The 243,793-nt window shown below is 41.8% G+C and overlaps 2 protein-coding genes across 5 annotated transcripts; one reads left to right on the top strand and one right to left on the bottom strand.

Moving 5' to 3' along the window:
• Nucleotides 1–76,408: 76,408 nt before the first annotated feature.
• DLL1 (delta like canonical Notch ligand 1) lies at nt 76,409–85,967 on the bottom strand. Its single transcript, XM_030556823.1, has 11 exons — nt 85,124–85,967; nt 84,465–84,779; nt 83,630–83,690; nt 83,078–83,335; nt 80,529–80,589; nt 79,926–80,056; nt 79,617–79,786; nt 79,289–79,505; nt 77,682–78,474; nt 77,450–77,567; nt 76,409–77,024 (listed from the first exon to the last, which is right to left on the bottom strand). Exons 1-11 carry the CDS (start codon nt 85,181–85,183, stop codon nt 77,019–77,021), a joined length of 2,190 nt encoding a protein of 729 aa, XP_030412683.1. The 5' UTR covers nt 85,184–85,967; the 3' UTR covers nt 76,409–77,018.
• A 9,511-nt stretch (nt 85,968–95,478) lies between these two features.
• Nucleotides 95,479–221,404, top strand: FAM120B (family with sequence similarity 120B). Of its 4 annotated transcripts, none has more exons than XM_030556826.1 (11): nt 95,479–95,560; nt 98,608–99,655; nt 102,924–103,104; nt 111,550–111,651; nt 119,399–119,571; nt 127,223–127,315; nt 161,061–161,267; nt 164,530–164,638; nt 166,012–166,152; nt 174,374–174,437; nt 221,361–221,404. In XM_030556826.1, the coding sequence occupies exons 2-11, from the start codon at nt 98,642–98,644 to the stop codon at nt 221,368–221,370; spliced, it is 2,094 nt and encodes a 697-aa protein (XP_030412686.1). In that variant the 5' UTR covers nt 95,479–95,560; nt 98,608–98,641; the 3' UTR covers nt 221,371–221,404. The 4 variants fall into 4 exon arrangements, with proteins under 4 accessions (XP_030412686.1, XP_030412684.1, XP_030412685.1 ...); XM_030556824.1 differs by lacking the exon at nt 221,361–221,404 and adding an exon at nt 182,503–183,626; XM_030556825.1 differs by lacking the exon at nt 221,361–221,404 and adding an exon at nt 182,519–183,626.
• The last annotated feature ends 22,389 nt before the right edge of the window (nt 221,405–243,793 follow it).

Here is a 243,793-nt window from a genome sequence, read left to right on the forward strand (position 1 = left end):
CTTGGGTGCTGGCTGGTGAGTCTTGCCCACATGCTCAGGGTTTGGCTGATTGCCATATTTGGGATCGGGAAGGAATTTTCCTCCAGGGCGGATTGGCAGGGGCCCTGGAGGTTTTTCGCCTTCCCCTGCAGCGTGGGGCACGGGTCGCTTGCTGGTGGATTCTCTGCAGCTTGAGGTCTTCAAACCAATTTTGAGGATTTCAATAACTCGATCCTGGGTTAGGGGTTGTTATAAAATTGGATGGGTGGGGTTCTGTGGCCTGCCTTGTGCAGGAGGTCAGACTAAATGATCATATTGGTCCCTTCTGACCTATGAGTCTATGAGTCTAACACAAAGAGATTTCCCCCTCCCTTCGTTTCTTAGCCTTAACCAGTGAAAAACACTCAAACAGGTCTTAAAAAGAAAACTTTATATAAAAAGAAAGAAAAAGGACATAAAATGGTCTCTGTATCAAGGTGACAATATACAGGGTCAATTGCTTAAAGGAAAAAATGAATAAACAGCCTTATCCAAAAAAAAAAATACAATTTAACACATTCCAGCAACTACACACATGTAAATACAAAAAAATAATATAAACCTATTGTCTTACTATCCTTGTACTTACAACTTGGAAACAGAAGATTAGAAAGCCTGGAGATAGAAAGATCACTCTCAGAGCTGAGAGGGTCACCGAACCAAGCAAAGAACAAAGAACTCACACCCAAAACTTCCCACCCCCCAGATTTGAAAAAGTCTTGTTTCCTGATTGGTCCTCTGGTCAGGTGTTTGGTTCCCTGTGTTAACCCTTTACAGGTAAAAGAACATTAACCCTTAGCTATCGGTTTATGACAGCCCCACACATCATGGCAGTGACTTTCTGGAAATCAGGGATAGTCATATCAACAAGAAGGTTAAAAAAATTAAAAAGTATCATCCTGCCCAGAGGGATTTTACAGGAAATGTGCATTATGGAAGCAGGAATGAGTGAACCTCCTTCACTGGAGTGGAGGGTGCTCATGATCTCTGAAAATCAAGCCACTTACTTAGTGGCTCGAATGTGGATTTAGGGATGGAATTTTCAAAGATTCCTAAGGGAATTAGGAGCAAACAGCCACTTAACTTTCAGCTTTCTTGCCACCCTAGAAGCCCAACTTTAGGTGTCCCCTTTTCTGTCTGTGCCTCAATTTCCTTGTCCAAAGAGGAATGACAATACTTCCATGCCTCACCAGAGTTGATGGGAGGGTAGCTTCAAGTTCATAAAGCAATCTGAGACCCTCAGATGGAAGGTGATATAGAAGCACAAAGCATTATTATTATTGCAAGATACTGTTTCCTGTGGTGAGGGTATTGTCCATCACATGAATAAAACTCTGCACTTTTCAGGTGTCGCTTCTTAAAAATATTGTGATACAGCATGGCCAGAGGGCAGCAGGAGAGTGTTAGCAGGGAGCCTTATTCCCTGCAAGGGGAGGAAGGTTTGCTATAGATTAACTAGAGCACCTGAAGCCAATTAGAGCACCAGCAGTCAGTCATGTGATAAACTCTGCTTCAGTCAGACAGTGTGGGAGTTGGAGTAGGAAGGTTTGGTTGGAGAAGAGAACAGTTTTTGAAGAGAGACAAAAGGAAAGTTTGGAGGAGTGCTGTGGTGGGCTGAGAAATCCAAAAGAAACCCTAGGTAAGGGTGTCATAAACAGATAGCTAAGGGTTAATGTCTCTTTCACCTGAAGCACCTGACCAGAGGACCAATCAGGAAACCGGATTTTTTCAACTTTGGGTGGAGGGAAGTTTGTGTCTGAGTCTTTGTTTTGCTGTCTGCCTGCTTTCTCTGAGCTTTGGAGAAGTAGTTCTGTTTTCTAATCTTCTGTTTCTAAGTGTAAGGACAAAGAGATCAGATAGTAAGTTATATGGTTTCTTTTCTTTGGTATTTGCATGAATATAAGTGCTGGAGTGCTTTGATTTGTATTCTTTTTGAATAAGGCTGTTTATTCAATATTCTTTTAAGCAATTAACCCTGTATTGTGTCACCTTAATACAGAGAGACCATTTGTATGTATTTTTCTTTCTTTTTATATAAAGCTTTCTTTTAAGACCTTGTGAAATTTTCTTTACTGGGAAATTTCAGGAAAATTGAGTCTGTACTCACCAGGGAATTGGTGGGAGGAAGAAATCAGGGGGGAGATCTGTGTGTGTGTTGAATTTGCTAGCCTGATTTTGCATTCCCTCTGGGGGAATAGGAAAGTCCTTTTTTGTTTCCAGGACTGGGAACAGAGAGGGGGAGTCACTCTGTTTGGATTCACAGAGCTTGCGTCTGTGTATCTCTCCAGGAGCACCTGGAGGGGGGAAGGGAAAAAGGATTATTTCCCTTTGTTGTGAGACTCAAGGGATTTGGGTCTTGGGGTCCCCAGGGAAGGTTTTTCAGGGGGACCAGAGTGCCCCAAAATACTCTAATTGTTTGGGTGGTGGCAGCAAGTACCAGGTCCAAGCTGGTAACTAAGCTTGGAGGTTTTCATGCTAACCCCCATATTTTGGACGCTAAGGTCCAAATCTGGGACTAAGGTTATGACATGGTGTAGCAGCGGTTGGGAGACAGACAGAATCCAGAAGCCAGTAGGAATATTATATTTTTCTTTTCTCTGCTAAGGGCTTTTTAGCACAGAGAAACAGTTTGATTTTAAAAGGGAACCAGAGAGAATTTTTTTTTCTGCTCTCTCTGGCAGTTTGTGGCTTGCATGTTAAGCAAGAAGCCATTAAGGTGCTATTACGAGTCTTTTGTCACACAATAGCACTCCCATTGAGAGTCATTACCAGCACTATATAAATGCAAATAAAGTGGTTTTTCAGGTTTACTTAACATTGAAGATTAGCTAAAGGCACTGTTGCTAGGCAGACTTCAGGAGGCAACAGAGAACCTGCAGTTCAGAAGATAAACACCGGAGGGCACCCCAACACAAGAAAACAGGAACCATGTCTACCAAGACAAAAATGGAGGCTGAAGAACAAATCAGAGAAGCTGAACCCAGGCGACAGCTGGAAATAAAACAAAGAGATGGAGATGAAAGAAAGAGAAGAACAGATCAGACTAACTAGAGCACCTGAAGCCAATTAGAGCACCAGCAGTCAGTCATGTGATAAACTCTGCTTCAGTCAGACAGTGTGGGAGTTGGAGTAGGAAGGTTTGGTTGGAGAAGAGAACAGTTTTGAAGAGAGACAAAAGGAAAGTTTGGAGGAGTGCTGTGGTGGGCTGAGAAATCCAAAAGAAACCCTAGGTAAGGGGCACCTGGCTTGTGTAGAAGGAGGGCAAGAAGCCCCTTCACAAGCTGAAGGGCAGGAGAGGGAAGTAGCCCAGGGGGAAGAACCGCTAGTTCAAGTGGTTCACCACAAACCTCAGGGCCCCTGGGTTGGGACCTGGAGAAGAGGGTGGGCCCAGGTCCCTCCCTCTCCACTCCCCTCTTCAAGGACACTAGTGGGGTAATTAAAATACTGGTTCAGAGGCAAGCAATGGTGCCCTGAACCTTCCCCAAAGAAGAGAAAGCACGAGACCCAGCATAACACTACCGGCAATTTGCCACAATATGCAATTTGAGATTGTCAGTTCTTTCAGATTTAAATTAAGGTATTATTGATGAGGTTTTCAAAGGCATTATCATAATGGAAGAGTTACATACAACACATACACACATTAACAGAAGCTGTGATTGCATATAATGCCCTGCACACCAGGAAGAAAATCTACCTTATTATGTCATCACCTTAGATGTGAAATTAAAGTAGTTTGGTGTTCAAACATGTGAAATTAAAGTAGTTTGGTGTTCAAACATGGAAGCAATGGATTTCTTTCTCCCCATTAGAGTTCCACACACTCCAGTGACAGGGAAGGTATATGATGTGCAAAATGTCATAACTGGGCCTTCATTAGCTTCATTTTGCTGACAGCACTTCCTGGGCTTTCATGTTCAATGCAGTTTGGAAGTTGCTGTTGCTAACATAACAAAGTGGTATAAGCATATAAACAAAATATATGCACAAATTAAATGTGTACAGAAACAGTGGGGAATATGTACATATAAAGAGAGGACATTGAATGATTCAGACACTAGGGCATTCAAGATAGCGAAATGTAGTGTGTTGGGTGGAGGACACTGCTGGGAATGTCGTTACACAAAAATTTCATGTATAGTTATATACCCTTTCAGTACCTTTAAACTTTATGATGTTATTCATAGGTGATCTAGCAAAGTTCTTGGTTCCTAGTCCCTGGGTGCCTGAAAACATACTGGGGTGCAGTATTGCTAACAGTAACAGATATTGCTATCTGCATAAAGTGTTGGTGTCTTGGCATTTAGCCACCAATGCTATGAGGTGGTGTGCCTCAGTTTCCCCTTCCACACAGCAGTGTAGGCCTGTTATGCTTTTGCTGCTGTGCCAAGCTCTAAGCCTGTTTACAGATATTAGCTGAGAAGCACCAGGTTTGTGGTACTGTCTTGTTACCACTCCTAGCATGTACAGAAGTTTTTTCCACAAATCAGAATGTGTCACATCTCCAAAGGGTTTGTTATTAACATCAATTCCTTTGTCTTGACCCATAAATGAAGTAGCAAAAGACACAAGATTAACAGCCAATTTAACAGACTTTGTTCACACAGCCTGGCTTGCCCACTGTCCACAGCATTTCCCAATCCCTTTGTGTACCACGGTAGGTGCTCAGTTACAGATTCTTCTGCCTTTTTGGAGAAGGCTCTCAGTTCAGGCATGTGTTTAAGGATTTGGCAAGGAAAGGGTGCACTACAACTATGCCTGCTCTTGTCCCCTCCCTCTGGAATATCTTTGTGTTGGGTCCCACCCACTTGTGAAGCTTCCCAAATAGGAAGTTTTTCTTCCTCCTGCCATGAAGAGACAGTTTTATCTCTTACAAGCATAGCAGGAACAACATATTTTAATGGAGTGCTTTGGATTGGTAAGATTCCCCTTGTTCACCCTACTCTCTGTTTCCAAAAGGTCAGCTGGGTGGACTCTTCCCTCCAGGAGAGCTGATCCCCAGTCTTTCCTTAAAACCTGATCCACCAGTGAGCAGTCTGGCATTTCAGATGCAGATCCTTCACCCTTCTCATGGGGAAAAGCCTTCCTACAAAGGTGGGCAGACACTCCTGTCCCCCCTCACCTTCTGTCTGGATTTCCCTCTCTGGGCTTCCCTCTGAGGAAGACACTCCTGTGTCCCTCAAAAGGGAATGTGACCCTGACCTAGTTGTGGGCTCACAGCTACCAGCTATGACAGACCCTTCACTGGCCAAAACAATCCCCCTGCGTTCACTCAGGTTGGGCTTGCTTTGAGCTACAGAGTCCTTGGGGTCTGTTCCCATAGCAACATTACCAGGACCCCAACTTCCACCTTCAAGATACATGTCTCTGTGCACCTTTTCCACTCTTTTACAGCCAGTTCATGCTTTTGGGTCTCAGTCTGTGTTTGTCCCTGGGCCTCAATTTCTTTGTCTTTTAAGTCCAGGGTTTGCTGGTGGGCAGCCTTTTTTTTTTTTTTTTTTTCCAGGGCAGTTTTTTGTGCTTGAATTTGAGCCTGTTTCTGGGCCTCAAGTTCTTTTTTTTTTTTTTTTTTTTTTCAGTGCAGGGCTTGCTGGCTCCCTCTTTCCTTCTTAGTAATTTGCAGCCTGTGCAGTTCCATCTTCTTCTGAGCTTCACTCTCACCTATTTTGCTCATTTTGCCTCTATTTCCCTTACCCAAAATAAGCAAACAGAAAATAACAAACCAGTAACCACTTTGTCTGTTCTCCAGCCTCCACACTCAAAACTCACTTAAAATCACTATTGGTATTTCAAAGCAATCAGCTGTGCACAGATCCTGCTGACTATGCCACTGTGATGGATTTGGTCACAGATACCCCCTTGGGACTGCCACCTGATGTGTTGGAATTACCTCTGAGCCTGTTTTCCCTGCCAGCTTGGGACTCCAGAACCCTGCCTTGTTGAGACAGACATGCTAGCCTGCTGCAACACAGACCCAGGTCTGGTCCACGCCCCCAAAGCTGAAAACTTTAACCAAAAACTGCTCAGCAAGTTACTTATTTCCAGCACCCAGACACCCAGCTCCCAGTGGGATCCAAACTCCAAATAAATCCGCTTTACTCTTTATAAAGCTTATACAGGGTAAACTCATCAATTGTCCACCCTGTATAACACTGATAGAGAGATTATGCACAGCTGTTTGCTCCCCAGGTGTTAATCACTTACTCTGGGTTTGTTAATAAACAAAAGTGATTTTATTAAGTATAAAAAGTAGGATTTAAGTGGTTTCAAGTGATAACAGACTGAACAAAATAAGTTATCAAGCAAAACAAAACAATTAAGTGTAAGCCTAATACATTTAAGAAACTGAATAAAGGTAAATCTCACCCTCAGATGTTCCAATAAGCTTCTTTCACAGACTAGACTACTTCTTTGTCTGGGCCCAATCCTTTCCTCTGGTACAGTCCTTGTTAGTTCCGGCTCAGGTGGTAGCTAGGGGATTTCTTATGACTGGCAGCCCCCTTTGTTCTGTTCCACCCTCTTTTATATCTTTGGCACAAGGCAGGAATCCTTTGTCTCTCTCTGGGTTCCCACTCTTCCTTCTACATGGAAAAGAGACCAGGTTTAAGATGGATTCCAGTATCATATGACACATTCACATGTCCTGTGAGATTTTATTACTCATTAGCTGGCACCCACGTATACAGGAAGGCTTACAATTAAACAGAACCATTTACAACTAATTGTCCTAGTTAATGGGAGCAATCAAGAATCCAAGCTACCATTAATGGCCTACACTTTGCGTAGTTACAATAAGACTTCAGAGTAATACTTCATATTTCTAGCTTCAGATACAATAATGATACATTCATACAAATAGCATGAACACACTCAGTAGATTACAAGCTTTGTAATGATACCTTACAAGAGACCTTTTGCATAAAGCATATTCCAGTTACATTATATTTACACTCAAGCATATTTCCATAAACATATGGAGTGCAACATCACAACAGTATTGTTGTATTAAAGCAATTTCCATTAAAGAAAAATCTGGCTCAAAGACTTTAGTGGCAATGAGAACTACCTTAATTCCTAGAGTAGGGCTTGGGAAAATTGGCACCAGGTATCTTGGCCAGATCCTCAGCTGCTGGAAATCAGTGTCACTCTCTGGGAGTCAGCTGATTTACACCAGACAAGGATGTCACCAGGATTTCAAACCATCCTCCTCACTTCAACCACAAAGGGTCAGAACTGGCAGGACCACAGAGATCCTCTCTCCAGCCCCCATGCTTTCCTTGATGATAAAGTCATCCTTTTTTTAATGTATTTCAGGATCACAATTAAGTAATTATAGACACGCTCTGATGTTAAACTAAACAAATGGCCATTAACTGCCTTTCTGAATACCAAGAAAAATAAGAGTTGGGGAACAATTGACGGAAGTGCACCAAACAGAAACTCTTGCATTAATTATCATCATTCATTCTGGGGTAGATGGCGAGAGGCGGCACAACCTACGCTTTAAAAATGGATCCTCCCCTTCCCCCCCCCCACACACACTTTAAGGTCTTATCCTACTGCCATTGTTCTCATTGGGAGCTTTGCCATTGACTTCAGTTGGAGCAGGATTGGGCCTTTAATTCCTATTTCCCCTTGGCCGAATGAACTGCAGCGTATGCCAATGACAGCTAAATGAAGGACTCCTGTTTCCAGAGCACTAGCAGCAGCTCTTAACTCATAAACTCAAGGTAATTGACATTACAAACAGGTATTGCCCATGGGGACCCTGAAGTGGTCAATGATTGTGCTTTATGTTAGGGGGCTTATTCCTTCACCCTCTCACTTCCCTGGTCCTTCTCGCATGAACAGAGAGCAACAATACTCGAAGTCCAAAGGCCCAAACAATTTGATGTCTATTGGGGTGAACTTCCAGCAAGCATGATTCCAGTTTCTTTCCTTAGTGTCTCCCTTCCCAGCTCTGACAACACAGAGCCTTGCCTGTGTCCCTGTTCCTGTTCCCATCCCCTGTTCCCATTTCCCCCTTTAGCAAAACATGATCCCAATTCCTCCATTCCCAGTCCCAGTTCCCATTCCCCACCCCTTACTTCCTGATTGACTGCAGACTATATAATATAACCTGAGTTTTGCTTAGCTATTCCTTAACCAATTATTTTACTGAAATTTAACTAACCAATCCTAACATATTGTAACATGGTTATTTAACCAATTATACCCCACCACCTTCATTGGTTTACACCCAACAAAATTAATTATACAGCAGACAGAAACAATCACAGAGCCAGACAGAGACCATGCAAATAAACATACAAAACAATACAGAAGTAAGGATTTCACAACTACATCTATACAGACATAAGGGTTTTCCAGCTGTATCTATTGATAAGTGAGTTCTTGCCAGACAGGATGTGATCAAACTAAGTTTCCTTTTACATCTTCTAGGCTCTTCCCTTTCTTTGGAGGTGATAGGAATATCAGGACAGGATTATATTCCTAATAGCCCAATAGCACCTTATTTCAATGTGACTAGTTTGGAATGTGAGGATGTGACCATATACTTCCCAGTTTATGGCTGCCTAACTGCATCTTAGCTGAAGGCCTTAGCCTGTCACAGTAAGAGAAGGCCATTACATAGATAGTGATTTTGATTCTTTCTTTTATACCTCTATAACTAGCTAAGTGATAAGAATACACTTAAATTCTTAAAGGATAGACCTTTGCAGACAGGCCTGAATATCTATATCCTAACACTTTAATAGGTAGGAAGAGAGAAAAAATCCTTCAAAACTGTTGTAGAACAGTCTAAGAAAAGCTCTTTCCCTTTTCCAGGCAGGCAGTGATTAAAGTCTATGCACGAAAAACAGCAAGGAAGGATGTCTTGCTGAAAATGCTTTTCTTCCTGACTTTGCAGTGAAAAAGATAAGCAGAAAGAAAAACAAAAATGGTCATTGACACCTGCTAAGGATGGCACCAGCCTAATTACCGATTTTCCCAATAAAAAGGGAAGCCACTCTTCGATGAAATAAGTTAAGATTCCATATTTGTTAAGTGTCTATGTGCACAACGAACACATATATAGCCAAATGGGGACCGGAGGTCTAGCATTTAATGCAATCAATTGGCAGGGACTGCAGTAAATATTCTATCACTAATGTTATATAAGGGAAGATTGATGAGGTAGGGGGTTCATTTGACATATAGTCGCACCCCCCCACTCCTCCTCCCAGCATACATGAGAGAAGAAATGCAGATTTCCAAAGGGATTCTGATTGAGCAGGTCCTTCTTTTGAAAACTAAATAGAGGGTTACAGACCCTGAAATCAGTTGGATTTGTGCACTTGGATGGGGAAATGAGGCTCTTAGCCATATATTGCAAGGGGAATAGAACCATTTAAAAATAAGCTTGTGTTCATTTTTATAAAGAGCTACTTTATTTATTTATGTATTTGTATTGCTGTAGCCTGGAAGCTCCAGGCTTGGACCAGGAACCCATTGTGCAAGGTGCTGTACAAGCACAATAAAAAGACAGTCTCTGTCCCAAAGAGTTTACATTATGAGACAGGAGACAACGGATGGCTACAGACAGTCAGTACGTATTGGTCAAACTGATAAGCTGTGGTCTCAGCACACCTGAAATCTAACCGTTATCAAGTTTGTCTATTTAGATCATACACTCGTTGGTTGGAGACTGTCTTGGTATGTGTTGGTACAGCACCTAACACAATGGGGCCCTGATCTTGTCTGAAACATATGGGTGCTATAATAATAATAAATAATACCACCAAAGAATCATATGACAGAAGGAGATGATGAATGGGAGCCTGGAATAAAGCTAGAAAAGGAATGTGTGTGAGTGTGTGTGTGAGTGAGTGAAAGAGAGAGAAGCAGTACAATGAATCTCATGTCATAGTTGTAAAGTGCAACACTGCAATGGTATGGTATAATGCTACATAGCTATTCATAGCCATTTTTATCTTGAATAATCCCTGCCATGTCTCAGTGCATCTCATTCATGGTGAAGGCGACATTGGCTGGGAGAAACACACTTGTATGTGCCTCTGGTGCTCTCATAACTGATGCCTGTCTAATGGTGGCTCCTGATCAATAGCATGCAGAAAGTCAGTGAGGCCAGGATTACATCTAATCTAGCTTTCCTATCTGGTAGGGTTTAACAGTTCTCATCACTGAGGGCAAGCCCCGTGGCCAAATCAGGCCAGAGCCAGAAGTCACATCATCAATTTACATCTCTAATACTACATAACCTGGCCACACTGGGGGCATGAGAACATTAAAGCATTGTGTCCTAGTGTTCCAAGGTACTGCACAAACTGCGCTGGGATTCACACTGTATGCTGTTCATGGTAAAACAGTGAAAAACATTTAAGCACATGGGGCCCTATCCTGCACTCATTCAAATTAATAGCAAAATTCACATTGACTTCAATAGGAAGAGAATCAGCCCCATCTTTTTAGGGTAGTTATTGCGCTTGTGAAGTATAGCTATTCTGCAGCACTGGAAACAGAAGGCCTCTATTGTACACACAAGATAGTCACTGAGTGTAGTCAGTCATAGTTCCAACTCTAGACTTCATGGCAGAACTGCCCTGTTCATTTGAAGTAACAGAGATCAATTTAACATCATATCCTTGGTAGCATTGTTCAGATTCAGATGCTGGCGTCAGAGTTGCGCTAGTGATCAAGACACAGTCAGAGTTAGAAGCCACACCAAAAGCTAAACCAAGTCAGAACCAGAAGCCCCGCCAGAGTCAGAGTTATGCCAAAGGTAAAACTAGAGTCAATAACTGGAGTTAGGGTATGGGAGCAGGAACAAGGTATCATAGCAGGAACGAGGAGCAGGCACCTGCTGAGGAGGCAGGAGCTTGGTCTCAAAGGTTTGGCCGGCAACAGGTCTAGTAACTAGTTACTCAAACAGGGAGTGTGGCAAGAACCGAAAGTTTTGTGCTAAAAGGCATCCAATCAACAGTCTGCTGCTAGTCAGCTGATGCTGCTGAGTCAGTGGGTGTAGCCTTTGTTTTAGGGATCTCCATAGGTGCAGTTTCCTTGCCTGATCTTGCAGCTTGACAACACAGATGGCAACTCTGTGGGCCTGAGTTTGGGAGCAGTGGCCTCTGAGGGGTCACACAGTTCTTTCTCTGGGGATTTGTGCATTACCAAAAGGTTACATCAGCAAATTTGTAATAATGAAATGAGCCACCCAGTGAGAAGGAAGGAGGCCACCAGCAGTAGATAGAAAGGCACAGAACGGTCCTGGGAAAGTTGTAAATACCTAGCTAGATAACATGTTTGAAAGAGACTAGTTCAGATCGCGGAGAATACTATAGTGCTGTTGTGTTTGCATATAATAAATTAGTTTTATATTTATATAGTGCCATTCATCCCAGAGTGCTTGAAAGTTATACACAGTACATCTGGAAATGCAGCTGCTCCCTGCCTCCACACACACACACCACACAAGGTGGAGAGCTCAGCCAAATTGTGCACACCACACCACACACAAGGTAAGAGAAAGGGAAAGGGAAATCTGACCAGGAACAAACATCTATTTTTATAAGAAGTGCCATGGGATTTTTGACATCCATGCACTGAAGATAGCATCTGTAGGGTCTCTTCTGAAAAACCTGCAACACCCTCAGAATAATAAATGGAAGAGTAAACTTTGCCAGGGTTTGAACCTGTAGCACCACAATACACCAGTCTTCCCACTAGAGCCTAAGGCCAAGTCTGAGCCCTAAGCAAGCCCCATTTTTAACCATTAAGCACAAATGCTTATAGGAAGACTGAGTGCACTAACTGAAAGGATAGAAAAGTAATCTTTTAGAGACCGTTAAAAAGCAAAACCATTAAGTGGTTAGTGTCATTACTCTAATATTTATAGGTTATGTGAAAATGTAAAGGTCACAAATCTAGGCTAGAATTTCTAAACATGGGAAGCTAAAGTTAGGCACCAAAAGCCATATTTAGTCACCTAAAGAATAGTTTGATTTTTCAGAGCTACTGCGTGACCTCAGCCCCAGCTGAAATCAATGGGAGATGTATAGGCTCAAGACCTCTGAAAATCAGGCCATTTATTTAGTATGGTTTTAGGTGCCTAGCTTTTGACATCCAAGTTTGGAAATGCTAGTTTTCCCCTGGTATTCAGAGAACTAAATGGAGGGGCAAATAAAAAGTAAGAGGGAGTTTGAGTGGTTTGGCCCTTAGTGTCTGGCCTGGAGATGGTTTATCAGTAATACAGAATGTAAAAAATTGGTACAGACATTAGAGAAAAAGAGCAGTTTAGACAAAGCACCTTTTGCTCAATTAGCCAAGCCAATGTGACCACATTATCCAGCCGTTACATTAGCCAGGACATGCATGTGCTGCCTGCTAAAATAACTACTGTTCTGACAGATGAAATGAATAATTCCTTTGTTCATAACAAAAGGCCAAGTGTCCTTTTTTTTTTTTCTTTTTTTTTTTCTTTTTTTTACACAAAGTGATCTGTTGAGAGTTTAGGATTCACCTCTGAATGCTCCGGTGGGAAGGGACTTGGACTTAACCAAACCAGCTACAGAATAGAATTATACCCCCCCAAAAGGGTTTAGGCTTGTTTTGTCAAACACAGTGGTTTGAATGATCTTTCTTCTTGGCATAAGGACATATTGGCAGCTTGGAGAGCGCTGGCATAACCCATGTACCTCCTGGGTGTGTGGTGCCCTGTCCCCTCTAATAGCACTGAGACCACTTTCAGATTAATAAATCTGCTACTGCCTTAACTAAGAAGCATGAGCTAAAAACCACATGAAGTAGAGGATCCTGCACTTAGCTCCAGAGCTCCTAGGTTCAATCCTGCCTGCCCCCAACCAGGGTCTGTTGGCATTACACTGGTGCTAAAAAAACAGTATAACACCAGCTTTTCATTGGTACCACACAAAGTAAACAATACAAATTGTGTTTAAGGAATTTGACAGTATCAAGTAGCTATTTTACACTGGGATCAAACTTTGGTTAGTTAATTAATTACTCATATTAATTTGTAATGTCCAAGGTGGTGCAGGAGACAGACAGACATGTACAAGCAATCCTATATCTGACAGCATTGTTCACTATCTAATTTTCACTCTGTGCCTCGCTAAACACAATCTGTATGAAACATGCTATACAAAAAAAGGGGCCCAATCTTGCAGCTCTTACACATGGGAGCAGATTATGTGGAATAGTTAGGCTACAGGAACTATATATTTATATCTAAGGATTCTTTATTAGTTTGTTGTTATCTACTTGTATTATGGTTGCACCTAGATCGGGGTGGGTAAACTTTTTGGCCGGAGGGCCACACTGAGGTTGCAAAATTGTATGGGGGGTAGGGAAGGCTGTGTCTCCCCAAACAGCCTGGCCCCCGTCCCCATCTGACCCCTCTCCCTTCCCAACCCCTTAGAACCCTACACTCATCCAACCCCCCTGTTTCTTGTCCCCTAATTGCCCCCTCCCAGGACCCCCCACTCCTAACCAGCCCCAGGACCCCACCCCTGACTGCTCTGACCCCTATCCACACCTCCAACCCCTGACAGGCCCCCCTGGGACTCCCATGTTTATTCAACCCCCCTATCCCCTGACCACTCCCCAGAACCTCCCCGCCATCCAACCACTCCCTGGCCCTGGACCCCCTTACCATGCCACTCAGAGCAGCATGTCTGGCAGCCACGCTGTCCAGCCGGAGCCAAACACACAGTCGTGCTGCTCACCAAGAGCGTGCAAACCTGCCGTCCAAAGCACTGCTTGCACAGCAGCCTGACTACAGAAGAGGGAGACAGCAAAGAAGGGGCCAGGGCAGGCCTCCCCGGCCGGGAGCTCAAGGGCCAGGCAGAACAGTCCCGTGGGCTGGATGTGGCCTGCAGGCCATAGTTTGCCCACCTCTGACCTAGAGACTTCAAGCAAGTTCAAAGTCCCATTGTGCTAGAAAGTGTACAAACGTAGTAAGAGACCATCCTAACCCCAGAGCATAAGCTAAGCAGATGAAGGAAGCGTTATTATCCTTTTACAGATAGAGACCTGATGCCCAGGGCTAGCATGTGACTTACCCAAAGTTGCATAAGATGTCTGTGGCAGAGCCAAGAAGTGATCCAGGATCTCTTGACTCCTAGTCCAGTGCCTTAATTACAAGACCATCCTTCCTTTTATGAGGACTCTTTTAAAGCTGCCCAAATAATATTATGCTGAGTGCCTTCCACTCGTGTGACTTCTGTGGGAGTTGGTGGGTGCTCAGAACCCCACAGGATTGGGCCCCTAGATTTAATCCTCCTCTTCCTCCACCCAGGGCAAACATGCACATTTCTGTCTGAAGGCATTCAAGCCAGAAAGCTTTGGAGTGTTCTCTTTTGATCCGTTTCATTTTTAATTCTGCTCTAAGACAGCACAAGCAGAATCTTTCCCAGTAACTGTCAGTGGGAGAGGCAGGATTGATGCGGTGTGACACTGAACACTTCTGGTAGCAGCATACCTTCATCTTGTATCAGAAAGAAGTAATCCTTCACACACTGACAAGCCATTAAGATTTCTTTTACTTTCAGCTGTTTTTCTTACTCCAAAATATTAGAGTGATAAAAGGAGCCTTGTAATTAATTGTTCTACATGTTACTATGGTCTGAAATTTTCAAAAGAGCCTAAGGGAGTTAGATACCTAAATACCTTTGAAATTAAAGGGAAAGTAGGAACCTATCTCCCTTTGGAGCCTTTGTGAATCCCAGCCATAGGGCTTGTGATGTAAAAAGCTGAATGCAAATGTGGGTACATCAATCACCTTACTGATTTCTACACTCAGTAAAGCTAGAGCAGACACAAGGGATTTGCTTTTAAGTGTTTGGACATTTGTTTGGTAGGATTTAGGGAAGATTTCTAGGGTCCATGGATATTAGATTTCCCTAGATTTTCCCAAATACTTTTACAGCATAAATCCCATGCCCTCAGCTGTAGCTGTGGCCAAGGGGCAGACTGCCATGCTGCCTTTGGTGTTCCTCTCCTGTCACTGGGAAAGTTACAGTTGTTGCACTATTTAGGAGGCTGTCCTTGGATTGGGGTCACAGCAGTTCTGAGGGGAGAATGGTGACCAGTTCTGGAGGAGGTTTCTACCAGCATGACCAGTGCTGAGCCAGTCTTCCTACTGCGGATGCCGGGCTGTTATCTTTACTAGTGGTTCTTCTTGTCTGAAGCCCTGGCTGCCATTTAGCAGAGGCTTGTTGTCATGGCCTCAGGAACTGTTGTTCAGAATTAGACTGGTGCTGATACTTTAATTTGTGACATTCTGTCTGTGTAGGAGTTTGTTTCTCCCCCAAATTCCCTACTGGGACACCGCTCTTCAGAGGTGTTCCCATGTTTTCCCGAGGTAGGGAATTGGTCTCAGGGAAATGGGGAAGAAATTATTTCTAACTCATAGCACTTGTTTCTGCCTTGACCATCCAACTCTGAGTGGATGTAGAGGAGCAGAGCCCAGTAGCACAAATCATCCCACACAGTATATATCTGTGACACTGGAGAAGATGGAACTGGGAACCACTTCAGTGACCAAAGTTTTCAAAGTAAAATGATTTTCTTTTCCCCTGATTCTCATGTTTTGCAGTGAACATCAAGAGGTATTCACCTTAAAGCATAGGTACTGGTCGTTCACAGAGAGCGGATACCAGAGTTACCAGATTACATGGACTAATTGTCTCAGGCAGCATGGCAAATGCTGTCTTCCCCCATGACGGTAACAAAAGCTAAGTCTGGGTGGTTGTTCTAAGATCAGGGAAAGGTCACACATGGTCTGACCCTGCCAGGTGCCGAGCATCCTCCACTCCCATTGAAGTTCAGTACTTTGCCTGGTGAAAAGTGGTGCTGGCTCAGTGTGGGCTGAAGTGGCAAAGTGAAACTTTTCTAAAATGAAATGTTTCAGAGTATCTTCTCAAATATAATATTGCACCTTATGGTTCCCACAGTGCTTCACCTGCTTCTTATTTACATGATTTAATCTTTTAAAAATTTCTGATTCACTATGATCAAATGATGTTCAATTCACAATTTGTTGCTTCATCATGCCTTTCTTTTTGTGTTTTCTCATGCCTTTGCCCTTGCAGCCCTTCTCGGGTGGAATGGTGCCTTTCCAGATGGATATTCACGTGGCCAGCTCTGTGCATGTTGTTTTAAATTCAAACTGAAGACCTAGCCCTTTGATCGTTAAATTTGTTTTGCCTTTGTTACCCTACCACCTGATTTTAGACTCAGCTCTCCTTGCACAGTGCTGGGCTAAGTAAGGAATCGAGCTCTGTACATGACTACATTAAAAATGAGAATCGTGCATGTCATTTAAAGTTTTGAAACAGAGATAATTCAGAGCAATAAATAATTAGAAGAGAAAAAAATCAATCCAGACGGAATGCCAAAGGGAAAAGACACAAAAATAATTGTCCTTCGAGCTGAGCTGGCATTTGGCAAACGTCATCATTCAAGCCGGCTGCGCTTTGTCTTCTCTTAAGATCTCCGTTAAGGTCTGATTGTCAACTTCCTAATTCCCTTGTTATTTCTCATAATTTATTATGACAAGCTAGGGGGAGTTAAACTGGACATCAAGCTATGATGAATTAAGTTTGCATCTTTCAAGCCTTAGTGGAAGAAAATGGTGACTAATTGGTACTCCTTTGCAATATACTCTGTAGCTCCCAGCAGTCTAAGTATGTTATAACACACTAACCCACCCCCCGCAATGCATGTCTGTGCAATATCAATACTATAACATATTTGGTTTTAACAGCTGTTTGGCTATGCTGAACAACAGCACTCCAAAGATTATACTGTGTATGGTAACATCAGACTCTCAAAAATTAAAGTAGAAACTATTCATAGCAGAAGTCGTTTTTTCATTGAGTTCCAAAATATTGTCTGTTGTAGTTTGCCCTCTTAAATGGTTGGAATGGCAAAGGAAAAGCAAGTATCATGACTGTTTGGTGCAGTAGTTTAATGATTGTGCCCAAGCTGGTCAGATTTTCAAAAGTGTTCAGTACTCATCAGCTCCTACTGAGAACAATGGGAACTGGTGGGTGCTAAGCACTTTTTGAAAATCCTATTATATTTATACAGAACTAATCACTGTAGTATCTAGGCACTGAGATATGTACTACTTTCTTAGCTATAAGGCTTCTTAACTCTCAAGGCAGGTACTTGAAACTCCTCTACAAAATATCCACGCAAAGGGTTGGCTTAATTGATTGGGAACTCTGTTTCCTCTTTGTAGAAAATACAGGTGTGTCTATGCAGTAGAATGGTGAGTAGGACCATTCAAGGATTCCACTGTCAGTTTGAGTCAGTAGGGAGTTATTTTAAATACTAATTAAATGAAATATTTATTTTGGTGGAAAGAATGTAAAGAAAAGAAAAGAGGCTTTCTATTACACCACATGGCATGTGTACCAACTGCACCAATCTCTGGATGGCTGATCATCATTCAGAGATAAAAAGTTTTACAAACTAATTTCCTCCAGTGAGAAACCAGCTAGTTATCAAAATATGATATGGGCTAAATTATATGGTGCACTCAATCTGATCCCCACTGAAGCCAATGGCAAAATTCTGTTCACTTAGGGGTAGATTTTTAAAGGTATTCGGGCACCTAAAAACCCAGATACATTCCTAATGGGATTTTCAAAAGCACTGACATGCTTAATTCCTATTGAAACCAATGGGAATTATGTACTTAGGTGCCTAGTGGGATTTTCAAAAGCCTCTATCTGCATCTTCAGGTGCCTAAATACCTTTAAAAATCTGGTCCCTAGGGGCTGATGTAAAGCCCAAGGAAGTCAGTGGAAAGAACTCCCACTGACTTCCATGTGCTTTGGATCAGGACCTTAATGAAAGCACTACTGATCCCGGTTAAGAATAACTATAGATCAAAATACACCCTTCGTTACGCTTGTGCACCCCTTTGAAGTCAGTGTGATTGCAAGACTGTAGCTGAGCACCAGGCCTGCCAATGGGGGGAGGGAAGAAGGAGGCAATTGCCAGGGACCCAGGCAATTTAAAAGGGCCCAGGGACCCCCAACTACTGCTGCTGTTGCGGTAGTGGTGGCAGCAGCCGGGAGCCCCAGGACCTTTTAAATCGCCCAGGTGGGCCTGGGCCCTGCGGGCTGGTGTGATTGGCCAGCATGGTAGGTCAAGTGACAGCATCCCGGATGTGACAATTAGTCATTTCCACCCTGATGGATGGCCCCGGCTATGATCCTGGGGCCCAGAATTGCTGTTGGTGAGCCGGCTGAAGACAGAATGTGCCCATTTACAAGTACATACACTAGACCTTGATTAGATGAAGTACATCACAAATCTATCTTCTAAATGAGTCAAAATACAGCCAGTCAATAATGATGGGAAATCCAGTTTTCAGATTTGGATAACTAGAGTGTCCTCAAACGAACTCTTAAATTACTAAAATGCATATTTAGTTACTGAATTGCCTGAGTGTCCAAATATAGTATCTGGGCATCTGACACAGTACCTGCATTTGAAAATTTGGCCCACACTGAGCAACTGTGATTCTCTTCAACCAGAATCCCTCAGTTTTCTTTGCACCTATTATAGTCTATTATAAGTACTTTAAAATCCACTATAATCTTCCACAAAGTGATGCGACAGAACTTTGCCACAGGGTTAATGTCTTGTGCAGCAAAAAATACACAAGACCTCTCTAATTGAAAAGCCAGTCCCAAACTGCAGGTTTTCAGCAGAATTTATGGACATATACTGATTGGCTAGAAGATTTTTCTAGTAAAGAGAACTCATGTCTCTTTATGTGTTGAATAATTCCCATGTCCAGTAGCTGAATGATGCTGTGGCAGGGTGCACCAGCATTAGTTGGTCCCCAGTACACAAGGAATTAACATCTTAATTCTATCTTCATGTACAACTACACTTCCGCAGGTCCTCAGGAGAAATATTATATGAGGGGCTGCTGGACAGACATATGGAGGTGAGGGCAATACCTATGGGAAGGCAGGGCTTAGCACTCAAGTGCTCAGGGCAGAGTGAATATATTTTTATATCAGTTTTCCTTATAGTCACTTGTTTTAATTTATGCTGTTTAGGACTTGCGCTTGCGGATTGCTTTTCTGTTATCTCGGATGAGTTACCCCAGCATCTTACAGACTTGCCCTCATTCTACAAAAGTTTATATTGTTTATTTATTTAGGTCCATAAACAACAGAAAACAGAAGCTCAGACCCCAAGCTCTGAGTGTCCTTTTTAAAAACTGAAATTCACAAAAATCACATTAACTTGCTTGGATCCCCTGCCCAGACAATCATCCTCAGATCTGGCCCCAAAGTTATATTATACCATGCCAATAAATAACTACAGCCAAGCCTCATCTCAATCCTCTCCCAAAGGCCTGAGAAAATGGATGAGATTTTCAGCAGGTGTACAGAAGGTTAACAAATCTAGGATCTGTAGGTATATCTACATAGCAAAAAGAACCCCATGGCTGCAAATCTCAGAGCCTGGGTCAACTGACTCAGGCTTGCAGGGTACAAGCTGCAGGGCTGAAAATAGCAGTGCAAATGCTCAGGCTGGAGCCCAGACTCTGAAACATAGGAAGGTCTTAGAGCCTGGAGTCCAGCCCTGGCCTAAATATCTACACTGATATTTTTAGCCCTGCAGCTCAAGCCGTGCAAGCCCAAGTCAGTTGACCAGGGCTCTGAGACTTGCTGTCATAGGGTTTTGGTTTTTGGTTTTTTTTGCTGTGTAGACATATCCTGGCTGACCAAGGTGAGAAAAGTAAATTTCAGAGTCAAGGGACCTTCATGGGAAACACTCTGAACTAGGTTAGGCTTCTGAATGGTCTCAAAGCATATTGCCAAGTTAGACCATTGCAGGGATTTACCCTAGGGATGACAGAGACATGAATAAACTAAGCAAAGGCCACATCTGACCCAAAAGGGCACAGTCTCCTAACTGAGCACAAATGGCAAATAGTGCTCTTCAACATAGTTGCTCCCTGGGAATTCAATAGTGCCCTGGTGTCTAATAAGACCTTTCAAACATCATTCACAAACAATGGCTGCACACCCCCCATCACTGGTGGAAGTGATATAATTCTATCCTATTCCTCTGATTGTGACCTGAAACTTATTGTCATCATCTCTGTTTTGTCTGGAGTGAGCCCCAGACAGACAGCCTTTATCCAAGCCCAAGTCTCCTGAAGACATTAGGTCATCTATTCTACTGCACTAGTGGTCAAGGAATGGGTTGTAGCTTCTTGACTCTCAGGATCTATTCCATTCTAAGCCCCATCACTGGTTACAGTAGCCTGGGAAGTTCTCTAAGTTACAACAGCAAACTATGGTACCTAAAGAGCCATACACCAGCTGAGCACAGCATGCTTCACCCATGCCCCTTCCTACCCTGATATGCCCCATAAACCAGGGCCTAGTGGGAGTGGCATAGAGCCCAGCTATGCCTGAGGAATTCTCATCTGATCAGATCAGGATGTTTTCCAGATCGCCATGTAAATTTCTAATGAATACTGGAAAACAGAAATGAATAAATACCCCTTAACTGGTCACAAAGAAAGGCAGCTAAATGGGGAGTTTTGAAGCTGAATAAATGTTAACACTGAGGGTAATTAACCAGTGCAACAACTACCAAGGGTTGTGGTAGAGTTGCCATCACTGGCAACTTTTAAATCAAGATGTGATGTTTTTCTAAAAGATCTGCTCTAGCTCAATACAGGAATTATTCTGGGGATGTTCTCTGGCCTGTGTAATACAGAAGGTCAGACTAGATCAGAGGTGGGCAAATGATGGCCCTCAGGCCACATTCCCCTAGCATCCGCTGTCCCTCTTCCCCCACAGCCTCAGCTCGCTGTGCTGCCAGCACTCTGGCCCACCGCTCCTGCCGGGCAGTGCGGCGGCATGGCTGGCTCTGGCCAGATGGTGGGGCTGCGAGCTCCTGCTGCTCTGAACAGCATAGTAAGGGGGCGGGGAGTGGGGTGGGAGGGTTGGATAAGCGGAAAAGGGTCCCAGGGGGCAGCCAGAAGACAGGGAGCAGGAAGCAGAGGGTAAGTGGATGGGGCAGAGGTTCTGGGGGTGCGAGCGGTCAGGGGATGGGGCCCGGGGGGGTTGGATAGGCGTGGGAGTCCCAGAGGACCTGTCAGCAGGCAGGTGTGTGGATAGGAGTTGGGGCAGCCAGGGGACAGAGAAGGGGGGGGTTGGATAGGGGATAGTGTCACAGGGGGCGGTTAGCGGTGAGTATCCTCGGAGGGGGAGGTCAGCGGACAAGGAGCAGGGGGCGTTGGATGGGTCAGGGTTTCTGAGAGGGGCAGTCAGGGGGCAGGAAGTGGGAGGGGTCAGATGGGGGCAGGAGCCAGGCTGTTTGGGGAGGCACAGCCTTCCCTACCTGGCCCTCCCCACAGTTTCTCAACCCCAATGTGGCCCTCGGGCCAAAAAGTTTGGGTCCTTTCTGGCCTTAAACTCAATGAATCAATGAGCTGTATAGAACATGTAATGATTAGTCTTCAATGTTTTTTAACCTTATGCCTCCATATATAAAATGTTATTGCCCACCTATTTCATTTTCCTTTTTTCTTTTATTTATTTATTTGTTTATTTAATTTTTGCTATTACATTCGCTTCTCCCTTAAAAAAAACCTCTGGAACCTGACCAAACTCCTTCAAAGTATTTGTAGCAATAGAAACCAGGAGGCCAAGTTCAATTTCAGAATTCATGTGCTCAAAGCAGGTTGTGTGTGTGTGTGTGTGTGTGTGTGTGTGTGTGTGTGTGTGTGTGTGTGTGTGAGAGAGAGAGAGAGAGAGAGAGCGGGAATGTGTGTGTCCTTAGTTTAATTAGAAAATTTAATTGGATGGAGGTTGGGTCATTTTCTTCCCCTTTAGAGCTTGCTGCAATAAACAGACTTTTCTCTTTCCCTTTCATCCTTCACTGGTTTGTAGTTCTGCATCTGCTCTGCTGGCATTGTCTCCACTAACGGCCATACTGATCAGAAAGCCAGAGCCAGGAGGCAAATGAAGGGACTGCATTGATACCACTGATCACTCAGCCCCGCATAACTGGCAACTGTTTCTTTCTTTTACCTCTGGAGATGAGTTGAACAGATTGTGTAAAATTTGGTTGCTTCCAATAAACAAGGATACTGTACCATTGTGAGCCTCTCGCCGCTACCTGGTACCAATGGGGTAGATTAGGGTTGCATATTTACAACATCAAACAAAGGCAAAATTTCCATGGAAGCCAACAAATGCATTTATTTCAAGGAACATTTGTGTGAGAGATCTAGAGATTAAATACACAATTCCCTTCTCTTTTTCTCTCCCTCTCTCTCTCTCTCTCTGAGGGTGGGGATAGCAGGTGTACGTACCATTACTGTACATCTCCCAACCTATTGTTCAGTGTTACAGGTGGCAAGAGAGTGGCCAAGTCTATGTAAATTGCATCATTCCCCTAGGAAAATCCTTACATTGGAAGCTCCTCAGCACAGTGTTTGTAAAGTGGGCAGTACTGTTTAATAATAAGAAGTCAGACATTCCAAAGACTGGGAGATGGGATGCTTCTCCTGTGCATGTTGCCCCAAGCCCAGTGCTGTGTCTCAGATGCTCCCAGCACACAAGTCAGTGTTATGAAGAAGACATGGACACCCGCATCCAGGAAGAGTGGCCGGGAGAAATTGACATCAATTGGGTACTCCCCTCCAAACAGCATGAGTGCTGAGTGAGCATAAGTTAAAGCATCTTCCAGCAGTTTTAACTTAAAGTGCACAACAGTGCACTGTGACCAGACCCCTTATCAAGGATGTGGTACATTCCGCGGGGGGGATGGTGCCTGTGGGTATGTGAGCTTGCACATACATGTGTGTGTATCTATGTGCATGCACTTGCAGAGGATGGATGTAGGGGAGAGTATCTGCAGAATACCTCTGCACATCATTCCACCTTGCTGATAATTTGTTATTCTCCTGAGACAGGGGTTGGCAACCTTTCAGCAGTGGTGTGCTGAGTCTTCATTTATTCACTCTAATTTAAGGTTTTGTGCGCCAGTAATACATTTTAACGTTCTTAGAAAGTCTCTTTCTATAAGTCTATATTATATAACTAAACTGTTGTATGTAAAGTAAATAAGGTTTTTAAAATGTTTAAGAAGCTTCATTTAAAATTAAATTAAAATACTGAGCCCCCCAGACCGGTGGCCAGGACCCAGGCAGTGTGAGTGTCACTGAAAATCAGCTCGCGTGCCGCCTTTGGCACACTTGCCATAGGTTGCCTACCCCTGTCCTGAGATGTGCCAGTCACCTACTGGTGACATTTGTGTATCCACAATACACAGTTATACATCTTTTCCTTTCTGAATTAGCACAGGGTGCTGTGGTGCCTTCCTCAACAGGTATTGTTATTGAGTTCTGTACTATTTCCTCCTGTAACCACTGAGTCTGCCATGTTTGCATAGCCTTTTAGAATATTTCTGATATCATCCATACACTCCTACATAGGTGAGCTACACACTGGGGATGCTGAAAAAGTGAACGCTACATCCCTGCAAATTCTGATATAAATGATTTCCCTATGTGGATTTTGAAGGTGAAGGGGACAACTTGGCCCCCAACATATAATTTTTCTTGCACCCCAGACGGATCAGATACAGGCACAAGCATTTCATGCTCAGCATATCCTTCAATCTCTCTCTCTCTCTCTCTCTCTTACAAAGTTACAGAATCAGCATGAGATCAAGTTCAGTTAACTTGAATGTATATCATTTCCAAGTTGAAGTCTAATCCGCAGCCTTGTCCCCAGTGAGATGCTCAGTTTACCAAACCTGTAACTAAAGCTCATTGTTATGGCCATAATAATCAAATGTATCATTTTTCTAACAGACACTTTTGGTCAACATTTCCTGTTTTTTTAAAAGCTCTTCCTAAACCAGGGCTTAAATGCAGCTGGAGCTGCCTGGAGCAGAGCTCCAGTTAATATTTTCAAACCCACAGGACAGAATGCCTGAGCTCCAGTGCCACCCTTGGGGCCAAAGCCCCAAGCCCTGGCATCACCTGGCAGGCTGAAGCCCTGAGCGTTGATGCCTCCTGCAGCCCCAGGACTCTGCAAAATACTCTGTGAGAATTTAAGCCCTGCCTTAAACCATCTGTTAGGTTACAATCAGGCTTCCTATGCCATTCAGCCTTTTTTAGTGCTTTTTGGGTTCTATACAAATGTGGGGGCAATTAAATTATATTTTGCCTGGCAAGATTCAAAACTTGTGCATGTCTATGAAAGAGTAATATCCTGAATGGTGGACTAAAGATCAATGTTATCCAGATGAGCACTTACATGGAAAATGCTTCACAGGAAAAATCTACTGTCCTTTCTTCAGATAGTTAGTTATACAGGTAAATATACACATGGGATATAAACCTTCATGCTTCAGGCATAAGACAGCTACTGACTAACATGATTTAAAAAGCTTTCCCTATGGTTAGTTATTCCATAATTGTCCATTATGAGGTTTCTAACACCTTTCTGTGAAGCATCGGATACTGGTTTAGATGCACCACAAGTCTGAGCCAGTCTGGCAACTTCTATGTTCTTTTAGTAACAGTTTTAACCTAATTGTTTAGTAGTAATAAAAGGAATACTGTCCCATACCATCCTGTGTCCTCATCATTCTCATCATTTCCTTAGTTTTAGCCCTGACTGAAATGTTGGGTCTGATCCTCCATTGCCCTGGGCCTCTTGGAGTCAGTTACACCAGTGCAAAGTGAGTACAAAACACTACCATTCTGATCCAGTAGCATTTCACACTCAATAGGTGCTCACATTGCAGTGATGTAAAATGATTCCACAAGGTTCAGGGCAATGGAGAGAATCAGGCCCACTGTTTCTGTCTCTTCAGCCACATTTATTTAATTGGCATTATAGAGATTTTTCTGTAATGGGACACATACAGTCTTCAAAGCCACGGCAGACTCAGCTCCCATTAACGTCAATAATAATACTTTCCCACTTGCCTTATGTACCTGCATAGGGAAGCAAGCTTCTGGGGATACTGAACACAGTTGTAATTCCTGTGCCAGCCCCATCAATCTTTCCAGAAATGGACCAAATGGAAAGATAATTTGTCACCCAACCTCCCCTCCTGGCACCTGGAGGGCCTGTCCTCCATTTAGTTTATGAAATTCCACCAGAATTTTCCGCATAGTGAAAGAAGATCTAAGTCACTGTACATGGACTCAGGAGACATATGGTTTAATACCTGGCTAAGCCACCGGCTGCTAAGTGACTTTGACTGAATCATTTAATCTCTCTGTGCCTCAGCTTCCAATTCTGTAAAATGGGAACAACAACATTTCTGTCCATGTCACCCATCATTATAGCATCTGAGCACTTCACAGTCTTTAAGGGATTTACTTTCACAACACCCAGGAGAGGTAAGGATGTGCTATTATCTCCATTGTATAGGTAGGGAAATTGAGCCTGATCCCTTGAGGCCCAGGCTAGTGCCCAAACTACTGCATGGTGCTTCCAGGCTTCCCAAGCTTACAGGCATGTAGTGAGACTGAATTCATAAATGTGCATCTGGTGCTAAAATACTGTGGTTCTGGGTGCCACAGAAGCAGGGGCTTCATTTGCTATGGGGCAAGGTGGGCAGTCGACCCCCGCCCCACCCTTGGTTCCCTTCACCAGCCTTCTTATAGGTCTATATGCTCCACTTCTAGCCCACACTAGACTTTGTGGAATATAACATGATCACGTATAATGTTCTATATGCTGACACAACTTGCCCTCCCCCTCCCCCAGAATTTTTCTGAAATAATGCCCCTGCATAGATGTATGCAGCATTTGTATCACTGTCAGATTTTGCACATGAGGATGTTCCTCACAAGACCATTTATTTAATAGCCAGTGTGGCATCATCACTGCATGTGTGCTCATTAAATTTTCAAAAAGGATACTATGTTACTTGCAGGTCATCGGCATAATTGCAGTAAAAGCTTTCCCTTGGACTCTGCTCACAAATAGTTCTGCTTCATTTGTCACTGCTCCATAGACAGAATGAGCCCTCTGTTTCAACCTACAGGACGATAAGCAGCTGTATCCGTGTATTACAGTTGGAGGATTCTCTCCTTCCCGCCTCAAAGGGCCTACATGGTAACTTTCACTCCAGTTAGCAGGAGTGGCTGTGGGTGCCTCTCCTGTTCCTTCAGTCAGCCAAAATAATGACAATGCATAACTGTTCTAGGGTCTGAGGCTGCACTACCGATTTGGATCAAGCCCTTAAAAGATTTGGTATATAGATCTCAAAGCACTTTACAAATAATGTATGTTTTACAGAGGGAGAAAAGATCACACAGCAACACAGTAGCAGAACACTGGTCTCCTGATTCTCTGTCCACTACTTCATTCACTGCACCATATTTCCTGCTTCCAATTATGGTTACAGTAGTAAGACAATGTGGTAGCAAATCCATCTGAGTTCTGTCTACACTACTGCTTCTCAGTTGCTACCACAGGTGGGAGGGGCCCTCAATAGGTGCTACCACAGATGGTAAATTGCAGGTTTTCATTTTGCACCTGAAAAGGCAGGTATGTAGTGCTCTCCAAGATCCCAAAACAAGACAGGAGTTCAGGTGCAATGCCTGAGAGCTGAAGCTTTTGGGGGGTTGATCCAAAGCCTGTTGAAGTCAATGGGAATCTTTCCATTGACTTCAATGGGCTTTGGATTGGGTCCTTGGAAGATAAATAGGGAACTTCTATCTCTGAAGCTGTCAATCCAACACCTTTCATAGGCACTAAATTAATTTAAACCTAATTTAATAAGGAAACATTGATCTAATCTTGTACAGATTATACAATGTTGTGTAAACTAAATATATGGTGTCATGTTAGTTAGCATTTACAGGCACTCTATATAGGTGCTAAAATGAACATGGTGATTGTTACACACATAACAGGTCACACTTTATATAAAGGTTCGCATTTATAAATACACCTCTACCTCAATATAACGAGGCATGATATAACACAAATTTGGATTAACTCGGTAAAGCAGTGTTCCGGGGGGCAGAGCTGCGCACTCCTGTGGATCAAAGCAAGTTCGATATAACACTGTTTCACCTATAATGCGATAAGATTTTTTGGCTCCCGAGGACAGCATTATATTGAGGTAGAGGTGTAGTTAATAAATAACTAGAAGATATACTGATAAATGGTTAATCAATTGTTATAGATTAGCATACAGTCCCATGATTCAACAAGTTGCTTATAACCATAGGTTATAAACATCAATTACACCTCTGCTGATGTGCTTATAACTCCTACTATTCATGTGTGGCACATACACATAACATTTCTTAACTATTAATAAAGCTTTCATAAATGGAACCTTAATATACATAGTGTAACTCCTTAAAATCCATATCTGCTTTCCTCTTTCATTTAATCTAGTCTAGGCAGTCTTGATTCTGTCACTGTACCCATGATTTTGATGGGGTTTTTTATAGCTATTAAAATGCCATCTAGAATTTGGAGCCATTAATTGATTTAGCTCTGCAACCTGAGGCTCCTATTGGTCCATGCTTTTTCTTTTTTAAACTGTTGTTTGGATGCAAGATTTGTTAACATCACACACTGCCAAAAGAGTGGAGTCACATGGCTGATTGATTTATTTTCCTAGACTTCTTGAGCTGGTCTTTAATAGCTACTCATGATTCAGAATGCAGTTAGCAGAGGACTTGCTTTCTGCAGATGTTTCCAAAGTCAGTCAAAATGGCAACACAGGGCCTGATCTTAGGTAGCTGAAGTCAGTGTGGGTCTTTTCTTTCATGTCAACAGGCTTTGGATCAAGTCCACGGTTGCCTAACTCCACTGGTTGGGGAGCTCACTACCAATTGCAATGAAGAATAGTCCAGTATTTGAACCTCTATAATGCAGAATTAAAAGTTGTTTATTCTGTTAAGCAATTTTTAAATTTCATTTAGAAACTTGCTAGTTTTGATTTGTAACAATGGTAAAACAGTCTGGGCTGCTTGCAAGAAGAGTGCTATAGAAAACAAAGATTATATTGCATTGCTTCTACGACATATTTACCCTCATTGCAAGTGTGAAATGCTCATTATCACAATTATTTTAGGTTTGAATGAAAGATGTGCCAAAATGCTTGGCAGACAGTAGGCTAAAGTGTATATGAGCATAGGCCACCTGTTAAGTCAAAGGGGAGCAGATATTTGGAACCTGAATGTTAATTAAGTGCAACATTTCAGGTACTTAACCTTCAAGTTTTTGTGAGCCAGTCAGTTTCCTCAATATCTTTTGTTTTTTAAGGAAAGTAGGGCAACTTTGCCACGTTGTGTTGCAGGCCTGAGTTTAAAAAGGATCTCTCAGAAACTCCTGCTCCCTAAGACAAAGACCAAAGGAAAGATGTGGAAATGAAAATGCAGCAAAGAGTCCAGTGGCACCTTATAGACTAACAGACATATTGGAGCGTGAGCTTTCATGGGTGGATACCCACTTTGTCAGATGCTCTGACGAAGAGGGTATCCATCCACGAAAGCTCATGCTCCAATATGTCTGTTAGTCTATAAGGTGCCACAGGACTCTTTGCTGCTTTTACAGATCCAGACTAACACAGCTACCCCTCTAATATGGGAAATGAAAATGTTAGTCTCCAGAAAGGAGAATGCCAGCATGCCAGTATATTAGGAAGGGCCCAGAGAAATAAGAGAAATCTTGTAAGATACAGCATATGTTGCTGCTAACAATGGGGCATGAGGTGATGGGTGAAGATAAGGGCTGAAGATGGAGAAATGGTGATAAACTGTTGGTGGGTAATGCATCCCAGTCTTCAGGGCAAATTAATCATTAAACACACCTGCTTTTAAACCATGTACAATATTTACAAAGGTACACCAGAAGTCCCTTCTCTGCCTTCTAGGTCCAGGAGCCCGCCTTCAGACCTAGAAGAAAGAAAGGACTTATGAAAGTTTTTTAGATATGCATCAGACATTTTGCAAATGGACAGGTATCGGCATTATAGATTGGACACCAAAACTATCTTATTACCTAGAAACATAAATGAACAGAAGATATTAAAACTCAGAAAACCATAAACAGAAATGGATAAAACTTGAGGTTATATTTCTCTCTAAAGCTTAGGAAAAAATTGAGCAGCTCAATAGTATTCTATTTAAATTATTCAAATTATTGAAATTTTCTCTCATGTTTTTTATTATATTATCATTATTATTATTTATTTAAAGGCTTGGAAGAAAACTGAGATCCAATTAACTGAGGAATATTTATCAGAACTATTTTATTAATGTTTCTGACCAGATTACTTGGCCACTATACCTATGTTTCAGTTAATATTGATTGATGTTTAAGTGAATTTATCTTCAGTACTTTGCATTAAAAGTAAGTGTGACACCAGAATTTAATGTAATTTCCATTTTCAATGCAGACCTTAACCTTTTTGGATCCATTGAGTCCTTTAATCTTTGTAGTCTCAAAAATAATTACTATCTATTCTATCAAACTAGAGTCCTTGCTATTGTTTACCTAAAGCAAAGGGACATTTTATATGTAAGAGTATGAAATCTTTCCCCATCGCACACACAATTTTAAATACTCAAATAAGGAAATTAAATCTTGAGTGGTATAGAATAGATTTAACCTTATTAATCTAACAGCAAATGAAACTTCCCCTGAGGCCCTGGATTAATGACAAGTTAGGTGAAGCTGGTGACATAAAGCACAGCCAAGTGCCATTAACCCCAGCCAGTCATTATTTAATCCCGTAGGAAATGCTCTGTGCAAAATTCATTACTGCTTTTACAAAATGAAAAGAAATAACAGACATAAGGAGTTGGTGCATGGATGACACCATGTCAGCTGGTACGTGCAGGACATTTTTAAAGAATTAATGCCCTGCATATTAGCCAATCAGATAGCCTACATCACCTCACAACATTCCACTCATCTTACAACCTCTCCTACAATCGAAGCTGACCGGTGGACACATAATTAAAATGAATTAATGATCTGAAGCAGAAACTGTGTTTAATGAAGCCCCTCTCAGGCTTCTGAGCTGATGCCAAGGCTGTTTGCCTACAAATATTTACCAACCCTTTGTGCATAAAGGGCTTGGCCACCTGTTCTGTCCTCTCTTTAATTTCCCCTTCGCCCCCCACCCCAAGCCTGAAGGTGGCAATATCAGGTTAGACCTGCAGTTTCTGAACTGCTCAGACTTCTCAGAAGGGTTGCATAGTTCTAACAGAGATTAGGCCTATCTGCCAGTTAGTACTTGTTTCAACCTCTCTCTTTTTTAACTTCAGCAATTTTCACTTCCTAGATGTAAACTCATAACTAAACCCTGCTGAACTTTTTATCATGAGAAGTAATTTCCCATTTAAAGTTTCCCGCCAAAACCCTTTCCATTTGTTCAGTCAAAAACTGTAGATCCTGTAAGCCACCTATATTGCTTTCAGCTACAAAGAGATGCTCAAAAAAAACCCAGGAATAATAATAATAATATAATAATAATAAATAAAGTAAGGGATTTCTTGTTCTCTCATTGACGTCAGTGGGAGTTTTTTTATTTACTTCAGTGGAGGCAGGGTAAGACCTTAAAAGGACAAGGCTTAGCATAAAAAAAGAGAGAAAATAAAGGAAAATAGGGAAAGATTGCAAAGCTATAATGGAAATCAACAGGCAGAGGTTAAAAAGCAAACAAACACATGCACACACAAATATAGCACCAGTTAGTGGAACCCTTACTCATACTGGTAGTTCCAATGCATCTACTCCTATGAGTAAGTGCTCACCAATGTGAGTAAGGGCTCCACAGTCTGGCTCTTTGGAAAGAATGAATAAAATGACTCACATTTCATCTCTCTCCACTTCTTTGTTTATACTTTATCTAATACTGAGCCTAGTCCCATGAGGTGCTAAACATCCCATGCTAGGTTCCTCTCCCTTCCCAGCCCTACATGTCCATTCCCCAGGAATGAATCTTGGACCCTCTGGGATTCTGGGAAGAAAAGGGTGGTGCTATGTAGGTGAGTGACTCCTCCCCTTCTCCACAAAGGCCGATGCAGCTATGCATGGAGGGCCCCTCAGTGGGCAAATTTGGGAGAACTACTGTGGCTTTAACATGTGATATTCTAATTTGTAGTAGGTGGAGTTTAAGTTAATGGAATATATAGTTGTAACATTTGATATGCCATGAAAGTTCCTATATAAGGACCCAGTTCCGCAATCCGTGCGATATATTTGCACTACAGAGACTATACTGGCATAGGTACATTGCCATATCTATGCCAGCATAACCCCATAGCAAAGACATAGCCTATACTCACAGAAAGGATTTTTCCATCACTGTAGGAATGCCACCTCCCCAAGCAATGGTTGCTATGTCAACAGAAGCATTCTTCCATTGACTCAGCTGCATCAACATGAGGGGTTAGGATGGGATAGCTACATCTGTCAAGGGTGAGGGTTTTTCACTTTTCACTGTCAACTTAACTTTTAAGCATAGACCAGGCCTTACACTGAGTAGCACTTGGTACTTGATATGCAAGGAAGGACTGCTGGAGCAGGTCCTGTAACTGAGAGACATGAATTCTGCATTGCTGGTGATGGAGAAGGGTCTAAAACAGGCCCAATTGCTCTTTTCTATCTCTGCCTTCTATGATTCTACAGTCAGCTGTAAAGCATTTAGTCGTACTTTTCTGGGAATGGCACAACACAAAGCAAAACCGCGTGGTATTACAAGGTCAAACATGCCCATCTAACCATACCCAAACATTCACAACTGATTGTTCTTTTGTAGATAGACAGCTTCTTCTAACTCTCACATGTACAATGTTTTTTGGCCTCCCACCCCATGAAGCACAGGGTGAAAGGATGTACATCTGAAAGCTAGAATACATTTGAAAACTTCAGTCACAGGCTGTAAGGTAGCTGAACTGAATATCAACAACATGTACAGGAAAGAAGGTACAACTGAACTAAGGGAAAGGTGGGTGGGTAACAAACATTCATGTGTGAACATATTAGATGACTCTTATTTCACAGTGACTTGAATGCAAAGTATTTATACGGTCATTTTCATTTATTTTCCCAAGAGGGTGCTGGGACTGGCATGGTTGTCAGAGGAGTGTGAGAAGATGCCAGCACAGGCAAACAGTTTCCACGGCAGAACTGCAGCAATGCTTGATATTGTATTAATGGGAATGCTGGCCATCTGGCCATTAGGGACAAGCTGCTACCAGGGTGTCTCTCTTTTTCCATTTCATTTCAGGAGCTCTGGAGCCTAGGACAGAGACCCCCAGGGAGATTCTGGCTAAAGATCATTCCAGCATCCACTCAGATGTTTTAGAGAAAAGGACACAGAACTGATAAGGAAGGAGAATGTGCTCACACCCACACAGAGAAAAACAACAGAGAGCATAACACTCAAACGGGGGGTTAGAGACAGAAAGAAAATGAGAGCAGCTGAACAAGGAAATGGTTTAAATAAATAAGGGGGAGGAAATGGGCAAAGAAAAAAAACAAGAGACACAGCACATGATTCAAAGAAATAAAGAGGCTGAATTGAGAAGGAACAGAGAAAAAAAGGAGAGACAATAAAGGCTTCAGTGGGAATAAACTATAAAAATTAAGGATGAGAGTCAAAGACAAGAGGCTGAATTCGTTAATAGAGGATTCTGGTAGACTGTGAACCTATTACTCACGTTGAATAGTACCTTACACCATGAGTCCATTGAAATCAATAGGTTTACATATGGAGTCAGGTACTACTCAATGTGAGTAAGGGTGCCACACTCCGACCCTTGCTAAATAAATGCCCTTCCTTTTTCATTATTTATAAAGAATGTTTAGCATAATCCCTGAGATTTTTTTTTTAAATCTATAGAAAATTCTTAGAAGGGACAAAAATAGAATCACAATTTTGTGTAGTTATGAGCTTTCCAGAAATACTATCAAATGTAAAAGTTCACTGCTTTATCTGAAAATTGGAAAGAAGACAGAGGGTTCTCAATTTTTCTGTAAAAGAAATAAAAACTATCTACCTATTATCCTGTTCCTAAATCTAGTCTAATGAGGAAGGAAATCTCATAGGAGAGAGAGAGCTTTAACAAAATTGCAGCTCTTGTGATCTCATTCCCTGTGTAAACTGCTCAAGAACTGGCACAACTTAATACACTGCAAAAACATAATTCTTTTCCCATATTCTGACTACAATGCTTCCCTGCACAGCCCAGCTTCCCGCTGGTGCAAATTATTTCAACCGCCTCAGGATGCCAACATGCCTTGAGGCATGGCCTTGCCGTAGGCTTAGGAAAAATCAGAATCAGGTCAGAAAACAGACTCAACGGCAGAGTGAGTATGTTGGTGGTTTGGTGTACATCTATGTACATTGGGCATCCAGAATTTGGAGCATTATCTAAATTTTGACTGGTGATAGGTGAACCTCAAAAGGTTAAGAGTCTCATTTCAGTTTAGATAAAGTTCCAATACTTACATATAGCTTATCTGGACTTGGATGAACCTTTTTTGATCTGCAAACTGATCTGGAAGTCTAATGAGAATAGACTTTCTCTGTATATTTCTCAGACTTCCTGGTTTTAATGATTATAGTTGAGTATTGTTTTAGAAAGAGATGGTTCTGAAACAAAACACTAGACGTTAACCTCAAACTTAACAGCTCAGACCCATCTCTGTACCAGGCCAAACTGGAAGTCCAAGCCTGAATACCAGTGAAATTTGGGGAATTTCAGATTTGGATAGCGAATCTTGTCTGAACTCCATAAGTTGCACACATCTCTATCTTCAAACCATGTGGATTCCAAAACTCTTTCCATAAACTGATCTGTGCAGTCACATATTTTATAATACCAAATGACTAATGGGAAATTTCAGCATCCATCTTTATACAATGATACTTACTAAAACAGGCAATACGTGTACAGAAAGCCAAATGACCAGAATATATGGAGGAACCTTTAAGGAATAGTGCAAGAGAAACCAATTATTCTAAGCTTTATCAAGGGGTAGAGGTGAGGAGAATTCTGTTTATACCCCAAGTACCCAATTAAATTTAGGACAGCAGAAATGTCTAATGTCCATAATTAATTACATCCAACTGCTAATTAAGAAATGTCATAGACTTACTCTGGATATACTCCATTGTAACCAAGATCAGAAGCTAGGGTTGCATCCTGCATTTGTCACACAAGTAGACCTTATTCACTCTAGCAGTCTCATTGAAGTCAATGGGGTTGCTTGCACAAATAAGAGCAACTTCTGTGGGCAAGGGTCTGTAGGATAGTGTCCCTAATGATGTTATTAGTGGTTTTCTAGAAACGATTTTAGCTATTCCTAGAAAAGTGGCAGTCATAGCTTTCCGTAACAGTGATGTTGTCTTCATATAGCACCTACTATATTATGCAAAAGAATGCTCATAGACTCATATGACTCATAGACTCTAGGACTGGAAGGGACCTCGAGAGGTCATCGAGTCCAGTCCCCTGCCCTCATGGCAGGACCAAATACTGTCTAGACCATCCCTAATAGACATTTATCTAACCTACTCTTAAATATCTCCAGAGATGGTATCATAACCTAGTCCCAGATTTGGACCTTAGCGTCCAAAATATGGGGGTTAGCATGAAAAACTCCAAGCTTAGTTACCAGCTTGGACCTGGTAAAGCTGCCACCACCCAAAAAATTAGAGTGTTTTGGGGCACTCTGGTCCCCCCAAACCTTCCCTGGGGACCCCAAGACCCAAATCCCTTGAGTCTCACAACAAAGGGAAATAAACCTTTTCCCTTCCCCCCCTCCAGGTGTTCCTGGAGAGACACACAGAAGCAAGCTCCGTGAATCTAAACAGAGGGATTCCACCCTCCCCGTTCCCAGCCTTGGAAAACAGAAGTACCGAGAGCTAATCTCTCTTCCCCCCTCACCCAGAGGGAATGCAAAGTCAGGCTAGTAAATCTAACACACACAGATTTCCCCCTGACTTCTTCCTCCCACCAATTCCCTGGTGAGCACACACTCAATTCCCTGGAGTTCCCCACTAAAGAAAAACTCCAACAGGTCTTAAAAAGAAAGCTTTATATAAAAAGAAAGAAAAATACATAAAAATGGTCTCTCTGTATCAAGGTGACAAATACAGGGTCAATTGCTTAAAGAAATATGAATAAACAGCCTTATTTAAAAAGAATACAATTCAAAGCACTCCAGCAACTACACACAGGTAAAATACAAAAAAACATATAAATCAGTATCTGATCTTTCGTACTTACAACTGGGAAACAGAAGATTAGAAAGCAGGAAATAGAGAAATCCTTCCCATAGCCGAGAGGGAGATAGGCACAAGACAAAGAACTCAGACACAAACTTCCCTCCACCCAGACCTGAAAAAGTCTGGTTTCCTGACTGGTCCTCTGGTCAGGTGTTTCAGATTACTTCTTTCCAGGTGAAAGAGACGTTAACCCTTAGCTATCTGTTTATGACAGATGGAGATTCCACAACTTCCCTAGGCAATTTATTCCAGTGTTTAATTACCCTGACAGTTAGGAACTTTTTCCTAATGTCCAACCTAAATCTCCCTTGCTGCAGTTTAAGCCCATTGCTTCTTGTTCTATCATTGGAGGCTAAGGTGAACAAGTTTTCTCCCTCCTCCTGATGACACCCTTTTAGATACCTGAAAACTGCTATCATGTCCCCTCTCAGTCTTCTCTTTTCCAAACTAAACAAACCCAATTCCTTCAGCCTTCCTTCATGGTCATGTTCTCAAGACCTTTAATCATTCTTGTTGCTCTCCTCTGGACCCTCTCCAATTTCTCCAATTTCTCTGCTGTCCTAAATTTAATTGGGTACTTGGGGTATAAACATATAAAAATGGGTACTTGGGGTATAAACGTATAAAAATGCTGAAGCATTACAAAGGCTGAGGCAGGCAGCAGGATGGATCATCTCTCAGAGATATTCAAGAGTTACTGAACCTAGGGAGATAGTATTGCAAGAAAGTCTGACAAATCCCAAACTATGTGGGGGAGGAGAGCTGTGATGGTGAGTAACCCGCTGGTGTACATGAAGTGCAGACATGTGCTTTATCACACTTTTTTTTTCCTTGCATTTAAATGAGATTGTGTTACACTTTGCTTCCAAGAATCAGTGTGCACATTCTTTTAAAATGCCCAGTCAAGTAGTAAAACTGAGGTTTCACTGAGAAAAAAATATCAAAACATTACAATACCTATATTAATATGGTTATGATCTTATTAATTTCAGTGGAAAGAGGTTTATTTGTATTTAAACAGCCCCCTTGCTGTGCTGGGAACCACAGCACAATAACATTGTGCTGGTGCTTGAGAACACAAGAGTGAAACACTCATAGGCATTCAGATATTACAGAGATGAGTGTGCAATGAAATCATAGACCGATAAGAGAACGCGAGAAACTGACATAGGCAAAATTAATCAGTCTGGTTTCACTGTGCTGGAATAACAATTTTTTTAATGATGAAAAGGAAATTAGAAATTTTCAAGCTTTAATAATCTAAAGTTGGATTGGTAACATTGGTAAAGATTTGTATTAAATCTATATGATTTCTGTTATGAAAGAGTTTCTGTAAGACTAGCTAGGCAAAGCAAGTGAGAAAATACTGTAGGAAGGGGAACAAGCCTACAATCTCTCCTCAGGGAAAAACAAGATTACCTAAAATGTATTTTCAATTTCCAATTTCTAAGATTCATCCTCTCTTTCTTTCAAGCAGAGCTGGCCCCAAAATTGAATAGAAATGTGTATTGATTTTTTTTTTTAAATAATTGTAGAAAGCTTGTGTTTACCAAAAAAAATTGTTTTAAGTAATAAACATAGGTTTTGGTAAACAAGAAAAATTCAAAAACAATTTGGGTAAAAATATTAGAGAACATTTGGCAAAATAATAGAAAATTTGAATAGTAATAATTTTTTGAAAAAAAATGTTCCCTCATGGTGCCTCCATGTGTGCTAGTTCTTCAAAAAAGGGATGGAGCAGGCAGAGTCATGACCCTATCCCTCCACCTCCATATTGCACCCCAGAGTTGGCCAGGCCTGGAGCAGAGAGCACACTGCACTGTACCCTCTCCTTGAGTTGCAGACTACTTAGGGTAGCCAGATGTTCCAATTTTATAGGGACAGTCCCGATTTTGGGGTCTTTTTCTTGTATAGGCTCCTATCATCCTCCATCCCTGTCCCCATTTTTCACATTTGCTGTTTGGTTCCCCTAAGACTGCTGCTCTGGGGTGCACACTCCAGGAGGAATTCTCATTACCCGGTCAGAATTCTTCCCGAGGACTCCAGCCACAATACAGTCCCCACTGCATTTTCTCCAGTGCGTCTGAGGGCACCACGGATAGAAGGTGGCTCATGAAATGTAAGAACTCAATGACACAGCTGTCTCTAGCATATAGTTACCTTCTTCACACAGCAGCCTGTGTTCTCTTAGATTAGATGGGTAGATACATCTCCTACAATACTGGAAGTTTAGCATAAAGAAAAAAGGCATTGAGGTGGGAGCACAAGAAGTAGAACAGAGAGGAGGAAGCAGGGGGGTTAAATAAGGACATGAGCCTGCTTCTGTAGAAATGGGAGGTTTGCGACTGACTTCTGTGTAGGTTTCTTGACACAGAAGTTAAAACAAAAGAACTTCCTATTGGGTGGAAAGATTGATCCCAGGCCTAGCAGGAAAACAAATATAAGGGATTCAAAAGTCACCTTCTCCAGCTGGAAGTTACTGGCCTTCCCTGAAGACATTACTCAGGAGGACAGTGAAGTCAATAGGACTTTTCCGTGAATAAGCACTGTAGCATTTGGCCCCAAATAGAAACTATGGGTCCAGTCCTGCTCCCAGTGAAATCAGTGGCAAAGCTCCCTTTGATTTCAGTGATGACAGGTCAAGCCCACAACTTCTAGGACAATTCTGGGTAATTTTTGCAGTAAACTTTTACATTGCAATCCATACCAAGAGGAGAGATGGACAATAGAGGAAGACACATCATTTTGTGCCCTCTTGTTAAGGAGGAAAGGTATTGTTGTTGGATTTAGTGTCCATAATATGTTTTGTAGCAAAAAATAAATCAATCCAAGATTTAACATAAGACCTTATATGTAAAATGCACTTTGACAGTGGGGGCCCAATTTTATCATGTGATGAGTGTTTCTTGAGAGTCTGAGTTCAATGGGAGCTGAAGGTTCTTGCTAGATCAGCCTGTAGCCTAGGGTTTTTGCTAAAAGTTACTATGGAGCTTTCTCCTCTTTTAGGTTTGTTTTTGTTTTTTAACGGAGTGCCAATTAGATGGGTTTTAAGTGAGGCTGGAGTACTTTTTGTTCAAATGAGAAATTTTTAGTCCCTTGAAGTGTAATGGATTTTAAACAGAAATTCTCTCCTGCTGTGCATTGATCAGCTATTGATTAGTGAGGGTTTGAACTGAATTATCGCTGCCAAATAAAAGGCCTTCAGGATGAAGGAACTGAGCTGAGCGCAGTGTTATATGAAAAGTAAGCCAACCTTTTGTAGTGGAATCGAAAGGCCCAGGTCACTCTTGAGGGGAAAAAATGTTAATTGAAAAATTCCTTAAATAGGTAACAGCTCTGGAAGTCTGCTTTACATAAAAGGTATGAAATCCCAATCAGCCGATAGGAGAGAAAAGGAACCTGCAGTTCAAGTGGGAGTTTTCTCTCTCTAATGGTGCTGATTAATTTCCCATTCATGGATGACATAGAGTGATGGAAACGAGTCCTTTCAGAAGAAAGGACTAATGACAACTGGACCTGTGTAACCTGAGGGAAGTTTGAATTAATTGGCTCCTTGACACAGAAAGTTAAAACAAAAGAACTTCCTATTGGGTGGAAAGATTTATCCCAGATCTAGCAGGAAAACAAATATATTGGCTTGATTCAGCTTCAAAAGCCTGGCTCATTTCTTATTTTACACTTTCAGATCACTGCTCCAAAACTTTACAAAATGGGCAGTGCAAGATAACTGAAATATGTTGACCACATTCCAAAAGCTATTAATAAAAATATAACTGTTCTGAAACAATTCTTTTTCTTTCCAACCTGGAAATGAAAACTATGGTTGATGTTTTATTTTGAGAGGAGTGCGTAATACAGGTGCCCCAATCCATATTTAAGAATTTAAAGCAATGGCCTGATTTGTGGAGGTGCTGAGCACCTGCAGGTACCATTGACTTCAATGTGAGTTGCAGTTGCTTAGGACCTCTGAAAATCAGGCCAGAGCTTTTAGGTGCCTAACTTTAGACAACCACATTTGAAAAGTTTGGCCTATGTCTAATACAAATAGTGATTACATGCCCAGGAAATAAACTTGAAAATGAGATGATTTAAGTGTATAAGTACTTTCATGGGGAGAAAATCCTGGGTACTAAAGGACTCTTTAATCTAGCATAAAAAGGCCTAGTAAGAATCAATGGCTGGAAGTTACAGACAGACAAATTCAAATTCGAAATAAGGCACACATTTTTATCAGTGAGGGTTACTGGAACAAATTACTAAGGGAAGTGCTGAATTATCCATCTCTTGATGTCTTCAGATCAAGGTTGGATGCCTTTCTGGAAGACATGCTGTAGTCAAACACAAATTATTGAGCTCAACACGGGATAACTGGGTGCAATTTAATGGCCTGTATTATAGAGGAGATTAGATTAGATTAGATGATTGAATGGTCCCTTCTGGCCTTAAATGCTAAGACTCTATGTTGTTTAAAGAAGCATGTCCTTTCATTTATTTTAGGCTTTTTGCCTTTTAATTTAGAGTATCCCTCCTTTAATGTATTATGAACAGGGTAAATCTTTAGGAGCATTAAACTGGTGTATTCTGCTTTTGAAGCACATGCATTATCCCTATTTCTGTTAGATAATTACATACAAGAATAAACTGGAGAAGAGCAGCCCAATCTTGCTCCCACTGAAGTCAACAGGAATCAGTCAGGTTGTATCAGGCCCTGGACTCTGAAAACTATGACTTTGCAGTGAAGAAGATAACAATCTGGAAAAAAGAAAAACACACTCAAAAAAGGTCTGACAATACTTTTCACCCACTTCCAAAATATCTGCTTCATTTCTGCCTATCGAGGTTTATTTCTCCAACAAGCAGATTAACAAATTAACTACTGTATTTCTAATCTCTAGTTTACCCTTGGGGTACGATAAACCCCAAATCTTTAGTCAGTGATGACAAGGACCAATTTTAGAATAAGAATCAAAAGAAAAAGCTCCTAAAGTTAGTTTAAAACTCTATCAGCCACACAGCAAATGCCCTAGAGTCAAGAAACTACTATCTGAGATCATGTCTACTGCTGTGATTAAAGAACCTGGTTTTAAAGGTAAAAATTAGACTAGCGGGTGGGATTTCCTGCCAGCTCTCTAGCCATCCAGGGTTTTGTGGGGGCAGAGAAGTCTACTTCTCCTCTGTGCCCATCCCCTAACCAGTCAGGACTCTGGGGCAGTGCTGGCCTTCACATCACTGCTGATGACATGAGGAATGGGGCTCCATACAAGTCTAAGAGCAGAGTCTGAAGAAAGACTAAGTACAAAGTAGAGGGGCTGGTGTGAGACCATGACTAGAGAGCGAGAAGCAGGAGATGCTGTCCGTAGAGGGCTGTCTTCTGGGTAGCGGATGAGCAACAATCGCATCTTCTGCAAAGAGGTGCAAACAACCTCACAAACTTTTCCTCAGGATCTTCCGCAGGACATAAAATAAGAAGTTGCATTATAAATAATGTTGTGTGTTAGCTAATGATAACTTAGGTACCAAGCCACTCTTACATCATTTATGAGGACATATAAGAAGTGCCTATAGGGGCATGAGTTGCTCAGGAGAGCAGACACCAAACAATTGATTTATGAGAAGAAGAAGAAGGCATGCAAGAAGTTGCCCCATGCAAAGGCATATGTTTAATACGGATATGGCCAGCTCTACTTAGTTATTTTAAATGGCCCCCAAGACACTTGTACAGAATACTTTTTCCTCTTGAGGAGAGGGGAAGTCCTCTGTTTCCTTTTCAGAGCCCTGATGGTCCCTACATCTTATATATCAAAGCCTATATCATGACCAAATCCCTTCAAACTTTGGAGCCTGTCAACTTCACTCCTCACTGCGCAATTAGTGGACAGATTCAAAGCACTTTCCAAACAAGCAGAGCACAATTTCACCCTGGCTGTTTATGCTTCACAACACCCATGTGAGGTAGGTGTGGTAACAATATTTCTTTTTTACAGATGGGGAACCTAAGGCACAGAGAGGGTAAATAACCTTCCCAAGGCCAGCAAGTCAGTGTCAGACCCAAGACTAGAAGCCAGGCCCCCAATTCCAACTCCACTGTCCTACTCACCAGACAATGCTGCCTCTCTAGGATCAGTATTATTGCACTTTGATGATGAGCCCTTCTATCAAATATGCTGGCATTTTAGAAATGACAATGAGAACGTCTTTTTCATTTTTGAAAAATGAGTGCGAGAATATTGAAGTGTCCTCCCACAAAAGGATCTTTGTCTAACTGGAGCCAAAGATTTGGACCCACTCAAGACAAAATGAAGGACTCAAACACACACAAAACACATGTCTGAAAAGGAATCGTCTATGTCACTATTTAAAATGTATTGTTCATTTACATTCCTTAATGGTTTTATTGAATTAGACCAAATTCACTGTGTAATGTACATAAGAGAGCTCATTCCAGCTTTTTTTTTTTTTTTAAATTCTGGGTAGCTATATTATTCACATCAGTATTTCCTTCTGGGCCCTTAAGATGGCATAAAGATGAGAACTATAAGATAAATGTCCTAAGCCATAGATGGAAGATGAAAGGTGACAAAATATATTCAAGCCAATAATAAACAGAGAGCATTTGTCTAGTAAGTGAAAACAACCGACTGACCACAATTGTGTGAAAGAGTCTGCAATCATTTTCAACTGAGACTTTAAATTTTCTGTTCAGAACTGGCTGGCTTATTAATTATTTAAACATAAATTGAATTAACAAAATATTCAACATATGTCCTTTTAAAGTCTCTTAAATCTGACAGCATCACACGGGAGATCTGTGCAGCCATGTTCTTTGAAGTGGGAAGGGGAGGGGAGGTATTGGGGATGACTGGGTAAGTAAAACATAACCTGAAGGTGGTCGATTTAAAGCTGTGATAGCGGCCTGAACTTTCAAGTCCCAAAGGGAAAGGATGATTAATGCCACTACCAAATGTATACCCATACCTGACCTTGATCTCATCAAATCCTTCTGCCACCATCTGCTGTTTTTAATTCCTCTGCAATATTTGTATTTGCTACCTCCCTCCTACAAAGAAAGGGAGAAAAATGTCCCCTTCTTATGAATGGTGTGATCTGGTTGTACTGGCTGAACGCGGGCCAGGAGGCATCTGTTGCTTATAGTCCTGACAGCATCTGCTACTATTTCTCACTTTTCCCAGCATGCTGTGAGATATGGTTTCTCCCAAAGGTGGCCTTTGTATGCACCATTGTCAATTCCATCATTGTCTGCCACAGCCTGTTCCCACGATGCAGTGGTAGTTATTACCACACTGCAAAACCTTTTTTGCTGGCTATCTGTAATCTAAGATATTGTGTGATTGAGTTATGCAATTAACCCTTTGCCTATGCATCAAGCCACTAAAATAAAAAAGAAAAGGGATAGACCATTTTGGAAAGAAAATTTTGGGGGCTGACAATTGATAGAAACCTGAAACAGATTTTTTTAAAATAATGATGGTTTGACCATGTTTTTAAATAAATAAATAAATAAAGCAAAAATGTTCTAACTAGCCATTTTAATTCATTAAAAAAAATCCTATAAAGGATGCATTGTTTTTTTACTGTTTCCTAATACGGCTATTAAGCATTGTAACAAAATGTGTGTGGATGCTATTATTTATGTGTCTGATCTTTAAATACCCTCTGCTAGTGTGATACAGACTGAGGCTTCTGATGGACATAGGCGTCCCAAGCTGTCATCTTGCCTTGTCCTTCTGTCAAACAGTTAGTGTGTCAAGCGCTTCTCCTGGGAACTTTTAGACTAAGAGACTGTAAGTGCAGAAAGGCCCAGTCTCCAGACAGCTACTTTTAACTCATGACAATATCCTTGGTGTCAGCTCAGAATAGCCCACTATGGGGCAGGAAGAAAGAAGGCACAACAGATGTTACTAGTAAAACCACATTCACAATTCTGTAAAGTTATTGCCGCTATGCACCTACTGACCAAAAAGCTACTGAAAAGATGACCAGATTCCTAGAACTTCAATTTTAGTCAATTTTGTTCACATAAATCTCATTACATAGAATCAGTACAATTAAAATTGACATCACATCTTTCACATGGGTATGCCCCTCCCACTCCTTCTGGTTCAGTTGTTATAGTTTGTCCTTTGAAGAGATATATCGTTCCCTTTAAAAATATTTATTCCTAAAATAGGAAGTGAGATTTGAGCTCCCCAAACTCTATCTTATGCCCTCTCTCCTTTTTTAAAAAATTAATTACACAGGACTCATACCTTCCTTCACCAATACTCCCAGAGATTTCAGTTAAAACTACATGTGCAATAAAAAAATTACTTAGAGTGAGCAAGGGGTTGATGCTATGGTGCATAATAATTATTGGGTGACTTTCTCCACTCTATAAAATCCTTAAACAGAAAATATCATGGGGCATGTCTAAAATGCTGCAGAACCAACAAAAAGAAATACAAGAGATGTGCAGAATGTTACAAAATTAACTCCTCCATGATTTTGCACTGGGACCCAGTTCATCCCTTCTCGTGCTTGATTTCTGATTGTCACACTGAGGAGCATCAAAAGGTTCAAGCAGGGCACACTCTGAAAGGGGAAAATTCACCACAGGATTCAAAATACCTCATCTTGGTACAATATACGTAGCACAGGACCATGGGTATTTCCACTGCTGGTCTCATCTGAGGTATATGTTTTTGGTTCCCTGGGAAAGGACCTGAGGTTTTTGGTCGCAACTTGCTTCATGTCTTATGATTCCTGTTTTAAGCAGGAACCTGTATTTTTTTTACTATGTTTTCATCCCCAGATGACAACAGCAGTGCAACCACTCTGCACAGCTGATGAGGAGCAGGGGCGAGAATGCATGAGACCTGCAGCCAAACTGAGGGTGACATAAACAGGATAGGAAAGAGTTGGGTGTGGGAGTAGGTTTCCCTCACTCTCATAATGGCTGCACTGATGTCACAATAAAATGTGTATGTGTGGGCAAATATTATAAAGGAGAGTTACTGTACAGACACACTATACTCTTTGGTTCTGATTCTTCATTACCTCACATCTTGGACAGTCATTTAAACCTGTACAAAGCGAGTGTAAAACATTACCACCAATGTAAGCGAATGGGGAATTCTGATCTGATACCATTTTACACTCAAGCTGCACAGCTGTGAGGTTGTGGAGAACAGGCCCTTCATAGACTGAATTGAATATGCAGAGACAAGCCCTTTTCATGATGTTAAATAAAAATTCTTCTACTGAGCTGCTATTGGGTCAGGCCAGTAATGCTAAATTGTTAAATCTCAGTGTGGGTTCCCTCTCTGTTCTCCGAAACCCTGCCTGAGGTGTTTCCAGAGACTGGAGCTCATAGGAGGGAAACCCATAGTAGTATGGCTCAGTTGAAGCCAAGCTACCATGGAGGAATGGGAAAATTAGGATGCAGCACAGAGTCCAAGGAATCAATCCTCTGTACATGAGACCCTCAGCCTCTTGTAGATACCTAAGATCCATGTAGAGATCTAGTAGGATCCACAAATTCCAAGAAACTGAACACCTTGGCAAGGGTGTAAACAGACAGTGTTTCTAGTGCCTTGGGTAGAATTGTAGAAACATGATAACGTAACCCACTTTTGTAAAACACCTAAAGATCCATCGGTGAAAAGTGGATCCACAGACAAAAAGGTGCTGGGTACTAAGATTAACCCACCCAGGGGTCAAACTGACCCTTGACGAATCTCTTGAGATGGGTGAGGCTGTCCAAATGACCCAAACTGTTGGGCTGAAGCTGAAGATTTCTCTGGAGTTTGGTGCGCAGATCCAATTGCTAACAACCTGTCTGCTTTTTCTGAGATGACTGCTCATTGATGCAACGCGGAGTGCACTGAATCAATTTCCACTGTAGTGTGGGATAGTATTCCTGGGCTTTTATACTGACAGTTTTTCTTCATAGATGATACTCAGCTTTTTCTATCCATTTTGTATGCTGCAAGGCAAAGGCCATATACATGAATGCTACTGTGAAAGGGTTTGTTCAGTTATTGAACTCTCATTGAAGATACAATTGATGGGCCAAATTCAGACCTGGAGTAAGGAGGCACAACTGCACTGACTTCAATAGAGAGATGTATGCTCACCCCACGTCTGAATTTTTCCCTTTGAGTGATGACAGCCTCTACCAAACAGTTTTTCCTTAGTCTATCTCAGACTAATATTCTAAGCTTTATGGGCCAGATTCTGCTACCCTTCTTCACTTAGAATAGCACTAATTTCCACATGTAGTCCTACTGAAATCAATGGAACAGCTCGCAGAGTACCTAGGAGGTAGGATTTGGCCCTATGATGATAACAGGCCCAATCCACAAAAGCATTTAAGTACATACCGTAATTCACTTTCAGCATATGAGTAGTCTCACTGAAATCAATGGAACTTTTCATATGCTCAGTGTTAAGCACATGTACAAATGCTTTGCTAGATCAGGGCCTATAAGAGTATATTTCGCAGCAAGCAGCAATATAATCCTTTTATGTTTTGTTTGGCAGTAGAAACATATATAGACAAGATACCGTTGACACAGGTTACACCTTTGTTTCAGTGCCATTTGGACTGAGGTCTGCTGTGTCTTCCTCTCACTCTGACATTTTTTTCAGCAGCTCCATGCTCTAGCCAGACAAAAATCCTACAAACGTGCATGTAGCGTTCAGTTACAAATGTGACAGGGGGCTGTTTTAGATCAAGCATTGCACTGAAAAGAAAAGGATGTACAAGGAGCTTTTCGCAAAATTGCTAAGGCTCCCATTGTACAAAAGTGAAATTACCATAAAACTACATTGAGGTGTAGGTGGCATTTATTTCCATCGGAAAGCTAGTTCAGCCACACACACAAGAGAAGGCTGACCATGATGGCTAAAGGCAAAGTGTTACGTTTTACCCAGGGTCAGGCCAGAGGAGAGAGTCTGTATGAAGGACAGTGAAACGTCACCATACTAATTCAACAGCATTATCTTCTTTTTTTGCTGCAGAAGTCGACCATTGCTAAATACGCTCTCTCTCTCTCTCTCTCGTTAACAAGAGACTTTAACCTCATCGTGTGCCATGACGGCTTTCCCCCAACTCGGGAATTTTCACAAGACAATGCTGGGTGTCAGGCATTGTTAGCAAGCCAAGCACTGTTTGCGGAACAAAAACAGACTCTTTGGGGTTTAGTGAAGTTTTGTCCTTTGGCAGTTTTCTTTACCCTCTTAGAACTTTTTATTATTATTATTCTGTTTCCTGCTAAGGATGCAGCATGTGGTCTTCATCAGACCTGGCCCCAGGTCCTTAGCACTGCAGTGACCCTCCTTTGTCATTCCTTTGCATTTTTAATTGTGCTGATTTTCTCTCCCTCCTCACATACACTTCCCTCACGATCCCCTTTCAGGGGTGGAGGTGCTGGGGGAGGGTGGGGGAGAGAGAGAGTTTTGCTAGGTTGTTGTTTTTCCCAGGGCTTCCCCGGCAACAACTCTAACATGGTCTCAGCCAATCAGAAAGGTTTTCAAAGGTCAGGTTAAATCAGGAAAGGAGGGGGTGGGGCTCATGTATTGTGCTCTATGGCAGGTGACCACTATGTGAGAACAAAGAGTGGGTCAGGGCTGGAGCCAGATCCCTTTTCTCAGGCCCATGTTCTCCACTCCTCACAATCTGTCCAAATTTAACTTGCCATTGAGGGCCTCGGCTGCAGAAAACAGCTTTATGTCGACTAATCCAGGCAGAAGTAAGAGTAGACACAGAGACAGGTTTGAAGGCGGGGAAACTGCTATTCTGCTCCTTTTTTTTTTTCTTCCCCTCTGCCTCCAATGAAAAGTTTTCTGAACAAAAAAAAATTGGTGACAAGATTAATCAGCCCGTGGAGCTGAAACACATGCTTGACTTAAACAACCTCTTTGCTGTTATTAACAACTGTTCTAGCATTTCTCTTGTTATGCTAATGTTACAGATTAGAGTAAAATCTATTCCTTCTTTGCTGAACAGGCCAATTGATAGAGGCTGATCTATTTTTTTCTCCCCTTTTAATTCTTTTTTTTATCTCCAGGCGCAAGTGTTTTCGGCAGCAAGAACAACAGAACGTGTAAAAATAAAACTGCACACAAAAGTGACTAGCCCTCACGTACGCTAAAATCATTAATACATACAAATATATATCAGGCTCAGCTATCACCTTGAAATAATGTTCTGGATGTTGTAACACAGACTGACAACAAAAGACAGGAAATTCAGAGTAGCAGCCAATGTCCTACTCATTTATTTAACCTGCAGACACACAACAGTAAATGGATTAAAGGAAGCCTGCCATGATTCGCTTTAATAACTCAGCAGAATGAAAATGTGTTGAAGAACTCAGCATTGTTTTAGGGCTCTATCTAGTGCAATGGACCAATATATGTTTCCAGGCTCTTAAGAGTTAGGGATGAAGGAGCTGATCTGGCTCCCAATTAAGTCAATAGGACTTTCTGCTCACTGGGAGCAGGATTGGTCCCAAAGTGCCAGCCAGGGCTTTGAATTTTGTCTTTTGTTAGTTTCTGTCACAACCCTAATGTTATTTAAATGTTTCTTTTTTATTTAGTTTCTTCTGTCTTTTTCGTCAACCAACAAGAAAAGGAAAGAGAGAAATCTTTTATGGATAGCTATGAAACTTGGATTTTTTTTTAACCTAAGAGACCATAACATTGAGTAGTATTTTGTAGGGTTGCCAACCCTCCAGGATTGGCCTGGTGTCTCCAGGAATTAAAGATTAATCTTTAATTAAAGATTATGTCATGTGATGAAATCTCCAGAATACATCCAACCAAAATTGGCAACCCTCGTATTTTGGCTTTTTCAAAACCATGATGTGTGTGACACATTTATTAATTTACATGTACAGCATGAACACATTTGCACTATCACATACCCTCCACACCAGAATTGCTCTGACAGAAAAAGTGGAAACATAAAGGGCCCAATCCAACAAACCCTTCCTTACATACGTAGCCCATAATCAAACACATTCTCAGCCTGCTCCTATTGACATCTAAGTGAAGAGCTGGAGCAGGTCCAATAAAATAATCTCAATGACATCAGTGGGACTGAGTAAGAATACTACTCATAAAAGGGTTGCACTTATCTAGCCCTGTATTACAAAGCATACCATACCATAAAAAATCCTATAATGTACTGCAAGTCTAATCGGTTATATTATACATATTATATTATTCAGCTATGTGACTGTCAATATAACATTGATTGATTGATGCCAATGGACTTTAAGCACATATTTCAATTTAACCATATGTGCGCGCCCACATACACACACATGAACTTTGAGAGTAAGGAAGGTCATGATCAGGTTGCACAAATAGTCTTAATCCTGAGCCTATGATAATGCCCACTGATATACCTATAATTCCTTTCCATCCAATTACTGTATCGTCAAACTACTTTTCCTCACCCATCATCCAGATGAGGCTAAGAACCTCAGCTACCAAACTCAACATAAAGAATCATAGCTGTTGGGATTACCTCTATGTCACAGGTACATTGTTTTGGCTTTCAATGATCCTGAAAATACAATTAAACTACCATATGCAACTCTATAAATCTCATGTCCATCACATATGGGCCACGAATCCCAGCACAGAGTCTCCTGTTGATTGCAAAAATAAATCAACAGTTAGTCTTATGACCCTGCACGCACCGACTGAAATAGACCTATAGCAAGTTAAGCATCTCAACATGGCACTCCTTAAAGGAAAATTGCATTTTTTAGTTAAAATATCTTAGTTGGCTAAATAAATAGTTATCAGATAGCATAGCTCTCAACATCCTAAACAGCCACGATGTGACACAATGCAGAAAAAACGTCTAAAATACACATTTTGTGTATAAAATGAAGCCTTATTTGTCAATCAAACTATCTGGGTTCTTATAACTGTTGTAGCAGAGTGCCTACCAAAATGATTAACTTCCCATGTCTCCTGGTTTTTCTTCTGTATTTTCCCTCCTCTTTTTCCTTGTATATTTGTATATAGGAACATAGGATTTGCCAGACTGGATCAAACCCAAGATCCATCCAGCCCAAAAACCTGTTTCTGATATTGGCTTCCACCATATGTTTCAGAGGATGGTGCACAAGACCCTGAATTAGGCAGTCATGATACAATTTGCCCTGCAAGACATCTCCTAACCCCCAATAAATGGAAATTAGTTTAAGACATGACACATGATGGTTTATATCCCTCCCAAAGTTTTATTTTACTATTATACCTATTGGGTATCCATGTTATCCATATAACAGACTAGCATCTGTCAGGGATGGTCTAGATATACTTAATCCTGCTTTAGTGTGGAGCGATGGATCATTAGACAATCTTGTGAGGTCCCTTCCGGACCTACATTTCTATGTTTATATTGTTTTGAGCTGGGTGAAACCTTGATATAGGTTGAGTTAAAAACCTCATTCAAACTGAGATGTGAATGTGCCTTTCATTCAAGATAGTTGTCAGAGACAGCTAAGGGGTCACATGTAAAACAAAGCCTAATAGTCTGCCTAGATATTAACTCCATATGAGTATTGTGACCAGGTGGGCGGGTGGGTGAGAGAACACATCAAAACTGAGAACAGACAAGACCAGAGAGAGAGAGACAGAGGCAAAAAGGAAGAAAGGCAAGCAATTGTTTGCAAAAAACAAGAGGGAGAGCTTTGGTGTTGTCTAAAGCAGTGGTTCTCAAAGCCAGGAAGGGCGGCCAGCACATCCTTTGGCCCGCGTCACTTCCCGCAGCCCCCATTAGCATGCAGCAGCAAATCGTGACCAGTAGGAGCTGCGATCGGCCAAACCTGCAGATGCAGCAGGTAAACAAACCGTCCCAGCCCACCAGGGGATTTCTCTGAACAAGCGGCAGACTGGCTTTGAGAACCACGGGTCTAAAGAGACTGGGAGTTGTAAGCAAAGAAGCTCTTCTTCCTCCTACATTTGGAGAAGCAGGACTTTGTACATTCCTTGTAAATAAACAAGTCTGCATCAAAGAAAATACCAGACTCTATCCATTTCTACTTCCAACTGGAATATACTTACAGGGTGACCAGATGTCCAGATTTTATAGGGACAGTCCTGATTTTTGGGTCTTTTTCTTATATAAGCTCCTATTATCCCCCACCCCATCCCAATTTTTCACACTTGCTGTCTGGTCACCCTACATACTTAGCAGGGCCACCCAGAGGATTCAGGGGGCCTAGGGCAAAGCAATTTTGGAGGCCCCTTCCATAACAAAAAGTTGCAACACTATAGAATGATATATTCTCTTGGGGGCCCCTGCGTGGCCTGGGGCCTGGGCAAATTGCCTCACTTGCCCCGCCCCCCAAGCCACCCTGATATTTAGGACCCTGAATTTTATCTCAGGTCAAAAAGGGCAACAGTATGAGTCTATAAATTTCCAAATCCTCTTTGAATCTGGCAAAGTTCTTGGCCTCAATTATACCATGTGGCTGTCAGTTTCACAAACTAATTATGTGATGTGTGAAAAAATATTTCCTTTTACCAGTTTCTGCTCAGCTTTCTTCACTCTCCTACCCCTGGGTTTTATTCTTCCTTCTTTTTATTTCAGCATTTTCATTTTATTTCTTTATTTGCTACTGTTTCTTTTGCCTTATGCCTCTTTGCTCCCCTCTGCTAAACCTCTTCTTGCAAGCAAGTGCTTTCTTTAGTCACAACAACAAAAAAGTTCAGAGAAAATGCTGCAGATGGACCTATGCTTAAAACTGGATTCAGTTTCAAATTTAAAGGCTTATTGTTACTTTAATTACTATTTATTATTTGCATTTTCCTGTTATCAAGAAGCTCTGGTCAACATTGTGCTAGGTGTTGTACAAACAGCTATCAAAAAGACGGTTCCTGCCCCAAAGATCTTGTGATCTATGTATAAGGCTATAAATGACAGGTGGATACACCAGACAGATGAGGAGCGCAAGGTTACCCAGGAGTCAATCCATACATGGTTATGGTTGTGGATGGTGCACGGACTGGGCAAAAACATTCCAACTCCAATGTATAAAGATGTCCATGTGCCTCTCTGAGCCAGATCTCCTATGCTTCGCTGACCTGGATTTTAAAAGGGGGAATTCGACTACATTTTCTCCCAAGTGAAAATATTCATGCCCTGAGCTCTGTAGTTAGGTCAATTTAACCCCTGGTGTAGATGTGGCTAGGTCAATGAAGAATTCTTCCCTCAACCTAACTACCACCTCTTGGACAGATGGATTAACTACAACCTTGGAAAAACCCCTTCTGTCAATGCAGGAGGCATCTACACTACAGGTTCTACAAATAAATTGGTTGCTCAAAAAAGATTGGGAGCCAGTCTTCCACAACACCTATCTGACTTCATTAATGAGCAGTGAGAGTGCTGTCACATTGTAGACTGATCAGTTGTTCAGATGCCACTCCCATGCATAGACACAAGAGTACTTCAAACATCAATGGACTCCGTCAGATGTCATCAGCATAGGCCTCTTTCATGTAAGATGGCATTACTTCTTGCTCCAGTTTAGCCACGGGGATGGAGGATGTTGGAAGATGTTGCCAAATCTCTTAGTCTAAACTCTGTGAGAACAGTGCCCCAAGATCAGGATTAGGTGTTGCAGGAACAAATATTGGTAAAGCCCTACAGAGACTTGGTGCCAGAAGATTTAGTGAAAATACTGCCCAAACAGATGAACCAGTGAGTTTTTAAAGAGAGCCGCCACATTATCTGATAATCACTAATGTTGACAATTAATCCAATAACTATAATACCTAAAGGAGTGTGGTACAAAGGGCAGAAGCCAGCTATTCTCATAAGCCAAGGACGATAGAACAAAACATGGGTTTACAATGCATCAGAGAACATCAAAGACTATTTAGACAAAATATTAAGAAAATCTTTATGGACCTGACCTACTGCAATTAACTGGTGTGTTACTCCAGTGTTATGTGGTGTAACTCTACTGAACTGAATGATATTACATCATTATACAACTGGAACAGTGCAGTGGTGAATCAGGGCCATTCGGCATCAGAACATTTAAGCAACAGAACAGATTATTAAAGGAGATAATGAAATCATTTAATTAGTGATATACAAGCTGGCTGAATGAGACTCTGTTGTTTCAGTTCCCAAGCATTAAGAAGATTTGCGGGGGGTTCATATAATGTTTTGGCATCATGTAGTGACTTTGTTTTGTGTAGGTATAGCCTTAGTCAGCAGTTATACCTAGGAAATGACTCAAAGAGACTTAATGCAACCATAAACCGATTTTGCTGATGATATAAGCAGTTTCTGAGAAGAATTGCACCACATCTAACAATAAGCCTTTCTCCAAGATTTAACTAGCAACACACTGGCCTTACTGTCATGCTGTGACTCTGCTGTCACCCCTCTACTAAGTGTTAGTAGATTTTGGGGCATTCCAAGTCAATTTCCTATTGGAGAAGAAATCAATGACACGGAGTCTGGATATATTTGTAGTGTAGTTTGTTTCATTTACACTACATATACCAGTCCTTAAACAGAGGTGGTCAAGCAGCATGGAGGCAAACCCCCTTTCAGGAGTCTCAGCAAAAATACCACTGCCCAGTTCCCAGGAAGTAATTCTATCTCAAGTGTTGACTCTAGTTAGGCAGACTAAAGCAGAGAACAAATTCCCTTGATGCTCGCAGTAGCTCTCTCCAGTAAGATATACATCACAAAAATAACACTGCAGTATTTCTTCAAAGACTAAATAGTGCTCACATACTAAGAAAAAGAACTTGTAATACTATGTCTAAGATAGGGTGACCAGACAGGAAATGTGAAAAATCAGGACAGGGGGGGTGGGGAGTAATAGGAGCCTATATAAGAAAAATACCCAAAAATCGGGAGTGTCCCTATAAAATCAGGACATCTGGTCACCCTAGTCTAAGAACACCTCCTGGAAACCCTGACCATAACCATATTAAAGAATCTAAGCTATGAGAGAAAACGGTATGAGCTAGCAGTCCCAGAACAGAGTGGGAGTCAGGAACTCCTAATTTCTGATACCAGTTGTAACAAGGACTTCCTTCATGGTATCAGGCATCCATACCCAACTAATTTCCCTTCTCTCACAGCACTGTTGTAGTGGTTGTTTAGATAGGGCTAGATCATGACTGGTTCTGCCCCAAAGCACAAGGAGGTGGGCAACCGCAACACCGAAGCAGACCTGTGAAATATTGTTTGCCAGAAAGACAAATTATTGTGCACCACCTTTGTGCACAGGGCCTGCCTAAGGATCTGGGGAAACATTAGCGAGACGATTTTATGGGATACACCCCAAGCTTAATTGACTTATTCTACATAAAGGGTGTGGAAGCAGAGTTCAGTCACTTGTCCCTTTCAACCCTAATGTATGCTGATTTGGGTTATTGAGGATATCCACATAAGGAAAAGAGCTAAAAGCCTATTTCCTCTTAAAATGAAAGCTGAGCTTCTCCCTCATAGGGCCCAAAGATTGGCTCTGATAGTAATGGGCCCGCACTAGCCTGTTCCAGCTCTTCTGTGGTAAGAGCTGTAGGATCAGGCCTTGTATCTGCAGTCTTTGAAGGGTTAAATGAAAGAATTATATTGTTACGATGCACTGTATATAGATCAGCTTGCAGATTTGGTTCTTCCCGCTGGCTGCTTCTGATTTTCCACTGTAGCCCATGTATTGACAGTGCAACTCTGGCTGACATTACAAAGAAGCAATTATCTCAAAGAAATTACTTATTACCAGCAATTCATATGGTAATGATAGTGGTGAGGATGATGATGATACCCAAGTGTATTACCGTTCTAACTGTAGTAATAATGATACTAATCTATGTTTCAGGGGAGGGATCACAGGATTAATCATAATGAATTGTTTATCACAGATAATGGATTTCCAAAATTGTGTCTGAAGGAGAATGCAGTCTTTTGGAAAACGCATTATTCTGAATGCTGGACAATTGCATTGATATAAGTGTCTGAGCACCATATTTGCACTATTCATCTAGGAGCAGGGGGAACTGTACCACTTTTATGTAGATATTCTTTAATACCTTTAAAAAAATTGAGGAGGATTTAGCAGTCCTGAAAGTGAGAGACATCACAGAGTCCTCAATAGTTATTAACCTGTGAAAGGACATAAAAGGTTACTCCTGGGTTTAATTAGTTTAATTTTAGTTTTGTTGGTGAGAGAGAAAGGGAAAATGTCCTGTTACTAAAGAGGAGCTAATGGAATTAAAGTCATCTTAGCAAACTGATTCAGGATAGCACTTAAACACATACTTAACTTTAACCTTATGTTTAAGTCCCATTGACTTCCATTGGACTTAACCACAAATGTAAATGATGTGCGGAATAGAGGGGCTTCAATGAATAAAAGCCCAAATGAAGATGACCTGGTACAGTATGTTATCACTAAAACGTTCATGAAACGGTACATTTTTCTAAGCAAGAGTTAAAGGTTTAATTTAATTCTCATAGAGACAGGCTGGAAAAAAAGAGAATGGATATGATGGGGGAGAGGAAATAGAAGAGCTGCCCACATGGGCATAGAAATGTAATATTTCAAAGTCTGAAGAATATAGCATCCCCAAAAGAGGAAATAGATAAGTGCTACAAATATCTCTCTGCTACTATGCTTAAAACTTTTTCTTCTGTTCATTGAGTGTTTAAATCCCAGTGAGACATTCCTGGTCTTGTCGATGGTCATATGCTTTTGGGATTGATTTAAAAGCAGATTCTGCTTTGCTTCACGAAGTCCCCTCCAAAATCTATCAGGCTGCAGAAAGGCTGATGTCAATACATGCCCTTGAAAGATAAATCTTTTGTAATACAAAGGAGAGAGTGACTAATAGATTACTGGGGCCATAACAAAAACTCAACTGATCCCCATATGGTGCATTGCAATTAAAAGAGCAGGGGATGGATGATAATTTTTTTGGGAGGGAGGTGAAAGAACAAGAGCTTTAGACAAGGAAACGAGGAAAGTGGAGACAGAAGTGATGTGTGACCATACACAAAATAGGACCCATTCCCTCTGAGCTATTCATCTCTGGATCACTATTTCCAGTAATCCAGGTAAACTGTGAACAAAGATCATTTTCACCTGATAGCTGTTTGCTGGCCTATGTGAAATGAGCTGGTCATATTAGTCCACTTCCCAGTTAACAACTGTTTCCATCATCCAAACCATCACTACAAGTGGCAATTACCAAACTACTCTCTCATCCTCTTGAACTGATACCTCTAGTTATGTGTTGAGGGACCAATGTAAGGACACTATGGGGAATCTTGCACTGTCATTGCCCATGCTATATCTGCTCTGTGGACAAGTAGAGAACTTCAGAGGACCAAAGGAGACAGTCCAGCACCTCTCATGAGCAAAATGCTGGCAAATGGCTTGCGGAAAAAATAAAACCTAAGACCTCAATCCTGCCATTGGCATGTTGAGCGTGGACTCTTATGTCTGTTTGTACCCCCATTGGTCAGTGTGGCTCTATGTAAGCACAGAAGTCTGTCCATATAAAGTAACTTGTGGGATCAGGGCCTACCATTATAATTCTGCCTATAAAAGATGAGCAAAGAGGACCAAATTCAACTTCTATTAGAGCCAATGGAATAACTCCCATCCAAGCTCAAAAAAAAAAGAAACATTTAATAAAATTTTCAGCCAGTTTCATTTTCAATGAAACAGGCTCATGGGGGAGAGGAGGAGGCCACAAGAAACCAAGTGGAGTCCTGGACGTTCATATAATAGAGGAAGAAATAAAAGATGCGTTTGGAGAGGTTAATAAAGGCTGATGCCCTGGAGAGCACAGCTTTAATTATGAATTTTATCAAAGTTTCCAGAAGCAGCTGATACCTTCCCTATTAGAGACTCTCCATTATTTGTTAAGAGTCAGGCACCCTGCCCCCATCAACAGACGGACACATAGAAGTGTAGATATTGCCATGCCGGATCAAGCCAAAGGTTCATCTAGCCTAGTATCCTGTCTTTGATAGTAGTCTGTACCAGATGCCTCAGCCAAAGGTGCAAGAACCTATGCTCAGTCTTAACCCTATAGCTGAAAACAACAAGGAAAAAGCCACTGTTGGGTGAAAGCTATAGGATCCAGATGGGTAAGTGTGGAGTGGCATCTCACAAGCTGGGAAATATCAGCCGTTCTGGGATGCACCTGGAAATGCAACTGAGTCACATCCTACCAAGGAGTCACAAAACTGAGAAAGCTATGCAGCAAGTGAATCTCCTGACACTGGGTGGGTGCAGATAGCTCCAGCACTTACGTGAAAAAGCCTCTTTCCAGAGCCCAACCCAAGTAAACCTAATGTTTGGGAGATGGGGTGTTATGGGCTACAGCTTGAGCGCCTCCCTTCTAATTGGGGCTGAGAGGCAGAGGCAAGGAAAAGACAAGAGGTTCTGTGAAACGGCAGATCCTTTGGCCCTACCCACAGTGCTTAAGTTGACCTGAGAAAAGGTGGAGTGGAGGAGACTACAGTAATCTGGGAACAGATGCTTTGGTAAGACAGTGCTTAAAGTGCACCCCTCAATGACCCAGCTCAGTTTTGGGGGGCCAGGTCTGCAACCCCCCCAAAAACCACTACTACCACTACCACCACCACCACACTTTAAGCACTGCCCACCCATTCCTTTCATTATTATTATTATTAGTCTTATGATAACACCTAGCGGCCCTAGCTGATCTCAGGGGCCCTGTGTGCTAGGCACCATACAAAGGCACAGTAAAAGGCAGTCACAGCCCCAAATTGCTTACAACCTAAATAGACAAGACAGACTAATAGTAAGAGGGGAAACAGAAGCACAGAGAGGGGAAATGAGTTAACAAGGTCACACAACAGGTCAAGAACCAAGGACAGAACCCTAATTACCTTAGTCCCAGCTCGGTGCCTAGCTATTGGACCATAGACCCTCTCTCTTGGTCCGTTTCTCTAGGCTACTAAATTTAGGGGGAAATCTGATATTTCTATATAGAAGAAACATTGTTTAGATTTCCTTTGACAAGGGTGATCACCCAGCTCATTGTAAGGGGAAGGATTTGTGTATCTACCTGGAAACCTTGAGCAGCTTTTATACAGACCTTAACTAGTACCAGGTGTTAAATACGTGTTTGTGGAGACAAGATTACACTTTAGTCCAGTATCTGAAGGGACAATAAATATTCAGAATATATTCAAATCTCTAAATCTGGAGGGGAGTCGCCATGTTCCCACTGGCTAAAAAGGCCAGTAGACAGATACAAAGATATATACTCCTGCAAGTAAGGTTCCAGCCTAGACCTCAGTTTAAATATTCAGAACTGTACAGAAGAGCAGTTTGAAAACTGCTAGTGAGAAACTTTATGACCAATAGACTGGTTAGGCTTTTGTTTGTCTTTCTTACTCTTCAAAGTCTTCCTTCTATATTTAATCAGAGGGAAGTATTTTTAGAGAGCTCCAGATGGGTACTTGCTTGCAATTCTTCAGTACACAACACTCCTAGGGAAGTGAATGTAAAATGCATGTCCTCTCCCTCCATTTATGTGTGGCTCTTTCAAAAGTTCCAAACAAAGCTATCTGACCCAGTATTTAGGGCTAACTAATATTTATGTTCCTCTGTAGGTGACTGTGCTGCTTACTGTGATTCCTTCTTGGTCAGAAAGATACCTTATTCAGTATCATATCTAACACCAATATGAAACACAGGCCAGTTAATGATCAATAGACAGAAAGTCACAATCAGGAAAACCCACTGAAATTAAAATGCCACAAATTTAAAAGTGATAAAAATAAAAGCTTTTTATACCAATATGAAATTGATCTGTGAAACTCACTGCCACAAGATGTTATGGAACAAAAATCTTAGGAGTCAGGAAAGGATTAGAAATTCTATTAATAATAGGAATAGCATTCATGTGAATAATAAGAACTAAGATACAGATTTATAAGATATATCAACCTTCATCTTTTAGGATACAAGTCAAAAACTGATTGCCCAAATCAGGCAGAAACTTTCACCAGAAGAGGATAAATGTCCATTATTACAGTATTATTATCATTGCTGTTGTAGTATTGCCTAGGAGCCCTAGTCAAGGACCAAGACCATATTGTGCTGGGAGCTATACAAACACAGAACAAAAAGACAGTCCCTGCCCCAAAATGCAAGCATTTTGGAGATTTTACACCGTCTTCTGAAGCATTGGTATTGACCCCTGTCAGTGATGCGATACTGTATTAGATGGACCACAGGCAGAAGTGCCCAGTCTCAGTTAGAAACAGAAGAATTTCCATACTTGATCAGACTGATGGTCCATCTAATTCAGTATCTCATCTCCAATAGGGGTCACTACCAGATGATTTAGAGGAAGGAGTGAAGCCCTCATAAAGGATAATTATGCAATAACATGTCTAGAGAGGACTTTTTTCCCACATCCACTGGTAATCACTGTGACACTTTGAACTGTAAAGAATTTGAGTGAGGCACAATAAATTTTTGTGACTTTTAAGTTACAGCTTTTTTCTAATTAGGATTTACATGAGACCACCTAGTTCATTAAAACAAAATGAAACCCAGATTCAAACCCAGGCCTTCAGAGGTAAACAATGCATGAATTCACTGCCCCTATACTTAAAGTCTTCAAAGACTTCTACTTAAAATCCTTTTCCGCTCTGGAGCTCAGCATGAGTCTGGCTGCAGGGAGGTTTTGTGTGGTGGCCTGTCAGCTTACATCTCAAACAGTGAAATTCAACTAATTGTAAGTGTGCATTGCTCCAGCTGTATGCTATGCCGTGCTACTCAGGCAATGCACATTTCACACTGGCTGCATGATTCCACCCACCTATTACAAAATACAATATCTATTTTTGGTTACTTGCAATTTTTGAAAAATGACAGACCAGGACAAGGAGGCTTAGCTCTATTCTTGATGCATCTAGGAGGACTTTGGTACAAAAAGTTTTAGTTCACCCTCACCTACTGCATATGTGCCAGAAATAGCAGAAATCATTTGACTGTACCTTCTTTAATAAAGAGAACTAGTCTAAGAGAGCAGTACGAGGACTATATTTGCCTTCTGACTTTGATTTTATCAGCTGTAGATAACTATACCATCAAGTCATATTATGTGCATCTGAATATCAGAATCAGCTAGAAAAAAAGGAATAGGAACAAAAAAGAGGAATAACTCATATTCAAAGGCCCTATCTGACCCAAAATAGCCTCTGTTAGTGCTAATCCTCAGAAGCTTGTTGGGCTTTGAAAGGTCAATAGCCAGGGAAGCTTAATTTATTCATTATGCAAAACTATTTTACTTACATTTTTCATCATCATATTTGAGCTACAGATTGTTGTTCATAGCAAATATTCAGCTGATTATTCAGATTCACAAGCTGAGCTTTATGACTATTCAACATCACATGATTTGCCTTCTGTTCCCTGATTGGATGAGCCAAACCTCATCAATTACTTCTGTTTCTACCCAAAATGAATTTTGTTTTGTCAATACATTGAATTACCGTATATAGTATCAGGAAGTAGCCATGTTAGTCTGTATCCACAAAAACAATAAGAAGCCTGGTGGCACCGTAAAGACTACTGAAGAAGTGAGGTTTTCTACCCATGAAAGCTTATGCCCAAATAAATCTGTTAGTCTTTAAGGTGCCACCGGACTCCTTGTTGTTTTTACTATATATACTCGATCATAAGCTGGTTCATTTATAAGCTGACACCCCAAGATGGATAAGTAAAAATGGAAAATTTTTTATGACCCATTCATAAGCCGACACTATAATTCAGGGGTCAGCAAACTTTGGCTCCAAGGGCATCAGGATAAGCCGCTGGTGGGCTGAGATGGTTTGTTTACCTCGAGTGTCCGCAGGCACAGAGGTAACCTAAGTAAACGAAGTGTCCTGGCGTGCCAGCTGCTTACCCTGATGGGCAGAGACAGCAACTGGTGGGGAAATGTTTTGGGTGGGGGAAATCTGGAGGTCAGGGAGTAACCCTTGTGACCACTCTCCACATGACCTCACTCCTAGCCCGGGACCCCCACACTCTCCCCATCCCATCCCTTCTCACCTTATCTGGGGAGGGCCAGGGGGGGATGTCTCTGGCCTGGCTGGAGCTGCTCCCCCAGGCTGGGCATCACAGCTGCAGCTTTCTCCGGCAGACCAGACCTGGCGGTGCGGCCGCAGCATGTTCCAGTGGGCTGGGCCTGGTGGCACAGTCACAGCATGCTCCAGTAGGCCAGGCAGCATGGCCACAGCCTGCTCTGGGGTGCGGGCCCAAGTGGCACGGCCGCAGCCTGCCAGTGCCAGAGCTGCAGCTGTTTCGGAGGCTGGGGGGAGAGCAGTGTGGCCAGAATCAAAGAGACTCTGGCCCCAGCTCTTCCATTCTGGCCCTTCTGGCTGTGCTGCCTCTCCTTGCTCCCTCTGTTGGGGGAAGGGACTGTGTCCCACCTCTCCCTTTCTATACCTGTTCATAAGCCAACCCCCTTCTCTGGTGCTTCCTTTTTTACTAAAAAAATTTGGCTTATGAACAAGTATATACGGTAGTTTCTTTGTTAAACTAACATTGATTAAGCTCAATTGTCTGTCCATGCAAACATTTTTATGAACAAAATATTGGTTGCATGAATGTTTGCAAGCATGCTGAATCAAAAACCATATTCTAATTCAGTAAACTGTTCTTGAACATGCTTTTCAAATAGCATTAATGCAAAGCACTGCAGCTCTAGAGTTGCAGTACAAATGCACCACAGGTTGTAATGCTTGAAATCATTGCCACCTGAAAGCGGTTTGGTGGCCTATGTGACAAGGGACCATAACCCAATCAATCTTCAAAAACAGCATCTCTATTTAAACAGAGAGACTAACGATTTGCTGAACTGCCCTCTTTTGAAGGTAATCCCTCCAGTACAGGGTTAGCCTCTACGTAGATCAACAACAAGGATTCAAATTGTGAAGGTAGTAAGGGAGAAGACTTCAGTCTTCAGGGCTGTGATTCTGTCATGCTTAAAAATTCAGAGAAAAAAAACACCAGAATTTATCAGTTCATGATTTTGTATTGATCCCTTTGAACTTCAAATCCCTCCTTAAGACTCACCTCTACCATAATACCTACAAAACAATTACATCAGAAAATGTCTAGGCAGGTGGTGATCTGAAACATCTATTATAATTCAGAAAAAACATGCTCATTCTATCATCTACCCACACTCACCCCCCAGCATTTGTCATTCACCTGTTGTGTCTTGTCACAATTGTAGATTGAAAGCTCTTCGCAGCAGAGACTAACTCACCACTGCTTGCAGTCTGGGGTTTTCTCTCTCCTTTCAGGACTCACAATAAGGCCAGCCTCACAAAGTCAAAATCATGAGTCAGACCTCAAAAAATCATGAAACTGGCTTAAAAATCACAAGATTTTTTTAAAATAAAAAAACTTCTCTTTTTATTTGTCTTCTGACTTCTGAACCTTTAGGATTTATGTTTTCAACTTTTATCTGTAACCATGAGGGCTAGAAATTAATTCTTTTTTTTAATAGAAGCTGAGATTCTCACGTAATCACATGACTCCAAGAACTGGAACTTTGTAAAAACCATCAAATATTACAATAAAATTATAACACTTGGCCACACTAGATTTTCCCACTGTTGTGTGACCAGAAACTCAACATACTCCATTTGCTTAAGCAGAGAACTGAACTAGAGACTGACCTCCTACCTAGAAGTCACTCACTGTTACTCCTATAACATGTCCTGATCCACTCTGGGAACTGGCTGACCAAGAACACTATTTAACTTGTCTCCCAAGAGACTGTGTTTTTACTGTGTATTTGTACAGTGCTTTGCACAATGTGGCCCTGATCCTTGATGGGGGGTTGTAGGTGCTATTGTTATATAAATAATATCAATGAAAATAATAATTGGTAAATCACTAGCACATCTGTCAGACTGGTATTCGCCTACAGAGTCTGCACTCTGCAGCTTACTAGATGGATATTGAATAACCTTCTAGTGGCAACCAACTTGTTTTTAAGAACTCCTGTGCAGGCAGAAATGTTTCTGTTCCTTCAGATCCACTACTGGCCCTCCTCTCAGATTCAGCCAATATCACCCAGTATATCAACAGTGCTTCAATAAGGTGGACATAATATTGGAAGAGAACAACAATTTAAATAAACAGTTCTGCCTGCTCACAAAGAATTCATTGTCCAAAGGCTTTTAAGCTCCCTGAAAACCCTGCAACTTACTCTGCCCTGATCATGCAATATTTTTTTTCAAAGCCACTTCATTTGAAGTTGCTGATCATGCTGTATGTTGTAGATTGTGTGATCCTTTAAGTGGTGTGAGTAATATATATTAAGTTTCCACTCTCAAGAGCTCAGTGTAATCGTGATCCTGCTACTATAACCATATACCAGGTTTTAGAGGCAGTGGTGTTTGGGATTCAAAAGCAGAAAGAGTTCCAGGAATAAATGTGGTCCTCATTCTTGGGCCTCATTCTGACCCCCATCTGAAGTCCACTGAAGTCAATAGAAAGACTCACCTGATACCAATGGACTTTGGATCAAGTCTTCTCTGTGGGAGGAAAGTGTTACCTGAACCTTCACTCCTTAATTCTGCCTTGCCAATCAATGGTGATAGTATCCAAACTATACTTGCAGGAGAATTTGATGGAAGGAGGCCCAGTTGCCCCTGTTAAATTAAAAACTTATATTGAAAAAGCACAGAATGGAAGTATTGTTAAGAATACTTTGCACTTACATGGTACCTTTCATCAAAGGATCTGAAAGCAATATACACATATTGATTAATTAAGCATCACAACGGCCCACGAGGTAAGAAAGAGTTATTATACCTATTTTACAGATGGGGAAACTGCAGTTAAGTAAGATACCCAAAATCTCATAGTCATCCATTGATAGGGTGACCAGATGTCCCAATTTTATAGGGACAGTCCCGATTTTGGGGGCTTTTTCTTATTAGGCACCTATTACCCCCCATCCCCATCCTGATTTTTTACACTTGCTGTCTGGTCACCCTGTCCATTGTCAATACTGGGAATGGAATTCAGGAGTCTCAGCTCCCAGTAGGGTGACCAGACAGCAACTGTGAAAAATCGGGACCGGGTGGAGGGTAATAGGAACCTATATAAGAAAAAGACCCCAAAATCAGGACAATCCCTATAAAATCAGGACATCTGGTCACCCTAGCTCCCAGTCCCTTATCCTAACTACTAGACCACATTTTCCTGTTGGTAAATGTTTACAGTTTGCACCCAGGCTAGACTTTTACTGTAGCTATTTTAGGTATTGATATGATACAAGTAACAGTAGTCCTCACAACCATCTATAGAAATAATCATAGAATAGAAATTCTATTTCACTGAATGAAACAGTATCATCCATCTTCAGCCTAGTTGATTAAGGAGGGAAGGGACAGAAAGATGCTATATCCTCTGTCCTTTCATAGTAGCCATGTAACAGTCTCATGAGTTTTGCTGCTATATTAAATTACATACTTTATTGTATGGTGTTTTTATAAATTAAAGGATTGATCCAAAGCCCATTGAAGACAAGGAGATCATGGGTAGAGCCTTTTGATGTTGTTTCAAAGTGTATTGAACTTTTCTAATCAGGTGAATATTACCTTTGTGCAGAGGGCCAGCACAATCTCAATGCACCACTTCAGTGACAATGAAGTCCTGTTTTGAGGGCTCAAATGATACATAGGCCTTGTGCTGGTCTTCCGAAAGGGGTGAATACCCTAGTTTACAAAGTAATATGCTATCTGTAAACATTTACCAGATCATTAATGAATATGTTGAACAGCACTGGTGCCAGTACAGATCCTTACCTTTACACCAATATATGTCGTGTATAGCTTCACTGTACCAAAAATTATCCCATGAACTTCCATCTACCTTTGTATATTTGATGAAAATACAAATAATAATTACTAAAATTTTAATTCCATTTTGTATTTGTAAAGCATTCTTCCTCACCCACCCTCGTCTCCCTCACTGCAGTGCTTCAGGCACTGCACAAGCACATTAAAACACAGTACAGTTAAAAACAACAGCGATTAATAAAGCAATGCAGTATTATTAGCAAATGCACAAAAGGTACAATAAAGATGGGAAAAGCTGAAAATATAAAATAGGGGGATAAAACAGAGATGTGTAAGTCAAAAAAAAGAAAAAAATGGCAAAAGGGCTTAGGTAGGCATCACACATTTTAGCAATTTAACAGCCTCAAGGTCAGCAATGTGGAGCCTGGAAAGTCCTCCTGACTGATGATCACAAGATGAGCAGGCATTTCAGCAAGTGTGCAGCATCCTCATCCACATTGCAGCTACACAGAGGCTTCAGGAGCTATTAGTCTGAGGTGCAGCTCAAGGTCATTAAACCTCAGCCCCTCCTTAATCTCCAGGAAATGCCCTCGCTGAAGTCATTATTGCTATTAGGGTGGAAAGTGTTGTATAAAAGTTAAGTATTATTATGAGAAGAGAACTAAAAGGGGGAAAGTGTGAAGATTTTTTGGTTGTAAATAGGTGACTCTGTTTGATCTGTTTCTTAAAGATGCCACATTCCGGGTGAATGAACATTGAGTTGTTTTAAACCACTTCTTCCCCCGCTACAATCAGAACTCACTGATTTTGCAACTTGATTTGCACAGAGATTTTTTTTGTCTGAATACTGTTTATTTAAGTAATTGTTGGTTCTTTTCCTGTCCTTTTTTGACCCCAGGAAACAACTTTTTTTATATATATGTTTCCATTCTGGGACTTCTATTATCTACTGAATAGAGCTGCATGTACTTCCGTGGAAAGACCCAGAAAAGGGAGTTGAACTTACTCTTGAACTAAAGTCAATTATCTTCCATTATAAACCCCAAAAAGTCAGCTCTTAAAGCAACGCATTTAAAAGACTGTTAAAAAAACTTCCCTTAAACCATCAGAATAAAACCAGAATGGAACTAATTAAATTAAAGGAAGGGATTTTACAGTTTGGAGGAAAGAATTCAGGCCATTATTTTGTGACATTTACTCAACATGATTTACCCAAAAAAGGAAAGAAGGGAAAAGGAGGAGAGGAGGGAAAACCAGAGCAGAAGGGAAAAAATCTTTAGGGGTAGTAAAACACTGCTGCGCAGGATAAAGGAACAAAAGGAGGGCTTTATGCCTGTCTTTTGATATTTTCCAACTCAGCAAAAAAATCCATTGTGGCATGAAAGAAAATAAGTTAGAGGCTTAGTGTGTGAAAGCAACTGCTTATCCATTGTTTAATAGGGGCTAATGTAATGTCACCATTTCCCTATTATGTAAGTTGTAATTTTTATACAGTTGCCTTGGTCAAAGTTCTCACTTTCACTTTTCAAAAGAGGGGAATACTTGTAGATGGTGTTTCTTGTTACCCCCACAGTCTACCCATACCAAAACAAATACTTCTGTTAGGAAATATCAGTGCCGACCAGATGTCACTGACTTTTTTTTTTCTGCATGTGTCCCTTAACAGCTGGCAGAAATATCAGCTCAAATTATTCACCACAAGCACAGTCTTTCTGTTTGTCTCCAGATAAAGGGATTTGAAATCCTCCTTGTCAGAAAGGGATGCTGAAAACTGTGGAATGGATTTCCGCTGACAGAAGAAATACTTCTTTAATATAATTAACAAATCTGCAATAATTGCCACAGTGATCAAAAGTAATTAATGGCAAAAACAGCCAGGGGATCGGTTTGACATCTAATGTCCCAAGGAAATTTCTTAGTCAAGAATATTCTCTTAGAGCCACTGTTGAGTGGCTCACTAATAGAGCTAACAAATCCTCGATCGTACAAATACTTCTGATTTTGGTCATGTCACCTGGAAAGAAAAATCTTGGATGCACTTAAAGATAAGGGATGTTGTGGAAGGGGTGGTGAGGATAGAATGCATTGGCATGAAACATGCTCTTCAGTTGCTATGTTGCTTACCCATATGTTTATACCCCCTTGTGCTGTAATCTCTTTAGATCTCACAGGGGAAGCAAGGTCAGGCCTACTCTATATTTGAATAGAAGTCCGCCAAAGAAAGCCCAGGTGTTACTGGCTGCATGAAGTGACACAGGTGATTGAATATGTGGCGCTGTTCGCACTGAGTCAATGTTGGAACTGAGCTGCTGGAGATACCACTTTATGCATTATGCATGTTAGAATCCCTGGCTGCTTGTGGTTATTAAACATCTTATAGTACTTGTCACAAATTTCAGCTTGAGTCATTAAAATCTGCCTACCTATATTCCCAATCTATTTACAATTATATATGTTGTTCTCCACTTCCTCTCCTCAGATCTGTTGTGTAATACTAGTGGTGCAGAATGACAGCTGTGTTCTTCCCCAGAGATAGCTGCATTTCAATGATGGGTACATTGTCCTTCTACAGACAAAGAGTTTTGGGATATCTCTTTGGTTGTTACTACTATATTATCATATTAATGAAAAATTAAGATTCAGTTAGAGATTCAGTTTGGATCTGAAAACTCCCAGTCTTTGGGGAAGTCACTCTGAAGTCTTCTGTTCAGTCCTATTTAGGAGTGGGATCAGATCAGTGGTTCATCTAGTACAATATCCTGTCTTTGACAATGGTCAGTATCAGATGCTTCAGAGGAAGGTGCAAGGAACTCCATTATGAATTATTATATAATAACCTATCCATGGTATATAACTTAACACATATAACATGCTCCATGTAGTCAGTGGTTGCTTTATGCCCTGACATAGGAAGGTTTATATTCCTTTATATTTTTTTTTATTCTCGCTAATGTAACTGTAGCCATCCTCATTATCAGTATAAACATCTAATCCTTGTATAAATCCTGCTAAGGTCTGGGAATTATATCTGTGATATTATGAGGCAATAAATTGCCCAGGTTAATAACGCACTGTATAAAGAACTATTTCCATTTTAAAAGTATTGCCTTTCAATTTTATTTAATGTCCCCTTATTTTTGTGTTATGAGATAGTAACTAGGAGCACCCTATTCTCTGTACCATTCACTGTTTAATATACCATTACCATGTTCTCTCTTATTTGTGACTTCTCAGTACCAAACAGCCCCAGGCTTTTCAATTTCATACAGAAGTATTTCCATACCTGTGTTCATTTCCATTGCCCACCTTTCTTCAGCTATATATTTTTTAACTGCAGAGAGCAGAACTGACAATGGTATGCCACCAATTTAGAGAGGTAGAACCAGGTAGTGGATAAGGCTGGACTAAAAGCAGGGAGACCTCAGCTCTGTGTGACTTTGAGCAAATTACTTAATCTCTCTGGGTATGACTAGATTACAGTCAGAAGTATGATTTGCAGCTTGGCTAGGCATACCAGTGCTAGCTTTAATTCAGCTAGCATGGCTAAAAAAATTCAGTGAAGACAGTGGTGCAAGTTAGCAATATGAATACCTATCCAGGGTAGGTTGGTGCAGCCCATGCTAAAGCTTGTACCACTGCAGCTTCACTGCTATTTTTAGCCATGTTACCTAAACCAAAGCTTGATCATACTTTCAATTGCAGTGTAGACATGCCCTCTGGATGAATTCCTGGCCCCAGTGATGTCAATCAGATTTTTGCTATGCACTTCAGTGGGGCTAGGATTTCACCCTCAGCATCTCAATTTCCCCACTGGTAAAAAATGGGGGTGGTGATACTTGCCCTCTTTTGTAAAGTAGTTTGAGCTTTATATATAGATGAAAAATGCTATATAAAAACTAATTTGAATTATTATCCTATTTTCTGTATTATTTTCTATTCCATTCTTTATACACACACCATTTTGTTTTCTTCTTTGCCATCTTCTGGACACTAAGTAGATATTTTCACTGAGCTGTCCTCGATGACTTAAAACTTAATAAATCATTGAAAAACGGCACTGCTTCACTGCATTGCCAGCTGTTTACTGTGATATTTAATCTTGTATTTTTTGCACCTACATCTGCATGTTGGGTTACTAGTTGTATCACAACCAATATATCATAATAGAACCTGCAAAGGAGGTGAAATAGAATAATTTTTCTTTAAAATCCAAAGAAACATGGACATGTGCATGAGATCTGAGTTCAGAACATTGGGATTTTCCTAAAGTTTTGCTGCCCTGAACCCCAAATGTTAATTCGGTGTGGCTATTTTGACTTAGAAATAATAACTGATTTCTTCATTAAAAAACTAGTAAAACACGTTCCCTGAATATCTGACAATGGAACACTACTGAAAACTTTTGATTCCCCCAACAGAAAACCTATTTAAAAGAAGAAGAGTCATGAATCAGCAACAGCTGCTCCCAGCACCTGTTATTTATTCCCGTCCCTAACATTTCCTATAACATTTCTGAATGAAATGGGTATCTTTCTCATATGAATGCGCCAAGTTCTTTGATACATCAATGGCATTTGGTGGTTAAATTTGATTTACAAGGTGCATTTACAGACTGACACTTGATGGAATTTTGCAGTTATCTTGCAAATAAGATTCTTTCCCTCTCATCCCTGGTTTATTTTTCTCTTAATCTAAAGACACCTTTGAAACAAATAGACACCATACCTCTTGTTAAATACACCTCTACCTCGATATAATGCTGTCCTCAGGAGCCAAAAAATCTTACTGCGTTATAGGTGAAACCACGTTATATTGAACTTGCTTTGATCCACCGGGGTGTGCAACCCTGCCCCCTTGGAGCACTGCTTTACTGCGTTATATCCGAATTCATATTCTATCGAGTCTCATTATATCGAGGTAGAGGTGTATGTATACTGTACTATTTCTGAATGTGTACTTGCAGCTAAGTCTCAAAGACATACACACTAATTGTATATAGAAAATACATAACAGTATCAAAATTCTTGCAATTTGTCAGATTAAGAGAAGAAGGGTGGATCAGTGGTTAGAGAACTATGCTGGGACATGGAAGACCCACATATAATTACTGGCTCTGCCACAGACCCTGTGTGGGGCCATAAGTAATTAATTTACGGCCAGATTTTGTAATCTATTTATTTATTTAGGAAGTGTTAGCAGATCATTACAACAGGGAGCTTTTGTTTAGGGAAACATTCTACATTAATATATCCTCAGATCTGGCTATTTAACAGAGTGTCACCATATTGCAGAGGGAGCCTCTTTACACTACCCAGGATATGTTGAAAGGTTTTTAGGCACCTCACCTCCATGAGGTAGCAAAGTGTTATTATCTCCATTGTACAGATAGGAATTTGAGGCACAGAGAGACTAAGGGACAGATTTTTAAAGGAATATGAGGCACAGAGACTCGAGTGTGTCTTCACTACCCGCCGATCGATTTATCGGGGATCGATTTATCACATCTAGTCTAGAAGAGATAAATCAACCCCCAAGCACACTCCCTTCAACTCCTGTACTCCAGTGCCGCGAGAGGCAAAGCAGTGTTGACGGGGGAGCAGCAGCAGTCGACTCACCGCTGTGAAAACACCACAGTAAGTCAATCTAAGTACATCGACTTCAGCTACATTATTCACGTACCTGAAGTTGCGTAACTTAGATCGATTCCTCCTCTCTGCCCCCAGCGTAGACCAGGGCTAAAGGATGCAGAGAGTTGCCTAGTGGGATTTTCAAAAGTTCCTAGCATCTAAGATTCTTCTGGAAATCTCACTAGGCACCTCTCTGTGCCTTTAGACACAAAGGACCTTTAAAAATCTGGCCCTTAGTCTCACTAAGCCTCAATTCCCGAACTGTAAAATGAACATAATAGCACTTTGCTACCTCATAGAGGATTTGTGAGGATAAATACAGTAAAGATATTGAGGTGCTCAGATACTATAGTGATAGTGGCCATAAAATTACCTTAGATATATAGATATCAGATGCTGATAAGCATGCGGATATGGTTATGTCCATGTGATAAATTGCAGGACAATCAGCTAAATGTATAATGTGTCATTGATTGCCTCAGCAACACTAATTCATCACTCCCCACCCTGCTCCTCCTGAGAAATATTCGAATTTTCCAAATCTATTAGCAGCTTCTGATAGCCACCAGCTTTTATATTCAGCCTGTCACAAAAATGTTTCATTCTTTTGTCCCAATGAGGAATTCCACCCCCTCCAAAATAATTATTATTATGCTGGTCAGAGGCATAGGGAAATAACATTCAGTCCTGGACCAGCGCCAGGTCTGATAGCTTATCACCAGGATGGGTCAGAAATGGAAGCTTTATACCCTTAAGAAAGAGAGACTCAAGGCAGTCAATGGTGCACAAAGTATTTTCTTCTGGCCCCAGAAGGTCATGAGAAATAAGACTTAAAAGCTGTGATATAAAATCATAGAACTCGAAGGAACCTCAAGAGGTCATATAGTCCAGTCCCCTGCACTCATGGCAGGACCAAGTATTATCTAGACCATTCCTGACAGGTGTTTGTCTAACCTGCTCTTAATGCTCATGTCTAGAAAAGCTGTAGGTCATTTCTAAAGGTGTTTTTAATGTTCTTGTTATTTTGCCTTCACTCTGACCCCTGTACTGTTCAGTTCCTGCTAACTACCTATACAACTCAAGGTTAAACAAAGAAATCTGGAAACCTTGAGAATACTTTAAAGTGATTGCCTATTGGAGATGGTCCTTGTTCAAGTTTCACTGTATATATATCATTTTTATATGTAAGCCTACATTTCAGAAACACATGAATCTGCTCAACTCTTAACAATCTTGTGCCTGTCATTTGGTTTAATTCTCATTTGATTAAGGGGATGCTGTCAATTTAAAAATTGTATGTCGCAAACAAATATCTTTACATATGTTACTAATGAAATGCTAGATTATTAAAAGTGAGGGAATTTTAAACAATCAGTATGCTTGTCATTATTTATGCTCTTCATTTACTTTTTCTATTTCTCTGAGCTTGGATAACAAGAAAGGATGAAGTCTGTGTTTATAGTCAGTTTCACTTCCAGATCTGCAAGGTAATGTTTGCTTATTTTAAAAATACTGTTTTCATTTATGTTTTTTAAGCTTAAGGAAACATTTCCACTGGTCTTAGGTTTTATAAAACTTGTTTTTATGAAATATTTATGTCAGGCCAAATTTAAGAGGAGGTTGTGCCTATAATATAGACAGTTAAAGAATGGTATGTAGTACATTTATCAAAAGAAAATGTCAGCAAAACTTGATAGTCTGGTAATTAGATAACCCAGATAAATCTGCCCAGTTCTTTATGCTCGCAACTGCTAGCCTAGATAACACTTCCTGAAGAGAATTAGAAGGACCCTACACATCATGATACATTTGATATAATTCAAGTTCCATTGATTTTGCTTTCCTTCGACTTGCAGAGGGAAGGGAAACTAAGATCCAGCCTAGCACAAGCCTTCTGTGAAGTGTTTCTCCATTGCTTGCTGCTCTGAGCAGAGCAGCTAATTTTCACTGACAACATCAGCTATCAGCTTTTCTCAAAGAAGCTCAGAATCAGATCAGCAGCTGTGCCAAATTGTCACAATTACTGGACAATGAAGAATTCCACAATCACTTTGATTTAAAATAAATTAAGGTAAAAGTAGTCTGTAACAAAAAGTCTGAAGGGATAACATCTGTCAGTTAGTTGACCTTTGTAAACAGATGTATTGTATATAGGAACCGTCTCTTAGAGGAGTCTTGAAAAGGAAAACATCGAAGTGAGAGCCAGGTTATATTGTGATAAATACCTTTAAGGCCTGATTCTCAGTTGGACTAAAGCTCCTCTACACAATTCAGGCAAGAGGCTTAGCGTAAATGAGTATCAGACCCTTTGACTTTCATGGTTGCTGAAGAAGACCTGACGGGATTATTAATAATAAACATGGGCCTGGTTCAAGGAGTCTGATTCTCTATGGCCTTGGTAATCATTTATATCAGTGCAAAGTGGATATAAAACATTATCAGTCAGTTGCACCCATTTTGCACAAGTATAAATAGAACTGGTCATAACAAGGAACACATTTTTCATGAAATTTGTGTGAAAAAATATGTCCTTTTTTTCAATCAAAAAAATTTTAAATGGAAATGTTTTGACCAATTTTAGGTGTAAATGATTGCACAAGGTGCAAGGTAGGGGAGAATCAGAACCAAAGACAACTCTGCTACTAGGGAAGAATAAAGAACATGGCATTATTGGCCACACTGTTTTGCTCAAATGGCAGCCTATGCTAGAGGGTGGCCCATGCCACTTGGGTTTAAGGAAAAATTGGCTAGAAAGTTCATATTATGGGTGCTCACTAAGCATGACCTATGGATAAAGCGGAGACAATTCAGTATTGCCAGCTTTTGTGATTGTATCATGAGTCTCACAAGATTGGTGAGAGTCAGGGAAGGTTAATTTTTCATGATGACCTCCCTATTCCTGGCTTCAAAACTCATGAAATTTATCTTATTCAAAATGGCTACCATCTCTCATTACTTTCAATATGTCTGAAACCAACCTGCCCTCAGCCAATATGATCACCATTCCCTACAAGTTTTGCATGTAGATCTGAGACTGCCCCTAGCAAAGAGGGTGCAAGTGGCTAGAAGATGATAAAGGAAGTCACCTTCGAAGCAGCTAATGAGGATGCCCTCATTTTTGCAGGTGCATTTCAGGTTGAACTTGGAACCTGAAATGTTCACACACAATGAAAGTAGGCAGCTTCCCCTAAAGGCTCAAAAACAAAAGGCAATTTATTAGATAGATAGATAGATCAGTACAAGTTGTACCAATATAACTGCCTCCACAGTTATACCAGCATAACTATGTGAGTAAAAACTCATACCTCTAACCAACACTTATGCTGGTACAAAAACTGTATAAATCACACCTTCATGTAGACAATAATGTGTTTTGCATAGCTCTTCCCAGCTGGCACTATGATAAATATTATATGCCTTGCCTACACTAGGTTGTGTCTAAACTGTGCTACTTATGGCATTGTGACAATACAAGATTTGCTAATGCAGACAAACAATCAATGGGATTGCCAGTGTCTTTCAGTCTAGAATTCATTTGTGTACTTTCTGAATCTTTTACTTTTTCTTTCACTTTTTGTCCCATACCAAGCTCAGTCTGTATCTCTGTCTGCAGGATGCATTCTAAATAGAACAACAGTATTCTTGGAGTGGAGTCTGCTATAATCACATTATCTGTGCACTTATTTGACCGTATATTGTATATATAGCCTCTGCAGAATGAAGTATGCTTCCATTTTGTTATGGAATGTTATTCCATCCAAGAACCATAAAGTGATTTTCAAAGTCAGGTTGTCATCTTACAGATGGGCAAATTGAAATACAGGGCTTTTTTTATGTTCCCCCACACCATAGCATCAGAGCACCTCCCAAACATTCCTACAACTAACCTCATAACACTACTATGAAGTAGGGAAGTATTATTATCCCCCATTTTACTGAGGCAGAGCAAGATTAATTGACACAGGTCCAAGGTCCCTCAGGAAGTCTGAGGGGAGAGCTGGAAATAGAATGCAGTTCTTCTGAATCCCACAGCAGTGCCTTAACCACATGACCATCCTTCCCCTCCCAAGGTTACACATGAAGTCTGTGGAAGATCCAGGAATAGAACCCCAATTTCCTGACACCCAGACCATCCTCCCTCCCTGTGTGCAAAGTAAATACAATATCTCTTTAAAACAACTCTTTTAAAACTATTTTTTGTGATTAAAACTAGGATACACCCTCCATGCCCAAAACTAAATATATTTTCTATTGCTGTTGATGCTCACTGTTTACAAAATCCCTTAAACTAACAAGGTGGCGCATACTCCTCTGCTAATTATTTCATATTGTGTCACTGCCCTTCCCTTTTGAACGGTACTTATTAGAACTAACCCTGTCAAACATGTAGGCGGGTGAGGCCCCTGAATATCACCATGTCTCATAAATAAATTGCATCTAGAGTCATCCAAGCTGGTACATAAAGTAAAATATACCTCCTGAACTAACTAATCCCCCAGGGGAGATTAACTCTGAGAGAGGGCAGTTAACCTTGCTTCCATTGATCTCTCCCTTAGGCTTTGTCACCTGATGGGAGCAGCTTTATGTTGTTGTGGTCCATAGGCACCATGCAGATGGAGGCAGATCAGCTGATTAAGGAGGGTCCTGATTCAATGCCATATTAAAATCAATTTCTATCAATTTCAATGGGCATTGGATCAGGCCCTGAATTCCCAGCTGTTCTAGCTACATAGAACCCTTGAGCCTATGCCTCTCACCTTGTAGGCAGAAATGGGCCCTTTGAATCCCTAGTGAAGAGGAGGTTTCTCCCACTTTCTGGAAAACTTTCTGTTTTATCAATAGGGCACATAAAGATACATTAAAATAAAATTCTCATCAGCCTCCCGTTATCTTTAAAGACATATGGTTCATCACTCCACCAGCAATGATGGTAAAAAATGATGACACTGCTTTTTGTGAGCATTCATTCGTTATTACTATTGGTATTAAGGCAGCACCTTGAGGACCCCCACAGTTTGGAGCCCCTGCCCTCAGTGTGTTCGGTGCTGTACAAACCCACAGTGAGAGACAATTGCCATCCCAAAGATCTTAGGGTGGGAAGGGAAACAGAGGCGCAGAGGGGTGAAGTGACTGGCCCAAGGTCTTACAGCAGGACAGATGTGACTACAGCCCAGGTTTGCTAATTGCCAGTTCAGTGTCTGAGCAAGGAGACTACACTGCCTCGAGCCAGCTTCTCTCCATACAGTCAGTCAATAGTGGGTCAAATTAATAACAGACTCATTTTGTCATTAGCAGAATTCCATGTATGTTATTGCTTATGTAGAAGCCATGTTCCTCACACTGACATTTGAAAACTGCTTTTCCATTGTGGTATATTACTCATCTCAGGAAAATCTCCAATTAAAGGGATTATGTGTGGGAATCCATCCACTTAAAGTTAAATCAAAGTATCTCATTTAATGATAGGTTTGGGGAGGAGGCTTCATAATTTAGTGTTACAGATCATCACTTGCAATGATACTTTGACTATTTGTGTTCCGGACATGTTCTTCTTTGCTAATAGGGCCTGATCCGATCCCATTGAAGTGAATGGGAGTATCTCCATTGTCTTCAGTGGACTTTGAATCAGGCCAGTAATGATCAGCCACAGTCTGTTATAAAAGATCAGAATGGAAATGATTTCTTAAAGTTTTCAAAAGCGCATTGCAGCTTGCAGGCATTCCAGTTAGTACAAACTGTAACTCAGTTAAGCTGCCTTGGCATTAAAGGCCAAATTCACCACTGACACAATGGGGGGTTGACTCCATTGTGCTCAGATATCATGGTGATAAGTATAGTGCAAGTATTTTGAAACAATAATAGATTTGATAGATAGACATACATTAAAGTCATTGGAGCTGCAATCACTTATACCATCAATCAATTTAGTTTCATATGCCTAATAGAACTTCCTCTTCTTCTAAGATGGAAGTTTTACTTTTATTCGGTTTAATTTGTGAAGCTCACTTTTTATGGCTGCATATGAAGGATTTGGCCACAGATGCCAATTCTGGTATGCCTGGTGCACTCAAAATTCCTACTTACTCCAACGAGAATTTCAGGATGTAAGAAATAACAGCCTGAGTCCTTAAAGGTTCCATGAATCAAACAGGAGGATGCTTGAATTGATCCTTCTAAGAGAATTATATGGTATTTGTTTATATACACGACAAAATGACTGTACAGATATTACTCAGACTTTCCATAGAAGTTCACTTTTGAGGTAAGATGCATATGTTGTGTCAATCTCAAAGGTCAATCATTCAGAAAGGTAAGAGGGAATGAAAAGTGTAAGGAGGGATTTACATCAGAGAAATTATTTTCCATCCTTTCTTGCAACTTTGAGTCCTATCCCTGGTCCCCTTAATCACCTACAGAAGTATGTCAGCTATTTGATTGGCCATTGATGGCAGAATTGGATCATATTATTTTGGAAAGTAAAGATATCTTTTTCATTATCATTAATAATATTTATTTTGGAAAAATATTTTAAAAATGAATTTCTTCATTAACAAAACAGTAAAAAAACCTCAAATAACATTTGCACAATATTCCATAAATACATTTATATACAAAAAAATATAGTCACATAGACCCGAAGTGCCTTTGTACATATTTACCAAAAAAATTAAATTATAAAAAAATGAACATCACAAAATACTCAAGCTTTACAATTATCATGAAAATATTTTTACAGATTCAAAAAAATAACACACTTTTTTTCACCTAGTAAAAACACATTTTAGTATCAAAAAAGACATTAAAGGCAGTGTTTGTGTCTCTAATTCAAGAAAAAACTGGCTTGTAAGAATCCAAAATATACACTTCAAGCAGTGCATGCTTCTTATGTAGTAATTAAGTCCCTTCATTTAAATATATATAGAAAAGCAACTGACCATAGTGCAATGATAAAATTCATTAAAGGCAGTGCAACAGTTATTCTTGAACACAGATCCTTGCCTAGTGTCCATCTTGTTTTTTTGCAGTCACTTTGCTAACTTCAGTAGAGAACCAGCTCAGCCTGAATTTAGTTTCTCAGCAGCAGTCAGTGAAGGAATCTATCTCCCTTTCCTCTTTCAGCAGCATTCATTGGGGCATATCTCCTTTGAAATTGTTTTGAACAACAACTTTGCCATATCACTTCCGTTTTACACCTGTAGAGAGTTGAGAGAAGCCAAGAACAGAGAGAAGCAGAGTTTAGTAAAACATATAGAGGATCTCAGTGATTAAGAGGTAGACAAAGATCAAGGAGTCCATCAGTGTGCTAGGGCAGAAGAGACTCCACAAATAAGGGATAACTCATAAATTAAAATGATACTACAGCTGTGTCCCAATCCTGCAAGCTCTCTATGTGTGGAACTCCGACTGAAGCAAATCATTTGCAGGATTGGGCTTTATCTTAAAAAAAGTTATCAGTTTTATAACCTCCACACAAAAATAAACCCACAGGGCCAGATCTCACCGAGTGTAAATTGGTATAGCTCCATTAAAGGCAACGGAGCTGTGCTGATCTACACTAGCTCAAGATCTGGCTCAACTATTTTTATTTTCCTTTACAACCATTAGGAACTGTACTAACCTCAGTTGCTATGATGCATTCATCTTTCTCTTCTGATATGACATACACCGACTGGTACTTTGTGTCCTTTGAAGTGGAATATACTGATTCTGGTCGTTTTCTTTCAGAAGTATCACCACTGAAGATAAAACCAACAACAACAAAAATCAGATGGCTGCTACTAGTACCAACTAGGAAACACATACACCTTTTACAGTAAACTGTTCCCCCAGAGCTATTATCTGAACTGTACCTCTTTAGTGGTACTGCACTTTTCTCCTCTGCCTCTGAATCGTATGTTTCACACCTGGCTTCACATTTGCTGTGTTCCTCTTTAACAGAATCCTCATTCTTAAGTTCATGCACCAAATTGTAATCCACTGACGGGTATCTAACTTTGTAGCCATTTTTATCAGAGTTATCACTGTGAAAGTCTACTTTCTTATTTGTGTTTTTAATCTGAGTGGCACCAATGACACTTATTGAAATGTCCTTTTCGCGTTGGCAGTTGGCCAAGTTGTTCATGGTCTCTGTTTCACTCCTGCATGCATCAGGCTGATGGTGCCTCTTTTGCATTTTGAGTCTGACACAGACAACAATAGCAGCGCACCCCAGCAATAGCATCAGGACCAGAATAATCCCAGCACATACTGCAATCCAAGGAAACTGTGCATTCTGACCTTCAGTGTACTTCTCAGTGAAGTCAACAATTACAGGTCCCTGAGGCTGTTCAGGGAGCAAAAACTGGCAGTTGAGTCCACCATATCCCCGAGCACACTCACACACATAACGGTTGTTTCTTTCATGGCAAGTAGCCCCATTGTGACAAGGGTTGTGTTCACATTTGCTGACTGGAGTACTACAGTTCTTTCCATTGTATCCTGGGGGGCAGGTGCAAGAATAGTCATTAATTCCATCTTGGCAGGTTCCACCATTCAAACAAGGAAAGGAGGCACAGTCATCCATATTATCATCACAGTGTCTTCCAGTAAAACCAGCCTGGCATTGGCATATGTAGGAATTTCCAAGATCAACACACTGGGCTCCTGCAATATTAAATATGACAAATAATAAGTAAGTGTTTTTATAATATCAAGTAACAATTCTTCAGCTTCACAGTGTACTTAAAATGATGAAAATCAAGGCCAAGACTTTAAAAAAATGGACTCCTAGAGACAAATATGGAATTAGGACCCCATTTCTGAACATCCTAGCTCACTATTACAGTTTTTACCTCTTATTACCAGTGGCAAAACTTTTATTAATTTTCTAAACCTTATTTACTTTTCTCACCACTTATTCTGTTTACTTTTTTGTGTTTTACTCAGCTTCATCGGTGAAACTAGACTGAATCAATTTCACACCTTGGTTTTCATGAATTGGTACAATGTTGCAGAGTTTGGATTGCAACCAATGTGGAGGAATATTTTTTAAAAAACGCTTTTTAAAAAATGAAAACAGCTTTACTACTGCTAAATAATAAAAATATTTAGCATTTTGATGGCACATTTCATCCATAGAGCTCAAAGCAATTATACAAAAGCATTTTTAAAGTATTGCTATCCTCATTTTACAAATGTGGAACTTGAGGCACAGGGAGGCCACATGCCAGACCCAAGGTCATAATGAAAGACAATACTATTTATACTCTGGAGCCATATCATGCCATCAACTTTTAAGCAGAACTCCTCAGTTTAGTCAATGGGGAAGTTCTAGATAAAAACTAATGGCACAACTTGGCAGGGAGTTCTGATTAAAAACAATGGATTGACACCTATGATTTGTAATTTTATTTTTATACAATCCCTCAACTATATGACAGTGTTCCTTTAAGAGACAACGGTATATAGTTTGCCTTACCATTAGCACAAGGACTGGAGCTGCAATAATCAATTTTCTTTTCACAGTTAAACCCTGAGTAACCCAATGGGCAGCGACAGCTGTATCCACCATCAGGGTTGTCCGTGCATCGCCCTCCATTGAAGCATGGGCCATCAGCACAGGTCATAGCACTCAGCTCACAGTTTTTACCATAGAAGCCAGGTGGACAGGTACAGGAATAGCTGTTTTCAAGATCCTGTCGAAAAGAAAAGATTTATTCAATTTAAATGATGTAAAAATCAAAATGACTGTAAAACTGTCTTTAGTTGATCAGATGTTTAAAATATCATTAACTCCTTTAACTTACGGTGCAGCTTCCACCATTCTTGCAGGGGTTGGCATCACATTCATTGATTTCAATCTCACAGTTGGAACCAGTGTACCCAGGACGGCAAGAACAAGTGTAGCTTCCTTGGCCAGTATTAGTACAAGTGGCACCATTCTTGCAAGGCTTATGATGGGTACAGTAATTAAGATCTGAAAAAGATTTAAAAGGAGAGACAGATCCATAAAGATATGTGCTAATTTGCAATTGTTGCATGGCTTGAATGAGAGGTACTCTAGAAAATACTGTTATCTTCTAAAAGACAATCGTAAGCAATGATCAAGAACTTACCTTGGTTACAGAAAAGGCCACCCCAGCCTTCCTGACAGTTGCATTGCCACGGTTGTTGGCAGGTACCATGAAGGCAGCCTGGGTATCGGATGCACTCATCACAATAACGCCCTTGCCATCCAACCCTACATCTGAAAAACAAACAAAGGATTGTCAGATTTGTACTTCCAACAGTTAGAAATCCTATCTCAAACTCTGCAAACACACTGAAGCAAAAACCAGGAATCAAGTTTCCTAAAAAGCCTTCCATGATCCTTCATGTGGGAAAGCCACTGAGTCTAACTGTAGCATCAGTTTTCATCAGTTCCAGCTACTTTTTTCATTACCTTAAACAGAGCTATTGTTCTAGGTACTTATTTTGTTTACTATCACAGATAACCTTATATATACTACTGTAAATTCATTAAGTTAATATTAATGATACTGATGTCTGACTTCTAGATTAATACTTTGATCTGGTATTATCTGGATTTCTCAGGTTACCATCTCCTGTGAAGAAAAACACTTAAACTAATCCTCAAATGACAAATGTCTTATCTAAGTCTAGAGCATCAATTTGACATTACAGACCAAAAAAAAAAGGAAAAACCTCTGAAAACTTACTTGCATTCTCCAGGTTTGTCACAAAACCCATGTTGTTCATCACATCCAGGCAAGCAAATTGCTGCAGACAAATAAAATATATAGATATATAAGCTCCAGGGTCAAATACATCCCTTCTGAAAATACAGTTTTGAAGCATCTTCTGGGTTGGGACAAACCCTCTTTCACTAGTTCAGTCAGTTAATAGCAGCTGAGTTAATCTCTGAAGGCTGGTGGAGTATTGATCTTGCTTAGTAACTGGGTACTTTACTTATCACTAGGGATGAGCATTCTTCTTAATACAGTTGCACACAGACAAAAGAGGACTCACAATTGCTCTGTTCCCTACAGCCCCTCACCCCCCTTTCCTTCCCAGTGAGGGTCAGAAGTCCTTTTTTCCAATTCTATGCACACAGCTCCACCTCTTAATATCCCCAGAAAGTGTGTGTAGATAAGAGTGGACAGCTGGTGTGCAGGGTGCCAGTGCAGGACAGCTGCTCTATTGTCTATTCTCTCCCAGCAGCTGCCCCACTGCAACAATACCCCCAACCCCTTGCAGCCAATCGGGGCTAAGACATGCTTCCCCAGCAGCCTATCCCTGCCCAGATCTAATCTATGGCACGCGCGTGATTTCTCTGCAAAAACTTTTTTTTCTTATTCAAATAAATAAGTCTAAAGTTCTTCCTCCCCCCTGCAAAAAAGGGGGCGGGTGGGCACAAACATAGTAAAGAGGTAAGCAGGCCAGAAGGAGGGAGGGTGGGGGAAAAAAGAGACTTCTGCTCATTATTTCGCCTGGTTATGGAACTCATTAAGCAGGCACTGCAAAGTTTTAATTCAACAAAGCTAACAGGAGACAATGACATGCGAAAGAAAGAAAGAAAGAAAGAAAGAAAGAAAGAAAGAAAGAAAGAAAGAAAGAAAGCTGATAATCAGATTGTCTCAAAACTGGAATGAAAGATGAAAAAGGGTATAAGGGAAGCAATTTGGAGTCTGGAAACCTCACTTGCTAACCAGAAAACATTCTTTTTGCACAAGCACACACACTCTACTGCCTAATAAATATGTTATTTCATATATTTTAGCTGATTTTTCATAAGACACAGAGTAGACTGTACTGCATGCACACACAATGATTCAAAAAAGAGGGGAAATATTCTGCTTGGTTACTGAAGAAGCAGCAATATACAAATATCAAAAGGTGCTGACATCCCTAAACAGTTCATCAAAGAAATGTTTCCTCTCCCTCTACCCCCTAACACTTCTGCAATAGAAACCTTTAATCCAGGGGCACTACAATCATTTAAAGCCTAACCAGGGGAAATTCAAGCCCCCAGTTTACTATGCAAAATTGTGCCACATAGGGCTGTAATCACCTTACTAGTCCCTAACAATAAGAATAAACTGAGGCTGTTTAATATCAGTTCATCTGAATTCACAATTTAGCTCATTTTTTTTAACAAGGCAAACAGATAGGCTGTCTTGCACACTACAACATCCAAATTGTTTTCTTCCTGTTACTCATCCTGATTTGTGAGGTTTGGAGAGGGGGATTCAGATAGTGAGTTATCTGCCAATATATTATTATAGACACACACACAAATTAGAATATTAGTATATACTAGAGTGTAGTAGAGTGGGGATGTGCACTAAATTTATCTTCAGTTTATCTAACTTCTTTGACCACCTCAGCTGCAATCTGCTCCATCTCTGCCAGGGCTACTTCTAACATTCCAAACCTGCCAGCAGGGTCAAGCTTAGCCCTCATTTAAAGCTTACAGCCCTTCATGTAACACAAAACAAAAACACAACCTGCCTCCATGATGTTTCCCATAAATGTGTTTTCTCTCCTCCCAAATTACATTGATCTGGGGTACAAGGAGGGCAATGTTCAGCCCTCAACCAGCCCTCAGGTTTATGATCCAATATATCATGATCTGACAGGATTAGAAATATGTTCTTTATATCACTAGAGAGTATCTTGGACTCCTCCTTTCCGGTGAGTGACAGCACTTGTTTTGAGTCCTGTTAGGTTACAAGGTTGCAAGATATCAAACCATACAGTCTTGACTTTATGATTGATGGAAAGCTACTTCAGCATTGTAGAAGTTCTATTAGTTATAATTCCTCTTTCTAAGGCCTGTACCTCTTGACTCATGGCTTGAAGATACCCTGGCTTCCTGGTAGAAGGATACCATAAATAGCCCACATATGTTTTCTTTTAAACTTCCTAAAACACTTCTAGAATATTTTTTCTATACAATTTTTGGTATAAACCAAATGTGTGATAGTGTCATATGCCATCAAGATGTCATTGGTGTAAGATTGGATCATTTCAGATAACTCACTTATGGTTTTGGTACTTCTGAGTAATGAGCTCATGCCAATAAAACCTTTACACAGCAGCACCATACCATCATATATTCCTTCTACCTTGGTTTTTATTCTCATCTGGGACCTGAACCAATGCACAGTGAAATCAATGGAATGTCTTCCATTGACTTCAGTGGGCATCATAATGCATGTGACTGTAGCCAGGAGAGATTCAATAGTCTTTCTTTGTGGACACTCACGTTCAGTGCAGTACTGGCCCTTCCAGCCTGGGTTGCAGACCTTCTCTCCACGCTCTCCGCAAGTGAAGTGGCCAAAGGCATCATCCCTGGGCCGGCAGAAGACAGAGCAGCCTTCTCCATAGTAGTGTTCATCACACACAAAGCGGTAGGAGTACTTGAGGTCAGTGCGGCCACTGCTGTGCAGGTCCTGGGACCACTCCTCCCCCACTGTCAAATGCCTCTGTGTGGCCAGCCGACTGATAAGGCGCTCTGGGTTCTCTGCAAGGAAAGGGAAGGAAGAAATACAATTAACTAACTGTGAGTCATGAGGGTGCAATGGGAATAACTGCAATAGATTACCTAGAGGAGTTCACAGGAGGGGAGAATTGTAAGTGCAGAAGTGTTAAAGCCATGTGCTGACAGGGCTCTCTTTCTTATAACATTCTTATGAAGAACAGTAAGAGTGAGAAAGGGCAGGGAGTGGCTAGTTAATTGAGAAAGTAAGGAAAGTGAGCCTGAGAAGTAGCAGGTTTGGATTTAATCCTGGAAAAGGATTTGCACCAGGGTATTTACCTGTGTTGAGGTCATCAGGAGAATCTGTATGAAGAGCTTCAATGATGAGAGAGAAAGTGCCCTGGAAAATTCAAATTAAAAAAAGGCGCACAAAATAAGAATCAAAATCTAAAGTCAGCAAAAAAAATGTGATCACAGGCAGCAGCAGCAGAAATATATATGCCCAGTCAGTGCAACCCTCTGATCCCTCACTCTAGCCTGTTTTCAATTTTCTCAGGGGATTGGAAGAGCTTCTGAAGAGTTGTTTCCTGGCCTGTTTTTTCAGCCTGTTAGTACAGGATATGGTGTAAAAAAGGGGGGAGGGGGAAAGGGAGGCAGTGGGTAGGATGTGAGGGCAGTTGCCATTAATCTTAACACTTAGTTTCCCCAGTTTCACACATTGGGAGGATGATTGGAAGGTCCTTTGGGAATTTCAGGTAGGGCTGACAATTTCTGCAGCCTGCTGCGGGCACAGAAGTGGGCAAAGGGGGCGAATCAGGACTTCCCCACACTGGTGGGACTATACTTGTGTTGGCCAGAGACCGGAGCTGGGGAACGGCACACAATCAAACACACCCCACAGCTCCCATCGCCGTCCATTCATCGGAGCGGCTCGCCGGTTCCAGAGCGAGACATAAGCTAGCGCAGCATGTCCCTCTGCGATCGGGCGTCCGGAGGCGCTCAGTACATCCTGCCCCCCCGCCCCCCAGCCCGCCCCTGAGCGCCCCCCGTGCTGCTGTGACGCACCCAGCCCAGCCCGTCCTTTGGCCACAGACCCTTAGCCTCCCCCCACCCCCCACTGGCGCTGCTCCGCGCTCCCCTGGTCCGTGGCGGGGCCGCCCGGGGTGGAACTTACGGGCCAGGTGAAGCCGAAGGGGAAGCGGATGGGGTTGCTGAAGCCAGGCTCGGCGCCGCCGGCGCTGTCGGGCACACTGAAGGAGTTGGCTCCCAGCACCGGGGTGATGGCGCTGCCGTAGGTGCAGGGCGGCTCGGGGGATACGCTGGCCTGATAGTGCTTGAGGCACACGCGAAAGAAGGTCTTGCAGTCGCACTGCTGCAGCCCGGCGCCGGGGCCGCCGCTCCCCGCGCCGCAGCAGTTGCGGTTCCCCAGCAGCCCCTTCTTATTGACAAACTCCTGCAGCTTCAGCTCAAACACCCCGGAGCAGCGCACCTGCGGGGGATAAGGGGAGCCATTCAAAAGGCGCCCGCCAACCGGGGTGGAGGGGGCAGCAAAGCAGGGGCAGCAGCTGCCCTGCTGGGGTAAACCCGCAGACCCCACACGCTCCGGCTCCGCTCCCTTGGGAGCCACGCGCCCCGAGCGAGGGCCAGCTCCCCCTGTGCTGGGAGACAAGCCTCCGTCAGAGAGGAGGCTCAACAGTTTCCCAGTCTTTGCAGCGTCCCTCCCAGCGTTTCCCTTTGCAACAGAGGGGCTCCCACCGCCCCTGGTTAGCGTGGCAGTTGTAACTAGCAGTTGCGCTGAACAGCGCCTGGAATACAGACCCATGATCCACTTACCTGGCAATGGCAAAGCAGCACAGAGAGGATGGCAAGAGTCAGCATGGACTGACCTCCCATTTTGGAGAGTCGGGTTTTACTTCCTTCTTCTTTTCTTCCTTTCTTTCTTTCACGGGCAAAAAAAAGTGTCTCTCAAGAAGCCTGGGCAGGAGAAGCCTGTTGTCCCAGTGGAGTTAGTGTTAAAGTTTACCTCTTTCAAGAGTCTCTCTCTCTCTCTCTCTCTCTCTTTTCTGGTGATGCTTTTAGGGACGCCCTTCGGGGGACTGACAGCTCTTCTGGGTGGCAAAAAAGGGGACAGACTGTTTTTAAGACTGATATTCTAAACAGCTTTTTCCTCTCTTTCTCTGCCAATCCACGATTTTTCTCCTTTCGCCAAAAGCTTCTTCTCCCACCAACCAAAACGGAAAAGGAAAAAAAAAGCCACTTAATTCCCAAAGGAGGCAGAGAAAAGGCTTCCCGTGGAAGATTAAAAATCAGCGATCTGGAAATCCCTGTAGACTAGGAGGAGGGACCGATAATTCCCGTTGCCTTCAAATGAGCAGAGCGAGAGAGGGGGGTTGTGTTATCTGCGTGTGTATCGAGCTGGCCCCTCGCAAATCAGGGGCTGGGAAGTGTCAAACAGCAGCAGCAATTTGCAGATCACATTGGATTCTTATCCCCTTTTCGCAAGATGCAAAGATCAGTCTCGTTATTTCTTGTGGTCTTTTTTTAAGGGATCCAAGCCAAAAATAACAATAATAATAATAATCAGATAATGTCTTAATGGAAGCGAACTGAGAGCGCCCGTGTGTGCTCCTGGGTCTCTCCTTGCGTGTGTGTGATCTTTGCTGTGCCTCTCTCCGAATGTAAAGCACTATGCATCTGCCTCTCATGAGGCGCCTGCCTCCCTTATATCCCGCCGGCCGCCTGCATGGCTAATGAGATGCAAATGAGCAGCCCCCCAATCTGGCTAGAGCTGTCACAAAGGAGCCACTTTTCCAAACCCTCCTCTCAATGGATCGCCAAATGGTCAGTGAGCTGTAAAATGTGCAATCCTCCTCCTCTTCCTTTACCCCTTTCCCCTCCTGCTCTCACCAAACGCGCTCATTTACATTCCTGCAAATTTGGTAACCGCAAGAATCCCCCTTCTGCTCTGGGGAGATGGTAACACCCTCTCGCAACATGCACAGAAAGAGAGAGAGCAACACACCCCTGCCAGAAAACGAGCTCCAAGCACTGAGATCTATAATTACCTCTTGAAATGTGTAAAGCACCACTGTGCCCCCAAAAAGTAAGTTGTTGGTGATAATGTACATTTCCAGAGATATCCTTTTGCTTAAAGAGGGAGGGCGGGGGTCAGTTTGACACACAGGAGAAATCTGATCCCTTTAAATTCACACCATCTTCCCCATGGTATTATCTGGATCTTTAAAAAAAAAATCAACAATATATTTGTGGAACCAGAGAAGGGCTTTGGTGTTCTCCTTCGGATTCTTAAAATCAGGCTACATTCGGGGAGTATGCTAAAGGTGCTAAAATAATCCTACCGGTGCAGGGGGAGAGAATCTGATGTTTCAAAGTTTGCAAGCTGGAAAGGGGCAGGATGCTTACGGACTGATCATTATTCTGGATACACTACAGATATTTTCGTAGCGAAGAAAAACTGGGAAGAGCCATGTGTTAAGTTTCAGGGGGTGGGCAAACATTTGGGCTTTTAAATATATAATATAAATATATAAATATATCCTCGCTGAGAATGGTTTGCGAAGGGCTGAAGGAAGCAGATAGCAAAGCCCATTTGAGTCCTATATCCCTATATTATTATTATCAGACTCCTCATCAACCTCTCTCCCTTTTTCCCCTCCTTCAGCTTAGTAAAAAGTGAGTTTGGTGTGTGTCGTTCGCGTGGCTGTCATTAAGGCAGTTTGTTATTGTGTGAGGGCTGAATCAGTTGGCTCTTTGTGCTCTCAGCTGTATGGTAATGTAGACAGCACCTGCTCCCTGCACAATGCAAGGGAGAGAAAGAGCTCCCCTCGGCGCACGCTACTGCCTCTACAACAAAGTCCGCACATTTTTTTTTAAAGAAATCCCGTCCAGCACACCCCCTATTAAAAAAAAAACAACAACAACTTTACACCAATAGCCAACTTCTTACTTTTTTACACGTCCATCGGACACTAGAACTTTTATTTCGATTTTAAAAACAAGGCCAGGAGTTTACTGGTGGGGGAGGGCCTCTGCGAAATTTCTTAATTATGGCTGAAAGTGTAAGATAAAAAGTTTGCAGGTGACTTTGGGATATAACTTGGAGATGGGTTTTCACTTTGTTTTGAGCCCTTTTCAAGCACCTGGATAGACGCAGGCGGATTCATTAGGATGCAAGGTGTAACTGTCTGTGTAAATGTCATTTTAATTGTAACACAGCATTTCAGCATAGATTAAGCTTGTGTGCGAAGGAGAGGATTTGGCTACAATAACATCACTGTAGGTATGCCGTGCTAAAAGCCTTATTATGGCTACTTTATTGGGTTGAAACGTGCATTTGCATGGCAAAATGTGACTTTCATTGAAGCAGATGTCTTGATCACAAATTATCTTACAATGCCCTGGAAAAAATTCTCAAACACTTCTTAAAGTAAAATCACTGGTTAATACCAATTAAAAAAAAATCACCAATGAATGCATTCAGCCTAGCACATCCTGGCTATTATACGACTGTAACTGTATACTTCCCAGTGCAGCGTAGCCTTTTTTCCCTCTGCTGGCACCAAAACTTTCCAAGTATCTATGTCTTTTAAACAAGTACCAAAATATTCGCAACTTTTCACCTTTTAAATCTCCTTTGCATCAGACGAAGTGAGTATTCACCCAGGAAAGCTCATGCTCCAAAACGTCTATAAGGTGCCACTGCATTCTTTGCTGCTTTTACAGATCCAGACTAACACGGCTACCCCTCTGATACTTGACACTGTTTTTAAATATAACTTTGGTCAAAAGTATAATTTATACCCAAATTCCCTCCCCCCCCCGTAAAATTTTATGTGCACAGGAATGTTTGCTTTTAAACTACAGGTACTTCTGGGATAACCAGTTTTAAAGGTAGGATCTCATCCTGCAGTCTCCTATTAACACCAGTGGGAATTTTGCCTGAGTAAAGACAGACGGATCGGAGCCATTAAGCATGTTCGTGCCTGAAAAGCAAAAATCCACCTACACTTTCACCTCCTTTAAGTAAGGAACATGTTAACAGAAGACATCGAAGAGCAGCGCTACATTTAACTTGTAAATTACTCTTGCCACCTAGCGTCAACATTTTTTTTAATGGCTTGCCACTGCTTCTGAAACTTTGCTGCAGCCTCTTTTCCCTAGGAAAGCAAATCCGGTTCATATAGGTTTTCTGGGCACGTGGGAGAAGAAAATACGTTTAAAGTTGAGGTCGTCTGTAGACTGAGGTTAGAAGTGATATATCACGACAAATCTTTTAATCTGGGAGAGATAGAAAGTTCTTTCATTTGCATCGCTGTTTAAAAAACTGTAAATAAAAAGTTACACGCGCAAGGGCTTAAACCTACAAAAAAAAACTTGCCCCAAATCTTTAACATCACCCTTCAGTATCAAGTATTTGTTAAATTGACGTGGCACAGATTTCTCGATTACTGCTGCAAAGCGTAACTGAAAGGCGTCGTAAAATCTATCAGAATCCTGCCCAATGCACTTATTCTTTTCCAACTTAATTTATGCCACGCGATTCTGTGTTAGGGAAATCAAGCAGAAAGCTCCTTTTTTGCTTTTTTTCCCCCTCTCCCTCTCTCTTTCAGATGCTGGGCTAACGGGGAGACTGTTTAACTTAAGTGTTTCTATAGGAGGCTGTTGTAGTTTAACTCCTGCCCACCAGTAGCTGGGACGAACAAAGGAGGGACTCGAGGTCTAACTATTCATCCTTTCTCTGCACTTTAATTTTCATTGATTTTAAAGACAAGGGGAGCCCTTAGGGATTCGAGCTGAAGGGGGATGACACGCCTTTAGACGCGATCAACCCCCTAGCCAGCCATCTGCTCCTAACCAAATGGCGTTTTTTCACTCCCAACTGCATGTCTCTATACTCTCACACTTACATACCCAAACCAGAGCCCCCCCAATGCAGAGGCAGCTTACGTTTAAGTATGTTAAACAGACTATCGGTGGCATGGCCACAGTAGCCAAAGTCCTGAGGCTGGAGGGAGGTAATAAATCCTCACCTTCCTCGTTAAGAAAATGCTGAAACCCACTTTTAAATACTTTTTGATAACTCAGCAAATATACAGTACAAAGTCGGGCTCATTAAGGAGCGGAAGACATCCCAGGCAATGGGGGATGGAAGGGAAAATTTCACTGCGAATGGGATTTTGGTAGTTCATGAGAATCTCCTGTAGGCATCTTGCTTTTTCGAATGACGTATTAGAAAACGAGTTCAATAAGGTAGAGAACGGAATACTTTTACGCGGTTTAAACATGTAGGACTGAAAGGTTGAGCCTTATTGTTAAACAATTCTCTAGAGCTGAAATCTTGCATTGTCTCAGGCGGACTAAATACTGTATATTTTAATTTATAGCATCCTGTAATGACAGGCTCCTTCTTCCCTTGAAAGAATTACAGCCCAGCTACAGAACAACAAAGCTGGAAACTTCCAATCAGTCAAATAATCTTTTATTTATAACCATGCCAGATTACAGATATAGTCATTGCATGGTGTCTATTAATTAGGTTTAGTAGCAGGCATCAGTTTCTACAGGATACTGCTTATTCACCCGTTATTGGCTTGTATTTTTCTAGAAATGTATAACACATAGCCATATGGTGCATGTCGACATATGCATGCATACGTGTATGTGTGCAGTTATGTGAAGCTGGTTGAGTATAATATTTTAATTGGGTATATATTATTTGCCTAAGTGTGTCTAGATAATATGTATACTACATGTCAGCTGGCATGCTAATACACAGAAATATTTAATATCCAAGTAGATTTATAATGCATCTGAAGGTCCAGAATGGTTAGATGAGGTGAAGCAGATGCAATAGAACATAAGATAGTCTTCATACTTTATGGCAACGGAGATACGGGTAAGTGGATGTGATTGAAAATAGTCCCACGTAAACCACTGGCCTCAACGCGGTTCGATGGTGCCTTTTCTGATATGGTAATCAGGACGTATGTGTATTATATCTATCCTTCTACACTTTTCTGAGGAAAACTGAAACTCAGCCGCCTCCACACAAGCGCTGGTGTGGGAAAAGATTGTTTTCCCCCTGAGTGTTACGCAATGTAAGCTTTTCCTGTAACCCAATCCTGTGTAAAAAAATGGGGGAGGGGAGAGGAGGAGAAGAAGAAGGGAATGTATTACAATAAAACAATTATGGGGGTAATATGATTGCTCTGTATTTTCTGTTGGATATTCGCATGTTTTTATGTGTGAGGGGGATTAAGAAGTTTAGCATGAAGATTTGTAGAAAGTTGCAAAGGCATGTGCAGATTAGAATAAGAAAGGGCAGTCGCGTGGCTCAGCTGGCACACAGAGAGGCCAGATGATAGATAAGCAGCTCGGTGGCTTCTCCCCCTCCTCCCCCATTCCCCCTTTTCAAATCGCAAATCATCTGCTCTAGCCCTATCCTAGCCCCTCATTTTCATAACAAAGGTTGTGTGTTTACCTGTGATCCTAGAACCGACGGGGCATTCCTTTGTCTCCTGATCAGATTACTGCAACCAGCTGCTCTCCAACCCTTTCCTGTGAAAATCCGAAAGTGGCCCCTATATATGTTTCACTGACAGAATATGGGGGGAAACCTTTTTCCTTGGCTCTGTTTGGTTGTTGGCTTGTGTCCGACTCTATTTTGGTTGTGGGAAACTGTGATGAGGAAAGTTGGTGACTATTCTTTGTGCGTGTGTATGTGTGCGTGCTGTTGCTGTTATTTCAAAATGGCAAGGATTATTGGTTGAATATTCTTGCAAGGGTTGAGGTCAGTCGCGTGCCGATGTCTGCCAGGGGAACATCTGCCGGTTCCTTAGGGCAAATTTAGCAAATGTGGTGTGCTCAGGATTACACATACCTCCGGGCCATAGAAGGAACAAAACCAAGCATACACAAAAAGGCACGACAATAGACTGGCCCATCTCCCCCACCAACAGATTGCCATCGATCCCCCAAAAAGAGGAGCCAGTGTGACCAGCTCCGAACATCTCTCTCTCTCTCTCACGCTCTCTCTCTCACAGAGAGTGAGAGAGAGCGCATAGCTGCACATTCAATATCTTCTAAGGCTAAACTCCAGAATCTCATAATTGTTCTTGGATGTCAGATTGCCTTTCTAAATTAAAAATAAAATATAAAATGTACCCAAAGGCGTCTGTGTATGTTATATTTGCATCCCAACGTAATTATATAAAACACACATGATCTTATAGAATACATCTCTTACATTTTCCTTTGAGTCCATGTATTTTATGCAATTTTAGTAACGATTTTAGTTGTTAAGGATAACTCAATATAGATGAGAGAGACTTTTGCTGGGAAGGACAAATATGGACACAGGCTCTTTCTGGAAATTCGATTAGCTTTTTGTTTTTGCTTAGTGCCTTTTCTTTTGATTTCTCTTTTAAACGACTAGGTCAATGGTTAGACATTATGCAAAAGGATTCTACAAACAAGTTTGATAACTTCCGTCATTATATGTGACCTATAATACTTATCAATAATGGCCCAAGTTTTACAGTCCTTACTCGGGAAATCATAGGGAGTTTTGGCGAAGTAAAAGACTCTAAAATAGTTCTCCACTTCTTCTTTCTTGAGAATACAAGAAAGAGGAAAGGGTTAAACGTTTCTTCTCCCCCTCCCTACATCTTTTTCATTTACTCTAAAAACCTCATCTATTTTACTCTCTAAAGTTTACTTTAAATTAAAAAAATATGAAAGTGGTTTCATCTTGTTGGAAGAACTGCGGATAGGCTCATTTTATTCTGTTTATACCAATGGCGGGCTGTATGCACCAAAATCTCCAGCTATAGATCAAGTAGCGTACAAGAAACACTTGGTAATTACAAATGTCATGTCTTTAGCGCTATTTTTGGGTGGACTCGAACCATTAAAATAATTGAATTTATATTTTTCCTTTCCATTTTAGTTCCGCATTTGACTTCATGAGCATGATCATTACTTAACAAATTCTGATAGAAATAGCCTCTGTGCTGGAACAAATCTTGCTCTCCTTACTCATGCAACACTCCCATTCACTTGAAAGGGAGTTCTGCGTAAATAAAAGGAGCAAAGTTAGGATTCCTATCAATAACTTATTTGCCATAGATTTCAGTGTGAAGTCACGGAATGTTTTAAATCCTAAAGTGGTAATGATTATGGACTAGATACTGAATGTCCAGTGGCATCGACTTCAGTAGGTACATGAATGTGGTTCTAGACATTTTAGTTAAATAAGACCATTCTCTTTTTCTATCACAGTGGCTGGACCCATGGAGGAGGAGTCAGGAAAACCTTCTGTTCTTGTTTGTTTGTTTTTTGCTTGAGAAAAGAGTACAAAATCCAGCCCATACTTACTTCAATCTAATCTGCCTACTTGACACATGAAGAAATCCAGACATTGTGGTTCCTGGTTAGTTTCAATATGTGCTAGAAAAATATAATTTATTCACTGTTATGAATTTTCAGAGAGTGGATCTAAATATTCCCGTCACTGTAGCCCAAATTTTAGTACCAATGTCATCTGTGTTCACTCACTACTGTAGAGAAAGTGACCTCTTCCATGTTCCAAGTTTAATTATTCACCGTCATAAACCCTAACATTTTAAACTCCAAATATTAGCTTCATACATTATTTATTTACTATACTATACTATACTATACTATACTATACTATACTATACTATACTATACTATACTATACTATACTATACTGAGGTTGAGAATAGTCTTTTCCTGTTATACGTATGGCCTAGTAATACAGCAAGGTTTACGCTGCAGTTTCAAATCATGGAAGTAATCATGCTTTGGGATTGTTAATGCTTTGGGGTTTTTTTGGTTGGTTTGTTTTCTTTGCACTTGGCCTTTCAAAACGTCCTCCAGTTTCCATAAGGTTATTTTTATTTTCTTTGTGGATCTCTCTACCTGTCTGTCTGTCTCTCTCTCCGTCTCTCACACGCACACACACACAGCAACTACTTTGCAGAAGGTGATTGTGAAAAGAGGATGGGTTTGGACGGGGCGGATCGGAGCTTTTGGAAATGCTCTCCCCTTTTCTGTGAGCATCTGCCTGGAGAAGAACAGATGTGGGCACCTGCGGTGACAGGCTGCATATGTTCCATCCTATTCACAGGCATTCAGACGTGGCCACAATGGTAAGCCTTTGTGTATGCAGAGTCACTAAATATATTAATCTGTACTCCCTCGAGCACTGCTTTGTTTAATTTTCACTGGCAATAACATCTGATCTAATCCTGAAATCGGTTCCTCAAAGTCCCTTCTCCCCTGAAAATATGTGAAGTTATTTAAGCTTCCACCTGTTGCCTATGGTTGGAGTAGGTTATATAAGCATCTTGTGGATTGAGAAAGGAGATGCACACACAAAGAGGGCCCCGGCATTTTTATAACGATGATATTATGTGTGGTCCACTGCTAGGAGAATAACCCGATAGAAACAAATGATATATGGAATGTATATGTAAAATGTATGCAAGCACAAAACAATAATTATTAAATAAAACAACCAACACCTCCACTATTTCTACTCAGTGCCTTTAAAAATGGCACATAAAGTTCCCATGTATCGCTTTGTTTATTAAACTCTAGTGGTTATTATAAACATCGGTCAATAGGCCACGCAGCCAAAAGGTAACATAAATCTCAGATGTAAGACTTAGATTTTTTGAACAATTTTGTTGCATGACTCTTTTATCTTATCATCTCTTATTCTATTTTGATTTGTTTTCGTCCACAATGAGTCCTTTAGTCCCATTGTAGCCAGCACAATACGCATGGCTATCAGGCTGTGAATGAAGACAGAAGCAGTTTAAACAAACCAGGCTCTTTCTTTGCTCTCTGCCCATTGTAATATGAATGGACCTTCTGCATTCTGCTGCTAGGAAACGCTTTTTTTAAAGTCCAAGTCCAATAAATGGACATAGAGAAAGAGACCCCGATAAAAAACCTAAAGTATTAGAAAGGGGTGAAGGCATATTTAAACAAGTCCTTTTCACATCAGCAAATTCTGAAATCCTAAAATGTCCAAGAAAACAAATACATCTTTTATAACATTACCCCTTTCCTCTGCCCCACACGTGTGAGAGGTAGAGCAAGCAAACAGGATCACTAGTAAGAACTGTTTTGAAACACAGTGCTGCCTTTCAAAAGAAAGAGAGGCGTGCACAATGGGGTTTTATAATTTGGGGATAACAGTAAGACATATTTAGGGGATACAATTGGGGATAACAGGGGGACAACAGACAAATAATAAAATACATCTTTATGCTAGGATTACTACGAGAAGGTACCAATCTGGGGTAATAGACCTACTGTAGGCAGTGGAATGCAGTATATATACCACTGGGGAGGATATAGCGAGATGTAATAGATTAGAGCTAATAGGTATACTGTATTGGAGTACCATGTGTGTATGAAATAACACAGACACCGCGATGTACCGTAAGAGCCCCAGGGCAGTGTGCTCTGAAATGTCTGAACAGCACCAGGTGCTATGATGCTATATAGGCATAAATAGTAGTGTCACATGACAGCAATAGTTGCGATTTACACTGGGGGAGGAGGTGCCTTGTGTCTGGGTGTTTCTCCGCATGCGTGTGGGAGCCCCCGCCCGCGCCGCGTCCGCCGTGCTCGGCTATCTGCAGCTCTGGGAGGCGGGGGCCGAGCGTCCGACTGGTGGGAGAGTCACGTGCTCCTCCGCGGCACTTTCCTCTGTCAATCAGCGGCAAGGCACCTGCAAGCTGCGCGGCGGGGAGTGCGCGTGCGCAATCCCGCCTTTTGGAAGGAAGCGGAAGCGCGGGTGGTGGGGTCGCTGGTGTGTTGCTAGGGAGGGCTTTGGGCGCAGGTGTCCCTTCTCCTCCCGCCTTCCAACCCGCCCTGTCCCAGCGGGCCTCTCCACAGCCGGCGGAAGAGTCCGTTCTGCAGCCATAGGGGCAGGGGCCCACCCCCAGAGCGGGCAGAGCCGTCCCTGACGGGGCCTCCCACCGCCCCCGGGGCCAGCCAGAGACAGGACACCACCACCCCCCTCACACACACACGGCCTGTGCCCTCGCCGCGGGGAGGGCAGACAGCGCTTCCACGTCGCCCCCGGCTGCCCGCAGCGCTCCCCGCCCGCAGGGAGCAGCGCACGCCACCTGGTGTGTGTTTCCTGGCCGTTGTGACCCGGGACCAGCCCCAGGAACAGGCCTGTACCGGGCCGTGCGGGCTTGGCGACAGGTGTGTTTAGATACAGTGGTGCGGGTCCGTGTGTGGATACTCTCATTTCAGGGGTTCGTTGTGGTTTGGCTTCAGTTGGAACAAGACTGTCTAGGTGCAGACTCACGCCTTAGTGAAACCAGTGCCAGTGTAAGCACTGCTGATACCACAGAGTTCAGGGAACAGCAAGAAACAGTTCGACCCCGAGTCTCTGTTTTGCTGCACCTGACTCTTCATTAACTAAGTGCAGACTGAGGGCTTGTCTACATCAGAAAGTTGCAGCGCTGGTGAGGGAGTTACAGCGCTGCAACTTTGAAGGTGTACACATCTGCAGGGCACCACCAGCGCTGCAACTCCCTGTTTGCAGCGCTGGCCGTACTCCCGTTTTGTCTCGGGTGTAGAGGATCCAGCGCTGGTGATCCAGCGCTGGTAATGCAATGTAGACACTCACCAGCGCTTTTCTTGACCTCCGTGGAAGGAGGAAGCCTCTGGTAATCAAGCTGGTTTCCTTTCCCGGTTTGCTCTCTCGGTCCCGGAGCCAGCCAGCAAACCGCAGGGAAGGAGACCTGCTTGCTCGGGGTTCCGGGACCGAGAGAGCAAACCGGGAAAGGACACCAGCTTCGCCGCGGTTTGCTCTCGCGTTCCCGGAGCCACCCAGCAAACCGCAGGGAAGGAGACCTGCTTGCTCGGGGTTCCGGGACCGAGAGAGCAAACCGGGAACGTTTGCTCTCTCGGTCCCGGAACCCCGAGCAAGCAGGTCTCCTTCCCTGCGGTTTGCTGGGTGGCTCCGGGACCGAGAGAGCAAACCGCGGCGTTCCCGGTTTGCTCTCTCGGTCCCGGAACCCCGAGCAAGCAGGTCTCCTTCCCTGCGGTTTGCTGGCTGGCTCCGGGACCGAGAGAGCAAACCGCGGCGTTCCCGGTTTGCTCTCTCGGTCCCGGAACCCCGAGCAAGCAGGTCTCCTTCCCTGCGGTTTGCTGGCTGGCTCCGGGACCGAGAGAGCAAACCGCGGGGAAGCTGGTTTCCTTTCCCGGTTTGCTCTCTCGTCCCGGAACCCCCCTTGAAGCCGCCCAACAGCGCTGCAGTGTGGCCACATCTAACACCACTTGCAGCGCTGGTTGCTGTAAGTGTGGCCACTCTGCAGCGCTGGCCCTATACAGCTGTACTAATACAGCTGTAACAACCAGCGCTGCAAAATTTTAGATGTAGACATGGCCTGAGTGTAAGTGATAAGTGATTACCGTTCTGCTGTGGTCGTGGTTTACACCTAGTTTTTGCTAATGTAAATGACCACACAATATGTAGGACAGTGTGGACTGGCTGCCTATTCCCTCAGGCCTGATCTGCACATAAAATGTAGATGACAAAAGTGTGTCATTCCAAGGTTTGAAGGACACCCACATGGCCCTAGAAATAGTCCTTGGGAAAGCAACACTATACTTTATATACCTGTGCAGTTGTGATGGGTATAAATATTTCTATTTTTCAAAAGGTAGTATCCACAGTGTAGTTCTAGATTGCTTTAAACATTTAATCTCCCTTCACACTGAAGAAGGTGTTTGAAAACTGCATGTGAAGGGTGTTACAACTCTGAGGAGGAAGAAAGGCTCATAGGCACCTTTCAGAGTTGTAAATTCATGATGCTTTTCGTATTCAATTTCTTTTTTTAAAACACTCCTGAGGTAGTTTGTAAGTCAAAATGTGAGAAATGAGCAGTGTGAAAGACAGGAATACTTGTACTTGCTTAATTAAAACCTGCAGTGAATTTCCTCACTGTTTGTGTGAGAAAGGAGGGGGCAATTTTGAATAAAGTCAAAGTAAAAAGAAAAACGAGCTTGTCTTGCTGCATAAAAAATTCAGTATTGTCACCAGCAGGTTTCCGTAGAAAATCCTTTGAAATAAAAAACCTTTGTATTAGTAGCAAAAGACAGCTCTCATTAAAGCTATATAAATCATTTACTATGAGCAGGGGTTTCTATAAACAAAAATGGAGGTGGTTGTAGGTTTTAATTTTAACCCTTCTCCCATACTTATTTTCACAATATATAACTTAGGTTCCTTTGCATGTTTTTAAACACAGAAAATGATGGGGGAATCCATATTTCTATTATTGTTTGGTAGTTTTTAATACAGAAAAATCTGATTTCATCCCTTTCTTGTTTTAAGATTGTATCAGTATGTATATTTTTTTCTATTTAGATTAATTGATTCAAAATGAACACGCATTATAGTGACCACTTTAAAGTGTTAATCCTTTTAACAGTCAAATTATCATAAACTTACTACATATAAATAGGGACATAATTATTTAAATGTGTTCTGAAATTTAGCTTTTAAGTCTTGAAAATACATGATCGTAAAATGCATAAGATTTTAAAATCAAAATACAACTGAAGCAACTAAAACAGCATGCAGAAATATGGGTCTCAGTCTTGCAGTTGGATTCATGAGGATGAACCATTGACTATACTGAAGCTTCAAGTAGGCATGGAGGTTTGCCTATGTGGATCCAATTGCTAGATCAAGGCTGTGGGCTGCTTTTCATAGTTGTTGAGCCCCCGTTTCCATTGACGTCAGTTAGAGCTGTGGGTGCTGAGGGCCTCTGAAAGTCAAGCTACTAATCCCTATGTTGTAAACCCCCTTGGCAAAGGAAAAGTTACACACTTTTTACCCTCAATATCTGTTTGAGTCCCTGTAAACAAACACACTGAATTTTTAAAGTAGACCTTGTGTTTTTGTATTAAAAATAAATCTCTTTATTTGAGCTTTGATCATCTTGATTTTTCAAAGTAATACTTTTAGCATAGTTGTTATGTTTTGTGCTGATCTAGTGAGAACTAAAGATGGAAGACAAAGTGCATCACAAAGATGGATAGATTTTATCCCCCAGTTTAGAGATGGAAAAACAAGTTTAGAGAGTTAAGGCCCAAGATAACACAAGGAATCATTAGCAAAACTAGAAGCAGAACCCCATTCGTTGAACTCCTAGTTCTCTTGTCTAACCATTGAATGTTGCTTCTCTCTTAATATTGTGGTTTAGAACATTTTTGTTTTTTGTTTCCTTTTTCAGATTGCTCAGAGAATTCGTCTTAAAAAGAGCAACTATGGGCATTAAAGGTTTGCAGTGGTTTGTGGCAAACGCTTGCCCTGATGCATGTACAATGGTAAATCTGAAGGAAATGGCAGAAAAACATCACATCAGTCATCCTGACTCCTCTCCTGTAATTGTGGTAGATGCCATGGGTTGTATTCGACACTGGTACACACCAGAATCCTGGGTCTGTGGTGGCCAGTGGCAAGAGTACCTTGCTAATTTGCAGGATTTTATTAAAGCTTTTATGGCAGTTGGTATCAAGCTGGTGTTCTGCTTTGATGGTGTGGTAGAGCAGAAAAAGAGAGACGAATGGGTCAAACGAAGATTGAAGAACAACAAAGAAATAGCCAGAATCTTTCAGTTCCTCAAATCCTATAGACAACAACCAGGGAGAGGGATGTTCTTTATTCCTTCAGGGTTGGCAACTTTTACACGCTTTGCCTTAAAGTCTCTTGATCAAGAAACAATATGTTCATTGCAAGAGGCAGACTATGAGGTGGCCACTTATGGGCTGCAAAATAATTGCATGGGAATTCTTGGACAAGATACCGACTATCTCATCTATAACACCTCTCCCTATTTTTCTATTAATAAGCTCTGCTTGGACAGGATGGTCACTGTTATGTACTCTAGAGAAAACCTCTGTCATGCACTGGGCCTCAACATAACAGACCTCCCTATTTTTGCTTGCCTGCTTGGGAATGATATAGTTCCAGAAGACATTTTGGAGGGTTTCTGGCAGAAATGTGTAGCTTCATGTCCTCCAAAGAGCCAGAGCTATGACAAAAGGGCTAACATAATTCGAGCTGTAGCAAGCTACATATCAAGAATTCCATGTTCATATGGTAGCCTGAAAGACTTGGAAGAAATGCTACCTTTGGCATCAGACAAGAAATTACTTTACAGGGGAGTGGAGTCCTATCTCTTGCCTGGCCAACAGTCTCCATGGCTTCCCCCCAGTGTATCAAATTCTCAAATTCTCAAGCAAGAAACAGCCATATGTCTAGATCAGGAGATCTTTCAGGTATCTCATCTCTTAAAGCTTTGCCATCACCCTTTTGCTGTAAATGTTTACTGACGTGATAATGAGTGAACTCAAATATATCTTTTTTCCGAGCAAAATATTCTTTTCCTTACTGAATGCTAAGGCTGATCCTGAAATGGTCGGGAGTTTTACAGGCAATGGTACTTCAAAATCAAGCTAGGAATAGTCGTTTTCCTTGAATATACAGTGTCTTTTTTTTGGTAACCAAAACCAGAGATTTGTTAATTCTCTAATATATTTTGTGGGACTTTTTGTTTACATGACAGTGTTAAATCTGTGAAAATTTATTAAGAGAAAACTTTGAGACTTTAGAAAAATGCCCTTTTAGAAATTGTTTGTAGGATATAATTTAAGAGCCAAATTTTGTTAGGTGCACATAGGCTTTGAACATAGGATCTCTCTGTCTACTTCTCTTGGTTATCTTAAAAAAAAATCTCTGAGTATAATTTGAAAGTATATTTTATATTTATATTATGATTTCCATCCCAAAAGATTCCAAAGCACTTAACAAACTGAAATAAAAACTACACAGTATTCACTTAGTCCACTTTTAAAATGCAGCCATCACTCAGATAAAATATAGCAACTGTTTAAAGATACACATCCAGATATAATTGATTGTAATGACTCCTGTTAGAGTGTTAAGGCCAAAATGAAGAATATTGTTTCTGATTGAAAGTGCAAAGGAAGTTTAGGTAGTTAAACTGTAATTATCTAGAGCGATGTCTACATTACAGCCTATGTCAACAACGCGTATATTGCTCAGGGATATGAATATTCCACCCCTCTGAGCGACATAAGTTACACCGACATAAGCATTCATGTGCACAGCGCCATGTTGGTGGGAAAAGCTCTCCCCCCGCTTGCTGAGGTGATTTTTTTTATGCCAGTGAGAGAGCTCTCTCCAGTCAGCATAGAGCATCTTCACCAGATGCGCTGCAACGGTGGAGCTGCATCGGTACAGCTGTGCTGCTGTAGTGCTGTACATATAGACATACCCGAAGTTGGAATATGGCCAGAACACCAGAGTTTAACATCCCTTTTCTTACGGAACATATAATGAATCGTAGAAGTGTAGGGCTGGAAGGGGCCTTGAGATGTAATCATGGTCATTACCTCAGTTTGATCTTTAATCTGAAAGGATGCAGTTTCCTAAGATGATGAGGTAGTGTAATAAAATCAGTTAATAAATGATAACATCTGGCCGCTCCACTCAGGAGCGGCACCAATGCATCAAGCGCATGCCGGGGGCGGCAAGGTGCAAGGGGGAGTGGCTTGCCGGTCGCTGTGAGGGCAGCAGTCAGGTGGCTTTCGGTAGCATGCCTGCAGGAAGTCCACCGGTCCCACGGCTTCGGTGGCAATTTGACGGTGGGCACGCTGAAGGCACGGGACCGGCGGACTTCCCGCAGGTGTGCCGCCGAATCCGCGTTACCAGCGGACCTCCTGCAGGTAAGCTGCCGAAGGTTGCCTGACTGCCATGATTGGGGCAACAAAATACATAGAGCCACTCCTGGCTCCACTTAAGATTGTGGCTCTGTTGTACTTGTTTCTTTATAAACCCTAAGTAAAGAAGTCCCTGCCCCAAAGAACTTAGTCTAATTTGTAGATAAATGGTTTGTTTTTCCATGCTTAAACACTGACAAAGCAAATACAAGTGTTCACATTTTGGAAGGAACACAACTCTGCTATCTTAAATGCAAACAAGTCCACATGTGTAGCTCAATTCCAGCCTTGTGTACATTGACTCTCAATGCTGCTTGTCTTGAAAAGTTTGCACCTCTTGTGTCTGCTTATTTATATACAGTAGAAACATTTTTCAAGATGCAGTGTCAATTACATTTGTATCCATGGTTAGTATGGAGCCCAGCTTGTATTTTTACTTTTCACTGTATTGTAAATCATGGATTTCTGGTACATTGTGGCAACCAAACTTGCAATTCACAAAATTTGTGAACTCACGTCTATGCAAGCTGTATGCCTAAAATAAAATGAAATGAAGTGTACTAGTGTGTCAGATTTTGTATCAAGTCCTAATCCAACTTTGTAGCATCTAATATGTGCTACTGGAATAAAATTTATTACTTCATTGAGATATAAATTGGTAAAATAGCTATAAACACCTCTTCTGGAGTAGCCAACTTCACTATGCTAATAGGTGCTGCAGATAACTGCTGGAGCAGTGAGTGCTATAAAAAACCTGATGCACGTCCTTCATTTATTGACTTTTATAGAGTTGATTTAGTAAACTGAGACCCTGTTTACTTTGTTTGGACAGTAAAGATTTTGATGTCTTTTATGCTTATGAAAAAATTTTCCTCCCCCGCTCCCTGCTGTTTTGCGGTGTGCTGTGCACTGATTGATTACCAGTGTGTTCCTTTTAGATAGCTGCATCTCAGTGGTGGTATGTGGATCCTTTGGGATGAGAGATGCTATATAAATGTGAAATATTGCTATTGATAGGTTTCACTGTGCCTTTTATGGCCTTGTAATTTACATAGCTATTTTCTGAATGTACAAATCAGGGGAAAATCATGAAAGCCTGAAATGATTTTTGTAAAACAAGCTATGCTGGTTCCCTAGTCTAGCATCAGCAAAGCTTGCTTCCAAATGTGGGCCCCTGAGCTCCTAGGTAGAGACTGGAAGTGTTGCAGAAATAATGAGCTTGTCCTCTTGTTGTCCGTTGCTTTCCAGTGACAGTCTTTAGGCCTTGGCTTCTCTGCTAAAAAAGGTGAAGTCAGTACTGTATCCGTGTCTGGAGTTGACCTCACCCAGTTTACTCCACAGTAAAACTAAAGTACTTTGCTTCTCGCTGTGTTTTCACCGTGGGTATAGCTCACACGTTAATTATCCCAAATTTAAAAATACACCTTTTTTAGCAGTGAAGACAAGGCCTCAGATTGAAAGAGTAGCACTGACTTTCTCTGATGAGAATTACTGGTAGCAAAGACATTGCCACTAATTGCCATTGAGAATGGAGAGTAGGGGAATAATAGGAAGAGAATGACGAGAATCCTGGGAACTCCTCCTCTTCACAAAAAAAATTACACACCAATGAGATTATATTATTTCCCTTGTCCTTAAGGCAAAATGTAGGACTCTGATATTTTGAAATACAATTGTTTTCTTCCTGGGCATAATTTCACCAAGATCAGAAGAAATGTTTATTTTAAAAATAAGTTAATTTTGCCATTATTTGTTTTCTTAATTTTAAAGTAGAAAATAAATGACTTCTTCACCTTTTGAACAGCTAGCTAAAGAGCAACACGTCAGAGCTGAAAATTATATGGTGTACAATGTCCTCAGTAAAGGAGAGGTTGAATGCAGCAATACATTGGAAGATGAACTTGATACAGAACTTCCTGGACAGGCACTTATCTACCGTCCAGTTCGACAACATATTTATTCTGTTCTGCTGCAGTCCGGAAAAGGTAAGGGTTATCCCTGTATTCACTGTGCGGTGTCAGAGACACGTAGTCCTAGGGAATCCAGATTGGACCACATACTTTAATTACTTAAGAGACATGGTGAGTGAGTTAATATCTTTATTAGATCAACTTCCTTTGGGTAGAGGGACAAGCTTTCGGCACAGAGAGCTCTTCTTCAGGTCTGGGAAAGGTGCTCCCAGCCTCACAGCAAAATGCAAGGCGGAACAGAATGTTTAGAATAAGTAGTTAGCATATATTGTAAGGGACTATTCAAGGTAGAGTGGCCTGTTAACACCTCTGCAGTCATAGGACAAAAAGAGTGGTTTAGTGGGTTACAGATTGTTATAATACACTATAAATCTAGTGTCACTGTTCAGTCCATGCTTTTTAGTGTATAGCAGAGTGATGAATTTAAGCTTCCAAGCAGGTCTTTTGAAAATATTGTGCAGGTTTCCTTTGAGGATAGGTCAGATACAGCATGATTGCTTTGTGAGAAGTGTTTACCCACAGATGATAGGGTGTTTCTGTCTTTTATAATTTTCCTTTGTATGTTCATTTGAGAGCATAGTGATAATTGTTATTGGGGCATTTAGTGCTCTGGATGATGTCTACCACATGTTGTGATAGGCATATGTAGGATCCGTGGATCTTGGAAGGTGGGTGTTGATCATTGTAGCAGTGGAGATATGTCTGAAAGTTTTGCATCTTTGTTCTGGCAGGGTCTGGTGTTACTTTGATGTGTCCTGGTCTGTGGGGAGCTTGCTTCTGATGACAATCTTGGAGAGGTTGGGGGGTTGTCTAAAGGCCAAAAGTGTGGGGTTCAAGAAAGATTTCTTTCTGGATGGGGATCCCATCAAGTGTGGGTTGTAGTTGTTTGATGATACCCTATACGGGTTCCAATGTCAGGTGGTATGTGACAATTAGGGCTTGTGGTCAGAGGGGGGTTCATTTTTGTATTGAAGGAGGTTCTCTTGGGGTATTTGGTTGGCCCATTCCATGATGTTATCTACTTCTCTAGTGAAGTGTCCTTGTTTGGTGAAGGCAGTTTTGAGTGTGTTAAGGTGTGTATCCTGGACTTTCATCTTGGAGCATGTTCTTTGGTGTGTGAGTGCCTGGCTGTAGATAACAGATTTCTGGATGTGTTTGGGGAGATTACTGGATCTATGAAGGTAGGTGTGGTGATCTGTGGGTTTCTTTTGTATGGTTGCTTGTAGGGTTCCATTGTTGAAGCTAATTGTGGTGTCTAGGAAGATGATGTGAGTGTGGGAGTGTTCCAGAGACAGTTTAATGGGCAGGTGGTAGTTGTTGAAGTTGTGGTAGAAATTTATGAGGAACGTTAAGCCATCTGTCCGGAGAACGAAAATATCATCCATGTACCTTGGGTTTTGTGATGCTTAGTCCAGCAGTTCTTCTTCAGGATGGCCCATGAAGAGGTTTGTATTGGGGAGCCAATTGATTAATGAAATTAAACTAACAAGCAGCAGGTTTAAAGCAAAAAATGTGCTTCTTCACATAATGTACAGTCAACCTGTGGAACCTGTTGCCGGGGATGTCGTGAAGGCCAAAGCAATAATGGGTTTCAAAAAGAATAGATAAGTTCATGGGGGATAGGTCCACCAATTACTTTTAATCAGGATGAACTGTGATGCAACCTCATTCTCTGAGTGTCCCTAAACTCAGATTGCCAGAAGCTGGGGTGGGTGACGAGAATCACTCAATGATTGCCTGCTCTGTTCATTCCTTCTGAAGTACCTGCCATAGGCTACTGTCGGAAGACAGGATACAGGGCTAGATGGACCACTGGTCTGACCTAGTATGGTCGTTCTTATATTCTTATGTTCTTATGAAAGCTTTCCCACACCTGAAGAAGACCTCTGTGTGGCTTGAATGCTTGTCTCTCCCGCCAATAGAAGTTGGTCCAATAAAAGATGTTACCTCACTACTTGGTCTTTCTAATGTCCTGGGACTATCACTGCTACAACTATACTTTGATGACATTTTAAACTATATTTTTGAAATCTAAATTATTTAATTCCAAATTTCAGTGGCTCACATCTGCATCACATTTAGGATAAATGCTGTGGGCAATGCACATGTAATTAGTAAGGAATCAATCAGAAATCATGAAAATTAGAATGTTGTAATGTTTCTACATACTGTTGAATTTTATTACCTTTTAAGTTTTTTAAGTTAAAAAATAACTCCAAGTTTTTTCTTTATTGTTAAAAGAATATATGTGAAAGTTATTAATGATCAGAAGACTGAGCAAAACCATTTAAGTTTAGAATGTTCTAATAGGTTAAGAAATATGGGAACATTCTTTTGCTTCCACGATCATCCTAAGTCTTAATACAAGGCTTCTTCAGAGGTTAAAGTAACTATCATTTACATACTTTTAAAAAAATAGTTATAAAATTTAATAATTTTACTCTAATACTTTGTTTGCAAATAAAAGGAGCTTTTAGGCAATTCTTGTTATTGAGCGAGCTATAAATAAAAATAAATGGAACCACTTTTGAGAATTGTATTTCTTTTATCCAGTTGTGAGTGAGAAAATGTTATTTCGTTCCCTGCTGATTTAGACCCAGTTCTGTAACTGGATCTGCCTATGTAGAATCCCATTGAACTCAGTGAGACTCTGCATGAGTGCAAGAGTCTACTTGTACAGACCCGAGTGGAAAATTCATGATCTTAAGTTTTCTGTTTCATAACTGTTCTATTTTTACGTGTCTTTTGCCTCAAGCTTCCAAAGGTTATTAGACAATGGATTGAAAATGAAAATACTGTTGTTGCACTTTTATTGTGTTTTGTAATATGTTTTCTCATACTATTTACTTTGTATGGTTAGCCATGAAAGTTCGACATCAGTTAAACTAATGTTTTTATTACAGACTGAGAAATCACATAATTGGGCACCTGACTTCCTTTGTCTACTGAAGATTGAAGTCTTACAGTAAAAGGAAAAAAAATAGGAAAAAGTGACTCAGAGTTTAAAAGGCACATGGAGAGAACAACAATAGGTTTCAGCAGAAATAATGCACAACAGCCATTTTTCATTTTTCAGCCCATCATGTCTCAGTTTTTGAGGACAATTACAGCCTGGTTGGCTTTTGTTTACTCCTCTGAGCAGCAGGACTTCAGTGATGTCTGCAGGAACACACACAACTAAGGGCCTGTCTACACTGGCACTTTACAGTGCTGCAGCTTTCTCGCTCAGGGGTGTGAAATAACACCCCCCCCCCCGAGTGCTGCAAGTTTCAGCGCTGTAAAGTGCCAGTGTAGACAGTGCACCAGTGCTAGGAGCCGCGCCGCTCATGGAGGTGGGTTTTTAGAGCGCTGGGAGAGAACTGTACTGTGACTACACAAGCCACGTTAAAGCGCTGCTGTGGCAGCGCTTTAACTTTGCCAGTGTAGACAAGCCCTAAGACTAGTGTCTTTAGTTAACAGTTGCAGCTGCAGAATGGCAGACTGTTATCATACAGATTTTTGTGTGTCAAACCAAGACAAATTTGGGGCTAGTCTACACTAGAAGCACTACACTAGCACAGCTGCCCTGTGCTGCCACAGTGTGTCTGGTGAAGACTGTCTATGCTGATGGGAGAGAGTTCTCCTACCTGTGTAATAAATCCATCTCCCACCGACATACCACTGTCCACACCAGTGCTAAGGTTGCTGATGTAACTTACGTTGCTTAGGGAGTGGCTTATTCACACCCTTTATTGACATAAGTTTTGCCGATATAAGTTGTAGTGTGTACAACAATGTTTCTCCAGTTGGGGTCGCCACTTGTATAGAGAGAGCCCCTGGTGGGCTGGGCCAGTTTGTTTACCTGCCCTGTCCGCAGATCTGGCCAATCACAGCTCCCACTGGCCTCGGTTCGCTGTTCCAGGCCAATGGGAGCTGCTGGAAGCGGCGCGGGTTGAGGGATTTACTGACCGCCGCTTTCAGCTGCCCCCATTGGCCTGCAGCGGTGAACCGCAGCCACTGGGAGCCGCGATAGGCTGGACCTGCAGATGGGGCAGGTAAACAAATCGGCCCGGCCCACCAGGGGCTTTCCCTACACAAGCAGCACCCCAGTTTCAGAAACACTGGTGTACAAGCTGTTGGTGTGGCAATTCATAATTAAAATAAGAACATTAGATCAGCCAATACTGGGTCAGACCAAAGATCCATCTCGCCCAGTATCCTGTCTTCCAACAATGGCCAATGCCAGGTGCCCCAGAGGGAATGAACAGAACAAGTAATCACCAAGTGATCCATCCCGTCACCCATTTCCAGCTTCTGGCAAACAGAGGCTAGGGACACCATCCCTGTCAATCCAGGCTAATAGGTTCGTCAATGGCTATCTTCCATGAATGTATCTAGTCCTTTTTTGAACCCTATTATATACAATATGACATTGTTTTTCCAGAAATTATTTTAGAGCTTTAAGGAAAGATTGTTGGTGTTCATCACTTACCAATTTCTCCCTCAAACAATGCTATCAGATGGCCTGTTCTGTTCTGTAAATGTGATTTTTCTTAAAATCTCTCAGTTTAAAAAGAGAAATGTGAAGGGAGCAAATGAAATCATTTAGCTAGTATTATATTGTTTTATTAAATATTGTACTTAATTTTTTTGAATCCTTAAAATCCATCAGGTTGACATTCCTGTCATAGAAATTGGCCTTTTTTTTTGCAGTCATCTGACATACATTGGTTTCTTTTAGTTGCTAGATATTTTTGAAAAAGAGCTCAGAATAGATGAAAATGTCACACAAACTGCTGCCTCAGGGCTCCTTTCCCTCCCCTCCCCCTGAAGCTCCTCAGAATTGAGAATCTGTGTTTTTCAAAGGTGCCTAAGGGAACTGAGAGTTCAGTAGGAGTTGGGAGCTAGCTACCTTGATCCTTTAATCCCCACCTTAATAAACATGACGTTTTCCCCTCAGGCTCTGATCTTGCAAACACTTAAGCCCGTGCGCACCTTTACTAATGTGGCTGCTCATGAGTAAAGTCAGTCACACCTATCCTGACCCGTTTGCAAGATAGAGGCCATATTTTGAGACTCATTAAAAAGTACAAGCTTGATTGTGGTCTTGCCCATGACAGCAGGTATTGGCTAAAGTTTTAAAAGAAAAGTATTTCATTTGGCTACATTAGTTCCTTAAATATAATTTAGCAGACATACTACCTATACAGCATTGCGCTTTTATCATCTTTCTTTTAATACCTTAATAATACTACTGAAAAAAGTATTTTAGACAGAGAAAAAGTTAATAGTGGATAATGCTTCTGTTAACCCCATCTCGATAACCTAAATTGATTGTTTTTTTTAATAATTCTGAACAAAGCTGGCAATTATGTTTTAGAATTCGCTCATTACATGGAAACGTCTGCACCTGTATTGCTATTGCTAATTTTAAAAGTATATAATGTATCATAAATACTTGGCTGACTCTTAGAGATCATGGAATTACTCCCAGTTCTAAGCTTAGCCTGCCAAACTGACCCTTGCTTTGACACTGCCAAAAGACATCTGTGTGGAGGATTCTGTGCTCATTGTCACCAATATGCACTCAGTAGGGCTGAAGTGTTCACAGATGTGAAGGAGTATATATAACGTAACATAATTTATAGAAGTCTAAAGTTATGCATGTTGCACACGGGTCCTATCCAGTTTGGAATTTTGTTTATACTAATAGACAACAGTAATTCACAGATCATTCACAAAAATGTTTATTTTTTTTAAATAGCTGCCCTTTTCCACTCCAGATGTGTCTGGATTTCAGTGGTGGTTTCTGTATATGTCGTGCAGAAGTACTTTGAAAATGTAGTCTGGGATTATCAAAAGTTTCTAAGGGAGTTGGGAATTTAATGGGATCCCTCAGGATCGAAGGAGCAATCATTTTAGATTATGGTATAAGATTAGAGGTGAATATGAGGTCACCCAATATTCACATTGAGTTCTTCCATGAAAATCTCTCTTTATTAATTCTTAACTTGGTGTATTTTGGAATCATACCCAAAAGAGAAGCACTAATGCACAATTTCAGTGGACGTTTTACTTGATCAAAGAGAAATCAGCAGGGTATTTTTTTCTTCAAATGTCACTCAGGTGTTACATTTTGATCTTTGAATGGTAAAGAATTTAAAATATATTCCTTTGAATGGCTCACTTCCTGGCACGCTGAGAACCATGCTGCTTAAAAAGATTTGTCATCAGTGTTTTGCCAGGGTATGTAGTAGATGTGAACAAAGGTAATATGAATGTCTTGTTGGCAAGCAGAGGCTTTCTGTCTTGTGGCATTTAAGGAGTTTGTCTAATTAGTGCAGCAGGTTTTATTGTGCCACCTGAGCTGTGGCCAGGATAGACCCTTGTTTCCAGTATTGAGGAGAGACTGAATTCGACATTCACAGCCCTGTCCTGTTCTTGTTGCATTTCTAGGTCAGTTGTATAGAGTCATGCTTTTAACAGTCATTGTTTGTTTAACTACCTCTCTTGAATAATCGTGTATTTATATAATTGATGCATTGTCATCACCAAGATGTTGTGATGTTTTGTAAATATATATATATACACATGTATATACAGATACAAACTTATACATAAATATAATAATAATAAAGGTTTACTATGACTACTCTCTCCTTTTTGGCATGTTGATACCTGAACAGCGCAAGTACCAGAAAAATGTTCAGAATAAAAATAGTTTTTCACCCAAATTTAGAACCGAATGACACTATATAATATCAATTATAACACTTTTGTAACCCAGCATCTCAGTTTTTATTAAAGAATCCTGACTTTAAAAAAAAAAAGACAAATACAAATTTCAGAACTCCTTTTAAAAAAGTGACACTAGAATACTAAGTTGACATTCCGGTTAATGAAAGATTATCACTCCAAAACATTATTATTCCAAAACAAGATGTTAGACTGTTCAGCAATTCAGTTGCTATACAATTTCAGGGTATCTTTCATGTAGGATTTTTTTATCCTCTAACATCTGCCTGGAGATTGACAAATTTGTCATCTTCATATTGGAACACAGAAGTGAAAATTCAGAGCATGCTCCACAGAGCTGTATGAGGTGGTTGTGATGCAAGCAAATTCTGGACCAAAAGGGAGAGCACCATGTACAGGGAGAATAATACTAATTTTAGTATTTGTTCACAATGATGGGAAGTGATCCGGAAAAGTTTCTATAAATCAAATTAAAATATGAAGATGATAAAATTAGGATACTTTTCAAAATAATTATTGTATTGTTTTTAAAATAAGCTTCAAGTAGTTAGAGCATGAAAATAGCAAATGTAACATTTAAATGCTTTTAGGGAAAAAATGGTTATAACTATTTCTATATCAGAAAAAAAGGGCAAGCCTGCCAGGTAATAACTAACAAATCTAGTAAAATATGTAGGAATGTGTGCTGGGCAAAAGAGGCTTCTGGGACCTCCAGCAACATCAGGAAAGCATGGACATGCCCAATACTACTAAGGTAAAAAATAAGCAAGAAAAAAACCTTTATTTTATTTTGGAGGGACCAAGAGACTTTTCAGACCTTCTTTATACAACATAATTCAAAAAGGACAATGGCCATTTCCACTCTCCTCACAAATGATTTGCCTTTAAACTGGGATTTTCAAAGGATCCTGAGAGAGTTAGGCACCCAGCTCCCATCAGATTTCAATGGTAGATGGGCATTAAAGTCAATGGGAAATGGGGGTCCTAATTCCCTTAGGCCCTTTTTGAAAATCTCAGCCTCAGTTGCTAGCTACCTCAATCATAACCTCAAGCATTTTTGAAAAATATACTTTGGGATGAGATCCTCAACCCCCATTCTGGTCCCTTTACAGCAGGTGAGAGGACTGGAGTGGTATAAAGGGGCCCTAAAAGCTGTGGTTCTAGCCATAGGAGGATTCCCCTGGTGCAGATAACTGTATAGGCTGCCCTGTAATGACCCCTTGCAAAACCTGACATATCATGTGCCAGAGGCAGGTCTGGGAGCAGGCAGGGAATGTTAGGGGCAGGACTGGAGCATGCAGCACAGTGGAGAGTCTGGTCTGCATAGTGGTCTACCAGGCAGTATCGGGAGGCTGACATAACATAGGCTTCCAAGACTGGCTAAGTTACGCTGAAGGGCAGCTCAGGATGAGAAGGGCACGAAAAGCTAACTTAGCCCCTCTTCCTCATTTTCACATGCACAGCTCCAAATTTTGCCTTGAGTTTTCAGCTGTGGTTCCAATGCTGAACTCTTGCCATAATGTATAACTAAACCTGTAGCCATTTGTTCTGATCACTTGTGAAAAGATGCTCTAAACTATTTCTTGTATTGTTAAAGTATATGAGCAACCAGCTGTAATGTAGTACTTACTAATGCTTTGCAATCCCCTCCCACCACTCTTCTCAACCCTTATGTGAACATCAGTACTCGTACTTAATTTATTGATCAAATTGTCTATTCTTTAGACACCTGTGGAACCTATCCTATAGTAAAGGAGTGGTTTGTGTACTTTGGGAATCCAATGGAGCAACCAGACCTCATACAACCTATACAGCTTGACATCCCAGGTAAAAAAAAAATCTCATCTTTATATTTAACTCTGAACTGATTAATGATATTATTTGAATATTTGGTTACAAATCTATTTAGAAAATCTTTCTTCAGATATTTGGTTGTGCAGTCAAAGAGGACTATGTGTGAAAGACCAGTTGTTAAAATGTTAGTGCTGTATCTCCATAACTGCTTGGAATTGCACTGTATTTAACAGTTTTAATCTCAGAATTTCATATTATACTGTATTAAATTAAAATGTTACACAGTACTTGAAAAATTGACATTTGAAACAGATGTGAACAATTATTTAAAGAGTTTCAAAGGTATATTGCATTTGAGGACAAGGAAGCGAAAAGAGGCTGTTACACCAAACCATATGTAAATCTAAAAATTGTCCCATTTTCAAAAAAGTGTAATTGGACCTCCTATGTGGTGCCTGTGAGTTTTTTTTCTACTATTTGTGGCCCATACACTGTCTGCTTTCAATGTTTGCACTGCTTTGTTTCTTCTTTGTCTTTATTTTACTTTAAGAAAAGGGACACTTGCACTACCAGCATTTCAGCTATTTCATTGTGATTGTAATATTAAGAGGACCATTTTACATTTATAAAACATTTTTCATCCAAATGTTTTACACTTGATTGGTAACTACATGATTTAATATATACTAATTCATATACTATTGTATATAAATTGCCTTTCCACCACCGCAGTGCAGTCACACCTGGGATTGAATGTGACATCTTTTTAATAGCACACAGCTGCACTGTAATAGTTAGGATAGGAAGGGAACAATACTATATCCAGTTGCACTCTCAGAGGGAATTCAGATTGGCCAAAAGCAGTTACCTAGCTGATATTTATCCAAAATAGTTTTAATGTAACACCTTTACCCTTATAACAAGTGTGTCAGGAGCTCAGGTTTATCTCTCTCAAAATGTGGCATCCCCTAATAAAATACCAAACTTTGGTCCCAACCCCCAATCCTTTGGCAGTGAGCTATGTACAAAGGGACCCCTGCAGAGCTTATTACATGACTGGGGCCTATGTTGTAACAATAAAGCTGTGACAAAAATGACCAAATGCTAGTAAGTTGGCCCTTTGGTCCAGTTTCAGACCTGAAATGAGCAGGTGCAATTCCCATTGACTTTAATGGGAGTTGTCTGTTTACCTCATGGATAATTTGGTCCTTAATTCTTAGTTCACATAATGGAGGGGAAAAATGCACAGCCATCATGAGTGAAGGAGGGGATTATGAATCATTGACTAATGTGCCATTTTTTTCTATTTGTGTCATTATTTTAAAACACAGAATATTTATAATAGCTATCCTGCCTTGCCTCTTTCTGGAATTAAAAAGTGCTCCCATGAGCTGTTTGGTACCACAAACTGCTGATACTTTTCTGGTTGCATGTGTGTAATTGGTTGTGTTTTATTTTTTCTATTTTGGTTCTTTTTAAAATAAATAGTATATAGGAATGTGCCTCTGAGCTAGCTTGACTATCACGCAATCCAGTAAAGGAAATAACTGGTAAGATCTACCTTTTCCCTTGATCCCTCAAGTCCTTTTAAGATGATATGAGAAGATGCCTATTAAATCTGGTGACCTTTCTATTTGTTCCAGCACCTCTAAACCCAAATTCACATTTTCTCTGCTGCCACTGCACTCCTAAACATGCAGAATTTTAAAAGCATGTGCTACTTATATGCCCTTCTTCACAGTATCTGGGCACCTCAAAATCATGAATGTATTTTATTCTTACAACACAGCTGTGAGGTAGCAAAGTATCCCTATTTTACAGTTGGGTAACTAAGGCAAAGGGTATTAAATTACTTGCCCAAGGTCACAAAGGAAGGTTGTAGCTGAGCTATCAACTGAACCCAGGTTTCCTGAGTCCAAATCCCGTATTCTGTCCCGGAAACTGTCCTTCCTACTCTAGGAGTGATGTAATGATTGCATATTCAAATACAGATGATGGGGAATTCAGGAGAAGGGCAGCTGGCTGGGGTATGAGATGGATCCGGAGATGCCTAGGATAATATGAAGCCATGGTATAAAAAATCAGTTGGTCTGTCTTATACAGTTTTCACTTTATTTGCTTTGAGTTTGCATTTACAGAGCACCACATCTTCACGTGTTGGTTTTAAAAAATTGTTTTTAAAATACAGGGGGGGGAGTAAAATCTTGGACCCAAATCTGTCCTGAACACTCAATCTGAGTACTATGGTTAAATCTTCCCTTCCAGGTGGTAGAGTGAGGGAAGAACTTACATAAAATGGCAGGTGCTCTGGCTACACCCTTCACCTTTGTGTTGAGAATAAGCATAAATAATTTAATTCCAAAATATAGTTTAAAAAGTATGTGCAACCTAAAAGTAGAAGTTTATTCATCACTAATAACTACTAACTTACAGAGCAGACTATTACAGAAAGAGAGGATGACTTCTGGTGTTTATTTTTAGTGCTGTGTTTTCATTCCTTCAGAGAACAAATATTTTTCTAAATTTTTTGCAGTCCATATTTGTGTGACTTAAATTCTCTCATGCAGTTTTTATTTTCCACTGCATGACTGATTCACCAAATAAGGATGTCAGCAGCACATCACAGTTTTCAAATGGGAATCTTATTTGGAGATAAATGTAAAGATGTTGTTATTGGAAGTTAGAATTCAAATCTGAAAATCAAAGTCAGACCAACAAAAAAGAAGATCTTGATAGAAGCTATTATTTGAACCACAGGCATTTGTAATATGTGTGATGGGTTTTGGTTTTTTGTTTATTTGGTTTTGGTTTTCTTCTGCAGATTCTGATAAAAATATGTATCTTTCTGGAAAATTTTATATTATGTAAACATTTCATCACTTTCTCTAAAAGAAGAGAAGTGCTATACTGGCACTAGAAAAGGTTCAGAGAAGGGCAACTAAAATGATTAGGGGGTTAGGGGCACCAAATCCCTTGCTGTTAACCCAAAGCACCCTCCTACACCCCAAACCCCTCATCCCCAGCTCTCCCCAGAGTCTGCACCCCCAGACAAAGCAGTCATCCCCCCCCATAACCCTGCCCCAGCCCAGAGCCCCCTTCTGCACTCCGAACTCCTCAGCCCGAGCCTGGAGACCCCTCCTGCAGCGCAAACCCCTCATCCCTGGCCCCATCCCAGAGCCCGCACACTCATCTGGAGCCCTCACCCCCTCTCACATCCCAACCCACTGTCTCAGCCTGGAGCCCATTCCCACACTCTGAACTCCTCATTTCTGCCCACTTCCCCCACCACACCCCGGAGCCCACACTCTCAGCTGGAGCCATCACTCCCTCCTGCACCTCAGCCCCCTGAGCCAGCCTGCTGAAAATGAGTGAGTGAGGGTGGGGAGAGTGAGTGACGGGTGGGGGATGCGGTGAACAGGGGACGGGTCCCCAGATCAGGGGTGGGGCAAGTGTGTTCGGTTTTGTATGACTAGAAAGTTGGCAACCCTAGGATATACAAATCCATTTAAGGAAAATGCAGGTATATTTAATGTATATGTTCTGGCTTCCAGAAGTAATCTAACAAACAAGATGCTGATAAAACGTTTCTAATGGAGATTAGATTTGATAACAGAGAAGTGAAGTGTATTAGGAATGTACCATTTAATGAGTTTGAAAATATCCTCATCTCCTGAAGATGGGTGATCCATTTGATGTATTCAGGATCTGTAATTTACTGTCACAAACATATTCTGATGCTGCTTTTCATTTTGTTGCCAAAAATATCTGAAATACTGCAGGTGAATTTAAATATAAGTCACTTCATATTGGAGGAGCCTGGATGTACTTTCATTGTTCCAATCATTGGTTACTACAGGAATATGTAATGGATATACTTGGTTTCAGAAGAGGGTAATTCAAAGATTTATTTTAAAGAGTCAGATTTAACAAGTATTCTGGCTTGCAGTAGTAAACTTTTAAAAGTGGCAAAGATGACTGACAGGTTAATGTTAAGCATTCCTGATAAGCAGTCTTCTAAATCCCTTCTTATAATTGTTTCTTCATATAAATGTAAAATAGCTAAAATGTTTGTTTTATTATATTTTTTAATTATATTTATATCATTCTTTACTATAAAGCCACATCTCAACTCACATTATTTATTTATTCAGGTTGAGAAGCTGCATTTTTTAATTTTAAACTGTGCAGCTCGTATATTACACATGCAGTGCTTGTACCATGTGGTGACGTGACTTAGGTTGGTGTAAATTTATACATCAGCTTCATGTAAACCTAGAGTTTAATGACACTGAGGTGTTAATGCATTCCACCAGTTTGTGTGTGAATGCATTACTTGCTTATTATAAATCAATTATTGAAGCTCAGCCAATCAAAGTAACCTCATATGCGTAGTAAGTCTTTTTCTTGTTTTTTATTCATACATGATCAAATTTAAATACAACATTTATTCTAGCACATGAATAAAAAGGGAAAATTAATTTGATCAATGATCTTTTTACATGCTGACTAAAAAGTATCTTTCTGGTTAGAAAAGTATCAATTCATAATTCTGTGGTGACCAGGCCACTCATCTTGGTGATATTCTCACTCTAGGAATGCACAAGGGGTATAAGCATGAGTACTCCTAAATTTAGTTATTCACACAATTTTATTGCATAATAAAGGAAGACTGAAAATGACAAAAATCTTGTAGACTTATAGGGCATCTTTCTTTGAGGTACATAAACTTGTAATTGTTAAATCTCAGGTAGGACAGTTATTTTTTCCTTGAAGAATCCAGCTAGTAGCAACTGCCTGAGCAGCAATTCTGATTTTTTTTCCATTTTGTTTCTTAAATAATTTTTCCAAAAGTGAATCAAAGGATTTGTCTACATGGCACCACAGTCCGAATTACAGGAGCGTGAATTGTAGAGCTCCCTAATATGTTGAATTCTAACTGTCCAATCTGGATTTCGCTGGCACAAACTAAAAGGTACCTAGTTTGTGTTGCTGTAGTCCCATTTCTAACGTGTTGTGCTAAGTTCCCCATGTAGATCCTGCTGGGACAGACTAAAAGGTACCTTGTGCACATTAATGTCTTCCTTTTTCAAATGGGACTATGTCAACACAAACTAGGTATCTTTTAGTTCACACTAACAGAGTATACATGGGGCAGTTAGAGCGTGGTACGTTCAAGTGCACTACAATTCACACTCTTGTAATTCAGATTGTGGCGCTCTGTAGATAAGCCCTTAATAAGAATATCCAGAAGTATTAGAAGAAAAAATACATTTTTCCAAGTAAACCTCTCTCTTTCCTTAGGAATGTATTATAGTTATTGTTAAATCTAGCAGAGAGGCAGCATAGTCTAGTGGTTAGAACAAAGAACTGGAAATCAGGATTTCGATGTACTAAACTTGGCTTTGCCATAAACTGTTGGTGAGATCTTAGGCAAGTCACTACACTTCGCTGCGTTTCAATTTACTTGTCTGTCAAATGAGGATTATATAATAGCTAACTCCTAAGAGCATCGTGAGTTTAATTACGTGTAAAATGCTTGAAGATCCTTGGATGGAAGTATTATTATAGGGTGGTAGGTTCAATTAGAAGCTAGAATTCTGTTTCCTTTACAGGTACAAATAACTTATAATTCACAAGTCCCTCTTCTTCCCACTGCACATGTGGATTTTAAATTAATGATGGAATCAGCAATCTTTTACAGAGGAGATATATTGATTTTTCTGCTGAGATTTTTTCAGCATACCTACATGCATGTACATTGTACTTGTTCAAGGGGTGTATTGTGGAGGAGCCAGTCCTTGGATCTTCATTTCTGTCTCATATAACATTATTTGCATTATCACTGCAGTTGTTAAGCAGTATTGTTTTGAAAATAGTAAAATTATTATCTACTCTCTTGAAATAAAATTCACTTATAAAATCTTAGAAATTAGAGATGAAAGAGATGACTTGCTGATGACTTGCTATTAACTGACTCCTGGAGTATGTCTGCCTGTCCAGAGGGCAGTTGCATAACTATTTCATCTTTATTTCCCCCTCCCCCGCCAAGTTACTCTCTCCGGTTGCTCTTCTGAATTCTCTCTGGTTTGTCGACTTTTTTTCTAATACAGCGATTCCCAGAATTGGACTCAATATTCTAGGTCTCATCAATACTGTATAAAGTGATATTATCACTTCTGTTGTCTGTGGTGGTATTAGTCTGTATTTTTAGCACAAATTATTATTCTTTTTGCTAATTAATGTCAAACTATTAATGTTTTCCTGAAGAGTATACATATTTTTCCTACAAAGTGATTGAAGACTGAAAAATCATCATTTATTTGGCACAGTAAAAGCAAAGAACTTTGTCAAGGTTGCATGAACAGTTCTTTTTCCTGTGATTGACATCTGTTGATGGGAACCATAATCTTGAGACTATTAGAGTAAACATTCTGGAAGTTGAGGGAGGAAAACATATAAGGATTTGCTTTTTAACTTCTATTTCTCTAGGCACTGTACCATTTGGTTAATGGCTTTCTTTGCTAAATAAACACGTCAGCCATCTAGATCTCAGCACCTTGACACTTTAATCACTTGTTGCCAAGTGGCCCTAATTGTAGAATGCAGCTGCTGCTCATTGAAAAGGAAGATGTGTTACCAAATGTAGCTTTGTCTGTCCAGTCTTAAAACTAGCACCTCTCTGTTTATTCAACAACAAAAGCAACATTGCTTTACAGTAGGTGTGTATCATTAATTGGGATTTTTCGGTGCAGCTGTCTAGATATCCACCTGGCATTTCACCCACAATATTATTTATTTTGACAGTGGATTAAATGAAATGTAAGTGGAGAGCTCCAAAGTTCCATTGAAAATAATTGGAGTTAGGAGCCTTTGTGGATCTCCCTAGTTACCATACTGAGGAGTCCACTAAAAATGCCTAGATCGATATAACATGATACATAATTAGTCTCATAATGCATGTGTGTTTATTAGTAGTGATATTATCATATGGTACTCTGGGGAAATAAATAAGCCCTGGTGGGTTTGATTTAGCTCTAGACTATGCCACTGGACCTAATGCAGGGGGCTGACAGTAATAGAGTGCTCAAGAGGAGTTACTGTGGCAGAAGTTACCTACAACCACTACTCTGCCAGGGGAATACCAGTGTCATTCCTAAAAGTAGGTGCTGGCCCAGAGAGGGCCATGACCATGGTTCCTAAGGACGCACTGATTTACCACCTGGGGGACTTGCTGATTTCTATCAAACCTCTGTTTCAGGTTAATACTGACCTCTCCTTGCACACTGGAGCTCTTACGGGAAGGGCAGTAGTACAGACAAAGCCTGCTGTCCCAAGGGATAAATCCCCTTTGGCTCAGAGTTGCCTACACTACCCGGGTATAAAAGTGTAACTCTCTTCGATGAAACTTGTTTAGATTGCAGCCCCCTCCTTTTTTTTCCAAAACCAAACTTTGTTACAAGTGTAAATTCAGTTAATTTTCACATTTTGTTCCTTGCAAACTTAAAGAGAAGAACAAGTGTTTCCTCTTAATGTTTAATTCAGTGGTTCTCAGCCCATGAGTCACTTGTAGCACAATCAGCACACAGCTGAGTCCCATATGACATTGTCAGGTTTCATACGGTTAGTATTTATATTGTGTGGATGTGGCCCACGTAACACACAGAGAGCGGCATGTGTGTCCCACAGTGATAAATAAATTGAGAACCACTGGTTTAATTTAATAGGCAAAGCTTGTCTTGTTTTCCTATTGAAAAGATAAAATAATGGATTTCTTTTGTAGGTGGAACACCTAGTTTGAGAACATTGTGGCTCACTAAAGGACCAGAGGTGCAAACACTACGGTATAGCGTGTTTCTGGCATGCTTTCACCTTCAGGACATGGTGGAGGAGTTCCAGTTGCTGGACGCACCTGTTGCGGCTGTCTGCTGTCTGCTGATTTACCTTACCCTGCAGGTAAAATGAATGGTTACTGTGTAACCAGCACTTGCTGTTCACACTTGTGTCAATTTCTCTCTCCATCTTTAGCTCAAGCATCATTGGTTACATTAATAGTACTAAATTACAGTGGTTTTGTTACTTCAATTAACTTGTGTCATCCTGTCTGAGAAAATACTTTGTTTCCTAAATTATACATCTTAAATTTTGAATGCCTCTGGCAAAAGACCTTTGTGCACCCTCACGAAAAATAGCTAACTAAAAATGTAATCTTAGGATTTTCCCCCCTATAACTGGCTCTGTTTGTAAATTTTGGCTGTTCTTTTTGTGTTTTTCATGTCATGATATTTTTAAAAAGGAAAAGGAAAAAAAAACTTTAACAGCAAGTGTCTGTTCCTATGGCTACTCTAGGCCTTCTCATCAGCTCCCATGACTTCTTCACACCACCCCTTGTCAGCTCCCCCAGTTGAAAGCCAGGATGAGTGGCCATAGCAATTCTCACGTGCAAATACAAATTCTTATCTGACTGTAATAAGAAGTCAGGTACGTATTTCTGCTCTTACTCTAAAATATCTGCTGCTTCTGTACCTAAAACAATGAAAACCAAAAGAAATATAGAACTGGATATATTAATTCATTGTTTCCATTTCTAAGAGATTTTTAACACATTCTTCACAATTTTAGTCACCTTTTAAAATAGTGAACTCACAAATATATCTTGTTTTATTAGTGCAACAAGAAAATATTGGCTTCATCTAATTTGATTAGATTTTCTGTTATTGTGAACTCTTTTGATTTAAAATATAATTTGTTTTCTCTGACTTCCGTTTTCTCAGCAGTGGGCTTTTATTTGTATGTGAAAATATGGTCTTCCTAATTTTCTCGTACTCTCCTCAGCCACATGAATTAACCCAAACTAAAATTTCTTCATTTGGAAAGAACATGTGGGAATTGTACAATTGTGTGCCATAACCACTTTTCCCCTCGCTTTAACTAGTTGCATTTACAGCACAGATTCTTAATGAGAAAGTACAAAGGCACATGCTTAAGTGCTTTGCTGAATTGGGGCTGACATGATTTTGACTGTGTTAACTATGTATCACTCTTTCCTGGATACCCTTCATACATTGCTTACTAATATCTGTATTTTTTTGGGTAGGACTAAGGGACAGGATAGCAAAATAATCTCTGAAGAAACTTGGGCTCCCCTTCCTCTTGATCAGGAAACACAATTTAAAAAAAAAATCCAGTGTCACAGTTTTAGTGTTAACTGCATCTTTGACCCACCACCTCCGGGTCTTCTTTGAGGGCAGCCTCTTTAGGTTTCCAGGTTCCAGCTGTTCCCCTTTTTTGGGCAGAGACCTGTGTATCCTTCCCTCAGACTGAAGGTTTAGGCTTATAGTCCCTCTGTACTTCACTGTAGTTTCCCCACCAGGTCTAACTGAGGCCTGGCACCTCTGGTTAACCTCTCTCTAGGGGCTATAACAGTATATACAGTTTATCAAAAAACCTTAATTAAGCAAGCACATTTATTCTTAAAATAAAAGTATTACAAAGAAAACATATTTAAAAAATGTTCCCATGCACATGCTAAAAGCTTATCAGAGGTCATCCATCATTTATGGGGCCCTACTAGACCAAAGTCTTTCCAACCCTTCTCTAAGAGTTGGGGCCCTTGGTTAGGAGGTCCTGTCTGTTTGTTGGATCAGAAAGAAGCCCTGAGTCAGTGTGTCAAGGTTCCTTCCCCACTCTGAACTTTAGGGTACAAATGTGGGGACCTGCATGGACACTTCTAAGCTTAATTACTAGCTTAGATCTGGTAACTCTGCCACCATCCAGAAATTTCAGTGTCTGGATCACTTCTTGTCTCCCCCCCCGCCCCCCAAACCTTCTCCTCCCTGGGCAGCCTTGAGAGGCTTCACCAGTTCCCTGGTGAACACAGATCCAAACCCCTTGGATCTTAAAACAAGGAGAAATTAACCATCCCCCTTCCTTTCCCCCCACCAATCCCTGGTGAGTCCAGATCCAATCCCCTTAGATCTTAAAACAAGGAAAAATCAATCAGATTCTTAAAAAGAAAGCTTTTAACTAAATAAAGAAAAGTAAGAAAAATCATCTCTGTAAAATCAGGATGGAAAATACTTTACAGGGTAATCAGATTCATATAGCCCAGAGGAACCCCCTCTAGCCTTAGGTTCAAAGTTACAGCAAACAGAGGTAAAATCCTCTCAGCAAAAAAGGAACATTTACAAGTTGAGAAAACAAAAATAAAACTAATCCACCTTGCCTGGCTGTTACTCACAATTTTGAAACATGAGAGACTGATTCAAAAAGATTTGGAGAGCCTGGACTGACGTCTGGTCCTTCTTAGTCCCAAGAGCGAACAACACCCAAAACAAAGAGCACAAACAAAGACTTCCCTCCACCAAGATTTGAAAGTATCTTGTCCCCTTATTGGTCCTCTGGTCAGGTGTCAGCCAGGTTTACTGAGCTTCTTAACCCTTTACAGGTAGAAGAGGCATTAACCCTTAACTATCTGTTTATGACACTGTGTTAACCCAGCTTTTTATCCAAAAGTCTTTTCTTTGTCTGATGATCTCTAGGCAGTTCAGTTTGAACCAGTATATGTGAACCTCCCCAGGTGGTGGTATCTCTCTGGAGGTGTTACAATCTGAATGATTTGTTTTAATCACATTCCGGTGTTTTTGGTTTCTGGAGAAGTTGTAACCTTCTCCTCATAATTGCCTACACATACAATCCCTAACTCACAGTGATACATAAACTTAATATAATATTGTGTCTCCCTGGGTTTGCAATATCTGTCACATCTCCCTTATAAAGAGGTTTGTGTAACAGGGCTGCTTGACCAGCATCCTAGGGAGACACATGGACTTATTCCTTGGATGGCGTTTCTGCCATTACCTTGCCTAATTTCATTTTTCAACTGTTTATATAATAAACATTCTGCTAACAAGCCAGTATACATCAGTCATAAATCTGTACGGTCTTTTCAATCCATACCATATATTTTCTTTCTTTGGAAACTATGGGGCAGTACTATAGGTGGAACTCTCTCACACACCTTTTTACCTCTGTCACCCCAAAACCTGGTCCTCCCACTCCTGCCTCCTATCTGGTTTCTAGGGAATGCATGTCATGTCCTTTTGTCCCTCAAGGGTGGGACAAAGATGAGTGACCTGGTGGCGAGTGGACCTTCACCACCCCCCTTTGGAATATTCCAGGAAACAGCTCTTTGGCCAGAAGGGAGAAATAAAGCAGGGCTGGCTCCCTGTGAAGCAGCTCTCAACTATGCATTGTTTTTAACGGCTGAGAAGTCAGGCAAGGGAGATTTTTCACAGCTCCCCTGTTCCCTGCCCCACCTCCTTGGAGGTCAGGACCTGGGGATCCCTTTGGCCTGACTTCAACTTCTATGAGGAGAGGGGAAAGAGTATTGATGCTCCACTCAGCTGCGTTGGCCTTTTGATCCCTACACACTGAGTCAACGTGAACAGCATTTCTTCTCCCCTCGACTTCCGTATCCCCCAACCAGGCTCAGTGTCATTTACATTTTCACAAACCATCAGGCAGTCATAGATTGGAGAGGGAGGGGAGAGTTTCCCCCTTTTCCCGGTTGCAGTTACTTCCATCATCCCCCACATACCTTTCACTTGGGCATTTCCCACCTCTGGATGGGTGTCATAGATTAGCCAGTGTATTGTGGCTGGCTCAGCGGTCTCACTTTTGGCTGGAGACCCTGCGCATGCTGTGTACTGCCTCTGGTTCACTGATAAGGGTGGGCAGAGAGTGTATTTCCCTGTCCTGGGCATCAGGACTCAGTTTTCCTTCAGGTCAGTAGGACTCCTTGCTCCCCTGGAGCAAGAGGTTGTCTCAATTCTCCCCCCCACCCTTCTTTCAGTCCCAGGTATTTGAGTTGCATATGCAGGGGAGGTATCTTGATCTTCACAATGTTTCCTCTCCGATACTGGCAGGAGGGATACAAACCCTTCTCTCTGTTGGCTACTTCATTTGCATTTTGGCTCACACAGTCCCTGGGATGTTTGAGCTAACTGAGTGGGTCTGAGTCGTCCTTTTTGCTTTTAAATCCAAAATATCATTCCCTAAAAAAAAAAGAAATGGATTGTCTGCTAAGACACCTACAGCCGACACCCGGCCCTTCCGGGTCTATATAGAACTCTGTGCTGTAGGTAGAGTGAGGGCTTTTACACTGGGAAGACAACTTTCACCCAGATTTGGCACCTTGCAAGCATGGTTGAGTTTCACAATGTGGGGTTTATCTATAGCAGAGGTGGACAAACCTTTTGAGCCGAGGGCCACATCTGGGTGGGGAAATTGTATGCAGGGCCAAGGCAGGGGGTTGGGGTGCGGGAGGGAATGTGGGATGCGGGAGGAGGTGCAGTGTGCAGGAAGGGGCTCGGGGCAAGAGATTAGGGCAGAGGAGGGGTGCAGGGTGTATGAGGGAGCTCAGGGCAGGGGGTTGGGGTGCAGGAGGGATGCGGGGCATATAAGGGGGCTCAGGGCAGGGAGTTGGGGTGAAGGAGGAGTGCGAGGTGCAGGCAGGGGGCTTAGGACAGGGAGTTGGAGGGTGGGGTGCAGGCAGGGTTCAGGCTCCAGGCTGGCGCCGCTTACCTAAAGCGGCTCCGGGGTGGCAGCGGTGTGCATTGGGGCCAGCTCCCTGTCTCCAGCCCTGCACCGCTACAGGAAGCGCTGGGGGTGGGGGGTGGAGGGCTCCTCATGCGCTACCCTTGCCGTGCCTCCGGGTACCTCCCTGAAGCTCCCATTGGCTGTGGTTCCCCATTCACAAACCCCTCTGCCATTCGCCTGGGAGATGCAGGGATGTGGAGCTGGCTGCTTCTGAGAGTGGCGCAGGGCCCGCAGCACCACGGGGGGCAATCCTGCAGGCTGGATCCAAAGCCCTGATGGGCCAGATGCGGCCCATGGGCCATAGTTTGCCCACCCGTGATCTATAGTCTTCACAGTCCCAGTATCTCCATCAACTGAATGTTTCACCATGGATCATTGAAGCGTCACTGCATAAATCAACAGTGTAATGGTCCACTCAAATATCCTGGGACAACTTTCTTCAATATTGGGGGGAGGGGAAACCCTCTGATTGCATGCCCCTCGTTTTCACCTACCACCCCACCTTGGAACTCATAGGGGGTATCATTAAACAATTAATACCTATGCTCTATGGGCACCACATACTGAAATAAATCTTTCTCAAACCTCCTCTTCTGGCCTTCAAACAATCCCCTAACCTGTTGAGATGTTCATCAGAAGCAAGCTTTGCACAGACTAGGCCACACCAACTCAAAGTGGCCCAGACACTTCCAGAACAACTGTCTGTAGGTTTTGTATCTATCTCTGCTGCTGTGGTGATCTGTACCCCTCACCACATACCTTTCAAGATCCATGGATCCTACACATACCCATCATAACATGTGGCGTATGTCATCCAGTGCACTTAATGCCCCAATAACAACAGTGTGGGTGAAATGAGATGACCATTACACTCTCAAATGAAGTCACACACAAAAATGATAACAGATTGTCAAGGCTGGTTCCCCACTTCAAGTGCAGAAGGTGGGAGCCCGCAGGGATCCTGAAAATTAATACTGGCCACTCCAGTCTTGTATTAAACTCCCAAGGTTACAGCTTTTCTCTGACCTTGGATGGGTAGATGCTGCCACCACCCAAGTGCAGAACCCCTTTGAGAGCTCAGGAAGGTGCACTTGGGAATTCCTTCCTGTGGGGTACCCTCAAGCCCTTTCATCCCTCCTCCAGGGAAGAGCTGAGAAGGGGAGGGGGGAAAGAAAAAGGAAATCAGCTGTTGCCACCAGCTAATTAAACAACATGTGCACCAACCTCTTAAGAGACACAAATCCAATTCTGTCCTTAAAAAAGGTAAATTTTATTAATGAAAAAAAAGGAAAGAAAATATACCTGGGAATTTAAGCTTTTGCTAGATTAAAAAAAAAACTACAAGGATTAAGCATCAAGAAGAGCTTTCTTGAGGTCCATCTTAAAGGTTACAAGCAAAACAAAAGCCCCAGGGGTTTGCACAGAGTCCAGAAGCCATAAAAAAAAATAAAAAAAAAGAGAGATGAAACCTAATAGCGTCTTCCTAGACATTTCCTGATCTACTTACATATCAGAGGTTTCAAATGAGTATTTTCTAGGTATGATACCGAGGATTTTTCATACCTGGCCCCAAGCTTCTTACAACATAGATGTTGCCCTGTTCACCGCTCCCTGGGAAAACCACCACAGACATATAAAAGGGGAGTCTTGTTTCAATTTTTTTAAGTTCTAGCCTTCCCATTAACTTTTTTGGCCATGTGCCCACTCACTTTCTTTTACCTATGCATAGCAGAGAGACTTTTTAATCCTTTACAGGTAGAGCAATTAGAGAACAGCTGCTAAGAGGGATTTTAGCAGCTGGCTAGTTGGATGTCCCTAACTTTTCCTGAACCTCTAATCAGCATGTTTGCACTGACAATGCAGGTTCCATATATTCACAAAAAACTTCCTTCTATTTCCAACTGATAAGGAGAAACATTATACATACCACATGGATCTCCTTCACAGTATAATCAAAACCTTATTATAACCTCAACAATATTAGCAAATATTCAGCATCGACATATATACACAGGTTAAGTCTGCATTCTTTTGGGGGGAGAAGTAGGAGATCATAACTTAGTTGGATCCATGCTGCAGAAAGAGCACAGGGGATGTGGGGGAGCAGCTGCTGGTGCAAAAGCATAGGGCTTCCACACAGATGGCCCTTTGCCTCTGTCAGATCCCAGAGACCCATGGATTTCAGGGAGTCAGACCATATGCTTCTTCCACAGGGGGAAGACCCCACCTCTCCTTCCCTGATTGAAACATCTGAAGAAAACAACTGGATGAAACTCAGAGTTTTCCTCTATTGTTTGGGTTGGGTTGTTTTTCATAAGAGGGTGATTTTCCCCAATTTTCTTCAAAAATTTAAATTCCTTCCACAAAAAAAAATCCAACCCTGCCCCTCCCTCCCCACCAAAAAACCAACCTAGGATTATTCTAATCTGGAAATTTACTTTGAAGTAAGAAATTTTTGTTCTAAATTATCTGTCATTTTTACTGACACACCCATGTTTAAATGATGTAGCTAATTTTTTATATCTTTCTACTGATGGTCAGTAGAGCATTTGTACTGGAGATAAATCTTCATAGCCATCAACTATGGCTGATTCAATTAGTCTTCATTTTGGGATCCTACTGGTAGAGTGATTTTGTACTGTGAAGATATTTTATACCTCTGAAGTAGCATCATTATTGGAACACTCTTGGTATTGTGGTTACTGGTAGATATCCTGTTGGTACTACTTATAAGGGTCCTAAAAGAAAAAGAAGAGGGAGAATGTGAAAGTTAGCTTTTGGGTAGAGTTGTGGAGAGTGGAGATAATACAAAGCTACACAAATGGGGTTGTGAAATTAAGTACCATGTTCTTTTTCTTTATCTAAATTCTGGTTGTTGGAATGTCACTCCTTCACCATTACTCTACTCAATTTGTGTGTATGTGTTTACACAGTGATAAAGACCAATTTGCAGAATGGTGTTTCTTCCATAGCTCACAGCTCAGATTTTTTTTTCTCTCTGTTTCAGGTGGACAGTCTCTCTCTGGAGGACTTGAATGCATTTGTGGCTCACACTCTGTGCCTTCAGGGGAAGTCAGCTGCTCAGCTAGCAGGTTTGCAGGTAAAGACATGACTGATCTGCTAACATAATGCTGATAACCACAGTAAGCAAAGTGTGGTTTTCTGTTTGAGCATTCTTCTCTTACAGTTACTCACTCAAAGGCTGGGAATTGAGCTTCAGTGTAACATTTACAGGCGTTTCATTTTCTATAATTTGGTTCATTTGTGTTCATTAATGACATGCAATGTTAAATGTAAAAGGGGGCATTTTCTAGTGATTTGAAACCAGGACTGGACATATGAAGATCTAGATTTTGTTCCTAGCTCTGCCACTGATTTGCCATGTGATCTTAGGCAAATGACTTAACCTTTTTTAGTTTACCCATCTTAGCCCTTGTCTGCAGTGCAGAGTTTTGTCAACAAAAATTATATCGACACTCCAAAAGTGCTGTAATAAAAACCTGTAATGCATGTTCACACTCACTCCCTCTGTCAGCAGAGCATGGCCACACTTAGGGCACTACATCCCAGTGTGAGCAGTTCACTGTGGGTACCTATCCCACAGTCCTGCTCGACACCTTCTGTCACTAGATGTTGTGGGAAGGCGGAGCAGATCATGGCGCATCTTGGACAGTGCTCAATGTCCCATGATGCATTGCTTTCTGTCTCAGCATTCCATGGGCTTCTGGCTTTCTTTCATGGTGTTTTTCAACATTCCTTCTTTGCTGTGCATGCTGGCATCTTTGTGAGAAGGGATGGATCCTGCACTGCTCTCCTGTGCTCTGATAACTGTCATGAAGACATCGTGGATGACAGCACAATTAATCACGAAGTCACTAACTGAAGAAGACTTCCAGTTGCCTGACAGGCTGTGTGATATGGATAGGAGCAACTTAAATTGCTTTTGGCATTCACAGAACAGCTGCAGAGAGTGGACTGATCCATTTGGGCTTGGGAAACGAGCACTGAATGGTGGGATCATATCGTCATGCAGGTTACAGGAATACATCAATAGGAAGGGGTACATTTCCATATTGTTGCAGGCACTTATGGATCACCATAGGCATTTCACTGACATCAGTGCAGGATGGTCCAGGAAGGTGCATGATGCACATATCTTCAGGAACACTGGCCTGTATAGGAAGCTACAAGTGGGGACTTTCCTTCCGGACCAGAAGATTACAGTGGAGGATGTTGAAATGCACATAGTGATCCTGGGAGACCTGGCATACCCGTTATAGCTGGGGCTCATGAAACCTTATATGGGAAACCTGAAGAGCACTAAGGAGCTGTTCAACAACAGGCTGAGTAGGTGCTGGATGACAGTGGAAAATGCCTTTGTCAGATTAAAGGTGTGCTGGCGATGCCTTTATGGCAGGTTAGACCTCTGTGAGGATAATATTCCCATGGTCATAGGCACAGTGTTGTACATTGTGTAATCTTTGTGAAGCTAAGGGTGAAAGGTTTGCTCAGGGTGGAGTGTTGAGGCAGACCACTTGGCTGCTGATTTTGAGCAGCCAGATACCAGGGCTAAAAGAGGGGCACCCAGAGGGGGGTAATTGGAATCAGGAGGCTGTAAGGCAACACTTTGAAAATGAGAACCAGTAATGTATATCATTATGGTTGGTCCTGCAATGTTATATTACATGTAGTTTTCCTAGGAAGCAATGGTGACATTTGGGGCCTTATATTCCAGTAAATAAATGATTAAACTGCCTGTGCATATATAGGTAATACCTGCTATCTCAATTTGTAGGAAATAAATAAATATGAGTTACTGTTCAAAAACTTTGCTTTTATTGCACAAGAAACCACACACACACACACACACACACACACACACACACACACACACACACACACACACACACACACACACACACACACACACACACACACACAGTGGGAAAGGAGATACCAGGGAAGGGCAGACTTTCAGAGATCTGTGTAGGTCCAGCTATCATTTTGAAAATTGTCCGAGGGAATGGAGTGAAGGGGAAACTGAGAAGTCCTGGAACAGACTGTGTGTGGGCAGAGTTTGGTGGGGGGAATGGAAAAGAGTTCTGAATGTGCTGCAGGAGAGGGTGGGCACACATTTGCTCAGTCTGCAGCGTTATTAAGGACTTTGGTATCTACGTTTGTTCCTCCATGACTTTAGTCATCCATTCGGTAGCATCTTTAACAAACTCCTGATTTTCTTTTCTGTCCTGCCTTTCAACTTCCCTTCACTCCTTGCATTCCCTTTTCTCTGCATTGAAGAAATGCAGTACCTCCCTGAACACATCTTCTTTTCTTCATCTTGGTTGCTTTTTTATCTTATGGAAACTCTTGGCTGGTGTGTGTGGGGTATTCCTGAAGGCCACATCTGCCAAAGCAGAAGGACTAATTCACAAAAGCGTAATTATTAAATTAATGCACAGCATTGAAACATTTCAGTAAAATACACCTCTGGTAACACAACAATCACTTTCTCACTGAGCCTTGGCAAGCACACATCTCTGCGAACACCCAAAGCATGGTGAGTGTTGGCTGGGGTGGGAGGTGAGGGGCGCTCTACATGGGGAAAAGAGCACTCTGCAAAGGTTGCAGTGCAACCAGCTAGGGAAAAAAATTCTAAAATTCTCCCACACATTTCCACAGGCAAGGGTCATTGTAGCAGATATCTCACTTCTGAGGTAAGCAAGGAAGCGAGGGTACATCTACTACATGCTTATTGTTTCTGCTCTGCTCCCTAGGCTACTCACCTCTGTGCCACTTTGGTACCTGCACAGGTGATTGCTGAATGGTGCAGAAAAGTTTCTTACAATGGGGGGGAGAAACAAGGCAGCTCTGCCAATGCACCTTTGGCAGAGGATTACCAGGTACCTCCAGAAAACTTTCCTAGAGATATCTCTGGAGGATTCCCATGAGATCTGTGTGTGCATCAACACCTTGTTCTGCTGTACTGATTAGCTACACAAGGAAACGTCCAGCACACAGAAACACAGCCAGCCTTGTACCTTTCTATACCCTTAGCCCACCTCCTCACTACACAAACCACAGCCAGGCATCTCCTCTCCTGCATCTTGCTCACTGGAGACCAACTGCTGAGACTGGCTGGACACCTCTGAAGTGGTGAACAGTTCCTGGCTGCCTGCACCACCGGATGACCCCCTGGGAGCTCCACATCATCATCTAACTCCACCTGTGTACGCATCCACTGTTTTGATGACAAAAAAACTTTGTAGTGTAGCCAAGGCCTAAAAGATAATGCTAATACATATCTGTTTTACATGGATGTTGTAAGAGTACTGTAATTAAATAACAATGGTAAAATAGTTGGAGATTGTTGGATGAAAGGTACTAGATAAGTGCAAGTACCATCATAGCCAGTGCTGCAATTAAGATTGAATTGTTTCCGTAATAGTCCCACAGTTGCTCATAGCTTTCTCAAAAAAGTTTCTTTCAGGTTGAAATTTTCCATGCTGGGTCTAAATATAAAGATGAATTTGGTTGACTAGTGCAGGAGGGAGGGGTGAACATGTGCAGTCAGTTGCAGGATTGGGGGCCTTTGTATGGAATTTTGAAAAAAATCAGCTGAGCTTTCTTGAGATACCGGAGATGAAAAATAAAATCACTATTCCCATAAGTTCCAGTCAGAAATAGCTACATTCTCTTTCTATATTTTGAATTGGGGATGGTAGCGTCTAGTCTATTTCAGATCATGTTAGACAGAAAATTGTTCCATTCCACATGCCATGTTAAAAATTTATTTTCTTAATCTCTAAAGGAAATGTTAGAATGCACATTCCTGTCTAACGAGAGTCTGTTTTTCTGAGAACTATAACACATTTGTGAATACAAATTATATGAAAGATGCAGTACAAAATAATACATTGTTACCCCATTTGTATTAAAGTGTTAGCCTACTTGTAAAGAATCACATGTTGTTTTACATTTTCCAGTGTTGTGAAGACCTTCATTTAGGATCCAGTAGTGCAGTATCTAGGGAAACAGGACAGTGTTTGAGGTGGTGTGGAATCCTTTAGACACAAGTTCTGTTTTTATGATTTGTGGGCAAGGTCTTTACTGAAATCAGAAAGATCCACAGAAGTGGTTTACAGTACTTGTTTGACTTTATTAGTTAAAATTTGGAAGAGATAATGAAAGTATAAACTAAATAACACTGAAAATGTCCTGCAATGATTGATTTTTTTATTCAAATCAGCCTGAGATGTGGAGTGTGTCTGTATGGAACAATTAACCAATGGTAGATGAAGTACTGGGGTCAAATGGTCTATTATTAGCAGAGCAATAGCAGTTCCTATAGTTAAGATTTCATAATATTTATAAAGGTGACCATCAGGATCAGAGCCCTGTTATGCTAAGCACTACAAACATGAAGTATGGATTATAGTCTAGAACTTTGTGTTGAAATATTGGTTTGATATCCTGTGGGAGGGTGATCACATAGGAAAAACAGTCAGTCATATACAGTATATATTGCAAGGAACTGGGTGATAAACGTATGGGTTTTCAGGTTCCTTTCTCAGCTGTGCCACTGATTACTTGTGCCATTTCTGTGTTGTATCAACCATGGCTTGTCTTCACTTTCAAGGCCCTTCATTGCCTGTCCCCACTCTATCATCTCTCATTTAGTAGTGAAAGGTTGAGATCTGCCTCCAGTTGGTCAGTTTGCCTGTGATGCCAGCCTCTATCACCCTTTTGTTAAATTTTCAAACAAGCCTCTTTGTGCTCTCTACAATGCTGTCCCTTAGGCTTGGGAGGGTACTCCCTGTAAACATCTGCAAAGCCAGTTCATTGTTCTCCTTCAGATCCCTCCTTTAAACTCCTTTGCAGTGATGTCTACAAAAAAAATTGACAGAAGTTAGACTGCTGGTTTGTTAAGACCACAGCTTATCTTGCTGACCAATTTTATCTCATTGTTTTCTTGTACTAGTCTGTTTGTTCATCTGTTGTTTCTCATACTGTACTTAAACTGTAAGCTGTTTGGTGCAGGGATCATCCTTTTGTTTTGTTTGTACAGCACCTTGCACATGGTGGTGTCCTGGTTCACAACTGGGGCTTATACACCTATGGTAACAGAAATAGTAAATAATAATTTTGTGCAAGTCATTTAATCTCTCCATGCCTCAGCTTCCCTATTTGCAAAGTGATTGTCACAATATTTATTTAACTCCCATAGGTATTGTTAAATGTAATTAATAAATGTTTGTAAAGTGCTTTGAGATGTGCAAAGTATTATTAATACTTATATTTATGGCAAAAGTCCTTAATGAATAACTTAGTTTTGGTGACTCAAGTGAACTGTTAAGAATCAAATCAATAACACTTACAAAACTTGTAACCTGGATTCACTGAGACATTCTTTATAAAAGCAAATTGATAACTTTTATTTTTTCTCATTTTTCAATCAACACGTATAAAAACAATTTACCAGACATTAACCTTTGATATATTGTAATGGAGTAACATGGCTCTTTCATATGTGAGATACAAGGTGGGTGAGGCAATATCTTTTATGGGACCAGCTTCTATTGGTGAAGGAGATATGCATTTGAGTTGCACAGAGCTCTTCTTCAGGTCTCTTTCATATGTGATAATGTAAGAACTTTAAAGCTAATTACAAAGAATTTTAAAGGTACTTGATGTTGTAACATGCCCTGTGGCGCAGTCAGAGGTATTTTCTAATCACTCTGGAGTTTGGGTTTTATTTAGAGGTAAACAGGGTGTGTCTTGAGTCTTCCTATTTAGGAGGTTTGGATACAGATAAAATGCAAGGGAAGGAGGCATGGGAGTGGGTGGAGCCTTGTTCCAGATCCTGATAATCTGTTCACACACCTGTGGAATGCTTTGTTACTTTGAACAGGCCAGGACACACTTTTGAAAATGCCTTCTCTTGATAACGAAGTAAATGACCCACTTGTGTGTAGTGTGCCGTGTGTCATTCATTGCCCATTGATCACTGGTGTATTTAAGTTGGAATTCCAAAAATGCTCAGTTTACCCTGTATCCTGTCATCATTTGTTTTGTCCTAACTGCTGAAATCAAAACTTGAAAAAAAATCGTTTCTGCTGAGTTCATCAAGGAATTGTTGTATTGTAGAGCAAACATTAAATCTGCATAACATAAGAGAGAAAGCATACATTGAGTTAAAAGCAGGTTGGCTCCTAGCAAAAATAAAGCATTTATTCCCATGTAGAAATCCTGTTACATAGAGTATAGTACTTTAACATTTGGAATTTTCGTGTACTCTGAAGCCTAATATTATCTATCACAGTCATTCAATAAAAACATAAAGCAAATAGAGTATGAACATAAAGTGTTGACTTTATGTTTATAGGGATGCTTAGGAGTACTTTTATGTACTTTTGTAAATTGCTCTCACATTACTTCTGTTTGAATTAGATGTTAGTTTCTGTGAGCAGTTTAATCTTTTGGGACAAATACTGCTCTTGGATGTTGTACATGGCTCCCATTGTGGTCAGGACACAGGGAAGAATTTTGTCATTTTCCTATGGAACCACACAGCGCAGCTGCACAGTTCTATTCTGATGTTTGGAGCCATGACTGAGACCATCTTAATTCCTACAGAGACTGGCCATGGGGCGAGTTTATAAATGTATTGTCTTGTGCTCCTACAGGTGTACTTAAAAATATATATCTGATCAGTAACAAGTCAGCACTATGTCCCAATTCTTTCTTTTCTTTCCCTTCCCCCATCTTCATACAACAGGGTTTCTCAAACTGGGGGTCGGGACCCCTCGGGGGTCATGAGGTTTTACATGGGGGGGGGTTGCGAGCAGTCAGCCTCCACCCCAAACCCCGCTTTGCTTCCAGCATTTATAATGGTGTTAAATTTAAAACACTTGTTTATATATTTATAAGGAGGGGGTCAAACTCAGAGGCTTGCTACGTGAAAGGGGTCACCAGTACAATTGTTTGAGACCACTGTCATACAGAGAATGGCCTGTTGTTACAAACATTGTTCCACTGTGAAAGGCACCCTCTGCTCAAAATAAGAGGGGTCTGGAATTTTCATCTGGAACTTGATTATGGAAGAGTTTTCTCTTCCTTGGGAACTGCAGCGCTGAACAGAATCTGGAAAACCCTGCCAACTCTGAGGCCTGGTCCACACTAGGAAATTAGATCAGTATAACTACATTGCTCAGGGTGTGAAAAATTCACACCCCTGAGCGACTCAGTTAAGCTGACCTAACTCCCAGTGTAAACAAAGCTAAATCTACAGGACAGTTCTCCTGTTAACCTAGCTACCACCTCTCGGGGAGGTGGATTATCTGTGCCAACAGGGGAACCCCTCCCATCAGCATCAGTAGCATCTTCATTGAAGCACTACAGCAGCACAGCCACAGTGGTGCTGCTATGCCACTGCAGCGTTTAAGTGTAGACAGGCCATGAGCATTGTGACATTGAAATTAAATTTTTCTCCTACATATGAGAGTCCTTAACCAGTAGCCTTGCTGTTAGACAAATGGCTGAAGTCTTCAGCACTAATGATATACAATCCTCCTTTATTAGCAGCTACCGTATACAGATATGTTGCCTTGCACATTTAAATGCTTGCCAGACTAACAGCCAATTAATAGTTCTCATGTAGCATTTTAAAACAATGTCATTTTTCCCTAATCTTGTGCTGGACTTGGACTTTTCCTAAATTGGAAGCTGCTGAAATGTTCCTCTATTTCTTCTAGCATCCTCAGGCTCTGCATATTCCTGCTTGTGGGATGCACCAGCCATTGCCGCTCAAATGATGTGACCTCATAATAGTGCCTGTTAGAGTACTTATTTATCCCTCCTACCTCTGCTCTCTATGTTCCTGAATGTTCTGAGGATGAGGGTATAAAAGGAGGCAAGGTGATGCCACTGCTGTCTCAGATCCTTGTTCTAACCACAGCAGCAGCTGGTTGTAAATCTCTCTCTCTCCCCCTGGTCCTTCCTTGATAATCCTGCCATCCTTTTTTTCCTTTAATACCATCCCCCATGACAAACTGTAACTCTCTCCATCAATCACAAACCTCTTAAAGAAAAAACCCTCATGTAAGATTGTGTTGCATTTTACTGGATGAATGTGGTCTTGGTCTTTGTGTGTTTAGATGTCAGAACTGCTTAGCCATGCTTCACTAAATCTTCAATTTAAAATATTCATGAAATAACATCCATTCTTTTTCACTCAGGTGGACCACAGCCATAGCGTAATTGTTAAAAGTGGTACTTCTGACATATAGTCATAATCTGTGAATTGACACATGAGGGGAAGAAGAATAGTCTTGTGCACTGTATTGTGACTCGGGTGATCTGGGTTCAGTTCCTGACTGTCACAAATTTCCTGTGTGACCTTGGGAATGTCACTTAATTTTCCTGTGCCTCAATTCTCTATCTGTAAAATGAGGCTACAAATACAAAGCTGATGTGAAGATAGGCTCATTAATGTTTGTGAATTGCTCAAATGCTGTGGTGATGGAGGTCATGTTCATACCTGGATAGATAGAATAACTTAGAATTATTTTTAAAGTATTCATAATTGTCAGTAACATGAGCATTCTGGGAATTGTAGTTCAAGTGACTTTCATGTTAAAGCACTTTACTTTGAGAATAACTGCAGTTGCTTTTCTAGTATATTAATATAATAGTTTAAGTACATTTTAATGTAGCTCTTGCACTAATAAATGTTAATTTTAAAGATCTTATCAATTAAAATCAGGTGGTAGCTTCAAAAGCAATGAATATACCACAATGTCTAACATGGAAGTAGTTTGAATGTAAGGTTTTGGTAACAAGATACACCATGGGAGCAGAGCTCAGGTGGTTTATCATAGTGACATAACTTCTGTGGAAAAGCAGAAGTTGAATATGGACTCTAAAACACAACAAAGAGCCTTCTAAGAACTGAAGCCAAACTTCCTTCCTTCAGCTCATAGGAAATGTTATGAGAATGCTATAGAATCATTTAGTACAGTGTTTCTCAAACTGGGATCTGTGGACCCCTGGTACTCCCTGGGGCCCGCAGGCCCTGCTGATCAACTCCTTCCCCTCCCTCCCAGCGCATCTTGCACGCTGGGGAACATCTTCCCCAGTGTGCAAGAGGTGCTGGGAGGGAGGGACTAGGGAAAGGAGCGGGGACAAGGTGTGCTCGGGGGGTGGGGGTGGAATCACGTGTGGGACCACTGGCCCCACTAATCAACTCTTTTCTCTCCTTCCTAGTACCTCCTGCCTGCTGTTCAGCGGTGTGCTGGAGATGCTGGGAGTAAGGAGGAGCTGGAGCGGGGATGGGGTGTGCTTGGGAGAGGGGGCAGAAAGGAGAAGGGGGAGGGGTGGAGTGAAGGCAGGAAGAGGTAGGGTGGGGGTAGGGGAGGAGCAGGATTGGGGCCTGTGCTGAGCAACGGTGAGGGGAGTGCAGCTTGGAGATCCAGGAACATTTTAAAATCAATGGGGGTCCTCGAGTTGCTAAAGTTTGAGAACCACTGATTTAGGGCTTGCTTACATTGGCAATTTACAGCACTGAAACTTTCTCGCTCAGGGGTGTGAAAAAAGCAGCGCAGCAAAGAGCCAGTGTAAGCAGTGCACCAGCGCTGGGATCTATGCCCCTTGTGAAGGTAGTTTTTTTAGAGTGCTGGGAGAGCTCTCTCCCAGTGCTCTGTTGCGACTACACAAGCCACGTTAAAGCACTGCCAGTGTAGACTAGCCCTAAGTATGTGAAAGATTTATATCTATGATGCCAGTATTCTACTATAAAATTTTGTGACTAATCACATGTATTTAATTTATTAAAATCATTTACTTGGGAATTAGTTTATGAACAACTTGTATCCTCTGGACTGAACAAAATCATTTGGCCCAATTTTGAAGGCTGTGCAAGAGTCTCAGTCCATTATTTTTAGTAGAAGAAAACCCTTTGTTAAGCACAGGAGTAAGTAAGCAGGCTACATCTTTGATATGGTAAATATATGTTCACAACTTCCACGCTGAATTTGCCTATTATTCTAATAGGTTACCTATATTTAATGTTTAATTAGAATAATAACTCTATAAGTTTATCCGTTGTTTGAATAAAATAAGTTAAATCCAGTCAAAATATAGTTTGTCTGAAGTTGAGAGTAACCAGGCTGTGGATAGAGAACTAACAAACACATTAAATTTTTACTTTCTTAGAACTAATGGAATGTTTATAATTGCTGATTTGATTATTTTTCATGATTGATGGCTTCAAAATACTGAAAAGTGCACTTCATTTACAGGATTTTTTGATTCATTCTTTTTCCATAAGATTGTTCCAGCTTCCCCCTTTCCCCTTATATGGTATATAAACATTATGTTTTGTGCAGGCCTCCCATGGAGCTGAACATAAGGTCAGAATTAAGATTTTGGACCCCAGGTTGCCTATTTCCATTCTTTCTATTTTAATCTGGTGTGTGGTTTTGGCAAAGAGCCCAGAGGGCCAACATTACAAGTTTGCAGGCATTGCAGAGAAAGAGAGGCACCAGCAGTCATGTTTTCAGTGTCCTTTCTAACACGGTGCCATTCACAGTCGTTTTGCAGTAAGTGCAGCCATAATTTATCTTTCACACAATGTATGTAGAATACTATCCAAACAATGGTGTCTGTAATAAGTTGTAAAAAGGGGCACCCTATAATACTGTCCCTTCAAGCTGAAAGGCCGTTCTTGTACGATTTCTGTAAAGTATAGGAGGGGAAAGAGTCTCACTGGAGACAAAAAGCTTCTTAAAGTTGGGGTTAAAAATCAGCAGAGGAAATCTGGTACTATGTTCAAAGTAAATATACTTGGGCTGACATTTGAGTCCTATGCAATGTGCAGAGCGTGTTTTAAAGTGAACTGCGTGCAAGCATGAATCAGATTTGACAGACTCTCAGCACTCTCTTCTGTTCTTTTTTTTTTCCTCACTTTTAGAGCAAGTTCGTATTAGTACAATGTCTTTGACTTCATGCAGAAATATACAATTGGGATGAATTTAAGTTTTATAACAGGAGCGGATGGCATCTGTAGAAATACCCACTACTTATAGTGGCACCATTTCCAGCATTAATATTTTTCTGAGCTTTATAAACTCTATTGTTAATTTGATGGGACTTTTTATTTTTTTAATCTGCTTTGGAACGATATACCTTTTTTGACCAATGTTATAATGATCGGTTTGGCTATTTAGAACGTACAAGAAAGTCAAACGCTGAAATGTACTTGTTTGAATATACTTTTGTTTTGAGTGCTCTTGTTGAAAGCAATTACATATTAACATGAAATAATTCAATTTGATACAATTATTTTATAATATTATGCTAAAAAGTTTGAAAAAATAAATACAACAATTGGAATTATAAAAGTTGCTTTCAGCTCAACTCCATAGGTATTCAGATAAAAACTCATTTTTAGTAAATAATTGCTTTATCACCCCTTGGAAGAGAATATTTTCTTCTCATGTAGAAAATGTAATTGTAACAGTTGCAATTTACCGGGGTGTTCCCAGTATTCCGTGCCATACAGAGCCATGGATGCTGTTAAATGAATTTTTGTACTTGTGATAGGTTGGTAATACTATAAAATCAACATAAAACGGGGCATTTTTTTCTGTGAATATATTTCTAGGACATGCCTTGTTGATGCTACCAATATCCATATAATCCCAGTGATATGTCTTAAAACAGCTTGTAGTGTGTGTGTTTGTAGATGGGAAAAGTGTCCTGAGTTAAGTGATTGGCTTCAAATATCAGGCAAGGCAAAAAATAGCATAGAGTACAGAATACTCTCCTTTTGAGTGCCACTAGATTTCCCCCCCTCCCTACATTCAACCAGAAAAAGAAGGAAAAAATAGCTAATTCTGAACATACCAGAACTGCAGAGTCTTGTGACCCATTTGGCAAGTCAAAACTTCATCTGTCAACATTCTTAGATGTAATGTTTTTCGACAGATTCCAAGCAGCCTCTGTGAACTAGCTACATTATTCAAAATAAAATTAATTGCTGTTCAAAAATTCACTCTCCACCCATGGAAAATAAACAAAGCTCTTTGTTGACTGTGCCTATATGACTTTTCTTGTTACTAATAACATTTTGCCTGAAGACTGAACAAAATAAAAAAAAAACCCATGAAGTGCAAATAAAAATGTAAAATTTCCTGGTTAAGTTTCTATTGCTCGCTTAGGACCTGATTCAGTAAAGCATTTAAGCATTGACTGCAGTGGGATTTAAGCGTATTCTTATGCTCCAGATAGGTTTGGTTCTGCCAAAAGTTTTCTAAAACTTGTGAGTAAGACTACAAATATGAGGGAGTAAGAAGGATTTAGTGGTCTTGTGATCCTTGCCCCTCAGACTGTTCTCTCATCTGTGGTCTTTAGTCTTTTTCAATGCTTTGGACTAACTGGACCAAAAGTGGTGATAACACCTTATGGGGATGAGATAGCGTCAAGCCCCTCCATGTCCTCAGAAGCTTAGATGTATTTTGCCTTTTCTTGAAATGGTTCAAAGTGAATTATCCTCCAAATAGTCCAAGTCCTAATGGATCTAAAGTAAGAATAAGAAATTGAGTCAAACCAATGATAAATTATTTATGAAGAATAAATTCTATCAAACACATTTAGTTCTGAGGGCATTTGGTCTTGCCAAAGTAGGTCAAAACCTTTGGAGTTACACTACACAAAACCAGAGAATTAAAAGGATTCTTTTTAGGTATCCTAATTAATAGCCTGGTAGATTTAATATAAATAATGTCAGTTTCTGTCTCTCTGACTAGCTGTGTTTCAGCCTCTCAATTCAGCATGTGTCTCTCTTGTACTGCAGGGCTGTTTGTTTATATTCTAGTGTAGGGACTTTTAAGTGGTCAGGTATGATGTCCCTATGTCATAGCCATGGAATCCTGTGTTGTACTCACATAGATAAAATGATGTTTGCACAGGTGCCATAGCTTAGGAACTGAAATTACTCATTGTTTACTATATTTAACAGAAAAAAAAAACCACTTCTAGAACTGTAGCCATTTTTCTGATTTTATCTTTTTCTCCCTAGTATTTAAAAATCTCCTTTGATCCTGTTGCTTAGACAATCACTTGCCTTCCCCAAACAGCACCTTCTCCAGCTGACAATGGCCCATTAACATTTAAATATTCGTTAGCCCAATCTGATACATTAATCTTTAAAGATACATTAGCATTCTCTCTCTCCACCTTGTTGCTTTCTGTCAGATGCCTCTGCTTTTTCTGATTTAATTATTAGTGTAATCAGAGTATGCCATCCCCACACATTATCATTTATTTACAGATATAAAATTTCTTGATGGACAGAATCCAGTCTGTCATAGGTCCAGATATCAGCATTGAAATATTTATATTCCCTGGAAGCACAGGTACCCATTTTAGCAGGGTGGACTCAGCCCTTCATCATTTTGAGGTAGATGCATTTAGTTCTGTGCAATGTACTAGTGTGCACATTTTTGGAGCAAGTCCTTAAAAGTGAGGATTTGTCTTCCCTTTGTGGACCTTAAATATATTTTTGTATTTTTCACAGTGGAATGAGTTTTCCCTGAAATCGTGGGCCAAAATATTTTCTTTCTCCACTATGATCTATCGGCTTGGTTACTGGTTGTTCACCTGGCTAATAGTAGCAGCATTTCAGTTGTGAAGCATTTCCATTCTGTGAATAATTTGGTAAATGCTTTTTAGAATCTTTCAGGATGGGCATGGTAATGTTAGATAGGATCATTGTTGCTACTTTCATGTGGATGCAAGTCATACTCTGCAACAGTAGGGAACGTTATATATAGGAAAAGCCTTCCTGATTCCTACTGGCAAAGCACCAGAGAAAGGAGAATAAAATCCCTCCCAAAGGTTGATTAACAGAAACTGACAACTATAGAAGTGACAAAGTGGGTGAAGTAATATTTTTTATTGGACCAGCTTCTGTTGGTGAGAGAGAGTAGCTTTCAAGCTTAAACAGAGCTGCCCTTGTCTTAGACCTTGGCTACACTGGTGCTTTACAACACTGCAACTTTCTCGCTCAGGGCTTGGCTACACTGGCACTTTACAGCGCTGCAACTTTTGTGCTCAGGGGTGTGAAAAAACAACCCCCTAAGCGCTGCAAGGTACAGCGCTGTAAAGCCTCAGTGTAATCGGTGCCGCAGCGCTGGGAGTGCAGCTCCTAGCGCTGCAAGCTACACCCGTAAGGGATGTGGTTTACATGCAGCGCTGGGAGAGCTCTCTCCCAGCGCTGGCGCTCTGACCACACTCACACTTCAATGGAGTACATGCAGCACTGAGGGTATGTCTACATCTACAATTTTGCAGCGCTGGTTGTTACAGCTGTGTTAGTACAGCTGTATAGGGCCAGCGCTGCAGAGTGGCCACACTTACAGCAACCAGCGCTGCAAGTGGTGTTAAATGTGGCCACACTGCAGCGCTGTTGGGAGTGGTGCATTGTGGGCGGCTATCCCACAGAGCACCTCGTCCCATTTCGGCACTGTGCTTGTGGGAAGGGTAAGGAAGTGTGATTGTCTTTCCGCTTCCTGTTCCTGTTCCAACGCCCCATGGTGCTTTGGTACACATTCGGAGCAGTGTGGCAGCATTGTGATTGTACAGCACTTTTTCTGCGTTTTTTTTTTTTAATGGATCCTGAGCAGCTGACGACCTTATTGATGAATGTTGCCAGCACATCACGCTTGGCAGTGGAGCTATTCCTTCAGCTGCAAAATGAGAGTGAGAGTGAGGAGTCAGACGATGATATTGAATCGCCTCACTGTGAAGACAGTAAATTGCTTGTGGCAGTAACAGACGTGCTCAGCTCCGTGGACCGGCGCGTTTGGGCTCGGGAAACCAGCACTCAGTGGTGGGATCAAATCGTCCTGCAATCCTGGGATGACGAGCAGTGGCTGCAGAACTTTCGGATGAGAAAAGCCACTTTCATGGGACTGTGTGCTGAGCTCGCCCCTACCCTGCGGCGCAGGGACACGAGATTTAGAGCTGCCCTGCCTGTGGAGAAGCGGGTGGCTATTGCAATCTGGAAGCTGGCAACTCCAGACTGGTTCAGATCGGTGGCGAACCAGTTTGGAGTGGGAAAGTCTACCGTTGGAATGGTGCTGATGCAAGTTTGCAGGGCCATTAATCGCACCCTGCTAAGAAGAACCGTGACTCATGGGAACGTGCAGGACATTGTAGATTGCTTTGCAGAAATGGGTTTCCCTAACTGTGGAGGGGCAATAAATGGGACGCATATTCCTATTCTGTCACCACCCCACCTGGCATCAGAGTATGTTAATCGCAAGGGGTATTTCTCCGTTGTTCTGCAAGCGCTTGTGGATCACCGTGGGCGTTTCACTGACATTTACTCAGGATGGCCTGGAAAGGTGCACGATGCACGCATATTTCGGAACAGTGCCCTGTTCAGGAGGCTGAGGGCCGGGACTTTTTTCCCTGACCGCAAGATCACAGTAGGGGACATCGAAATGCCCACTGTGATCCTTGGAGACCCCGCTTACCCCTTAATGCCATGGCTCATGAAACCATATACAGGGAAGCTTGACGGGAGCAAGGACCGGTTCAACTACAGGCTGAGCCGGTGCAGAATGATTGTGGAGTGTGCTTTTGGCCGTTTGAAAGCTCGCTGCTGCTGTCTTTATGGGAAGCTAGATTTGGTGGAAAGCAGCATCACTGCTGTTATATCCACGTGCTGCACCCTCCATAATATTTGTGAAGGGAAGGGTGAAAGATTCAGTGAGGAATGGACCTCCGAGGTTCGACACCTGGAGGATGAGTTTGCTCAGCCAGAGAGCAGGGCTAATAGGGAGGCCCAGGAAAGGGCTTCAAGGATTAGGGATGCTGTAAGGGAGCAATTTGATGCTGAGAGCCAACAGTAATGTTTGATGCATTTGATGTGCTTTGCTTTACCTTGCTGTGTAATATTTACCACTTCCAGCAACAATAAAACATAGTGAAAGAAATAGAAAAAAAAAACTTTATTCAACATACAGTACATAACAGGCAAGGGGGTAGGGGTGGTGGACTGTACATTTACAGGTTTTAATATGTCCTATTTTGATCAATATTCACTGTCTGCTGCACTTCAAGATTACTATGCTGCAGAATAATGGGGGTGGAGTGAATAGGGTAAGAATTATAGTTATCAGGGCTGGTAGGTGATCTTATAGGTGTTGGGGGCAGCTGGGGATAATACGGAACTGGCTGCTGGAGAAAGTTGTTTTGTGGAAATACTGGGGAACAAGGAAGAGGGCTTTGGGAGGGCTGTGGGTTACCACGGTACATATTTGTCTGCATGGCTACAAGAGACTCGAAAGACTCAGTTTGGCGAGACAGGAGGCTTATCTGCTTTGTGGTTTTTTTGGCAGACAATTCCTTTCTCCTGTTTTCTGTTTGCCTCCATTCATGTACACTCTTTCTCCACTCATGTACACTGCTTCTCCATTCATAGGTCTTCTCTCTCCATTCCTCTGTCTTCCTACTTTCTCTGTTGTAGTGGCTCATTACAGACTTGATCAATTCCTCTTTTGATTTCCTAGGATTCCGTCTCAAGTTCTGCAACCTACGTGAGGCCGGTGATACGGCTGCAGTAGTCAAGGTCCCTAGAAAACAGAGAGATAGAACCATGTAATACACAGAGGCATCATTGTTTATTATCACAGTTTGAAGGACTTTTTAGACTTTTGGTAGCATCCTTCTCACATACCTCACGTAACACAGGGAGGGCAGGCAAGCTAAGTCACGGCGAGCAATGGGGTGAGTGGTTTTGCCCCGATTTCCCCTTGGGAGTGGGAATTGACCGGGGGGGGGGGAAACGCGGTGCTGGACGCCTGCTCGGAGGGTGGGTGGGGAACACCAGAGCACACTGCGGGGCAGGATGCCTGCTTGGAGTGGGGGATGGGGAACACCTGAGCACACCGCGGGGCTGCCTACGTGCTGGGGGGGGTGGGAAACACAGGAGCACACCGCGGGGAAGGATACATGCTTGGAGGGGGGGTCGGGGAAAACCGGAGCACACCACGGGGCAGGATGCCTGCTTGGAGTGGGGGTCGGGGAACACCAGACCACACCGCGGGGAAGGATACCTGCTTGGAGTGGGGGACGGGGAACACCTGAGCACACCGCGGGGCTGCCTACGTGCTGGGAGGGGGGGTGGGAAACACGGGAGCACACCGCGGGGCTGGATGCCTGCTTGGAGGGGGGGTCGGGGAACACCTGAGCACACCGCAGGGCTGCCTACGTGCTGGGAGGGGGGGGTGGGAAACATGGGAGCACACCGTGGGGCTGGATGCCTGCTTGGAGGGGGGGTCGGGGAACACCTGAGCACACCACGGGGAAGGATACCTGCTTGGAGTGGGGGACGGGGAACACCTGAGCACACCGCGGGGCTGTCTACGTGCTGTGGGGGGAGGGAACACGGGAGCATACTACTTACCACGAGCACGATCCTCAGCTTCCTCCTCAACATCAGCTTCCAGCTGCTGCGACTGGCTAGCCCCGGGGCATTTAAAGGAGGGGTCAGGTGAGCACAGGGCAATGGAGTTTGCTTGATTACCAGAGAGGCTTCTTCAGGTATGCTGGGATACCTGCTTATGCCACGGAGGTCAACAAAAATGCTGGTGAGTGTCTACACCTGATGACCAGCGCTGGATCCTCTACACCCGAGGCTCGACCGGGTGTACGGTCAGCGCTGCAAACAGGGAGTTGCAGCGCTGGTAGTGCCGTGTAGGTGTGTACACATCCTAAGTTGCAGCGCTGTAACCCCCTCACCAGCGCTGCAACTCTGTAGTGTAGACAAGCCCTGAGAGAGCTCTCTCCCAGTGCTGGTACTGTGACCACACTCACACTTCAAAGCGCTCCCGTGGCAGTGCTTTGAAGTTTTGAGTGTAGCCAAGCCCTTAGAAGAAGAGCTCTGTATCAGCTTGAAAGCTTGTCTCTCTTACCAGCAAAAGTTGGTCCAATAAAATATATTACTTCACCCAGCCTGTGTCTCTAATATCATGCACCAACATGGCTACAATATCACTGAATACAACTATAAAAGAATCAGGGGTAACTTTTCACATGGAAGGGAAATACTAATTTCTGATGTGGACTGACATCATCCATCCAGTTTTATATGGATCATAGTCTACAGTTGTTCATAATAAGAAAGAGTTCTCCTTTCTTTTGTTGTCTTCAAAGGTGATTGTTAAAGGAGAGGAGAAATGTATGAAGGTTGGAGATAATGTGTTTGCTTGGCTCAGGTGTGGCTGCACTCAATCATGTTTAACAGCTGACCTGTGTCCTTAAGTGGCACGTGTTGCCCAGAGGGCGGGGCCTCTGAAGGAGAAGGGAGCCTGTATTAAGTAAGCAGTGGCACGTGCAACTGCCTGTCGTCTGCTTTTCCTTGCACCCATCAGCATGTCCATTGTTTTGCATGACCAGGAATGCTAGTTTCACATCTGCCCAGGATTTCACTGCAAAAGCAGATGGTTGTGTGAAGCTGAGGAGAACCAAAAATGTTTTGCGTAACACCTAACAAGTGATTTGTAGGTGGATGGCAAAGATAAAATAAACCTTCAGGCATCCAGTTGCAGTGCTTTGTAGGATGTGCCAGAATGTGTTGCATGGAATTGTTACCTTAAAGATGTCAAAGATAGCCAGGATAACCATGAACATCTTTGCTTACCTTTTCTCTGTGAAATACGTTGCTAGTTGGGAGTTCTATTTGTTAGGTAATAGTACAGAGCAGGGAGACAAAACTTTTGTGTTTTCTTCCTGTTTCTGACTTGATTTGTGACTTTGGGGAAATCATTTAACTTCTCTGTTTCTCTCTTGGCCCATTTGAAATGGTTAAAATATTGTTTTGTATTATTAATTAATAATAATGTGATCTTGGACTTGAAAAATGCCATTAAATGCAAAGTATTATTAATATTAAATAACTTTAAAAAGGGGTTTTCTTTACATTGCTATTTCCCCCATCTTTCTTTCGTACTGTTTTGTTTGACGTTTGCCTATACTATGGGACTTTGGTTTTGCAAGAAGAGTACAATGGCTCTGTCCATATATGAGGGTGAAAACTGAAATTATCTATCTAATTTAGGTACTTATATGCCCCCGCCCCTTGCCATAGTATCTGAGTCCCTGACAATCTTCAGTGTATTTATCCCCACAAAACTCCTGGGCGATAGGGAAATGGTATTATGAGGCACAGAGAGACTAAGTTACTTGTCCAAGATCACACAGGAAATCTGTGTCAGAGAAGGGATTCAAACCTAGGTCTCCCAAGTCTTAGGCTAGTGCTCTAACCACTAGAAAATTCTTTTTAGCGGGTGTTATCTGTTCCAACGATCCATGGCCACATCTACATTACAGTTAACGGCTTAATTGAGCTTGACCTTGTTTTTTTTTTTATCTAACATCATTACAGTGAACACAATTCAGCACCTCCACATAATGATGCATTTTTAAGTTATAGCAAGGTCACCTAATGTGTGGATAGGCATTCTTTCTAGAATATGTTATAAATATGTAACAGTTTCCCCAGGACACGTGTGTATAATCAGTCAAGCAATTCCTTAGGCTTGAATGTAGGTGAGACACTTAGATGTTAGGTGTAGACCAGGCCTAGGTCAACCTAGCTAAGTCACTCAGTTAAGCCAGCCCTGTACCCCAGTATTGACACCACTGCAGTGATGAAAGAATTCTTCCATCAACTTGGCTACTGCCTCTTGAGGGGTAGATTTACTACAGGGGCAGAAAAACCCCTTTGGTTGCAATAGCAAGTGTCTACACTGCAGTGCTAGAGTGGTATAGCTGCAGCACTACAGTAGTGCATCTGTAGTGCTTGTAGTGTGGACATAGCCTTATTTCCTCAGCAAAGCTCCTAAGGAGCCAAACACTGGCTCAAAGTTCCACCATTGCAATGTGGTTTTGCTTTGAAGAGCCATACCAGTCCATGTTAAGGTAAGTCTTTAAAATTATGAATGAGGAAGAAGTCCAAGTTAACCTCTTTCCTATTTGCACTTGTATTTTCAACTCATACTAACATACTGGTGAAACTGCAGAACATAAAAAAATGGTCATATTTAAATCACAGTATTAATTTCCCTGCATTTTCTGTTTATGGTCACTCCTTTGAGAGCTGATGTAGTCTTCCTTACTCCAAACTTCCTATGTGGAGTTTTTTCCTCCCGTTCCTTGCCCCAAACAGGTGAGGGTTCGCCAATATAGTTGTTTTAGAGGTTTAATTAAAATATATAAAAATACACATAGAGAGACCAATATTCATTCATAAATCTGCTACTTTTCCATTCAATATTGGTCTGTATAGCGCATGTATCATACATTCAGTATAATTCATTTTTGTAGAAGGCACATATAAATCATTTTACACTGAGAGTAAACTAGAGCATGAACTCTGTATTGAGTAAGGTACAGCAATTTATACATGCACAAAGGGACAATAAGTACAGAGACAGAAAAAGAAGAGACATTTTAAAAAGGTAGTATTATAAGTAAGCAATAGTGCATTCTATTTCCAGGAAGAAAAGAATGAATGGAAGCAATAAATATTTACTTCTAGATTTGCATAGAGAGAGTGATTCATGGGGTAGCAGAGAGTTCATCACGAGCAACACAAGTGATGCAACAACTTCTAGCATCTGAGGAGAAGATGTAGAGCCCAAGATTGAAGAAGTGGTTTAGTAGAGGAGAAAGTGGTATATGATGTCAGCAATGTAGGTGGAAGCAAGCCTGTGGAGAAATAATAAAAACTAAGATGCAGTTATTAATTAAATTCAGCTGCAGGAATTCAGAGCATAGAAGTGCTGTAGCTCCTTTTCCAAAAGCTAGGAGATTTTGCAAGTAGGTTTTCCATTGGAGGAGAAATTGATGATATGGAGTCAGGTGTTTTCTGTTGTAATTTATTTACAAAACGTACACAAGTCTTGATTTCTTGAACAGAGGTGGTCAAAAGCTGTACACAGGCAACTCCCTTTTACAGATACCTCATCTAAGACACCACTGCCCTGTCCTAAGGAGCAGATGTCTTGGGCTCTAGACTCTCCTGGAATCTGGGATCTCACAGCATAAACAGTTTCCTTTACCTCCCTCAACTCATGGACATGTCTTTTGGGAAATCAGCTAGCCCAAAGCTGCTCATTTTGGACAACATAGCCTAGAAAGGTGAGCCTGGGTGTCAACCCTCCGTTTGTGTAGGTGCTTTGCAATACAAACAAACTTCAGAAAAAGTTTGACATCTTAGGCAAGGGGTGCTTTACCTCATGCAATCCCCTTCACAACGGGTTGGGTGCAAGGAGAGTTTCATCTTGACAGCTTAGACATCAGCTATTTCATAACACACATGACATTAGCACTAGTTGCCAAAACAATATGATTCAGTTTTCTGGAGCTGTAGATCTTTCTGGATGTCCAGTTAGTGTTTTGATCCAGCTCACTTTGAAGACAAGGAGCGCTGGAGCCTTAGAAAGTAGATTTTTAAAAGCATAGAAAAGAGAAATGTAATATGTTGAGACACTTAATTATAAGCATAGGTAGGCATGAGAGAAACCATAGCTTGCTAGGTTCCAATCTTGGTTACATATTATTACCTGGTCTAAACTGGAAAGTTTTATCAGCAAATCCCAAATTCCAACAATTCCCTGAAAGCACAGATGGCATCCCGCAATGCATGGCAGCAGCCCCACTATGCACTGCAAAAATTTACCACAACTAAGTGCATCATATAGTGGTGCTGGGGGACACTGGGATGCATATACACAGGGCCATGTCTTTTACCAATATGATGATGTAAGGTCATACTGTACCATTAAAAACAGCCATATGTGAACATCCAAATAGCTATGCCAGTAGAATTGCTGCTGGTAAAATATTCTATTGTAGACAAGGCCTATGATTGAGCAAGACAAAATCTGTTAAAATAAGGCATGAAAAAGAATTTCAGAAGAGGAGGAAGGGTCAAGATACATGCAGCCTCTAGTTTTAGAAACGATGAGATACGGCCTTGAATACAAGGGAGATGCTGAAGAAAACAAAATTTTCAGTATAAAAGATGACTGCAGGGTCTCCAAGGCCTTATGATGAAAGTTGTGGTTTGAATTAAGGAGTGCGATACCTGTGTTTGGAAGGCATAGCAAAGAAAATACTTTACTTTGAGGGGAGAATGGTAGTCTTTGAAGCATGTAGTAGAAAGTTATTGGCACTGAAAAAAAGAGGAGATAGTGGATGTTTTTATAGTGGGAAAAGGGGTGTAGTGCTTTGTTTTTGTTTCTCCCATGTTTTCATGACTCAGAAAGGGACAAGTGCATTTTTTGCAGTTAAAACAAAACAAAACAGAACCAAACTTTGGGCTGAGACCAAGCATTGAAAAAGGGGGAAAAAACATAACATGTAGAACATGGGGCAGGGAAGGTTATAATAAAAGCCCCAGTAAAATATTAACTGTAATTTTTGTTAGAAAGCAGGTGCAATAAGGTGTGTATAGTGGGTGAGGGTGTTCCACGATAAGCTTTCAGAAGGTACAGACGAGTGCCCATTAAGAGAGAGTATAAAATACATTCAATGTGGAGTGAATCTGCTCTTTTTATGGGTATGGCTGCTGGGTGTGTGACAGTTAAACAGATGGTTTGCCTATTTAAGTTATCTGTGAAAGTTTATGCAAATATTATATAGATGTGTTTTGTACTGTCACTAACCCAATACAAATTCTGGATCAGATCTGAGCAAAATTTGATTCTACAATTATAATACAAATGGAAAAGGAAAAGAACCCATACGTATATCTTTTCTGATATAAGCTCTGAAAGCCCTGATATTGTCCATTACATAACTATATTATCACTTTGAGTTTCTGGAGTTGAACTGAGTACTAGCAAACATCTTCCTTGTTCAACTGCAGTAAATCCTATTTATAAGTACTGTACTTATGGTATATCTGAGAGAGAACTCTCTGAAGAAAACGTATTTTTGAGTATGAAATCAGAAACTAAAAGCAATGTTTTTATGAACTCTAGAAGTAATTTTAACTGGTTGTTTTTAATAAACAGTACCATATTTGTAGTGTGTTTCTTGCTTTGTTTTGATATTCATTTTTTATAGAACACCCAAAGGTAAAGCAATATTTGAAGCTTTGTTTAGGTTCACTTCTGTGTTTTTTGGCTTAATGTAAATAGCAGTTTTGTTCAACAGAAGTATCCATTTACACCAACCTGCCAGTAAACCCAGTAAATAAACCTTCCTTAGCATATAAACACCAAACAGTTGGGCTGTTTACTGTTAAATATTTACTGGGAAGTATTAGGAACATTTAAGAACTGGTTTTTCTAGTTTTCTGTCCTACCAGATGCCTGCACAGGGACCTCATTCTCTTTTCAGTCACACTGCCTTTGCACCCACCTTGTCTAAGCAGGAAGAGCTTAGCTTAAGCTGTAGTCTTTTATCAGAACACACCATAAGCGTGTTTCCAAAATACTGGCTTTTTTCACTCAGCCAAGCCGAGGAAGCAGATGAAATATAACTATTTCAGCAATCTGTTGCATAAAGCTGATTGATGCCAACTAAAGTTACCACTTCGACTAGGCTGTGTCTACACTAAAATTTCCCACCATTGCTATCCCTAGTTCAGTTTTATCAGTGCTCCCACTGGTATAGACAAGGCTCCAGGCAGCCATTGGTGTTTAAAGTGCCATGGGCCAGATCCTCAGATGGTCATTCCATTGACTTCCATGGAGTTACATCAGTTTTTGTCAGTTAAGGACCTGGCCATAGGTCATCAGACTGTGCTCAGACCAGCTTTACATGTCATGGTACTGTTCTGTTGGCCGCCAGAGTCTTGTCTGCTTCTGTTGCGGAGCGGATGCAATGGAAACAACAGTAGGATATCTTAACCAAAAATAAATAAATAAAATAAACAACCTTGTGTAGGTAAGGCTGTAAATACTCAGATCTGAAGTTCCCTTATGCCATCTTTATCTCCGTTACCAAGTGATTTTCAATTTGCAGTAAAAAAATTTTCAGGTGGAGGGTGGCTACTTGGCTCTATCATACCTGTCTACATGGAATTTCAGCCCTGGGTTCCCAACCAGTATTGTAACACAGCACTGATGTAACCCCCTGGTATAGATAGGGCAAACCACCATACACACCATTGTAGCTTATCTCTGCTTGAAAACAAGGCAAGTTGCTCCGCTACAGGTATTGGTTATTTCAGCTATGCCAGTCTACACTAGGGATTTGCGCTGATGGAAACTAAGATGAATTCCAAGTACAAATAAAGCCTCTGTCAGGGGAAGATTAACTTCATATTGACACTCATAAAATTTGTTCTCTGTGGTGTTTTCCAGTGTTGAGACTTTAACTATAGTAAGGGTTGTCTCTTTGGTATCGGTTGGTAGAGTTTGTTTATCTGTACTTTAAACACGATTTGTGTTTATCCCTCCCAGCAATTTCCATGAAGAGCAAAACTAAGTTTTGCTTTTCTTTAATGCAAGTTTTAAGATATGATCTACTTCACTGTATTTGTTGCCTGAGGATATTCTCAGTATAATTAAATATAGAATGACATATTAGAGATGGGCTGGAAACATAGAATATGAGGTAATTTTTCATGAGTGGCAAAATAAAACAGAAACTCTAGTACAGTGGTTTTCAGTCTTGTTTCATTTATGGACCTCTCAAAAATTTTGAATAGAGGTTCAGACCCCTTCAGAAATCTTGCACATAGTCTGTGGATCCCTAGGGGTCCGCAGACCACAGGTTGAAAATCACTGTTCTAATAGTCTACTGGTCAAGCACAGATTAATCTAAAAGAACTAGTTTGTTTAGAGAAGTGATAGCTTCAGATTCTGATCACCATCATTTGGTTTGAGTTCCAGCAGTTTAAGTTACTTGGATCAGATTTCATTTGTTTTAATTACTGCTCTTGCATTGATTGATTTAATCAGGAATTAGCAAGTACTAACTTGTCCTGGAATCTGTTTGAATGATGTCTTTTGTTGAATTTTCTTTTGTATATAGACAGAAGCATGCTGCTTTATGGGCGATGCTTTCAAGTCTGTTAAAAATATGAATAAAAGCTACAGACTATTCTGGTAATTTTGTAATCTCTTGTTTATTTAAGTGTATATTTCATTTAAAAAATAGTGTATAGGCAACATGTGGCCTATACCCTACCAAGCCAAGAGGAAGAAAACACAAGATAAGGAAAAGATAAATGCACAGAATCAAATACTAGACCTCTGCTTGTTTCAGTGTAGAAAGTAAACCAGAATTTATTTTTATACCACCATGATGAGTATAGTATAAACCTGAATAGAATAAAATGTTAAAATCCCATTAAAGTAGCCAATCAGCATGCACAATTATGTAATACTAATATGTATGCAGTGAAGTTCTGTTAAACAGTTAATTAAGTCAGGTAAATGAGTGTAAAATAATTAATATTTCCATATCTTCTTGGTCTCAGCCAGGACTCTTTCCAACCTCACTTGTGTGATCATACATGCATCCACATTGTGCATGTTCTAACGCTTGTGTGTGCAGATTTTAGCATTTTTAAAGTGCAAGGGCATGTGTTAGAATTTGCATCAACAGAACCCATTAAAGTAAATGCATTTTGTGAGTTCATATTCTATAACTTCTATGCACACACAGAGTACAGTTTTTGAAGTGCATGGGCAAGAATTTGCACCTGCAGAATATGGTTGCGTATGTCCTTGTAAGAAGAAACTGAGAGCTGAAAATCTGGCCCCAAAAATGTAAAGCCATGTTTGCATCCTCAAAATCTGAACAAGAAAATATTGACCACCATCTAAAAACTACTTTTAACTTGGCTGGATGAATACATTGCTATGTCTGCACTAAATTTAATAAACTAATTCTGTTTTGCTTCCTTAATTGAGTTGATCTAGACATGTCAATCACGTATGGATGAATTTCCCTACACTGTGACTATTTTTTCTGAGCTAGAACTCGAAAAGTAATGAGCTCCACATTGATCAGCAGATTTCTGTCCCCTCCCCCAGACAATCTCATTATCAGTAGTTACTTCTGTGACACTAGCACTTGGTTCAGGAATTCAATAGGCTGATACAGTTTGAATTGGAAGTATACATTCCAAATCAAAGACTCTTCCCTCCTCCCCAAACAAATTGGGCAAATCAGCCAAAAAATCTTTAGAATAACTTCAGAAAGATTTACCATCTATAGCTGTCGTCCCACAACCTGCTCAATCTGAGCACCCCTGCTCCTATGCAGATCCCAGTGCCGAAGTTAGTGGTGCTCCAGATGGACACAGGTATCTGCCCACACTAACAATTTGCAGGATCAAGGCTTATGTCTGTAGATCAGACCAAATGAGTGTTCTATCTTATTGATTCTGAGTATCATAATATTTTCATATCTCTTTTTAAAGTTAGATTATATATACAGCATGATTTGGAATAGGCCTTCTAAGAGCAGTGACAACAACCTCAATTACAGTGATAAAAAAAGTGAATGAACTCTAAGTTAACTTTTAAATCTTCAATTAATGTTGATAAATTGGGAAAATAATCTTTTCCCCAAAATGTTATGGGGTGGGAAGCTGCTGTTGGTAAGCGCAGTGACAAGAGTACAGCACAAGCAGCTGGGGCAGGAGGAGCAGTTCTCACACATTTCCCCTGTCCTTCCTACAAATGTTATCGGTGGTATACGCAGCAGCAGAATCCTAGTACTCTATCTCACATCATGCATGGGAGTCCTGTGTTTATAAAAATAATAAAAAAGGACAAATGCAATTTCCAATTAGAAGTAATCTGTAGGGTGTAATGCCCTTAAAGGCAAGCCTGTCTTTTCTTCTGGAATTTTCCATTTATCCTCGTTGTGACATCTTTGCATTGCTGACACCAAGCAGCTGTGAATATCCCCATGGGTTTGCCATGTGTGTCGACTCATTGCAGGCTCACTGTGCTTTCATTTTATTTGTTAGTTTCCAGACATGGGAAAAAAAACTCTACTCTTGAGTGACTGCATTTTCTGCTTATTAAAATAAAGAACTCACTGTGTTAACTGTAGTCCTCATTCTTGTCAATGTTGATTTCCATTAGTAATTTTAAAAAATGCCCCGAACAATTATTTTTAACATGCAAGAAAGGTGCTGGATTGACATCCTTTGAGAGTGAAGTCCTCTACCTTTAAAACAGGTCCACCAGCATCAACAGCAGCATGAACTTCCTTTAACCTTTCCAACAGCTGTCTGAGCCATGGTGAGGACAAGGTCGTTCTCTCATTAATAGATTCCAAGGTCAGGAGGGACCATTGTGATAATCTAGTCTGACGTCTTGTATAACATAAGCCATAGAACTTCACCAAAATAATTTCTAGAGCAGATCTGTTAGAAAAATGTCCAATCTTGATTTTAAAATTGCTGGTGATGGATAATCCACCAACTCCCTTGGTAAGTTGTTCCAGCAATTAATTACTTTCACTGTTAAAAATGTATGCCTTATTTCCAGTTTAAATTTGCCTAACTTCAGCTTCCATCCACTGTATGATGTTATAGCTATACTGAAGAGCCCATTATTAAATATTTGTTTTGCATATAGTACGTATAGACTGTAATCAAATCACCTCTTAACCCTCTCTTTTTGCTAAGCTAAATAGATTGAGCTAATTAAGTCTATCACTCTAAGACATGTTTTCTAATCCTTTAATCATTCTCATGGCTTTGTTTGACACTTTCCAATTTATCAACATCCTTCTTGAATTTTGGCACCCGAACTGGACACAGTATTCCAGCAGCGGTCACAGCAGTGCCAAATACAAAGGTAAAATAACCTCTCTACTCCTACTTGAGATTCATCTGTTTGTGTATCCAAAGATTGCATTAACCCTTTTGGCCACAGACTCACGCTGGGAACACATGTCCAGCTGATTATCCACCAGACCCCCAAATCTTTTTCAGTCCCTACTTCCCAGGATAGAGTCTCCCAGCGTATGAGTATGGCCTGCTTTCTTTGTTCCTACATACATACATTTACTTGTATCCATATTAAAACACGTATGATTTGCTTGAGCCCATCTTGTGAAGCAGTGCAGATTGCTTTGTATCAATTATCTGTCCTCTTTGCTGTTAACCACTCCTCCAATTTTGTGTCATTTGCAAACTTGATACTTGTGCAGTCCTTAGTGTCTCTTTGAGCCTGTCAACACTGCTATCAGTAATGATGATTGTTCTCTGTTCCCAAACTGCTGACACGTCTCTTTACTTGTTGTCCTCTATGTACAGTGACATGCAAGATTTATACTATTGAAAAATACATTTAAAACCGAAGGGTTTTTTTCCTGACAGAATCTGTAGGTCTGCTTTCTACCTTGACTATGAGATCCAAACTCTTCGTTATTAGTTATTAAGCTTTTAAATATTGAAAGCCAATCTGTAGTTTTATCAAATAGGTAATATTGCAGCACTATTAATTCAGGGATCTCAAATCATTTTGAAGATACTGATTCTCACAACATCCTTCTGAGAAGGATGGGTAGTATTTGTACTAGGAGCCAACAAACAAAGCTGAAAACAGAGGGGTTTGGGTGGAGAACTGTTGGAGGAGAAGGGAGCAAGCCCCTGTTCCTTAGGGACAGTGAACAGGAGCTTAGGAGGGAAGGCTGTGACAGCTACAGAGGCAGCAGTGGTAGAGACCTGAGGAATGGAAGAGACAATGAAGATGACTGCATGCGGAAGCTGCAGGATGCACATTATCCTGGAGAGGATGCCTAACAGGTACTTCCTTTGTCTGAAGTGTCACCTGAGAGATATGATGGAAGAGAAGATCCAAGGTTTGGAGAGGCAGCTACAAATTACGGTTGAGTTATGAAGGGGATTTGAGTGGATGATAGCAGGGGAGGAGAGAGGAAGCTGAAGGGAAACCTCAAGACTTGCAGAAACATGACTTAAAGTAATTCCAAGTTTCTGTCACATTCATATCCTTGAGTTCTTCAGTTCAGTCACTTCCCTAATTCCCTTAATTTCTTAAAGTTTGACCTTTTGAAGTTAAGGACTTCAGTTGCAGGCCTATTTTTGTTTATCCTTTCATTATTTTAAACTGAATTAACTCATGATCACTCAAGCCAAGGTTGTCCTCTGCAAGCAGATATTCTATGAGGTCCTTGCTGTTTACCAATATTAAATCTAAAATGACATCACCTCTTGCTGGTTTGGTGACTATTTGGTAAAGAAATTTATTGGCTATCACATCCAGAAATATCTGGGCTCTACCATTATTAGTTGTCTTCCAATCTGTAGCTAGGAAACGAAAGTCCACCACAAATCACACAATTCCCAGTAATATTTATTTCATTAAAATATTCAAAAGAGGTGTTTGGCTGTTTGCAGATCAGACTGGGGGAGTCTGCAAGCAGACTCCAAACACTATCCCAGTGGAGCCTTTGTAACCTTTCGTCCCAGAAGTGATTTTGACTGAAACAGATTTCCTTGTATCCATTCCATCACTTCTAATTTGCAGTCAACCTTGTCATTAATATACAGTGCTACTCCACTACCTTTACCTTTATTTCTGTCTTTCCTGAAAGCAAATACCATTAAATATCTGTATTTCAATCATGACTACTATTCCACCATGTTTCTGTTATCCCTATAATATCTGGTTTCACTTCCTACACCAGTAATTCTAGTGCCTCCCTTTTGTTCCCCAGGTACCTTACACTGTTATACAAAGATCTTTCATTCTACTTGGCTTTGCCCAGATTCCTCACCCAATTAGGTACTATCATTTTACTGCCATTATCACATACCTGACTGTGTCATTAGTTTTGGCACTACCTTTCCTCTTGATATCCATTCTTCTATCCTCTGTTGTTTCTTTTTCCATTGTTGTATCTTCTCTTACTTGATTTTCCTCCCACTTAATGTTAGAATCAGGCCTGGAGATTACAAGAGAATCTCCTCACCATCTCCCTTGAATTCCTAGTTTAAAGTTCTTTCAATCAGTTGTACCATCCTCCATCTCAGCAGTCTATTTCCCTACCCACTAAGGTGGAGTCCATCCCGTGACAACAGTGCTCTGTCTGTGAATGCCTCCCAAAGCTCTACTTATAGCGCTATATCCTGACCCAGCTGTTTATCACTATAAGCTTGTGTCACCTTCACTCTCCTCCTGTAGAGAGGTATAGAATCCCACTGAAGATCATCTGCGTTTACAATCTGTGCAGAAACAATCTGAAGCCTACTTCCCAAGGAAGGGGGGGGGGGGGAATTGTAGGGAAAGTATACAAAGCAAAATGAATGAACAAGCATCTCAAACAGGTTATTAAGAGAAAGGAGAAGGCCTTAAAGGCATGGAAAAAGAGATGGATCATTAAGGAATGCTACCCCTTTGAGGTCAGAAGGTGTAGGGAAAAAGTGAGAATTGCCAAAAGCCGAGCAGAGTTGGATCTTCCAAAGGAAATTGAAACTAACGGTAAAAAGTTATTTAGCCATATAAATAAAAAGAAAACAGAGAAAGAAGTGGGACCGCTAAGCATTGAGGATGGATGGAGATTAAAGATAATCTAGGTTTGGCCCGACATGTAAATGAATGCTTTGTCTCAGTTTAGACTTGAAATTAGATGAAGGTTTCTAGCCATCAGAGGAGTGAAGTTCTGGAACAGCCTTCCAAGGGGAGTAGTAGGGGCAAAAAACCTAATTTATTTTTAAGTCCGAGCTTGATAAATTTACGGAGGGGATGGTATGATGAGATTGCCTACTATGGCATATGGCCTATCAGTCACTTAGCAAATCTATCCAATGGCCAGAGATGGGACAGTAACTGGGGAGGGCTCTGAGTTTCCCAGGTGTCTGGCTGGTGGGTCTTGCCCACGTGCTCAGGATCTAACTGATTTCCATATTTGGGGACAAGAAGGAATTTTTCCTCAGGTCAGATTGGCAGAGGTCCTAGGGGTTTTTCGCCTTCCTCTGCAGCATAAGACATTGGTCACTTGCTGATTTGAACGTGAATAAATGGTAGATTCTGTGTAATGTAAAGTTTTTAAATCAAGATTTGAGGACTTCAGTAACTCAGCCAGAGGTTAGGGGTCTATTACAGGATTGGGTAGGTGAGGTTCTGTGGCCTGCAATGTACAGGTCAGACTAGACGATCATGCTGGTCTCTTCTGACCTTAAAGTCCCTGAGTCTATCTACCCTAATCACTAGATTTAGATTATAAGCATTTTGGGGCAAGGACTGTCTTTTAGTTATCCACAATGGGGTCTTGGTCCATGACTGCGGTAATGCAAATAACTAATAATAGTAATTATTATTATTAATTAATGATTCCCTGCTTCTGGTGTAATAAATACATTATGAACATTTACTTAGTCTTCAGGTTAGTGAACTTCTCATTTTATTCTCCTCTCCATTTTTGTAAAACAGATAAAATAGGAGGGTTGGATTAGGAAGGGAAAAGATGAGTTCTCTGAGAGCAATGGATGTGAGTGAATCGCACCAGAAAAACAATAAGTATGCTGCAGGTACCCCATTTTAGTTCAGAAAATGAGTAAATGAAAATCTCAGATGTAAAATCCTCATATAATAAAAATCACATTTAATATAGGATATTTTCTTATTACTAAGATTGTAAACTGCTGGTTTAAAGTGAGAACCATGGACACGTATTGAAGGCTATTTTTATTGTGCTTTGTGAAAATTTTTATCATCTACAATTACATTTCTGAACATTAGTACTGGGAAGTCTTCTAGGGAAGATGACATTTCAGAATCTGTCTGAAATATACTGTATCTTTTTTTTTTTTTTTTGCATTAATCTAAAATTAATAGAACAACTGTGAAGGGCATATGTCATTATGAATTTTGGTAATGTTATTGTAGTTGGTTGCAGTATAGTGTATTACAATGTTAGCCTTTGGGATTCGGCTAATTTGGTTCAATATTCCCATTCTGTTTATAACTCAGTTCTAGGAACTAGATTTATGCTCACATTTGCCTCTTGTAATACAAAAATAATCATATTTGAGAGCTTTTAAAAGCTTATTGGAGGATGATAGAATTCTGGGAGGTTCCCCCAGCAGGAATTACGTTGACCCCGGAGGGAGACCTGAAGATTCCCATCAGTGTTTTTCCTTTGTTTGTACTCCCTCTTACTAAATCTTATTTCATAATCACAAATCAAGCAAGTTTCATTTTGAAGATGATAAGGTACATCACATTAAGTACAATTATATATAATTCAAAAAAATTACAAGGAGCTATACTCATTTCCTTGGAATGTCACTGAGACAACTTTAGTTCTAAATGATCCAGGTTTGTATGTTTTTTTTTCTCTTAATCTTGATTATGGGATTAGAATGGGGTAAACTTCTATTTAATCTAATTGAATTACACAACATTCTTCAGTTTAGTGAATAATAATAGGGATTACTTAGAAATCTTTCGCTCTAGGGAGCTAGATATATTATGTTCCTTATACTTTACTGTGTATTGATCCTTTGGATGAGACCTTAAAATCTGAGGCCTGGTTTGCTCCAAGTGACCAGTAAAGAGTCCATGCCTCTTTGGTTTTGCTGTGCTGTCCCTTATCAAAAATCGAATGCACTTCAGTGTTCTGTATACTATTATCTTCACTCTGTAGGTACTTTTCAGAAGTGCTTATGTACATAGTTTCTGAATCTCTTTGGGATCCTTCAAGATGTAAGCTGCTGTTGTTATTAGTAATAATGGCTGAGATTCTGTGTTGCACCTTAAGCAGAGAACTCGCAGCCCTGTGGAATAGAGGATAGACAAAGGAGGCTTTAAGCCACCTTTCTGCTCTCCCAAATATGGGCTACTCTCAGAGCCAGTGCAGCCCCTGATGTAACTTATGCAGCTGAGGCACTTGCTTTAAGTCATGGCAACCTCCATGGTCTGTTTTATCAATGGTGGCATTGCCAAGAATGAAGCCCTCCTGCCCCTGGCAGACTCCTGTGCCAGGGTCTGTGGAAGTGGCATTACTCAGAAGGCAGCCTCAACCTGCTCATGCAATGCCTACATCAGGGGAATTGTCTCCTTGCTGGCTCCAGAGCTTTTATGGCTTTTGTACTCTGGCACAGCAGCCGGTTAAATCCCTTGCCTGGCTGCAAGGTTTTAGGTTCATTTTGTATTTTTTAGATGATGTCACTGCCATTCCAGTATTTCTTCTGAAGAAATCCACATTGAAGAGAAATTATTTGACCTTTGGACTGCTGGCAGAGGAAGTCTTACAGTGTTTAACATATTTCTACAGTTTGAACACAATTAACCCTGCTCCTTCAAATCTTATAGCTTGTATGGTCTCCATCAAGTGTGGTAACATTTCTCATTTGACCCAGTTATGAAAAGTCTATGAATCAATTAATCATTTCAGTTAAAGTTTTAAATTACACTAAAAGAATCCCTATAAGGAACTGCTAATATTTAAGGAGTATTGTAAAGATTATAATTAACTTTACTCATTTCTTTGGTCTTTCACTGAGCCCATTTTTAGTTTTAAGTGTATCAATTTTTTAAACTTGAGTGCGTTATTGAACTCTTATTTCTTGTAAACAAATTTCACAAATTCCTTCACTTCAGTGAATTAAAACCACAATATACGAATAAACATGATGATGCTACGAAGCTCTTTTGTACCTGTGGGGGTAGAGGACAGCAATATCAGAGTTCCCTTGGCCTAAGGTCATCATCAAGAATCATTCTTATTGTTTGGTTTACCAGTGTGCTTGGTATAGTTTGTGTTACGATGGAATCATCACTCAGAAGTTCACTTAGATCCTCTAGCATCTGTGTTTTTAATTTCAACAGCTTGCCCAGGTTGATTCCAGAGCTGTACAGCTTGGTTCTCTCTTCATTCGTGGTCTTACAACTTTGATTATGGCCAATAGTGCCTGTGGCTTTCCAATGAATATGGATGATTTGATGCCCTGGAAGGTGTTTGATGGAAAGCTTTTTCAAGAGAAATATCAGCAGTCACACAGAGGGAGTTCTTTGGAGGAGCTCTTGGAGGGCAATGTGAGTATATACACATCCCTTTCGAAAGTCATACATTCTTACTTGAAAAACTGTACCCATCAATATTTTTTATTTTAAGATGGAGGCTTTCATTGGTCTCATTTCATCCTTTTCCCCTCCCCGCCCTTCCCCAGCTGACCTCTTCTGCCTGTGGCCCCCATACAAGTAAAATTAATGTTGAGGCTATTGGGGAGGTTACAGTTTTACTTTTATTATTGCTCATCTGTTTAAAAAATGAGAATTACAAAATGTGTTGCAGTTTCTGATATTAAAGTGTTTCTGAGAACTTCTGCCATAAAGATTTCAGAGGAATTCATAAAGGTTCCTTAATAAAGATATTAGAGAAATTATTTTAGTGCTTTTTCAGTTTGCTTACTTAGTACATTTGACAGCATTTTGTGTATAGTCAGTTTAACTGTTTTTCCTTTTGTAGCCAGTTAGGCCCCAATCCTGGAACTGATTATGTGGGTGGACCCCTCCTGTCTTAAGCATGATCCCATACAGGTGTAGGGATTTTACCAAGCTGAGTCAGTTGCAGGATTGGTCTACACAGCCTTATCCAAATTGGCCATTGAAGTCCTGTTGTTTGCGTGCACCTTTCCCACAGCAACAGGAGAGATTAAAAAAATACATTTATATTTTTCCTATTTAATTTAAAACCACAAAACATTGGCAGGTCGCAGACCGGTGGTGGACTTAACTAACATATCTACAGTAGGTTTTTAAAAAAAAAAGACACCTTTTATTGTAGTCTAAACATTCGCTAAGTGAACAGTTCTGTTGTGAAAAAATAGTCAATCTAGACTCTTGAATATTTAGAGTAGTTTGAATATCTTTTTCTTTTTTTAGTTATGCTTCATATATGGCAGAGAGAGCTCCCAGACTAATAAAATAGTTTTCCAACTTTTCATTTTGAAAGGCAAGGATTCGGACGCATTCCCTAGAGATGCCAGTTTAGCTGTGGACATTGGCAACCCAACAAACTTATGTGATTGATTGTTGCTGCTGTTATGTTAGTTTTATAGATACAATTAGTACTTATTTCCTGGCACAGCTTGATGTAGTGCTGGGAGCCAAGATCTTTCAGTATTTATTTCTTAGCAGTCTTCCCATAAGCATCATAAATCTGATCTACTGAGAACTACAGCATTGCATTCAGAAAATTACTCTATGGTGATATTCCGCTATTGAAAAGGTGAAAAAATTGCTCCTTTCTTCATAAGCACTTTCTGAGCTGCCTCTCCCAAAAATGCATGGGGAGGATTTTAGCATTAATGGGATCTATCCATAGAAATTTGCCAGCATAGATAGAAAAATAAAGCTACAAATTGTAAACAAAATTGTATCAATAATCAAGTTTGTCAACTTAGGCCATTGCTACACTTACAGTTCTGCAGCGCTGGTAGTTACAGCTGTGTTCGTACAGCTGTGTAGGGCCAGCGCTGCAGTGTGGCCACACTGACAGCTAGCAGCGCTGCAGTGTGGCCACATTTGCAACATTTGCAGCGCTGTTGGGAGTGGTGCATTGTGGGCAGCTATCCCAGCATTCAAGTGGCTGCAACGTGCTTTTCAAAAGAGGGGGGTGGGGTGGAATGTGACAGGGAGCGTGGAGGAGACAGACTGGATTTTTGGAGTTGACACTGTTCTCAGCTCCCTGCCTTGCAAGTTCTAAGGACTGGAAGACACACAGTGCCTACCTTCAATCATTTTAAAAGTTCTGACTCCCTTCCCCCACTCCTCTCTCATTCACTAAATGCAAATTATGTACTCCTAAATACCCGTCAGACCAGATAAGCAACTGCTCAACACGGACTCCCCCCTCCCCCTCTGCCGTGTGAGCGTGCTGTTTCTCTCTTCAAGCAAACAACTGTGAACATTCCAAAGTAATTCTCCTGCCTGCCTCCGCTCCCTCAGCAAACAGGAGCTGTGTTTGTTTTTTAAATAAGCAGTTTGGCTGAACTCCGAGCCCTCCCTTTCTTCCGGTTTGTTGTGGACAGGAATTCTGGGATACCTCCTTATACCCCGGAGGTCAATAAAAGCGCTGGTGGGGTCCACACTTGCTGACCAGCGCTGGATCACCAGCGCTGGAATCGCTACACCCGAGGCTCGACCGGGTGTACAGCCAGCGCTGCAACCAGGGAGTTGCAGCTCTGGCCGTGCTTTGCAAGTGTGGCCACATCCTAAGTTGCAGCGCTGTAACCCCCTCACCAGTGCTGCAACTCTCTAGTGTAGCCATGGCCTTAGAAACTTTGGTTGGAAAATTCACTGAAGCTTTGGGTGAGTTGAACACCACCAGGAGATAGTTAAACCTCTCTAGTTAGTCAGTGGCCATATTGTCAGCCTTTCAACCTTATCAAGTAGCCATTTGAGTTTCCTCTTAGTGAAGGAATTGTTGTCCCAATGAAAATCAGTTCTGGTTTGTGAGAATCGGCAGACTAGCTTGTAGGCAGAGAATCCCCACCCTTGCACTCTCTCCTAACCTCTACCAGCATTCCAAAATTTTTAAAAAATGGGTAAGTTATTAGGACCTGATCATGTCAAGGTAATTAGTGTCTGCAAATTCCATTTGAATCAGTGGAAGTTCAGGAAATGCAGCACCTTGCTGTATTGGGACCTTAGTTAAATGACTTATATTTGTCCTCTGGACAACTGGACTTTTCCATCAAAACAGGATTCCATAGGATCAAAACAAATTAAGTCTTTTGGCTTATATTTCTCCTTTTTTTTTTTAGTCTGGGTTATATTCTATCAATCAACAAATGTTTAAAATATGGCTGAAGATATTCTGCCAAGTGTTTCTTGGGGTGTATGAAGTAAAATGCACAGACTTGATTCTCACTGATTCAGTTTCCATCACTGTAATAAACACAGGCATCTATGCATCATTCCTTATCAAGTTGTCTTAGCCATCGTTGCCTAAGGTAATGGTTAGGTAAGTCTAGTCAGGCCTGTCTGCAGAGGCAAGACAGTGTAATAGAGAGCAAAGGAAGCAAAGCAATTTACAGAGATGAGTGGAGCAAGAAAAGCAAACTTTATCAAGAAAAGGGGGGAAACAAATATCTTCCTCCGCCCCCCCCCAAGAATCCTCTTTCATTATGGAATATTTTTAGCTTGCTTTGGTTCGTGAAGAAGACAGACCAAAAGATACTATGAGGCAGGACTTTGATTGCTTTTGATTGCTATTTAGGTGTTATAGTGGTGCTACTCTTGAAAAGAGAAAAAAGACCTACCAAAGTCATTGATTTAAGCCCACTGTCTGCAGGGATCTTTGCACATGCAGTTCCAGAATCTGAAGTCATTCATTTGCAAGGCTTGTGTGGTAAAGAAAAGAACAATTCAGAGCAGACAACGAGGGAATGGATTTATCACAGGTTGGCATCATGTTAATTTTACCAGTAAAGCTGCTGTATTGATGATATTTGTTACCTTTCAACAATTCCCCCAGGCAATTTGTCAATTAAGTAAATCCTGGGAGAACTTGCTGACACTAACTGAAGGAAGAATTTGAGTCAAAGCTTCTTGATTTTAGAAATTTTCATGATTTCCCAAACTTAGGTGAAATAATATTTCCATCCAGCTACACAGCTAATAAAATGTATGTATGCAGTAAATACAATAATGATTACTGTCAGAATAATGACTGTTCTTGTACTTACTGACTAAAGCTATTTTGGTTCTGTAGCAATTAGATGACTCAGGATTTCCCTTTCTGCTTTTCAGGAAGTGTTCTTCAGGGTTAACAGCATTGAAGGGTTTTGAACACACATTTATATTTTTTCACAGCTCAGTCTGTGAATGCTGATGCTTCAAAATACTTTGTAATTATTCTCAATTTAAAGCTTGAATCAGCACCAGTTCTAATGACAATTGATGCATTTTAAAAAACTGTTACTGCGCAATTACTTAGCCTTTGTGCCTATTTGTTGATGAAATGCAGATAATAGAAATGGGCATGGTTCTCTTGATTTTATATGTTATCCACACAACAAGAGGAAAGATTTAATCAAGTCTCAGGCATTTGATCATATTTATACACAAATGTAAAAAGAATCCTTTCTTTCCCTCCCCACCCTTTGTTTTGTGTTGTTTATGTAAGTGGATGGAAGCTTCTTGATAACCTTGATAAGTGTATGGAGTCTTAAGATATATGTCATGTCCTCTGTACTGGGTGCTTTGGGTTTTTTATTGGTACATCTCTTTTTTCCATTGCCACATTGTTTGGCGTTTGGGGGTACATGCTTTTCAAAGACCTGATACTGGATATGCAAAAAAGGATGCATGAAAATGGATTAAGGTGTCCCTATAAGATTCTCTTATCAGTGGCTCATCAAACCACATTAGCACCTACCATGACTTGTTGGATTCATGTTTAACTGTTTCCAGTATGATTTAAAGGCTCCACTGTGGACAAAGATTTTTTTTAGACATAGCTGTGTTAACCAGAACTGTGCTATTAACTACCACCATAACAGAGTTTCAGCATGGTTTCTAAACACTCTTGTACGGCTTGTAACTATGATGAGTGTGGATAGAAATTGAGCTAAGAGCACATGAACAGAACCATAGTTAATTATGTTAACTGTGAGAGGGAGGGTACTAACTAGTTTGGAGAAATTAAAATCACACATGAATATTGTGGCACTTCTCTTATAAAATGTTATTTCCAAAAAATGCAGAATAATTTATCTTTTGTTCATAAAATTGTGTATATAATCAATATCAACTGATAAATATTTTTCTTTAGAAATGCAAGAAGGAGGAAGGGAATGTAGCTTCCAGCAAGCACACACAACTTCTTTTGTTCCACCGTATCATAGTCGGAACAGGGGATTCCAGTGGAGAGGTCCTCAATCTTACTTTTATGGGTCTGAGGCCCAACCTTCAGGTAAAAAATCAATATAAAAATAAATAGAATTGGCCCTGCTAAAGGTATATGACTGTGTCCGTGCCTAAATTTACATCATGTATTTGTACATTATGGTTATGATCCTGCACCCATAGTAATAAATGGCAAAACTCCACTGCATCAGTGAGATTTGTGTATTAGTATTAGCTGAAGCTAAACCTACAAGTTACATATAGAATTTCGTTATGACCCAGTGTTTTCACTCATTTGTAACTTTTGGAAAAATTCTTCTGTGGGGCTGAAAATTCTCATATTTGGTCTCAGTTGAATTGTTTTAGAAAGTTTTAGTAATTTTCAATTTCCACAATAGCATAGATGTGTCTAGCTTGTGCCTTTAGTTTCAAATCCTAACTCATACCACAATTGAGAAGCCCTTGACCACATGCGTAACGTTAAGATTTAAAGGCAAGCTGTGCTCTTTCTTGGTAAGAGTTGACCATAAATCACTCACCAGCATCACCTGTTGATTGAACACAAGAGGCATTTAAAAGAAGCTACAGTCAATGCCCCTGGTAGGAAACAGGTTGTGGTGACAGTGCAAGAAGGAGGGAAAAAGTTGTCGGGTCAGGAGGCATCTGTGTGGAGTTTGGAGAAACCAAGCATAGGAAGAAGGAAAATCATGCAAAACAGACTAAATATTTTCTTCGGGCTGCAGTATAGCAATGTAAGCCTGAGTTTCTTCCACATTTTTCGTTTTGCTTTCTAAAGAAGTTTGGTAAAGTGATTGGTAAAAAAACAAAACAAAACCACATTTAAATGCATTTGGTCTCCTGTGGGCACATGATAGATAATGTGATACCTATTATTAAACCCACAAACAAAATGGTTTGGCATGGCCTATATAGGTGAGGCCAAAATATAAGACCTTGCTGAGTAACTTGGTTATAAGCAGAATCAAAACTGACCCCCCTGTCTTAATGATTCTGTTCTAGGAGGGTCCAGCCACACAGGGATCTTATTGCAAAATGTATTCTATAGTAACAGCACTGGGTCATGTAAAGCATGATGAAGTAGCATTATTAAAACCCAGTTTGGCCTTTTCTACAGAGGTGAAACCAAACCATGTTATAACACTCTCAAGAGACTATTGTAACATGATTCTCCAATGTGATCAAATTTCCTATGTATATGTAAAATAGGTTTACTAGAGAAATGAGTGAGGGATTCCGTGGAAAAAATAGTGTGAGATCATGTAAATAAAGACTCAAAATGCATGCTCAAAAGTGAGGTGTGGGAGCAGAATTAAGGTTGCCTATTTCCTAATTTTTCAGTTTGCAAATTGATAATGTTCTTTTAGCTGTGTGTGTGTGTGTGTGTGTGTGTGTGTGTGTGTGTGTGTGTGTGTGTGTGTGTGTGTGTGTGTGTGTGTGTGTAAAGTCAGTTTAAAAAAAAAACTGCAGACAACAAAAATTCCATCATGTGGCATCATATAGACACCCACATGGGTCATCAGCAGAGTCAGAACCTTTAGTCCCACCACTCACACCTTTGCCTCTTGAGCTAATGGCATATCTGATAGCAAGAATCATAGAATATCAGGGTTGGAAGGAACCTCAGGAGGTCATCTAACTCAACCCCCTGCTCAAAGCAGAACCAGTTCCCAACTAAATCATCCCAGCCCAGACTTTATCAAGCCTGACCTTAAAAACCTCTAAGGAAGGAGATTCACCACCTCCCTAGGTAACCCATTCCAGTGCTTCACCACCCTCCTAGTGAAAAAGTTTTTCCTAATATCCAACCTAAACCTCCCCCACAGCAACTTGAGACCAATACTCCTTGTTCTGTCATCTGGTACCACTGAGAACAGTCTAGATCCATCCTCCTTGGAACCTGCTTTCAGGTAGTTGAAAGCAGTTGTCAAATCCCCCCTCAGTCTCCTCTTCTGCAGACTAAATAATCCCAGTTCCCTCAGCCACTCCTCATAAATCATGTGTTCCAGCCCCCTAATCATTTTTGTTGCCCTCTGCTGGATTCTTTCCAATTTTTCCACATCCTTCTTGTAGTGAGGGGCCCAAAGCTGGACACAGTACTCCAGATGAGGCCTCACCAATGCTGAATAGAGGGGAAAGATCACATCCCTCGATCTGCTGGCAATACTCCTACTTATACAGCCCAAAATGCTGTTAGCCTTTTTGGCAACAAGGGCACACTGTTAACTCATATCCAGCTTCTGGTCCACTGTAACCCCTAGGTCCTTTTCTGCAGAACTGCTGCCTAGCCACTCATTGCCTAGTCTGTATTGTATGAGATTCTTCCATCCTAAGTGCAGGACTCTGCACATGTCCTTGTTGAACCTCATCAGATTTCTTTTGGCCCAATCCTCTAATTTGTCTACGTCCCTCTGTATCCTATCCCTACCCTCCAGCATATCTACCACTCCTCTCAGTTTAGTGTCATCTGCAAACTTGCTGAGGGTGCAATCCACGCCATCCTGCAGATCATTAATGAAGATATTGAACAAAACCGGCCCAGGACCAACCTTGGGGCATTCGGCTTGATGCCGGCTGCCAACTAGACCTCGAGCTGTTAATCACTACCCATTGAGCCCAACAATCTAGCCAGTTTTCTATCCACCTTATAGTCCATTCATCCAATCCATACTTTTTTAACTTCCTGGCAAGAATACTGTGGGAGACCATATCAAAAGCTTTGCTAAAGTCAAAGTATATCACGTCTCGCTGCTTTCCCCATATCCACAGAGCTGGTTATCTCGTCATAGAAGGCAATCAGGTTGGTCAGGCATGACTTGTCCTTGGTGAATCCATGCTGACTGTTCCTGATCACTTTCCTCTCCTCTAAGTGCTTCAAAATTAATTCCTTGAGGACCTGCTTCATGATTTTTCCAGGGACTGAGGTGAGGCTGACTGGTCTGCAGTTCCCCAATCCTCCTCCTTCCCTTTTTTAAAGAGCAGGTTGTCATCCTCTGTGTGGAACAGCACTAGAGGGATGAGATATACATTTTGCCAGTGGGTTTCACAGATATTTGCCGACAGCAGAGAAATGGTGGGAGTCAAGAAAGTTGGGTGCCATTCCAGGCTCTGGAGGGAGGGAAGAGTGTTCCTGTTCCTTCCCCATCCAGGCTTCTTGTCCCATTCCCCTTACCTACCCAGTCCCAGTCCTCGGGCTTCTTTTCCCTGTCTTTTTGCCTTGCCAGTTCTAGTCTTCCTCTCCAAACTCGCTATCTGAGTCAGAATCTCCCTCTCACTTCCAGTCTTTCCTCCTCCCCACACCCAGTTTCAGTCTCCTTGCCCAATCAATCCTAATCTCCCTTCCCCTGATATTCCTAGCCTTTCCTCCCAGCCTTCTAGCTAAAACAGTCAGAGTTCTCACCCTTACATGCCCCCAAGTCCCAGGCTCACCAGACTCCTTATCTCAGTCTACTCCTGTCCATCCCTCCATCTGATTTTTGTCTACTCTGCGTTTGAATAATCATCTGCAGTCCCTCTCCATGCTGTCTGGGTGGCAACAGGGGCGTGACTGTTAGAACAGGAGAGACAGACTCCCTGCTATCAGTTCTAGTACCCCACTCCTGGCCCACGGCAGCCATTACAGGGAAAGTCAAGCTTTGCCCCTGCAGTCCTAGGCTGGAGGAAGCATGCTTAGTTGCTCTGTGGGGATGGCACATGCATGGTATGGTCAACCTTAATTCAGCTCCCTTGTGTGTATGCATTATAGTACAGTCTTTAATTACATAATCACATTAGAAATTAGAGATGGAGGAAGTAGCTTTTTCCATACAACCCTTGTGCATGGAACACCCATTTATAGCTAATACACTATCATTGTCTCTTCATTCACACCCTCCTTCGAAGACCCATTTCTGCCTACAGTAAGTAAATAAAGTTCTTAAGCATAGCATAGAAGTGCCTCATAAACTTTAATCTCAAAACACCCCTGTGTTATCCCACCTATAAAATGAACTAAGACACAGGGAGACTAAGTGGCTTGTCCAGGGTTACACAGGGAGTCTGTAATGGAGCATGGATTTGAACCCAGGTCTCCCAAAGGCACAGGCTAGTGGTCAAACCAGAGCACCAGCACCATCTTTCCTCTATATCAGGGGTTGGCAACCTTTCAGGAGTGGTGTGCCAAGTCTTCATTTATTCACTCTAATTTAAGGTTTCATGTGCCAGTAATACATTTTAATGTTTTTAGAAGGTCTCTTTCTATAAGTCTATAATATATAACTAAACTATTGCATGTAAAGTAAATAAGGTTTTTAAAATGTTTAGGAAGCTTCATTTAAAATTAAATTAAAATGCAGAGCCCCCTGGACCGGTGGCCATGACTCAGGCAGTGTGAGTGCCGCTGAAAATCAGCTTGTGCACTGCCTTCGGCACTCGTGCCATAAGTTGCCTACCACTGTTCTATACAATACCTATTGAATCCATTCAGTCTCTCTTCCTACACGTAGGGGTTTTCCCTGAAGTACATGTTCTATTATATTGTCCAGTCTAGTTTTAAATCCCGTATTTGCAGATTTGTGTTGGCTATACAGTTATACAATAAGTGTAATTCAGGTGCTAAAATTGCAGCTCACAGGATATGTCTACACAGCAAGTAAACATCCGCAGCTCCATGGATGTTTCATCGCTGTGTAGACTTCTGTGCCTGCACTGGAGCCTGAGCTCTGGGACCCTCCCATCTCAAAGGGTCCTAGAGCTTGGGCTCCAGTCCCAGCCCAAAGGCTACGCAGCAATGAAACAGCCCCAAAGCCTGAGCCCCACGAGCCATAGGTACAGACTTCTTCTGGCACTGGTGGGTGCTCGACCCTCCTCTGTCCCTGGCGTCGCCCCGACTCCACCCCTGCCCCACCCCCATTCCAACACCTTCCCCAAAATCCCCGCCCCAGCCCCACCTCTTCCTCACCTCCTCCCTTGACTGTGCCATGTTCCCACTCCTCCTTCCTCCCTCCCCCATCCTGGAGCTTATTATGCCATGAAACAGCTGTTTTGCGGCAGCAAGCACTGGGAGGTAGACGGAGAAGCAGGGACACGGAGCAGTCAGGGGAGGAGGCAGAGGCGGGGAGGGGAGCTTGGCTGCCAATGGGTACAGCGCACCCACTAATTTTTCCCCGTGGATGCCCCAGCCTCAGAGAACCCACGGAGTCAGCATCTATGTCACAGGCCTGAGTCAGCAGGCATGGACCAGTGGTTGGTGTCTAATTGCTGTGTAGACATACCCATAGAGTCCTAAACTGAAGGTAGCTAACTGCCCTCCTCTTGAATTTAGAGATGTAGCTAATGGAGACTATGGGTCCCAGCAAGCAATGCACCATCCTGATCTGAGAGCAATCACTCCATTTAAGAGAGAATGTTGCATGATGGTAGTAATAGTCTCAGTGGATCACACCTCCATACTAAACTCAGCCACAAGCTACTCTGTTTTTCACATATTTGGTGTGAGCTGCAGGCTCCCAAGGTGTACACAAAGCAGTATTTAGTTGAACAAATCTTGGACACCCTAGGTCTCCATCTACTCTGGGTTGGGAATTGTGCTACTTGTATTGTTTTGTTGTTGTTGAGTTTACTGTTTAAAAAACACACAGTTTAAAACTGAAGCTGTTGCTAAATTTGCTTTAAAGATAGTTTGACCCCATTTAACTAAGTTAGCCTAAACCAGTTTAGGTAACAGAGTTTCCTACTCCATGTAGACAGAGCCACATGGCATATTTCCAAACAAAACTTCATTAATTGTTAAGATTGCAAATGTGATTCAAAACAGGACACACTGTACCTTTCTGCACATCACTAAAAATACACAAAACACTGAGAACTATAGAAATCACAAGCGAAGGATACGTAAACAGTTCTGTCACTAACCTCGGTACTCTTACTAATAAACAGAAAAATTCTCATTGATCAGTATGCAAACCACTATTCAAACAACCTTAATTCTATTCCTGTGCAAAACACAGTTAACAAAATCTAAATCAAACATATCCATCCATTACTCAACTCTTTCATAACAGCATATAAAATCTTCAGTATCTTCCTTTTATTCATACAGGGGTTATACACAGTCTGACCGTTTATGCATTCACAACAGCTTTCTGTCTTATTTGTGTCTGGCTCTGGCTATACAATTTTATTATGCATAGTGACTCTTGCACTGGTACTGGGAAGCTTGTCTAAAGAAACAGAAAAGGCCATTGCCTCAGTGAGCCAAAGATGTGGGAAAGGGAATTGAGAGTAGAGCTGGGCAACATTTTTTTCCTCAGTCGTTTATTCACTGAAAAATGCAGTTTCAGGTCAAGCAAAGGAGTTCTTTGCAAATTTGTGTCAAGTTCATCAAATAGTTTTGACCTAGCCTAAACCATCAAAACTGTTTGTTAATGTTGAAAAATTTTGCTGTGACAGTCGGACATTTTGACAAAAGCAAGCCAAGGATCACAAAATGAGGAAGTGTCCACTTCCCTCATAAGCTTTATCCCAGTGGTTATTAACCAGCACTCACCTGGGATGTGGGAGACCCAGGTACAGTTTCCCCCCTCTGCCTGCTGTGGAGAAGGAATTTGAACTTGGGTCTTTCCTCATTGTATGAGAGTGTGCTAGCCACTGGGCTATGGGATATTCTGGCATGGACCTTTCTTATTCTCTTGAAGCTCTTCCACTTTTTATAAATAATTAAGTAGTCTTTGGAGCAGGGACTTGAACTTGGGTCTGCCACATCCTAGGTGAATAACTGAATTGCCACTTTGAATGGCAGTGAATCATCATTGAGCCAGGGAAAGCGAGTGAGAATGAGTCTATAGCCTGGTAGTTAAGACACTCACGTGTGCAAACTCAACAAATCACATTCCAGAACATGCAACAGCTGTACTGCAGGGCCTTAGTTTATAGCATGATTTTGTAAAATGTTTTATGACATAGTTAGATCTTGTCAACACTAGCCAAGGCCACCATCATGGTAATGTCTTGCTCACAAGAATTGTTTAAACATTCTTCAGGCTAACACAGTTTGAACTGTAGTGACAACGAGATCTGATTGTACTTCATTACTGAAGTAAGGGCTGGTCTTCACACAGTTTTTATACTGTTTTGCCTATATAGTTTAAGTAGTACAATCAGGGCCGGTGCAACCATTTAGGCAAACTAGGTGGCTGCCTAGGGCGCCTAGTGGTTGGAGATGCCTAAAAGTCCCCTCCGGCGAGGAGGTGGAGTGGAGGTGACCTGGATGGGGGGGGACGCGCGGGGAGGGTTGCCCGCAGTAACGGGTGTGCACAGGGGAACAGCTCCCCGCCCCAGCTTACCTCCACTCTGCCTCCTCCACTGAGCACACAGCCCAGCTCTAAGTCTCCTCCAATCAGCTCCGCAAGCCTGGGCGGGGAGGAGAATTAGAGCAGCACCGGCATGCTCAGTGGAGGAGGAGGAGCTGAGGTGAGCTGGGGCAGGCTACCCAGGCAGGGTTCACTGCCGTGGCGGGGGTGGGGGAGAGGGGGGAAGTCTCCCCAGGCAAGGTTAGCTGCCGTGGTGGGGGGGGGGAAAGTCTCCCTGGGTGGGGTTAGTTGCCGTGGGGGGATGTGGGGGGGAGAGGGGTTATCTGTTGTGGTGGGGGGGGGCGGTAGCTGCTGTGGGGCGGCTCCCCGGGTCAGATGTTGAGTTATCTGCTGTGGCGGGGGTGGGGTTAGCTGGGTAGGGGGGTGCAAGGTGGAAGTTTTGCCTAGGGCGCAAAACTTCCTTGCACCGGCCCTGAGTACAATCACCTACAGTTGGTGCAGTTGTACTGACATAAAGGTGCTTATTTATGTCAGTGTTACTCACATTTAGGATAAAATTGAGATGTAGATTAAAGGAATAGATAAGTCCTAAGTATCACATTGTCCTTTCCTTAACTGGTACAACCTAGTCTGCGGACCATACTGTATGTCCGTCTACAGTTCCAAGTAATTGGCTGTATTAGTATTAAAAGTGAAGATTTATGCAGATAGCTAGCATAGTGTCTTTAAGAAGAGCAAGTCCACCATTAACTTTAGCCACCTAAATTTAAAAAATGTTGTCCTTCACTGAATACCAACTGAACTATTTTGAAATGGATGTAGAATAAGAAATAGTGAAGAGTTGTGGCAGTAACAGAGGGGAAAATGTTCTTTTTTCAAAATACACCTCAGTGGGTTGTTTCTTAAATACTGTCATCAGAAAGTTATTTTCCTGCTTGAATGTTAAGAGGAAAATATTTTATTTCCCCTTTCACACTCCAGGTAGAGGACATCGAGACCAGAGGAGACATCGAGGCCAGAGGAGAAGGTTCCAGCTTGCTCCCCGGTAAATAATAGAACTACGGTGACTGCAGAAGGTCTACAATGGGTTTGAATGAGAAGATAATATTCCTCCATAGATAGTATCTTTTCCTCCAAAAGCAAAGATTCAAGGGGCTTTACAGAGTGGCTGAGCACCTGCAGCTTCCAATGATTTCACCTGAAGCTGTGAGTACTCAGCCCATTATGTCCTTTCCACACTAAGATTGAGCTAACTTTATTTGGAGAATGGTTTCACTTACTACTGTAAAATCAGTGTCGAGGGATCTGGTTACTGCTTGGCACTATCCAATTATGGTTTTAAAAAAAAAACACATTCCCGTTTATATAGGAAAGTCCAAATCAAGTTTTAACAGTGCTAGACCACTCATATAATATAAGTAGATCTTTCCAATATAGTTTTACATTGCGAACAAAAACGTAGTGTGATGTCCCCATTAAGAACAGTGTACAGTACATATGCTGTGTCAGTTCTTGAATTAGAAGGCTACTGTTGGTTTTGCCATACTCTTCTTACTGTAGCCTGCTGAAAAAGTTGGAACATGACATCACTTTTTTTAAACTTCACTTACCAGTGAAACACTGGTACTTACTTCCTTGCTGGAATTCATTGCTGACTTATAAGTGCCAACAGCACTTCCTTGCAGCTTAGGAGGGGAACAACTCTGCACATCCAGGCTATTTCTAAATCTTTATCACGTCTGCCTCCTAAGTATTTCTGAGATCATCCTGTTCTGTTTGTCTAAACCACTAAAACTCTCATCCAGGCCCTTATTAACTTAGAATTAGAGTTCTTCAAGTGATGGTACCTCTATTGTATTCCACTGTGGGGTTACACACATGCACCAGGTGCTCAGAGCTGGAGAATTTGAAAGTAGAGTCTGTTGGTCTGGCTTACACCCTGGTTCACTTGTTGCCTCGTCCGAGGGTATACAGGGCTGGATGGACCAACCATTTCTCCATTTCCTTCTCACAACCACATGGTCCGAGTCGGAAGCTCCAGTGTCCGTAGTTTTGGCTTCGTCCTCCAAAATAAGAATTAGATTTAGCTTTGTGAATAGTTTTTAACAGTTTTTATAGTTTAGCATTTTATAGGTCTCTTAGTGTTTAGATGTAGTCTCTTTAGGGAAACCTCCCCACCTCTCTTGTACCCCATTTGGGTACTGGACCATGCCCAGGAATCCAGGCTTCAGACCCTGCGCTTCTGCCTGTGATCCTTCTCGGTGAGTAGTGACCACCAGCACGGCCTCTACTGCCTTGGGGAATCTCACATTGCAGCAAGGTGCAATATCTGCCAATCATTCCCCAGCCGTACCCGAGAAGGGCGGAACTTTGTCTCTGCAAATGCAGATATATTTCATTTAATTTTACAGCACAGTTTCAGTGACAGAAATGTAAGCCATGCATGCTCAGTGTGGCACTCTGCCCCCTTGGGTGGTGGCCCTGTGCAACTACATGCAGGGTGCCAAGTCATCACATTAGACAGCACTAAATCCCCATTATTTTGTTTTTTGCTTGACAGGTTTGTTTGTTGTTTTTGTTTTGATTTTTGCTTGTGTCTTTGGGGCAGGGAGGGAGGACCAAAAGCATTTTCCATCCTAGGTGACAAAACACTCAGGACCGGCTCTGGTTAAGACAGCTGAGGTTTTTTTAGACCAGGCAGTAGAGACTGGTGCATGAAGATCCAGAGGCCCACCCAAGGACATCAGTGTTGCATAAATATTTCTTTTAACAACCAAATGAATTAATTTTGGACAAAGCAATTAAAGTCATTGCTAAATAAATATATAATGATGGAGCACATAACAGTGTTACCAACACCATAAGGTTGTATACTGGTTAATAGATATTACAAGTACTATCCTGAAGCTTTTTTTTTTTTTTTTAATTTATGGAAGAAAATGTTTGTTTTGGAATTCACATAAGCATATTTTTTTTAATTTTCCACGTGCCTACCCAGTCAGTGTAAAACAGTCAGAGGTACTTTACTTAACTGCTGCCTTCAGGGAAAAACATTAGGTAGTAACTATAAAATTCTTCATTAAAAAATGAAGCATACAAATTGTATCCAGAAGCAAAAATGCCTTAATTGTCAACAACACTGTGGTCATATAGAAAATGAGTGAAGAGTTAAAAATTAGTTATCTCATTGCTGGTCTGTAGCCCAATAACTTAACTGAAAATTGTCTTCATCCATGTCATCTTCAACTGCTTGATATTTTCCTTAGCTTTCTCATAATCTTTGGATTGAATTGGCTCAAGAGGATGTTTATTAAACTAACTGATAATCACTCTTTTCCATTTATATATTTTGAAGCCACTCTGTCTTTATTTTTGTATTGGAACATTTTTAATACATTAAGATGTATAGTAATCTCCCTTTGTGTTAATGAAGAGGCTATTGCAATTACTTGAATATTCCTTGATGATCCATATCACAAATTTTGTTGAGAAGTTTTCCACCCATCATGCAAAGGAGTTCCCTTCCTATGTTTTAGGTCTGATAAGAATTAATAATTTAGTCACTGACCATATTAAACACAGCAGTCCTTGACCTGACTCTTGATAAACAGCCATTGATTCGGATACCGAGAATGGATAGCTCAAGGTTCTGTCCTCTTTTCAATCCCTATCTAGCATTGAAATAAGAACAATATTTTTTCCAAATTGTTTATCATTGGTATCTTCCCAAATTCTGTGAAGCAGCACGAAAATATCTTGCATACCGTTCTGACAGTTTTGTATTTTGTCATATGTATATTTAGCTACTGCCACACTGTATTATTTTAGGCCCCAGTCCAGCAGTAGACTTTGCAGGGTCAGACTTCCAATGAAGTCAGTGGGATACCCCTTGGGCAGACCCTTGCACCTGCACGGAGTCAATTGCAAGACCAGGGTCTTTATGTTAATCATTTGTATGGAAAGTTCTGGACCCAGATTATTTTCTCTTTAATTTTTGTTAGGTTTTTTAGTATCCTGTTCTTATCTCCTTTGATGCCAGTATTTTCTTACTATCATCATCAACACTGATTTTACTAGTAAAGCCACTGCATCTGATATGTTTCTTGTTTTAAGTATAGTTTTGCAGATAGTTTTTATATCCAGGATCTGTTTTGCAGATGATGGTAAAAATAAATGTTTAGTTAACCTAAGCTCCCAAAGCAGGGACTGGATTCTATAGTGTTTACTCTGGCACTGAAGCCAAGAGAAGTTTTGCCTGGGTAAGGATTGAATGACAGATAGTTAACTGGATTAATGATACATAGATTTTTAAGGCCAGAAGCAACCATTATGATCATTTAGTCTAACCCCTTCATAACATAGACCATAAAATTTCATTCTGCATTAAAAGCATAATTTCTGGCTGAGCTGGGGCAATTTAAAAAAAAAAAAAAGTCCCGTCTTGATTTAAAGACTTCAAGAGATGGAGAATCTACCATGTTCCTAAGTAAATTGCTCTACTGATTAATTATCCTCATTGTTAAAAATGTTTGCTTTTTTTCCCAGTCTGAATTTGTCTAGTTTCAGCTAGAACTTGTTAAACCTTTTTCTGCTAGAATAAAGAGCCCCCTACTATCAATAATCTCTCCATGTATTTACTTAGAAACTGTGATCAAGTTACCTCTTCATCTTTTTGCTAAGTTAAATAAAGCTAACGATCCTGTTGATACTCTTAATATCATCATACCTTTATTCATCTAATCCCTGAGTGAATACAGTTTTTCCTTTAAGCAGTAATGGTATAGCCACAGAATCATGGAAATGTAGATCTGGAAGGAACCTCAAGAGGTCATCTAGTCAATCCTCCCAACGCAGAGGCAGGATCAAGTATACCTAGAACAGTGTTTTTCAAACTGGGGTCGCCACTTGTGTAGGGAAAGCCCCTGAGGAGCCAGGCCAGGCTGGTTTGTTTACCTGCCTTGTCCACAGGTCCAGCGCATCGCGGCTCCCACTGGCCGCAGTTTGCCACTGCAGGCCAATGAGGGCTGCTGGAAGCAGCGGCCAGTAAGTCCCTCACCCCGCACAACTTCCAACAGCTCCCATTGGCCTGGAGCAGCGAACCGCGGCCAGTTGGAGCCATGATCGGCCGGACCTGCAGACGGGGCAGGTAAACAAACCGGCCCGGCCCGTGTGGGCTCTCCCTACACAAGTGGCAACCCCAGTTTGGGAAACACTGACCTAGACCATCCCTGACAGGTGTTTGTCTAACCTGTTCTTTAAAACCTGCAATGGTGGGGATTCCACAACCTCGGTAAACTATTCCAGTATTTAACTATCCTTATATTTAGAAAGGTTTTCCTAATATCTAACCTAAATCTCCCTTGCTGCAGATTAAGCCCATTGCTTCTTGTCTTACCTTCAGTGAACGTGGAGAACAATCGATCACCATCCTCTTTATAACAGCCCTTAACATATTTGAAGGCTGTTATCAGGTCCCTGCTCTGTGTTCTTTTCTCAAGATTAAACATACCCAGTTTTTTAATGCCTCATAGTTCAGATTTTCTAAATATTTTATCATTTTGTTGCTCTCCTCTGGACATATTTCCTAAAACTGCACCTGAACCTGGACAAAGAATTCCAGCCGAGGCCTCCCCAGTACCGAGGGGAGCAGAATTACCTCCTTTGTCTTACATGTGACACTCCTGTTAATGCATCCCAGAATGATATTAACCTTTTTCATAACCTCATCACATTGCTGTCTCCTGTTCAATTTGTGCTCCAGTATGACCCCCCAGATCCTGTTCAGCAGTATTACCACCTTGTCAGTTATTCCCTGTTTTGTAGTTGTGCGTTTGATTTTTTTCCTTCTAGGGTGTAGTACTTTGCACTTGTCTTTATTGAATGTCGTCTTGTTGATTTCAGACCAATTCTCCAATTTATCAAGGTTGATTTGAATTTTAATCCTGTCCTTCAAAGTGCTAGCAATCCCTCCTTGCTTGGTATCATCCACAGATTTTAGAAGCATAATCTCCACTCCATTATCCACGTTATTTTTAATGAAAGTATTGAATAGTACCAAACACAGGACAGATGCCTGTGGATCCCACTAGATACATCACCCCAGTTTAACAGCGAATCATTGATAGTCACTCTTCGAATTTTCCGAACAGTTGTGCGCTCACTATATAGTAATTTCATCTACACCACGTTCCCGTAGTTGAGAACATCATGTGGCACTGTGTTAGAAGCCTTACTAAATTCAAGATAAATCACGTCTACTGCTCCCCTGCATCCACTAGGCCAGTAACTCTGGCAAAAGAAGGAAAATAAGGTGATTTGGCATGATTTCCTCTTGACAAATACATGTTAGCTGTTGCTTTTCACCCTATTATCCTCTAGGTGCCTACAAATTGATTGATTGATAATTTGTCCCAGTATCATCCCAGGTATGGGAGTTAGTCTTACGCCTGGTCTGCACTTAATGTTTGGACTGAGATACCTGTGGCATCAGGAGGTGTGAAAAATCCATACCCCTGAGCACTGAAGCTGTGCTGACCTAACCCACAGTGTAAATGCAGCAAGGTCAATGGAAGAATGCTTGCATTGACCTTGCTACTATCGTTTGGGGAGGTGGCGTTCCCCATAGTGTAGGCATGGCCTGACTAGTCCGTTATTCCCTAGCATCTCTTTGTTCCCATTTTTAAAGATAGTTACTATGTTTGCCCTTCTCCAGTCCTCTGGGACCTCATCCTTTGTCCATGAGGTCTTGAAGATAATTGGTTCTGAGATTGCTTCAGCTAGTTCCTTAAGTTTCCTCATGTTAATTTGGTCAGGCCATGATGACTTGTATTCAACTAACTTACTAAAATATTCTCTAATGTGTTCTTTCCCTGTTCTGGCTTGTGTTCCTTCCCCATTGTTGTTGTTATTGTGTTAGGTGTCTGGTCACAATTAACCTTTTTAGTAAACACTGAAGCAAAATAGGCATTGAACACCTCAACCTCCTTGGATTTGTCTGTTATTAGCTCTCCTTCCACTAAATGGCTCTCCTTCACTTTCCTTTGTCTTTTTTGCTCCTTAGTATTTATAGAACCTCTTCATATTGCCTTTCATGTTCCTTGCCAGGTGTAACTCATTTTGAACCTTAGTCTTTCTGTTCTGTTGTTCTCATCTTTAGCAATTTGTCCATGTCTTCAATTTTTATAGGATTCCTTTTTCATTTTCAGGTTATTAAGAGCTCCTGATAGAGCTATATTGGCCTCTTTTTCCCGTCTTTCCTTTGCTTTGGGATAGTTTGCTGTTGTGCCTTTAATAATTTCTCTTGAGAAGCTGCCTGAACTCCTTTTCCCTTTAGATTTTCTTCCCATGGGACCTTACCTACCAGTTCTCTGAATTTGTTATTAAAGACTGGATTTTTTTAAATTCATTTTACTTATTCTACTGCTCTCATCCCTTCATTTCTTTAAAATAATAAAATCTATTATTTCATTACCACTTTCAGCCAAATGGCCTTCAACCATCAGATTCTCAACCAATTCCTCTGTTAGTCAGAATAAACTCTAAAATGGCTGCCTCCCAGTTACTTCCTCCTTCTAAAATATGACGTTGTCCTCAGCACATGCCAAGAAATTTGTGTATTGCTGTATGTTTTCCAACAGAACTCTGGTTAGTCAAAATCCTCCATTACTACCAGGTCTTGTGTTTTGGATATTTCTGTCACTTGTTCTAGAAATGCCTCGGCTACCTTCTCCTGATTTGATGGTCTATGGTAGACCCCCCCCTACCCCCTACCGGGACATCGCCCCCGTTTTTTCCACCTTTTATCTTGACCCAGAGACTTTCAACTGGTCTGTTTTAAAGCAAAAGAAATGATAATATCCAGCAAGTACGATAACAGGGAGAGCAACATTTTCCTATGGATGTTTGAAAAATCTTTGGGAAGTTATAGAACAGGGGTCAGCAACCTTTCAGAAGTGGTGTGCTGAGTCTTCATTTATTCACTCTAATTTAAAGTTTCATGTGCCAGTAATACATTTTAACATTTTTAGAAGGACTCTTTCTATAAGTCTATAATATATAACTAAGCTATTATTTTATGTAAAGTAAACAAGGCTTTTAAAATGTTTAAGAAGCCTCATTTAAAATTAAATTAAAATATAGAGCCCCCTGGACTGGTGGCCAGGACCCAGGCAGTGTGAGTGCCATTTAAAATCAGTTCACGTGCCACCTTCAGCACCTGTGCCATAGGTTGCCTACCCCTGTTATAGAACATCCTGAATCCTTTGTTGTTATTGTTATTAATAATAATATTTATATTTTAAGTCCCATAGACTGTCACTAAAATCCAGGCAATAATTCCATAAAACTGGTTACTTAACATAACTTTTACATTAGTCATATATGCTTGTTAGTATTGGAGAGACTTATTCTTCTCTTTTCGTTTCTCCAAATATACTACCATTTATTTTAAACAGTTTGAGTGAATCAAGGTAAATGCTAACCAGCAATTAGATGTTTTTCTGATTACATGTGGCCTAGTCATCTTCTTTTATGAAAACCTCTCTATATAGCTTAGGTCGCCTAATGGGTTTCACGGACCCTGGCTGAGAACCACTGCACTAGTGAGATTTTTAAATCCAATCTGTTCCTAAGTACCTTTGAAATTCTGGGTCCAAAACCCAGAGACTAAGGGCTTGTCTACATTTAAAACACTACAATGGTAGAGCTGTACCACTGTAGGGCTACAGTGTAGATACTACCTATGCCAACGGGAGGGATTCTCCCATTGACAGAGAGGTGATAGGTAGGTCAGTGAAAGAAGTCTTCAGTCAACCTAGCACTGTATACATGGGGATTTAGGTCAGCTTAACAACACCACTCAGTGGGGTGGATTTTTCATACTCCTGACCAACTTAGTTAAACCAGCCTAATTTTCTTGTATAGACCAGGCCTTAAGCTCTTAAGCATTTTTGAAAAATTTACCCTAAATACTCTTCGGAATTTTAAACACACTTTTATTCATTTTGTATGGCCACAGGAGCAGTTTGTTTGCTATATCTTTTCACGGCAATTTTAATTATTTGAAATTGTTTACATGTTGATACTTGTGTGTCTTGCTTAGTCCATCACAGGCTGTTTGTATTTTAGATGGCCGAGATGACTTTGTCCTTGACTGGAACTGAATGAAAAGTGATAAGAAGACAAGCTATGTTTTTATAAAGTACTATACATTGAATATAATAAAAATAATTTCAGTATTGCTATTGTACCATCAAGAAAATGATGTCAAATTGAATACACATTTTAAAATTGGTGATGGGAAGGATTTAGTTACAAACACATTACCCTGACTTCATTCAGTGTTTCCAATCTCATTTCATTTTGTACCTGTGATACTTCTTTTTTCATTGCTAATTTAATGTTTATAAGAGTATGTGTTTGTGTTCTGAGGCAAATTTTGAATTAGTTAATTCCCAGTTCCACAGTGATGGGCACCCAAGCCTCACGAGCACACATCAACTGGCACAGGCCAGCCGTAGGCTTTTAATTGCAGTGTAGACATACCCTAAGAAGTCTTCCCAACCAACTGTGGATAAACCTTTATGCCACATATGCACACATTCTATGTATGCCACATCTTTTACAGAAAAAGTATTTTAGAAGTATTTCAGATAGCTTTAAATACAAAAAATGTGTTTTTTTTAAAATATCTATCTCTCTGTAAAGTCAGGTGGCTCAAAGAAGAGGAATATTATAGCTAATACATTTTAGAAATTTTTAAAAATACCTTTAAGCTCACTCATGTCTCTTCTAGACACAAAACTGTTCACAGCTTTAAAGTCTCATTCTTAGATCTTTCAGAGCAAAAATGAGTGCTGTGTCCCTATTGGGAAACCTAGTATTTCCTTTTTCAGTCATGTAATGGTCCCATTTCTGGCCCTTTGCAGTATTATACATCAAACCTTAAACCAGTCATTGACCAAGAAGAAAAGATTGCTCATCCTAGGCCTGGGGCCTCTGTAGTTTTGGAGGACATTCCAAATGTGGGGAAGGGGACAAAACAAATATTTCTCATAAAAATTCATTTTTTGTCAGCTGTTTGAAGCACAACAGTTGAAATGATTTTACCACGTGTGTGTAGAATGCTCAAAATGGTCCAACCAGATATAAATTAGTGGACAGTGCACAGGTGTGGCCATAGGCGGCAGGTTATATATATTTGGGATGCCTGAGCACCAGGAATATTCAGGGCTGGGGGCCCTGCTCCAGCAATATTTGGAGCTAGGTCTCTCCGCCGGCCCTGCCTGGATCGGGCCCCGGCCCCTGCGGGTCTCCCCCCCGCGCTGCCACGTCTCTGCCTGGAGCGGGTCCTGGCCTCCGCCTGCCACCCCTCCCCCTGTGTGTCCCCCCTGCCGCGTCCCTGCCTGCTCGTGCTGCCTGAGTGGAATGGCTCTCGGCAGAACTGCTGTCTGCTGCCCCTGGGTTTTAGTGCCTGCCATCTGCTAATGGCAGAGCAGGCTGCCCTTACCCTGCCCTTTGGCCCTAGCCCTGAGCCCTTCCAATGCTCCAAACCCCTCATCCCCAGCCACAGCCCTCATCCTCCCCGCACCCTAATCCTCTGCCCCAGCTCTGAGGCCCCCCCCGCAGCATGAACTCCGCATCCTCAGCCGCAACCCTCATCCCTTCACACCCTGATCCTCTGCCCCAGCCCTGACCCCCCCTGCAGCATGAACCCCTCATCCACTCACACCTTAATACTCTACCCCAGCCCTGAGCCCCCCCCCACAGCATTAACTCATCCTCAGCCGCAACCCTCATCCCTTCACACCATGATCCTCTGCCCCAACCCTGAACCCCCTGCAGCATGAACCCCTCATCTTCAGTCCCAACCCTATCCCTCCGCACCCTGATCCTCTGTCCCAGCTCTGAGCCCCCCTGCAGCATTAACCCCTCAAACCCAGCCACAGCTCTCATCTCTCCACACGCTAATCCTCTGCCCTAGCCCTGAGCCCCCCCGCATCATGAACCCCTCATCCTCAGCCCCAACCCTCATTCCACTGCACCGTGATCCTCTGCCCCAGCTCTGAGCCCCCCTCTGCAGCATGAACCCCTCATCCTCAGCCCCACAGCCCTCACCCCACAGCCCAACCCTCTTCCCTAGCCCTGAGCCCCCCCACATCATGAAACCTTCATCCTCAGCCCCACAACCTTCACCCCTGCACTCCCTCCTGTCCCCAAACTCCCTCCCAGAGTGTGCACCATCTCCCCCTTCCTACACCCCCAGCCCAGAGCCTGCACCCAAATTCCGTCCCAAAGCCTGCACCCCTCACCCCCTCCTGCATACCCACCCCCTGCCCCAGCCCAGAGCCTGCACCCAGCATCCAAACTCCATCCCAAAGCCTGCACCCCTTCTGCACCCTAATCCCCAGCCCAGGACCTGCACTCCAGACCTCCCCCCCGAAACCTCGCCCAGAGCCTTAGGCAAGTGGGGGCGGAGTTGGGGGGCAGGTTCTTGGCACCACCAAAATTTCTACAAACTTGCCATCCATGGGTGTGGCAACCAGTCATGTACCATAGATTAATTTCTTACAGGCCTACAATTTGTCATATGGATTTCCCTACTACATGAGGGGTAGTGCATATAGAATGTGTGGGCATATATTGTAAATTAAATCTGTGTGTACAGATATTTGACATGAGGAAAAACATACAGTCTTCTTGTATCTCAAAGAATAGGTTTATTTCTAATGTTAAGGATTATTAACAAATGAATTCCATAGCCACTGTAGAAGCTTGATTTATCCTTATGGTACAATGGTTACAGATTAGTAGTTGCTAGTTTTTAATTAATTCTAGTACTAGTTAGCTCTGTTGCTGTCACGCCTTAGCTCTTGTGCAGATGTCTACTTTTGAGCCAACTATCCACTGAGTTTTTCCCATCTAATCTCTGAATTTTCTAAACATAAACATACTATCATTTGTACATAATGTGGTACTATGATTTTCTCATATGTATTTTATTGTCTGAAATACAATAAATGTACTGTGACATAAATACAAAGCTACAACACAGCTAAATAAATAATTGACAATGGCCCAGAATTTTTAATTCTATAAAAAAACTGATGCTGATTTCACTTTGTTTAAATATGACAGTATTTTTGTCCAATTTGCTTTCTGAGGATGATATGATTATGGGTGGGACAATCCTGCTATATTTTCCTACCAGCTATTCACTTTGTTTTTAAATGTACTGCCTGCTATTTATTCAAACCTTTTGGGAGAATTTAGAAATGTGGGTATATCCAAAGATCACTAGTTTCAGGAATATCATTATATGCAGTGGTGCTTTAAAAAAAATAAATCTAATTGTGCATCAGTATTTGTAGCTGTTCTTACATCAAGATCTTCCAGGACTTCTAGTGGCCTCAGTAAATGAAGTGACTTCTAGTGGCCTCAGTAAACTAAAATTAAACATGAATTTAGTGGGAGCTTTTGCTGTGCTAGGATTGGGCACTTTTTAAGAATTGCCAATGAGACGTGAAGGCACTCTCTGTTGACATTTTTCTTCTTATGCTGGACCATAGCCAGAAGCTGCTAATTATCCAGACTTCTAAGCAAAATATTATTTTCTCCTTAGAAATCATGGGTTTGGATCAGGAGTTCCATGCATGTACTTTGCTCCTGTCCAAAGAGGATTAGCTTGTTAGAGTGCTTTGTTTCTGCCCTCCTAGCCAAGGCTGGTCATAGCTACGTGAGGCCCATGGACAAGAAAAAAGTGACCTTCCTGAAGATACACATTTGACTGAGCCCCTCAATGCCTGGACCACAGATTTTGTAACCTGACAGTGTTGCCCCACCTGGGATGCCTTGAGCCTTGGGTGGAAGAAGGAGCTGTACCACAGGTGAAAGACATAGAATTGTAGAAATGTAGGACTGGAAGGGGTCTCAGTAGGTCATCTAATCCAGTCCCCTGCACTGACGCAAGACTAAGTATTATCTAGATCATCCCTGACACAGCAGTTTGGAACTGGAATTGAAGAGCTGTAATTCTGGAGGAGAAAAATACAAGAAAAAAAATTCTTATTCTACAAACTGTTAAATTGCTAATTACAGTACTTCAACAAATCTAAAATATGCAGCTGTATTTTAAGAAATAAACAAATCATTCACTGATATTGTTTGCTTATATGTCTGCTGTCCTTTTAGTGGTAAGTGGGAGAAGAATATACCACTGATCATCAGTGACTGAGTCAGCTTGTATCAGGATGCATCTGAGGAAGTGGGTATTCACCCACGAAAGCTCATGCTCCAAAACGTCTGTTAGTCTATAAGGTGCCACAGGATTCTTTGCTGCTTTTACAGATCCAGACTAACACGGCTACCCCTCTGATACTTGTATCAGTGTAGTCTTTCATAGAGAGGAGATCTTGTCATTGATAGTGACAGACAGACAGACTGGCATGAATTCATTCACTTTACCTAGGTGATTTCTATTTAATTACATTACTTGGAGTCTGAGTGTTGTAAAACATTGAGTTAGCCCTCACACCACCATTGTCCGATTGGTGTGCATTATTCCCATTTTACAAATTGTGAAAGTCCCACTCAGAGATATGACGCGCCTACGGTCACACTGGAAAAGAGCTACGAATAGACCCAGATCTGATTCCCAGTCACGCAATTCAGCACCAAGTTCATCTTAACTTGAAGTCACTCAACTTGTTAACGTTACTGCTTTTAAGGAGGTATATAACTGATCAGTTACCATAATTTACCTTCACTCAAAATACAAGCATTTTAAAAGCTTCTGTTTGTTGGTGGCCCATCATAAACTATGTGGCATTTGAACACTCTTAAGCACCAGCAGATGGCACCCAGTTTATTTATGTGTCAGGGGTTCTCAAACTTCATTGCACTGTGACCCCCTTTTGACGACAAAAATTACTACACGATCCCAGGATGGGGGACTGAAGCCTGAGCCCTGCTACCCTGGGCCAGAGGGGTGCCAAAGCACAAGCCCCACTGCCCTGGGCAGGGGTGGGAAGCTGAATCCCAAGGGCTTCAGCCCCAGGCAGGGGGCCTGTAACCTGAGCCCTGGCACCCAGGTCTGAAGCCCTTGGGCTTTGGCCCTGGGCAGTGGGGCTCAGGTTTCAGCTTTGGCTCCAGGTGCCAGCAAGTCTAATACCAGCCCAGGCAACATGTTATTGAGAAGCAGCCATTTTTTAAATTAATTTTTCATCTTGACTTCAAGCAGTTTAAGAATTTTTTGTTGTCATAATGTAGATTGTGTGATCTGTAAGGCTTCCTACTCCTCTCTCTCACTCCTCTGCATAGCAAATTGGATAGATTGGGCCTGATTCACCAAAGCTTTTCTTCACTTTTATGCCAGTTCAGTGGAGTTATACCAGCATAAAAATGGTCTAACACAGTGGTGAATTGGGTCCATTAGGTATAAGGAGAGTAGGCACTTAGGACCCAATTCTGCACCTGATAGCATGTGCGTGAACTGCTGCACCAGTGCTATATCAATTGCACAATAAGAGCCCTGGTTTGTTTTGCTGGGTAGGTTTGCCCTCTTTAAGGCAGTGTTGCCTAGTAGATAGGCACCAGGCTGTGACTGAGGAGATTTGGGTTCAATTCTTGGCTCTGCCACTACTTTGCTGGGTGACCTCAGGCAAGTCACTTTCCTCTTGGTGCCTGTTTCCCCATCAGTAAAATGGGGATAATGAATCTGGCCACCTTTGTAAAGCACTTTGAGATTGCTGGATGAAAAGCACTATAGAAGAGCTAGATACTACTGTCACGCTGTCTCCATATGTATTCATCAACATTTTCTGCCACCTCCAAAACCGTGGAAGGTTTTTTGTCACAGATGGCCACTTGTACCTAATCAGTGACTATGCACAGCAATTGTTCTTGCACCTTCATATCAAACAGTTTTTCATAGTTCCCTTCAGCCCCACCCCATTAGTCATTTACTCATAAAATTATACATCTTATGCACATATTCAACATGAGTGATTTTGTCAAACATCTTAAGATTTGTATACTTCAATCAATAGGACTCAGGGGTAATCTTAAACCTTTTCAATACATTTCCTTTAACTGTCTTATACACCTTAGCATCACTCTCCTCCATATCATTAAAAATTTCTCTTGGCTTCCCAGTTAATCTGGTCAGAAGAATTAGCATACACGTATCCTCTGGAATCTTGTGGCCCCCACATGGTCTCTCAAAGGTCTCTTACAATACAATCAGTCTCTTGATAAATGGGGCAAGCTTTCTCCCACTACTTAGTGCTGAGTGGAGATGGACTAACTGGTTGAGGCTGCTGCTTTTGCTGCAATGCGTGAGTTCTCTCCTCAGCCACTAGTTGTTCCATGCATCTTTAGTGCTGTGGGCTTTCTCCTCCATTTCAGCCTTGGCTTTGACTGCTGCCATATGTTCCATGGGTCATTGGTTGGCTTTCTCCTCAGCCTCAGTTCCCAGATCCACAGCTCTACCATCATCATTTCACGTTCACATTCTTTCTAGGCTTGCAGGTGTTCCAGTCTGGCCAGTTTCCTTCCAATGTCTGGGGCTGCAAGGCCTTTGGATACTTGATCAAAGCTTATGAGCAAATCTCTCAGTTCCTGATCTGGGGTTTGCCTTTTAAAGGTTAGTCCCCTGTGCGAGCACAAATGCTCCAGGTCTTTTGTATCAAGACGCTCATGTGACTGTGATTCACTCATTCAGACTAACCTTTAACCCTTAAAAACTTTCACTATCAAATCTATACTTTTAACAGCTCTGGGGTTATGCACTATAAACTCAACTGACCCTGAGGCATGTGAATCCTGCCAAGACAACGCCAATTGTCTGGAATGGCTTATGACAGCGAGTGCCTACCTCAGGGCAGACTGTCAAAAACTTGCCAGACACCTCAAACTGGGGGTATGTACTGTAATTAGATTTCACCAAGCCAGTAACAATATGAACCTCTGGATCACTATAACAGTCTTGCCATGGAGTCACAGACAGTTGTCTTAGATTCTCCAGTCTATCTTGCTACCCAGGCAAGCTGTATTTAGTGACAAATGGTCCCTCACACCAAAAATTACAAAATATTCAGGTTGCTTTCAGTCCCGAGAGATCAGTTTATTTACCCCAGATCAAGTGGTACCCTAGTTCTTACACCAAAGACAATGCCTGTTGCCAGTCTTGGCTAAATAGTCACATGCCCCTTCGTGCTTCAGCCACCATTCCAAAGGACATGCTTCCATGCTGATGACGTTTGTTGAAAAATATGTTAATTAAATTTGTAACTGAACTCCTTGGGGGAGAATTGTATGTCTCCTCTGTGGTTTTACTCGCATTCTGCCATGTATTTCATGTTAGCACAGTCTCAGATGACGATCCAGCACATGTTGTTTAATTTAAGAACATTTTTCACTGCAGATTTGACAAAATGCAAAGAAGGAACCAATATGAGATGTCTAAAGATAGCTACAGCACTTGACCCAAGGTTTAAGAATCTGAAGTGCCTTTCAAAATCTGAGAGGGACAAGGTATGAAACATGCTCTCAGAAGTCTTAAAAGACACTCCGATGCAGAAACTACAGAATCTGAACCATCCAAAAAAATAAATCAGCATTCTGTTGGTGGCTTCTGACTCAGATGTTGAAAATGAATATGCCTCTGTCCACACTGCTTTGGATCGTTACCAAGCAGAACCCATCATCAGCATGGATGCATGTCCTCTGGAATGGTGGTCGAAGCATGAAGGGACATACAAATGTTTAGCATATCTGCAACGTCGGCTACCACAGCGCCATGCAAACGCCTGTTTTCACTTTCAGGTGATGAGGGCAGCATTATCTCCCATAAATGTAAACAAACTTGTTTATTTTAGTGATTGGCTGAACAAGAAGTAGGACTGAGTGGGCTTGTAGGCTCTTTCAGTGCAGTTATATAAATTTTTTTAATTTACATTTGTAAGATGCACTTTCACGATAAAGAGATTGCCCTACAGTACTTGTATGAGGTGAATTGAAAAATACTATTGCTCTTGTCTTTTTTTACAATGAAAATATTTGTAATAAAAAATAACAGCACTATACACTTTGTATTCTGTGTTGTAACTGAAATCAATATATTTGAAAATGGAGAAAACATCCAAAAATAGTTAAATAAATAGTATTCTATTATTGTTTAACAATGCGATTAAAATGACCATTAATCATAATTATTTTTATCTTGCGATGAATTGTGATTTTTTTTAATCGTTTGACAGCCCTAATTTCAAAAATTAGGTTTAGAAAAATACATCCAGTGCTGCTGGCTTACTGCTAATACTTCATCCAGCTCTGTTCCTCAGACCCTGAAAAAGGTCCATTGCATCTAAATCTCACTGCATGTGAACCTGTTAACTGTGACTGCCTCTGAACTCTTGGATTTATTCAGTTTTATATAAACAAGATTCCTTTGAATAAGACAAATTTTTCTCTTGCTCTCTGATATCACTCCCTGTGTTTGGCGTGAGCTCTCCTGCCATTTGTGGAGCAGGTGTGCAATCTAAGAGATTGGTTGGACTCCCAGTTACTATTAGAAGATCAGGTAGCAGCAGCTAGAGATAGATCAGATTTTTTCATCTCTGTACGGCCAGGAGACTGCATTCATTTCTTTCAGATATGAAAGGTGCAACTGTCATCCACACCTTTGTCACCTCCAGATTAGGCTACTGAAGTGCACTCTGTGTGGAGTTACACTTTAAATCTATTGAGAAACTGAAGTAACTGAAATGTTACAGGTTATATCTTTTGGGGATACCATTAAACTAGTGCTTTTGGATCTGTACTGGCTGCCTATTAATTCTCAGGCCTGCTGTACGCCTAAAACTTAGGTCAACCTAACTATGTCAACCCCTCGCCCCCATCCAATGTACTCCCTTTTTGGAAGTTTTGGCAATGTGTAATGGGCCAGTAATGAGTTGTGCTGGGACTGTGAGATCAAGTTCCCATCATGCAACTTTCTCCACCCCGTAATGCCATTCCTACCCCATAATTTTTGCACCCATTTTTAAAATCCCATGAGCTCATGCGGGACTTGTCACTGTCTGCCATCTCTAAAAAAAAGCATGGAACCCAGACAGCTATGTACTATTGTCATGAGCATTGCAAGCACAGGGCACACAATCCTGTAGTATGTGCAGAGCTGCAAGAAGAGCTGTGGAATATGACGATTTCCTGCAGGGAGATTGCTGTGGGACCTAGGGAGGAACAATTCAAGTTGGTGGTGGTATTTGCAGAGCAGCTGTAAATGGTATAGCTCTGCTTCTGGACTCAAGAAATGACCACTGAGTGGTGGGATTGCATTGTAATCAAGGTTGGGATCACAAGCTGTGCATGCAGAATTTTTGGATGCACAAGGCCACTTTCCTGGATCTGTGTACTTAGCTCGCCCCAGCTCGCCAGCATAGGGACAACAAAATGATTGCTGCACTGACAGTGGAAAAGCAAATGGCAGTTATACTGTGGAAACTTGCAACACCAGATTGCTACTGGTTATTTTGGAGTTGGAAAATCCACTGTGGGAGCCATTGTCATGCAAGTGTGCAGGGCCAGTAATCATCTCCTGCTATGCAGGACTGTGACTCTCAGCAAAGTGCAGAACATAATGGATAGATTTGCAGCAATGGGGTTCCTAAGATATGATGGAGCAATAGACAGCACACACATCTCTAATTTGGCACCAGACCACATTGTCACAGAGTACGTCAATGGAACTATTTTTCTATATTTATGAAGCACTCAGCAGGAACGCTGACCAACATCAGCGTTGGCTGCTCAGGAGAAGTGCACAACACTTGCATCTTTAAGAACAGAGGACTGATTAGAAAGCTGCAAGCAGGGACTTTCTTTCTCAACTGATGGATTACTTTGGCAATGTTGAAATGCCAGTAGTGATCCTGGAGCACCCAGTCTACTCCTTGTTCCCTTGGCTCATGAAGCAGTACAACCACCACCTCGACAGCACCAAGGAAAGAGTCAACTACTGTCTGAGCAGGTGCAGAATGACAGTTGAATGTGCTTTTGGTAGATTGAAAGGATGCTGGCCTTGTTTATTCACAAGATTGGAGTTCTGAACCAAAGCTGCCCAAGCCCATATCCTGCTAGCCTGTGTACTATAATGGTACCTGCTGAAGTTATTGCTGACTGGCGTGGGAAATTGTCTTACCACAGAGGAAGAAATAAGGCTGCCATCCACAGAAACCTTTGGGAGAGGATTGCAGAATGCTTCCATGAAAGTTTCATCGAGATCTCTCTGAAGCTTTCAAGGGACATCCCTGTGTACATAAACAAACTGCTCCATGTGACCCCCCCCCCGCCTAACTCTACAGTGGAATGAAAAGCAGATAACACTACCTCTTATTGTTGTACAGCTACTTCTTCTAGTGCAAGTAAATTAATGAAAAGTGTCCTGCAAACATTGTCAATACATCATTGTAATGGGAAATACAATAACACACTTACAAGAGGGTCCTTCCCCTGCATCAGGCTCTCCTGTACTTGACAGCTGGGACTAACTGGACTACATTGGAACCTCAAACAGGTCCTGGCCCACGGCACAGCTGCAGTCCACAGTCGCATGTCCCCCATCCTCCTCCTTTTCCTCCTCCTTGCTGTTCATGGCATGGACCTGTTACTCAGGCTCCTCAGAGGTATTGATGGTGGTCTGTGGGGTCTCTGCCAAGTATGGTATGCAGCTCTTTGTAACAGCAGCAGGTCTGTGGCTTGGCGGTGGATTGACTGTTGGCCTCCCTGGCCTCCTTCACTTTTACGCAGCACTGCTGCTGATCCCTGTCATACCCCTTTTCCTGCATACCCTGTGCAATCTGCTCATAGATGCCTATGTTGTTATGTCTGGTCCATAGCTGCGCTTGCACTGCCTCTTCTCCCCACAGGCCCAGGAGAGCTAATATCTCCCGTCCAGCCTGGAAAGCATCTGGAACATGTAGCCAGCATGGTGAGGTGCGTAGTTGCACACAACAGTGGAAAGCTGCTATGTGTGCTCCGCAACATGAACAATTGGGAAAAAGCATTTCAAAAATTCACAGGGGGGTTTAAAATGGGGATTTGCTTCCTGTGTTCATGACCCATGGGCAGTGGAATTCATAATGGTGACCAGAACGGTCACTGTCAGGCATTGTGGGATAGCTGCTGGAGGTCTGACCTTAAAGTCTATGATTCTGTGACTGTTAAGGTTGACATAGGTAGGATCTTCTACATTCGCATCTCAGTGTTGACCTCAGTACATCAACCATGGCTCAACACTGCTCTGGGAAGTGGTGTTACTATGTCAGTGTAGTGGAGAGCTTACATCAGTGGCAGACAAATTTAAGTTGGGGAGGGATAGCTCAGTGGTTTGAGCATTGGCCTGCTAAACGCTGGTTATGAGTTCAATCCCTGAGGGGGCTATTTAGGGATCTGGGGAAATAAAAAACCAGCACAAACACCTGTCAGGGACAATACTTGGTCCTGCTAGTGTAAGGTAGTGGACTGGACTCAATGATCTTTCAAGGTCCCTTCCAGTTCTATGAGATAGGTATATCTCCATATATTACTTTAAGTGTAGACACATGCACAACTAGGTCAATGCAAGACAGCTTACATTGACCTAAGTTGGAAGTGTAGACCAGGCCCCAGGTAGAACATAAGGTGTTGGTTTTGACCTATAAATCCCTAAACAGCCTGGAACCAACTTATCTAGAAGAACACCTCTCTTCCTGGACCATACTGCCACAATTGTGATCAGCAGGGGCACGTGTGCTGGAGCCCCACTTGTGTAAGAGAGAGTGGCCGCTAGCGGGACATTCTCTGTGAGATTTGTAACTCACTCCGTACTAGTGTGAAATAGTCCTGCCTTACTAACTTTCAGGGCATATTGCAAGGCCTGTTTGTTTTCCTTGGATTTGTGGGGTTATGAGGACTCTGGTGAGAGGTCATAAAGATCTTCAGTATGCATTCAGCTGCTGGGTTTTGCTGTATGTAAATAATTGAGCAAAGTGCTGTTATTGAAATAGTTTGTTTTTATAACTATTTTTTAATGAGTGAAGGAATACCCCAGAGTAAAGGACAGGTGGTTCTATTTTATGAAATGAGTGTATACATCAAAGTAAATGAATGAGTAATAAATATATCTTTGTCTAGTTTACACAGATAAAACCAGATGCTGCTGTGATCCTGCAATGAGCTCCACATGAGTGCAGGGATCTGCCTGCACAGAACCCATTGCGAGAGCAGAGTCTGTGTTATAGCATGGTTAGGGCACAACAGTGTTATAACTAGGTACTCTAACATGATTGCAGTTGTAGTGTGGAGAGGACCTCAATTGTAGTAATCTCAACTTCTGTTTTATGCTTTGTTTATGTCAATATGCTACAAATATTGCAGGAAATGAGAAGATAGTGTGTTCCCCTGTACAGGATTGAGTATCTCTGATGGTAAAGCTTGAACCTAACAGACTATAGGTTTGGTGTTAGTCACGTTTCACTAGTTGACAAGGTGTGTTTTGTATAAACATCATCAATAAAATCATCTCCTTTTTTTACTGTTATCATATAATACTTGCTTGCAGTAGCACCTAAAGGTGCCATCAGGGCTGGGGGCTCGTGCTCGGCCTGTACACATATAGAAGGATATGATCCCTGACCTGAAGAGTATACAGTTTAAAGAGAAAAGAGGAAATCAAAGGGGATGAGGGTAGGGATACATACAATTTTTATGTACATTTCCTCTTTTGTATTGTTGTGTCACTTATTCCCATCTGTCCCTAATTAGCCATTATGCCATTAATTGGCTGATTTTTATATGAAAGCTATTAGTACTAGTGTTTACAAAGGAGCAGAGCAAATAAAATACCATTTTAAGGAAGTCTGATTCAGTATATTACTACTGAATAGGTGTGAATCGTCATATAAAATACATTTGGTTTCATTTCCAAGTCAGCCATTTTAACTTCTATCAAAGCTGATATTTAAAATGTATGGATCTTCATTTCTCTCTGCTAGGTTACACAGGAAATGCCCCTCTGGCTTGTGAAAAATGTAAAACACAAAAAGCAGCTTGGATACATGCCATTTGGCAGTGCCCAGTGATCAAACGCTTTCGGATGTCTGGAAGACTATGGAGGGAGCACCCAGCATCCACCTGCTGACTGACCTTTTGACTCTTTTACTAGGAGATCAAAACTGGAATGTAAAAGCAGCATTACCCCAAGTTGTGACTTTAAGATATTACATGATTGGTGGCTCAGCACTGCATAATATCTTAATGTTTTGGTAAAATCATCCCTAATTTTTGAAACTCTGCTGTGAAATGGTGCTACTCTTTATCCTCTTTTGAACATTGATGGTCGAACTCAAAGTAACCACAGAAGAGACAAGTTTATCAGATCCGAACTCCTTTTATTCAAGAGTCCCAGCTGGCTCTGTATTTACATTGAGGACATTTAATTTTCATTTCTGTTTAAGATGCAGCTCATCTAGTAGGTTTTAAACGTAGATGATGATGTCTTTTGATATTCATCGTTGCCTTCTGGTTTAATTGCCCATTGATTCCTTTCTTTATCATCTGATCTACATTCCACTCTGAAGGTGGGAGGGAGGGTGTTATTTTTTGTAACGTTTATTCAGTGTTTGAGGTATGCCTGTATTTAAACTATACCTACATTGTATATTTATACAGAAAAACATCACATATAATTATACAGCTTGCTGAACACAATAGTAAGACCAACACAGTCTGACCATCTTGAGGAAATGTTGCACAGCCTTCCTCTCTGAGAAAGCCTTTCCGAAAACCCTAAGTGACACTTGCCATTCAAACACTCCTTTTACTCCGAACATGTCTTATCAAAAATTCCTCCTTGGCCTACACAGAGTTTTCACCTCATAAAGCAATGCCAGAGACTCTTTGAAATGCACTAGGAACTTTGTTGTTGTATTTATTTTATATGGAAGGCACTCGGATAGTATGGTGATGAGCAGCAGTATACAACTTTAAGACAGATAAATAATAAGCTTAAACTAGGTTTCCATATTTCAAAAATAATTCAGGAATCTTTCAAGATCTGCTGACATCAGAAGTTTTACAGTATATTTGCTCCAGTCATTCTTTCTGTGTTGACCTTAGGTTTATTAAATATGATTTCACAAGTAAAACTAGCTCATTAAGTGATATTATGTGTTTAATTCCTTTGCTAAGTTTTGCTTGCTTTCCTAAAGTGGCTGCTTTAGTTTACACTTTTCACTGAAGTTACATTTTGATTATTTCTACAGATGGCCAAACAAAAAAACTGTTATAGCATTTTTAGAACACGAGGGAAATAAAATCCTCCAAATTCTCCAGGCTTAGCAAGACTCAGGCAGGCTTCTGTTGCTTTCCAACATTGAGTGACGCATCAGTTGTTGGCATTGGATACGGTGGGGCAAAACTATTGTTTCTCGTAAGTTAAAAAAAAAAGAGAAAAAATATTAAGTACTTATAAGAGCTATCGTGAGTCTCATAAAACTGGCTAGGTGAGAACAGAAAAATATTCACCAATTTGTGGTCATGGATTTATAGATATGAATATTTTACTGCTCTATCAATGTACCTCTCTCTCTCCCTGTCTGGTGATCATCTTCATCTCCCTCTTCTCTGTTATTTTATGGTCTCATCCAAAGCCCAAGGGAGTCGTTTTGTTGACTTCAGTGGCCTTTGGGACAGGAAAAAAGGCAACTTGAGCTTCAGTAAATTTGTGCTGAATAGAAATCAGTTGAAAAAAGTTTCAACTGTGAGGCAAGAAAAGGAATGAGAGGACATAGGGCTATGGTCATATAGAAAATAGAGATCAGGAGCTATATGTTTTTCATGATGGTAGGGGAGTTATCTGCAAAACTCTGATTTAATGTTAACCACTTCCTTCATACTAGCAATGATGAGCTGGAAAATGAACGTAGGCCTCCTGACTTCCACTCAGTTCCCTACCTGCGGGACCACAGATATCCTGACACAATGTATCTAGCAGAGTAGGCAGCAGAAAATGTTTAATGGAAAATCTTTTGCTTGACCTCTGATGTTCACCTCCTCTGCTCCTTTACTTCCTGCACAGGCCAAACACCTATGATTTCCGTATAGGGTTGCCAACAGTCCCTTGCTACAAGGAACGTCCCTTATTTTTTCATCTCTGTACATAGGTGCTGGAACTGGGGGTGCTATCGCACCCCCTGGCTTGTAGTGGTTTTCATCCTATACAAAGTGTATAGTTAAATTCAATGGCTCTCAGCACCCCCACTATAAAAATTCTTCCAGCGCCCTTGTGACTCTGTACAACAAGATCGGGAGTTATTGAGTGCTGCAAAAAGCAGCAAGTAATACCCCTGGCAAATGTAGGTCAGTACTGTGTATTATTATTAATATTAATAATGATAATAATGGGAGGCGAGTGGAGTGGGAGTTCTAAGAAAAGAGTCCTTTATATTTTAAATACAGTATTGGCAACCTTAGGAGTTTCCCTTTCTAAAGACTTTTGAGAGATTCCTATATTTCTACACTTATTTTCTGTACCTTATGTTGCTTCACGCCTACATTAACATAAATATCTTTGAAGTGACACCAAGCCGAGCTTTTCAAAGTGACTGGTGATTTTGTGTACCTAAACTGAGATGCCTTAAGAGGCACCTTTAAAGCATTTAAAGTTGGGCACCCAGAAATTGAGTAACCCAAAATTACTAGTGCCTTTTGAAAACCTCAGCCCCAGTTTTCAGGGAGGTGTTGAAGCAGTGCACCTTAGAAAGCAGGCTTTAAAAATCAGCACATACAGTAACATAATCAGCTGTGATTAGAAATCTTAACAATGACCTGTTAATTTCTGACTGCTTAAAAGCAGGCCTGGGGAAATGCTCTGCTTAGAAATTCTGAAATCCCTTTTGCAGCCCTGGAAAGTGCAGCTGGCCCATGGGCTTTATTTTGAAAAGCAAAGGATCATTCCCATTTTGCAGTAACACTGCCATTTACTGGGCCGTACCAGCAGCAATTTGCAACAATGGGGGGAGGGGCTACCATTTGACCTAGAATGCAATTTTCAACTAATTAATAAAGTGACCATTAGTGCCTGAGGGGATAATAACAGGAATAAGAACAAATTGCTGTGGGGTGCAAAGGAGACATAGGCATTGTATTGCAAATTTCTTATGCCACTATTCTTTTTTTCACTGATACTTTTAAAGTACCCCCACTCAACACTTGCCTCTTCTAGTATCCTTGCAAACCACATAAGAATTAGCCCTTCAAAGATCAATCAGGATCTGATTGTTGTTAACAAAGTGCCACCTGGAGAGAAATGTTACAATATACCTTCATTACAAAGCATTCAATCTCTCTCATGCTTGCAAGCCCTGCCTACACTAGAGGGGAAAAAAGCAGTTGTCAGCACTGGGCCAGGCACCTGCAATTGCTTATAAAACTCTCCATCTCCATGCACAAATGTGCTCCTAATAATTTCAGGGGACAACAAATGAAAAACAGGGATGGGAGTGAGGGTCACAGGCATAAAGTCAAGGGATTCAGAGGGGGACACTGAGCTGAGAATCCTGGACAATGCACACTGCCCTTGAAAGTGTCCAGGGAAGCAGTGGACATGGCCCAGAGGAACTCTGCCCAGAGATGTAACTTGAGGGGGGATTGGAAATAGGCCCTGCACTTGCAGAGCACCTCACCCCCCCGTCCAGCTTCCTCCTCTTGGTATGGTGGAAGGCCCCCTTGTGCTCCTAACGTTGCATGAGCATCACTAGTTCTGTTATGACTGTGTTTCAGAGTACCAGCCGTGTTAGTCTGTATCCCCAGAAAGAACAGAAGGACTTGTGGCACCTTAGAGACTAACACATTTATTTGAGCATAAGCTTTCGTGGGCTACAGCCCACTTCTTCAGATGCTGTCTCCAAGCACATCTTGACAGTGCCCCTGCTCACAGGAGTTTGATTAACACCATTACAGCTGTAATAGTGGTAGGGACTGCAGGCAAGGCAGCTGCACCAATGCAGTGGGCTCTTCCAGCTCAGTCCTGGAGTGCTTCAGGAACTGCTCTGAACAAGGATCCCACTCTGTTTTCGACCCCCGGCCCTGAGCAGCCCATGGGGCAAATGCTCAGGAAGTCCCTTAATTGTTTTTGCTAACTATGGCTGTATCTGTGCTGGGATTTTTATCCCCTGGTGTAGCTGCACTGGTGTAAACCGTTCTGTCTGATGTAAATCATGTCTACATAAGGTCTGAACATCAGTTCACCTGCATTGGCTACAATCCTTCTGCAAACAAGGCCTGTGTCTCCTGGTCACCAACATCCATTTCCATGAGATCATTGAGATAACCCTCTAAACGTGAACAAAGCATTATTTGCCAGCATACAGTCAATCGGCGGGGTCATTGTTGTCAGCATTGCCATTCCCAGCTGAATCATTGGCAAAATAATAGCAGAGGGCATGCTGTTAATGCCAGCTTATCCAGTAGTAGCATCAGCTGAGATATACTGGACCTCGAGGGTTTCTGTTTGCTAATATGTACCCTTCTGCACTCACTCTGCCTACTATGAAACACTTCCACTTTGCTTGTGCGAATGTGCAGAATGCAGCATGCCAAAATAATATAGAGGATAAAAGCAACAGCAGGATCATTCCCCTTCAGAAGGCATCTCCATCTTGCTTCAAGGCACAGTCAACCACCAGTCTGCTCCAGCTTAGGTGATCATTGAAGGGATGTTTATCACTGTTGGTGTATAGACATAGCCTCTGGGGCAAATGAGGGAAGTGTTTCCTGTTCAATTATTTCCAGAGGCTTAGTGAGGACAGACATCCCTTTAATACATATCGAACTTTGTCCATTCCCTTCACTGTTTCGGTGAGGCCAGGGATTCAGTCAGATATTTGGTTTCATTAGTAGATCTCAGAGCGCTTTACAGAGGAATGCAGTATCGTTATCCCCATTTAAAAGATGGGCAAACTGAGGAGTGCTGATGTGACCTGCCCAAGGTCATGTAAAATGGCAGCAATTCCTGGGGGATTTTAGGATATTCACAGCCGTCTCACAGAACACTCTCCTAATCCCACAATACTGTGCAAAATTTCCTGTAAGTACCACACTGAATAGATGTGCTGGGAAATGTAGGATCGGTGCCTCAATCACATGTCCCACAACACACTAGCACAGCAGCGGCTGGTGGGAGTGTAAGAATATTGGTCAGATTTACAAAACTGGAAAAGGTGGTGTGCCAGCTATACTGGGCTCCGTTCAAACTCTGCTAATATGAATAGTTCATATATACTTCAGGTGGGCCCAAGAGAAAGTGTTGTGGGAACTATAACTTTGAATTTCCTGATATTTTTGTATGTCAGATATAACACATCATGAAGTAGCTTATTGCATTTTGAGGGGATAAATCTTAGTTTCTCAGAGTTGGAACCATAGGAAAGAGTTCTTTCCCTCTCCCCCCCCCCCTCCCCGACCTGACCTGGTAGCTCATGATACCCCCACGGTGAGCAGACATGGACTTAAGATACAAAGCAGTTCAGGATCACTGCAGCCAATGGGAGCTGCAGGGGTGGTGCCTGCAGGCAGGGGCAGCACACGGAGCCCCCTGCCATGCCCCAGGAGCCACAGGGATCCTGCCACGTCCCAGGGGCCACAGGGATGTGCTGGCTGCCTCTGGGAGTGGAATGGGGCCAGGGAAGGCAGAGTGTCTGCCTTAGTCCAGCTGCACCATCACCAGAGGTAAGTGTCGCCCGGCCAGAGCCCACACCCCTCACCCCCTCCTGCACCCCAACCCCCTGCCCCAGCCTGAAGCCACCTCCTGCACCCAAACTCCCTCCCAGAGCCCACACCCCTCACCCCCTCCCACACCCCAATCCCCTGCTTCAGCCCTGAGCCCACTCCCAGAGCCCACACCACAACCCTATGTCCCAGCCCTGGGTCCCCTCCAGCACCCATACTCCCTCCCAAAGTTTGCACCCCACACCCCCTCCTGCACCCCTGCCCTACACTCAGCCTGGAGCCCCCTCCCACACTCCAAACACCTCAGCCCCAGCCCAGAGACCACACCCCCTCCTGCACCCCAACCCCCTGTCCCAGCCCAGTGAAAGTGAGTGAGGTTGCGGGGATGGAGTGAGTGGGGCAGGGCCTCAGAAAAGGGGCAGGACAGAGGCGGGGCAAGGGTGTTTGGGTTTGTGTGATTAGACAGCTGACAACCCTAGCCGTGCGCCACCTCCCTCCCTCCCTCCCCTAGCACCAGCCACAGTTCTGGGCGATGTGCCACTGCCACCACCGCCCCCAGCACCAGCGGTGTCCCGAGGCTGCCCCCTGCCTCAGAGCACCTGCAGTACCCTCAGAGCCCCCCCTCCAGAGCACCTGTGGTGCCCCCAGAACCCCCCTTTTAGAACACCCAAGATTTAGTCAGGGGTATATAGTACAAGTCATGGACAGGTCATGGCTGTGAATTTTTGTTTAGTGCCCATGACCTGTCCATGACTTTTACTATAAATATACATAACTAAATCTTAACCTTATCCATCGGTTCCTGCTAGACTAGTGGTTTTCAATCTTTTTTCATTTGTGGACTCCTAAAATATTTCAAATAGAAGTGCAGGCCCCTTTGGAAATCTCAGACATAGTCTGCGGATCCCCAGAGATCTGTGGACCACAGGTTGAAAACTACTACGCTAGATCACGAAAGCAATACGTGTGTGGCTGAACATGAAGCTGTGGAGTGTGAGGAAGGCTGGTGTTTAAAAGATAAATGTTTATTGGAACCTTCAAACTCCCCTGTGGTTTAAACAAAGCTTGGGAAATTGTCATAAAAATGTATCAGCCTGGACACAAATCTCCTTGCCTGTTCTTTATTATGAATGATGATGATAAAAGTACCATTTTGCAGGGCTGCTTTATAACATTTATCCCAAATCCATGTGTGATGTGATGTTCATCCATCATTGTCGATGAAGACCTCAACAACTCCTTCATTTGATGACTGGACTCTATGCGTCCGAAGAGGACTGATCAGTCCTCTTCGGGCGTGAAACATCCTGTCACACGTCGGGCAGACGTGATGGCACTGTCGATGATGTGCGGGCAGCTCTGGACTTGCGCAGCTCACGCTTTCTTTCAGCCTCAGCAGTACGCCTCACCTCAGAGGTATTACTGCCTGCGTGAATGAGGCTGCGCCATGCTGGACGGTTCAGTGCGAGGGTTTCCCATGTGGCGGTGTTGATCTCGAAGGGCTTCAGAGAGGTCGTCAGCGTGTCCTTGAACCACTTCTTTTGTCCTCCATGGGAGCGCTTTCCCTGGGTGAGTTCTCCATAGAAGAGTTGTTTAGGAATGTGCTTGTCTGACATTCTCACGACATGTCTGGCCCATCTGGGCTGGGCTCTCATCAGCAGTGTGTGAACTGACGGCAGACTGGCTCTGGTAAGGACTTCAGTATTGGGCACTTTGTCCTGCCACCTGATTTTTAGAAGCTTTCACAGACAGGAAATGTGGAAGTGATTGAGCCTTCATGCATGACTCCAATAAACAGTCCACGTCTCACAGGCATACAGCAGAGTTGGAAGCACCACTGCTCGGTAGACCTTCAGCTTCATTGGTAGGCTGATCCCTCGACGTTCCCAGATGCTGGAGCGCAATCGGCCAAATGCAGAGCTGGCTTTAGCAATTCAGCAGTTTACTTCATCATCGATTGACACTGCTCAGGAAAGGGTACTGCCCAGGTATGTGAAGTGGTCCACTCCTGAAGTCTCTGTCCATTTACAGTGATGGACGGTTCTGAGTACGGAGCGTGGGAGCTGGCTGGTGCATGACCTCAGTCTTCTTGATGTTAATGGTGAGACTAAAGTTGTTGTGTGCAGATGAAAACTTGTCCATACTGGCTTGCATTTCTGGCTCTGTACTAGCATTCAGAGCACAATCATCGGCAAAGCGAAAGTCTAGAAGTACAGTTTCCTTCACCTTGATGATGGCACACAGTCGCCTCAGATTGAATAGTTTCCCATCGGTTCGGTACTTCAGGCCTACTCCTTCAGTGCAGTGTTGAAAGGCATCAGTCAGAGTGGCAGAGAATATCATGCTGAACAAAATGGGTGCTAAAACACATCCTTGCTTGACACCGTTGGTGACTGGGAAGGCCTCAGATGTTTCACCATCATCCAGGACACGAGCCATCATACCGTGATGAAGACGTACCATTCGTATGAATCTGTCTGGACAGCCGAATTTTGACATGATCCTCCACAGGCCCTGGCAACTGACAGAGTCGAATGCTTTCATGAGGTCCACAAAAGTTGTGTAGAGTTCACGATTCTGCTCTTGACATTTCTCCTGTAGCTGACGCGCAGCGAAGATCATGTCAATAGGCCCACGTCCCTTGCGAAAGTCACACTGTGATTCTGGCAGTAAGCCCTGCTCCGGGTGAGTGATCAATCGGTTCAGCAGAACCCATGCAAGAACTTTCCCCGCTGTAGAGAGCAGCGAGATTCCACGGTGATTGTCGCATACCTGGCGTTTGCCCTTCCTCTTATAGAGGTGCACAATGGACGCGTCTCTAAATACCTGTAGAATGGATCCCTGCTTCCAGAAGGAGTGAAACAGCTCAGTGAGTTTCTGTAGTGGCACGGGTCCACCGACTTTGTACACCTCTGCTGGTATGGCATCTGACCCTGGGGCTTTGCCACTTGACAGCTGGTTGATGGCTTTCTTCACTTCGTCCTCTTCTGGTGAAGCATCCATGGAGTCATTGACTGCAACCTGGGGCATCTTGTCAATGGCCTCATCATTGATGACTGAGGGGTAGTTGGGAACTGCTTCAAAATGTTCAGCCCATCTCTGGAGAATCTGCATCTTCTCTGTAAGGAGCACAGTGCCATCAGAGTTCAGGAGGGGAAAGCCCCCAGAAGACTGGACCATAGAGTGTATTAAGAGCTTCATAGAACTGCTTATAGTCATTCCTGTCCGCGTACGCCTGTATTTCATCTGCTTTCGCGCTCAGCCACAAGTCTCGCATTTTGCGCAGTCTGTTCTGTACTGTTCTGCAAGCGTTGATAAAGGCAGTCTTCTTTGCCTCTGAGGATGGATCATTCTAATATGCACGATGCAAGCGGTGCTTCTCAGCAAGGCCTGGATTTCTGCATCATTTTCGTCAAACCAGTCTTGCCGCCTGCGTGTGGAAGGCCCCATTACCTTCTATGAAGTTGTATGGACAGTGTTGTGGAATCGCTCTCAGTCTTTCTCAGCATCATCCTCAATATGAAGATCAGCAAGCTCATTCTCTAGGTCTTCCACTAGATTTTCAGTGATGTGGCTGTTCTTCAGCTTCGACACGTTGATCCTTTTGAGAGCCTTACAGCCTTGTGGTCATCTCTTCGGCATGATACTGAGCTTCATTTTGGATACTATGAGCCTGTGATCCGTCCAACAGTCAGCGCCGCACAGAGCTTTTGTAACCCTGACATCATGTCTGTCCCTTCTCCTGATGATGACATAGTTGATCAGATGCCAGTGCTTGGAACGGGGATGCATCCACAAAGTCCTGTTACGGGTAGGGAGGCGGAAGACCGTATTGGTGATCAGAAGGTCATGTGCTGCACAAGTTTTCAGCAGTAACAGGCCATTGCTGTTACACTTTCCCACTCCATTTTTCCCGATGACTCCTTCCCATCCGACTCTTGCATTAAAATCGCCAGGCAGGATCAGCTTGTCTGTGCGGTGCACTGATGATAGCAGAGCATCTAGTTCTTCGTAGAATTTATCCTTCACATCCTCTGGGTTGGTCATTGTGGGAGCGTTTGCACTGATCAAAGTAGCTTGTTTTCCTTTTTGAAGCGGAAGCTGCATTGTCATGAGACGATCATTCACACCCTTGTGGGGACTGGCAAGTTTCCAAACAAGATGATTCTTAATGGCGAAGCCAACTCCAGATTTGCGACACTCATCAGTGCTGCGGCCACTCCAGAAGAATGTATAGGCTCCACCTGACTCGGACAGCTGTCCTTCATTAGCAAGGCGAGTTTCGCTAAGGGCTGCAATGTCAATGTTGTAGTGTGTGAGCTCTCTGGTGACAAGTGCTGTTCTTCTCTCCGATCTGTCTGCCGTGATGTTGTCCAGTAGCGTGCACACATTCCATGTGCCAATGGTGATCGGTGTCACTCTAAGTTTTGTTTTTGTTCGACCACTTTTATGGAATCCCCGCCAGCCGCAGTATGCTGGCCAGGGTAAGGTGAAGCAGGCAATGGAATGGGTGGACAAGCCCTAACTCACCAAGGGTCTCAGACTCATCGGCTACCCTCACCTGGTTTAGCCCTCCAGTCGAGACCGTTTCCGGCGTGTGGCCGCTGTCGCATGCTGACAGCTAGTTGGAGCCACAGGTGAGAGCTGGGTGTCAAGTGGGGACCAAAGTGGATGAGCTACTCCTAGGAGTACGACTGCTCCCCTATCAGAGGTACTACCCCTCCCTGACAACTCCATACACCCATGTGTACCATGGGCAAGAAGATTAATTTTTGTTAATGGGGCGACTTGTGCTAAGAGCCGGAGGGATGACTGTAAAAAACAAAAACAAGCAAACCAGCAGTGACTAGTATGAGGAGAGAATCAGGTAAATCATTTTGGCTTTTGGCAAAGATGCATGTGCTTGTTTTCTGCTTTTGCAGTGAGGAACTGGAAGTCAGGATTGGGGATTTGAGGGGTAGGGAAGGGAGAGGAGGAGGAAGATTGCTTGGATAGATCATAGCATGTGGCTGATCTGGGGAGGGAATGAGGGGAGAAAGAAAGAGAGAAAGAGAAGAAATAATTTATTCTGCCCCCTACGAAATGAAGGAAGTATTGAAATTAGGCTAGTTGAAGTAATTTGTACTGCACATAATACTGTTAAGGATGGATATGATAATCTGATGGAAAACCATGCACCCTCTTCAAGATACCTACTGTAGATTCCATTGAAGAAGTCCATCTCTGTTCAGATTTAAGGCTCACTGCTTGTCCTGTTGGCTAGCCTGTCTCCTATGAAAATAAACATTTGGTACACAAATTGTGCAAATACACACTCAAAAGTTATTTTTCAGATACAGAGTACATTATACAGCTAAACCAGTTCTCTTGGATGCTTAGGAGACTGCATAGCAGACATCACTATGAAATGTGTTTGACTGAAAGATGCCTACTTCATTTACACAGCAGCTGTTTTATAGGAAAATTCACTTTGTTGTTCTGGTAATCCAGCCCTTTAATTTTTAATTTCAAATTGTATAGCTGAGCTTGAAATGCCTAAAAACAAAAGGGGCCAGATCTTCAGCTGGTATGTACCAACACAGCTACATGGATGGCAATGAAGCAACACTGATTTACATCAGGTGATAATTTGGCCCACAGGGTTTAATGTGATGCGGCTTTAAGCATATACCAATCAGCATAATTAGTGCAGCTACAATGCATGTTCTGTATAGAAAGTGTATTTCCACAGAGGGTTTGCTCATAACTGTTCATTGATTGTTACATTGATGTTGGAGGAAAGGAGTAAGACGTCTCTAATGATTGGAGGAAAGACTTGAATTCTAAAGCCCCAAAGATTAACACTGAAGGAGGCAGTTCCTGTCATGTGTCCCCACGTTCACTTTGAGTTTCTGGGTAAAATTCAAGGTACTGGTTTTAACCTTTTGTGTCTACATTGCAGCTGGGAGCAGGCCTTCCAGCCTGGGTAGACAGACTCGTGCTAGCTTTCCTCAAGCTAGGATGCTAAAAATAGTGTGGACAGTGTGGCTCTGCCTACCCACCTGAGCTCAGGCCCAGGGGTTTGCATGGGCCTGAGAATCTGAGCTGCCAACTGAGCCACAATGTCCACTCTGCTATTTTTAGCATGCCAACTCCAGCGGAACTAGCGCGAGTCTGTCTCCTCGGGTTGGAAGGATCACTCACAGCTGCAGTGTAGACATCCCCTTCAAGTCCTAAATGGTTCAGGCCATAGTTTCTTGTTCCCTAAATGTTTGAAGAGGAGAATGGAATGTTAAAAATTGTAGAGAAGCCCAGAGCATGGAATGGGCACTCTTTAAGTGATTGACATAATTTTCTAAGTCAAAATAAATCATAAGTAGTTCAGCCACTCACAACCAATCCTCTGCCACTGTGTCCCCAGAAGCCTTTCCTCTCGTTCTAATGTTTGCATGTGAGGCCTAGCGGTTAGAGCAATGGCATGGGAGTCCTGGGATTCAGGCTGTGCCACTGATTTGAAGTTAACCTCAGACAAGTCCCAGAGGGCAAAGTTTTCAAACTTGAATGCCTAAAGTTGGGCACATAATGCCCCAAAATTATAAAATGTCCACAGATTTGGGTTGGCCCAGTGATTAGGTGCTCAACTTGAGACTTGGGGTCTCATTTTCATTGAGAACCCATAACTCCACTTGGAATCCAGAGGGACTCCAGGAATTCAGCACTTTTAAAAATAAGGCCCCCTGGGTATAGGGCCGGATTTCCAATTAGACACAGTAGAAACGCGCCCAGGGGCGCTGACATTCTAGGGGTGCCTAAAAGTTAAAAGTGGGTTAAAGTTAAAAAGTTAATACATACAGCTGTCCTGCAGGTGGCTGGGCTCCTGGTCCGGGTTGGTGGCCACCCAGCTTGTGGGACTGAAGTAGGATGAGCGTCCAAGTCAGCTTGGGGGTGCTGTAAACTGTGGCTGGGAGGGGCAGCTGCTGAACATGCTGGGAGCATCCCTTTCCCAATCTCGGCTGTCCTGCTGTCTCTGGCCCATGCCGGGAAGGGAGAAGAAGGGATGTGGCTGGCACCCCATTCACTTGCCCAGGCAGAGCTGGAGCGCAGCTGCCGCACTGGGCTGCAGTAGGGATGCAAGACACCCGGGGACAGCTCTCTGTGCGGAGAGGTACAGTTCCCACTTTGTGCCTCTCCTGGGGCTGGTGGGTTGTGCCCCGGCTCGGGTTGGGCGCGCTGTGCGTGGCAGAGGGTCTCGTGCCTTCCAGGGGAAGCTGTGTTTATATTTATTTTTGTTTCATTTTTTATGGAAAACATGAAGGTCAGCTGCAGGCAGGCAGGGCACTGAAGATGCTGTGCATAGAAGCGCATAAGGTATAAATCTGGCCCTGCCTGGGCAGTGGTCTTGTGAATAAGACACTGGACTAGAAGTCAGGAAACCTGAGTTTTATTCCCAGCTGTGTCAGTGACCTGCTGTGTGACCTTAGGGAAGTCACCTCACTTGGGCTTTAACTTCCTCTCACACCCTTTGCCATTCTTGTCTATTTAGACTGTAAGCTCTTGGGGGCAGGGACTGTCTCTCACTAGGTGTTTGTACAGTGCCTGGGACAATAGGCTCCTGCTCTCAGCTTGGGCCTCTAGTTGCTACTGTAATATACAGAATAACAATAGCTGTCTAAAGCTGAGATTAAAATATTGAGACAACAAAATTAGAGGCCACTTGCAAATGTGGGCCTTAGGCTCCCTGAGCTGCTCTCTCCTTATCTGTAAAATGGGGTTCAGCAATGTCTACCTCGGGGAGGTGGTGTGAGAATTAATTAATGTTGAAAAAGAGGCTTGAGGAGCCTCAGATGAAAAGTGCTATAGAAGTGCTAAGTATTTACTCCCGTAAAGCTTGAAAGGAGCTGCCACCGGAATTGGTGTTGGGGTTTCTGGGGCTGTCTTGGCATCTGAGGGGGTGAGTCTGGCAAATATACTTCAGCAAAAGACCTGCAACTGAGAACAGGCTGTGGGGACATGACATCCCTAAAACAGCTTGGCAGCCCACTTGGAGTTTGCAATCCAAAGGTGGAGAATGGCTGCGCTGAAGGGTCTATTCTCCTACTTACACGGGAGATGCATGTACAGACAAATCCTATTAGCATTAAAGGGAGGCACCTGTGAGAATCTCATACATATCAGTCGAAGAAAGGTGCCCTAAAGCTATTATGACATATCAGAAGGCTTCTGTGCATGATCAATTTGTGTATTTATTATTTGTACACATTTTAGCCATGTGTATACAAAACTCTCCTCTTCAGGAGGCACAATCTAGTCACTACCTTGCCATCTGTCATGCAAAGGTGTTTGGGAGCTAAGGATGAAGGCAGAAGGGGGCATCCTCACACAACCTGCCAGCTGACCCAGGCATAAGTACATAAATATAAAATGGGATCCCTGCCTAAAACATATTTACTTACTGATTCCTGAGTCCTTTAGTCCCGCATGAAGCCTAGCTTTGCCTGGGTTCCCACCAGCAGGGATATGTGCCTGATTTTCTTCTGTGACTATAAGCTTTTTGTCTTTTGTAGCAATCTTTAAACTTTATTTGTGTGGTAAGTAAAGGTATATCCTTCTCACAATGTATTTGTGGGGTTTTGTTTAATCCTGTGCATGTTTTGGTTGCACTGTTTTTTTTGTTGTTTTTTTTAAAGCTGAAATAATCAGTAGAACTGGAGATCTAGACACCTAGAAGGTGGCAATCCCTGTTAATTAGTGTTCTTGGGAAAACCTGCCTGTAACGAAAATAAAGCCCCTGTCGTTAAAACCCACTGCATTTTCCTTTGTGCCACTGAATGTTGTTAACAATGTTGCACTCTGGTTAAGTAAAAATCTAAAACTGCAGTGAAGTGTTAGTAATCGGTTCTTGAGCAGATTCCCTAATGCTATTCACTTTTCCCTGCTAATCTTCCTGTGTGAGCTATAACAATGCAGCACCAAATGAGAAGGAAATGTCAGGTTATGTTTCAGGGCCAGCCTCCTGCCCACCCTCCATCTGTGCTGATGTCAGTGCTTATTGGAACATATGCTGCCTGTTGCTCACTAGCCATCTGTTAGCTGAGCTGATGAAGTGTTCCTGTTACTGTGGCAACGGAAACCTTGATTGCCAGTGGCACTGCAAACATTTTCTGCTCAAGTTTCACTTTTATCTGTGCTCTGGAATGGCAGTCCAGGGGTGGTGTGGGTTAGGCTGCCAGAGCCTTTCTTTGAGCTTTCGGGTCAAAGTGGTTATGGTGAGAATTCATGTTACAAATCTTAGGCCAAATGTAAAAGACTGTAGCCTTGTTAATGGGCACGTGATACCCATGTTAAACTGTCCAGATTAAAAGGTTGGCTTCTAAGATCTAAGGATGGGTACTCTGAGTCATAGCCAGGAGTTCAGATTATCAACGGTGGCAGTGGGGTTGCAGTGCCACAAAGCTAGAGGGACATTTTTGAAGTTGGGGCAAGGATTAGAAGAGGGCAGCCTTTCCTGTAGAAGAGATTAATTTTTTCTGTAGTCACTGTATCTTAGGGAAGGAAGATCTGGTCAATCACAAACATTTCAGGGACAGTTAAATTATTTATTTTATTTAATGATCTCTACCTTTTTATATTCACTTGCGGAATGATGGCGATTTCAAGCAATAGTAACAATAATAGTGTATCTCTTATGCAGAACTTTCTGTCCTTAAAACTCTCAACAAACATTAATCAGCCATCTTCCCTGTCAGGTTGGCAGGTGTTATTTCCATTTTACAGGCTGAGAATCTGAGGTGGTTACATCTGCCTATGACTGCAGAGAGAGTCAGTGTCAGAGCTTGGATTAGAACCCAAAAGTTCCTTGCTTCCCACCTGCAAAGATCTGTGCTGAAATCACAAGACCGCGTCTCCCCCTCCTCACCTAGAGAGTCGCTGCTGTCACGAACAAGAGTTGCACACACAGAATGACGTAGATTAGACTATGTCCTGTAGTTACTTTATTATTATTTATTGCATGTTTGTATTACCATAGTGCCTAGGAGCCTCAGTCATGGACCTGGAATCCGTTGTGCTGGGTGCTGCACAAACACAGAACAAAAGGACAGTCCATGTGAGAAGAGAGAGATGTGTCTATGAGCCTTAGCTGTTAATGTGGGATGGCTGTTGTGCTCAATACATGGGTAACTGAGTGAAATTTAAGGACCTGTGATATACAAGTGGTCACACTACATGATCTAATGGTCCCTTCTGGCCTTACACTCCATGAATCTCGGAGTTATCCAGGGTCTTCTGTGAGAAGCAGATACTCAAAAATCACCCTCTGTGCAGCTGTTCCTCAGGGCCTTCAGTCCCTTCCTTCCCTTTCCACCCTTGCTCTTTTGCCCATGGCTGATTTCATTTGCTCTCATGATCTCATACCATCTTTATGCTGATGCCTCTCAATGTATCTCTCCACCCCTGGCCTCTCCCCCTGTGTCCAGACTTGCATCTCTTCCTGTTTTTCCATTATCTCCTCTTGGATGTCCCCTCACTTTTTTAATCTACAGATTGCTACAGGTGAACTTCTGTCCTTCCTATTTCCTCCACCACAGCTGACAGCTCCACTACTCCCTGTCAGATGTACTCACAACCTTGGGCTTAACTCTCAAGGGTGCCTTTTCTTCTCTCCTCACTTTCAGGTTCCCACCAAATCTTGTCACTTCTCCCTGTAACACATTTCTAAACTTCAAGTCTTCCATGTATTTCTACCACTAAAACCTTGGTTCAAGCTACAGTTCTCTCTCTCTCAGACCAAGATTTCAGCCTTCCTTGTGTTTGTTTAACTTAGGGCCCTTGGACTGTAAATTCTTCAGGATAGGTACTGTCCCTTTTTTACTCTGGGAAAGAGCCATGCAAATGTATGGTGTTAAATAAAGACTAAATAGTAATACTGTGTGCTCAGAGGCTGATAATGTGTGTGGTTGGATTGGTTTAGATTAGATAGGATGCATGTTGGCATTATCCTAGGTAATAATAATAATTTAAGACTTCAGCACATAGATACGAACTTTTTATTCCTAGACTTTGACACAATGAGCCTGATTTTCAGTTACACTAAGGTCTTTTATGCCCACACTAAGGCCCCTTCACACTGCCAGAGTGGTATAAAGAGGACCTAGTGTAAAATCAGAATCAGGCCCAGTGTCTATTTTTTTCCATGTATGTTGCATGATTACACACCTTAAACATGGCAACTCTTATCTAAATGTTTTCAGAACCACAGTGCGCTTCTCTAAAGGATCCCGTGAACAAAGATCCCCCTGATAGCCCCTGGAATTTCCTAAGGAAGTCCATGTTCTTACATCCCACTCTATTCCAGATTCTTCTAAATGCAAGGATCTGCTACATCCTACCCAGTAACCTAATCAGGGGTTAATGACCAGATTTCTTTTTCATCCATTATTTTTCTCCTTGAAACTAATACTTCACCATCTCCTCCACTTCCAGCTCTATAGGCACAAAAGATAGAAAGTCAAATTCAGCCCCAGCAAACAAGTACAGTGGAGTTATGCCTGCAATACTGAGGCTGAATTTGGTGCATATTTCCTAACTGTGCTACTTAAAGATAGTGCTAGTAAACTTATTTTGTTTCACTACAAACTTTACATTCAGCCTGGGTTCAGAAAAGATTTTGCAGACTTGGGCCAATTTATGGTTTCAAGTCACAAGTGTGCAAAACTCAACATTTTGCTTTGAGAGTTAGGATTCAGTTGAATCAAAAAAATGAAATAAACATTTGATGTGAGAATCAACTTGTATCCAAACCAAAGGAAAGATTTGCAGGACAGAATTGAAAACACTAAATTTTGCACACATGTCTCTTTGCACGAGACCTAAATTAAACACTTGTGCTGACCTCTTCATTTGGTTGAAATGTTTAGTTATCCAAAGTCACTGAAAGAAAACACGGAATGGAATTAACGAATGGCATTTGAACTAAAGGAATTGTTGATTAGAAGTTTTGGTGAGACTACAAAACTTTCTTAACATTAGATGAAGCCTCTATATGTGGATTATCAGAAACTTGTTTTGATTAGACATTTCTGGGAGCATCTGGCAGTTTATGCAGGGTAGCATCAAAGCTTTGCACGGCATTATCCTCCCTGCATTGATCAGCATCATTAGAATGGTTGTCATTGCCACCATATGCTGGTGTTGCTCTCTATCCATGTCCTCTGGGCATGGTGGCCCTCTGAAGAACTGTAGGTTAAGCTGCACAGATTTTCTCAGAAAGTACTCATACAAACGTGATGTGGGAGGGGTGGAAACAGACTTAGCTGATGGTTGTATAAAGCTGCTGAGTGGACATAAATCAATGATGTTCATTGTTAACTGGATCAGATGAGAGTGTCACAACCTGGTTACAAAAATACACTTGTACTTGTGGGGGCAGATCCTTAGCTTTGTAAGTGAGCATTGTTGTATTAGCTCCATTGGGGAAGCACTAATTTACACTAGCTAAGGATCTGGTCTCTAGTGAAGGTGGGGTCTTTGAGGCTTGTTAGTTGGAGCTATATTTAAATGTAGTTTTAACACAATTCCTGAACCGGTATACTTGGATCCTTTAAAAAATACACAATTAATCCACAAGAAGCATAAAAGCAAATAAGCAATATCTATAAAATATGGCTATTGTGTATGCTTTTGTAGAATAATCCTGACCTCCCTGAAGTCCATGGGAATTTTACCACTAACTTCAATGAAACCAGGGTTTGCCCCATACTGCCTATATACTGGAGCTCCCCCCACCACAAAAATTAATTAAAAGGTACTTTGGGTAGGTGTGCAGGAAGCATAAAAGAACCCAGCTCTCTTTTACATTTTTCAGTCCCCAGTTTTCCAGCTGTCACGATGTAATACGGTCTCCCCTCATGTAATTCCTTCCTATGTGCCAATAGAAGTCCCTTATAAAAAAAAAGAGGAGCAACAAGCAAGTAATCCTGTCATACGATCTGCGCCAGTAGTTTGGGGCCTATTTCTCTTTCAGGGGCTGTGAGCATGCTTTGAGGTGCACAATAGAGATGCCTTCTCCATTGACTATAGAGCTCATTGAGCTAGACTCAGCAACAGTCCCAATAACAGCAGTCGCAGTAGCAGCAGCACAGTAATGGCCCCAACTGTTAACTGATTTAACACTCTGCCAGCTGCAGTCCCTGAGTTCAGAGAGGAGCAGCGGGCCTGTGTCTCTTTTGAATATTACCTTTCAGCCAGTTAGACATATGTCACTTTCATAAAATGTTTCACATTCACTCACATCAGGGAGAGGGTTCTCGTGGGGGAATAAAGGGGATTATGTTACCTGCCTTGCTCCCTAATAAGAGTAAAGTTTAGTTTTGATGGTGTCAGTAGCATTATTATGTGCTCACATGAAAAATGTTGATGAATCTGCTTGTAGAAAATACAGAGCACCTTCCAAGCTCCAGAGGGCTTTCAATCAGCATAACAAAGGGTGCAGTTTGGCATTTACTGTTTGGGATGGTTTTGCTTTTGTTTAGTTTTTTAACTAAAGATGGCACAGAAACACAAGCACCCATCGAAACTTTCTCCCTCTCCTCTCCTGAACTTTGGGCAGGTTTAGATTCAGATCTGAATTGCCTTGAGCTGGAATCCCACATTTCAACACCCCCAAACTGTGGGGGAGTTTGGACTTGGATCCAAATCCAGATCTGAGACCACATTCTTAGCTTGTGTAAATCAGCATCACTTCATTGACTTCAGTAGAGCAATACTGACTTACACCATCAGAGGATGTAGTCCCAGATCTGGATTTCGATACAAGTCCAAACACTGAATTTGCCCTTGCAGTTTAAAAACTTGAGCCCATCATTAGGTTTTATAAGGAAGTGAAAAGTAAAATCTCTATAAAAGGAACAAGAGCCCAGATAAACCCTTTGGAAGGTTTAGTTCATCTGGTGGATCAGCAGCAGCCTGATATAATCTGACTGTGTCTCATTAGGTCTGAAGTATCACTTGGTTGGTCCAGAGCCAATTTTTAGAGGCGGTACTAGAGCTGGTCTAAAACTGGAATTTCCATTATGCAGGAAATTCCATAAATTTGAATTAGAACAAAAAAAAAAAGACATTTTGAAATTTCCTGCAGAATGGAAATTCTCAAAAACGTTCATTCTGAGCTATCAAATCATTTAATTGTGATAATGTCAACATGTTTCATTTAAAGTCAATTAATTTTGTTTCAGCTTGTATACCATATTAAAATATTAAATAGCATATACATAACATTAAATATAATATATAAATATAATGCACTGTTAAAATATTAATATACTGTATTATATTCATATAAATATAAATGTTATATGTAATATAAAAGTTGAATTGAAATTAATCAAAATGATAATGTTGAAACAAAACATTTTACCTTATCGACATGAAACAAGAAAGATAAAATAGAACTTTTTCCTGTCAAAAATGTTATCGGAATCAACATGATCCTGTGAAATGTTTAGATTTCAATCAAACTGTATTTTCCAGTGGAAAAATTTCAACCAGCTCTAGGCAGCAATGACAAGGCTGTGGAGTAATAATATTCAAGCTGAAATGAGGAAATGTTTGGATGATCTCAGAGTCAGTGAGGAGATCTTGCTTGAGACGATGAAGCTGCCTTTAGTAATGAGATGGAACATCAGCAAAAGATGGGGCATTCAGGCAGTCCCTGCATAGTACAAATGGGTGCTGTTGTCCAGCCAGAAGGGAAAGTATTCTGCATCCTTTCGTTAGCAAGTACCCAAACAGTCATGGGAGAGGAAGGGCAGGTATACCTCATGCTACCCCAGCCTCCCTGTTAGCCAAGAGGAAGCTAAAAGAACACGGGTCAGGTGAACAAGGTCACCTTTCGAAAGGCACCGTGACGTCTACCAGGAGAAAGTTCTTCTTTTCTGCGTCCATCACAATGATGTTGGGTCGCAGTTGTCTTTCTGTCCCGGGGATGACGGAGTCCAGGGTGATCTTCCCCAGAGACGGCGGGATGGCTTTCACCAGCCAAACTCTAGCACCCCAATCAGGATCTGTGCTGGTTATGCAATATGTATGTATCTTTTCATCCTTGCAAACGATATCTGTAACCCCCCATAACCCAATCCTGACCCCAGATGTACAGTACCTTCCCTCTCAACCTGTGTATATTTCATTTCAAACATTCACTTTAATAAAATTTTTTAATTTGTAAGAAGGACTCCTCTATAGACAAGTAGAATTCAAAAAACAATTTGTGTAACCATTGATTTACCAATAATTACATGAGCGCCTTGCTACCTTCAGGCCCAAATGGACATTTCATTTGGCACAAAAGAGATTCTGTTGGCTGCAAATGAAGGAAGAAAATGATCATTCTCTCAGGAACGGAGCTGGCTGGAAGACGACATTTGATTTCACAGCAACTTTCAAGCTTTCAAATTTTGTTTTCGTTTCTTGGAACAAAACCAAAACCATTCGAATGTTTTCAGTAAATGGAATTGTGTCAAAGCATTTATTTTCAGATAAAAAAAGAGATTTTTTATTCATAACACACACACCCTCACTAATCAGAACTGACCAGAGAGCACTGAACCAAAAAGAACCTTTGCAATGAAGATTTTGTCAAAATCAATATGTCTCAGTGAAATATTTCAGCTTTGTCAAAATGGCATATTTAAGTGAAATTTCATTTCCACTGCAGTCAGCAGTGTTTGTATGTGTGTTAAATGAAATAGACCTACTATTCAGAAATTAATTACCCTTGTATAACATTACTACCATGATCCCCTTCCCATGCATCTGTGTGATCACTTGCTTTTAGACAGTGGGAGGGAAGGGCTGTGAATATGTTTTAGTAGTGGAAATAGACCACTTCACTAGCTTTTCACAGTTCTACCCAACAGCCAGTAAAACAGGCAGAACAGCTGCTGATAAAATATTCAGAGACTTTATTCTGTGCTTTGGATTTTCTAAAACGATCCATCATGACCAGGGTAGGGAATTTGAGAATCAACTGCTCAAGAGAATTTGTCCAAGATTTTTTAAAATGGGTGCCTAAAGTAAGGGTCTTAAGTCCAAGTACTAAGTATTCAGGAACTCTCATTGACTTTAGGGCGAGATCTTTGTCTTCAGTGCTTTTGAAAATCTGGCTACTAATTTATATTCTTAAATATTAATTTAGGAACCTGATTTTTAGATACCCATTTTTTAACATCTTGGCCTTTGTGAATATAGTGAGATGTGGAGTTCCTGTACTAATCCCTACCATCTGCAAGGAAACCCATCTGAAAAATTTAGCAAACCACGATCAGCTGTGTTATGAACACTGACTGAGGAACAAAAGTCAAATTGAAGAGATTATTTAAACCATGTAGTGCATGCTTACAAGTGCACTAATCAGGAAACTACTAGTTAGTCTCCATTTTACTGCTGTGCAGGCCATCTCCAAATTCACGCACAGATAACCTTTTTTTCACTTTGTACAGAAGAACCAGGGTAATTAGTCAAGCTGAGTACACAGACCAATGGAAAGGAGAGCTAAAAGAACCCTAGAAATTGCTGTGGAAAATTGCTAGGTGTAAGTAAATACTTGAAGTAATCACCTAACTCTTAGTGGTTGCCTTGCAACTGATAATTTAGTTGGAATACCATCCCAAAGGGATAAGACTTAAGCACAGGGACAAGGACAAAAAAGTACTAGGACCATGGAATCCAGTATAGTGATCAGATGAAAACCCCTGTACCTGGATACAGACACAGCCTTTAGGAGATTGTCCTGTAAATAAATTACAATTGCCATCAGAGAGCAGAACTGCCTAATACACAGGTTAATAGTAATTCTAATGCCCAGGAGATGTAACTACACTTACAGAGGACTGAACAATCTAGCAGTGATGAGTCATCAGAGAAAGAAGAAAGGACATTCAGAGATAAACACCACCCCGTGTCTGGATCCATCAATCACAGTGAGTGAAATGACCAAGGGATGTATTCACCTGTGGCTATGTAGATTATCAGCCATGATGCTCCCAAATGGGGACAGCAGCTATAGGACATCTGCCACTAGTGACTTACACATCCACATATGAGATTTTGTCTGCCAATGGAGAATACAAACATGGCACTGAAAACAAGTTGCCTTGAGTGTTTAAAAATAAGTGGATAAAGTGCCTGAGCTATTTAACTTTGAAAAGAGGCTGTGGCAACAGTAAAGAATAACTAAGGCAAAGATAAAAACCCCAGGTCAGTATAGTTGCACTGCCAAACTGTCTCTCCTAGTCCTGTGTTTAATGTATTTATTATTAATTATTTTTATTTATTTATCTGTTTGTTTGTATTGTAGTAGCATCCAAAGGCCCCACTCTGGGATCAGGGTCCCACTGTGCTTGATGTTGTTCACACACATTTTATTGTCCTTCAATTTAAGGAACATTGAAAATTCCACTTTGCACTGAGGTTGTAAACCATTCAAGATATTCACATTTGCTGTCCCATACTCTGGCTTCTGGGACTCACTGGAATTGTCACTGATGTGCTGCTAATACCTTATGAAGAGTCCCAACCTGTGAGAATCCTCTTGTTCTAGAGGTGCATGTGCTTGCAGGTGGGGAGAGGGGAGAAGTAGCAATTGTTTTCCCATTGGAACACAAATAAGAATATAAGCATGGCCATACTGGATCAGACCAAAGGTCCATCTAACCCAATATCCTGTCTTCTAACAGTGGCCAGGGCCGGCTCCAGGCATCAGCTCAACAAGCAGGTGCTTGGGGCGGCCAAGGGAAAGGGGCTGCACGTCAGGCTCTTCAGCGGCAATTCGGCCGCAGGTCCCTCAGTCCCTCTCGGAGGGAAGGACCTACCGCCAAATTGCTGCTGAAGAAGAAAGCAGCGCAGTGGAACTGTATCTGATCGCGGCTTCTTCTTCTTCTTTTTTTGCCACTTGGGGCGGCAAAAACCCTGGAGCTGGGCCTGACAGTGACCAATGTCAGGTGCCCCAGAGGGAATGAACAGAACAAGTAATCATCAAGTGATCCATTCCCTGTCACTCATTCCCAGCTTCTGGTTATGCCTTCTCATAACCACAGTCAAGGGGAGGAGGTAACAAACCTATATGAAGCCCTTTGCTGGAAAATGTGTACGCTTTGGTCCTGAAAAATATACTGATATATTGGTAGTGTAGCACGGTGGCCAGTTTATGTAATCTGAAAAAGGGGGGTTGGAATGAAGACCCTAGAAGGAGGGATTGACAAGACATACTCTATCCCTGGGAATTTTTTGAAAATATCTGCCGTTCAGTGCAATCTGGCCCATTTGTTAGGCAAAACAGGGCTCTTCTGTAACTCATCTGATGCTCAGATTATTTCATATTATTTGGGAGGGTGGCTGAACATCATCAGAACTAGATGATCCCAACCTTCCCTTCAGCTGGGGGGCAGATTTTTTTTAACAACTATTTATTTAGGAAGTTATAATAAGTTTACAAATCCTTGCCCTGTAAATATCAAAAACAAAACAGTCATTACAACAGTTACCTTTTGTTTAAAGAGCTATTATACAGAATTATAGTTATCAGAGCGTTCTGTTTCACAGACCGTTACCATATTATAGAATAAGCATCATTACAACACTTATGTAATTTCTAGTGATTTTATTAAATTGAGGGAAATCTTGATATACACATTTAACAGACCAGGTATGTCTTTCAAATGGTCTTATTTAAAAAAATTGGACAGGTCTGCTGATTTTGTTATGGGTGAATGTATTGTGAGTATTGCATAAAAGGTAACCAAATATCTAAGAATCTATCCATCCTCTGTCTATTTGGCTGGGTAAGTAAATGGTGTGTCAATTTTTCCATAACCACAACCTCTCATAATTTTTTGAACCTATGGTTGGGCTGTTTTCCTTTTTCTAACAAGTGGTTACCAATAGCCAAGAAGCTACTAGCGGATGAGAGATTGATTTTTCATCTCCTTTTGTGAGACCATTTCCACTAGGAAACAGTGGGAGGATTACCAAAGGATGATTTGTTAATAAATATCCATCCACTTGTGATATTCGGTTATGGACCACAGCCCAATACCATCTAATGTCCATCAGATGTGCATAAAATCTCTTTCTCCACAATTTCACCAACATTTATTGGTGGGCAGAATTTAACAAGGGACTCCCCAGAGCCCCTTGTATCAAACCAGTGCATGCTCTGTACCTTCTCACCCATCTGTGCACATGCACTCAGGAATAGGGTGACCAGATATCCCGATTCTATAGAGACAGTCCCGATATGTGGGGCTTTTTCCTATATAGGCGCCTATTACCTCCCACCCCTTGTCCAGATTTTTCACATTTGCTATCTGGTTACCCTACTTAGGAAGCAGAAGAGGTCTAGACTTTTGATTCCCATAACTTGTTTCTCCCCTGATAACTGTGCATGTGTTTCAGCTTAGGAATGGTTATTATTGATCCTCAGTGTGCCTCTCTGACTAATTCTTCAGGTGAAATGGAAAGCAAAGATCCTGACCATTTGATGTTATTAATGACCGCATGGCATTTTTCACAACTGTCAAGGTGTTAGCTCTGGTGTCATAGTCAAATTTCAACTTTAGGTCATTAGAATTTACTCCCCTTTATTCTGCCAGCAGTTTAAATTCCTCCTTCACTTCGTGTTCTAAACTGTGAGTAATATTGCTATTGAATTGCTACCCTGTGTCATTCTTGCCAGAGATGTCCACATCTCAATGGGGAGTGTAGCATATACAGTTTGACTGTCAGTTTATGGGCCAAATCCTGCACTTGATATGCAGGCTATAACTCCCCTTGAGATCAATGGGAGTTTTGCCTAGGAAGACTTGAGTAAGGACTGCAGAATTTGGCCCAAGGGCCTCAGTCCTGGAACTGGATCCATGAAGTGAATGCTTGAGCCAGTACAGAACTTTATTGACTTTAGTTAGCCTCCATGTGGGTGAAAGTGTCTGTCTGTGTTGAGCTATATGCAGAATTGGGGTTTGAGTTTGTAAATCTTTCAGGGTAAAAGGGTATATAATGGACCCTTTTAAAGGATTCCATTTATTATCATCATCATATTCTGTCTGCAAAAATGACCCTGTGTGTCACTGCTGGATACAACTTTAATAGGCTAGTAACAACACCAGTGAGATAAATGCTGTGATTATTAATGACCAATAAATCAATTTTTAAAATTCTTTCTTGTATTTGAGAGACATCAGTAAAAGTCCCAAAAGGCACTGGAGACAGAGAAACTTCTGAGGACTCCTAGGCATCAAGCCCATAAGATTTTAATATGCTGAAGAAGAATCTTACACACTTGAGAATTTGTCTCTTGTGAAGCTACCTTGCAAATGTCATTGCAAATGGAACAGGAGTTGAAAAAAGCCAACAGGTCAGCACTGTCTGTCTTTGTCTAGTTTTTTGGTTAATAACATACTCTAAATGCAGATTTATTAATTACCTACATACACAAGAGAGCTATCTGAAATGCACAGAGGTCACTTGGCAGTTTAATGTCTTAATAGTCTTTCTTTTTCCTACCAATACATCTCAAATTACTTTGGCGAACATCAAAAATATCTGCCTAAATGAGGTTTGGGTAATTGAAGTTACTAAGTAAAGTTGTTATTATGAGTCATGACATAGGACACAAATGAGATTTAGGTAAGAAAAAGTTTCCAGTGAAAAGTGATAATCTGAATGAAAATTTAAATAATTTGATTAGGAAATTTATTTTTGTTCTTAAAAATCACTGTCAGGTATTAACCATATGAGAAAGGGAAAGCAATCAAAACTGGTGTTTTTACTAACACATTTTATTAGTTTGGTTAGCAACTTTTTGAAAAATATATTTTCACAATTGTATTATCATTTTGCCATAAGATGTTACATCAGATACAACATTTATTAAACGTAATAAATGTCGTACATGATGTAACATGGCACAATTCAGCTGATGTGATTTATGGACACTATCATACAAAAGGTGATAGGGGATGTGGATATATGTAAATGAATATGGGGATAATAAGGGCTCTGCATCAAAGAGTTGGGGATCTAAGATGAGCAACAAACAGAATGTGTGAGAGAGAAAGCACCTGTCTCTGAAAAAGGGGCAGGGCATAGAATATACCCCTTGCCTTGGCATGTTCCATTGGCTAACTTAGACCAGGCCTACACTACCCCTTACTTCTGTGTAACTTACATCACTCAGAAGTGTGAATAAGCCACCCCCCTGAGCGACATAAGTTACACCCACCTAAGCACCAGTGTCTATAGCGCTGTGTCTTGCAGAGGTGGATTTATTATGCCAATGGGGCACTCTAGTGGCACAGCTACATCAGCGTAGCTGTGCCGATGTAGCACTTCTACAGGAAGCCACTTAGCATGCTGGCTTTTGTGAATCCCATTGTGAGATACCCATCTCTCTCCATTCATTGTGTAGAGAGCCTAAATTCTTAACCCAGACTTTGTGAATACCACTGATTCTCTGGGCACCTAAAAGTTGAGAGTGGTGAGAATCAGTGTTGACACACTTAAGTTTCTTTGTGAATCTATCGTTTGGTCTTTTTTGGTATATCAGCCCACTCCCAAGTCCCAAAATCAAATGGAGCCTGAAACCCTCAAATGCATTGAAATCATCTCACAGTGCCACCACAAAGAAGCAAGCAGTCCAGCACTGCCTTTCCCTGCAAAACCAATAAAATAAAATGGAGCTGTTACTGACTACCTTCTTCTCTAATCTTTTAGCAGTGGGAGATATCTTTTCTCGGGGCAGTAGCTCAGATTGCAATGAGCCAATCATTTAATTACAGCCCCAGACTCTGGAGAATGTGGGCTCAACCATCACAGGGCTGCTTTTCAAGAAGGCATCTGTGCTTAGCATATGGCAACTATTTATTATAGCTGTTGCACTGCGAAACAACAATTCCCATGATAATTATTTCTCGTATAGCAAGATGCTTCGATCTCTGTTTCCCACAACATTCTGCTTGTCTGGTATGTGTGTGCCAATGTCACCACAGTTCTAGCAGACAGTTGTCTACATTTTGTCATTACCGAGGGTAAACAGACATGACTTGCATAGGGGGAGGGGAGCTGCTAATTTAGCCTGTCTTTAATACTGAACTGTGAAAGGAGTATTGAATAATTTGTGGGAAATATTTACTATTCTCCCTCCTTCTGCAATCCTTTTCTTCAAACACACATTGTTTCAGACCATTAATGCCTATTTTCCAAAATGTGGTACAGACCATCCTCTGTTTTGCTGGAGAGAACCTTTCATTCTTGTTATTTTGGCAGTTAATTTTGCATTGATTTTTCCAAAGGGAAATATATGTATTTATTTACAGAATGATACTGACCTCCTTTGGAAAGTGCTTTGAGACCTATGGTTGAAAAGCACTATATAAGAGCTAGGTATTATCTATATCTATAGATTCCCCCTCCCACCCCACATATATTTTGATATACATAGCAGTCAAGGATTCTAGCAATAGTTTTATATCGTAAAATGAAACCTTAAAATACCCATATGTAGTTTCACACAGATTGAGAAATGTAAGGGCTTTGATAAAGAAAACCCCAATAGCAAGAACATTCCTAAAGACAAAACAAATGAAGAACCAAATAAAAAAATCAGCCCACTCCCCAGTGCAGCTTCCCACTCTACTGCAAGAAATCCTGTAAAATGAAATTAGCTCTAGCAGGAAATCCGCTTTATTCTGTTTTATTTGAGTGATGCTCAGTTGCTTGGTTCCAAATTTTAGAGAATATTTTGGATGTGTTTTCTTTACATAATAGTGTTTACAACTATAAAAAGGCTAGATTCTCAGCTGATTAAATCAATGTAGCTCCATTGACTTCAATGGCACAACTTTGGTTTACACCAGCAGGGATTCAGGCTCATGATGTCAAATGGTGTATTTTCCCAAGCCATTCCCATGAGAGCCTGTGTACTCTTCTTTTTGGCCACCTTTAATATAATATGTGGAGGCAGGTGACATCTGAAAGTGAAAAGGAAAACCATCCTGTAAAGGGTGATGCTCAGTGCAGGGTGTAAAGATCACACTCTTTGATTCAAGGAGTCAAAGCTTCTCCTGAAAAGCTATAGGAATTAAAAATTAATAGGATTTAATCTAAATGCAGCAACCAAAGCTGAAATCGGGAAGGTGTTATCCTTTTACCATGGTCAGTATTGTCGCTGAGGCTGAGCTAGTAAAAATGTACTTAGGCAAAAGCAAGAATTGCTCTTACTGAGCCTCTCTTGCAGCTCACTCTGTAGGCACTATGTGGGTTTTAGCTTTCCAAGGCACAGGGGAAAATCTACTACTCTTTGAAAAATTAGATTCATTTTCGGTATGACTACACTTGCATCTGTACAGCGCTGGGAGTTACAGCTGTCTTTGTACAGCTGTGTAGGGAAAGTGCTGCAGTGTGGCCACACTGACAGCTACCAGCGCTGCAGTGTGGCCACATTTGCAGCATTTGTAGCGCTGTTGGGAGTGGCTGAACAGGCATTCTGGGATACCTCCGAATACATCTGGAGGCCAATTACAGCGCTTTTGGTGGCCACACTGGCAGAGCAGTGTTGCATCACCAGCGCTGCAATCGTTATACCCCAGGCAGAGCAGGAGTACAGCCAGCGCTGCAGCCAGGGAGATGCAGCGCTGTATGTGCCTTGCAAGTGTGGACAGTGAGTAAGTTGCAGTGTTGTAAACCCACCACCAGAGCTGCAACTCTCCAGTGTAGCCAAGCCCTTTGAAATATAGGGCCAGATCCTCAACTGGTGTAAATTGGGAGAGCTTCCAGTGGAGCTTTGCTGATTTATACCAGTTGAGGATCTGGCCCTTATGGGCTTTTGTTTAGCACATTTGTTTGTACATCTATAAACACACAGAGCACCATAGTATCTTAGCTGATCTTAGCTCTCTAGCTAATATTGTACTAATTTAATACTGCATATGGGCCAAATTCAGCCCTTGAGCAAGCAGGCACAACTCCCATTGACTTCATGGGAAGCAACATCTCCTTTACTCCATGGCTGAATTTGGTCCCATATTTGCACTTAAAAGTTGGGTTTCATAATACTGCCTTATATATTTGGCTTTATGCAAACAGCTTCCAGTTGAATCAATAGTAAAACTGCTCCTTAAGGCAATGAATATGTAATTAGTAGAAATAATGGAGCAGTAGTCAGTCAGCTGCAAAGCTGATGCTTCATCTAAATGTGTGTGAGGCACTTTATTTAGCTGGCATGTTGCTAAAGTCCATTAAGTTAAATTATGAGAAGTGTTTTGAGGCCTTTCACACAGAATGCGAAGCTTTTTATTCCTTATTTACATATGAGAATGTATATGCATGAAAGATTTTCAACCCATGAATTAACTCCAGATGAAAACAAACCACCAGATAGACACAGAACCTGGTTTGTGTTTGTGTTTATGTTTTTTGAAAGCAAAGAAACATCCTTACAAAATTTTCTGATTAATTTATTCAAAGAACTTAATTGATGTATCACAACACAGTGGTGTAATTTACATGGCATTAGACGATAGAAGTGCTGAGTTTTTCACACTGACAGGCAGCCAGCTGAGAGAGCAAAAAATCAGCCCTACTGGTCATTTTTGTGAAGTAGAAACGTGTTGTTATTTAAATCTCACTCCATACTGTTATTTTTAATAGTATAAATAAACATGAAGCAGTGTTTGAATAGAATATAATGTTTCATTATGTATATCTCGCTCTAGAGAGATATAAATATCTCCAAATCCTTCACCAATCACGAAACTCCCATCAGCTTCTGCAAAACAACTTCTTGATGGGGCAAATTGTTACTAGTCAGAAATTAGTTTGTTTTAAATGCATTTCACTTCTGGGGGGAAGGGTGGAAAGAAGCACTTTATCCCAAGATCAAAAATGCCAACTGAATAAGTAGTGCCAGGTGCTATATATATGAACAGTGTCACCAGTAGACATTCTACGTGGATGTTTTCAACATGAGCCCAGTTAGCTAGCAAGGTTTTTGAACAGGACAGTGAGATTTATAAGTTCTTAGGGCTATGTGTTACGTTGTCCATTCACAACAAGCAAAACAAGCACATTCAACCTGGATATGTGACTTTTTCTTTTGTTGTTTTCCTTAATCTAAAGTAAAAGTGAATGAACATAAAATCTCCATGAAAGAGAAATCAGAATGTGCCTTTCACCCTGTAAGAGTCTCCATCCTGAGTCCTCTCACAGCCCTGCTCTCTACCAGATAGGTACAAAGACTTCTTATGTACCTAGAAAACAAGAGTCACACTGCTGATTCTGGGGGTTATAATACTGGTCCTCAAGCAAAACCAACAGAAGCAAGCTGAAGGATTTTAAAAGTGTTGACTGGAATTTCCCCTAGCCATACCATGTAAGTACAGTGAAACCCATTTATAATGAACTCAGGTATAGTGGAACTCCATTTATCAGTGATTCTCAAACTTTTATATTGGTGACCCCTTTCACATAGGAAGTCTCTGAGTGCAACCCCCCCTTATACATTAAAATAACTTTTTAATATATTTAACACCATTATAAATGCTGGAGGCAAAGTGCGGTTTGGGGTGGAGGTTGACAGCTCAAAACCCCCCATGTAATAACCTCACAACCCGCTGAGGGGTCCCGACCCCAGTTTGAGAACCCCTGATTTAGATAATGAAGGAAAATAAAAGCTCCAGGTGTTTTCACTGCATTTCAATGTGCAAATTGTAATTGTAGTTATAGTGAAACTCTGCTTCACCTCTCACCTCCCCCAACCACCCACAAAGCTAGTCTTATAAGGGTATGGCTACACTTGCAGCTGTACAGCGCTGCCGCCGGAGCGCTCCCGCGGCAGCGCTTTGAAGTGTGAGTGTGGTCGTGGCGCCAGCGCTGGGAGCTGCAGGTACTCCAACTCCCTGTGGGGATTAGCTTGCTGCGCTGGAAGCCGCACTCCAAGCACTGGGGCGCTGTTTACACTGGCGCTTTACAGCACTGTAACTTGCTGCGCTCAGGGGGGTGTTTTTTCACCCCCCCGAGCGAGAGAGTTGCAGCGCTGTAAAGCGCCAGTGTAGCCAAGGCCCCACAAAGCTTGAACAGGGCATGGGAGAACCAGGGCCGTCCTTAGGCATAGGCAGAATAGGCAGCCGCGTAGGGCCTCACACTGCCTGGGGGCACCACTCTGCAGGCAGCCCCGACAGTGTAGAAGCAGGGCTGCTGGGTCCTAGAGAGAGCCGAATGCAGCACAGTCTGAGGGATGGGATTGGCTGCTGGGGTCTCTGGGAAGGGGAGGGGGTGGGGGTTGGGAAAGGAGCTCACCTGTGAGTGTGACTCTTTCCCCCGGGCTGAGGTCAGGTGAGGCTGTGGCTCTGGAACCAGTATCCTTTGTTGTCTCCCATAACATCCATTCTTCTCTCCCCTGCTCCACGGAGCACCCCCTCCTTTCTCCCTCCTCCCCAGGAGCATCCCTCTCTCTCTCCTCCCTCCCCTCCATCAGGGCTGGGTTGGGTGAGGTGCTGGGGGTAGGTGGGGGGAGGGGAGGCTGGCTGCTTGCTGAGGAATGAAAGTGAAAGTAACTCACTTCCTGGGCAGGCAGCCAGAATTGGAATGTCACACAGGGTTTGGATGGGGTTAGCCAGATGTGTGAAAAATCGGGATTGGGGTAGGGTGAGCAGATATCCCTATTTTATAAGGACAGTCCCAAATTTGGGGTGTTTTTCTTATTTAGGCTCCTTTTACCCCCCCACCCATCCCTGTCCTGATTTTACACACTTTCTGTCTGGTCACTCTAGGTGGGGGTAATTGGTGCCTATATAAGACAAAGCCCCAAATATCAGGACTGGCCCTATAAAATCAGGACATCTGGATCTGGCCACCCTAGCTGGGGAGCGCCTCTCCCCCGGGCTGGCAGCTGCCAGCTATCCATCTCATCCGGGGGGAGCTGCATAAGGCAGGATGAGCTGCTGTGGCTCCATGGGTGCCCTGTCCCTGAGATCAGATGCTGTGCTAACTTCACCATGGTCCATAAGGCTGGTGGTGGTGCCCATTGGCGTGTGATTGGACCTGAGGGTTTGCTGCTGCTGTTGCCACTCTGCACCCCAAGAGGTGGATTTTGGGGTCCTGCAGTTTTCCACCTATCTCCTCCTCTACTGCAGCTGTTGGACCAGCGGGCTGCGGGGGTGAGCCAAGCATGAAAGCAGTACTGTGTTGCCATTTAGATTGTCATTTAACAACTTTGTTTGCCAAAAATTCTTGCTAACAATCCTGAATCCAATTTCTATATTATTTAAAAAAAAATCAATATCTTAGCCAAAAACAGAAAATTAAGTTGTTGACAATTATTAGTGACAGGTTTGGTTTGAGGCAGGGAGTGGGCCAGTTTTCATCCGAGAAACAAAAAATGTTGACTGACTTTCCTATAGCCTGTTACTCCTGATAAGAGCCCTCCAACAACTGTAATATGCTCATCTCCTTACTAGTGTATAAAGCAGGGGTCGGCAACCTACGGCACACGTGTCAAAGGTGGCAGGTGAGCTGATTTTTGATGGTATGCAGCAGCAGGCTGAGCAGCTCAGCCCATCACTGCTCTGGGGTCCCGGCTGCTGCCCTATTGCCAGCTGGGATACCAGCCATAGGCCCCACTCAGCACCTGCTGCTGGCCTGGGGACCCCCAAGGAACCCCAGGCTGGCAGTGGGCTGAGCAGGCCAGCTGAACCACTCAACCTGCTGTCAGCCTGGGGTTCCATTCACTCAGCCGGCAGCAGGCTGAGTGGGCTGGTGGCGGGCTGAGCAGGGCCGATGGGGGGGTTGAGTGGCTCAGTCTGCTGCCAGTCTGGGGTGCCAGCAGCACTCAGTCTACTGCTACTCCAGGGTTCCGGCTGCCGGCCCCTTGCCAGTCAGGAGCTCAGCCGCCAGCCCCACTCTGCCTTCTGCCAGCCTGGGTGAGCATTATCCCAGGCTGGTAGCGGGCTGAGGGGGGAGATTGGCGGCCGGGATCCTGGCTGGCAGGAGTTGGTGGTCAGAACCCCAGACCAGCAGCGGGCTGAGCAGGGCCTGGGATCCTTGTCTAGGGTTCCAGCCACCAGCCCCGCTTAGCCCGCTGCCGGTTTGGGGTTTCATTTACTCAGCTGGCAGTGGCCTGAGCAGGACCGGTGGCCAAGACCTCAGATAATAACAATAGTTTATTTATATAATATAGACATAGAGAGAAACCTTCTACAAACATTAAAATGTATTACTGGCACGAGAAACCTTAAATTACAGTGAACTTGGCACACCACTTCTGAAAGGTTGCCGACCCGACCCCTGGTATAGAGTGACCATATGTTGTACTAAGATTCTCCTGCTTTTTTTTTCCCTGTGAGTCAGTATAACTTTTGCCAGCCCAGAAGTTGGGCAGCCAATGTTTTACGTTTTCACAATGTTTTCTCCAACTTTCATAAAGTAAATACATAGTTAATATGAGTTAAAAAGGCCAGGGACACTTCTTTGTGAAGAATCTGTACCGCAGATCATGCCCATAGACGATCCAGAAAAGAAATTTGAGGTTGAATTTTTTAATGTTGTGATGGATAAAGCAGTATCTGCTATTGATGAAAGGTTTAATACCTTGCAAGTACACCATGAACAGTTTGGATTTTTGTATGACATAACTAAATTCAACGAAATAGGAAAACAAGAGCAACTAATGACAAAGTGCAAGAACCTAGAGAGCCTCCTGAAGCACGGTGATAGTTTTGATTTAAATGGACTTGAACTGTACGAAGAATTGAGTACACTGTCATCAATGTTGCCACATGCAAAATCGGTGATGGACATTGTACAGTTTATTCATACCCGCAAACTTGTTGACATATATCCTAATGTGTACATTGCCACTCGTATTCTACTGACAATTCCTTTAACAGTAGCATCAGGAGAACGGAGTTTCTCAAAACTAAAGCTCGTTAAAAACTATCTCTGCTCTACAATGAGTCAGGAACGCTTAACTGGTCTTGCTATTCTTGCAATCGAACAAGACACGACTTTGTCTTTGTCATACGATGACATTATTACTGATTTTGCAGCCAAAAAAGCCAGAAAGATTGCTTTTAATTAAAAACAAATCTTTGTTTCAATACCTCTTCATATAAATTTCCAATAAAATTTTGATAAATTAAAAAAAAATTTGCATCATTCTGTCATCAGAATTTTTTCTATAGTGCTGCGTCTTTAGTGCTAGTCCATCAGCATTACAGTGTGCTTAATTAAGTTAAACTGGTTTTAATAACGTGAATGTGGCAAGTTTTCCAATACTGTAAGCTTATGTTTGTGTTGCTAAGAGCAGATCAGGCACAGGGGCACCAGTTTAATAATCTCGCCTAGGGCACCATAAATCCTAGGGCCGGCCCTGGGGAGAACTATCTCTGAGTGGACTCTTCCCCCACTCCATATCCATAGGAGAGCTCATGGTTACAGGACTAGCTCCACCTCAGTCCCATTTCTGGCCTCTCTGAGTGCATCCATCTGGTATCAGGCCTCATGCCTTTGCAAGGCAGAAGTCTGTATTCTCCCATTCCTAGACTGGGCTCTGGGCTACAACACCCTGTATATCAACTGTGCTTATCCAAGAGGTCCAAATGGATTCAACCTCTGTGGTCCTTCAGCAGTCTGTGACCCGGGATCAGACAGCCTTCTCAAACCAAAGTATTGGTTATTTTGCAGTGGGAACAAAGTCTTGATAGAAAAAGGGATTTTAAAACAACAGTCTACATACATGTCTATATTACCTAAAGGCATCTTACCCGAACAATAATCTGTCTCCTTCAGCCCACTCAGTGGGTGCCTGCATTTTAGTCTGATTCCCCTGAACAACTCCCATCTCTCTTGACAGAAAGTCCCCTTTAAATCCACTATAGTCCCTTTGATCTTCTGTTTCCCAGGCCTTTTCCTTTCCTGGCATTATCTCTTAACAGCCCTCAAGTGGTTGGTCCTTCAAGCTGTAGATACAGTAGCCACATACCCTTAACCCTACCATCTCTCGGGCACTGACACAGAGCAATGTTCTCATGCACAAAGGAGTTGTGAAGTCACACCTTCCCTCCAACAGCAGATCCACCAAGTTCCATAGCCTGGAAGCCTATACTGATGGGTAAACTTTACCTACTGTGAAGTTGCTCTTTGAGGGGAAAAAACTGCATCATGTATAAGAGTATTCCTCTGCTTGTTAGCATAAAAACACAGCCGTCAGAGATCAAAAAGGTGTTAGATCATATGGTCTCCCTCACCCTACAAATGTAAAGTACCTTGTCATAGACTCTTATAAAGATTCATTCATGATTTTCGTACTTCAAATTTTCTTTGTTCTTAAAAGACAGATAGTGGGAATTCCCTTAGCCAAGTATTGTATTTTTAGTTCATTTTAGAAAACCACAGACTCTGAAATGGACAAGGGGCTATGTGAATGTTCTCTTTAAGTATTTATTTTTTTAACAAGTAATCAAATAAAACATTGTCTGACCAGCAGACTTTTTACTTTATGTCCAGAATTCCTGGAACCTGATTGTATTTTGATGAAGAACCTTATTTTGTGTGCTCCATTAGAAGTGACTACTTAATACAAGATGGCAAAGTAGAGTCTGGTTTTATTCTGGGGAATTAAATTGGGCTCCATTTGATTCTTGGTTGGCATCAATTCCTTTGCAGTGTTGCCAAAGATGCTCATGAAATCTGGTTATGTCTGGTATATGTGAGGCAATCAGATTTTCATTTTTACAATTATGTATTAAAAATTGAGCTGATCGCATAGTAGACCATTTAGTGCACTACCTCATGTTAGCATTTCCCAGTCCCACCTGGGTAACTATCTGATTTTGACATTTTTCCAATTTTGACTTTGTTTTTATGATGATTATTTCAGGCTAAAATGAAACAGATGCCTCCCACTAAATATCTGAGAATCCTCCATCCTATTGCAAATGATTATATGGCTAAACATGCTGCTGTAACAGAGAAAACAGATGCAGTGATAATTATCCCAGTGCCTCACATATCAAACACTAACCAGTGGTGCTGAAAAAATGGGGATGAAATCAAGACTAAGTAGGATTGGCTGTACCAGATCAGACCACTGGATAATGGAGTCTGATGTTCTGCCTTCAGCCATGGCCCATGCTTTGTGCTTCAGAGGAAGTAAAGAAGCCTTCTTAAAAGTGTTGCAAGTAGGATGCATTCCTGAGACCCAGTTATCCCATCAGTTTTACACATGTGACTCTTGCTGATTATAGTGAAACTTGAATGCATGTAATTAATGGGATAATCTGTGCCCTGAATGTTTTTTTTAATCAGCTACCTGAGTTATTTGGACAGTGTTACTCCCATTGAGATCAATAGCAAACAACTGCCGACCTCTGATTCTGTAGTCCAGCTTGGATTCTCAGCACTTTCATTAGGTCCCCTGTTTCTCAGGAATTTGTGCAGAACTGTGACCATTATAATTGGCTCCACTCTGTTACTATCACGGAACATTAGCTGCTCCCCATGCAGCCACAAGCCCAGTAGCTGATGTTCCAAGACCCTCATGAGCTGTATCCAGTAGGGTGGAGTGACTGGTATTCGCAAGATCTTAGACCAGAGTTGGGGATGAATCCTTTGGCCAAAATCACTCAGCTGTTTCTGACTCCTCCTGTTTTGCCCTTGTGTAACTCTGCAGTTGATTCAATTTAAAAAATGCAATTTTGCCAAATAATTAGCCCTTAATATGGTCTAATCTCTTCTGCTGTTTTACTTTAATTCATTTAAAAAGGGTTGAGATGCTGAAGTTTTAAAAATCATCTACTGGGCTTACATAGAATGTTATCCAGCAAACTTTTTTGGAGGAAAGAGAGGGTGCACCTGAGTCCTGAGAGTTTAGTTATTGCCCCCAATAACTCTTCACCTTCAGAATACCCTCTCCTGTGCCAGCCACTCCTCTCGCTGAGGAAGGACCCACTGCATCACACAAACACTATTCCTGACTTGGCCAGAGGGTTTCCTTATGGAGTTGCAGTAAATGCTGTTGGGCTAGGCAGCCTGCTGTAAAATCAAGGCAGTGGATATTCATATGCAGGAAGCAAAAAAGCAGGCACATGTTTGTTTTGAAAATTAAAAGGTAGGTATAACATTCTGCATATACCCACATATTTCCCCTTCCCCTGGCCTCCCCACAACAGCCCTAGCACATTTATGCTACTTAGAGTTTTATAGTATGGTTTTGTGCAGAGACGATGACCCTACCCAACAATAGTGTGGGAAGGAGTAGAATGAGGGCAGCACCTTCAGCAGATGTTTCAGAGCATGCTCAGTACAAGCCAGGTACATTCTCTCCCTCCCCTGTCATTGCCTCTGGTTTTGTGGCTAAGGCACTGAATTGGCACTCAGAAAATCTGGGCTCAACTCCCAGCTCTGTGACAAGCTTCCTGTGTGACCTTGCAAGTCACTTAGGCCCTCATCCTCAAAGTTATTTAGGTGCTTAACTCCAATTGAAATCAGTGTGCCTCCATCCGCCATCTGTAAAACAGAGATCCTAAGCCTTCCTTCTCCTATCTTTGTCTGTCTGGTCTATTTAGACTGTAACCTGTATAAGGATGGGACTGTCTGTCTTTCTGTGTGTTTGTATAGTACCTGGCACAATGGGGCTCTGATCTCAGTGATGATCTGTCAGTACTACCATAATACAAATAGTAGTAGTAATAGGGTAACTTATAGAGCTGCAGTTCTATGAGCAAAATTGTAGTCACTCATCAGCCTGTTCATCTCTTTTGTCTTCCCAAAATGCTAAGCATTTATACTAGACAAAATATTTGGAAATGTACTCCAGGCAACAATTTATCCTGACAGGGAGATTAATCCAACAGGTCTTTTGCCTCTCTAATTTCTCTTAGCTGTATGATGCCATTCAGGAGGAGGTGAGGGGAACGATCCTGCCAAGAAGCATTTTAAGATGCACTACCAGAAATAACCACACAGCAGTCCTGGTGATGCATGTGAAAAGCAATGCCATATCAACAAGAGGGCATGATGAAAAGAACAAGATGGCAGAACCCCAAATCTGCACAAATCCTGACAGAACAGATGCCTGGAGGTGTATAAAGTGCTGTGACTCTTGTGTCTACCACAGGAGAAGGGAACCAGTTCTGAACATGGTATAACCCATGATGAGCCCCACACAGCTAGACAGTTCCTATGTAGTCCCAAAGTGCATTGGTGGACCAGTGATGTGCACTGCACAGTGAGATATCGATTTATTGCTCTTCAGGGCGATCATATTTTGCTTCTCTTTCTGGAGCTTTGTGGCTTAACTGGATGCACTCTTGACTCCTCCCACTTTTGAAAACCGTGGCTCCTTATGAAGAACAAAATGGTCTCCCTTCTGATCACCATAAGAAGTGTTGCCCCCAGAAAATTCAAAAATTGGAAACCATGTGTGATAGGGTGTATAAACCCCACACTGGCAGTGACAGGGTTAAGGAGAGTCAGCAAGCCCAATTAGCTCAATCTGTGGCACCTGGAGGGGAGACAGGTAATTATGAATTAGACCCAGATGGGGAGAACCAGGTTGAGTGGTTCCTATGAAAGAAGGACAGCCAGGCTAGTTAGGAAGGACTGAGAGAGGAAATCTGTAGTAGGGGGCTTAAACCTGGGAATAGCCTTGAAGTGAGAGATTAGCAGCTGTGAAGAGGTCCTTCTAGTCCTAGGTAGTTACTAGAGAGAATAGGAGCTATCCTGAGACACCTCTTCAGTAACTGTGAAAATGTGTGGCAAGAGGAAACTCCAGGGAGGGAGGCTGGATGCCTGCAAACAGACAAAGGTAGGATGCAGGGAGGATTCATAAGGAATAGACCTTAACTGCTTATTACAAGGACTCTGGGCTAGAACCCAGAGGGGTTGGGTTCCCCTACAGGTGAATGAAAGCCTTAGGAGTAAAGAGATGAGGACAGTCTAAGTTGAAAGCCTGGTATGTGGTTATCAAGGCTTTAAGTTAGGTTATTGTCTTTATTATTACTATTTATTATTATTATTATTATTATTATTATTATTATTATTATTATTATTACCCTAGAAATAGAAGTCTGCTCAGGCATAACTTTAAAGCCTCACCTAGACCAAAACCTGGCCTAAGAGTGTTGAGATGTTTTCAGACCCAACCAAAACCCAGTGCTTTCCCCCCACCCCCAAACCTGTGTCAGTGTTCCTGCCTTCTTGTTGGAGCTTTATTTAGGGACTTCTTACTCCCTGTGCATGGGATCTGTCTCCAGCTGCCTCCTGCTAATGGGGTTTGCATAGCAGTGGTTGTGTGCCCTGCTGCTGCCTCACTGTGCTGTGTATGCTGAGGTGAGAGCCACTGTGATTCAGTACCCTCACTCTGTAGCACACACAGAGCATAGCCAAGTGGTCGGGGTGTGGGGAGCAGGGTGTGTAGACAGCCACTGCCTTGCACCAACACCATGGGCAGGCGATCAGAGACAATATCACTGAAACACAAGAGGGTTGGATTGTTTTCAGACCTGAACCCAATACTTGTAGCTAATCCCTTCAAGTCAAGTTGCATGGCTCTGCATACAGAGGGTGAGGCTTTAAGTGTCCTAATAGGAGGTCTGAGTCATGAGCAGTGACAGGCCATTATGCCACACTAGACAGTGACTGAACCTTCTAGAAGATCCTGGTGTGTATGGCATGTGCTGTATACACCCATGTTCATTATAGTGCTAAACCTCTCTTGCCATAGACACTAGAGATGAGGGAAAATTTGTTTGGCTAATCTCACGGCCAATAAAGAAATGTTCTCTACAATTTACTGCAATGAATCTGCTGGCTTCTTACTAGGTGCTCTGTTAATACCAAGTACAACATTCAGCCCAGCACAGGAAAGGGGTGCAGTGCTTGAGGTTAGAGGGTCTTGGCTCAGGATGAGGAGGGAGGATGTCCTGGGTTGGAGATGTAGGACAAAAAGTAACAGGCTTAAGTTTCAGCAAGGGTAGTTTAGGTTGGACATTAGGGAAAAACTTCCTGTCAGTACTGGAACAAATTGCCTAGGGAGGTTATGGAATCTCCATCACTGGAGCTTTTTAAGAGCAGGTTAGACAAACACCTGTCAAGGATGGTCTAGAAAATAATACTTAGCCCTTCCATGAGTGCAGGGGACATCACTAGATAACCTCTCAAGGTCCCCTCCAGTCCTATGATTTTATGGAGAGGTAGGTGGCTGGGCAGTTTGAGAGCTGAGCTGGGAAGCAGCTTGTTGTTGGCAAGGACTCCAGTGTCAGCCACAAGCAGCACATACCTGAATGGCCTTCAAACAAGGGGGCTGTTTGGATCAGTCTGAACAAGACTGAGTGCTAATAGGAACTCACTGAGGGCTAGAGTCTAGTTCTTGGAGTGCCCATGGCATTTGACTCTGAGCACATCTGACTCATACACCCAGCATATTACCAACGTAGGGCACTGGGGTGTACCCCAGCATTCACAGCAACTCTTGGTTGGGGTTTGGTTAAAATATTTCCCTGTGCTTTGCCCAGTTGTAAATAGGACAGATCCCCTTCTAAATGATGTAAGAAATTCCCCTTGCCAGTTGTGGGCCAAGCCGTCTGATGGTAATGTGTTAATGTAGTATTTTTTCATCATGGGGGTGGGGGAACTGGGCCACTTTGAAACATGGTAATGAGAAAGAGAGAGCACACTTCACATTGAGGGTCACCTGTTCATATCCAGCCCCAGAAAGCTATTATAAACACTTGTGTGGTTCATTTCCCCACACACACCCCCAGTAGCTTATGTAAAAGGGATTAGTTAGTTTTCCCATTGGACAGAGGCCCATATCACCAAACCCACCACCACAACTGAAATTAATCAGCAGTCTCTCTAGCTGCCTCAGCACAGACACCAATAACTGAATGAACCACAGAAACCATTTCTCTCGTGCCCCTCTGGGTGAGGGCTGTGGCAACTGCCTGGGAAAGCTTGTGTAGCCCAACACTTTGGTGTTGTCTTTGTTTTTGTTTTCCCCTGGATGTAACAGCCATGGGGGCTATTGCAGCATTGAAGGGGCAACCTTGTTGCTACAGTTATAGTTGCAAAGTGGCCTGGGGTGGAGCTTGACCCTGGCACAACTGAGACAGACCATCAGGAGACAGGGTATGAGCCTAAGAAACTTCTCTGCATTCTTCTACGCAGCAGTAATAGTAGCAGGGTTGCTTCAGCAGTAATTGCCTTCCTAGCCTTTTATTATCGTTTGACACTAATTAATATGCCATGTGCTCTTTTAAGAACACAAGATAAGCAAATACAGCTTTCACTAGCCAGATGGTAACTTGCATTACTTAGGCCACATTTACTGATCTCATGTTAGATATTTTTCCCTCTTGCACAGCTCTGTGATGAAGCAGCCTGATAAGGCATTATATTCTCTGCTATTAAAAGCAAACAAAAAATCCTCCTTGAATGGAATAAACTTCTCAAGAGCCACCGCTTGGGTGAAATTCTCCTGTCCTTACTCAGGCTAAACTTCCACTGACCTCAACAGGAGTCTGACCTGAGTAAGGACAGAGAAAAGCCTGCAGGATTAGGCTCATTGTGAGCGGCTAATTCTCTCCATCATGAAAGGATTTTGTTTTTCCAGGACTCAGCTGCATCTTATTCTTAGTCAGGAGAGGAATGCAGGCTGTAAACTTTTTTACATGTCCTCCTTTCACTTCTAGGAGTGAAAATAATATGGTGGCCAGCTAGGCCAGTCTCTGAATAAACACTTGTGTTGCTGACTCTCATTACTGCAAAGGTGTTAGGATAACATTCTCATGCTGATGCCTCTCTGTCCTTCAGCATCTCAGTGCTGGAGGTTCACTTCCGAGCCTTTGAAATGCTCATGCTCTCACCTCCTCTCATACACATGGAAATCAAATCACTGAAGGTGGAAAGGGAGAGACAGTAAATCATGAGAAATTGATAGGGCAGAAGAGGGAATCACACTTCTAAATAAATTGAGTTGATTGTGTAGTTCTATGCTGCCAAACAAGCAGCAATAAAAGTTTAGGGGGCTTGGCATCTGGATAGGTCAGAGGACGGGATGTGGGACTGATCCTGCTCCCAATGAAATCCATGGGACCCTTTAACTCCACGGAAGCAGGTTCTTGCCACATAGGGTGTATCTGTGTTGCAAGTCCAGTATTCCATGGATATGAGCTTCCCAGCCTGGGCTGACAGGTTAATATGGGTCACACTAGTGCTTCAAAAATAGCTGTGTAGATGACAGATTGGATCCAGCGTTTTGATTTGACCTGAGATAGGTTCAGCTGCAAAGCTCAGGTCCAGATCTAGATTTGAACTTCCCCATAGTTCAGGGTGGGGACACTTGGATCTGGGACTTTGTTTCAGGCCCATCTCTAATGTAATGCAATAAAATCTGTATGATCAGTAATTCATGGGACCAATAAAAATCATATGTCTAAGAGGTGGATTTTAACCAAAGTTCCTGCAAAGTTGTGCTGAAAACCTTAGAACGACTTTAATGTGATCTCTCAAAATGGTGAGAAGTCTCTTGGAGATGGTTCTTAGTGCGGGTGTCTCTGTAGATATTAGAAAGAAACAGAAGAACAAGCCCTGCAGTTCTGCACAGACCGCTTGCCCTTTGAAACCAGTGTACTATTTGGAATTCTCCCTTCACCAGTCAGCTTGTACTCTGTACATGCATATGGAGTCTAGCAAAGTTTTTTATTACTGTTAACTAGTTATATTAGAGTGGCTCCCATAGATCCCAATCAGGGCCCCCTTGTCCTAGAAACACACTGTGCTTAATTTGTGTCAGTGCTTGCCAGAGCTGAGCCCCCTGGTACCTCTAGGCTTGAGACATCAATTATGAAAATAAAAATATTGTGTGAGCCCTGGTACCTCTTTCAATCCAAATTAAGCACTGCAAACCCATAGTAAGACACTTCCCAGAGCAGTGAAAATGGAGTAGGGGTGGTCATTTTAGGTCTCCTAATGTAATCATTCCAAGGGGCATCAGATCTATACTGAAGGTTGAAGTGTTTTTAGTATTTTTAGAGCTGTCTAGCATCAGAAAGACTGTAACACAATGAAAAGGAAACAAGGCCCTGTAGACACTTCCTCATTAGGCTGGTGGTGGAGATGGCATGTTCGCTACAGTGCGTGGTGAGAACTGTGGAATGTTGGCACATAAATGCCATTCTAAGGATCATCTGGGCATTCCAGTGCTTCTGAAGTTCGATAGGTTGTCTGAATAGAATAGTCTGAGAGATAACTCTCGCCATGTATGCGGAAGAGGATAGCAGAGAAATAGGAAGGCAGGCAAATGGAGGGAGTGGAGCTAAGAGGAAAAGAGACTAGGGGGGACTTAGGAACAAGGTAAGAGGGTCTGGACATTTTTAATGTCTTCTGGGTCCACACAACATTTTGTTGGTTTCATCTGAATCAGGGTTAGAGCGTAGTTCCTTGACATAGTTAATAAATGGCCATGCAGGCCAGACTAAACTCTGTTATAGCATAGTTGGGCGGGTCCTGTGATTAGCATCATGCTTATCCAAGACTGACTTTGTAATGTAGAATAGAGGATTATTTTCATTGCTGAGCATTGTGGTAGGGGACTGTATCTGATGCTTAAACCCTGCTGTTTTTACAGGGTAGGTGGGGACCTTAGATGGAATTTACTATGCCCCACTAGGATTCATAAGATCCCAGATGTGTTGTTGTCTTAGGGTGACCAGACAGCAAGTGTGAAAAATTGGGATGGGGGTGAGGGATAATAGGAGCCTATTTAGGAAAAAGACCCAAAAATCGGGACTGTCCTTATAAAATTGGGACATCTGGTCACCCTATATTGTCTGGTATTTATAGCAGCAAGAGAGAGAGGAATCCTGGATTCTGTTTCCAATTTTGCAACGGACTCATTGGGATTGTCACTGGAACAAACTGTTCTTCCTATCCCCCGTCTGTACAATAGGGATGATAATGTCCACCTACTACACAAAGGGTTTATGAGAACTAATGTTTGTAAATTGCTTGGATAGTGAATCAGACAACTGTCAGCATGTGGATACCCAGGCAATAAGCACCTGAGATATCTCTACACTAATAGAGAGAAAAGATGGACTTGTTTAGACATTATTGGACTGGCACTATGTAGACTTGGGTTCTGTTCCTGGCTCTGTCACACATTTCATGTGTGACTTGGGGCAAGTTACTTTCTCTGTAGCTCTGTCCATCTGTAAAATAGAGATAACAATAGTTCCCTGCTTCATGGAGGTATTGTGCTGGTAAATTCAGTAGTGTGAGAGGTGCTCTAGTGATGGGTAATGTAAGTACTCAGAACTAGATGAAAGTTGCTAAGTTTAGGTTTTTAATAGGTAAAAAGCTGATCCTGTGCGAGGACCCAGTATATCTTTGTGCACATCATATTTTGTAAAGCATGCAGATTCCACAACAAAGAATGCTGCATGTGAGCTGAGATAGATGATAGTAAAACTGCCCTGAAACACTGAATACTGCAGTGCTATAGAATAGTGAAGTGTGAAGCAAAGTAAATTTAAAGGAAGCAGAACTATGTTGGCATCATAAGGGCAGCCCAGCTGCAGCCCCATCAATATGTAATGAGGCTAACATAGGTTAATCACGTCTTGTTTAAGTGAAATTAGAGGCTGGGAAGGAGGGTGTTGGTGCATTATAACTTTATCACACATTTCTAAAGAGGTCTGAAAGAAGCGGACTCCCTGCTGTGGGGTTCTTCTCATATCGGTGTGAATAAGCATCACTCTATCACCTGCAAAGCCTTTAAGTGAGAGACTGACACTTTACTATTCACAGCCTGCCTTTGAAAACCCAAAGGGAAGGAAAAGAAGGCTGAACACCATGCAAGTCAAAAGGGTGCTGTTTCCATTGTTCTGTTTTCTTGACTCATCATGGGTTGCTCTCTGAGGCTCATCTGAGAAATTTTCAGTGATGCACAGATTCCCAGATCAGATGTTTCAGATCTTGTTAATCAATAAAATACACCATGAAATCCCATGTTAGTTAATCCCTCTAACACATCTTTGGAGGAAATGGATGAAAAACATGATTTAAAAAAAAAACAAACACAATTTTAAAAAAAACCCCAACAAGCTGATGACAATTAGATTCTTCTTCTACACCGGAGGAAATCTTTTCTATGTGTGGATTCTTATGGCCTATCTACTCTGGAAAATGGAACCACATTTTAACAGTGTCTGGGGAACAAGCAGGTAGCGTGATCCCTTTTGCAGAGTAGACAGGCCTTAAACTATTAGTTGCAGTTTGCTTGAAATGAATATACGACTCAGACATGAGACTGGCCCTGGTTCCATAATGAGTGGCTAGCAACAGTAAAATCAACTGCTGCAAAGTGTAGCTTTCTTTCTTCGTGCATAGGATTTGCAGTAGTGCAGCTATACTGGTTGCTGGCCACTGCTTGCTAAACCCCAACCACAGCCAGGGTGTCAGGTAACTGTAGGTAGGTCAGCACTGCACAGTAAACACATAGTACACCTGGCTCCATGTTTCCTGTGCTTGCAAACCTGTTCTTTCCAAGCTTACCTTTTAGATGACTACTTCTACCAATCAGTCATTGCCAAAGGCTGACTTAGTTTAAATATAGCCATTAAGTTAAGGGCTGGGGGAAAGCTCACAGGTATGGAAGATCAAACAGTTCAGACAGACACATCCCTTAGTGGAGAATTTATTAAAGGGGATACTCTATAATATCCTAGTAAAGAGGAGAGGATAGAAGTTGATAAAGCATAGGTAGGAGCTGAAGAGAAACAGCCAAACAAAAGAATCCCATTCAATTACATCACATGAAGACAGACAACTAAATATTGACAAATTTATAAGTGCTTGTAGATAAATGCAAGAAGTCTAAATACTAAGATGGATGAACGTGAGTGCCTGGTATTAAACAGGCATCACAGAAACAGGGTGGAATGAGCCTTCAGCCTCTTGTGGAGGTAGAGTTATGTCACTGTAGTAGGACGCTTACAACAGTGGGAAGCTGCCTTATGCCGACCTCACTGTGTAGTGTAGACCAGCCCTCAATCTCTTCTGTCCTACATAATTAAACAGGGTATTGGGCTAGAAAAAGTGAGACTTATTGTACACTTCAGAGCTGGCAATCCTTGTTAAATCCCTTCTCATCATCAGGCACAGTGGGACTTAAACCAGGGGCTCCCACATCCTAGGTGAGCACCCTTACCACTGGGCTAAGCCTGAAAGTTATGAGGCATGTGATCCCCTTCTTCCCCCCACCATTTTGTGTGGAGCTAGGCAGATGCCTAATTCATTTCTCTCAAGAAATGACTAGGGGCTTAAGCTGCCTGATTCTGGGAGACAGGCTTCTGGCTATGGATTGCTAGCAGAGATAGGTGTCTCCCTGCAGCCTGGACTTGGGCCAGACTCTGTGAGAGGAGTGTACACTCCACTTTTGTCAGCATCTCCCACTGGCTAGTTTAGACAGCTCCCTATCTAGTGGGTTGGCTTTTGTGGATTGCATTCTAAGGTGCCTTTCTCCCCCAATTTGTTGTGTAGGAGCCTTGGCACCTAACTCAGGCTTGCTGGATCCCAGTGTTGTTCCAGTGACTATCTAGGGGCCTAATAGTTAGGTGCCAAATCCCTCTGTGGATCTGGACCTTTGTGGGTGGTTTTAGTAGCTCCTCATTTGTTATTCCTGGTTTAGATAAGCTTATTTGTTTGGTGTCTGAGCTTAAAAAGGAACCTGAATAAGGATACATGAATATATAATGTTCTATGCACCTATTCTTCTTCACTAAAACTAAGCAACTCTGAAAAAACTTAGAGGCTGACAAATTTATTTGAGCATAAGCTTTTGTGGGCTACAGCCCACTTCATCGGATGCATGCAGCTGTAGCCCACAAAAGCTTATGCTCAATTAAATTTGTTAGTCTCTAAGGTGCCACAAGTACGCCTGTTCTTTTTGTGGATACAGACTGACACGGCTGCTACTCTGAAATCTGAAAAAACTGTTTGCATACTTGATGCATTATTAGGAAAAATATACTGTAGTGTCACTGACAAAACAAACAAAATGCTTTTGCTTTCATTCCTTTTAACCCACCCCATAAGGGAAGCCATTTCTGTACTCAGGTAAAATGGTGTTGCTGTCTGCTGTAACTCAGGCTGAATAGCTCAGCAGCTGATCTGCATTTTAAAACTAATTAGTAAAATTAATTCCCATTTTCTTTAATGGAAATTCTCTATTTCTTTCCCTCTCCTTTAGTCATTTATTTCTCATGCCTTCCTCCTCCTCTGCTAACTGTGGGAAAAATCTTCACTTTACCAGGGTATGCCATGCATTGTAAAAGTAATTCAATTTTACACCATAGCAATGACATGATCAAGGGAACTCTTAGAAGGCTTTGTGGCTAAGAGCATTTAACAAGTATGTGAAAAGCTTCCAAAGAAACTCCATGAAAGATAGATTATGACAATAGGACAGATAGTTTGATAGTAGCAAATTGAGTCATGGTAGTGACTCAAGCCAAGTTAGACAGAGAAAGAGCAACACTGCTATTCTCCCTGCAGGACTGGCTCTGGGGGCCTGCTCACACCAAGAATTGTTGAATGAAGGTTTGGAAA

Source organism: Gopherus evgoodei, chromosome 3 (genome assembly GCF_007399415.2).
Source record: "Gopherus evgoodei ecotype Sinaloan lineage chromosome 3, rGopEvg1_v1.p, whole genome shotgun sequence".
Lineage (NCBI taxonomy): Eukaryota > Metazoa > Chordata > Testudines > Testudinidae > Gopherus > Gopherus evgoodei.

Coding starts and splice junctions, on each gene's coding strand:
- DLL1 (XM_030556823.1), bottom strand. CDS start 85,183: ATGGGAGGTCAGTCCATGCTGACTCTTGCCATCCTCTCTGTGCTGCTT. Junction 79,787..79,925: donor TGGCCTTTTCTGTAACCAAG/GTAAGTTCTTGA, acceptor AATCTTTTTCAG/ATCTTAATTACTGTACCCAT. Junction 78,475..79,288: donor CTCCAGTCCTTGTGCTAATG/GTAAGGCAAACT, acceptor TTAATATTGCAG/GAGCCCAGTGTGTTGATCTT.
- FAM120B (XM_030556824.1), top strand. CDS start 98,642: ATGGGCATTAAAGGTTTGCAGTGGTTTGTGGCAAACGCTTGCCCTGAT. Junction 119,572..127,222: donor TGATTTACCTTACCCTGCAG/GTAAAATGAATG, acceptor TCTCTGTTTCAG/GTGGACAGTCTCTCTCTGGA. Junction 166,153..174,373: donor GTCTGAGGCCCAACCTTCAG/GTAAAAAATCAA, acceptor TTCACACTCCAG/GTAGAGGACATCGAGACCAG.